General features: G+C 43.2%; 1 protein-coding gene and 1 non-coding gene across 2 annotated transcripts; one reads left to right on the plus strand and one right to left on the minus strand.

Moving 5' to 3' along the window:
* Positions 1–15369: 15369 nt before the first annotated feature.
* On the plus strand, positions 15370–239676 carry LOC126471598 (src kinase-associated phosphoprotein 2-A-like). Its single transcript, XM_050099835.1, has 4 exons — positions 15370–15474; positions 185162–185323; positions 225416–225777; positions 238430–239676. Exons 1-4 carry the CDS (start codon positions 15441–15443, stop codon positions 239108–239110), a joined length of 1239 nt encoding a protein of 412 aa, XP_049955792.1. The 5' UTR covers positions 15370–15440; the 3' UTR covers positions 239111–239676.
* Trnas-cga (transfer RNA serine (anticodon CGA)) lies at positions 237199–237273 on the minus strand. The gene has a single exon. It is a non-coding gene; the product is annotated as a tRNA-Ser (tRNA).
* Positions 239677–257017: the final 17341 nt, after the last annotated feature.

Raw genomic sequence — 257017 nt, forward strand, 5'->3', positions numbered from 1 at the left:
TTTCCCTGGAATAAATGATGACTAACTGAAAACCTCAGCTGCCGACAGGTGTTGTTGATATATTGTACATTATAGACATTTGCGCAACCACAAGGCTCAAGGACAGAGAGAGAGAGAGAGAGGGGGGGGGGGGAGGAGGGCGAAGAGATGGACAGAAAGGGGGAGTGGAAGAAAATGGACAGGGAGAGGGGGAAGGAGGAAACGTACAAAGAGAGGGTTTCGGAGGAGATGGAGAGAGACAGATTGGGTGAAGGGGAGGTGAACAGCGAGAGGGGGTAGGAGGAGGAGATGGACAGAAAGAGGGTGGAAGAAAATTAGAACCTATATACAACTCCCATATACACCGAAGAGCCAGAGAAACTGGTAAATCTGTCTAATATCGTGTAGGGACCCCACGAGCACGCAGAAGTGCAGCAACACGACGTGGCATGGACTCGACTAGTATCTGAAGTGGTGCTGGAGGGAACCGTCACCATGAATTCTGCAGGGCTGTCCACAAACCCGTAAGAGTACAAAAGGGTGGAGATCTCTTCTGAAAAGCACGTTGCAAGCCATCCCAGATATGCTCAATAATGTTCATGTCTGGGGAGTCTGGTGGCCAGTGGAAGTGTTTAAACTCAGAAAAGTGTTCCTGGAGCCACTCTTTAGCAATTCTGGTCATGTGGGGTGTCGCATTGTCCTGCCGGAATTGTCAAAGTCCGTCGGAATGCACAATGGGCATGAAAGGATGCAGGTGGTCAGACAGGATGCCTACATACGTGTCACGTGTCAGAGTCGTATCTAGATGTATCAGGAGTGCCATATCACCCCAACTACACACGCTTCACACCATTACAGAGCCTCCACCAGCTTGAACAGTCCCCTGCTGACATTCAGGGTCCATCGATTCATGAGGTTGTCTCCATACCCGTACACGTCCATCCGCTCGATACAGTTTCAAACGATACTCATCCGACCAGGCAAAATGTTTCCAGTTATCAACAATCCAATGTCGGCGTTGACGGGCCAAGGCGAGGCGTAAAACATTGTGTCGTGAAGTCATCAAGGGTGAATGAGTGAGCCTTCAACTCTGATGACGTTTCATTGAATGGTTCGCTCGCTGACACTTGTTGATGACCCAGCACTGAAACCTGCAGCAATTTGCGGAAGGGTTGCACTTCTGTCACGCTGAACGATTCTCTTCGGTCGTCGTTGGTCCCGTTCTTGCAGGATCTTTTTCTGGCCGCAGCGATGTCGGAAATTTGATGTTGTACCGGATTCCTGAAATTCACGGTACACACGTGAAATGCTCGTACAGGAAAATGCCCACTTCATCGCTACCTCCGAGATGCTGTGTCCCATCACTCGTGCGCCGACTATAACACTACGATCAAACTCATTTTAATCTTGATAACCTGCCATAGTAGCAGCAATAACCGACTTAACAACTGCTCCAGAGGTTCTTGTCTTATATATAGGCGTTGCCGACCGTAGCGCCGTATTCTGCTTGTTTACATATCTCCGTATTTGAATACGCATGCCTATAATAGATTCTTTGCACATCAGTGCATATTATAGAAATTGCAAAGCATTGCCGGGTACGCTAGTGCAGCTACCTGTGCAAGTTTTGAGATGAGCAATTGGTATAGGTTTCCTCTTCGTGGACCTTGATGTCTGTTCGCATCGAATTGATCTGGTAGCAGAATTTCTTGCGAATGAAGCTGTGCTCTGCAACAACTGTCCAACTAGCTCTCCGGAACACGTCTGGGATAGATCGGGGATACAACAGCAGCTTTTAAACGACCACCAGGGGCTGCATGGCTTGCGCGGAGCTCTTTCTCTGGAATAGGGTCAAATCCCGAAATAACCCTTTAGCCACCCATAAGAAAGATGCCAGGTCGCTGGTAAGCTTGCAAGACAGGTATGAGTCATCGTATGTTATATTATTACAGAAAAAAACCTTCTTCTGAGTATGGCACGTTTTTCTACTTATGAGATTTGGATACTGATGCATGTCAAATATGTTCTGATTAAGGTGTACTACATTCTGTAATCTTCAACGTCTCCTTTGGGGAAATGTGCTTTAACTTCTCAACTGTGCTTCGCTTTTGGACAGTATTGTATTGCTATAATTTAGTTGCAATTGTCCGCCCCCGGTAGTTGAGTGGTCAGCGTGACAGAATGTCAATCCTAAGGGCCCGAGTTCGATTCCCGGCTGGGTCGGAGATTTTCTTTGCTCAGGGTCTGGGTGTTGTGTTGTCCTAATCATCATTATTTCATTCCCCATCGACGCGCAAGTCGCCGAAGTGGCGTCAAATCGAAAGACTTGCACCCGGCGAACGGTCTACCCAATGGGAGGTCCTAGTAACACGACATTTCCAGTTGCAGTCGTCACTTATGCTGCTTATGCATATGGAAATTATAAGATCACTCGACAAAATATTATTCACAGCCTTAAGGGAGTATACTCGTTGCTATGAAGTGCTGTAGAAGGTGTAGGACTGGTACCATGCTGTCACATGCCGCCCCCCCCCCTCCCCCGCTCACGTAAGTCATCGCATTGAAGTGGCGTGTATGTGCCTGTCGGTTGTATGGAATCAGTGGAGTCAGTGCAGTAAAAACGATTGAGATGGAGACGTGGCAGAATGGCAGAAAGAAAAAATCTTGTTTGGACGTACCCATTACCACGCCATGGATGAAGCTGCCCAGTTTTCTAGTATGTCAACGCCGTCTGTCCACCATGTCTACACCGAACGAGATACCACTCAGCCATGTAACACGGCTTAACAACAGTGATCGTAAAAAGATCCTGATCGACAGGGATCTTCGGTGCATGTCACTCCTTGTCAATGACAAAAGATACACTATCCAATCAAAAGTATCTGGAGACCTGTTAGTGGACGTTAACATGGGGTGTGTCCTCCCTTGGCCTTTATGACGGCTTGATCTCTACTGGTGCCACATTCAATGAGGCATCTGAATGTCTGTGGAGGAAAGGTGGCCCGTTCTTCCTCAAGAGCCGAAACAATATCTGCTGATGTCGAACGCTGCTGTCTGGAGCGAAGTCGACGTTGTAACTCATCTGAAAGGTGTTACATTGGTTTCAGGTCGGGATCCTGTGCAGGCCAGTGCATTTCAGGTATGCTATGAAATGACACTGAATATAAAAAAAGAAATGCCATGAATTTCAGTTTCAAGACGGAAAATGATACTGTTAAATTAAATGTTGATAGCACATCCAGAAACTGCGTAACAAGCACAAAATTTCTGTGAATGAATATTAGTTCCCAGTTGAAGTGGTGTCAATACACAAAGATACTTGCGAACAGAATGTTATCAGCAGAGTCCTGTTATCAGTGTGTAACAGCCAGTGTCTTTTAGTTACACGCGAGTAAGTCACCAATTCTTTAAATAATAGAACTCCCACGTATAAAACAGCTTCAGACATCAGATAACATTACAAATGAGTTACTGTGTTAAATATTTGACGACAAGCATTTGAGCGAGAAAAAGTGTAGAAAAGTTTGGACATTATGTTTGGAGTTTGTTGGAAATCGCTAAGTGCTCTCGTTCTGAAATACTGGATGTAGATAGGCTGAGTAAGCCGCGCACTCTGAGCTACACTATCTCAAGAAAATGGTTCAAATGGCTCTGAGCACTATGGGACTTAACTTCTGAGGTCATCAGTCCCCTAGAACTTAGAACTACTTAAACCTAACCAACCTGAGGACATCACACACATCCATGCCCGAGGTAGGATTCGAACCTGCGACTGTAGAGCCTAGAACCGCTCGGCCACCCCGGCCAGCACTATCTCAAGACATGAACGCGCTTTCCAACTGTATTACCTATCTTACTAAGTAAAACTTTTAACATCAGATTATACCTCTCACGAAGTAGATTATGACAGCATTTTAAATTTTTAAATTTGGTCACTAATTATACGAAATATTGAAAAGCAAGGAACACAGTATTCAAATTACGGTAAAGGGCCATAAGAATAATAACCAAAAATAGTAGTAGAACTCACTGTAAAGATTTGTTCAAAACACTGACGATTTTATGTGCACCATGTGAGTATGTGTACCAATCAGTTGTACACATACAAAATAACATTGATTATTACTGCACAAATAGTATTGCCCATGTAACAAGAGCTAGATTAAGCTTACATTTACCAAAAAAGAATAAACGTAAAACTCAGAATATCATTTTCTACCAAGAAATAAAACTGTACAATAAATGGCCCAGCCAGATTAGAGATTACTAAACAAACTAATTTAAAAAATACAGTCAAGAAATTCCGCTTAAGGAATACATTCTGTGTCTATTCGTCATCGCCGATCAAGTCTAAATTTCGTGGATATGGAGGACTTGTCCAGAAATGTAAATGACAGAGTGCGAGATCCAGATAGTCATGCGTTTAGAAAAAAATAGCAAATTTGGCGCGGGCCGGGCAGGAACGAGCCATTTACGTTAACGTAATTTCCAGACAAAAGTTGGCGCCGCAGAAGTACAGAATCATAATCCGAAGGTCGTGAGTTCAAGTGTCTCAGCGAAAAGTTTTTTTTTAGTTTCAGTTTTTACGTTACTTACAATACAAATAAACTGAAACAATGCTCACTATATTAAATTTATTAATATTTTCATAAAAGGCGAAAAAAAGAAAGGCAAAGGAAATTTTGGGATTACAAAGAAATCTCGAGGAGAGGATTGTAAGGCGTACATGAGAACTTCGTGCATAAAACTGTATACTTTCATTATTTTACAGTTGATGATTTACGAGTGCTGGGGCAATATTCTTCGTAAAAGCAGGAAAAGCAGTAATTTTCTCGGCACCTTGCACACGTTATAAACACCGCATTTTTACATTTTCATAGTTGTTTTAAAGTTTTTGTACAAAAACAGACTTGGTTTACGTTTATAAAAGGTTCCCCCTCATCCTACAGTTTGGCAGTAAACCACTTGTAACGCATCATGTCGCCAAATAATGGCGCGGATAGCTTGTAATGTACTGCGGAGCATACGAGGGTAATCCCAAAAGTAAGGTCTCCTGTTTTTTTAAAAGTACAGAACTCTGTTTGTGTGGCAGTTGGTCACACTGTTATGAAGAGTGCTTCACGCGCTGTGTGTAAACATGCGCACGCCGCGCTGAGGCGCTCAGTCTTGGCTTGGCAGCCGTTGAGAATGGAGCTCCCGTTGGATGTTACCGCCAAGTGCGAATTGCGCGCAGTTATTCGGTTTTTGAACGCAAAGGGCACTGCGCCAATTGAAAGCCATCGCCAATTGACGGAAGTGTATGGTGAGTCGTGCATGGATGTCAAAAATGTTCGTAAGTGGTGTAGAGAGTTTGCAGCTTGTCGGACCGAAATTCACGACGAAAAAAGGAGCGGGAGTCCATCAATTTCTGAGGAGACAGGGTTGAAGGTTGAGCAAAGCATGCGTGAAGATCGGCGGATCACCATGGTTGATCTCTGCACGTTGGTTCCTGAGGTTTCCCGAAGCACCGCTCACAGAATTTTAACGGAAACATTGAACTACCGGAAGGTGTGCGCAAGATGGGTGCCACGCATGCTGACTGAGGATCACATGCGGCAACGAGTTGATGTTTCCCGTGCATTTCTTTGCCGCCTTGTAGCCGAACAGGACAACTTTCTGGACTCAATTGTCAAGGATGACGAAACCTGGGCATACCACTTTACACCTGAGACCAAGCAACAATCACACCAGTGGCGGCATCCTTCTTCGCTAAAGCCGCGGAGCTGGCGGCGAGCTAGTATGACATGGGCATACAAATACAAAAACTGCCACAGCGTCTACAAAAATGCATCGACAGAAATGGTGATTATGTCGAAAAACAGCTAAATGTTCAAGCTGTAAACTGATGTAAACCATTGTAGAAATAAACAGGTCTATGTACTTCTAAAATAATAGGAGACCATACTTTTGGGATTACCCTCGTATTTTGGAGAAATCTTCTCGGGCTGTGATGTTCTTTTCTCTCTCCATGAGATAAGTGAACTTACGAAAATCTTTGATCAAATTCTTTAGCGGACGATAAAGATAGATATCCCAGGGTTGCACTAGCAGTGAGCATTTGGTAGGAATCAGTTTAATACTGCATGGTGGCAGTCGTTCATCTTGAAAAATCTCGTCTCATAATTGTGAATTTGCTTGTCCTCCCTCGAATCAATTAACAGAAGAAATTAGTTCCCTGCACATAGGATTTCATCACATCGAATACAATATATTGAGCATTATCTCGGCTTATTTGTCGTGTAAGCAACGTAAAACTCGTAAAAACTAAAAAAAAACTGTCTGCATAGGAACTCAAATCCACGACCTTCGGATTACGCTTCTGTACTCTTTCCTCTACACCAACCGCTACCTGGAAACAGCGCTAACATAATTGGCTCATACCTCACCAGGGACGCCCCATAATGCAATTTTTTTCTGAACGCTTGGCCATTTGGAGCTCCCCACTTCTGCGACTTTCATTTCTGGCCAAGTCCTGCGCATACGATAAATTTGGACGAAACCGGTGATGACGAGTAGGAGCGGGCCCCTTGTTAGATAACACAGACTAGGTCTTCGGTAAAAAATGTAACACATACATATAATAACGATAATAGAACTATACAACTTCACGTAACACTTTCGCACTGTGTATTTTCCTTTTTTTCTCTTTACTGGAAAAATTTACTCCCAAAGCTTTGTATTGTGTAATACTAACACATTATCCTTTTCTAGGCTCAATATTTCACTCGTTTTAGAGGGATGCTAACCCAGTTTTTCAGGCTAGCAGATGGGAAGGTACGGTACCCAAAATGGAAACTAGACGTCGTCGCTATGGTCCTGATGGTGTGTGTAGTGTTACATTATGAACCACTGTGTGTCTAACGTGTGCAGTGACTGGGAGTGAGACATGACTGAGCAACGCAGTAGTAGCCTTTTACATTATGAAATAACTTCTTTGTAAAACAGTATTTTACAATAAATCGAATGAGCTAGCACTGTTTTAAACAGACTGGCCTTGCATTCAAGAGGCTGGAGGTTGCTATCTTCTTCTGTCCATCATGATTTAGGTTTTGTGTGGTTCCCATGAATTACTTCAGGCAAATGCCGGGATGGTTCCTACTATAAGGCCACGACCTACTACCTGCCCCATACTTTCAAACTAGTGCTTTATTTAAGTAAATGCCTGTTTATGTGAATCACGTTATCTATGTTGTTCTTAGATTATAATACCAAGACATGTTGCAAGACCCCCCACTCGTATAAAACCTCCAGAAAGGCCTCAGCTTAGCCGGTGATTGCGTAGATGGTGGTATAAGCGATGTACAGTATAACTGACCTCGCATTCCCATCCGAGTTTTGCGACAATTAAGGCAGTCCGTCCTTGAACTGAGTTAGTGAGCCGCCGCGTAGGAATTCTTCCCACCTGTTATGTGGAGAAGCTTTCGTAGTTTTATCGTCCCTTGCAGAGGTATAGCAGCGCCGTCGAATTCTAAAAGTGCAATACTACTGTCTATGTTTTACGTAACGAAGCGTGAAGAAGTATTTTTGTGCAAATAATTTTAACACTGGATGCCATTATGTTGCGTTTATTTAAGAAAAACCGTAAAATGAAGTTGTTCACACTGATTATAGGCTAACTGTTAATGGTACGAGAGCATGGTCTACCGCGTGACTAGATGAAAAGGCATCCATCGACGACTGCCTGCTATGCCACACAGTTTGTAACTTGAGCGTATAATCGGTATAGTTCTTATATGATCGAACATCTTCGGTTATGCCAAAGCTATTAATTTATTTATTAACATCAACGTTTACTGGCATTTTAAAATTACTGAAAGATGGTATTTATGACCTATAGACTCCTCCTAATTTCTGAGTGGCAAAAGGCAACTTTTGCTAGCAAATATTTATGAATAACAATTACCTGATTCGCGCCAAAATAAATGTACTTTCCCTACGTATCTCTTTGTTGACGTCACGAGCGATTTCTGCATCGGCACCTCAGCCCAATGGCTCTGAAAGCGCCAGATGGCCAACCGCCTCTGCTAGCCAGCGTGCGAGCCTACCACTCGCTCCTTACTCCATATGTACCGCAGCGCTGATACATTCACTTCATGTATGTGAAATAGCAAAACTGGAAATAAAGATAAATGCGCTCTTATCTGCAAATAAGAGGTACCTTACAATGTCCAATATCAATCATGCACGCGAGATACGTATGAATAAAACTACTACTACTATTACTATTACTACTACTACTATTGTAAATAAACAATTGCCTCACAAATGCTACATTATGGCAAACTGCAGTGTCATGTTGTAATTCACCTCTTTCTCCGGGGCACAAATATTAATTATTATCAGTAGTGGTATATTAAGCTACAAATTATCATTTTAAACCTGTGTGGTCTCCCTGGTGTGCCTAGTCGACCACAAGTCCCCGTCAGGCTGTTCGCTCTAACAACAGAGTACATACAGAGTTGAAGACATGGAGAAAGAAAGGTATCATTACAATTTGAATTTAGAGTAATATAACTTTCTTACCTTTATTGGTCGTTGTTGCACGCTCGTGGTCCAGTGATGAATCTCGCCATCCGCTGTTTGTTAAATCAATTTGAGATCCAGGGTGTGTATTCTGCTGCGTAAGAACTGACACATATTTAAACTTCCAACTTTTATTTTATAAATGCTGATCGTGACGATATTCAATAATTTTCAATGTAACAGCGTTTCCAATACATCATTTCGTTCCCTCTATCCTTGACCCTCTCAAAGCAAGCGTATTAGAAGACTCTCAACACCAACTGCTCATTGTCTCTACACCCGCCAACCACCGGCTCCTGTTCACAGAGCTTACAAACTGTGCAGTACTGCCAACCTTGGTTGTATATCGATATTTTACACATCGCACGTATACATATATGAAAAACATAGTATGAAAAGTGTTTATAATATAGTTGTGTGGCAATATACCTCAAGATTGTCCTCATATTAACAGCTTTGTAACAAAATAATAATATGTTTATGTAGTTAAAGTTCACTTGCTCCTTCAAGTTGATTGACGGCACCGCACACTTCGCCAGCCGGTGGTATCGGTAGTTTCAGCAGTCCGTTACATTACAATGTTGATACAAACAACCATCGTCCTTGAACTGTGCCTCTACACTACGCAGTACACAATGCAATAAAAAGTGATCATATGCTTCCGTTTTTTGGGCTTTTTAAAGCACAACAAGGGAACTAAACGCTAACCAAAAGAACAAAACACAGGCTGTAATACCACCTTCTTGTACTTCACTGGTGGTATGACATACGATTCCAAGTAACGATCTCCAGGCATTGGCCAAAACCAAATCCTTCCTTCGTATTGCCATGGTGTATAGCGTGACTCATCACCAAAAAAATCACTCTTTTCCAGTCATTCACTGTTCAGCGGTGACGCTCTTTACATCACCTCAAATGTCGATTAGCATTGGCTGCAGAAATATGTGGCTTATGAGAAGCTGCTCGACAGTTGCACCCCTTCTTTTTTAAGTCCCTACGCACAGTCATTGTGCTAGCTGTACTGCTGGTAGCACGTTGGGATTCATAAGTGATTCATTCCACTAATTTAATGCGATTTTTGCAAGCACTCTACGTAAACAGAATGAAATTTTCACTCTGCAGCGGAGTGTGCGCTGATATGAAACTTCCTGGCAAATTAAAACTGTGTGCCGGACCGAGACTGGAACTCGGGACCTTTGCCTTTCGCGGGCAAGTGCTCTACCAACTGAGCTACCCAAGCACGACTCCTCACAGCTTTACTTCTGCCAGTATCTCGTCTCCTACCTTCCAAACTATACAGAAGCTCTCCTGCGAACCAAGCATCTCATTCTGGAAACATCCCCAAGGCTGTCTCCGCAATATCCCTGGTTTCAGGAGTGCTAGTTCTGCTTGGTTCGCAGTAGAGCTTCTGTAAAGTTTGGAAGGTAGGAGACGAGATACTGGCAAAAGTAAAGCTGTGAGGACGGGGCGTGAGTCGTACTTGGGTAGCTCAGTTGGTAGAGCACTTGCCCGCGAAAGGCAAAGGTCCCGAGTTCGAGTCTCGGTCCGGCACACAGTTTTAATCTTCCAGGAAGTTTCACTCTACGTAATGTTTGAAGGTTCCTGTCCGCCAGTACATGAAGTCTGGCTGGTCTTGGTTTAGCTGAGGCTATTCATTCCTTAACGTGCCCACTTCACAGTCACATCAGCAACAGTCGATTAGGGCAGCTTTAGAAGGGTTAAATGCCATTGATAGATTTGTTACTGAGGTGATATCCACTGACGAGCCTATGTTCGAAGTCACTGATCTTCCCTGATCGACCTGCTCTGCTGTTATTGCTTCTCTACTGACAAAACAATACTTCCAGCCTCCTTTTATACTGTCTGGTCTGTTTCTCGTGACATCTAGTGGTCAACCCGACATTACATACAGGTGTCTGGATACTTTTGATCAGATAGTGTATGCACCAGCGGAGAAACGCTCCTATCGGAGCATGAGAGAGGCTAATATGCTCCTGTTTCAAAAGACTCTGACTGAAAAGTGGGCTACCTCAATCTCCCTTCCTTAGCATCTTAAAAATTACTCCAAAAATTTTGACATGTGGGCATATTCGCGCTCTTTTTAACGCGCAACTCACATCTGACTCCAACAAACTCCTCTAACTGTAAGTCGTTCACACCCACTAGTCCATCGCTGTAATTCTCTCATACCCATCAACTTCCACTTGTTCTTTCTCACTCGCTCATTCATCCCGACTCATTGTCATTATCTCTTTGTGTCCCTCTAACTGTTACTATCTCCTGTCTTACAGCCACAGTCTCAATCGTTCTGTCCTACAATTACAGTCTCCTCTCACTGTCACTTTATCCCTCTTGTTCTCTCTTACTGCTACTATTTTAGTTTTAGTTTAATTTAGTTTTAGTTATGTCATGTTCCGTAGATCATTTTCCCGATTATTTTATCGATATAATGTGGAACAAGTCAGATTACAAGATATATATAGACACATGAATAGTGCTAATATTAATACTACTGAAATTTTTAGTTCTACACATGCAACTACATTTAGAGGTACAATTTTTTTTACCATTTCTGAAACAGAAACTCGTCCATGGAGTAGAAGGGGTTGTCCAAAAGAAATGATTTTAAGCTCGATTTAAAACTTGATCTGCTACCTGCCAGACACTTTTATGTTGTTGGGCAAATGATCAAAGATTTTTGTTGCTGAATAATGTACTCCTTTTTGAGTAACTGACAGCTTCAATAACGGATAAGAAAGGTCATTTTTCCCTCTAGTGTTGTACCTACGAACATCACTGCTCTTTGCGAATTGAGATGAATTATTTGTAACGAATTTCATTAGCGAATATATGTACTCTGAGGGTGCATTTAAAATACGTAACTCGTTGAAAAGGTGCATACATGACGTACTTGGGTGAACACCACTAATTATTCTCACTTCTCTCTTTTGTGCAATCAGTACTTTATGTCTAAGTGGTGAGTTACCCCAGAAAACTATTCCATAAGACATTGTTGAGTGGAAATATGCAAAGTACGTTAGGAGGCTGATCTGTTTATTACCAAGACTAGTGATTATACGAAGAGAGAAAGAAGCTGCACTTAGTTGTTTGAGAAGATCAGTAATATGCTTCTTCCAGTTCAAGTTGTCATCAATGTGAACATCCAAAAATCTAGAGAAATCTTCCCTGTTAACTGAGCCCTGTTCATATGCTACATCAATTGTCGGTATGACAGAACTGGTGTCGGTGTACAGAACTGGATATAGTGAGTTTTTTTCAAAATTAAGGGAGAGTCCATTTTCTGAGAACCACTTAATTCTTTGAAAGACATCCTTAACAATATCTTCAGCTGCTTTTCCTGGAATGGGATTTATTATAACACTCGTGTCATCTGCAAAAAGTACTAGTTCCGCTTGCTGAACGTTAAGTGTGAGGTCATTCACATGAATAAGGAACAACAGAGGACCTAAAATTGAACCCTGTGGGACTCCTTTTGTGATAACTCCCCAGTCACTAGGATTTACCACCCTCCCAACATTATTTGTGCTATTCAGCACAACGTTTTGCTTTCTGTTAATTAAGTATCACTATCTAATTCATTCCTTTCCACTGCTGTTGTCTTTTCTCGTAGTCATTGTCTCTCTCTTCCTCGTTGTCATTTTCGTAAGGTCTGTCTCTCATTATGACTAGCTCTCACCTACTTCCACTTTCTTCTTCTCTTTATTCCTCTCCCAATGGAACTGTCTCCTTCACTCCTTTCATAGTACTGTTTCTTCAACGTCGAGTATGCTCCACTGCCACTATGTCCCTCTCTTTTTCTCACACTGCCATGATCTCCTTAGCTCTTTTTATACAACAACCACTGTCTACTGTCTTCCAGTATTTATTACTTTTCTGTCTCTTTCCAATTGCCACTGTCTCCTTCTCTCTCGGGATAAAGAAGCGAGAACATGTTCGCATGATAATAATTTTGGGAAAATTTTAATGGTGCTGAGGAAGGTAGATTGAGGTAGCTGGTACCCCACTTTTCAGTCTGAGTCATTTAAAATAGGGGAAATTAGCCTTTTTTGAACTCAGGAGGAGAATTTTTCTCCTGGTTTCCAGTAGGGTGTATCACTCATGAAAAGAACTTCATGGGTCAGTAAAATTTCGATAGTTTACTTACCTGGAATTGAAATAAAGCAATATTAATTTTACACCGCAGACGTTATTTTACGTGCACAGAAATTTTGCATGTGCTTCATTGCTACAACAATGGAGTGCCAAGAACCCTGTTAATGATAAACAAGACACTTCACAGCATATTTCTCCGTGCTACGTCACTTTATAAACTACGTTTTTGCCACACACCAGATAATGCGTGCGTATGTCAGGTGTACAAGCGGGATAAATTTGAACCTCGGTATTTCGGAAACGGATAAAGATGTCAAGAAAACTTTCAAGTCTGTTCGAGATCGGTATATTAGGTTCAAATGGCTCTGAGCACTATGGGACTTAACATCTGTGGTCATCAGTCCCCTAGAACTTAGAACTACTTAAACCTAACTAACCTAAGGACATCACACACATCCATGCCCGAGGCAGGATTCGAACCTGCGACCGCAGCAGTCGCGCGGTTCCGGACTGAGCGCCTAGAACCGCTAGACCACCGCGCCCGGCCCGGTATATTAGGAATATACCTTAGAAATTATAGCCATTTGCAGTGCATAGCCGTCTTGGAATTCGCGGTTCGGTTTTGGTGCACAAAACTAGGTTTTTGGGATGTTTAGCCGGCCGGTGTGGCCGAGCGGTTCTAGGCGCTGCAGTCTGGAACCGCGCGACCGCTACGGTTGCAGGTTCGAATCCTGCCTCGGGCATGGATGTGTGTGATGTCCTTAGGTTCGTTAGGTTTATGTAGTTCTAAGTTTTAGGGGGCTGATAACCTCAGATGGTAAGTCCCATAGTGCTCAGAGCCATTTGAACCATAGCTTTATGATCACTGATGCCGTCCTCTACGTTAACTCATTTGGGGTCTAACACGTTACTCTCGAAAGATAGCTCTCTATCTGCTCGAAGTAATTTTCAGACAAGACACAAAAACTACTGTCCTATGAACCTCACAAGTCCCTGGCACTAGATTTGGTCACATGACGCTCCCATTCTAGAGCTAACAAATTGAAGTCTCCTTCTATCACATAACATGGTCAGAAAACTTATTCACGTTATTCTGAAAGTTCTCTCTGAAGCGTTCTTCCACTACTGCTCCTGCGCAGGTGGTCTATAAAAGCATCTGGTTATCACGTTTCACCCATCTTTGATGTGTAACTTCACCAGATTATTTCATTTTCTGTATCCGTAATAATCTCACTAGATATTATCGAAATCTTTAACGCAATTAATACGGCGCCACTGGTGGCTTCTAACCTATCGGTGTGGTTATCGTTGCTGCTTCTGGTTTCAACCACCTTTCTGTTCCTAATACTATCTGGACATTATCGTCCAAGATAAGTGATACTAACTCTGGGACCTTATAATTGATGCTCCTGGAGTTTACTAATATCATAACTCTTTTATATTTCCAGCTTGTGAGGGCAAGCGTTCTGTGAAAACAAAGTGGCTAACAATAGTGCTCAGAGCCATTTGAACCATTTTTGAGATGGTTCTCGTTAACAGACAACTGTTTTAGCGGAAAGATGATACTTCTAGATAAATGCCTAGAAAATATACAGTTAAAATTTCAGCGATTTACTGCGGTTATTTATTACTTAGATTTCGAATCACACTGGCTTTTACGTGCGTATATTAAGTGTATATGTAGGGTAACTGAGCGTGTGTATCTCAGAAACTGATGAAAATATCAAGAAAATTTTCATGATTATTCGAGATCGGGATCTTAGGATTATATCGTAGTAATATCGATAGTTTACTTACCTGGAATTGAAATAAAGCAGTATTAATTTTACACCGCAGACCTTATTTTACGTGCAGTCGGTCTTCCCGCGAACCATACGCGACTGGAACAGGAAAGTGAGGTAATGATAGTGGCACGTAAAGTGCCCTCCGCCACACACCGTTGAGTGGCTTGCGGAGTATAAATGTAGATGTAGATGTAGACATTTGCTGGGTATAGCCGTTTTGGTAGCCAAAAACCATGCTTTACGATTTTTTAGGAACCGTCCATTAACTTAATGGTACCTCCATAAGCACGTTAGGGCCCACCATGGATCACGTATAATGCAAAAAGGACCAACCGATCTCGCGGTTATAGGCGCGCAGTCCGGAACCGTGCGACTGCTACGGTCGCAGGTTCGAATCCTGCCTCTGGCATTGATGTATGTGATGTCCTTAGGTTAGTTAGGTTTAAGTAGTTCTAAGTTCTAGGGGACTGATGACCACAGCTGTTAAGTCCCATAGTGCTCAGAGCCATTTGACCAACCGATTTGATCGATCTGCCTAGGCTGCAGGAAGTGTGAAGTATTCAAAATTTGACCCTTTACTATAGGATAGTTACAGTAAGACGATTCCTCCGCAGGGTATACAAATGATCCGTAGCTCAAGGGCTGCCCGGAACACTTGACCCTATCTTTCTGTCACCAACAGAACCGGAGGTATGAGCCCCAGAAAAAGTCCAGCTTTTATGCGGTGCGTTTTGGAACATGTTAGGTAGCGCATGCCGTCGATTTGTCATTTGTCAGCATCTGCCACTGTACCTGTCATTCGGCTGAGCCGCGAGCAGCTGGTAATGCGGTGACGTCTGTAGGAAGCAGCGGAAGGAGCGCCGAGTGTGCTGCGGAAGACGCACGGGCGGCGCATGTCAAGCAGCGGCAGCGGCGGGGGCCTCCTTAATAAAGACCGCGAGGTGGGGGGGCGCGGCTCGCGGCCGGCGCTGGCAGTGCGGCCCAGGCGCGCGGCCCGCAGACATGGACGACTCCGCGCTGCTGCGCCTGCTCGCGGGTGAGTCACGCTACACGTGCGCCCACATTTCCTTCTCTCTCTCACCTTCTCAGCGTGCCAAACCGTCTCGGACGTGGTTCTCTTCGTTACGAAACGTCTGCATACGCTCGCATCGGCATCAGCGGTGAAGCGTTTATTACTGTGTAAAGCGCTTCATCCGCAATAGACTGTCAAACCACTGTGTGTATCGTAAAATTACTCACCTCGGCGTCATATATACAGGGTGTAACGGGTATTAGTACACTTATTTTTGTATTTGGTACCTTTATACGCACACACCAGTGTGCTGGTTGTTTATTCTCTGCGTGTAACTGTCTTCCCATAAACACAACACGAACTTTGCGACCTGATGTTTTCTGCACGATCGTAACTGCACCACTAAGTGGACTGTGCCTGTCACTATAGGCTAAACGTTTTGCGTCCACGCTTCAACACCTGATCTGCTGCCTAGGGGGAAATAAGGATTAATGGTTTACCCTTGCCACATGTGCCTGCAGATACTGACAACCTAAAAATATACTACTCCTAATAGCTACAATTATTAGTCTGCAACTGACGTAAATAGTGAAGTAGTGTTGTACAGTACACCTTCCTCGTCACCGGTAGAAATATCTGCACTTATACCCGTTAACCCATATATATAATGTGTGTATATGTGTATGTATGTTCGTGTTTATGGTTTCTTGGGAAGATCTGGCTACTGCTTGTTCTTTCTCTTCACCAGAAAGTCCTTTGTAACATATTTATATTACTGAGTGCGTGTCTCTCGACACAACAGCGAAATGGAATACACTGTTTCTAAGGCTAATGATGAATTTGTTTTAGGCGACGCTCTCTATCTACTGTTTCATTGTAGACTGTGACCAATTTCGAAAGTGAAACTGCCAATGCCAGATGGCAATGTTGCCCCCTTACGCCTCACCCCCTCTGCGACTCATATATACAATTAACCCTAGATCACAAAACCCTCGTAAAATTTACGATTGCAGTTGTACCTGTTCGCGGTTCTCGACAATCCGGTATTGTCAGTATAGGGGGTAAAACAGGGCATTTTGTACTTATATTTGCATGTGATATACCACTGGAGACCTCATAATTGTAATTAACTAGTACATAAACTATAACTCTCTTTCTTCAAAATATGGAGTAGTGAAATTTACGATAGCTTTGAAACAATGTAAATCCCCCCCCCCCTTTTTTTTGGTTCTAAGCTTAAAACCCTGTAAAGGAATGGCTAGCAGTGTCATAAACACTCTGTTTTATGAAATAGTGCTGAATTATAAAATATCAATTGCCTTAAAACAGCAGAATAATGAATCCATTAACAAAAAATCTATATGCAAACATTGTTTTCGTGCTAGTTACCAGGTCTAGTAAACTCACGTTACGGTTGGAGAGCGAGGACTGTTTCCTAATGTAGAGATTCATCTCCGAGAAACGATGTTAGTTTTCCCGCCACTACATGCTCCATTGATTTCGTAAGTCTTTCTGATCGCCCATTTTCGTCCAAACCTTACGATCCACATCGAAATCGAAGAGCGGAACGGGGCGCTGTTGGTTCTGAGGAGAAACGTGTGAATAGACATCTCTCATATATCGCAGGAATCTTCGACGTGTGTAGTTTCATGTCTACGGATACACTGTGAAATATAGATGGTCGGTCAAAATTTCGACTTCGAGCAGTATTGTTTCATGTTTAGTCGACGATCATTAATTTCTATGCTGATGCTTCAATCCCTTGGATGTAACATTTTGTTTAGGCCCTCTTCTCAGTGATCATATTAGGGAAAAAATTATTGGCTACTTGAGAAACGTTTTAGATTTCACACATATAGGATAGACGCAAAAAATCAAATAATGAAGACGAATTATATTGCACTAACTAGTAATAGAGCTTGGGAGCTCAATAGTTACACACCAGACAACATACGCGGTTCGACGTGCTGTTGATCATAGCATAGCATAGCATAGCGTCCTGGATTTCCGGAAGGCTTTTGACACTGTACCACACAAGCGGCTCGTAGTGAAATTGCGTGCTTAAGAAATATCATCTCAGTTATGTGACTGAATTAGCGATTTCCTGTCAGTGGTCAAAGTTCGTAGTAATTGACGGAAAGTCATCGAGTAAATAAGAAGTGATTTCAGGCGTTCCCCTAGGTAGTGCCATAGGCACTTTGCTGTTCCTTATCTATATAAACGATTTGGAAGACAATCTGCGCAGCCGTCTTCGGTTGTTTGCAGATGACGCTGTCGTTTATCGACAAATAAAGTCATCAGAAGATCAAAACAAACTGCAAAACGATTTAGAAAAAAATATCTGAATGGTATCGAAAAGTGAGGTCATCCACATGAGTGCTAAAAGGAACTCGTTAAACTTCGGTTACACGATAAATCAGTCTAATCTAAAAACTGTAAATTCAACTAAATACCTAGGTATTACAATTACGAACAACTTAAATTGGAAAGAACACACAGAAAATGTTATGGGGAAGGCTAACCAAAGGATGATTTTTATTGGCAGGACACTTAGAAAATGTAACAGAGCTACTAAGGAGACTGCATACACTACGCTTGTCCGTCCTGTTTCAGAATACTGCTGCGCGGTGTGGGATGCTTACCAGATAGGACTGACGGAGTACATCGAAAAAGTTCAAAGAAAGGCAGCACGTTTTGTATTATCGCGAAATATGGGAGAGAGTGTGACAGAAATGATACAGGATTTGGGCTGGAAATCATTAAAATGAGTTTTTCGTTGCGACGGAATCTTCTCACGAAATTCAAATCACCAACTTTCTCCTCCGAATGCGAAAATATTTTGTTGACACCTACCTACATAGGGCGGAACGATCACCACGATAAAATAAGGGAAATCAGAGCTCGTACGGAAAGATAGAGGTGTTCATTCTTTCCGCGCGCTATACGAGATTGGTATAATAGAGAATTGTGAAGGTGGTTCGATGAACCCTCTGCCAGGCACTTAAATGTGATTTGCAGAGTAGCAATGTACATGTAGATAGCGCTTAACCCAACTTCCACTTAGGGCATTTTTTTCTTTTGCACGTTAGGAATAATAGGTAACGCCATGAGCCAAAAGTAAGAAACGTTTTAATGTGTGTCGCATTAAGAATAATTCAGGGAAACATTGTGGTTACGAATATGAAGAATTTATTTGTACCTATTAAGCAAGACAAAGCTAACAGATTGTATTAAGAAAAAGTAGTTCATATGGCCCTATGACCGATACTCTTTGTTGTAGTTTGTCCTATTCGATCATCCCATATGTAAGTTAATTATCAGACTGTAGTTATCGATGTCCGTTTCTGTGTGATACAAATGCGCTGCGACACTTGCAAGTGAAACACACAGTGTTTGCGAATCGTCGTTGGGTTGTTGAGGGCAGCGGTCGGCGGTTGGGCCTGGGTGTGCTGCCAGGCAGCGCCCGTCGCCTCGCTTAATTAAGGAGACCGGCGCATGACGTATCCGACCCGTGCGCCGCGCGCCGCAGCCTCGGCCGAGAGCGTCTGTGTCCGCAGTCCGCAGCCGGCGCACGCCGCCGTCACACGCAGCTCCACTGCCCGCCACGGACTCTGCTGCTCGCCCCGTTCCCCGCTACAACGCACGATATGTCCCCTCCTACTTTTGTTTATGAGCAACATCTGCAAGCCCGGAGTTCTTATCCCCTACTGCCACAAGGAAATTTTCAAGACAAGCTAGCGTCAGTCATTATCATTAAGGATTGGGTCTTTTCGTCCTCTCCGAATCCTTCAAAACTGGCCAAGCCATCTCTTCATTGGTCTTCCTTAACATCTTTTTCCACTTTGTATTATTGGTTTAGTGGTTTTTGCATCTAATACAAGGTTTATACGTTCTATCCATTTCAACTGATATAGCTTTATTGTATCAGTTATTTTTTACGTATTCAGTTGTACTCGAATGTCATTTCTGTTTTTATCCATTAAAGTATATCTAGCCACGTATCTAAGGAATGTCGTTTCACACAATGTTCTGCGTATAATTCCACGGAAATAATCAAATAGGTGTAACCTAATTTATATTTCATTATTTGCACCATATGTAATGTTGCACCCTGAATATTTAAAAGTATTAACTTACTCTGTGGTTTGCTTGTCAGTTTCGAACTTACTTGGGTGGGCTGGTGTCCTAAAAATGCCACTATTTTTTCTTCGTAACGGAGAAGTTCAGATTGTAATATCTGATTATTATACCTAAACAAACAACAGTTTCTTGTAGGTCATTTTACTGGTTTTGGCAACAGAAAGAAGTTGTTTGGTACCTAAACCACAAACGGAAGGACCGCAGAATTGTTTCAAATTTCAGGTGCGAAAATATTACACTGAACTACGGAAGCACAGCCATCAGACTAAACAACATGTGATGCCTTCTTCACCACACTGCTCGGAACTTGGAAATGGCCACATACTCTGCAGATAACTGGGACGATTATGTCGCAGGATGCATTTCAAGAGCTCGATACAGCACTATATGCCAGTTTTATTCAGTTTCGGAACGTGAGAAGCTCACTGTCTATATTCGAGACCACTCATGAAGTTAAACTAACCTCGTCCCTCCCGACTGTAGTTACAGAACGTTATTAGCTCACTGGTAACCAGCACTCAAAATATTTTAAGGTAGACCTTTGTGAGTTTGTTGGCGTGTCTTCTGGCAACGTCCAATCGCAATGTTTGATGTTTATGTAACGTTCTCTTGAGATTTGAAACCCGGCGAAGGATGGCAGTGGTTAAGACATAGGGTTCAAAGCGGGAGCAACCGGTTGAAACTGCCTTATGGCATTCCTGATTTAGATTTTCGGTGGTATCATTAAATGACTTGAAAGAAACGAAGGGAGATTAAGATTTAACGCCCCGTCGACGAAGAGATCATTTGAGACCGAGCACAACGTAGAAATGGACAATAAGTGAAATGAACCCATTGCTTTACAAAGGAACTAACCCGATGTTCCATTTATTCTTAAGAAAACCAAGGAAAACCTTGATCTAGAAGGGAATTTTAATTTCGTTCTTTCCGAATACGAGTTGGCTGGTGCCTTAACTACTACGCCACCTCTCGTATAAGGCGAATGGCTTTGATAACTACTTTAGGACGAACTCCAAAAGCACATTGCCAATATTCTTCCAGTATCCAACTAATGAAACGACGACAACTACCTTTTAAACTTATATGATGGTGCAGTCCACTATCTACGCACATAGTTATTGAGAGATACATACGTGCGTGAGTGTAGAGCAATACTTAAGTTTTCTACATGTAAATCTAGTTGTTGACTGGTCTAAAATAATTTCTAAGTCTTACAGGATATTGACACAGTTTCATTAGGACAATTACACTGCTGAAAAAAAAATGCAACACTCACAAGGACTGTGTTCAGTGGCACCAGGGTGTAATACACTGAGGTAACAGAAGTGGTGGGATAGCGATATGCACATACATAAGGATGGCAGTATAGCGTACATAAGGTATAAAAGGACAGTGAGTTGGTGGGGCTGTCATTTATATCCAGGTGATCCATGTGAAAAGGGCTTCGACATGATTATGGCCACAGGGCGCGAATTAACTGACGGTTGGATCCCAGACGACTGGGAAACCGGCGGCTGGTCAGAGTACTCGTTTAATTTGGTAAGAGCTGATGGCAGGGTTAGTGTGTGGCCCAGACCCCACGAACCCATGTACTCAAGTTGTCAACGAGGCGCTGTGCAAGCCGATGGTGACTCCATAATGGTATGGGCTGTTTACATGCAGTGGATTGGGTCCTCTGGTCCAATTGAACCTGTCGTTGACTGGAAATAATTATCTTCGGCTACTTGGAGACCATTTGCAGCCATTCATGGACTTAATGTTCGCAAACAATGATGGGATTTTTGTGGATGACAATGTGCCACGTCACCGGGCCACAGTTGTTTGCGACTGATTTGAAGAACTGTCTTGACAGTTCGAGCGATTGACATGGCCACCCAGATCTCTCGACATGAATCGCATCGAACATTTATGGGGCATAATCGAGAGGTCAGTTCGTGCACGAAATCCTGCACCGGCAACATTTAGCAATAATTGACAGCTATAAAGGCAACATAGTTTTCTGTAGTGGGCTTTAAACGACTTTTTGAGTCCATGCCGCATAAATTTGCTGCACTACGCCGGGCAGGAGATGGTCCGACAGGATGTTAGCAGGTATCCCATGACTTCCGTCCCTCAGTTTATGTGGATGCTGAGGGGCTCTCACGATTATCGACGATCAGATGGCACTCAGGAGGCCTGTCTGTGCACCCTCTGTGATGATTCTGCAGGCAACAACGGTACTGAGTTTAATGGTAAACAGCGTTTGCTACATTTTTTCTAGAATACAATCATGCCCCACTGGAGAGTACATACTCCTATTGAAGAGGTTAAGGCATTTACAAGGGATCGCACTGTGGACCTGCAGGATGCTGGATGGACGTATCGATGGATTGCTGTACATGTTGGGCACAGTATATCGATGTGTGTCGTTGCTTTCAGAAGTTGTCTGTGGAACATTCCCACACCTGTAGACCTGATTCCCACTGTCCACGTAGTGTAGATACACATCAGATCGACGTATTATGCGAACAGTGGTCGGCGACTAAACGTCATCCAGGGACGAAATCTGAGAACATCCTGTATCAACAACCATTTGGAACCGCCTACTTGCAGCTGGATGACGTGTCTCTGGCGAGGCTGCCACTGACCCCACGACGCCGCCAAGCATGGCTATTCTGGTGTCGTGAAAGAGTTGACTGGACAGTGGAATGGCACTTCGTTGTCTTCAGTGACGAGAATAGGTTCTGTCTGTATGCCAGTGATGGACATACTAGTGCATGGCGTAGACCTGGTGGACTGTCTGTTTCAGAGTGCATTCGCCAACAACACACAGGTACTATCTCAGGCTTCATGGTGTGGGGGACCATCAGTTACAACTCGCAATCACTTTTGATGTTTCATCAGGGTAAAGTGACCAGTGCACATTACAATGCACAGGTGCTCACCGTGCTACTGCCAGTTTTTTGGAAGGAAGTTGACGTATTTTTTCAACAGGTCAGTGCACCTCCACATACGGCTGCTGCAACTCAACGTGCTCTTTGTGGTACACAAAAGCTGCCCTGGCCAGCAATATCACCAGATCTCTCGCCAGCTGAACACGTATACTCGTTCTCCAGGGCCTGTAAAAACCAAGATGCTTGGGGCAATCTACTGCAGAATGTCATTCGGCAACTTTGTGATCGTTTCCATGGGGAAATACAAACCAACCTTGCCATATACTGGGTATTGGTGCGACCGTTTGGACACCCTTTATTGTGATATGAGTGTCTCATTTGGTCTGAATTTATATCGCCGGCCGCGGTGGCCGTGCGGTTCTAGGCGCTCCAGTCCGGAGCCGCGCTGTTGCTAGGGTCGCAGGTTCGAATCCTGCCTCAGGCATGGGTGTATGTGATGTCTTTAGGTTAGTTAGGTTTAAGTAGTTCTAAGTTCTAGGGGACTGATGACCACAGCAGTTGAGTCCCATAGTGCTCAGAGCCATTTGAACCATTTTTTTGAATTTATCATACACTCCTACAGTGACGAACTACCTGTCACCTCACTTGTCGATGAAACGACCTTATCCCCTGAGTCGCGTCTTTAGCTGAAATATATATATCCTCCGTCTGGTGGGACGGGACTGGTAGGCTGCTACACTGGAAGTTCAAATTTGACTATAGCGCTGGCGATGGAATCCAGCGGACTGAAAGGTAAGAAATACTGAAACACAAGAGGCCTATTTGTAACCAACGAGCATACCGATTTTGAGTGTAGAGTTCAGGAGATGGTTCTTTGCGAATGTTTCTCTAAATTTAATCTATTTTCCAGTCAAGAAACTGATAATTTAATTTTCAGTATAACTTCGACTCCATACATGCATTGGGGGGCTGCTTGTCACATCACTCCTTATTTGTTCTAAAACTAGTGTAATGGTCTGCCCGAGAATGAGGGATGTGGTACATGTCGACGAATTCATGATGACCTTTTCAAAGGAACGTTCGACCACTCTACATGTGAACACAAGAGCGAGGTAATGCTGTGGTTAAGGCATTAGACCGCATCCGAGGGGAGCGAAGTTCAAACGCATTTTCGGAATTATGTTTTCTGTGATTTTTAAATGTTTTCGCTATTTGAATTCCTACTGTGGTAATAGGCCCGATGGCAGCAACCAAGTCACCGGTCTGCGTTTACAAATTGAAAACTAATACAAAAGCACATTTTAAGACGAAAAACGGTGATAGGCGTGAATCAGTGTTACTGATGTGCCCTTTTATCAGTAATGATAATGGTGGTGCTATCGAGGACGGAAACTGTACTTCAGGAATACATGTATGGAAATCATTGGAGAGGAAGGAACAGACTGTTGAGGCATAGGAATTAGGAGATGAAGAGGAATTCATTTCGGCAATATGAGCGTGGGTAGGACCTTCGTTTGATTCGGAACAGGTTCGATACTGATGGAATGAGTGATCTAAAAATTTATTTCATTTTCTGAGAGAGCCAGGTGATTAAAGCTGCCGTAGGATAGGAAATGGAGAGTTTGAAGACGAGAGGCAGATGAGATATGCTGACTAAGGCACAACAGCAGGATGGTTTCTCAGCGATGAGGGATACGATGGTGTGTGGGACTCAAGTCTACGGGAGACGTAGGACAGGCGAAGAAGCTCTAGCGTTTGAGGTGGTCTAGGAACTTTTTGAACTGATACAAGATACAGATGCGAGAAGATAGTCCAATGAAGAAGGGTAGTAGAGATGATTTGGAGTGAGAGTTAGAATTTGGGAGGACTCTAGGTAGTTCACATGTGTGAGAGTGAAGCGCATGAGGGTCTTGTGTGTATGGATGATCGTTCGACCAGTTGTTAGTTTTAGGGTGGTTTGGGGTTGCCTTCATATCGTTAGTGGATAGGATCCCAAGTTACTTTTTGGTCAGTTGTTAGTGCTAGGTATTTTAGTGCTTTCATTTAATGGACTGCACGGTTTAAGACTCTGAGGTAAAGTACGTAGGATGGAGTGCACAGGCGATTTTTCTGTGATTGGTACCTGAGTTTTACCGAGATTTTCAACGTTTCCCATAACTTTCCAGGCAAATAGAGATTTCTTAGAAAAGCCAAAGATGATTTCTTATTGCTTCATTGTTCAATCTGAGTTTCTGTCCAGTATATAAGGATCCTGTTGTCGATGGAACGTATAAATACTAACGTAGGGTACGGCTAGCAGAACTAAGCCTGCCTTAAGCTCTTTTTCGCTGCTATCCAGCTAATGACACAGTAGATTCATTGACTGTTATCTACGTCTACATCTACAGCTACACTGCGTGTGTGACGAGGATACTTCTGGTACCACTATCTCATCCCCTCTTCCCTGTTAAATTAGCAAATGGTGCGTCGTGTCGGTAAACCTCAGTATTTGCTCTAATTTCTCGGATATTCTGGTTCTGGTTATTTCGCGAGACGTATGCGGAAGGAAATAATTTGTTTCTCAACTCTTCCCAGAACATGATCTCTCGAAATTTCTGTAGTAAACCTCTCCGTGATACGTAACGCCTCTCTTGTAGCGTTTGCCACTCGGGTTTGTTGAACACCTCCGTAACGCTCTCGCACCGACTAAACGACCCCGTGACGAAGCGAGCCGCTCTTTGTTGGATCTTGTCTATCTGCTCTATTAATCCAGTCTAGTGCGGGTTCCAAACTGATTAGCAATACTCAATAATCGGCCGAACAAATATTTTCTAAGCCACTTCTTTCTTGTATAAGTTGCAGTTTCTTAAGATTATTCTCGTGCATCTCATCCTGCTATCTGCTTTTCCTACTATTTGTTTCATGTTGTCACTCCACTGTAGCTCGCTCCGGATGGTTATTGCTTCGTATTTTATGGTGGTTATTGTTTCCAGCGATTTGTCACAAATAGTGTAATTGTACATTAGTGAATATCTTTTCCAGTTTATGCGCAAAATGTTACATTTCTTTACAGTTAGGGCAACTTCCAGCCGCTGCACGCTTCATCAAACCACTGCCGGTCTTCCTGCAGTTCGCTACTTACTGACCACCGTATCATCTGAAAACAGCCTCGTGAAGCTTCCGACGTTACCCGATAGATTATTTATATTTTCACTATAAACCGTAACAGCCTATCGCCCTTCTTTGGGATACTCCTGCAATTACCTACCTTGACGTCTATCGATTTTGTTCCGTTAAAAGCGATCTTTTAAGTTCTATCTATAAAAAAAGTTTTGAATCAAGTCACAAATCTTGTTCGGCATGCGATAAGCTAGTATTTTTTCACGAAATGGCGTGTGGAACTGTACCAGATACCTTTCTGAAGTCGGGGAACACCACCTCAACCTGAGCGCCGATATCTCCAGGGCTCTGGAACTCGTGGAGGAACAGAGGGAGCTGAGTTTCGCAAGATTAGGTTCCTTTCAAATTACGCTGATACAATAGCTCCCTACTTAGCAATCATATACAACCGCTCGCTCACCTATAGATCTGTACCTACAGATTGGAAAATTGCGCAGGTCGCACCAGTGTTTAAGAAGGGTAGTAGGAGTAATCCATCGAACTACAGACCTATATCATTGACGTCGGTTTGCAGTAGGGTTTTGGAGCGTATACTGTATTCAAACATTATGAATCACCTCGAAGGGAACGATCTATTGATACGTAATCAGCATGGTTTCAGAAAACATCGTTCTTGTGCAACGCAGCTAGCTCTTTATTCGCACGAAGTAATGGCCGCTATCGACAGGGGATCTCAAGTTGATTCTGTATTTCTAGATTTCCGGAAAGCTTTTGACACCGTTCCTCATAAGCGACTTCTAATCAAGCTGCGGGCCTATGGGGTATCGTCTCAGTTGTGCGACTGGATTCGTGATTTCCTGTCAGGAAGGTCGCAGTTCGTAGTAATACACGGCAAATCATCGAGTAAAACTGAAGTGATACCAGGTGTTCCCCAGGGAAGCGTCCTGGGACCTCTGCTGTTCCTGATCTATATAAATGACCTGGGTGACAATCTGAGTAGTTCTCTTAGGTATTTCGCAGAAGATGCTGTAATTTACCATCTAGTAAGGTCATCCGAAGACCAGTATCAGTTTCAAAGCGATTTAGAAAATATTGCTGTGTGGTGTGGCAGGTGGCAGTTGACGCTAAATAACGAAAAGTGTGAGGTGATCCACATGAGTTCCCAAAGAAATCCGTTGGAATTCGATTACTCGATAAATAGTACAATTCTCAAGGCTGTCAATTCAACTAAGTACCTGGGTGTTAAAATTACGAACAACTTCAGTTGGAAAGACCACATAGATAATATTGTGGAGAAGGCGAGCCAAAGGTGGCGTTTCGTTGGCAGGACACTTTGAAGATGCAACAAGTCCACTAAAGAGACAGCTGACACGACACTCGTTCGTCCTCTGTTGGAATATTGCTGTGCGGTGTGGGATCCTTACCAGGTGGGATTGACGGAGGACATCGAAAGGGTGCAAAAAAGGGCAGCTCGTTTTGTATTATTACGTAATAGGGGAGAGAGTGTGGCAGATATGATACGCGAGTTGGGATGGAAGTCACTAAAGCAAAGACGTTTGACGTCGCGGCGAGATCTGTTTACGAAATTTCAGTCACCAACTTTCTCTTCCGAATGCGAAAATATTTTGGTGAGCCCAACCTACATGGGTAAGAATGATCATCCAAATAAAATAAGAGAAGTCAGAGCTCGAACAGAAAGGTTTAGGTGTTCGTCTTTCCCGCGCGCTGTTCGGGAGTGGAATGGTAGAGAGATTGTATGATTGTGGTTCGATGAACCCTCTGTCAAGCACTTAAATGTGAATTGCAGAGTAATCATGTTGATGTATATGATGTAGATGTAGAACTGGATTTGAGGAGTACATGTTGATTATTATACAGGAGATTTTCGTACTCCAAAAACTTCATAATATTTGAGCACAAAATATGTTCAACAGCTTCATAACAGACTGACGTCTAAAATAAAGGCCAACATTTATGTGCGTCTGTCCTACGACGCTTCTTGAAAATGGCAACGACATGGCCGTTTTTTTAGTCGCTAGGTACCCTTCGTTGCTCCAGCAACCTACGATCAATTGCTGCTAGAAGGGGAGCATGATCTTTTGCACAACCTCTGTAGAATCTAACAGGAATCTCAACCGGATGCAGATGCCTTTGCACTACTTTTAGATTGAAGTTGATTTTTTATTCCGATATCGGTTATCTCAAGATTTGCTATTTCGGCACCCGTGTGGTGATTGAAAGGAGGGACCGTATTACTATCTTCGGCGGGGAAACACTTTCTGAAGACCAGATTCAGTAATTCGCCCGTCTTTCTGCCGTCTTCCGTTTCGGTGCTAGTATAGTCGCTGAGTGACTGAATAGACAATCAGCTTACTGATTTTACGTAAGACCAAAATTTCTTAAGGTTATTAGTCAGATCGGTTAGCTGAATTTTGCATTCAAATTCAATGAAAGCTTCTCTCATTGCTCTCCTTATGCTCTTTTTCGCTTCGTTCAGCTTATGTTTGTCACCTAGGTTTTGACTCTCTGATGAAGCTCTCTTTGCTTTCGTAGTAACTTTCTATTACGGTTATTAAATCACAGTTGGTCTTTCCTGTCTCTAACAATATTTTTCAGAAAACACTTGTTTAAGGCATATTGAAAGATGGTTTTGAATTTTACCCATTTGTTCCGCGCGGTTTGAGGCGTCCTGTCACGGGCTTCGCGGCCACTCCCGCCGGAGGTTTGAGTCCTCCCTCGGGCATGTGTGTGTGTGTGTGTGTGTGTGTGCGTGTGTGTGTGTGTGTGTGTGTTGTTCTTAGTTTAAGTTAGTTTAACTTAGTTTAAGTAGTGTGTAAGTCTAGGGACCGATGACCTATGCAGTTTGGACCCTTAAGCACACACATTTGATTTACCCATTTGTGCTACAAATCTTTGTCCTTAGAACTGAGTATTTGATGTTGACCACTCATATACTCTGAAATTTGTTTCCTGTCACTCTTGCTAAACAAATGTTTTCCTAACTTTCTCAGCATTCCTTATAACACTTGCAGTTGTTGATGCTATCATAACTTTATGCCGGCCGTTGTGGCCGAGCGGTTCTAGGCGCTTCAGTCTGGAACCGCGCGACCGCTACGTTTGCAGGTTCGAATCCTGCCTCGGGCATGGATGTGTGTGATGTCCTTAGGTTAGTTAGGTTGAAGTAGTTCTAAGTTTTAGGGGACTGATAACCTCAGGTGTTAAGTCTCATAGTGATGAGAGTCATTTGAACCATAGCTTTATGATCACTGATGCCGTCCTCTACGTTAACTCATTCGGGGTCTAAGACATTACTCTCAAAAGATAGCTCTCTATCTGCTCGAAGTAATTTTCACACAGGACGCACAAACCACTGTCCCATGAACCTCACAAGTCCCTGGCACCAGATTTGATCTCATGATTCTGTCATTCTATAGCTAACAAATTGAAGTCTCCCCTTATCACAATAGCGTGATCAGAAAACTTATTCACTTTATTCTGAAAGTTTTTTCTGAAGTGCTCTTCCACTACTGCTCCTGCGCAGGTGGTCTATAAAAGCATCTGGTTATCATGTTTGATCCGTCTTTGATGTGTAACTTCACCAGATTATTTCATGCGTAAGAACCTCACTAGATATTCCGAATTCCTTAATGCAATTAATACGGAGCCGCTAGTGGCTTCTAACCTATCGGGGTAGTGATCGTTGCTGCTTCTGGTTTCAACCACCTTTCTGTTCTTAATACTATCTGGACATAATTGTCCAAGATAAGTGATACTAACTCGGGGACCTTATAATTGATGCTCCTGGAGTTTACTAATATCATAAGTCTTATATATTTCCAGCTTATGAGGGCAAACATTCTGTGAAAATAATGTGGCTGATCTGCCTCAGAATTTGGCAGAAAATTCACCACTGATCCCAAGGGAAAAAGGGGAGGTGGTCCTCTAAACTAAAAAGTCCCATGTACTCGCCACACGCCCTCCGCTACCACAGTATCCGCTTCCTGTTTGTCCTGCACACCTGGCCCATTGAAGGATGCTCTACAGTTCTCTGCCCAATAGCGGAGGTCTAGAAATACACATCCGATATCGTCACAGAATCATCTGAGCGTTTGGTTTAGACATTCCACAAACCAGAGAACTCGGCTCTGGGTACGATGCTACTGATAGCGAGCTGAGCTTGCACCCTGTGTGTGATGCTAACTGCCTTCACCAAATCAGTCAACCCACGAAAGGTACGGAGGATGGCCTCATATCCCAAGCGGCAGCATCATTCTTGCTGATGTGAGCCACGAACTGCAACCGGGTGCATCTAGTGTTTTCGATAGCAGCCGGCAGATCCTCTTCCATGTCCCGGATGAGACATTTCCGCAAAAATACCCAGTGCACAACTGCATTCTTTCCCAGCCTGCCTGCTATTTCCCTTAGGGCCTCTATTACGCACCTAACGTTGGAAGTCCGAAATGACTAGCGTACTCACCCTCTGCTCTTGTCTGGCCTGGGCAGAAAAATCGGTGACTGGCCCAACTGGAGAGGCATCCCGTGCTGGCTAAATTGTGTTGTCAACAATGGGTAGCTCCTGGTACTTGTTATTAAGTTGTGAGGAGGCAGCAATGCGGCCATATCGCTTCGCACTTTCACCATCTGCCTAAAGATATGAGAACCCACCCCTGGCCTTAATCACCCTCGAGAGAACACAGCGCGGCCTGAAACTACGTATCGGAAGATGCAGTGACAACGCGATTTACAGCGGATTCCAACGACACCACTGGTGTTGCAGCTTTCGTTAGTGGTACCTCAGTGTCGTTGCAGCTTTGAGCAGTAGCCCGAAGCCTCTCGGCTGTGGCCAACGCAGCTTCCATCTGTTTCCCAACAGCGGTTAATTCTCCTTGTGTTCGCACACAGTAGCACAGTCCCTGTCAGTTCCGTACTGTTTAAAAACATGTAAAAATACGAAGTAGTCAAGACTAATTGAGAAAGAAAAGAGACGTCAGAGAGACATAAAAATACATGACTGCAGATCTACTGATGTTCGGATGCGTGATAAAGAAACTAGCTCTAAAATCTGCCCTAGAAAGTTCTAACTACACGAAGCTCGCAAAACCCGCAAGCCCGTAAAACAAAAATAAATGACACGCACATAGACATACGTCAACTCACACAAGAGCTAATACAAGAAAAAAACGCAAGCACTTACAAAAAGTACACTCATCGTCACAAAAACAGCGGCACCTAAAAGGATGTGACCGATTCACTGCAAACTGGGTGATGTAAGTTGTACACCGTAGCTATGCCAGGTTCAGCTGCGCTGTGGGGGGAGCGTGAGTGGTGCCATGATGTCGTGACCATCGGTTGATATTCGAGGACTATTCAGGAAGTAAACTCCGATCGGTCGGGAAATGGAAACCACAGAGAAAATCAAAAATGTTTTATTTGCAACAGTTTGCTACACCTTCCAGCTACTTCTCTACGTAGTCGCTACTCCGACTTGGACATTTGTCGTAGCGATATACAAACTTTCCAGTACCCACGTCATAGAAAACAGTCGCCTATGCTTTCCGCCATTTCTCTACGCTGGCTTGCAGTTAGCTCTCTGTGCCAAAACGTTGTCTTCACGGCCAGTGGTTCATGTGAGCAGAGATGAACATCAGAGGGCGCCAAGTCCAGGCTGTATGGTGGGTGATCAAACACTACCCAAAACACTGCAGGGGCATCCTCATTGCCCTTGCAGTGTGCGGGCGAGAATTGTTATGAAGAATGAAATGCATGACAGATACTTTATCTGGGGCTGCATGAAATCGGATGAACCTCGCAACGGGCACCCATACTTGGAGGGAACTCTATTGTTCTAGGCATATTTACGTTCTCACTGTTTGCTCAGAGCTGAAAACAGCGACGTGACACGGTCGTTAGAAATACTAAAGACACTGCCCAACGCATCTATGCAAAGCTTCAGCGGATTTTCACTGTCGCTTCGATTTCCCGACCTTACTTTCTGAATAGCCCTCGTAAGAGAGTCCCAAACGGCCGTGCTGACCAGTACGACAGCGGGTAGCGCCACTAGAGCTTCACCTCAACTTGCGCGCCCAGACGACAGAAGTTTCCCCAGCTAGAAGAGTTCCCGGGAACCGTATTGGCTACGGTCGCAGGTTCGAATCCTGCCTCGGGCATGGATGTGTGTGATGTCCTTAGGTTAGTTAGGTTTAAGTATTTCTAAGTTCTAGGAGACTGATGACCTCAGAAGTTAAGTACCATGGTGCTCAGAACCATTTGAACCATTTTTGAACCGTATTGTGAGGCAGCGGTGGGCTGTGTGGCCCTGTCGTACCGTTCGCACAGACACCATCATTGCCCATTGCCCATTGTTGGCGGCTACGGATACAGGGAGGTATGCATGCACGACATGTAGGATCTGGACGTCTGATATACATGTCGAGTCACTAACTATTGCCACCAAGAATAATGCCGAAAGTATGATAGTAGCTGAAAAGTTTGTGGGACAAATTTGTACGGGACAACGGGGGCGATAATATGACGTTGGTGTTTTGTTGCTAGGTGGGGTCGCTTCGGAAATATGAAGGTCAACTTTGTTTTTTTAAATGGGATGTTATAGTTCGATACTTTTTTTTCTGATAGCTACTGTCGAGACGAATCCAATGATGTGTAACAGTAAGGTCTTTGAAGGTCAACGAAGGTCAAATAGGTGGCATGAATGTCCATTTACAGAAGGTGTTCGAAGTGATGACCATTGGTATTGGGCGACGGTTCAATCCCGCGTCCGGCCATCCTGATTTAGGTTTTCCGTGATTTCCCTAAATCGCTCCAGGCAAATGCCGGGATGGTTCGTTTGAAAGGGCACGACCGACTTCCATCCCCGTCCTTCCCTAATCCGATGAGACCGAAGACCTCGCTGTCAGGTCTCCTCCCCCAAACAACCAACCAATCATTGGTATCAATGCAGTGCTGCAATCTTCTTATTATGGATTAAGTGGTATTCCTTACTACTGCGGCACTTATCGAAGCACATACTCTGGAAATTCTCTCTCTCATATCGTTCAAAAAGTAAATATTCGCCAAATACGGCGTATCCATCTAACGTGCCATTGACATATAAACACCATTCGACGGTTTCGCAATACAGCACTAATAGTAACGTTAAGACAAGTATCGTTGAATTAGGCTTATGTGAATGATGTATTCCTTCGAAGAACAAGTCGATGTGCTTCTCATTTACGGAGAATGTCAACGAAATTCAGTTAGAGCAAGAGACTTAGACGCTGAAAGATATCCTCAACATACTCACCCTACACGTCGTACATTTAAATATGTGTATGATAAATTGAGAACAACTACATTTTTAACGCATCGGAAACATATCCGGCAAAGGAAAGTTACTAACGAGGAAACGGAAATTGGTACTCTTGCCACTGTGATTCGAGATCCTTGCTGTAGTTTGCGTCAAATCGTAAGGGAATCTGTCATGAGCCATAGAAGTGTTGCTCGTGTTCTGCATCGCCATAAATATCATCCTTATCATATCAGTCTCCACCAAGATTTAACTGGTACTGATTGAATGCGTCGCATTGAATTCTGCCGATGGGATCAACTTCATATCACAGGGCTGACAGATTTATTAATTTGATTTTATTTACTGACGAGGCTGCATTCACGAATCATGGAAATGTTAATTTGCATAACATGCATTATTGGGCAACTGAAAATCGATGTTGGCTGTGGCAAGTTGCACACCAAAAACCGTGGTCGTTAAATACGTGGTATGGGATTTTGGAGGACAGAATTATAGGCCCCTATTTTATCGAAGGAAATCTTAACGGTAGGAAGTATACCACATTCCTGCAAGAAACATTAGGTCTGTTATTGGAAGAAATACCTTTAGGAACAAGGAACAGAATGTGGTATCAACATGATGGGTGTCCGGTACATTTTGCTGATGGCTAGAAATGAGTTGCAGAGACAATTCCAAAATCGTTGGATTGGGCGCAGAGGAGATGTGTCGTGGCCGGTTCGTTCGCCAGACTTGACACCTCTGGATTTTTCTTGTGGGGATTCGTAAAAGACATTGTTTATAAAGATGTTCCAACTACACCTGAAGATATGTGAGAGGGAATTGTAAGAGCATGTGCATGTGATAAAGAATACTACTCAATTCATGATAAGAAGATTGCAGCACTGCACTGATACCAATGGTCATCGCTTCGAACACCTTCTGTAAATGGACGTTCATGCCACCTTTTTGACTTTCGTTAACCGTCAAAGACCTTACTGTTAGACATTACTGTATTCGTCTCGAGAGCCGCTATGAGAAAAAAAAGTGCCAAAGAATAGCATCCCATTTGAAAAAAACACAGTTGACCATATTTCTGACGCGACCTCACTTAGCAACAAAAAACTTGCAACTTTTCTCCTACAAAATTTTCAGCTACTATCATACTTTCGGAGTTGTTCTTGGTAGCAATAGTTAGTGACACCCTGTACACACACACACACACACACACACACACACACACACACACACACACACACACACACACACCTGTAACACGGTAACAATACGACCATTCAGCGGGATGTCCTGCCTTCTACAGAATATCCTGTAAGTACAAGTACCATTAGCAGGTGGCTGTATGACGCAGGGCTCGCCACATACCGACCGTCCTAACGCATGCTACTCACACCTTGACAGCGTCGCCCCCTACTCGCCTGGTGTCACCAACGACGGGCATAGACCTGCAAACTGGCAACGGGTCGTCTTTCGAACGAGTCTTGCTTCTGCTGTGGAGGCGACAACCACTGGATCCGCGCCGGAGGCGAAGTGGAGAGGGCCACGAAGAGTGGTCTCCCACCACACATCCCGCCAACCTGGTGTGGTGGTGTGGACAGCAATAACCAATGGTGCCTGTTCACTGTTAGTATTCCTAACGGGCTCTGTGACTGCTGCACGGTGCATGGCTTAGGTCCTACAGCCGGTAGCTTTGTTGTTCATGAACGCCCACGCGTATGCCCTATTTTAATAGGACAACGCTCGTTCTCATACCGCTGCGACCTTCCGAGCGCGCCTTGCGACTGTGGATACTCTGCCATGGCCAGCAGCATCGCCCGGCCCCTCCGTGATAGAGAACGCATGGTATGCCATGGAGCGTGTCATAAGGGTTCACTCAACCTCCACCCTCCAATCTATGGGTCTGCGCGCTCAGGTGCAAGCGGTAGTGGATGGAGGATCACAGGACTACATCCGATACCTCTACAGCTACCTCTACAGCTCCATGCTGTGACGTCTTGTATTCATAACCATGGATGGCTCCCGACACTATACTAACATGTACATTTTGTGGTTGTATAGCGCAGTACATGTTGGTTCAAAAATGGCTCTGAGCACTATGGGACTTAACTTCTGAGGTCATCAGTCCCCTAGAACTTAGAACTACTTAAACCTAACTAACCTAAGGACATCACACACATCCATGCCCGAGGCAGGATTCGAACATGCGACCGTATCGGTCGCGCTGCTCCGGACTGTAGCGCCTAGAACCGCTCGGCCACTACGGCCGGCGTACATGTTGGTCTTTCATAGTTGAAAGTTACCTGCAACTTTCCTGGTGGGTGTGAATCCTTCACCACCTTGGCTTCGTGCGGCGGCCCGTGTTCACCTTTGCCTTAATTCGCTTGCTAAGGACACTACTCCAGCGTCGTTCTGTCGCCTTCAATTTCACGACCATCGCATGGAACTTCGCGATAGTACCTTAGTGTACGCTGATGGCTCTCGGACTGACCGTGGTGTCGGCTGTGCCTTCGTTATTGTCGGCGATGATTTCCGGTATCGGCTTCCGGCACACTGCTCGGTATTTACAGTAGAGCTCTTCGTCCTGTGTCAGGCCACGGAGTACATCCGGCGACAAAGGCTTTTCAGTTGTCCTTTGCTCAAACTCTCTCAGAGCCCTTCACAGTCTCTGTGCGCTATACACCGCCCATTCATTGGTGCAACGAGTCCAGGGAAACTTTCATTTGCTCACATTTGATGGAGCAACTGTAATGTTTATGTGGGTTTCTGGTCATGTCGGTCTGCCAGATAACGAGGCTGCTGACGCTACTGCCAAGGCTGCAGTCCTCGTACCTCAGCCCACTAGTTCCTATATTCCCTCCAGCTGGCCGCTGTGGCCGAGCGGTTCTAGGTGCTTCAGTCCGGAACTGCGCTGCTGCTACGGTCGCAGGTTCGAATCCTGCCTCGGGCATGGATGTGTGTGATGTCCTTAGGTTAGTTAGGTTTAAGTAGTTCTAAGTTCTAGGGGACTGATGACCTCTGATGTTAAGTCCCATAGTGCTTGGAGCCATATTCCCTTCAATGATCTCTGTGTTGCCGCGTGTCAGGAGGTGGTGTCACTTTGGCATCGCCACTGGTCCACTCTTCATAGAAATAAACTCCCGATTATTAAGCCTCTCCCAGCGGCTTGGACGACCTCCTCTCGGCCCTCCCGCCGGAAAGAGGTTATTTTAACTAGGTTGCGTATAGGGCACCGCCTTTTTAACCATCGCCACTTGCCACTTGCGCTCTTCCACCACTTTGTGCACTCTGTGCCCAAGATTTAACTGTCCGCCATTTCCTGACGGAATGCTCATTTTTGAACCGTTTACGTTCCCGCTTGGGTTTGCCGTCTGAGTTATCGGGCGTTTTAGCGAACGTCGCGCGGGCTGTCGACCGCGTTTTACTTTTTATCCGTCGTTGCAATATGGCGAAGGCCATTTAATTTTTAGTTCTGGAAATCCGTTTCTCTATGGTGTATTTTATAGACCTTTCTCTACGTCCCTGTTTTTAGCTGTCTTCTCTTACGTCGATTGGGATTTTAACTCCTCTGTCTTCGTGTTCTACAATTTTGTCTTGGGCGCATGTGACCTCAGTTGTTTTTGCTCCTTAAAACAAAAAAAGTTGAAAGTGTAATCATTTCATGTGTGTTCCACCATCCAACAGTCTGCCAACAATGATCGCAAACGGCCTTGTCCTTCTGGGCGCAGTTTATTTTTGTGCCGAAAAGTGTAATTAAACGCTAGTCAACTCAGATAAACACACAGATAATATTCACTTCTTGACAGACGCTCGTGAGAGAGAACTAAATCAGTTGCTCTGTACAAACACACTGTTGCTGCTGGCACTTCCCTTGCCTGTGCCGCTGAATCTTTAGAGCATGAGCTAAACGTATTACGAGCCATTATGCCAGATTAAGATAAAACTTATGGGAAAATTAAAGTGAACGACCGTATCAAATGAAATGAAAATCTGAAATAGTAAAAGGATAAAAACTTCAAAGAAATGTGAGCTTGTTTGAGGATCTTCTTGAATTTCCACCAATTTCTTGTGATATTGTATCTCTTTGAAAGCTTTGAGAGCAATGTCTGTCTGTCTATTAATTACACATAACTCATTTTCAAAGAATTTTGTAACCGCTAGTTTAATCTTTCGACCACGAACCTTCCCTTTATACCGCCTGATGACACTGTATCGGCTCGTCCGCTGTATTTCTTATCTCAGCATCGCCCGTTTCAGGCCAAGACTGCTGCGGAATGTTTTATTTCTCTCCTGATTGAATCAGCTGTCGCCGTTGGCTGCGGATGACAATTCAAATCCGAGGTCGCGGATCCCGAATGGGCAGAGGTCGGTGGACTTCCAGGGCGAAAACTTGTCGTGCTACATGAAGGACAGTAACAGCAACATATGCAGAGACTGCCAGTGTAAGTGATGCGCAGCTTTAGGAACAAGCTGAAATCCTTACTGGGCATCGAACAGACGCTGTTACTGCGATGTTGACACATATCTAGAACGGTAAAAGGCTACTCGTAGCTGTCTTACATACACTTAAATGGCACCAACCTGGAATTCGAAAATCATTACGTTATTGTTACAATTATAACAGAATTGTTACCTGACACTGAAAACTTTACGAAAATCTGTTTTTAGAGCAAGCAGAGAGCACACTACTCTCTCTCTCTCTCGCTCTCTCTCTCTCTCTCTCTCTTTCTCACTCACTCACACACACACACACACACACACACACACACACACACACACACACACACACACATGACCAAGACGGTAACATTAATGGTTCAAATGGTTCTGAGCACTATGGGACTCAACTGCTGAGGTCATTAGTCCCCTAGGACTTAGAACTAGTTAAACCTAACTAACCTAAGGACATCACAGACATCCATGCCCAAGGCAGGATTCGAACCTGCGACCGTAGCGGTCTTGCGGTTCCAGACTGCAGCGCCTTTAACCGCACGGCCACTTCGGCCGGCGGTAACATTAATGACATTTGCCCTATACAGAGGCACGCCGAATTTAACGAAAAATAGCGTTTGCGGGCAGGTCGCTGTAGTGAAAACTTGGTTGCTATCACAGTTCTCTCAATCGGAAAATTTAGATAAACTAACAACAACTACTGTACAGGGTGGTCCATAGGTGTGAAACAACTCTTCTAAAACAAAAAGAGCTGGACAAACAGGAACTGAAAGTCAAGTAGAGAGTGAGTGAGAGAGAGAGAGAGAGAGAGAGAGAGAGAGAGAGAGAGAGAGAGAGCGAGAGAGAGAGAGAGGAGGGTGGGAGGGACTTACAAGACTGTCAACAACATGGCGACAAAACTGTCAACAACATGGAGTCCATTCTCGCAACAGCCACCTTGGAGACAACTCGCAATTTTTGTACAGAAAGTGGATTACATGACATCAGACAGATAGAGAATTACACGAGAAAAACAATGCTTTATTTCATTTGAGAAGAGCTTTATTCATTCTCGAGTTACGTCACATTTTGTTCGGAAAAAATACAAATGCTGGTTATAACACGTAACGGGTACAGGATGTGTTTGACGTGTTGTCCAGCACGTTGTAAGCTTGTTGTTGTCCGTTTCATCCATTTCTCATAGACCTTAACCAACACATGTTCTGCAATGCGAGCAGAATTATTAACAATCCTCTCTCTGACGTATGCAAGGTTTTTTTTTTTATCTTCACCGCATACACAACTGTCTTCACAACTATAAATTAAATGAAATTATATTCGGGGAACGTCGTGGCCACTCCACTGGACCTCTATCGACTTATCCATCTCAGCGGAAACTGGATATCTGGGTATGACCCAGACATCTAGCCCATAATGAGGTGGGCGCCATCTTGCCGAAAGAATGTTGGAAAAGCCCCGTCTTCAGATAGCAGTCATGACAGTGCATCATCGTCTAACAACATCATATAAGGGGTTGTTGTTAGTGTACCCTGAATGAAGAAGGGTGCAACAATACGAGAACACCATATTCCATTCCAAACCATCACTTTCGATGTGTCAACTTCTTTCGTTGGATCCATCCAGTGAGGGCTGACATCTGACCAATATCTACACTACCCAACCAGGATATTATTGCACATGTTCTCTAGTGGCCGTTAGCAGATGCACCCGATGATGTTACAGTGGTAACTTAGGAAAGCGCATCCCACTGTGAATGACCTCAAGACAGTTGTACATATACCATCAAATAGTTCTGCATGGCCTTGTGAAATACCACGGTGAAAACTAACGATAAACCGAGAGAAGCACCCTCACTCCCAGATACAATAACATTGTTGTTGTCTAATCATTCTGTTTACGTACCTCTTAACTCCACACAGAAATAAGCTTCAGCCGTGAACAGTGCGTCATAGGTGAAATGACAGTTTCCGTCCAGATTGCTGCGTGTCACCGATTCTGCAAACTGTATGTGCTCTCTGAATTATCCCTACTGAGATATTGTAACGTTTGCGACTTGTAAGGATACCATTCATCTGCGGCCAAAATTCTCATGTTAAGTGCTGTTGAACGAGGCGTAGAATATGGGGTGGCGCACCACCGTAAGAGATAGTTGTAAGAGCTATGTCTGACAACAACATCACGGTCAGAGGACTAAGTACAGAGGCAAATGCAATCCATAAGAAATGAACAGCGAACGTCAACAGGAAGAGAGTCTACTCTCTGAGCACTGACGTTCTGGACACAAGTGAAATGTCTCGAATCTTAAAAATGTTTGTTTGTGGGCATCTCTTTATAGGAAGTTTTTTTTCCTAGTTTTGGCTACTACGACATCCTGTACCAATATTGGATACTCTTTTTTTAAACGTGGTCTATGCGGTTATTCGACATCACATCTTCCAGGAAAGATACGCCTAGGGAAGACAACGGTTGCAACTAATTTTAATGAATGATCTCTGAGCATGTAGTATATTGCGTTCTTTTATTACTTACGCGCTTCGCGCATTTTTTTGTGTTGAATGTCAGATACAAGTCTTTGAAACAAGCACTGATCATCCCCACATGGCCGGCCGCGGTGGTCTCGCGGTTGAGGCGCTCAGTCCGGAACCGCGCGACTGCTACGGTCGCAGGTTCGAATCCTGCCTCGGGCATGGATGTGTGTGATGTCCTTAGGTTGGTTAGGTTTAAGTAGTTGTAAGTTCTAGGGGACTGATGACCACAGAAGTTAAGTGCCATAGTGCTCAGAGCCATTTGAACCATCCCCAAATGTACCTGTATTTCAGAACTATTTTGCAAAAGCGTCATCTCCTTATACACAATTGTGTCGTCCGTGGATAACCCCAGTGAGGTACAAACGTTATCAGGCAACTAATTTGTACAGCATTTTTCAGTGATGACACAAACTTTCAAGAGTGATGGATAAGGGTAAAAATATCAATATCTGAACTAAGGAAGTCTACTGAGGAAACAAATGACTCGGAAGAGTGGAAGCCAATGATTTTGTGGAGTAACTAACCAGCGGAATAGGACAAATTACGAAGTGTTGTCTGTACGATGAAACAAAGTAATTTACTGTACACCTTCCGTCGAAAAGTTCCTGGACTGATTTTATTCCTGGCGCATAAGCGGCGTCAACGAAGTAACAACGTTTCGAATTTGAACCAACAACTGTAGGGAATGATGTGCATTCGACCAGTCAGTTCTGATCAGGCAGTGTTCGGTAGTGGATGAGCGACCGTTGTTGTTTCACAAACCACAATGGAGCAGCGTCTCTAAATCAAATGTTCAAGAATTTCTCTAGAAAACTTTGAAGAAGAGAAAAGGTGTGCAAAGTTTGTACCGCGCACCTCGACTCCCGAACAAAAACAACGACACGAGGGCTCCTGTCGCGACTTGACTGAAAGGCAAAACGTGGATCATTATTTTCTGAAAAAGAAGTCATACGTGACGAGAATTGCTGTTCCCTATATGAACCTACCATAAAACGACAAAGTGCAGAAATTCACATGAAGAGTATACGCTTTGCCGACATAATCAAAGTTGAAGCCATTAGATGTGCGAATAGAATAACATCCTACAGAAGGACTTTTCTGACAGTTTCTCATAAGTATATGAACGTTCTAGGCGTTGTAATCAGGTCGGGGTTCGAAGCATTAAAACCACCATCTTAACTTTTCACTGTTTTTTTTATTAATCCAGTCTCGAAACTTTTTGAACTTTTACGTACTTGTTAACATTGTAGGGTAGGAATACGGGCTGCAACGTTTGGAGTGTCCATTGGAATCTCCGCTAGTGCACTGCAGATGGTGGGATGTACAGGTTAGTTATAATTAAACTTTCGCTGCTTGATCCAGAGTAGACGCATAACTATTTACCATGTCGGTACCCAACCTTGCAGGATTGATGTTCAGACTGTGCGCTGCAGGATTTGCTTGTCAGTAGTATTAATGTTGAGTTTTGCCGTTATGCGCCGGTACTGGTTCAGCGACATAGGGTTGAGACAAAAGTTCAGTCTGCATTGCAGCTGCAGGCAGTAAACATGGGTCTGGACAAGGTGAGCGGGACTTTATGAGTAAAGCTTTTTTATCAAGACAATAGCAATCGTGCTGCTGCTCTTTGCGAGTATCGACATTTGAAGGGATAACACCACTGTAACGACAAGAAAATCGTTTTCTTGACAGTTTGCTTTGGTTGGTTGATTTGGGGGAGCGGACCAAACAGTGAGGTCATCGGTCCAATTGGTTTAAGGAAAGATGGGGAAGGAAGTCCCCGTGCCCTTTTAAAGGAACCATTGCAGCATTTAACTCAAACGATTTCTGGAAATCACGGAAAACCTAAATCAAGATGGCCAAACGCGGGTTTCAGCCGTCGTCCTCCCGAGTGGGAGTCCAGTGTGCTGACTACTGCGCCAGCTCTCTCGGTCTAAGCTTTGGGAGGACGGAAAGGTGATAGGAAAATAATACTTGGGACAGTAATTGAGCATATTTTAAGTACATTACAAAAAAATTTCGTCGGAAAATATTACAAAACGGTGACACTGCAGCAATTATCCCTAGATATGTTAAAGTTGAGGCGATCCACGGCACACACAAACAGGTGCCATTTTGAATCTGGAAAACAAAAATCTTTCTAATAAACATGAGTGTAGCTAGTGAACCACGTAGGGGCTCTTAGACATATTAACTTTGTGTAACTGACGAATGTTTGAATAAAGTCATTCAATTTTCACCAAACAAAGTCAGTAATTGGTTAATAAATATTATTTAAATATATAATCGAAAATCCCCTATGTGGTTCACTTTGAAATGTTATTTCAAAGTTGTGATTAAATTCTTGCAATTTTGCTGGGTGTCGTCCTGAAAGCTGATGTTCCAAGAAAAACGCGTTTGAAGTTTTGACTTGTGTTATAGGCGTGAACAAATGGAAACAATTCTATTTTTAGAAGACTCTTACCATTAATGTGCTATCTCAGAATTGGTCTGTCGTACTGCTGCCGATGCAATAGAAAACATGTCCACTAGTTTATCATAGAACGAATGAAATATCGGTTGTGGCAATTCCATGAAAGCATAAAATTTTACAATTCCGTTTAGCCCTACACCAGGCAGGCGCATTGTTATGATGATTTGACGGCTGATTTCAAATGCGTTCTTTATAAACTTACTACTTGGTATAAGAAGGTTGTATATATGGAAGAATCCTGGAGATACTAGAAGGTATCAGGTAGATTATATAATGGCAAGACAGAGATTTAGGAACCAGGTTTTAAATTGTAAGACATTTCCAGGGGCAGATGTGGACCCTGACCACAATCTATTGGTTATGAACTGTAGATTAAAACTGAAGAAACTGCAAAAAGGTGGGAATTTAAGGGGATGGGACCTGGATAAACTGTCTAAACCAGAGGTTGTACAGAGTTTCAGGGAGAGCATAAGGGAACAATTGACAGGAATGGGGGAAAGAAATACAGTAGAAGAAGAATGGGTAGCTCTGAGGGATGAAGTAGTGAAGGCAGCAGACGATCAAGTAGGTAAAAAGACGAGGGCTAGTAGTAATCCTTGGGTAACAGAAGAAATATTGAATTTAATTGATGAAAGGAGAAAATATAAAAACGCAGTAAATGAAGCAGGCAAAAGGGAATACAAACGTCTCAAAAATTAGATCGACAGGAAGTGAAAAATGGCTAAGCAGGGATGGCTAGAGGACAAATGTAAGGATGTAGAGGCTTATCTCACTAGGGGTAAGATAGATACTGCCTACAGGAAAATTAAGGAGACCTTTGGAGAAAAGAGAGCCACTTGTATGAATATCAAGAGCTCAGATGGAAACCCAGTTCTGAGCAAAGAAGGGAAAGCAGAAAGGTGGAAGGAGTATATAGAGGGTCTATACAAGGGCGATGTACTTGAGGACAATATTATGGAAATGGAAGAGGATGTAGATGAAGATGAAACGGGAGATACGATACTGCGTGAAGAGTTTGACAGAGCACTGAAAGACCTGAATCGAAACAAGGCCCCGGGAGTAGACAACATTGAATTGGAACTACTGACGGCCTTGGGAGAGCCAGTACTGACAAAACTCTACCATCTGGTGAGCAAGATGTATGAGACAGGCGAAATACCCTCAGGCTTCAAGAAGAATATAATAATTCCAATCACAAAGGAATAAGGTGTTGACAGACGTGAAAATTACCGAACCATCAGTTTAATAAGTCACAGCTGCAAAATACTAACGCGAATTCTTTACAGACGAATGGAAAAACTGGTAGAAGCTGACCTCGGGGAAGATCAGTTTGGATTCCGCAGAAATGATGGAACACGTCGGGCAATACTGACCTTACGACTTATCTTATAAAATAGATTAAGGAAAGGCAAACCTACATTTATAGCATTTGTAGACTTAGAGAAAGCTTTTGACAATGTTAACTGGAATACTCTCTTTCAAATTCTAAAGGTGGCAGGGATAAAATACAGGGAGCGAAAGGCTATTTACAATTTGTACAGAAACCAGATGGCAGTTATAAAGAGTCGAAGGACATGAAAGGTGTTGTGTCTAGACAAGACAGCCTAGACACAATGAGAGGAAGCCGAAAGGCACGCGCTAAGCCAAAGCAGGGTGCGTGAGGTCTGAAACAGGATACGTAATGAATGCTATAAAGAAAAGTACGTAGCTTCTGGAATACTTAACTTTAATCCATCCCTTTGGTACATCTGGAGATTGTGGCGATACAAGTGAGACTCTTTAGATACATACAATGTTACTAATGGCGCCTTGCTAGGTCGTAGCCATTGACTTAGCTGAAGGCTATTCTAACTATCTGCTCGGCAAAGGAGCGAGGCTTCGTCAGTGTAGTCGCTAGCAAAGTCGTCCGTACAACTGGGGCGAGTCCTAGTCCGTATCTCGAGACCTGCCTTGCGGTGGCGCTCGGTCTGCGATCACACAGTGGCGACACGCGGGTCCGACATGTACTAATGGACCGCGGCCGATTTAAAACTACCACCTAGCAAGTGTGGTGTCTGGCGGTGACACCACATTCCTCCCCCGCAAATCGGCGAACGGTCGTGTTATAAGGCTTCCGCCCGCCGTGGGGAGGACCCCGTGTTGACGTATGCGATGAGGTGGGGAGCCTAACAACAGGCGAGGCTGTGCCACCCGCACCTGGCCATTCGGTCCGAGGGGATCTAGGAAACGCCTGAAAACCTAGACCAGGATGCACGTCAACATGCGGTGTATGCGCCCGTAAAGAGACAGGAGGGGCCGAAGGGTCGACCTCCATTGCGTCGGGGTACCCGACGCGCGAAGACGCCATGTGGTCCGGAGCGGGCAAGAGTTCCATGGCGGAGGACAGCTGGTCACGGGAAGCGATCGGCGGCCCGTGATCCAGGGAGGCGCATGGCGGCTGCAGCGAAGCGTCCACTGCGGGCGGCGCCGGCTGGAGGACAGGCGGCGGCGGCGGAGGCGGCAGTGGCGCGACGCCATGGGGCAAAATGGAAGGCATCGTCGGTAACACCTGGGGATGAGGCGAGCCAGTAGATGGGTCCCCAGGGCGCTGACCGGACGGCACCGTCGCTGAAAGCAGACGGGGAGCGGCAGAACCCGTGCGACGACAGAGGCGCAGCTGATTGAGATGCCGACGCACCTCACCAGAGGCCCCCAAAACCAAATACATCGCGCGGCCGAGGCAGCGAAGAATGCGACCTGCGAGTCAACGCCGTGAACCTCGATAGTTGCGATAGAATACAACGTCGCCTGGAGCAAAAACAGAAGTCTGCCGCTGCACAGGAACCTGATGCGGCGGGTGCAGCAAAGACATCAAGGTTCGATGAGGACGACCGTGGAGCAACTCAGCCGGCGAGCGACCATCTCGGGGCTGAGAGCGATACGATGACAAAAAGAGCAACAACGCGTCCTCCCGAGAATGCGACTCTTTCAACTTCAACATCTGTGACTTGAAAGTCCGGACCAATCGTTCAGTGGCACCGTTGGACTGAGGCGAAAACGGCGCGGATTTCAGATGTTGAATACCATTGGCCTTGCAGAAAGACTGAAATTCTGCAGACATGAATTGTGGGCCATTGTCGGAAACAATAGTCTGCGGAAGACCTTCAATGCAAAAGATAGCAGACAATGCTTGGATGGTGGCAGATGACGTCGTGGAAGACATCCGGACAACAAAAGGAAAATTACTGAAGGCATCTACCAGAACCAACCATCGAGCATTCCAGAATGGACCAGCAAAATCGATGTGCAAGCGGTGCCAAGGGGAAGTGGCTTTTGGCCATGCAAAGACTTTCCGCGGTGGGGCGGATTGTTGTTCGGCACATGCCATGCAAGTAGAACATATATTCGTAATCGCAGCATCCATTCCGAACCAAGTACAGTGCTGACGAGCAAGTTGTTTCGTTCGCACTGTACCCCAATGTCCCTGGTGAAGAAGCCGCAAAACAGAGGACTGTAACGAACGTGGGACCACGACTCTGGACTGATCATTATCAGAACGCAACAACAAAACACCACGTCGAACAAAAAGTCTCTCCTTGTGAGCAAAAAATCGGCGAACCAACGGATCCTCGATCCGAGACTTTGACAAAGGCCATTGCGTAGCAACAAAACGCAAAACGGTAGCAAGGACCGGGTCAGCAGCTGTGGCTGTAGCTACACGACGAAAATCAATCGGAAACGAATCGACCACTTCATCGGTTTCTGAATCAATGAACATGCAAGCAAGTTCGGAAGAATCGAATGCTCTATCCTCAGCAACAGGCAAACGGGACAACGCATCGGCGTTTCCGTGCTGAGCAGTGGACCGATACAAGATATCGTAGTGGTACTGTGAGAGGAAAAGAGACCAGCGAATGAATTTCTGCGCTGTACGTGGAGGTACAGGCTTCTTTGGATGAAAAAGCGACGTCAAAGGTTTGTGGTCTGTGATGATGGTAAAGTGACGACCATACAAGAAATCATGGAACTTAGTAACACCAAACACGAGAGCCAAAGCTTCTTTCTCTATCTGTGAATAATTTCTTTGCGCAGACGAGAGCAATTTGGACGCAAAGGCAATAGGGCGATCATGCGACCCATCTTTGTGCGCAAGCACAGCACCGATCCCGAAATCCAATGCATCTACCATCAACAAAAGGGGTTTCTGGGGAGTGAATGGCGTAAGGCAAGTATTAGAAAGCAACGCCGATTTCAACTGGCGAAAGGCGCGTTCGCATTCCATCGTCCAGACGAACGGAACACCCTTACGGCGTAAGCTATGAAGCGGAGCTGAAATGGAAGAGGCATTGCGCAGAAAGCGATGATAATAGTTAATTTTACCCAACACACTCTGTAGCTGCTTCACATTCTGCGGCGAAGGCAAGTCTTGTATGACACGGAGGTGTTCTGGACTCGGATGTATGCCTTGGGCATTGATTACATGTCCCAGGTATGGTAAGTCAGGAGCAAAAAACACACATTTGTCCTTCCGCAAGCGAAGACCATTTTGTCGCAATACCTGGAATAATGTTCGTAGGTGTGCTAAATGCTCGTCGGCTGCCTTTCCGATGATCACAATATCGTCCAGATAGTTCGCAGCAGTAGGGACCGACGCACAAACAGTTTGTAAATATTGCTGAAACAATGCAGGGGCGGATGCACACCTGAATGGCAGTCTTTTGAGTCGGTACAAACCAAGATGTGTGTTAACCACCAAGACGCGCTGGGATTCAGCGTCCACTGGGATTTGCAAGTACGCATCTGCTAGGTCCAACTTCGAAAAGTATTTACCCGGGCACAGTTTATCAAAAAGATCTTCCGGGCGGGGTAAGGGAAAAGTTGCAATCACGAGTTGTGGATTCACTGTTGCCTTGAAGTCCACACAAAGTCTCAGTTTTCCGGAAGGTTTTGGCAAAATGACTAAGGGTGAGGCCCAGAGAGAAGCTTGCACACGTTCAATTACACCTTGTGATTCTAAATCGTGTAATGTTCTTGCGACCTCATCACGCAATGCGTGAGGAACATTGCGCACTCTGAAAAATTTCGGTTCCGCGTTGGCTTTCAGTTCCAAATGTGCTTCATAGTTCTGAGCGCAACCTAAGCCCGGTGCAAAAATGTCTGCAAATTCTTCACACAGACGAGAAACACTGTCTGAAGGCACAGTCTGATTCACTGATAGGACCTGATTTACTATAGACATGTTAAACAATTGAAATAAATCTAAACCAAACAAGTTCACTGCAGAAGAAGAACGAAGAACGTAAAATGACACAAGTTTTGTTTGTCCCTTGTATGTTGTAAGAAGAGTGCACTGTCCTAACACAGGGATATTCTGACCTGAATAACTATGTAACTTAACATTTGCGGTTCGCAATGGAGGTTTGCCCAGTTGTTTGTACGTGTCGTGATTGAGCAATGAAACTGCAGCTCCGGTATCGAGCTGGAATGGGATGCCTTGCCATTAAAGTCCAAATCTACAAAAAGTTTATTGTCCTGCTGACGACAAGAGCGACTGTCTCGTGCAATTTGAACTGATACAGGTACAGCATCACTTGCTAATTGACGTGATTTCCGGCGATGTCGACGCACACTTTGTGTGGGACGAACACAGTCACTGTTAGAGACAGTGGCACTGGACGAAGTGGAATTAACTACATGAATGTCCATGGGTGAAGGTCCACGAGCCTGAGTATTCTTAGTTCGATTCCGGCGCGAAGCAAAGGGCCTGGAATGATTAAGAGTGTCTGATCTGAGCTTTTTCTGGCAAACACTTTGAACATGTCCTTTCTTATTACAGAAAAAGCAAATAGCTTGGCGTGATGGGCAATTGTCACGCGAATGTCTAGTAGCACACCGCGGGCATGATTTCACTGCATTTGTACGCTGTCGCGGTGCACCTGGTTTAGAGCATGGCGGCAGCTGCGCGGACTTGTGCGAGGGCAGTTTACCGGGCCGTGCAGCGCGCCCGGCGGGCCGGTTAATGTTACACACGGCTGGCGAAGTTGCAAATGATTCCTGAGCAAAGTCAAGTGTGTCTTGCCTATCCAATATGTCTATCACTTGCTGAAGGGAGGGATTAACTAGTTTCAAAATCTGTTCCCGTATACGAACATCAGAAACGTTCTGTGCTATTGCATCACGGACCATAGTATCTGAATAAGGGAGTCCACATTCACACTCAAAAGCACAATCCCTTGTAAGGCCTTGCAATGTTGCAACCCACTCCCTATTAGTTTGACCGGCCGTACGTTTTGTACAAAAGAAAGTATACATTTTGGCAACTACATTAACTGTTTCCTTGAAATAGGCATCTAAAGGAGACAAAATTTCTTCGTAGGACAGAGTTGCTACGTCGCGACGGGGAAATAATTTCACTATCACACGGTACGTTTGCACCCCTACACACGCCAATAAATGAGGCTGCCGCTCGTTACCTTGAATTCTGTAGGCGGCGAGATGAAATCCAAACTGGCGTGACCATTCCGTCCATGTTTCCTGAGTTGGGTCAAAATGCCGGAACGTGGGTGCAGCTGCATGTTGTGGCTGCGGTAGCGATGAAGCAGCGGCGGCCGCATCGTTTTTCAGTGCACGTTGACCCTGGACGAGCTGTCCAAGGGCATCCAATAACGCCTGCGTCTGCTGATTCTGCAAGCGATAAAATTCGGACAGTACATCTGGCGAAGCCATGACACAAGTAAATGTAAGCAATTAGAAAGAACAAGACCCTTTCCGTAGACTCGTCGCCAAAAATTGTAGTGTCTAGACAAGACAGCAAGACACAATGAGAGGAAGCCGAAAGGCACGCGCTAAGCCAAAGCAGGGTGCGTGAGGTCTGAAACAGGATACGTAATGAATGCTATAAAGAAAAGTACGTAGCTTCTGGAATACTTAACTTTAATCCATCCGTTTTGTACATCTGGAGATTGTGGCGATACAAGTGAGACTCTTTAGATACATGCAATGTTACTAATGGCGCCTTGCTAGGTCGTAGCCATTGACTTAGCTGAAGGCTATTCTAACTATCTGCTCGGCAAAGGAGCGAGGCTTCGTCAGTGTAGTCGCTAGCAAAGTCGTCCGTACAACTGGGGCGAGTCCTAGTCCGTATCTCGAGACCTGCCTTGCGGTGGCGCTCGGTCTGCGATCACACAGTGGCGACACGCGGGTCCGACATGTACTAATGGACCGCGGCCGATTTAAAACTACCACCTAGCAAGTGTGGTGTCTGGCGGTGACACCACAAAAGGGAAGCAGCGGTTGGGAAGGGAGTGAGACAGGGTTGTAGCCTATCCCCGATGTTATTCAATCTGTATATTGAGCAAGCAGTAAAGGAAACAAAAGAAAAATTCGGAGTAGGTATTAAAGTCCATGGAGAAGAAATAAAAACGTTGAGGTTCGCCGATGACATTGTAATTCTGTCAGAGACAGCAAAGAACTTGGAAGAGCAGTTGAACGGAATGGACAGTGTCTTGAAAGGAGGATATAAGATGAACATCAATAAAAGCAAAACGAGGATAATGGAATGTAGTCGAATTAAGTCTGGTGATGCTGAGGGAATTATATTAGGAAATGAGACACTTAATGTAGTAAAGGAGTTTTGCTATTTGGGGAGCAAAATAACTGATGATGGTCGAAGTAGAGAGGATATAAAATGTAGACTGGCAATGGCAAGGAAAGCGTTTCTGAAGAAGAGAATTGGTAACATCGAGTATAGATTTAAGTGTCAGGAAGTCGTTTCTGAAAGTATTTGTATGGAGTGTAGCCATGTATGGAAGTGAAACATGGACTATAAATAGTTTGGACACGAAGAGAATATAAGCTTTCGAAATGTGGTGCTACAGAAGAATGCTGAAGATGAGATGGGTAGATCACATAACTAATGAGGAGGTATTGAATAGAATTGGGGAGAAGAGTAGTTTGTGGCACAACTTGACAAGAAGAAGGGACCGGTTGGTAGGACATGTTCTGAGGCATCAAGGGATCACAAATTTAACATTGGAGGGCAGCGTGGAGGGTAAAAATCATAGAGGGAGACCAAGAGGTGAATACACTAAGCAGATTCAGAAGGATGTAGGTTGCAGTAAGTACTGGGAGAGGAAGAAGCTTGCACAGGATAGAGTAGCATGGAGAGCTGCATCAAACCAGTCTCTGAACTGAAGACAACAACAACACAACAACAACAACTTGGTATAACAACATCTGAGCTGTCTGGTATTAATTATTGTGAATAAATGAATGCATTGTATTTGTTCTTTCGGACCTAGATGGGTTCCATAGGATTTACATCAGGCGAACTCGGTCGCCGAGACATCATCGTGAGTTTGCTCCCAACCAGCTTGCGTCCGTAGCGCGCTGCACGTTTCTAACCGACGTTCACCTCGATGACGTCGTTTGTGGAGATGACTATCTAGCTAGTGTAACAAAAATGTGATTTCACCTAAAGAGCCAACAGCTACCAAAAATGCTGAAATGTGTGTGAAATCTTATGGGACATAACTGCTAAGGTAATCAGTCCCTAAGCTTGCACACTACTTAACCTAAATTATCCTAAGGACAAACACACACACCCATGCCCGAGGGAGGGCTCGAACCTCCGCCAGGACCAGCCGCACAGTCCATGACTGCAGCCAACAGCTTCCCATTGATCGACTTGGGCGTGCACCAGCATTTTCCTCTTGCTACAGAGATGCCACAGATCTCCATCTATCCTACTTTGCAGAGCAGACAAGCCTCCGATCCCCACCTTCTGTGAAGACTATTGGCCGTCCAACCATTTAGCGCCTAATAGTAGTTTCACTGTCCTGTCTTTTTCCTGTAGGTGCCCACCCCAGTAGCACGTGAACATTCCACCAGCTTCGCCATTTTCGAGATACTCGTTCACAGGCTCTGCGTAATAATAATCTGCCCTTTGCGTGTCTGCTCCGCTTACATACTTTTGTTACCGCGTCACTTGCTTGCAACGCCACCAGGCAACATCCGGCGTCGCGGTGGGCAGTGGTCATAATATTTTGGTTGCTCAGTGTATTTCACATCAAAATGCTTATCATTGCCTTTCAATTTCTTAGGAGAGGCACTGACTCCTTCCGAACTGCTCTCAGCCTCATATCTATTCTTCGGACGCTTTGATGACATATTGCCTCGACACCGCGTTGGATACGGTATTTTCGTACTTTTTCTGCCCGAGTGCACTATCTTACTTGAAAGTCGCAATTGTATTCTGTAAGATCACAAACTATCAAAAGACAATACTGCACACAAAAATCAAGATTCGAATTGTAAGAATGGCCTTTTTCGTACACGTACTGACGCTTGCTGACGCCAAGCTAACGTATTATTGTTTTGAAATGCTTCTGACTGTACCGTACCAACACACGGCAGGTGGTATCGAATTGGCGCAGGTAGGCCGTTTCGGGTCATCCGAGGCGCTAGAGGAGCAGCTCGGAAGTCTATAGAACAGTTTTTTTTCCTGAGATTAGATTTTTTGCCTCAAAAATGGTTCAAATGGTTCTGAGCACTATGCGACTTAACTTCTCAGGTCATTAGTCGCCTAGAACTTAGAACTAATTAAACCTAACTAACCTAAGGACATCACACACATCCATGCCCGAGGCAGGATTCGAACCTGCGACCGTAGCGGTCACGCGGTTCCAGACTGAAGCGTCTAAAACGCACGGCCACACCGGCCGGCTTTTTGCCTCAAATTTTAGAAGGTTCAAAGCATCTTCTAAGGCAATAAAATGATTTTTGGAAATTCTACATCGTTTTTATTCCTTAAAGGAATAAGAGAGGTCCTCTTTCCGCACTGGGGTTGAAGAACATGATTCGGAAGTTCGAATTAACTGCCAATTTGGGAACTGTTTCTGGGAGAGGCCAACGACCAATTGCGTCACAAATTGTTGAAGTTAGTGTTGCTATGGCTGAGTATGCTGGACGCAATATGCGATCTTCAAGCAGTGAACGAACTGTGTCACAACAGCTGAAAATTCTTTGGCCCACCGTTCGAAATGTGCTGCGAAAAGCCGTGAAATGATATCTCTAGTGCGGTTCCAAACTGCCGTGGATGCAGATGGTCGTGAAAATGAGCAACGTTCGCAACCTGGGACGTAAATATGATAAACTGTTGACAAATGGTACACTCTCATATGGCAATAAAAACCGTTTCTTTCAATGTTTTATTCATTATTTCTCTTCCGCATGCCCTTAAAAATGTTCCCACAAAATTTTATTGTCCTACGATCATTAGCTTTTCATGGGGCTCTGTCAAGTAGCGAACGTTTAATTATAACCACCCTGTGTATTCTGATATGGTCAGTCCTGATGGAACGGTCTTTAAGACTACTCTGTTAGCTCTGTTGAATGGCGTTGTACGTGTTTACGGAGTTATTAGACAAGATTTTCGTGTATGTACAAGAAAATGTAAACTGTAAGGAAGTTGATTGATTTCTCACATAGGACACATCCGGTACATTCCAAGCCTTTTCCAACGACAGGTTAAAGCAGAATCGGTGGTATCACAAAAGGCAGTGCTTGTTCGTGTGGATGAGGAGCCCTCATTCAATACTCGGTGAGTGGCACGTGGAATGGATGTCGCAAGCAGTACTATGTCGAAAGTAATGTAAGTAATACGGGATCAGCAGCTACAGCCTACCACTTAACAGGAAAGTGCATGTCTTATCTCCTGATGACTGGCGCTGTGTTGACCCTAAAGGGTGCTGCAGCGCTGTATGGTTGCCACTCACTTTCATGCCTAGCCACGAAACGTTAAATAAGCAAAACCTGGTTAAGAATCCCTACGTTAAAGCCTTGTAGAGCCAGGAACACAGTAATGCAGTGAGCTTTTAGGTTGACGTAGTTGGTTAATAGGCCCTATCTGCTTTGTCCTAACTTAAATGCAACAGTGTATGTTCTGTTTGGAGAAAAATGTTCTCCGCGTAGTTGACAGGCACTTTACTTCATCTTCTTGCAGCTATATGGTGCCAACTTGCTGGAGCCTCAACTCACTTTTGCAAATCTTGCTCGCCAGACGATATCTGTTAGGTAGGTAGGAAGAAGAGGTCCTTTCTCGTGGCAGCTCTTTCTCTTGATATGACCCCATTCTATTCTTTTCTTGTGGGATTATGTGAAAAGTCGTGTAACTGAAACACTGGCGAGGCTAAAAGAGTTTCCTCCTGGCTGCTCCGGTAGTTTCTAATGAGTTTCATCACATTAATTAAACAGAAATACCTTCCTGCCTTCCTTAACTTTTCGTTCAACACGAGTGATCATTGATGCTGCAACAAGCTTATGGTCGCTGCTTCCAGACTGTAGGTTCACTGACAGTAATATTTCAGGTCAGTATGTGGCAATGTGCCGGCCGGAGTAGCCGAGCGGTTCTAGGCGCTACAGTCTGGAACCGCGCGACCGTTACGGTCGCAGGTTCGAATCCTGCCTCGGGCATGGATGTGTGTGATGTCCTTAGGTTAGTTAGGTTTAAGTAGTTCTAAGTTCTGGGGGACTGATGATCTCAGAAGTTAAGTCCCATAGTGCTCAGAGCCAATTTTTGACCTTCACACAACTACTCATTGGGCCAACAAAGAGTTTACTTTTGTCTGTTTGTTTGTTTTTTTCGAAAACTGACTGAAGTACTGAAGAGGTATGTTGTTGTTCGCAAAACACAGTGGAGTGCCAGAGCTACGTGTTGTCCTCTAATTTGGAGTCGGCTGAAAGGTGCAGATGTCCTGATCATCTCTATCAGACGCAGAACTACGTGGTGCCCCTGGACAGCTGAGGCATACATACGGAGCACAGCTGATCGCGTAGAATTGGACATGCGTCATCTCTCTTGGTACTAGTATTTGTGACCTACTTGACGGCGATTTGTTTCTCGGATATGTCATCAATCTCAGTAGAGATGCAAAGAGGAACAGACTGTTCCGATGCCAGACTTCACTCTCTGTCTTTCATATCAGCGTCATTAACATCACAAATAATTGACATGCATAACCATCGGCATTGAAATACCTGATACATAGGCCTTCGAAGCGTCAAAAGCCTCTAACCACTATGAGACTTAACATCTGAGGTCATCAGTCCCCTAGAACTTAGAACTACTTAAAACTAACTAACCTAAGGACATCACACGTATCTATGCACGAGGCGGGATTCGAACCTGCGACCGTAGCAACAGCGCGGTTCTGGAATGAAGCGCCTAGAACCGCTCTGCCACAACGGCCGGCGAAGCGTCAAAAGATCAAAGGCATAAACGATGTTGTGAGACAAACAATATTATTATTTTTCTTCCCCCGTTCGGGAAGTGCATAACTAACTGATAGTCCTGCTAAAGTTTTTGTATTACATCTGAAATATGTGCAGTTTCTGACTTAATGTTTAGCAGTTAGATTGAAGAACAAATCAACAACAGAACCAACATGTTGTCTTGAGTGGGATTAAGCGTAGAAGTAGCGTCTCCGTAGTGGGAAATACTTAAGAGAGAAGGTCGGACAGGAGTATAGCGAGGGAGGAGACGAGAAAGTTAAATTATGATAACAAATATAAAATATTAGCGAAAGAACGCTGCCTGCCGGATTGGCCGAGCGGTTCTAGGCCCTTCAATCTGGAACCGCGCGACCGCTACGGTCGCAGGTTCGAATCCTGCCTCGGGCATGGATGTGTGTGATGTCCTTAGGTTAGTTAGGTTTAAGTAATTCTAAGTTCTAGGGGACTGATGGCCTCAGCTGTTAGGTCCCATAGTGCTCAGTTTTCACTTTGTCAGAAACTGCAACATGTTCCAGTATAAGCCGATTCCTGGTTGTCGATTTACTCTTTCCACCTATGCCAGTCTGTAATACCTGTCATCCATACAAGCAAGGCCACATTGCAGTATTTGTCCTTATTCTGCTTGCATGTTTTCAGATGATTTTTATAGACGTGAAAAGTTTCTTTATTGAGTCGAGATGTATTTTACTTACTGATTCGCCAAGTTAAGAAATGAAATTTTGTATAACAAGTTTGTTGCAGTAACCTCCTTCCAGGATAGCTTCATAACTATTCGTTTACAGGTAAAATGCTTCTTACGCGCTGCAGTGTTAATATACACTCCTGGAAATGGATAAAAGAACACATTGACACCGGTGTGTCAGACCCACCATACTTGCTCCGGACACTGCGAGAGGGCTGTACAAGCAATGATCACACGCACGGCACGGCGGACACACCAGGAACCGCGGTGTTGGCCGTCGAATGGCGCTAGCTGCGCAGCATTTGTGCACCGCCGCCGTCGGTGTCAGCCAGTTTGCCGTGGCATACGGAGCTCCATCGCAGTCTTTAACACTGCTAGCATGCCGCGACAGCGTGGACGTGAACCGTATGTGCAGTTGACGGACTTTGAGCGAGGGCGTATAGTGGGCATGCGGGAGGCCGGGTGGACGTACCGCCGAATTGCTCAACACGTGGGGCGTGAGGTCTCCACAGTACATCGATGTTGTCGCCAGTGGTCGGAGGAAGGTGCACGCGCCCGTCGACCTGGGACCGGACCGCAGCGACGCACGGATGCACGCCAAGACCGTAGGATCCTACGCAGTGCCGTAGGGGACCGCACCGCCACTTCCCAGCAAATTAGGGACACTGTTGCTCCTGGGGTATCGGCGAGGACCATTCGCAACCGTCTCCATGAAGCTGGGCTACGATCCCGCACACCGTTAGGCCGTCTTCCGCTCACGCCCCAACATCGTGCAGCCCGCCTCCAGTGGTGTCGCGACAGGCATGAATGGAGGGATGAATGGAGACGTGTCGTCTTCAGCGATGAGAGTCGCTTCTGCCTTGGTGCCAATGATGGTTGTATGCGTGTTTGGCGCCGTGCAGGTGAGCGCCACAATCAGGACTGCATACCATCGAGGCACACAGGGCCAACACCCGGCATCATGGTGTGGGGATCGATCTCCTACACTGGCCGTACACCACTGGTGATCGTCGAGGGGACACTGAATAGTGCACGGTACATCCAAACCGTCATCGAACCCATCGTTCTACCATTCCTAGACCGGCAAGGGAACTTGCTGTTCCAACAGGACAATGCACTTCCGCATGTATCCCGTGCCACCCAACGTGCTCTAGAAGGTGTAAGTCAACTACCCTGGCCAGCAAGATTTCCGGATCTGTCCCCCATTGAGCATGTTTGGGACTGGATGAAGCGTCGTCTCACGCGGTCTGCACGTCCAGCACGAACGCTGGTCCAACTGAGGCGCCAGGTGGAAATGGCATGGCAAGCCGTTCCACAGGACTACATCCAGCATCTCTACGATCGTCTCCATGGGAGAATAGCAGCCTGCATTGCTGCGAAAGGTGGATATACACTGTACTAGTGCCGACATTGTGCATGCTCTGTTGCCTGTGTCTATGTGCCTGTGGTTCTGTCAGTGTGATCATGTGATGTATCTGACCACAGGAATGTGTCAATAAAGTTTCCCCTTCCTGGGACAATGAATTCACGGTGTTCTTATTTCAATTTCCAGGAGTGTATGTTACCTTTAATGTGAAAGATATCGTCAGTGGTTGTTAGTTAACTTGACAGGCACTTTCGTGCTTTGCTCCAGATGACCACAGATTGAAAGTAGCACTTGAATTTCACTTGCTAATAGTTTCGGCGTATTAACATCGATATTGTTTTCTTGCTCTGTGTAACTTGAAAACTTCATCGACGATGTGACCACCAATTCACACGTTTACCATAAGAATTGTAGCTGTGCGGAGTGGCCGTGCGGTTTAGGGCGCCATGTCACGGACTGCGCAGCCGCTCCCGCCGGAGGTTCGAGTCCTCCCTCGGGCTTGGGTGTGTGTGTTGTTCTTAGTACAACTTAGTTTAAGTAGTGCGTTAAGTCTAGGGACCGATGACCTTAGCAGTTTGGTCCCTTAAGAATTCACACACATTTGAACATTTAGAACTATTGTAGTCTCTAATGCATATCTGCACTATATTACGGACAGTATAATGAATGAAATCTATTTATTAATTGTGGTGTCGCTGCAATAACAAGCAAACATTATGAAGCCAAGAAACTACTTGTAACTTAATTTCCAAGTTTCTGGGTTTCCAGCCGAGTTAGTTGTTTTCAATTCCCAATATTTTGACAACGTCCCTGGCTGTCACCCCTCGGACAGTGATGTCAGTATTGCTGTTCGCCTGAACAGGTTTGATTGACCCACACCAGCAGCCATCTCATACGTTTATTTTGTGAAATTCAGTTGTATCATTTTCTGACGCAGAAATAAACAGCCATATTACGTTGTTTACTAATATACCGCGGCGGGTGGTTCTTCTCGTTAACTAGGCGCTATTTTTTTCTTTTACACACATTGGTGCCTTTTCGTTGCCTGAGGCAGGAACTAGAGAAATTTCGTGTTCTTAAATCTGAGTTATGTCTGATACATAGCGGTTAATCTGTCCATATATACAAATAGAAAGCAATAATTGCAGATTTGTATGGGCCGTCCTCCATCTGGCTGAAATGGTAAACTATGAGGGCTTGTCTCAGCGTAGTAAGTGGCCACTGGCGTAAGTGCATATTCAACAATAAACGATGATAAAAACAACTATTTGCTACGTCGCAAAAACAACCTTGTAGTGTCGTTTCGGTATCGCAGTGTAGAGGTACTATTGCCAAATGTAGAAACTAGAAGAGAAGCTGCACTGTAACATATATATCGAAATAAGAACATGTATCGATGTTGAGTTGTAAGTCCATCTGTTTCTTGTAGTCCATATAACTTGGAATCTTCTATTGATACTGATGATGACAAAGCGACAAACGAAAAGCGTGAGGACCGGTCCCGACTGACAGAATTCTTCTACATTGGATCACGACGGGGCTATCGAGCTTAAGGCCCCTACCGACAGATGTCACCAGCAACAGTATCGCACATTCTCAGTTCATTAGACACGGTAAAGTGGTTTGGGAGGTAGCTTATGACTTTGGACCATAGTATGGTGGTTAGGAACTGATCACCCCCATCTGTTTTCGCTTGCTGGCCAAATAGTGACGTTGAAAATTTTCCATTGGTACTACATTGATAACCTCGACCACTTAGCCAAGTCTTTCATTTCTGCTGGATCGGTCTATCTTTCTAATGTTTTAAGAGACATACAGCATTGTGTAGTTCACATTCTTAGCGTCTATGAAACTTCAAGGGCAAGAACATGAATCAGCTTTTAAAATGCAGGTACCTGTGATGATTTTACAAATGTCCCAAAAGGGATAATGTATTTCCCTTTTACTATTATCTGCATCTGACATGGTGCGCAGTTTTCTACTCACTCTGGATTTAAACATTCCATATTCTGCTCTTGTTATGGTTCCAGTTTCAGTCAACATTTCCGTTGTTTACTGTTAACTGATGCACCTAGTATACTGGACATACTAGACAGAACAACTGTGTGAATAAAGTGTAGGATTTAATATATCATCGATGACGAGCTTATCAGGAATGGTGTACAAACTCGGAACAGACGAGGATGGAAAAACAGATTGACTCCGTCAAAATGGTTCAAATGGCTCTGAGCACTATGCGACGTAACTTCTGAGGTCATAAGTCCCCTAGAACTTAGAACTACTTAAACCTAAGGACATCACACACACCCATGCCCTAGGCAGGATTCGAACCTGCGACCGTAGCGGTCGCGCGGTTCCAGACTGTAGCGCCTATAATCGCTCGGCCACCCCGGCCGGCTTGACTGCGCCCTTTTCAAAGAAATGTTCTGGGCATTCACCTTCATCGAATTGCGGAAAGCCGGCCAGGGTGGCCGAGCGGTTCTAGGCGCTACAGTCTGGAACCGCGCGAACGCTACGGTCGCAGGTTCGAATCCTGCCTCGGGCATTGGTGTGTGTGATGTCCTTAGGTTAGTTAGGTTTAAGTAGTTCTAAGTTCTAAGGGACTGATGACCTCAGAAGTTAAGTCCCATAGAGCTCAGAGCCATTTTTTGAGTTGCGGAAACTACAGAATTGACGTCTGATCGGAAAAAGCAGTTTAACAGTAGAAAAGAATTGTGTGTATCTCGCATCATCATAATCTAACACAACTTGCGTTATTATCACACGAATTTATGGAAAAATATATCTAATCCGATAAAAGCTATTGGGACATGTAAATCGTCAGATTAAATGATTTCAAGCAGCTCAAGGTCGTAAAATTTGTTTCTGCACCTTTTAAGACGGTACCGACTAAAACTAGATACTTTGCGACCTAATAATATTACCGGTTTGCAGAATGAATTTTCACCCTGCAGTGTAGTGTGCGCTGATATGAAACTTCCTGACAGGTTACAATGTTGTGCCGGACCAGGGCAGGGTTCAAACCTTTCTTCCAGGAGTGTTAGTCCAACGAGATATGCCGGCCGGAGTGGCCGAGCGGTTAAAGGCGCTACAGTCTGGAACCGCACGACCGCTACGGTCGCAGGTTCGAATCCTGCCTCGGGCATGGCTGTGTGTGATGTCCTTAGGTTAGTTAGGTTTAAGTAGTTCTAAGTTCTAGGGGACTTAAGACCACAGCAGTTGAGTCCCATAGTGCTCAGAGCCATTTGAACCATTTTGAACCAACGAGATATGCAGGAGAACTTCTATGAAGTTTGGAAGGTAGGAGATGAGGTACTGACGGAAGTAAAGTTGTGATGGCGGGTTGTGACTCAAGCTTAGATATGTCAGTCAGTAGAACACTTGCCCGCGAAAGGCAAGGTCATCAGTCCCTAGGTGTACACACTACCTAATCTAACTTAAACTAACTTACGCTAAGGACAACACACACATTCATGCCCGAGGGACGACTCGAACCTCCGACGGGGGGGTGCCGCGCGAACCGTGGCAAGACGCCCGAGACCGCTCTGCTACCACTCGCGGCTCCCGGTCCGGCACATAGTTTTAATCTGCTAGGAAGTTTCATTATGGATTTGATATGCCGGGGACAGAGTATCACACGTATGGTCACAAAACTCGAGTAGAAAACATCAAAACAAAACGTTTGTACATTACAAAATCTAAGTTATAAAATCCCTAAAGTCCTTGCATTCTATAGGGCAGCGGTTCAAGTGCCCATCCAGGCATCCAGATGTGGTTTTTCTGTGATATGGTTAAATCGCTTATGGTAAATGGCAGGCTAGTACATTTGAAAGGGCACAACTCATTTGTTCCTCTTCTTGGGAGTTTAGTCTGTAAATATACACTCCTGGAAATTGAAATAAGAACACCGTGAATTCATTGTCCCAGGAAGGGGAAACTTTATTGACACATTCCTGGGGTCAGATACATCACATGATCACACTGACAGAACCACAGGCACATAGACACAGGCAACAGAGCATGCACAATGTCGGCACTAGTACAGTGTATATCCACCTTTCGCAGCAATGCAGGCTGCTATTCTCCCATGGAGACGATCGTAGAGATGCTGGATGTAGTCCTGTGGAACGGCTTGCCATGCCATTTCCACCTGGCGCCTCAGTTGGACCAGCGTTCGTGCTGGACGTGCAGACCGCGTGAGACGACGCTTCATCCAATCCCAAACATGCTCAATGGGGGACAGATCCGGAGATCGTGCTGGCCAGGGTAGTTGACTTACACCTTCTAGAGCACGTTGGGTGGCACGGGATACATGCGGACGTGCATTGTCCTGTTGGAACAGCAAGTTCCCTTGCCGGTCTAGGAATGGTAGAACGATGGGTTCGATGATGGTTTGGATGTACCGTGCACTATTCAGTGTCCCCTCGACGATCACCAGTGGTGTACGGCCAGTGTAGGAGATCGCTCCCCACACCATGATGCCGGGTGTTGGCCCTGTGTGCCTCGGTCGTATGCAGTCCTGATTGTGGCGCTCACCTGCACGGCGCCAAACACGCATACGACCATCATTGGCACCAAGGCAGAAGCGACTCTCATCGCTGAAGACGACACGTCTCCATTCGTCCCTCCATTCACGCCTGTCGCGACACCACTGGAGGCGGGCTGCACGATGTTGGGGCGTGAGCGGAAGACGGCCTAACGGTGTGCGGGACCGTAGCCCAGCTTCATGGAGACGGTTGCGAATGGTCCTCGCCGATACCCCAGGAGCAACAGTGTCCCTAATTTGCTGGGAAGTGGCGGTGCGGTCCCCTACGGCACTGCGTAAGATCCTACGGTCTTGGCGTGCATCCGTGCGTCGCTGCGGTCCGGTCCCAGATCGACGGGCACGTGCACCTTCCGCCGACCACTGGCGACAACATCGATGTACTGTGGAGACCTCACGCCCCACGTGTTGAGCAACTCGGCGGTACGTCCACCCGGCCTCCCGCATGCCCACTATACGCCCTCGCTCAAAGTCCGTCAACTGCACATACGGTTCACGTCCACGCTGTCGCGGCATGCTACCAGTGTTAAAGACTGCGATGGAGCTCCGTATGCCACGGCAAACTGGCTGACACTGACGGCGGCGGTGCACAAATGCTGCGCAGCTAGCGCCATTCGACGGCCAACACCGCGGTTCCTGGTGTGTCCGCTGTGCCGTGCGTGTGATCATTGCTTGTACAGCCCTCTCGCAGTGTCCGGAGCAAGTATGGTGGGTCTGACAATGTGTTCTTTTTTCCATTTCCAGGAGTGTATTACTGATTTAAACACGCACATCATATAACGACCATGACGATTACATTAAAGAATCGCATGTCAGTACAGAGACGTACCGACTATCGTTCTTTCAGCTCTCCATTCGCAATGGTAATGAAATGGGTGCGGAGGTAAGTATGTGCTGTCTGCCGCACATCCTACTGTGGCTTATGTGCAACTGCAGATGCAGTTATGTACGCGATGGCGACTTAGTAGAACTTCGCTACACGTGCTGTAAAATCTGCCCACCGAGCGAGGTGGCGCAGTGGTTAGCACACTGGACTCGCATTCGGGACGACGACGGTTCAATCCCGCGTCCGGCCATCCTGATTTAGGTTTTCTGTGATTTTCCCTAATGTACGCGATGGCGACTTAGTAGAACTTCGCTACACGTGCTGTAAAATCTGCCCACCGAGCGAGGTGGCGCAGTGGTTAGCACACTGGACTCGCATTCGGGAGGACGACGGTTCAATCCCACGTCCGGCCATCCTGATTTAGGTTTTCTGTGATTTCCCTAAATCCCTCCAGGCAAACGCCGGGATGGTTCCTTTCAAAGGTCACGGCCGACTTCCTTCCCCGTCCTTCCCTAATCCGATGAGACTGATGACCTCGCTGTTTCCCGGGCCTTGTGGCCGAGCGATTCTAGGCGCTTCAGTCCGGAACCGCGCTACTGCTACGGTCGCAGGTTCGACTCCCGCCTCGGGCATGGATGTGTGTGATGTCCTTAGGTTAGTTAGGTTTAAGTAGCTCTAAGTTCTAGGGGACTGATGACCTCAGAAGTTAAGTCCCATAGTGCTGAGAGCCTTTTGAATCCATCGTTATAAAGTACTTTGATTCTTATTCGTATACAGAGCGCCAAAACTTTCAGGATCAAAAATATATAAATGGTAAAGGATCCGGAACTGAGTACTTTGAGATAAGGAAACAATAGGCAGAAAAGTAATTTTTCTGGCATAAAAATATGCACGTTCCAGTGACAACTTAGGTTCACAGCAACTTTTCAAAGTGACGACCAATTTTGCTGCACTTTCTCAAGTTGTACATGAAGAAAGGAAGCTAGGACACTATCAAACCGTTTACGTGTTTTAAAAATCTGCTTCGGTTTCATGCACCAACAACCTCGTGTAACCTCTTAGAGAAACCCATAGTAGCGATATCTGACCATCACGTTGGCCACGGGAGAAAACCTCTCCTTCCAATCCAGTAATGAGGGTATCTGTTATTCAAGCACTCACAGAGATTGCTATCTTAGTTAGAAGGCGCACCGTCGTGTCTGAACTGCATTCTGTCGCGGACAGCAATAAGTACAATCTCCAACAACTGTGGCAACAAGTATCGAAGTAACATAAACTAACGTGCGTCGTCCAAACTGTGTGGTACGAAAATTCTAGAAGTAACATAAACTAACATGCGTCGTTCAAACTACACTCCTGGAAATTGAAATAAGAACACCGTGAATTCATTGTCCCAGGAAGGGGAAACTTTATTGACACATTCCTGGGGTCAGATACATCACATGATCACACTGACAGAACCACAGGCACATAGACACAGGCAACAGAGCATGCACAATGTCGGCACTAGTACAGTGTATATCCACCTTTCGCAGCAATGCAGGCTGCTATTCTCCCATGGAGACGATCGTAGAGATGCTGGGTGTAGTCCTGTGGAACGGCTTGCCATGCCATTTCCACCTGGCGCCTCAGTTGGACCAGCGTTCGTGCTGGACGTGCAGACCGCGTGAGACGACGCTTCATCCAGTCCCAAACATGCTCAATGGGGGACAGATCCGGAGATCTTGCTGGCCAGGGTAGTTGACTTACACCTTCTAGAGCACGTTGGGTGGCACAGGATACATGCGGACGTGCATTGTCCTGTTGGAACAGCAAGTTCCCTTGCCGGTCTAGGAATGGTAGAACGATGGGTTCGATGACGGTTTGGATGTACCGTGCACTATTCAGTGTCCCCTCGACGATCACCAGTGGTGTACGGCCAGTGTAGGAGATCGCTCCCCACACCATGATGCCGGGTGTTGGCCCTGTGTGCCTCGGTCGTATGCAGTCCTGATTGTGGCGCTCACCTGCACGGCGCCAAACACGCATACGACCATCATTGGCACCAAGGCAGAAGCGACTCTCATCGCTGAAGACGACACGTCTCCATTCGTCCCTCCATTCACGCCTGTCGCGACACCACTGGAGGCGGGCTGCACGATGTTGGGGCGTGAGCGGAAGACGGCCTAACGGTGTGCGGGACCGTAGCCCAGCTTCATGGAGACGGTTGCGAATGGTCCTCGCCGATACCCCAGGAGCAACAATGTCCCTAATTTGCTGGGAAGTGGCGGTGCGGTCCCCTACGGCACTGCGTAGGATCCTACGGTCTTGGCGTGCATCCGTGCGTCGCTGCGGTCCGGTCCCTGGTCGACGGGTACGTGCACCTTCCGCCGACCACTGGCGACAACATCGATGTACTTTGGAGACCTCACGCCCCACGTGTTGAGCAATTCGGCGGTACGTCCACCCGGCCTCCCGCATGCCCACTATACGCCCTCGCTCAAAGTCCGTCAACTGCACATACGGTTCACGTCCACGCTGTCGCGGCATGCTAACAGTGTTAAAGACTGCGATGGAGCTCCGTATGCCACGGCAAACTGGCTGACACCGACGGCGGCGGTGCACAAATGCTGCGCAGCTAGCGCCATTCGACGGCCAACACCGCGGTTCCTGGTGTGTCCGCTGTGCCGTGCGTGTGATCATTGCTTGTACAGCCCTCTCGCAGTTTCCGGAGCAAGTATGGTGGGTCTGACACACCGGTGTCAATGTGTTCTTTTTTCCATTTCCAGGAGTGTACATGCGGCAAAATGAGTTCTGTTACTTGATCTTCTGCAATTTCTGCCCAGAAGCTGATAGAGAATCGTGACTGATGAACTGAGTCGGCTGTGGCACATAGTTTTTCATGACTCCAGAGTGGCAGCTGTTGCAATTGGAAGAGGCTTCATACGTGAGTAATAAAAACTGTAGGGCATTTTTAACTGAAATAGTGCACAGGAGAACTGCACTCTTCGTCCTTTTTCTTGGTTTTTGTCTTGTTTCTTCACTGGTTCAGCAGGTTAAGTTTTGGATTTGGCAATGTAGTGGTAGAGGATGCCATTTCCTGTTGTCACTCCTTTCCCTCCTTGATGGAAGTTGTATCCACCAACTGTCTGCGTCTGGTGTTATCCCATGTGAAAGTGTTCGAGATGTTTGTGCATCGTGAAACTGCGGTGGGACGTGGGTATCAGGCAAGGTCCTGTGTTCACGTAGTGAGATGTGGGAAACCGCCTAAAAATCACATCTAACATGGCCGGCACACCGACCCTACTCGTTATGCCGACGGGCGTATTCGATCTGGCGCCGGCGCTACTCCCCGAATCCAGAAAGTGGGGTACTAACGTACGTGGCTGTCCCCGCAGGTAGCAGAAGAACTGAACTCCTGATTGAAATTCATGACTCCATTGACTGCATGCATTGTTATGGTTGGGTTTTAGTGGCTGCTCTACCACTTCAAACCGTATTCGTCAAAGTGTGCATTCCACAGGCAAATTGAAAGGTGCATATCGATGAATCTCCCCTACATGATCTAACGCCATCTGCTCAGATACTTCTATCTGAGCAGTACTTTAGTTAGAACCTTGGCCAAATATCTGTGGCTTGAACAATACAATTTCTCGTTAGTTTACATCCATGGTCATAAATTTCTTCCAGTGTCGATGCTGGCTATTACGAAATTTTCGCTGTACAGTTTTACGACAGGTAAAACAATGCTTATAAGTAGTATAGGGGTGTGTGTTGATGCAGCTTGTCAAAACCACCAGTCGAAAGTACACCGTCAAACGGGACTTCTTCCTTGAATTTTTTGTCTTCTGACGATGATAGGCTATGTGAAAGAGTAACACTGGAATCTGAAGGAACCTCAATTTTTATTAAATATTTATGCTTCCGATGTGGACCACAACAAGATGAGCTTCAAAAATTTATGAAACTGAAAAAAGAAGCAAGAAGTCCTGCGACAGAAAACGGCCCAAGTACGGAGAAATCACCAAATATGTGTCACTCTGTACCTGATGCATCGAAGCGATTGTTGTCCATCCACAGGAGCAGTACATCTATACACTGAAATGAAGTTAAATCCATGATTGTGAAGGCATTATACAGCTGAAATGTTAAGCACTTCACGGGTTACCTCGGTTATACTTTCAAGATTTGCCTTCGTGTTGAATAGAACTATTTTCGCCTAACGTGTATAACAAAGATATATATTTAACAATTTTGGCTATTTTACTTTTATTTCCTGTATTATTGTTTGCAATTGGAATTGCTATTCAATTCACAGTAAAAATTGCTTGGCTAAATTGATAAGTAATTAGTTATGTGTTCTTTCTAACTTTCCTTCATACTGCATATCGTAAAACTAAACAAGTCAATCCACTTGGAACGTGACGACTCGAGTTCCTAGAGACCTCAAAACCGTTTGGCTACATTTGCTGTACTCCATTTTTACTGAAGTCGGAACATAGAGCCATAGGGCAACAGATTTTAAGTTTAGGTTCAATGTGGGTACCTTATAATTTTATTACTTCAACTTGTTTTATTTTTTATTTTCATACAAATTTTTGTTGGTTTTTTATTTTGTTATTAAAAATAAATAAATATTACAAAAATTCTCGGTTACTGACTTTGTCATACTATACAGCGTGGTCAGAAACAGTCTGAATAGCTTGTAAGGGTATTACAGGGTAGATTATGCTGAGAAATAATTACGAAAAAAATTGACACGTTCGCCATTTCTGAGTTATAACGTTGAAGTTAGCCAGTAAGGTGGTTGTGCGCCCAAATTAAAGGGACTCACCAAGGACGGTGTCGCGAAACGTGTCCATCGTTTGATTACTAAGACCGGGCATGAGAGGGATATAAAAATAGGACATGAGACGATAGTAAGAATCTAATCCGAGCTAAAAGCAGAGCAGTCACGTGCTCTGTCATGTACGTATACGCTCTGAAAACCACTGACGCTGATTGCATGTGGTGGACCGCTTGAATTTCAGCGCGCAACGGCCTGATTGGCTAACTTAAAAGCTTATTAACTTGGAAACGGCCTAACGCATCGAACTTTTTTCTTAGCAGTTATTTTTAGCACAATCTAACCTGCAACACCCTTACACCCTTACAATCTTTCAGACTATTTCTGACCACACTGTATAAAGAAAATGATGTGTTCATACGATCTGTTGGGCCGCTGTGGCCGAGCGGTTCTAGGCGCTTCAGTCCGGAACCTCGCATCTGCTACGGTCGCATATTCGAATCCTGCCTCGGGCATGGATGTGTGTGATGTCCTTAGGTTAGTTAGGTTTAAGTAGTTCTAAGTTATAGAGGCTGATGACCTCAGATGTTAAATCCCATAATGCTTAGTCATTTATACGATCTGCTGCAGGCAACTAGGGATCAGGTCATATTTGTCAACAGCCTCAATAAATGTTTAAAAATATACATTCGTTCAAATTATCTGACAGAATTTTAAAAATGTACATTCGTCCAGAGCTCCCTACAGCACATCGTACAGGATTATTCAGCTAAACTGTTTGCCTCAGATTTCTCCTGAATCGTATTTCTGCTTTCAGTTGCGAAAAAGTTCTCATTAAATGAAATATCGACCAATTTCTTAGCTATTTGAATTACAGAGATATCAATATCAACTTGGCTTTTTCACGAGGAAGTATAGTAATTTCTGCTGCTAGTATCGTAGTTTTAAGAGAAGCTAATTCAACAATGTTTCACTCTTAAGTCAGAGTCCTAATTTCGGAGTAATTAGAATACTTAGAACACAGGATTGATGTGTTTTGAACCTGAAATCGATTGCTATCTTCTGCGAAAGCACAGAATTTATTTTCCAGCAAGATGGGGCAGCATTACATTGCCATCGGGAAGTAGTCGTGTATCTCCACAGGAATGTGCCAACTTGTACTGGACGTGGTGGAACAATATCCTTGACGCCACGACCACCTGATTTAGCCCCAATGGACTTCTGTATATGGTGTTACATTAAAGACAGTGTTTGTCCCACCGCTTCCGAGAAACATCGACGAACTGCGACAATGGATAACACAAGCAGATCCACTTACATCAAGACTTGCTTGATAACATTTGGCAGGAAGCTTATTACAGATGGAACATTTGTTGTGTTACAAAAAACAGCCACATTGAAAATTGGTAATTAAAACTTGAAGATATACTGCATTCAGTGCTGTATCAAACATTTCTGTAAGTTATTTACCATTTTCACAATTAAAGATGACCTTTGAAGTGTATGAGTAATTTACAAACAGCCTGTTTATAAATACGTGTGAAAATTTGTAAATTATGTCAATATTGTGTTATATTGTATTTGTACTTCTAAAGTGATGTGTAATAAGTGATGTATAATGGCCATACGAATAATAATAATAATAATAATAATAATAAACCCCGTGGAGGCCCGGGAAAAGAATAGGCCTCCGGTATGTTCTGTCAGTCGTAAAAGGCGACGAAAAGAACAAACCACTAATAGGGCTAACCCCCCCTTTTAGTGTGATTAGTTGGTTCAGGACAGAACTAATGAAGCCTCGGACAAGCGCTGTCATGGTCGGGGACGACGCTTGAACCCTATGCCCGTCCACAATGGTAAGGACACTGCTAGCCACACGGAAAATGATTTAAATCCAAATACAGGTGTTTTGCAGGACATGCTTCCTGCAACCACCCTAGAAGGAAAACAAAGACCGAGGTTGAGATGGTCTGATGAAGTTAACCGACACCTAATGTTCTTTTATTACCAAGCAACAAACTTAGGAACCAACACAACTGGATACAGATCACAAGTATACACAACATTTATTACCAGATACCCAGAATTAAAATTTTTAACAGAACAACGACTAACTGATCAGATCCGTGTAATAATCAAAAATAACAGGATACCCCAGTCAGAATTAGAAAACATTGAACAACAAGTGCAACAAATACTGGAACAAAATAATGTACAGTCAGAAGAAGAAGAAGAAGAAAATACAGTAATGGACATACATCCCATAGCAAACAAACCGAGAACAACACGCATCAATTAAACAATCAGAGGAAAACGAAATCTTAAGACAGCCACCAGAACAAGCACAAATAGAACACGAAGTGACACACATGTTAGATATAGAAGAAAAATTTCAGCTGACATATATAGAATACAAAGACACAAATACAGACATTAAACCATTCTTGCATAGACCGCCAAATAACCCACAAGTTGGATGGGTGTTGTGTGCTGTCCTTAGGTTAGTTAGGTTTAAGTAGTTCTAAGTTCTAGGGGACTTATGACCACAGCAGTTGAGTCCCATAGTGCTCAGAGCCATTTGAACCATTTGAACCCACAAGTCGAAACAACAATAACAACTATCAACACAATCATACACAACAAAATAAATGAAAATACAACTATGGAAGAGTTACAACTACTGGTTTATATAGGTGCACTCACTGCACTAAATATACACACTAGGCAGAGATCAGAACCAACCAACACACAGAAGAAACCCACAAAACCAGCATGGCAACACAGGCTACAGATCAGAATAGAAAAACTTAGAAAAGACATCGGACAGCTAACACAATTTATAAGAAATGAAATATCAGACAAAAAACGAAAAAGGTTAGGTAAAATCGCACAACAAGAAGCGATAGAGCAATTAGATGAAAAGAAGCAAAAATTAGAAGCATTGGCCAAACGACTTAGAAGATAGAAAAAAAGTGAAAATAGAAGGAAACAAAACCAAACATTCAACACAAACCAAAACAAATTTTACCAGACAATAGATAACACACACATTAAAATAGACAATCCACCAAACATAACAGACATGGAACACTTCTGGAGCAACATATGGTCAAACCCGGTACAACATAACAGACATGCACGGTGGATACAAGCAGAAACAGACACATAAAAGATGATACCACAAATGCTTGAAATGATAATTTTGCAACATGATGTCACCCGAGCAATTAATTCTACGCACAATTGGAAAGCCCCTGGAAAAGATAAAATAGAAAATTTCTGGCTAAAGGAGTTCACCTCAACACATTCACATCTAACTAAATTATTTAACAGTTATATTGCAGACCCATACACATTCCCTGATACACTTACACATGGAATAACTTATCTGAAACCTAAAGATCAAGCAGACACAACAAACCCAGCTAAATATCGCCTCATAACATGCCTACCAACAATATACAAATTATTAACTTCAGTCATTGCACAGAAATTAATGACACATACAACACACAACAAAATTATCAATGAAGAACAAAAAGACTGTTGCAAAGGAGCACGAGGATGTAAAGAGCAACTGATAATAGATGCAGAAGTGACATATCAAGCTAAAACTAACCAAAAGTCGCTACACTACGCATACATTGATTACCAAAAAGCTTTTGATAATGTACCCCATTCATGGTTACTACAAATATTGGAAATATACAAAGTAGATCCTAAATTGATACAGTTCCTAAACATAGTAATGAAAAATTGGAAAACCACACTTAATATCCAACAAATTCAAATAATATCACATCACAGCCAATACAGATTTAGCGTGGAATATACCAAGGAGACTCATTAAGTCCTTTCTGGTTCTGCCTTGCTCTGAACCCACTATCCAACATGCTAAACAACACAAATTATGGATACAATATTACTGGAACATACTAACACAAAATCACACATTTGCTATACATGGATGATCTAAAACTACTGACAGCAACAAATCAACAACTCAACCAATTACTAAAGATAACAGAAGTATTCAGCAATAACATAAATATGGCTTTTGGAACAGACAAATGTAAGAAAAATAGCATAGTTAAGGGAAAACACACTAAACAGGAAGATTACATATTGCATAACCACAGCGACTGCATAGAAGCGATGGAAAAAACAGATGCCTATAAATATCTAGGATACATACAAAAAATAGGAATAGATAATACAAATATTAAAGAAGAACTAAAAGAAAAATATAGAGAAAGACTAACAAAAATACAGAAAAAAGGATTGACAGCAAGAAACAAAACAAAAGCTATAAATACTTATGCTATACCAATATTGACCTACTCATTTGGAATAGTGAAATGGAGTAACACAGACCTAGAAGCACTCAATACACTTACACGATCACAATGCCACAAATATAGAATACATCACATACATTCAGCAACAGAAAGATTCACATTAAGCAGAAAGGAAGGAGGAAGGGGATTTATCGACATAAAAAATCTACATTATGGACAGGTAGACAATTTAAGAAAATTCTTTCTAGAACGAGCAGAAACTAGCAAAATACACAAAGCAATCACCCACATAAATACATCGGCTACACCACTACAATTTCATAACCACCTCTACAACCCTTTAGATCATGTAACATCAGCAGATACGAAGAAAGTAAATTGGAAAAAGGAAACACTACATGGCAAGCACCCGTATCATCTAACACAGCCACACATCGATCAAGACGCATCCAACACATGGCTAAAAAAAGGCAATATATACAGTGAGACGGAAGGATTCATGATTGCAATACAGGATCAAACAATAAACACCAGATATTACAGCAAGCATATTATTAAAGATCCCAACACCACAACAGATGAATGCAGACCTTGCAAACAACAAATAGAGACAGTAGATCACATCACAAGCGGATGTACAATACTAGCAAATACAGAATACCCCAGAAGACATGACAATGTCGCAAAAATAATACATCAACAACTTGCCATACAACATAAACTAATAAAACAACATGTTCCCACATACAAGTATGCACCACAAAATGTACTGGAGAATGATGAATACAAATTATACTGGAACAGAACCATTATAACAGATAAAACAACACCATATAACAAACCTGACATCATACTCACCAATAAAAAGAAGAAATCGACACAACTAATCGAAATATCCATACCCAATACAACAAATATACAGAAGAAAACGGAGGAAAAAATTGAAAAATACATCCAACTGGCTGAGGAAGTCAAGAACATGTGGCATCAGGATAAAGTTGACATTATACCAATTATACTATCAACTACAGGAGTCATACCACACAATATCCACCAGTACATCAGCGCAATACAGCTACATCCAAACTTATATGTACAACTACAGAAATCTGTAGTTATTGATACATGTTCAATTACCCGAAAGTTCCTAAATGCAATGTAACATATACTGTACAGTTGAAAGGAAGTGACGCTTGATCAAGGTGCGCGTCACTTTCCATTTTTGACCAGACATAACGTCTGGGAAAAGAAAGAATAATAATAATAAGGGCCGATAGCAAGAAATTGTGTGTATCCTGTACCCGTTAAAATTCCTTCAATGAAGTAAGGACCAATCACGTAGTCTGAAAGAATCTCGCACAAAATTACCACACTCCACTGCTTCTGATAAGCAAGTTACCTCCTGTCTCAGCCAGTGCGAATCCTCAGGACCCATGTTTGCAATTTCATACTTCAGATTTCCAAGATATTAAAGTAGAGAGAATGGCTAAAAAGAAGTCTTCGAAGAAAGAACCTGTCCCCCTGATCTCGCAACAGAACCGAGTGACAGAATACCATGCGTTTTCGGCAATTCTGCTGGTTAATCTTCTGATGAAGTGACACCTAATACGGATGAATGCTGATTGAACGCAAAATGCGAGTGTTAAATTACAATCACTTACACAAGAAAATCAGTATTAATACATTCATATTCATTGGAAAACATAAGTGAGTTGTAGGTCATTCCATGGAACACGTATTCTTAAAGACCATAATCCTGATAGGTAATTTTGTCTTCAACATGAAACATTTTCGGTAGAATTATATATATTATAAGACTTGTGTAAAATATCTTGCATTAACATTTAGAGCTATTGTGTGCTTTGTACTCTGATACTCTGATGCATGTGTGTAGACTTGTTCCAAAACAGAACTGGAAGGTATGACACCTACCACAAGCATTAAGAAATATACAATAATAAAGAATTTTTTAGGCGCAACAGCTATTTGAAATCTGTCAAAAACAAAGAAAAAGAAATCCTAGTTCAGTTTCTACTGCTCACACATTTGAATCACCTATGCATGAAATCCTCCTCAGACAGAACATTCACAGTTTTTCTTAAATTTCATCCAGATGTTAATATATTTATGCTCACCCTTGTTAAACCATACTAACTCTCGTTGTAATAACTGGCACACAAACGAATCTGACTACAGTGATGGATGTAAGCCTAGTAAGAAGTCAACAGACTCTAAGGAGTCAGTCTCCAAAGTGTTAATAGAAAGTCATGGTTTTTATTAAAATCATTAAATTGGGCAAACATGTCTTGGATGTTTTAGAAGTGTCAGTTTACTATGTTAAAATCTCTTCTTCCTTCTGACATCGCATAACCTCTTAAATAAATGAAAATATACATGATAAGAATAGATACCATTTAATAAAAACCTTTTTCATCAGTCCTGGGGAAAGTATTCGTTGTATTCAGATCCATAAAGAGGGAAAAAACAATTGGAATATGTGTTAGTTACTGTTCCATTGTATGATGCATGATAACATCATACAGTTTTACTGTAGTGCAGGTGAACTTCCATTACTAATGGAATTATTCAATAGACAAATGTGAAAGTAGACCTGGACATTATGACATCAGAGACAGCTAAATTAATACACAGAAGAGTAGAAATGGTCTACACAAGAGTTTCTTGAAGTGAGCTTTTGTTGTGTTTGAAAGGTAAAGTTCACAGTCAGTGTATATTTCTCGTTATAGCTAATGACAGTGAGACATGGACTTTTAATGTGAAGACTGTTCAAAAACCGAGGGTTGTTCTGTGGGTAAAAGAGAAATGTCTTTGGAATTATTAGGATTGACAAGAAAACAAACAGATTAGAAAGAAAATTGAACTAGAAACTGTAATTACAGCAATAATGAAAATGTAATGAGGATGGACATACAATATAGTAGGGTGAAGTGATAGTAGATGGACCACAACGTATCATTGCTTGATTCCAAAAGATAATAAAACGCAAAGGTGATAATCAAATGGAAGAGGTGTTGGTGATCTTAGCCAGAATGTTGTATATGAGCAACACATTTGAGTATAGCTGAGTTTATCAGTTGGTCTTTGTCGTGTTAATAAGACAGGCTTTTATATACATGTCTTTGTGATCCACAGATTTTAGGTCAGTAGTGAGAGTACTGTATAAGAAGTTAAAGATGCTGCAGAAACTCTGATTGGTCTTTCTTTGTTTTTATGTACTGACCATGATTTAGGATTATCTTTAGATAAGATCTTTAGATAAGTCAGTTCAGTAATTCTCGACTTATTTTGAAATACAGGGCGGGATCAATAAAAGTGGCCTAGAGAACAGAGTTTCAGGGTACATAGAAACACAGCAGAGGAAAGGAAATACCGTACTAAACTGACGATAGCAGATGTTCAAGTGACCACCATTCATCTCTTGAAACTTTTGCTCCCTGATCATCAAATTGCTAAAGACGGATCGAAGCTGGATTGCCGGAATTGCTGCAGTCTCATCCGTAATGTTCTGTTGCAGTGCTTGAGGACTATGAGTGTTGCTGCGATATATCTCAGACTTGAGGGCTCCCCACACAAAGTAATCGCACACTGACAGATCAGGTGACCTGGATGGCCAGCTAGGGCTGTGACCAGGCTGACCTCTGCCAACAACTCCGTCAGGCATGAAGATTGAGTAAATGTGTTCCAAGATTTGGCCGGCTGTATGGGTAGTTGCCCCATCCTGTTGGAAATAGCTGTAGGGCCTTTTCCCTCCTCCGTCAATGCTGCCACAAATGGTAATCCAATCACATACAATCGTCAGGGCCACTTTTATTTGCCCCAGCCTGTACATGTTCTTTATGAGCTTCATGTTGAAAATTTCAATCTAGAACCTCCTTCTTTTACATAAGCAGACAACGAAATATTCGTTACATAGTTTTTTAAATTTATAAAACTATGTTTACTTCATGTTAATAAGACACATAAAGCCATTGACTTTCAAATCGAACGTACAAAATCTGAAAAGAATCGTTGGTGTCTCCTAGGTATTAAAAATAGAATTACATCACCTTATACAATAAGTAATTTAATAAAATAATATGCAATCAATAAATTGTTATTCTTCTCTTTACCACAGAAAAATATGTAGGATACGCCATACGAAAATAGTCTGTGATATACCATTTTGTTGTTGTGAATAACGGTATTTTTCTTTCTGTGTGCTCGAAAAAGAATAGTTTTTACTAGTTCCTTAAAATAATTATTTTGAGGTCTTTCTATTAAATGTGGTAGTGTGTTGAGAAGTGTATAAATGTTAATTTTGATTATTATGGGTTTTTGACTTTTTCTCAAATACCTATTTTCAAATGAAAAAGTAAGCTTTTCAAAAGTCTGAAGATATGAAACTTGTGTTTCCACTGGTGCAACAGTTGTACTAATCGAAACTTGATATTAAATTCATGATGCGTATATTGCATTTTAAGACTACCTGCATTTGTTTATATCACTCTACCTGAGTATACATTTTTTGCCATAGTGTGAGTGTTATGTCATGTCCATATTGCGGGATTTCTGGTGTAGAAAGAATGTTAAGTGTCTCGCCAGAGTTCCCATAACCAAAAGCAGAACCATTGGCGTCCACTGAAAATTTTTATAAGCCAGTGTGACAGTCTCTGCCTCCATAAAGGAAGATTAGTTTATCATTGCAGTTCATCGATGGTCTATTGGTGCAGCTGTAGAAGAGAGGGAGAGGAGTATAATGTTCTGTCACAGTCTAGACTGAGTGTAATCATCTGGCAGTACACAAGGCAACCCTCCATAATCTGCTGGGCACACTACAAACAAATTTGCCATTTATTTCAAAACTTCTTCTCATTGTCTAGAGGAAGCGTTAAAACATATAATTGTTGTAGACAGTAAAACTTTCTTTATATCCCTAGCAATTTAGGTGGTCTGTTTGAAATGACTTTGTATGTGTAATAAGACGAGGAAGGATAGAATTGATAAAGCGCAAAGAATGCCCCTAGTTGTATAAAGCATGGAATTTATTCGTGTTCAAATTTTTCTAGTGGGAAACATTGCATAATGTATAACTCTCCCGCCTTTGATAGCAAATTTTGATACCATGAATTTTTTTACCATGTGGTACAGTGTGGGGAAGCAAGCACTGTGGGTACATAGCAATAGTGGGGAGCAAGTGAGATTGGGGCTTTCCCATTACTTGGTCCAAGGCCAAGCTGGCTGCACCTCACGTGTGCACTGGCAATCGAAGAACTGCTCTACGACCTGAAGTGAAATTCAGTATTTAAATAATGTCATAACACTTTTCCAGGCGACGTAAACGAATACCAGTGTTGCGTATTTTGAGTTTCGGAGTGATCCGCTAATTAGTTTCCTCAAAAACCCACATTTTATGGTATTTCGAAAGCACATAATATTCATGATAGCAAGTTGTACTTTTGGAATTAGGTTAATTTTTATATAAAAAGATGCTGTGAAGGAGTCATCTGTTTTAATTTTCGAGTTATTATGCAAAAATTTAATTTTGTACTAAAAGTAGTAAAATCATGATAGATTAACTTGCCTTTAGAAATAAGCTAGAATGATGATACTACAGTACTATGTTTATAAGAAGTAATGATGGGCGTATTCCTGGTTAAAAGATAATTTGCTAATTTTACAGAGGTACAGATAGTGAAATGGACAATTCAGAGGTCACAGTCTACGCTCGGTTCCGATGTAAAAATTCTGCAAGTCGTAGTTTGAGTTATCTGATATATTTATATAACATACATATAGTATTGCTCACAGAGAAATTGATATACGTTTTAGTCTCCATCTGACAACGATACGTGAGATTTTGTAGTCAGAAAGGTTACCATGTGAGCACTACTGCAGGTACGTAAGGGGTTCTAATTATACATGCTCTGTTTGCTGTCCAGTCCAGAGCGACACCAAGTATATAAAAGTACTTCGAGATAGCGGTATATTCAGGTTACTCTATCGTCATCAGTCGCCTGTTGATGTATCTCGCTACGCTTCAGAATGTGCCACAATCCTGTAAATGAGCATGTTCGCAAAGCCTTGGATGCCGCTGAAGACAATTCACTTCAGTGGTTTTCTATCGGATTGGTTATTTCTCATATTTTACGAAAAAATGTGCAAGTGAACTTTCATGGTTAATAATTTTCTGGAAAGCCTATGTTTCGGTTTCGATGTTTCTATTTTGTGTACCTCACACAAAGTGTTGTAGAAAACCACTTGGCAAGTGGTGTCGCTTATTCACTACTTTGAAGGTGAGCAGTTAACTATACATACTTAAAAGGCAGAGCAAAAATTAACAATACTTCGAATATTTTAAGTAGAAATCGTCTTTGAACTTTATGGAGTGCTAATTATGACAGGAAACTTTTAATGACTTACAAAACTATCAACTGTGTGTGCGAACTTTACTTGAATATACTGATTTGTTACAAAACACTACACTTTCATTTACTGTCGTAGTTCTTGACTCATCTGAATTACACATAGAGAGTTGCAACATTTCATTCCAGTTTTTCCGAGCTGAGTTGTGAATTTGTAAACTGAATATTATAGGCAGCATGTTTTTATCGCTTTTTGGCTGTCCACACAAATAATTTTCATGCTCTTGTAAGCATGTTCGCAAAGCCTTGGATGGCGCTGAAGTGGTATTCAAAAAAATCGCACAACCAAACAACTTTCACCAAATTGAAATTTAACAGCTAAAGACAATAAACCATCTGAACAACAAAATAGGAAATTTGTTGTAACCTATCACCCCACAACAGGCGTAAATACATAATATACAATGGACCATTATAAGTATCAAACAAGGCACGAATATTTCATATAATTAAAGACAATATCAGGATTATTTGTGCGAATATACAAACTGAACAGGTAGTGCAATTGTGGAAATATCTATAGGTCATAAGAACTGAACGCATTGTTCATCAGGAGCATTAAACAAAGAGAAAGCATTCAAAACAAAGAAACAAACGATATAATTAAATTTTATACAAAACATGTAAACATAGTGAATAATTTCAGATACGGTGACAGAAAGAAATACAAGTAAATCCTTTGTCGTAATGAACCACACGAGCATTTGATAGTTTTTAACAAAGGTAATGCTGCGAAAACCAATTTGAGTTTAGAGGAACATAATCAATGTGGAATGCACATATTTATGAGACAGTTTAATTGTTCTTTCCCTTAAAATACCATCAAGTACAACATAAATATTTCCAGCTGATATACAAAAGATAGGTAAATGAAATTTGAATAAACTGCTACCATTTGGTTCACATAAGTACACAACAAAGAATTTGAACAAAATTGCAAAAAATAACTACATCAGAAATAAATGATGCTCCACAGTACTTGACTAGTGGACCTGATACCTATTAGGCTGTTAAACAACTTTTCTTGCCAGTAGATCCTTGAAAACTAGCCAAAAACTCACTGTGCAAATCTGTGGCTCCGGAGTTCGATTCCCGGCCGGATTGGGGATTTTTCTCTGCCTGGGGACAGGGTGTGTTATCATCATCATCATCGTCATCATCATTCGTGACAGTGGCTATATGGGATTGTGTAAAAACTGGACTGCGTAAAAATTGGAACTTTGTACAGGCGCTGATGACCGCGCAGTTGAGCGCCCAACAAACCAATCATCCACATCATATGTGACTCCGGCAGAACCCTCAAAAATGTTCAAATGTGTGTGAAATCTTATGGAACTTTAACTGCTAAGGTCATCAGTCCCTAAGCTTACACACTACTAAACATAAATTATCCTAAGCACAAACACACACACCCATGCCCGAGGGAGGACTCGAACCTCCGCCGGGACCAGCCGCACAGTCCATGACTGCAGTGCCTCAGACCGCTCGGCTAATCCCGCGCGGCGGCAAAACCCTCAAAGATGATATTGCTACAAGGTGTTTCCTGTTCGTCAAGGACTTAAAAGACCATAGTCGATAGCAATGTTACCCAATATAGCTCAGAGAGAGAGAGAGAGAGAGAGAGAGAGAGAGAGAGAGAGAGAGAGATGTGTCTTAACTCTTAACGAATGCAAGAAGTAAATGAGATAGACTTCAAAAAATGGTTCAAATGGCTCTGAGCACTCTGGGACTTAACATCTATGGTCATCAGTCCCCTAGAACTTAGAACTACTTAAACCTAACTAACCTAAGGACATCACACAACACCCAGTCATCACGAGGCAGAGAAAATCCCTGACCCCGCCGGGAATCGAACGCGGGAACCCGGGCGCGGGAAGCGAGAACGCTACCGCACGTCCACGAGCTGCGGCCTGAGACAGACTCCTTCAGTGTTTTACCTACAATGTCATCTGCAGACCAATCGAAGTGACATTTGTTATAAAGCACAATAAAATGAACATGTGAGGCAGTAGTGGGAAAGGCAAACATAAAAGTTCTATTAATGCGTACATTTGACAGTTTTATTTGTCATTTACTCTAATCATTTAAATTTTAAATTGCCCATTATTCATTACGTGTGGTTACATGATACCAAAGACAGAAAAACAATTAATAAAATGTAAGCTATATATAATTGTGTGTGAGAAGTAGTTCGCTTCGTAGTTGGTTGACCAAGGCCAAATACACTACAAAATAAAACTAAAAAAATAATTCTGGCAGCTTATATAATATTTTGCAGGTCGAAAATGAAAAGATTTAAAGCGGCATAAAATAATTTCCCCCAACTCGTGGTATATTTCCAAAATCGATATCCACTCATTAAATATATCATCCCCCCCCCCTCCCCCCATGAACCATGGACCTTGCCGTTGGTGGGGAGGCTTGCGTGCCTCAGCGATACAGATAGCCGTACCGTAGGTACAACCACAACGGAGGGGTATCTGTTGAGAGGCCAGACAAACGTGTGGTTCCTGAAGAGGGGCAGCAGCCTTTTCAGTAGTTGCAAGGGCAACAGTCTGGATGATTGACTGATCTGGCCTTGTAACAATAACCAAAACGGCCTTGCTGTGCTGGTACTGCGAACGGCTGAAAGCAAGGGGAAACTACGGCCGTAATTTTTCCCGAGGGCATGCAGCTTTACTGTATGATTAAATGATGATGGTGTCCTCTTGGGTAAAATATTCCGGAGGTAAAATAGTCCCCCATTCGGATCTCCGGGCGGGGACTACTCAAGAGGATGTCGTTATCAGGAGAAAGAAAACTGGCGTTCTACGGATCGGAGCGTGGAATGTCAGATCCCTTAATCGGGCAGGTAGGTTAGAAAATTTAAAAAGGGAAATGGATAGGTTAAAGTTAGATATTGTGGGAATTAGTGAAGTTCGGTGGCAGGAGGAACAAGACTTCTGGTCAGGTGACTACAGGGTTATAAACACAAAGTCAAATAGGGGTAATGCAGGAGTAGGTTTAATAATGAATAGGAAAATAGGAATTCGGGTAAGCTACTACAAACAGCATAGTAAACGCATTATTGTGGCCAAGATAGATACGAAGCCCACACCTACTACAGTAGTACAAGTTTATATGCCAACTAGCTCTGCAGATGACGAAGAAATTGAACAAATGTATGATGAAATAAAAGAAATTATTCAGATAGTGAAGGGGACGAAAATTTAATAGTCATGGGTGACTGGAATTCGAGTGTAGGAAAAGGGAGAGAAGGAAACGTAGTAGGTGAATATGGATTGGGGCTAAGAAATGAAAGAGGAAGCCGCCTGATAGAATTTTGCACAGAGCACAACTTAATCATAGCTAACACTTGGTTTAAGAATCATGATAGAAGGTTGTATACATGGAAGAACCCTGGAGATACTAAAAGGTATCAGATAGATTATATAATGGTAAGACAGAGATTTAGGAACCAGGTTTTAAATTGTAAGACATTTCCAGGGGCAGATGTGGACTCTGACCACAATCTATTGGTTATGACCTGTAGATTAAAACTGAAGAAACTGCAAAAAGGTGGGAATTTAAGGAGATGGGACCTGGATAAACTGAAAGAACCAGAGGTTGTACAGAGTTTCAGGGAGAGCATAAGGGAACAATTGAAAGGAATGGGGGAAAGAAATACAGTAGAAGAAGAATGGGTAGCTCTGAGGGATGAAGTAGTGAAGGCAGCAGACGATCAAGTAGGTAAAAAGAAGAGGGTTAGTAGAAATCCTTGGGTAACAGAAGAAATATTAAATTTAATTGATGAAAGGAGAAAATATAAAAATGCAGTAAATGAAGCAGGCAAAAAGGAATACAAACGTCTCAAAAATGAGATCGACAGGAAGTGCAAAATGGCTAAGCAGGGATGGCTAGAGGACAAATGTAAGGATGTAGAGGCTTATCTCAGTAGGGGTAAGATAGATACTGCCTACAGGAAAATTAAAGAGACCTTTGGAGATAAGAGAACCACTTGTATGAATATCAAGAGCTCAGATGGAAACCCAGTTCTAAGCAAAGAAGAGAAAGCAGAAAGGTGGAAGGAGTATATAGAGGGTCTATACAAGGGCGATGTACTTGAGGACAATATTATGGAAATGGAAGAGGATGTAGATGAAGATGAAATGGGAGATACGATACTGCGTGAAGAGTTTGACAGAGCACTGAAGGACCTGAGTCGAAACAAGGCCCCCGGAGTAGACAACATTCCATTGGAACTACTGACGGCCTTGGGAGAGCCAGTCCTGACAAAACTCTACCATCTGGTGAGCAAGATGTATGAAACAGGCGAAATACCCTCAGACTTCAAGAAGAATATAGTAATTCCAATCCCAAAGAAAGCAGGTGTTTACAGTTGTGAAAATTACCGAACAATCAGTTTAATAAGCCACAGCTGCAAAGTACTAACACGAATTCTTTACAGACGAATGGAAAAACTGGTAGAAGCTGCCCTCGGGGAAGATCAGTTTGGATTCCGCAGAAATACTGGAACACGTGAGGCAATACTGACCTTACGACTTATCTTAGAAGAAAGATTAAGGAAAGGCAAACCTACGTTTCTAGCATTTGTAGACTTAGAGAAAGCTTTTGACAATGTTGACTGGAATACTCTCTTTCAAATTCTAAAGGTGGCAGGGGTAAAATACAGGGAGCGAAAGGCTATTTACAACTTGTACAGAAACCAGATGGCAGTTATAAGAGCTGAGGGACATGAAAGGGAAGCAGTGGTTGGGAAGGGAGTAAGACAGGGTTGTAGCCTCTCCCCGATGTTATTCAATCTGTATATTGAGCAAGCAGTAAAGGAAACAAAAGAAAAATTTGGAGTAGGTATTAAAATCCATGGAGAAGAAATAAAAACTTTGAGGTTCGCCGATGACATTGTAATTCTGTCAGAGACAGCAAAGGACTTGGAAGAGCAGTTGAACGGAATGGATGGTGTCTTGAAGGGAGGATATAAAATGAACATCAACAAAAGCAAAACGAGGATAATGGAATGTAGTCGAGTTAATTCGGGTGATGCTGAGGGTATTAGATTAGGAAATGAGACACTTAAAGTAGTAAAGGAGTTTTGCTATTTGGGGAGCAAAATAACTGATGATGGACGAAGTAGAGAGGATATAAAATGTAGACTGGCAATGGCAAGGAAAGCGTTTCTGAAGAAGAGAAATTTGTTAACATCGAGCATAGATATAAGTGTCAGGAAGTCGTTGCTGAAAGTATTTGTATGGAGTGTAGCCATGTATGGAAGTGAAACATGGACGGTAAATAGTTTGGACAAGAAGGGAATAGAAGCTTTTGAAATGTGGTGCTACAGAAGAATGCTGAAGATTAGATGGGTAGATCACATAACTAATGAGGAAGTATTGAATAGGATTGGGGAGAAGAGAAGTTTGTGGCACAACTTGACCAGAAGAAGGGATCGGTTGGTAGGACATGTTCTGAGGCATCAAGTGATCACCAATTTAGTATTTGAGGGCAGCGTGGAGGGTAAAAATCATAGGGGGAGACCAAGAGATGAATACACTAAGCAGATTCAGAAGGATGTAGGTTGCAGTAGGTACTGGGAGATGAAGAAGCTTGCACAGGATAGAGTAGCATGGAGAGCTGCATCAAACCAGTCTCAGGACTGAAGACCACAACAACAACAACAAATATATCATTAAAATTAATAGTATTTTGAGCTACCAAACGTTGTACAATGTGAAATGAATATAGTAAAGATTGGCTAATTTAGATGCTGTAGCTTCTTTTATCATTAATTGGTTTGTAAGGTTTAGTAAAAGAGAAATGGAAGTTTGAGGCGAATCACGATTCAGAAAGGACAAAATATTACAATAAATCTCCAGAATGGCCTTAATAAGCAACCAATATAACTGCACATTTCAGAGAAAGCCTTGTGCTTATTGTACATAAAATTTCTTAGCTTCGTAGTAGTAGGAAGAGACTGATTTGCGATCGGCTGAATATGAGACCTACATATTTACGTCAGACAGTACAGCTAAAATTCATTGTATAATATTTAGGCACACCCTCAAACTTCCCTATGCCGATTTACCTTACTGCTGTCTAGAGCAAGTGTTTTATATACTATTGTCTATTAAAATTGCTACACCACGAGGATGACGTGCCACAGACGCGAAATTTAACCGACAGGAAGAAGATGCTGTGATATGCAAATGATTAGCTTTTCAGAGCATTCACACAAGGTTGGCGCCGGTGGCGACACCTACAACGTGCTGACATGAGGGAAGTTTCCAACCGGTTTCTCATAAACAAACAGCAGATGACCGGCGTTGCCTGGTGAAACGTTGTTGTGATGCTTCGTGTAAGGAGGAGAAATGAGTACCGTCACGTTTCCGACTTTGATAAAGGTCGGATTGTAGCCTATTGCGATTGCGGTTTATCGTATCGCGACACTGCTGCTCGCGTTGGTCGAGATCCAATGACTGTTAGTAGAATATGGAATCGGTGGGTTCAGGAGGGTAATACGGAACGCCGTGCTGGATCCCAACGACCTCGTATCACAAGCAGTCGAGATGACAGGCATCTTATCCGCATGGCTGTAACGGATCGTGCAGCCACGTCTCGATCCCTGAGTCAACAGATGGGATCGTTTGCAAGACAACAACCATCTGCACGAACAGTTCGACGGCGTTTGCAACAGCATGAACTATCAGCTCGGAGACCATGGCTGCCGTTACCCTTGACGCTGCATCACAGACACGAGCGCCTGCGATGGTGTACTCAACGACGAACCTGGGTGCACGAATGGCAAATCGTCATTTTTTTCGGATGAATCCAGGTTCTGTTTACAGCATCATGATGGTCGCATCCGTGTTTGGCGACATCGCGGTGAACGCACATTGGAAGCGCGTATTCGTCATCGCCATACTGGCGTATCACTCGGCGTGATGGTATGGGGTGCCATTGGTTACACGTCTCGGTCACCTCTTGTTCGCATTGACGGCACTTTGAACAGTGGACGTTATATTTCAGGTGTGTTACGACCCTTGGCTCTACCCTTCATTCGATCCCTGCAAAACCCCACATTTCAGCAGGATAATGCACGACCGCATGTTGCAGATCGTGTACGGGCCTTTCTGTATACAGAAAATGTTCGACTGCTGCCCTGGTCAGCACATACTCCAGATCCCTCACCAATTGAAAACGTTTGGTCAATGGTGGCCGAGCAACTGGCTCGTTACAATACGCCAGTCACTACTCTTGATGAAGTGTGGTATTGTGTTGAAGCTGCATGGGCAGCCATCCATGCTCTGTTTGACTCAATGCCCATGCGTATCAAGGCCGTTATTACGGCCAGAGGTGGTTGTTCTAGGTACTGAATTTTCAGGATCTATGCATCCAAATTGCGTGAAAATGTAATCACATGTCAGTTCTAGTATATTTGTCGAATAAATACCCGTTAATCATCTGCATTTTCTCTTGGTGTAGCAATTTTAATGTCCAGTAGTGTATATCACGGTATGATACTGAGGTGATCACGTCGGCTGTGGTCGAGAGATACTGATAGTGGAGATCACGATTATGTCGTAGAGACATTAGTTGCTTGAGATGAAAAAATTACTAAAATGTTTCTGTATGACATTTTGTAGACGAGTTCACTTGTAGCCACTTCATAGAAACAAAAACCAGATATATGGCGCTCCTGAGATTTTCCTTGCGCTTTGCTAAATTTATTCAAACTCAGAGGAGACGGAACATAGCCATGTTTCGTTTGAACGATAAGTCGAGACCCTATCGCGGAAGCCTCTCTTGGAAGGTAAATTATATTTACAAATGGTTCAAATGGCTCTGAGCACTATGGGACTTAACTTCTGAGGTCATCAGTCCCCTTGTATTTACAGTCACCAATAGTGTTGGATTAAAACAGAACTTGTGAAACCCTGGTAAGCGGCAGAATTCCTATTAATTTCTATGTTGAAGATCTGTATCTTCGTTACAGTCACCATTTACTGAACGTTAGTGGAGAAACTAGTCTTCCCAACTAACGTGAAGAAAGCAAGCAACAATAATTAAATGTGAGGGTAGGCCGGCCGGTGTGGCCGAGCGGTTCTAGGCGCTTCAGTCTGGAACCGCTCGACTGTGACGGTCGCAGGTTCGAATCCTGCCTCGGGCATGGATGTGTGTGATGTCCTTAGGTTAGTTAGGTTTAAGTAGTTCTAAGTGCTAGGGGACTATTGACCTCAGATGTTAAGTCCCATAGTGCTCAGAGCCATTTGAACCATTTTTGTGAGGGTAGCTGCATACATCTAGAAAATTAGTGGTGTCTGTTGTACATTACAGGCTGCATGAAAAAGCTCAGTGCACCAATATAAGAGCTCTGCTTGAGAGAGAAGTCGTCGTCAGTTACGTGGTAAAAATTATTTGTAAGATGTGTGACAGTTACAAGCATGCTGTCTGGTTCATATCAGTGAATGATGATTAGCAGTAGTAATTCACATGCTAGAATTAATCGCTGATATTAAAGCATGTAATGCTTATAGATTATCCAGTCTGAATTTACAAATATAGCTCTCAAAGTAATGACTGTAATATCTGCTTTCCAGCTTATTGCTTATTGCATGTCTATTTGGTACAATCTATCTAATCATCAACTGTGTTGTTGTATCCAAGACAAGTTAAAACTGTACGTTGGACTGTAACTTGGACCCAGACCTCCACCTTCCCTCGTCAGTGATCTAGCACCGTCCGAGCACACTTCGCAAACCGACTCAATGATTCAGTTTGCTATGATTCTCTCTGTAATCGCCATACTGCAATGAGAATTGTCTCATGGTGCTGTGCAATTAGCATATCTGAAAGAGAAGTGTATACAGAAAGTGAGTAGAGGAACCAACGATTAGTTGAAGCTTGGAGTCGGGCCTTGCCCGGCCTCGAGTAGCGCAAGTCATAGCGCATTGTTCGCGAAAAGAAGGAACCTGAGTCAGCTTTAACTCACCACAGACGTTCATTACAGCGTATAGTCAACCGAAGTGTAAGAATGTTTTACGTCAGTCATATGAACGAGTATTCGTGGAATTAATCGTCGAGCCAGCAAGAAGCATTCTGTTTAACATACATTTAACGTACATCCAGGTTTTATTGGTTACAAAGATACAGCTGGTTACAGAGAAGTTTTCATTTCGTGTGTTCGTATTCCAGTTGTTACGTTGTATTTATATAGTGTTTTTTTACTGAAGTTTTCAACTGTGATTGTAATTGTGATATGTTAGTCAATTTTATGTGTCGTTTAAGCATGTCGTACGGATTTACAAATGCTAAGTGTGCTGATATGATATTTGCGTGCAGGTTATGTAATGGAAACGCTGCTGCTACTTCTAAAGAACATTTTAGAAGATTTCCTAACTTCAGAGAAAGAGATTCAGTAATGCTTGCTCGTGTTTTCACTAAACTGTGTGAGACCGGGGCAGTATCAAGCGGTCATATTTCACCTGAACATACAAATGAACAGATTGTGGATGAAGAAGAAGACATTACTCGGTGGGTAGAAGGCAGTTATTCGACAAGCAAATGCAGAATCACTGTACGTATCGGTATCTTCTACCCTCATCATTTACAACGGACTTAACACGTCGAGGAGATGAAGATAAACAACTGGAATTTTGTTTTGGTTAACTGCAAATCGTCGAGTAATAAATTTTAATGATGAAGTCACTTTCATTGGCGAGTATCAAAAGAAACTCGTAATCAACATCGCTGATACGATGGAAACGTATATACTTTAGTGGAGACACATCTTCAAGGAAGTGTCTCTGAAAATGTGTGGTGTGGTATGAAAGACAATGAATTGATTGGGCCTGTTGATAACGACTCATCTTATATGGTCCTGTTACCTAAACTTTCTTGAAAACAAACTTTCTTGAAAACAAACTTTCAGCATTTTTGAAAGAATCTCCTTTCGTTACAAGGAAGGGTATGTTTTGTCCACCATGATGGGGCCACTGTAGGTTCTAATTGTCAGGTGACACATCATGTAAACATAACAGTCCTCAGAAGATGGACCGGCAGAAATAGTAACCGTTCTTGGCCACCAAGGTCTCTGGACTTTATCCGTATAGATTTTTGCCTGTGGGGATGGTTGAATGGTAAATTCTACAAAAAAAAAGTAGACACAAGAGAGATATTGACCGTTTGGATTGTGAATAGGGCTGCACTAATATAGGAAGCCGAGATGGCCTCTGTAGGGCTACACGTGGTGTTAAGAGGATTCAAAAAAGGATAGAGTCAGAGGCGTAATTCACGAAAATCAACTTTGAGCTCAGTCATTTGCCTTTGATAAACACCTTCTGCAAGAATTATTTTGGGTTAGATTCTAACAACTGTATCAATGTAATAAAAAAAAAAAATAAAAAAAATTGTACGCATATATTATGAAAAGTTTTATTCGAATTAGTCCACATTACCACCTCGTAAAATATGTACTATTCCCCCTTAGACACCCTGTTTGTGCATTTCGCTTCCACTTGATACGTGAGAGCTACAGCAATATAATGTAGTTGCTTGTCTCAAAAATACTGACTTTCGATGCTCATTTTACTAAGGTTTGAAGCTCCTGTTTTCGTTCTTCCGTGTTTGCGATTTAAAAACTGGGTTGTTTTGGAAATCAGCCTTATGCAAACACAATTAGTTTATTTTTATACTTATAACTAATTGTGTTTGCATAAGGCTGATTTCCAAAACAACCCACTGACTTTCGAATTAAAAACTAGCCACTTGACGAGTCTGACCGTGCAACTTGTTTATAGCCATTGCAAAAGACAACGTTTTCTGGTATGCATTATACTTTTACTGATATACATTGTAAGGTTTCAAATGAAAAATGACCTATACATACCAAATTTTAAAGCTACGGTTGCCGCGTGAGGGAGCCGCGCGGTCTTGGGCGTCTTGTTACGGTCAGCATGGCTTCCCCCGTCGGAGATTCGAGTCCTCCCTCCGGTGTGTGTGTGTGTGTGTGTGTGTGTGTGTGTGTGTGTGTGTGTGTGTGTGTGAAAGAGAGAGAGAGAGAGAGAGAGAGAGTTGTCCTTAGCGTAAGTTAGTTCAAGTTAGATTAAGTAGTGCTTAAGCTTAGGGAGCGATGACCTCAGTAGTTTGGTCCCATAATACCTTACCACAAATTTCCAAAGTTACAGTCATGTATGCCGCGACGCCCACTTTATTTCTGTTACAAAAAACCAGTATTTCGAAAAGAACTGTGAAATGCGAACTATGCCACGCATCAAGAAATTCAATAAAAGGAAATTCCGTGGTAACCAGTTCACAAACAAAGCAAGTCACACTGTTGAAAGTAACCTATGTATCAGTTCTTCAGGAAAGAAACTCCCACATGATACGCTTCCTGGTGATTCAAATTTTTGTGTCAACAGTGACGCTGTTTGTAGTGGATTTGTTGTTGTTGATGTGAGCATCTTGTCTTCTTTGATAAAGGAAGTGGCGCGAAATGTATACAATGTGATGCTGTAGGCTGTCTGGAAATAACTGAACAACAAAGTAGCAGAAAGGGTTTAGCGACAAAATTAGTTGTTCTGTGTAGATCCAGCAAGAAATCTACCTCGAAAATGACTTCGAACATTGTGCATAATTCATATGATGTGAATTTGAAGTTAGTGTATGCAATGCGTGCAATAGGCAAAGGAAAAAAATGCTGCTCAAACGTTTTCTGGTTTGATGGACTTCACTCCTCCTCACAGTAGGTTCAGCAAGTACATAAAAATACTTTTAGGTGCCTTGGCGGTTGTGTCTAAAGCATCTATGAAGCGAGCAGAAACTGTAAATATTAGTGGAACCAGGGATATTGCTGTTGCACTTGATGGGACATGGCAACGTCGAGGACATCGTTCCTTGAATGGTGTTGTAAGTGCTACTTCTCTGGAGAATGGAGAAGTTGTTGATGTTGATTGCTTATCTAAGTACTGCCACACCTGCCACGGTGACACTGAAGGACATATTGAACATCAGTGTTCTAAGAATTATGATGGTTACAGTGGAGGTATGGAGCGTGATGGAGCTCTAAAAATATTTCAGAGGTCGGCGCCCGTTTATAACGTTAGATACACGAAGTACCTAGCCGATGGGGACTCCAAAGCTTTCAATAAGATTAATAAGTTCAATGTTTATGGTGATACCTTGGTAATAAAACTGGAGTGTTGTGGACGTGTGCAAAAGAGGATGGGTGCTAGATTGAGGACGCTCCGAAGAGAAATGAAAGGAAAGTTACTATCTGATGGAAAATCTCCGTCTGGCTGAGGCAGATTGACAGAAACTGAAATACACCTTCTTCAGAGTTATTATGGACTGGCCATTAGACGAACTGCACCTCTGAATGATGTTACAGCAATGAGGAAAGCTGTATGGGCCACCTACCTTCATAAGCTGTCAACAGATGACCACCCTGTTCACGGACTTTGCCCTAAAGGAGCAGATTCTTGGTGTGGTTACCAAAAAGCAAAAGAAAGTGGTCAAATATACCATCATAAGCATCCTCTTCCTGAGCCTGTTATGAATGAAATAAAACCTATTTTTAGAGACCTGAGTGATCCTGTTTTGCTTAGTAACTGTCTGCATGGGGGCACTCGGAATACAAATGAAAGTTTCAAACATTTTATATGGGAAAGATTACCCAAGAATGTTTTTGTAGGACTAAATAAATTGAAAGTTGGTGTACTAGATGCAGAGATATGTTTCAAAGATGGAGTGATAGGAAGGTTGGAAGTCCTGAGAAATTTAGGCATAATAATACTGAAGATCAATAGCTTGCATGTGACAGACAACAGGTGCATGAAGCTGAAAGATTCGCTCTTTCAGTTACCAAAGAAGCAAGAAGTGGTAAAAGGAATGCCAAGAGGAAGCTTGAAGATGAAGAAATGCTGCAGGATGAAGACTATGCTTCAGGAATTTTCTGAGGCACAGTTTAATTGGACTCATATCTTCATTTCCAGTTTCCCGCAAATTGTATTTTTCAGAACTAAGGTACAAATATTTCCTAAAGTTTATAAATCATTGTTCTAATTTTTCTTCTGTAACTTGCAATAGTCCATACTTCAGTAGTAGACCTAAGTTTTATTGCAGAATCAACTAAATTATAGAAAAAATAACAATTTTATTAGGAAAAAAATTATAAAAATTAAAATGTAAGATGTGATAAATTTTTATCCTTGTAACATACATAATAATAAAAATTTGGTCTCCTTCAAATGTATAACACTATTAAATGGTACCTCAATTTGAAGAAGCATTTTGGAAAAAAAACTGAATCAATCACTCTGTAATTTTTTAATACCCCTAAGCAGGTTCAAAAATATTCAAAATACTTCTTATTTGTTTAGAAAGTGTACTGCATTACCTAATATCAACAAAAAATCTGTAAAACATATATATTATAAGCAGTGCCTGAAAGAAATAGGTGTTGATTTTTACATAATACTGAGCCGGAAAAGTACCCAGCAGCCTTAACAGAGGGATACATGTGGAGAGGCCAGACAAATACGTGGATCCTGAGGTGGGGCAGCAGCACTTTCAGTAGTTGCGGGGGCGACAGTCTGGATGATTGACTAATCTGGCTACGTAACATCAGCCAACATGGCGTTGCTGTGCTGGTCCTAAATGGTGCAAATGGCTCTAAGCACTATGGGACTTAACATCTGAGGTCATCAGTCCCCTAGGCTTAGAACCAATTAAACCTAAGTAACCTAAGGACAGCACACACATCCATACCCGAGGCAGGATTCGAACCTGCGACTGTAGCAGCAGCGCGGTTCCGGACTGAAGCGCCTAGAACCGCTCGGCCACAAAGGCCGGCCTGCTGGCCCTGAGAATGGCTGAAAGCAAGGGGAAACTGCAGCCGTTACTTTTTCCAACGACTTGTAGATGTACTGCTTGGTTAAATGGTTTCATCATGTTGGATAAAACATTCTGGAGGTAAAACAGTCCCCCATTCGGATTTTCAGGTGGGGGTCTATCCAGGTGAAGCGTAGGATGTTAGATTTCTTAATCGGGTAAGTAGGTTAGAAAATTTAGAAAGGAAAATGGATAGGTTGAAGTTAGATATAGTGGACATTAGTGAATTTCAGTGACAGGATGAACATGAGTTCTGGTCAGGTGAGTACGGGGCTATAATTACAAAATCAAATGGAGGATATGCAAGATTAGGTCTAGTAGTGAATAAAGAAATAGGAATGTGGTTAAGCTACTACGAACAGTATAGTGAATGTTTTAACATAGCCAAGACAGGCATAAAGCGAACGCCAACCGTAATAGTACAAGTATATATGCTCCGCAGATAACGAGAAATTGGAAAAAATGTGTGATGAGATAAAGGAAATTATTCAGATAGTTAAAGGAGAAGAAAATTTAATTGTAATGGAGACTGGAAGTAGGTAGTAGGAAGATGAAGATAAGGAAAAATAGTAGGAGAATATAGACTGAGTGAAAGGAATGAAAGAGGAAGCAGCCCGGTAGAATTTTGTAGAGCTTCATTTAATCATTGATAACATTTTGCTTAAGAATTATGAAACACGGCTGTACACGTGAAGTGACCTGGAGATACTGGAAGCTTTCAGACTGATTACATAATGATAAGATAGACATTTCCGAACCAGATATTAAATTGTAAGACATTTCCAGGGGCAGATTTGGACTCCGACCACAATTCATTATTTATGAATTGTAAATTAAAACTGAAGAATTTAGGAAAAGGAAGGCCATCGAGGAGATCAGACCCCTCTAAGCTGAGAGAACCAGAGGTTGTTGAGAGTTTCAAAGGGAACGTTAGGCAACGACTGACTGAGACAGGGGAAGGATTACAGTAGAAATGCAATGGGTAGCCGTGATAGACGAAATAGCGAGAGCAGCAGAGAACAACAGCTAAAAAGACAGGGCCTAGAAGAAATCTTTGGATATCACAAAAGATACTAAATTTAACAGATGATAGGAGAAAATATATAAAAAAGCAAATGAAGTAGGCGAAAGGGTATTCAAACTGCTAAAAAATGAGATTGACAGGAAGCGCGAAACGGCTAAGCAGGACTGTCAAGAGGAGAGATGTAAGCCTATAAAAGCCTATATAACTAAAGGAAAGATAAGTTACCACTTACAGAATAATTAAAGATGTCTTTAGAGAAAAGAGAATAGCTCAGATGGAAAGCCAGTACTAAGCAAGGAAGGGAAAGTTTAAAGATGGAAGGAATATATAGAGGGGCTATACAAGGGAAATGAACTTAAGGGCAATATTGTAGAAAGGGAAGAGGACATGGATGAAAGCGAGAGAAGAGATATCACACTGCAATAGGCGTTTTACAGAGCACTGAAATACCTAAGCCGAAACAAGGCCCCTGGAGTAGACGACATTCCCTCAGAACTGTTGACAGACATGACAAAACTATTCCACCTGGTGTGCAAGAAGTATGAATTTGGGGGGATAGCTTCAGAACTTCAAGAAGAATGTGATAATCCAAATTTCGAAGAAAGTGGGTGCTGTCAGTTTGAATATTACCATCACTTTAATAAGTCACTGTTGTAATTCGTGATCAAATTATTTATAGAGGAATGGAAAAACTGGTAGAAGAAAGGGAAAGATCAGTTGGGTTCTGGAGAAATACTGACCCTACGACTTCTCTTAGAAAAATTAAAGGTAGTCAATCCTACATTTATAGCTTTTGTAGACTTAGAGAAAGTTTTTGAAAATGTTGACTGGAATACACTCTTTGAAATTCTGAAGGTAGCAGAGATAAAACACACGGTACGAAAGGTTATATACAAATTGCGCAGCAACCAGATGGCAGTTGTGAGAGTCGGAATGAAAGGGAAATAGTGATTCAGACTGGAGTGAGAAATGTTTGTAGCATATGATATTATTCAGACTGTACATTGAGCAAACAATACAGGAAACCAAAGAAAAATTCGGAGAGGGAGTTAAAGTTCAGGGAGAATACAAAAACCTTTGAGGTTTGCCGATGACATTGTAATTAAATTAGAGACAGCAAATGACTTGAAAGTGCACTTGAACGGAATGGACAGTGTCTATAAGGCGTGCCTCAACAAAAGTCAAATAAGGATAATGGAATAGTCGAAGTAAATCAGGCGATGCCGAGGGAATTAGATAAGGAACGTGACAGCAGAAGTAGCATAAGAGTTTTGCTATTTGGGCAGTAAAGTAACTGATGATGGCCAAAGTAGAGAGGATATAAAATGTAGACTGACAATTGCAAGAAAAGCATTTCTGAAGAAAAGAAATTTGTTAAAATCAAATATAAATTTAGGAATTCGGAAGTCTCTTCTGAGCGCGTTTGTCTGGGGCGTAGGCTTGAGCGGAAGTGAAAGTTGTGCAGTAAGCGGTTCAGACAAAAGAGAATAGCTTTTTAAATGTAACGCTACTGAAAAATTTTTAAGACTAGATGTGTAGATACCGTAAGTAATGAGGAAGTACTGAACAGAATTGTGGAGAAAAGAACTTGGTGGCACAACCTTACTAGAAGGAGGGTTGCGTTGATAGGACACATTCTGAGACATCAAGGGATCACCAGTTTAGTACTAGCGGGAAGTGTGGGGCGTAAAAGCTATAGAGAGAGACCAAAGGACGAGTACACTAAGCAGATTCAGACGGATGTAGGTTTCAGTAGCTATTCGCAGATGAAGAGGCTTGCACAGGCAGAGTAGCGTGGAGAGCTGCATAAAAAGTCCTCGAATTCAAGGCCACAACAACAGCAACAACAACACATATTAACTATGTTCATGCAACATTTCAGCATAGTTGATTCAGCAGTTTAGGTGTAGTTGAGTAACACACATATAGGCACCACCTCTTTATTGTGTATAAGAGTAGATACTGAGTGTTGACCTGAAGGATTCAGCCATACGCGGATGAGTTAAAATCACTAAGGTTTCGGAGAAAGATTGTCACAAAGCTGCTTTTAAGTCATCACTGTCTCCTACCCTTTTTCTGTCTTTTATTGAATATTATACGTCGTCTTTTCATCGACAAATTTTGTCTCCGACTTCTTTTGAAACGTCATGGTCAAACCATTCACTTACTGTTCGGCACGTAACGTCAGCTTCCCTGTCAAAACGGGCACTCAGTAATCACTCTCACAAACTTTTGAAGCAAATGGCGATCCCATCTGGAAACGTATTATTAAATGATTGAGAGTCAGTAATGAAACAGAAGACGAAACGATGTGTGAAGGTTCAAATATGGTTGGAAGTTCTTCTATCTCCCTATGCGCGGTCTGTGATACCAATGGGATTGAAACTGAATGACGCTCTTTATATGTTCTCCCTGTCGCGCTCTTACTAGTACACTGCAAGGCCACTTAATACTGTACTCAAAATTGAAGTATAAATGTAGTCGCGCGCCGTGGGCGTACTATCAAACACCAACACCTTGTGTAGCACACCTTAAGGCTGAACCTTGTGTAGCACACCTTAAGGTTGAAGCATCTGCTAGTGTGGTAGAGCGTTTTTACTGTACTGGTCTGACCTGTGATGAAAACCTCTTCGTGACGCAGAGAACATCCGTTTGGGTCACTGTGCAAAAAGTGCAACTGTAGTTTGCATCTTCTCAGTGATTCCAGTAACTAGATGATCATGTTGTCACTCATCTAACGGTGCTGAAGAGATACTGAATGCAATGGTACAAACGTGCCTTTCTAGACTTTCATCATTCAAGAGTCAATTTTTAAAGATAAATCTTTCTACACATTTGTATATGTAAACTGCTGCACTGAAAGTACGCGTTTCTGTACTCAGTCAGCGCAATTTAGACTGTAGCTTTCATGGAAAACATGCATATCAGATATTAAGCTTCCCTTCACCAATTTGAAGACATAACAATTCTAGTATTGGTTAGATGGTTCTCATGGAATGAAAGAAGAGTGGAATGTAGGTCTTTAGTGCTGGGAAGGCAGCCAGGTTGTGCAGTACAATGTGCAGCACGAGCCTTTATTTTTAGACAGTGTGTGGGGGCCAAAGGCCACGACTAAAACTACGAACCGATGTCCCGTATCTGGAGGGATACCAGCTGTTAATTTACCTTTACATGTTTTGAAACGAGTGTTTGTGAATGCCTGGTTGTATAGCATCTGCTGTCGCACAGCTTAGTTTTCGACGGGTGTCCACAACGAAGGCTTTCCGCACGCACCCGAGCTCATGGTTACAGCTGTTCGTCAAGAGAAGCTACCTATAAATTACAGTGCCTTTCTCGAGAATTTCAGGCATGAGAAAACGAGATGTAGCAGTCTCCATCGAGATACACGTTCCAATTATAATACACTGACGGCAAAAAATAGCAACACGCAAAAATAATGTAGAGTAATTAAATTTCGGAACTACATTTGTGTATGTAAAAGTTATTAACATTACAACATCACACGTTAATGTAAGCGCAAGATAAGCCATTGCAAATGTGAAATGCTGGTACATTAACAACCAGTGTAACCGCCAGAATGTTGAATGCAAGGATGCAAACATGCATCCATTGTGTTGTACAGGTGCCGGATGTCAGTTTGTGGGATGGAGTTCCATGCCTGTTGCACTTGGTCGGTCAGTACAGCGACGGTTATTGCTGTTTGTAGATAATGCTGGAGTTGTCCAATGATGTCCCATATGTGCTCGGCTGGTGACAGATCTGATGATTGAGCTGGCCAAGGCAACATGTCGTCACTCTGTAGAGCATGTTAGGCTAAAACAGCGGTATGTGGGAGAGTGTTATCGTGTTGGAAAACACTCCCTGGAATGCTGTTCATAAAAGGCAGCACAACAAGTCGAATCACCAGATTGACGTATAAATTTTCAGTTATGGTGCGTGGGATGACCACGAGAGTGATCCTGCTGACATACGCAATCGCATCCGAGATCATAACTCCAGATGTGAATCCAGTGGATCTAGCAAGCAGGCAGGTTGTTTGAGGGCCTCTTCCTAACCGACAGACGGCTATCATTGTTAACGAGACAGAACCAGCTTTCATCAGAAAACACAACAAGCCTCCTCCCTGCCCTCCAGCGAGCTTTCGCTTGACATCACTGAAGTCATGGCGGTGGTTTTAGGGTCCAGTGGAATGCGCGATACAGGACGTCTGGCTCACAGCTGTCCTTCAAGTAACCGATATGTAACAGTTCATTGTGTCACTGTGGTGCCATCTGATATTCGAATTGCTGCTGCAGATGCAGTACGATGTGCCAGAGTCATACGCCTAACACAATGGTCTTCCCCCTCGGTAATGGCACGTGGCCCGTCCAGAGCCCGGTCTTCTTGCTATCGTACATTCTCCTTAGCACAGCTACCAGCAATCGTGTACGGTGGCTACACTCCTGCCAAGTCTTTCTGCAGTATTGCAGAAGGAACATCCAGCTTCTTGTAGCCCAGTTGCATGACCTCGTTCAAACTCAGTGAGGTGTTAACGGCGTCCTTGTCGCCTTAAAGGCATTTTTGACGAATATCAACTCACCAAGTCCAGTCTCAAAGGTAACTAACGCTTACGACCATTACAGCGTGTATTTAAAGTAAATCTGATTTGTATCCTCATACTGGCGCTATCAGCGCCACTATTAGGCGACTGGAGCGAAATTTGAAGACATCATCTTTCAGATATAGAAACACCCCTACCAACTTCAGTTTATGTCGCACACCTCCTTCTTGGTGTTGCGATTTTGTTCCTCCAGTGTAAATAGGATGTTTGACAATCCCTATTGCTGGCTTCTAATGGTTGTGGAGGACACTTAATAGATATAGTTTTAGCAAGGAACCCCTGTACCGAAAATGTACCGTTTGGATGTATGAAAAGATTGGGCCACTTTCAAATCCCGCACTTCCAGTACACACACAGCGGAGACAATAAGCTCTGATCCGTGTGCTCTACAGGAGCCCATGTAAGGGAAATGTACAGTATGTTCGTCGTCGTATTCACTACTACTTGACAAAGGACATTCGCTTCAAAGTCGAGAGTTCGACTTATACTTCGAATAATGCGGTCAGGCCTCCTAGTTGCGAACGTACCAGTTTCTCGCAGCCGTTGTCCTGGTCGGACGAAAATGGTACGTGATGAGATAATTACAAACACAGACTGGCGCCCTCTTCTCAATTTGTATGCACCATGTGAAGTGGGAGATTTAAAAGTGATCAGGTACTTATTTTATATCCAAATATTATTTATTATATATACATTGCATCAGATCCAGGCGACAATTAAATGCGTCTTCTGTAATCCAGCTAGTTAATCCGCTGATGAAGGGACATATAACGCGGACGAAAGCTGTTTGCACGAAAAATACATACAACTCAGGACTAATTTATTCCAGAGGCACCCCCAGTTTCTTTGGAGCTAACATGTGGATAATGAGCAATAGCACCCACAAACGTAGTGCATACTACTCAGTTCTTCTCTTCGCGTTTCTTCTGCATTCTCCATAAAGAAGTAGCATATCTAGTTTGTCTTGGTTTATGAACGACATTTATTTTTTCAAACCAACCGGCACCCGACCCATGTGAACGACACAGACAGAATGAAAGCTACATTCTACGTTGTCACTTTTATACAGGTATCACGGCGGTGGCGCATTGGTTCCTACTCATCCGACGTGACGTATTTCCTTATCTATGTATGACACCGCGAACTTCCGCTTAAGACAGCAATGGGTTTCGTGTTGAAAACAGATAAATCCTAAGTGCCAAATATTGTAATTACTCCTAAACAACCGACAGGATTTTCAAGAATGAAACGCCGTTGAATTAATCTCTTTTAGAACTAAGACATTAACAACAGAAATTACTACATTTTCATTTGAAAAAGCGAATTATATTTTGTGTGCGTGTGTATGCGTGCGCGCGCGTCCGAGACACAAAATGCGCGCACTCGGACGTGGAGTCACTTTTCATCTAACTTTGAGGGTAGGAGTGAAACTAATGTAAAGGAAACAATGCCGAAAATGAACGGAAAGCATGGAAGAGTGTAGTGCACGGAAAGGAACATTGCAAACGTTGCAAAGCAAAGTAAGACTTTAAAAGTGGAATAATAGAACGATTATACTCTCATTTCTGTATTAGTATGAAATAAGTCAACTTCTTTGTATAAGACCTTTCGTGGTTACTGTATACCTATTGAGAAGCCAGATATGATATCTCACAGTCTAAAATTAAATAATAAAAGTTAACAATTACAACACGGCCTGGAATCGAACCCCAGTGTTCTCCCGCAAAACACTATCCACTGCACCTGCTGTGCATCACAGCTACATCGGAGTAAATGAATGTATTTGTTAATGAAGTGAATGTAGTGTTGCCAGATTGTCTTACTTTCACGTCCATTTTCTATCAATAATATCCGTGCGACTAAATTTTGTTACGGGCATTTTTTAATGGTTAGTGTGCAAGGACTCTCGCTGTTGATCACCAAAAGAAAAATGAAAAATTACATCTCGTCGTGCGTCGGTGAAACGTGTGAATAGCACTTGCACGGGTATGCTGTGACGTAAGAGGCTACCAGCTCGACATTCGCTTGCATCTACTCTTCATATACCGATGAGCCAACATATTGTGACCACCTGGTTAATAGCATATTTACCACATTTGGAAAACAATACAACAAGTTCTTGGTAGGTTGCTGGAGATATGTGTCGTCGTGTCTACGTACAGTCTAGGGAATTCCCATAAATTTCGGGCCGGTTGTTTGTGGGCTTGGTGGAGTGCCCGATTGCCTCAAACTGCTATAACGCGTTTTTGGTCTTGTGACTTGGACAGCTATCTTGCTGGAAAATGCCATCGCCGTTGGGGAAGACATAAAGCATGAAGTGTTGCAGGTGATCCGTAGTAATATTAACGTTGTCATGGTGGCCTCGACTACTACCACCGATCCCATGGAAGCAAAGTTGAATGTCCGCCATATCAAAGTACTGCCCCACCGATCTGCTTCCGTTGCGTGGTGCATGTTTCCAGTAGCCGTTCACTTGGATGACAGCGTATCCAGACACGACTATCGGCGTGGTGTAATAGGAAACGAGTCATCCGACAAGGCGACTCGTTTCCGCTGATCCGTGGCCGAAACTCGATGATTCCGTGCCCACTGATATCGTAATTGACAATGTTGTTAAGTGAACATTGGAGCACTTAAGGGTCGACTGCTCTGGAGTCCCATATTCAAGAATGTGTTCTGTATGGTGTATTCCGGAACACTTATCCCAGCACGAACAATGACTCTGTCGTCACATCTGCCACAGATCACCGCCTATCCTGCGTTACAGAGTGGGCAAGCCTCCAATCTCCAAGTACCGTGATGAGACACGGATGTCGAACACCTTGTCGCCTACTCGTGATTTCACTATTCTTCAACCACATTCCATAGACGCTCACAACAGTAGCACGGGAAGGGCCGACCAGCTTCGCCGTTTCCGAGATGCTCGTTTCTCGGCGCTGGGCCATAACAGTCTATCCTTCGTCGAAGCCGCTTTTTTCAATGGATTTCCCCATATAAGGGCTGCTGAGTCACTAGTATGATTCGCCATTCGTCTCTGCTCCGCTTATACAAGGTGAACCAGAACTCTACCGACAAACCTTCAGAGGTTGTTCACCGATACCTTCTGAGTTTTTGGTGTAAAAGACTAACGGTCTCCAGCGGCTCATTAGAGAGTTACTGCATTTTGTATGGTTTCTTGCTCCAGTCTGCTTTGTATCTGTATTGCACCGAAAATAATGCTCAACAGTACAAATGTCGACGATATAGGTGTCTTGTTTGGAAACAAACTTTTTCCCTTCACCTACGGTATTTTGTTGACACTAATAATGTCCACTTCGTGTTGTGCTGTGCTGTGCTGTGCTGTGCTGTGCTGTACTGCACTGTACTGTACTGTCACGGGTTGTTTTCCGGAAGTGTACCTTAACAGTGATAAACAGCAGCAGTGATAAGCTTACTGATGAAGAGCTGACCTCTTCGCACTTCGCGTATGGTTTCACTGAACGCAGAGGAAGACCGGCACAACGACGCGTACTCTGAACTATTTCCGCACTGAAGACGACAGCCACATCATACGATATTGCAGTGTCTATATTGTTAAGAAGAAGAATGTAATGTCAGGTTACTTTTCATTAGGAATGTGGGTGCAGTCAACGACTTTGATATGACTTTCAAACGATAGAGCACAGTAATCAGTCGTCCTTTTCTTTCAGGTTTTATTGGGCAAATATAGATTTCGGCTAGTGCCTAGCCGTTATCAATGTACTATTTCATGGTGTCAATGCATGTCCTAGTACATCAGTCCCCTTGTGTTCGGGCTTCTGTCACAGTTCGTTCAAGGCTCTTGAAACAGTTGAACCAGTGCCGCCTAACGAGACTATAGAAGGAGCCATTCAACTTGTAATTTTTCCATAAACTGTGCACTAGCAGGCTGCAAGTAATCTTTATTCATCTATCACATCTACTGTACTGGATAGAGCGTCACACAAAACCATATCTTGGAACCGTGGCACTCCCCTCTACCACCGATCGTTGAGGGTTATTAAAAAAGGAGTTTGTAGAAAAAGTACTGTTCCATACAGATGTTGAAACATAAATTCGCTTGATGAATTATTGGTACGTTGGGAAATTCCAGTAAAAAGAGGTCGCAAAGTATGGGAGAAATGTTGTTGTTGAGGTGTTCAGTCCAGAGACTGATTTGATGCAAGCTTCTTCATCTCTAGGTACTTACTGCAACCGACATCCTTCTGAATCTGCTTAGTGTATTCATCTCTTGGTCTCCCACTACAATTTTTATCCTCCACGCTGCCCTCCAATATTAAACTGGTGATCCTCTGATGCTTCAGAATATGTCCCGCCAACCGATCCCTTCTCCTAGTCAAGTTGTGCCACAAATTCTTCTCGTCCCTAATTGTATTCAGTACCTCCTCATTACTTACGTCATCTACCCATCTAATCTTCTGCAGTCTACTGTAGCACCACATTTCGAAAGCTTCTATTCTCTTCTTGTCTAAATTATTTATCGTCCATGTGTCACTTCTATACAAGCCTACACTCCATACAAATACTTTCAGAAAAGACTTCCTGGCAATTAAATCTATACTCGATGTTAACAAACTTCTCTTCTTCAGAAACGCTTTCCTTGCCATTGCCAGTCTACATTTTATATCCTCTCTACTTCGACGGTTATCAGTTATTTTCCTCCCCAAATAGCAGAACTAAATTACTACTTTAAGTGTCTCATTTCTTAATCTAATTGCCTCAGCATCACGTGATTTAATTCCACTACATTCCATTATCCTCGTTTTGCTTTTGTTGATGTTCATCTTATATCCACCTTTCAAGACACTGTCCATTCCGTTCAACTGCTCTTCCAGGTCCTTTGCTGTATCTGACAGTATTACAATGTCATAGGAAAACCTCAAAGCTTTTATTTGTTCTTCATTGATTTTAATTCCTAGTCCAAATTTGTTCTTTTATTTCCTTTACTGCTTGCTCAATATATAGATTGAATAACATCGAGAATAGGCTACAACCCTGTATCACTCCCTTCCCAACCATTGCTTCCCTTTCATGCCGTCGACTCTTCTAATCGCCGTATGGTTTCTGTACAAATTGTAAATAGCCTTTCGCTCCCTGTATTTGACCCCTGCCACCTTCAAAATGGTTCAAATGGCTCTGAGCACTATGGGACTCAACATCTTAGGTCATAAGTCCCCTAGAACTTAGAACTACTTAAACCTAACTAACCTAAGGACATCATACACACCCATGCCCGAAGCAGGATTCAAACCTGCGACCGTAGCAGTCCCGCGGTTCCGGACTGGAGCGCCAGAACCGCACGACCACCGCGGCCGGCCCTGCCACCTTCAGAATTTGATATATTCACTTATGAAATTTGTCATTAATAACCCATCCCAACTCAAAAATACCAGCGAAGGGCATAGTTACAATACTAGAAGAAAGGATGATATTCACTATTCTGGATTAAATCCCACTTTGTCACAGAAAGGGGCGAATTATGCTGCCACAAAATCTTAGGTCATTTGCCAAATAGTATTAAAAGTCTGACAGATAACCAACCAACATTTAAAAGCAAATTAAAGGAATTTCTGAATGTCAGCTCCTTCTACTCAATAGTTGAATCCTTAGATATGAAGTAGTAAGTGTAAAAAAATGAATTAGTTACTTTGTATAAAGAAAACGTATGTTAAAGTGACACGTTACACATCATTACGAAATGTATTCATGATCTATGGAACAAGGTTTAATCTAATGTAATGTAATGGAAGAGAGTATTCCAGTCAACATTGTCAAAAGCTTTCTCTAAGTCTACAATTGCCAGAAATGCAGGTTTGCCTTGACTTAATCTATCTTCTAAGATAAATCGTAGGATCAGTATTGCCTCACGTGTTCCAACTGGAATCCAAACTGATCTTCCCCAAGGTCGGCTTCTACCAGTCCTTCCATTCGTCTGTAAAGAATTCGTGTTAGTATTTTGCAGCCGTGACTTATTAAACTGATAGTTCGGTGGTTTTCACACCTGTCAACACATGCTTTCTTTGTGATTGGAATTATTACATTATTGTGGAAGTCTGAGGGTACTTCGCCTGTCTCATACATCTTGTTCACCAGATGGTAGAGTTTTGTCATGGTTGGCTCTCCCGAGGTTGTCAGTAGTTGTAATGGAATGCTGTCTACTGCCGGGGCCTTGTTTCGACTGAGGTCTTTCAGTGCTCTGTCAAACTCTTCACGCAGTATCATATCTCCCATTTCATCTTTATCTACGTCCTCTTCCATCTCCACAATATTACCCTCAAGTACATCGCCCTTATATAGACCTTCTATATACTCCTTCCACCTTTCTGCTCGCCCTTCTTTTCTTAGTACTGGTTTTCCATCTGAGCTCTTGATATTCAAACAAGAGGTTCTCTTTTCTCTAAAGGTCTCCTTCATTTCCCTGTACGCAGTATCTATCTCACCACTAGCGATCTATGACTCTACATCCTTACATTTATCCTCTAGCCATCCCTGCTTAGCCATTTTGCATTTCCTGTTGATTTCATTTTTGAGACGTTTGTATTCCTTTTCGCCTGCTTCATTTACTGCATTTTTATATTTTCTCCTTTCATCAATTAAATTCAATATCACTTCTGTTACCCAAGGTTTTCTATTAGCCCTCGTCTTTTTATCTACTTGACCCTCTGCTGCCTTCACTGTTTCATTTCTCAAAGCTACCCGTTCTTCTGCTACTGTATTTCTTTCCCTGTTCTTGTCAATCGTACCCTAATGTTGTCTCTGAAACACTCTACAACCTCTGGTTCTTTCAGTTTATCCAGGACTCAGCTTCTTAAATTCTCGCCTTTTTGCAGTTTCTTCAGTTTTAATCTACAGTTCATAAACAATAGATTGTGGTCAGAGTTCACATCTGCTCCTGGAAATGTCTTACAGTTTAAAACCTGTTTCCTAAATCTCTGTCTTACAATTATATAACCTATCTGAAACCTTCCAGTGTCTCCAGGCCTCTTCCACGTATACAACCTTCTTTCATGAGTCTTATATCAAGTGTTAGCTATGATTAAGCTATGCTCTGTGCAAAATTCTACCAGGCGGCTTCCTCTTCCATTCCTTACCCCCATTACACATTCACCTACTACTTTTGCTTCTCTTCCTTTTCCTACAATCGAATTCCAGTCCCCTATGACTATTAAATTTTCGTCTCCCTTCAGTATCTGAATAATTTCTTTTATCTCATCGTACATTTGATCAATCTCTTCGTCATCTGCGGAGGTAGTTGGCATATATACTTGTACTACTGTGGTAGGCGTGGGATTCGTGTCTATTCACTATGCTGTTCGTAGTAGCTTACCCGCGCTCCTATGTTTTATTCATTATTAAACCTACTCCTGCATTACCCCTATTTGAATTTGTATTTATAACCGTGTATTCACCTGACCAAAAGTCTTGTTCCTCCTGCCACCGAACTTCACCAATTCCCACTATATCTAACTTAAATCTAACCATTTCCCTTTTTAAATTTTCTAACCTTCCTGTCCGATTAAGGGATCTGACATTCCACGCTCCGATTCGCAGAACGCCAGTTTTGTTTCTCCCGATAACGGCGTCCTGCTGAGTAGTCCCCGCTCGGGGATCCGAATAGGGGACTATTTTACCTCCGGAATATTTTATCCAAGAGGGCGCCATCATTTAACCATACAGTAAAGCTGCATGCCCTCGGGAAAAATTTCGGCTGTAGTTTCCCCTTGCTTTCAGCCGTTCGCAATACCAGCACAGCAAGGCCGTTTTGGTTGATGTTACAAGGCCAGATCAGTCAGTCATCCAGACTGTTGCCGCTGCAACTACTGAAAAGACTGCTGCCCCTCTTCAGGAACCACACGTTTGACTGGCCTCTCAACAGATACCCCTCCGTTGTGGTTGCACCTACGGTACGGCTATCTGTATCGCTGAGGCACGCAAGCCTCCCCACCAACGGCAAAGTCCATGGTTCATGGGGGGACGATGGGAGGAATACGGAAAGAAAAACAAAAGTTTGACAATAAACGCTAAAATGGTGAACAACGCGTGGTGTTAAATACAAAAAATATATTCACTTGCAGCTAATTAAGAAAACGAAAACATTTCCTGTGCCATAAAGTTATTTGGCCGCTTTCGTCAACAAGGCAGCAGGAAAGCAGACCACAAGCTCCTTTTATTAAACCGCTAAGGAAACATCGTTACTTATTGGTACAGTTCAAATCCACCATGGAAAGAGACGCTGAAGAAGCAAATCTTAGACACATTCTTAAAAATGCTGTCGTATCACTTGCAGGGCCCCTGGTAGTCGTCCAGACTCGTGCTCACCAGGGCACCACCATCTAACCAACTGTCCCGTCTCTATGGCATCTGCTTCCTGGGCGCCGGCAGCAAGTGCGCTTGCAGCACTGACTGGGCAGCCACGCCGTGTGATAAGGCTGCATCCGTTTCCTGCACTCAAGATTTGCGCTGGCGGAGTTCCTCTTTCCTGTCCGCTGCTTTTCTCCTTTCCTTCATAATACGGAATGCTGTTTCAGGAGTTTCGATGTAGACAGTCAACTTTTTCTGTATTTCTTAAGGAATCTTTCTTTCTGACTCTCTGAGATGGAGTTGAATTCCAAGTCTGACGCCGGCCGTCGTGGCCGAACGGTTCTAGGCGCTTTAGTCTGGAACCGCGCTGCTGCTACGGTCGCAGGTTCGAATCCTGCCTCGGGCATGGATGTGTGTGCTGTCCTTAGGTTAGTTAGGTTTAAGTAGTTCTAAGTTCTAAGGGACTGATGACCTCAGATGTTAAGTCCCATAGTGCTCAGAGCCATTTGAACGAAATCTGACAGTCAGGATGAGAAGAAGGACGGTAGATTCAATGGCCGTGATAAAGCGGAAAATCAAAGCCGCAAACGGAGTCCTGTGACCAGCGTCAATGGAGATAATATTCAAGCAGTCCGTGGGGGTGAGAAATGCGATAGCGGCATTACTGTTGCTCAGATTACATCACAGATGGGGAAGCAAACAAACAAAATGTTTTTACATCAGGTGGACCCATAATCTCATATTATTTTACGTAGACATGGACCAAGACACACTTGAATACGGAAAAATACCGGCAAGGCGAGTTCCACTATTCTTACCAAGGGGCAAAAGGACGTATGGAAGGAAATACCAAGGCTTCCAGACTCGCTTTGGAGAAGGAGAGGCTTTTCTTGTCCTTATCGTAGCCTGAGACGAAATATGGATCCATCACCATATCCTAGAGAACAAGTGGACGAGTACTGAATGGCGAGAAGGGCATAAATCAGAGCCGAAATGCGACTGTCAGTCGCGAAAGTTGTGGCAACTGTGTTCTGAGACTCAGAAGGTATAGTGCTCATTGAGTACATTCATGGGCAAAGGACGGTGAATGTGACCTATTACTGCAAAGTGCTCGATGATGCCAAGAGTGTTTATCGCAACAAACGTCGCTGGCAACCGATTTGCACTGTCCTCCTACTGTAAGACAATGTATGACTGCATACAGCAGTTCTGACTGGTGAAAAACTCACTAAACTACACTGGAAAACTCTTGAACATCCACCATAGAGACCACACTTGAATCGACGTGACAACTACGTGTTTGGTCAACTAGAGAAGGTACTAGGTGGTGAACGTTTTGAAGATGACGCAGCGGTCGAGTAGTAAGTGTGCAGTTGGTTACTAGGCCAGTCAACTCCTTTTCTCCATTAAAGAATCACAACATTTCTTATCCGATGGATTAAATGCATTTCTGTTGAAGGCAGTATGACTTTCTAAGAAATAAGGCACTCAATTTGTTTTGCTTTGTATCACCAGCAAAACTGTGTTACCATATATTTCTGTTTGTATTTATGGCACTCGTACCAACTGAGCTACCCGGGCATACATCCCACACGAGGCAAAGTTCCTTTCTCCTTTCTGAAACTTCAAAACCACCCCTCCAGCCTCCACTTCACACATCTGCAGCTTACTTCGAGATCAGCATGCCTGCAGCTGGCGATATGTTGTATGTTTCTTTTCCTTTTCTAGTATTATTTGTATTCAAGAGCCCTTTTTCTACCGTAGTTATCACAGATTCTCTAAAACGTTATCATCAGGTTCATCGGAATCCAGCCACAGGTCTTCCATCTGCCTCGGTGGGAGGGAAAGAAACGACAGGCGAGATTGCTAAAGAGTATGCTCGAGCGGTTCTAGGTGCTTCATTTCGGTCGCAGGTTCGAATCCTGCCTCGGGATTGGATGTGTGTTGATGTCCTTAGGTTAGTTATGTTTAAGTAGTTCTAAGTCTAGGGGACTGATGACCTCAGATGTTAAGTCCCATAGTGATTAGAGCCATTTGAACCAATTTTACTAAAGAATAGAAGTCCTGAAAATACTTATGCGAGTCAGATATTCACGAGTTAGTTTATGGTGGAGGTTCCGGGAGGCATTAGCCTACTCGAAATTACTGCAGAATAATCTTGTCAGTACTACAGTGAAAATACACGACAGCTTTTCTTCAGACTCACACCACGTAAAAACTGGATAGAACATATACAGAGCTCAAACGTAATTATTTATTTCTAACAGAATGACTGCCTTCATGCCAACCAGCATGGATTCCAAAGTCATCGATCATGTGAAACCCGACTTGCACTTTCCTCACATGACGTACTGAAAGCAGTCAGGTAGGTGCAGTATTTTTTGATTTCCGAAAATCTTTTGATTCAGTGCCACACCTTCGTTTATTATGAAAAGTGCGATCGTATGGGGTATCAAGTGAAATTTTGGTAGGGGGGACGTAGCAAGTTATTTGAGATGGAGAGTGGTCGACAGATGTAAAAGTAACTTCGGATGAGTCCCAGGGAAGTGTATTAGCACCCGAGTTGTTCATGTTTTATATTAATGATCTTGCGGACAATATTAACAGTAACCTCAAATAAGGCAGTCATCTACAATGAAATAAGCTGCACGAGTATTCAGTCAGAACTTGATAAGATCTCAAAGTGGCGCAAAGATTGGTAACTTGCTCCAAAAGTTCAAAAATGCAAAACTGTGCACTTGACCAGAAGAAAAAAAACGTGATATCCTATGACTGTAATATGAGTGACAGTTTGAATCAGTCAACCCACTCATATACATGGGTGTTACAATTCGTAGGAATATGAAATAACACGATTAGCAGACTCAGTAGTAGGTAAATCAGGTGGCAGACTGCAGCTATTTGATAGGATACTGGAGAAATGAAGTCTGCAATGAAGAAAGTTTGGAAAAAAAGACCCTCGTGTGACCCAGCCTAAAATACTGCTCAAGTGTGTGGTTTCCGTACCAAATAGGACTAACAGGTGATATTGAAGGAATACAAAGGAGGACAGCACGAGTGGTCACAATATTGTGTGACTCATGGGAAAGTGTCACGCAGATGCTGAAAGTACTGAACTGGCAGACGCTTGAAGAAAACCACAAACCATCCCGTGAAAATGTTCTTAACTTAAAGTGATGAATATAAGAATATAGGACAACGACCTACATATCGGTTCCCAGAGGGATCACAAAGACAAGATTAGAGTAAATACAGCGCGGACAGACACGTTTAAGCAATTATTCTTGCTGTGCTCCATACGTGAACGGAACGGGAAAAAGTCCAAATAACTGGTAAATGGGACGTACCCTCCGTCATATACTCCACAGATGTCGTAGATGTAGAAATAGAAGAGGGAGAAGTCTCGCGGGTAATGTTTATAACTAGTTCCTCTATGTCCAGCCTCTCAGTTCAGAGGGTTGAGATTCGGTTCAGTTTTAACTCACTCTTTTTCTTAATTATTACCTGCATTATACTACTTGATGTACTTACTTCGATTAAGATGATGTGACGTCTTGAGTATAAAACCAACTGGCGCTTTCATTAAATTCCAACCGATCAGCCGGCCGAAGTGGCCGTGCGGTTAAAGGCGCTGCAGTCTGGAACCGCAAGACCGCTACGGTCGCAGGTTCGAATCCTGCCTCGGGCATGGATGTTTGTGATGTCCTTAGGTTAGTTAGGTTTAACTAGTTCTAAGTTCTAGGGGACTAATGACCTCAGCAGTTGAGTCCCATAGTGCTCAGAGCCATTTGAACCATTTTGAACCAACCGATCACTAATGCTACAGTAAACGTGTTTATGATCTCAATAAGTCCGGGAGTTTGCATAGACTACCAACAGTGCAGGGAATAACACTTTGTTCGAGAAGTTTTCTGTGTCTCGAGCAATTGGTTACTCTGTGTGTTAGTGTTACAATGCAGGTAATGTACAACATACACACACTTAAATCTAAAGTTCGCTGCCATTCTTCTGCAGTACTTTTATACTGAATTTTTTCCGTATATTAGACATCATCTAAGATGACAAAAGTCATGGGATGAATCCTGATATCGTTTCGGACCTCTTTTTGCCCGGCGTAATGCAGCAACTCGACGTGGTATGGTCTCAACAAGTTGTTGGAAGTCCGCTGCAGAAATTCTGAGCCATGCTGCCTCTAAGACCGCCCATACTTGCGGAAGTGTTGCCGGTGCAGGGTTTTGTGCACGAACTGATCTCTCAATTATGTCCCATAAATGTTCGATGGCATTCATGTCGGGTGATTTGGGAGGCCTAATCATTCGCTCGAATTGTCCACAATGTTCTTCAAGCCTATCACGAACAACTGTGGCCCAGTGTCATGGTGCATAGTCATTCATAAAGCTTCCATCCTTGTTTGGGAACATGAAGTCCATGAATGGCTACAAATTATCTCAAAGTAGCTAAAAATAGCCGTTTCCACTCAATGATCGGTTCAGTTGGACTAGAGGACACAGCCCACCAAGGAGCCAGCACCAGCTTGTACAGTGCCTTTCGGCAACATGGGTCCATGGCTTCGTGGGGTTTGTGCCACGTTCGAACCCTACCATCAGCTCTTAGTAACCGAAATCGGGACCCGTCTGACCTGACCACTGTTTTCTGGTCGTACAACCGGTATGGTTCCGAGCCTAGGAAAAGCGTTGCAGGGAGTGTCGTGCTGTTAACAAAAGCCACTCGCGTCGATCGTCTGCTGCCATAGCCCATCAACGGCAAATTTTGACGCACTACCCTAACGGATACGTTCGTCGTACGTCCCACATTGATTTCAACGTTTATTTCACGCAGTATTGCTTCTCTGTTAGCACTGACAACTCTATGTAAACGACGCTGCTCTCTATCGTTAAGTTGTCCGTGATGAGAGGTAACGCCTGAAATTTAGTATTCTCGACACACACTTGACACTGTGGATCTCGGTCTATTGAGTTTCCTAACGATTCCCGAAATGGAATGCTCCAAACGTCTAGCTCTAACTACCATTCCGCGTTCAAAGTCTGTTAATTCCTGTAGTGCGGCCATAATCACGTCGAAAACCTTTGCACATGAATCACCTGAGTACAAATGTTAGCTCTGCCAACGCACTGCCGTTTTCTATCTTCTGTATGCGATATTAACACCATCTGCATATGTGCATATCACTACTTCATGACTTTTGTCACCTCAGTGTGTGTGTGTTGAACGAAACATTATAGTAATTTGTTCCACTTTATTGTACGCCGTTAGTAGTAATTCCGTTCAAAAACGTATTAGTAACGAAGTTGTTGGCGGCTGTCCACTTCTGGATAATTCGCGCTCCACAGTTCCCCTAAGACTTCCATCAAGGTAACGCAAGACGGCTGTAGTCAACACGTTTTTTAATATCACAGAGACCATCTCTACTACAAGCGCTAGCTACTGCCTATCGTTGTGGCATGGAAAAAGAACATTATTTTATAATTTTCCACAGATATGTCTACGATAAACCGGATGGAAATCGCGCAGCGCAAATCTGATCGGAACGCATACGGGTCGTCCACTTCAGAGATTCAAGAGTGCACTCACGAAGGATACAAGCTGGTCGAAAGTGATGTAACAGCTACTCAACTAGATTTATCTAGGGTTGCTTCTTTTCAAAGCTACCTAGTTCAGTACACTGTACTAGTCTCAGCAACGATTATCAATCAGTTTATGGAATGGAATTGTAAAACTGCAAAAGAACGAGCAGTATGACTGGAATTCGTCACCTTGAAGAGTTTCTATCAGCTTAAGCCGCTCTATGGAGTGTAAGTTGTTTATATCAATAAAAAAATCAAATATTCATTTCGGACCATTAGTTCAAGTCAAAATAAACAGTTTCGAATCCTCTATTTTCTTTATATGAGGGTAATCCCAAAAGTAAGGTCTCCTATTTCTTTTATAAGTACATAGACCTGTTTATTTCTACAGTGGTTTACATCAGTTTACAGCTTGAAAATTTAGCTATTTTCGACATAATCACCATTTCTGTCGATGGATTTTTGTAGACGCTGTGACAGTTTTTGTATTCCCATGTCATACCAGCTCGCCGCCATGCTGTTCAGAAAGTTATGAACTGACGTGATGATTGCTTGGTCTCAGGGGTAAAGTGGTATGCCCAGGTTTCGTCACCCTTGACAATTGAGTCCAGGAAGTTGTCCTGTTCGGCTGCAAGGCGGTGAAGATATGCGCGGCAAGCATCAACTCGTTGTCACATGTGGTCCTCAGTCAGCATGCGTGGCACCCATCTTGGGCACACCTTCAGTTAGTTCAATGTTTCCGTTAAAATTCTGTGAGCGGTGCTTCGGGAAACCTCAGGAACCATTGTGCAGAGACCATCCAGTGTGATCCGCCGATTTTCACGCTCGGTTTGCTCAACCTTCAACCCTGTCTCCTCAGAAATTGACGGTCTCCCGCTCCTTTGTTCGTCGTGAATTTCGGTCCGAACAGCTGCAATCTCTCTACACCACTTACTAACTTTTTTGACATCCATGCACGACTCACCATACACTTCCGTCAATTGGCGATGGATTTCAATCGGCGCAGTGCTCTTTGCGTTCAAAAACCGAATAACTGCGCGCAATTCGCACTTGGCGGTAACATCCAACGGGAGCTCCATTGTCAACGGCTGCTAAGCCAAGACTGAGCGCCTCAGCGCGGCGTGCGCATGTTTACACACAGCGCGTGAAGCACTCTTCATAACAGTGTGACCAACTGCCACACAAACAGAGTTCTGTACTTATAAAAAAATAGGAGACCTTACTTTTGGGATTACCCTCATTACTTAGCCCTGAATGTTAAGAGCACCTGTACTGAATATTTGCTAGCTATGCAGGAGGAGTTAAAAATTCACTTTTAACAGTGGCACTTCGTACAATTCAATGTCAAAAGAAAAAAGTAACTAGACAAAAAATGCGTAGATACCATGATCGACAAAAGAGTTTGCAGGATGTTCCTTAATTTTCGACTTCATACACTTGAGTAAATGAGTCAACTGTCTTCCTAAAAAGTTCTTCACTGCATGGTACATCGACATCTACACTCTGCAAGGCACCTTGCGGTGTGTAGCGGGGGATACTTTGTGTACCACTGTCGGCTTTCCACTTCACTGTTCCAGTCGCGAATAATTTGCGGGAAGAACAATTGCGTGTAAGCCTCCGTGTGGACTCTAATCTCTCTAACTTTTGTCTTCATGGTCTTTTAGTGAGATATACATAGGAGGAAGCAATATATTTGTTGACTCCTAATAACGTAGGTTCTAGATGCTTTAACAATAAACCACACCGTGAAGCACACCGCTACAGTCTGGATAGTGCTCAGAGCCATTTGATCCATTTCTGAAGCACAACGCTTCCCTTGCAGCCTCTGGCACTGGGGTTGGTTGATCATCTCTGCGACGCTCTCGTGCTTACTAAATGTACGTGTAAAGAAACGAGCTGCTCTTCTTTGCATCTTCTCTATTTCCTCTATCAGTCCTATCTGGTACGGATCGCATACTGACGAGCAATATTCAATATTGGTTGAATAAGTGCTCTGAACGTTACGTCTTATGCTGATGGACTACGTTTCCTGAGGATTCTTCCAATGAATCTCAGTCTGGCATCTACCTTACTCGCGATTAATAGTATGTGGTTGTTCCACTTCAAATCACTCCGTACTCGTACTGCTGGATACGTCTTGTAAGTGACTGCTTCGACTGATTGTTCTGCGATTGTGTAACGGCACAGTAAAGCGTCTTTGTATTCAGAATACGTTACATTACTCCATGATAAGGTTCAAATACCACTCCTTGAACCAAGCGTAGATCCTCTGCAGTCTTCCTGCATTGCGCTGCAATTTTCTAGCGCCGCTACTTGTCTGCATACAACAGCATCATCCGCAAAAAGCCTCATCGAACTTCCACATTATCTACTAAGTCTTTATATATATTGTGAAAAGTAATGGTCCTATAACACTCTTCTGGGGGCACGACCGAAGCTACTTTTACGTCTTAAGACTTCTCTCCGTTCAGAATGACATACCGTGTTCTGTTTGGTAGTAGCTCTTCAATCCTGTCACACAATTTGTCTGATATTCCGTACGCTCGCTCGTATTTTCATTAGGCGACAGTGTGGAACCGTATCGAATGTCGTCCGAAAGTTAAGGAACACGGCATCAACCTGGACACCTGTACCTATTTTTTGAGTCTCGTGAACGAACAGAGTGATCTGGGTTTCACACGAGCGTTGGTTTCGGAACCCATGCTGGTACGCAACAAATGATGGAGATGGGTCTTTCATGATGTAACTCATTGAAATTTACGATATCGTGGTAATGAATGAAGGGACTCCTATGATGGGCCTTAATCCCTTCAATAAACAATCTACTCTAGGTATTACAATGTGCTCGATACATTTAAGACAAATAACACACTGGGGACTTACGCCATATTCATCACTTTGATATCAACTCTTTGTAGAGATTACAAGTGATATGCCCAAAGATTCACTTCTATGGTGTGTCCAAGTAGCAAATGGAGGGTGTGAGGCGCAAATTGAATTCTATGAAAAAGTACATGTTACGCATAAATAAAATATTTAAGCTCATGAACAACTGACCAGATATACGAGGATCATTCAATAAGTAATGCCCAACATTTTTTTAAAAAGCCATTAATGTACATAGACAAATGTCGTTGTTGGTGCTTCACATTTGATGTTTTTCCTGTGCGCCGGTGAAGTTTCGAACCGTTCTCGCAGATGACAGCCTTAATACAGTGTCAAAATGTCGTCTACATGCGACTCACGTTACAAGCACCGTGGTGTTATTGAATTCTTGCGTGGGTAAAGGGAGTTACAGCTTCAGGAAATGAAAAAAACAGAGCTCCATGATCAGCCACGCTCGGGACGTCCTGTCACAGTCACTGCTCCAGACATGCCGAATCGTGCGCATGCCATTATTCGTCCCAACCGGCGCATCACAACTCGACAACTGGCTCTACAGTTGTCGGTCAGCATTGGAAGTGTGTTTGCAATGATCGAGACTCTCGGATATTCGAAGAAGTGCTCACGATGGGTTCCACGAATGCTCACAGCGTACCACGAGATTCAAAGAAAGGCTATTTCATCTGAATTTTTGGAGCGTTTTGAGACCGACGGAGATACTTTTGTCACGGATCGTCACGGGGGACGAAAGCTGGGTGCACCACTTTGCGCTGGAAACAAAAAGACAGTCCATGGAGTGGCATCATCCTCATTCACCACAAAAGAAGAAATTCAAGACAGCCCCCTCTGCCGGAAATGCCATGGTGACAGCCTTCTGGGATTGTGATGGCGTCATTCTCGTGGATGTGATACCAAGAGGGTCAACCATCAATTCAAAGGCATGCGTGAAGACTCTGAATAAACTCAAGAAAAGTTCACATCGCTAAATCAGGTTGGACATCATTGCCTCATCCACCCTATAGTCCAGAGCTGAAACTCTCGGAGTTCCATCTCTTTGGGAACACACTTTGAAGATGACGAGAGTATCAGTCATGCAGTGAAAACATGGCTACGCCTACAGGAAAAGAGCTTCTACCAGCAGTATGGGTAGCATCTGCAAATTTGATCTCGGCTTGGTTGTGGATCCCCGACGCATGCGACACTACCTCTCCAAGGCCTTGCTAGCACTGGGTTCCTCATGCAACAGCCTGTTAAGTATGTGCTTTAAGTACCTTGATTTGGAGACACTGTTGCCGCCTGTAACCATCCAATCACAAGGATTTCCAGCATCTGTTGAGGACAGACGGGAAGCAGTATGGCAGGTCACTTAAGTCAAAGCTGGACTGCAACTATTGAGCAAACATACCATCCACAGTCATCTCCTTGCCATAGGATGTAGAAACTACTACCTCACACATTGGCACCTCCAAGAATGGTTGTCTCTACTGATGAGTCGCTTTATAAGTCGGTGCACGTCCATGGCAGAGTCCCAATAGATCGAAAACGACTTTAGTCAATGCATTATGTTTGTCAATGGGACACCTTTTACGTAGGATGTGAAGGTATTCTCGTGCATGCAGGTTTTTGGATGAGATACATCTGTCATCGTCTCTCGCCAGCAAACGATACAGTAACCTGATTATGACCGTATACATCCGTTTTCTCACATACAGCAGCTTGTGGACGACCTGACTCTTCAGTTAGAAATACACCAGGCTACTGCTTAAAAATGGACTGAAAGCTACTCCACAGGCAAGGAGGCGCTTGTGTGACTACCCAGTTCCCCTGTCTTTAATCATCTTGAGTAGATCTGGAACGTCATTGACCGGGAAGTGTGTGCTTTAACCCACCTCCGACTAGTCTGCGTCAATTGGTGGTATTTGCTCAGTCATACATTTGGATGGCGTAGAGAAAAAACTGGAAACTCACTGATGATGGTAAAATATCTACGAAACTTGTACGGGTGATGAAAAAAAAATGTGTTTTGTTCAAGGCAGATTCTTCCAAACATATTTACTGTTAAATAAAACATGTACACAAATAGTGAGCTATCATAATATATCATAACCTCAAGATAAATACCTTAACTCAGTGCCTGGCACTGTCGTTAAAAGATCAGTAAGCTTACTGACGATGGTAAAAAATCACAAAAACATGTCTCGGTGAAGAAACAACAAGAAATTGTGTCTAACTGAAGGCAGTACCTTTGGCTCTTCAAAGCTTTCTGTGTTTCGTTGAGTTATTCTCACGTCGCTTCGCAACTATTATCACTTCGGAAGGCAGTACTACATTTCCACCTGCCTCGGCAGCCTGTCCGCTGTCACTTGACTCTGACGTTCCCGGTTCGAGTTCCGCTGGTTGAAGAAGCAACTGGATTAGTGGTGGTGGCGTGACGTTCCTTATCATCACGCTTTTTGCAATGTCTTCTATTAAATTTCAAGCCTCTCCACAGTGACACTTTTCATCGTGATCCAAATGTGTGTCAAATGGAGACTTTAAACTCTGAGGTCACCTTGGTACCATTAAAGCAGAGCAGACTACGTGTGAGAACCGGGTTCCACTACACTATGTGATCAAAAGTATCCGGACACCTGGCTGAAAATGACTTAAAAGTTTATGGCGCTCTCCATCGGTAATGCTGGAATTCAGTATGGTATTGGCTCACCCTTACGCTTCATGACAGCTTCTACTCTCGCAGGCATACGTTCAAACAGGTGCTGGGTTTCTTAGAGAATGGCAGCCCATTCTTCACGGAGTGCTGCACTGAGGAGCGGTATAGATGTAAGTCGGAAAGCCAAAACATCCCAAAGGTCTTCTGTAGGACTCAGGTCAGGACTCTGTGCAGGCCAGTCCATGCATGTTGAACAGGTGCCCGATCGTGTTGAAACATGTAGTCGCCACCCCCGAATTGCTCTTCAACAATGGGAAGCAAGAAGGTGTTTAAAACATCAATGTACGCCTGTGCTGTGATAGTGCCACTGAAAACAACAAGCCGTGCAGGCCCCTCCATGAAAAAGACGACCACACCATAATACCACAGCCTCCGAATTTTACTGTTGGCACTACACACGCTGCCAGATGACGTTCACTGGGCATTCGCCACACGGACACCCTGCCATCGAATTGCCACATTGTGTACCGTGATTCGTCACTCCACACAACGTTTTTCCACTATTCAATCGACCAATGTTTACGCTCCTTACACCAAGCGAGGCGTGGTTTGGCATTTACCGGCGCGATGTGTGGCTTATGAGCAGCCTATCGACCATGAAATCAAAGTTTTCTCACCTCCCGCCTAACTGTCATAGTACTTCCAGTGGATCCTGATGCAGTTGAAATTCCTGTGTGTCGGTCTGGATAGATGTAGTGTATTTACATTTTGCGGCGTGCACTGCAGCTGTAGCGGCTATAAGCTAAGTGCTGACAAACTTATTTGTGCTCTGTAATACAGTTATTCAATTTAATAGATTTCATTGGTGTTTGCGTGCCGTTTGTGGCGAAATAACGACTTAATAAACTTTTGTAATCGTTCGCTCGCTGTGTTTTAGAGAGTTTTCAGTGTGTTGAAGTCGTTAGTAATTTTCGTGCTTTAGTTTTCAACTGACGTTTATTATTCTTTCTAGTGAAATATTTCAGTAAAATTTTCATATAGTGTTTTAACTTCGCTTAGTGTTACAGTGGTAGTTTTAATTTTTTGGTTGTAGCTAGTACTTTTGTGAAGTTTTGCTGGTATTGGTATCGGCTGTGTTGTAGTAGTATTAATACAAGTAGCTGCTTTCTTAGTTGGCAGAGAATTTCGAGACCATTATTGTTAGTTCTTAAATAGTTCTACTGGTGTAACTGGACTTTGGTAACGTAGACGTATAGTTTTTTTTCAGTAACTGTAAAATTTACCATGAGTGAAAAGTGTGGGCTCTGTCGTAGGTTTGTGAGTAGTGGATTACGGTGTGGGATTTGTTCAAAGTATTTTCATTGGGGGGAATGCAGTGGGGAAGCCAGTGGTTATTTTAGGAAGATCCTCTCCTGGGAATGTAGAATCTGTAGTAGAAACAAGTTAATAGAGGAGCAGGAGCGTAAGATCTGTGCCCTTCAGGTGCAGTTACAATGCGCAAAGGAGGAACTAGATAGGTTGAGGAGGGTGAAGGGTGGTGGGGAATGGGAACTGGCGGTTGGCAAGAAGGTAGCTAGGAAGAGGAGGTACTCAGACAGTTTCATTTTGCATACATGCAATAGATACGACCAACTGTCAGAGCTGAGTGGAGAGGTGCCTCGTGTAGCCGTAGATGTAGGTAACTTGCAGCAGTCCTCAGCAATTATGAGGCCTAGGTTAGTTGCAAAGTTTAGCAGAAAGAAGGTTCTGCTGCTAGGTAGTTCCCACGGTAGAGGTGTGGGCCAGCAGTTGCAGGAAGTGTTGGGGAGTGAGTACCAGGTCACCAGCATTGTGAAGCCTAGTGCAGGATTGGCTCAGGTGACTGAAAGCATAGGGGAGTTATGTAAGAATTTTACGAAAGAGGATCAGGTAGTGATAGTGGGTGGAGCAGGGAACAGTCTCGATAGGGACGGGGAATATGATGTCAGTGGTGACTTGGTTAAGATAGCTACTCAAACTGGTGGTACTAATGTGCATTTCGTACAACTGTTTCAGCATCATGATCGGCCTCACCTTAATGCGGCTGTTAGGCGCGTTAATGTGGGGCTGGGGAGGGCACTGATGGCGGAGGGCATGGATCACATCTCACTGGTGCCAGTTTGGTCTATCAGTAGATGGGGTTTCACTAGGCATGGCCTGCACCTCAGTAGGTATGGGAAGGGGAGGCTGGCTAAGCTTATAGGTGACAGTGTAGTGGGTGGTGGTGGTGGTAGTGGTATCACTCATGGAAAAATTTCTATAGTAGTTGGTGTTAGAGCTGCACCTTTTTTAGACTGAAGTCAGCTGATAGGTATACCTGCTTAAAGGAAGTGCCTCTGACTAAGGGCTCACCTCCAGAGGATGTAATGTTTCCAAGTAGAGAAGGAATTAGCATATTTCATCAAAATATAAGAGGTATTAGAGATAAAGTTACTGAACTGCTAATAGATGCTAACTCTGAAATTATTGGTATATCAGAGCACCACTTAAATAATTTGATAATTCAAAGGCTTCATTTACCAGGCTACAGATTAGCTGGCTGTTTCTCAAGGAGTTCCTTGCGGGGTGGGGGAGTGGCTCTGTACGTAAAAAACAGTATTTCATTTGAGTCCATAGACGTATCACGACACTACACTGAACAGATATTTGAAAGTTGTGCAGCATTAGTTGAATTTAGTGAAACTAAACTTCTAATTGCTGTTGTTTATAGGTCCCCTAACTCCGACTTCAGAGCATTTTTGCTTAAGCTAGAGAGGGTTCTTGATTCACTTTGTAGGAAGTACCAAAAAGTAGTTCTATGTGGTGACTTCAACATTAATTTTGTACATGATTGTGCAAGAAAAAGGATGTTGGTAGATCTCCTAAATTCATATGATCTGATGCAAACTGTGTTTTCTCCAACTAGGGTGCAGGGGAACAGTAGCACAGTCATAGACAATATTTTTATTCATTCTTCATTACTAGATGGGCAGTCTGTTAGTAAAAGGGTGAATGGCCTTTCAGACCATGATGCACAAATTTTAACACTAAAAGGTTTTTGTACTCTAACCAATGTCGTATTTAATTACAAACTACGTAGGAAAGTTAATCCAACAGCAATAGAGAGTTTTTCAAAACTTGTCAAGGAAAAATAGTGGCAAGATGTTTATAGTGCCGATAATATAGATGATAAATACAATGCTTTCCATAACACATTTCTCATGCTCTTTGAGAGTTGCTTTCCATTAAAACATTCTAAACGGGGTACTAGCAGTAATGGACAGCCCGGTTGGCTGACTAGTGGGATAAGGAAATCATGTAGAACAAAGCGGGAATTATATTAAAATGTTAGAAGTAGTCACAATCAAGCTACAGTAGCCCATTACAAACAGTATTGTAAGGTGCTTAAAAATGTTATTAGCAAGGCAAAAAGTATGTGGTATGCAAATAGAATAGTTAATTCACAGGATAAAATTAAAGCCATATGGTCAGTTGTGAAGGAAGTGTCTGGTCAGCAGCACAAGGTTGACGATATAAAGTCAGTTTGCAGTAATAATATTTCTGTTACTGATAAATCAGATATATGTATAGTATTTAACAACCATTTTCTGAGCATTCCTGGTGAATTAAATAAAAATTTAGTATCTACAGGAATTCATATAAATTTCTTAGCAAATGCCTTTCCGAGATTGACGTCTGAAATACTCCTCTGTGATAGAGACAAGAGGGAGATTGAGAAAATAATCAAATCACTGAAGACTAAGGACGCTCATGGTTATGATGGAGTGTCTAGTAGAATATTAAAGTACTGTGCTGCACATGTTAGCCCTGTATTTAGCCATATTTCTAATTTTTCCTTTAGGAATGGTCAGTTTCCTGAGCGATTAAAGTACTCAGTAGTAAAGCCGCTTTATAAAAAGGGAGAAAGGGATAATGTAGATAATTTTAGACCTATTTCTATGCCATCAGTGTTTGCAAAAGTTATCGAAAAGGCTGTGTATGTAAGGTTAATTGATCATTTTATATCGCACGATTTGCTATCAAATGTACAGTTCGGCTTTAGAAGTCGTTTGACAACTGAAAATGCTATATTCTCTTTTCTCTGTGGGGTACTGGATGGGCTAAACAAAAAGTTTCGAACGCTTGGCGTATTTTTTGATTTAACAAAGGCATTTGACTGTGTTGATCACACAATATTGCTCCAGAAGTTGGACCATTACGGAATAAGGGGAGTAGCTCACAGTTGGTTCACCTCTTACTTTAGCAACAGGCAGCAAAAGGTCATTATTCACAATGTTGATAACGGCTGTGATGTGGGATCTGAGTGGGGTACTGTCAAGTGGGGGGTGCCCCAGGGATCAGTGTTGGGGCCGCTCCTGTTCCTTATTTATATAAATGATATGCCCTCTAGTATTATGGGTAACTCTAAAATATTTATGTTTGCCGATGACACTAGCTTGGTAGTAAAGGATGTTGTGTGCAACATTGACTCGGTTTCAAGTAGAGCAGTACATGAGTTCATGGCTTGTAGAAAATAATCTAACGTTAAATCACAGTAAGACTCAGTTTTTACAGTTCCTAACACACAATACAACAAAACCTGACGTTTTAATCTCACAGAACGGGCATATGATTAGTGAAACTGAACAGTTCAAATTCTTATGTGTTCAGATAGATAGTAAGCTGTCGTGGAAAACCCACGTTCAGGATCTTGTTCAAAGACTTAATACTGCCATTTTCACTATTCGAACGGTATCGAAAGTGAGTGATATTTCGACACGTAAATTAGTCTACTTTGCTTATTTTCATTCACTTATGTCGTATGGTATTATGTTTTGGGGTAACTCTTCCCATTCTAGAAGGATAGTTTTGGCTCAGAAACGGGCGGTTCGGGCAATAAGTGGTGCGAGTTCACGAACCTCTTGTCGACCTCTTTTCACGAGTCTGGGTATTTTGACATTGGCCTCTCAATATGTATATTGCTTATTGTCGTTTCTTGTAACCAATATTAATTTATTTCCAACAATAAGCAGCTTTCACTCTGTTAGTACTCGGCAGAAATCAAACCTCCATTTGTATTGGACTTCCTTAACTCTTGTGCAGAAAGGTGTGCAGTATACTGCTGCATCCATTTTCAATAAGCTGCCACTCGAATTCAAAAATCTTAGCAGTAATCCACGCGCTTTCAAATCGAAACTGAAGAGTTTCCTCAAGGGGTCACTCCTTCTATTCTGTCGAGGAGTTCCTTGAAAAATTAAGATGATTCTCATTGTATTGCTGATAGCGTTTGCTTAATCTTATGGACCGATTTTCTTTCAGGTTCATGAACATTTATTTTTATCTATTATTACTTTTTATGTTGTAAGTTCATGTACTGACACGTTCCATGACCTTGGAGATTTGCTCGTCAATTTGGTCCTACGGAACTTCACATTTAAATAAATAAATAAAATAAATAAACGTCTGCCTATTACACATTACGACCCTCTTCAACAGTCGGCGGTCTCTGTCAGCCAAGAGACGAGGTCGGCCTGTACACTTTTGTGCTGTACGTCTCCCTTCACGTTTCCACTTCACTATCACATCGGAAACATTGGACCTAGGGATGTTTAAGAGTGTGAAAATCTCTCGTACAGACGTATGACACAAATGACACCCAAACACCTGACAACGTTCGAAGTCCGTGAGTTCCGCAGAGTACCCAATTCTGCTCTCTCACAATGTATAATGACTATTGAGGTCGCTGATATGGAGTACCTGGCAGTAGGTGGCAGCACAATGTATCTAATAGGAGAAACGTATGTTTCTGGGGGTGTCGGGATACTTTTGATCACATAATGTATTTTCATCATACAACGCAAACATGGCATTACATTACATCTACACGCAACAGATACAGTTAAGACATAATTTTCAAACTTCGCTGTGAAAGATGCCAGTGTTCGCGGAGAAGTAACCCTTTCAGATTAGGCTACTGAACTTGCACCGAAGATGTCCGCCCCGCCCCCCCCCCCCCCCCCCCCCCCCAACAATGCCGTATTACTCTTTCCTTTTCCTTTGCTACATGCTGCTAGGTAACTGACTAATTATCTAATTCTCTAGCTTATGACTGACACAGTTTTGGAGCAATAACCTGGTGTATTGTCTAACTGAAGAGACAGATCGCCTACGGGTTGCTGTACGCGACAAAGCGAATGCATGTGATCATAAACAGGTTTACTGTACCGCTCACCGGTGAGAGATGATGGCAGACATAACTCATGTAAAAACCTCCATACACGGTAATACCTCGACATCCTACGTAAAAGATGCCCCATTGGTAAACCGAATGCATTCTCTCAGTTCGTTTCCGACCTGCTCGGTCCAAAACGACCATTTTCGACACTGTTACCTACCCTCTTACTGCGAGAGGCGGACCATATTTATTGTTAAACACTGACGCAAATAGTGAGCTACCATAATACAGTAACACCTCTAGATAAATATCTCAATTCCATGCCTGGAATTTCAGTTAAAATAACGATAAGCCCACCGAAGATGGTGAAACATCTCAGAAACGTTTCTCGGTGTACCCAGGAGCATTGTAGAACATGATCGTTTTGGGGGTCCAGTTGTTATGGTGTGGAGGGACATAATGCTGCATGGGCGACCGTCCTCCAAATCTTTGAACACCTGCACTCGCCAGTCAATGTTATTGTGACACTGTACTCCTTCCCCATGTGCGTCTTTTCAGGCGTGAATTCGGCCCTGACTTTTTTTTATGAATAATGTTGCGCGACCGCATCGAGCGGCGTAGGTGGAGGTGTTCTTGGAACAAGAGAACCTTCGGTGAATGGACTGGCCTGCCCGTTTACTAATAGTTAAATCTCATCGATTGCGAGTGGCATGTATTGGGGGACGAATTGCAGCATGTCCACAAGCACCAACGACCATTCAACAGGTGTCAACCACGCTGATGGAGGAATGGAACGCCGTGCTACAAGGACTCCATACCAACCTTGTAATCAACATGCGAGCACGTTGTAGAGCATGTACTGCCGTTCGTGTTGATAACAGACCTTACTAAGATCCGTGCCCCACCTTCTGTAATGTCCATGTGACTACGGTGTAATAACCGACTTTCATTCAAAGTGTCATTTCTGTTTGTTTTATTGCGTATTTCTTTGTTGCCTTCTGTACTATAATGTAGCAGCTGTTTCTGTGTATTGTCCAAGTTTCAACGAGCTATGTTGTTTGCTAGTGACTCGTCATGCGAGAGTTACTTTCGCCATTAAGGTTTGCTCACCGGTGTAATAAGGTCTTAGTAGCTAAAATGAGTTAGCGATTGTTTTCCAGACTATGTATTTCAAACAGTACATCTTTCACGTTCGTGTAGCAATGATGTGAAGCTATGTCGAAATGGAAATGAAACAACGACAAGGCAGTTAGTGGATAAAAATATGAGAGTGCTGTCACAGTTCCAGGAAGATTGTCTGCCGCTCCAGTATCAGCTCTGTTCGCATGGGAGCACAATGTACTAGATAGTGCTCATGTGCCTGCAACTTCCACGCTTTTGCTTTGGAGTTCTCAATTTAGCAATAAATGTTTTGAAAACATAACAGTATCTGACCACATGGCCATACAGACAGCTCATATTATTGGCATATTTACATTGAAGAGCCAAAGAAACTGATACACCTGCCTAATATCGTGCTGGAGGGAATTGGCACCATGAATCCTGCAGGGCTCTCCATAAATCGGTGAGAGTACGAGGGGACAGAGATCTCTTCTGAACAGCACACTACAAGCCATCCCCAATAATGTTCATGTCTGGGGAGTTTGGTGGCCAGCGGAAGTTTGTAAGCTCAGAAGAGTGTTCCTGGAGCCACTCTGTAGCAACTCTGAACGTGTGGGGTGTCGCATTGTCCTGCTGGAATTGCCCAAGTCCGCTGGAATGCACAATGGAGGTAAATGGATATGGAGGTGTTCGAACAGGATGTTTACGTACGTGTCACCTGTCAGAGTCGTATCTAAACCTGTCAGGGGATCCATATCACTCTAGCTCCACATGTCCCACGACATTACAGAGCCTCCAACAGCATGAACAGTCCCCTGCTTACACACGCGGTCCATGGGTTCATCAAGTTGTCTCCATGCCCGTACCATTCCCTCGATACAATTTGAAACGAGACTCGTCCGACCAAGCAACATGTTTCCGCTCATCAACAGCTCAATATCAGTGTTGACGGGCCCAGGCGATGCGTAAAGCTTTGTGTCGTGCAGCCATCAAGAGTACACGAGTGGGCCTTCGGCTCCGAAAGTCCATGTCGATAATGTTTCGTTGAATGGTTCGCACGCTGACACTTGTTGATGGCCAAGCATTGAAATCTTCAGCAATATGCGGAAGGGTTGCATTTTTGTCACGTTGAATGATTCCCTCCAGTCATCATTAGTTCCGTTCTTGCAGCATCTTTTCCCGACCGCAGCGATGTCGAAGATTTGATGTTTTACCGGATTCCTGATAATCACGGTACACTCGTGATATGGTCGTACGGGAAAATCTCCTCTTCATCGCTATCTCGGAGATGCTGTGTCCCATCGCTCGTGCGCCGACTATAACACCACACTAAAACTCACTTGAATCTTGAAAACCTGCCATTCTAGCAGCAGTAACGGGCGTTGCCGACCGCAGCGCCGTATTCTGCCTGTTTATATATCTCTGTATTTCAATACGCATGCCTGTACCAGTTTCTTTGGCGCCTCATTGCAGTTGTACTGTCTTATATTTTTCCTAGATAAAAATATAAGTCATTTGCTGTGATTATTTACTGTCACTGAAGAATAAAACCAGTAACGGCTGAGTTGAAACCCACATCCATGTCCGAGATGGAAATGGAATTTTCGGCCTCTATTTTACGAAACAGCGACGCTACTTCAGCGTGACGGAGGTTGGCGGTACCTACTTCTGTCCATTTTCGACTATTCTTTGCCCTACATCATGCTACGATGTTTTGGCTGAATCACCAGGTCAATGCATGCTCTAGTTTTCCTTATCATTTCTTCGTTCTCATTGTTTATTTCTTCTCAACATTGCGTTGAGATGATCACACAGATAAGGTTTTAGCTAGCTCGCAGAAGGAGGGTACGAGATGTTTAATAGTGTAAGATGTTTCGACATGACGAGAAACCTTAATCTAAATAATAAAGACAACGATTTGAACCGTGATCCACCAGAACATAAATTCCATGTCTTAACGAGGTGCCACCTTGCTTGGTCTATACAGGGTTAGCCAGTCAGACCGTTGCACGCGCAAACTCGATAGGCCCGCTTGATACAATTAGTGACAGTTGCTGTCATACTGTAGATGACAGCGCACTACGTTTTCTCTGGTCATGCAGTAAAACTACCACTTGAAGCATGATGTCTTAATTTGTTACTTCTTTACTGCTACATGTATTCGTTCAAATGGCTCTGAGCACTATGGGACTCAACATCTGTGGTCATCAGTCCCATAGTACTTAGAACTACTTAAACCTAACTAACCTAAGGACATCACACACATCGATGCCCCAGGCAGGATTCGAACCTGCGACCGTAGCGGTCGCGCGGTTCCAGACTGAAGCACCTAAAACAGCTCGGCCACAGCGGCCGGCCACATGTATTCATGATATATTTTTTATACAGTGTTGACACCACTGAATTTACCAGAAAAATTACATCATTATACCAATCTTAGTTCAGGAGATATGACGTCATAAACACTGAGATGCGTGCGAAAGCTATCGCATCATGCAAGACGTTTAAATTTATTGCTTCGTTGCTACTCACTCTATTCACAAGATATTTTGCAGACAGTATCCATATATGTTGCTGAATGAAACTACAAAAACTTAACACAGCTCAGGAGATATGACGTGAAATGCTGACATGCGTGAGAAACTGAGGCATCATGTACAACGTTTTAATGTACTACTTTTTCACTACTAAGTCTCTTCACAACGCTTTTCGCCGACAGTAGTCACACATAACACTGCATGTTCCTGGAAAATTATATCATTGTACATTACATAGTTCAACAGAGACGACATTATAAACATTGATATGCTTGAAAATGAAACTGCAGTGCGAAATTCACTAGACGTACAGGTGAAATACGTATACAAATACGCGTGAAATATGTTAAATATGTTAAATAAATGTGAAGTATATTTGACATGTGCGTATGAGGGCAAAGCCGCAGGGAAAAAGTTCATCCTAACTCCCTGGAACTATTTCAGTCAAATTAAGTACACATATTATTTACAACGTGGAAAGAAATACTGTAAGGGGAAGAACCACCAGCCTCCTATTGTGATGAGTGTGATAATGTGGAGACAGAAGGGAGGTCGAGGAGAAGGGCAGACAGCGAGGGGGAAGGACGAGGTAGACACAAGTAGAGGGTGAGGAGGTGTACAGAGATAGGGGAGGGGGAAACGGAGAGAGAGGGCTGAGAGGAAGAGATGGACAGAGAAGAAAGAGGAGAAGACGGACAGAGAGAGAGAGAGATAGAGGAGACGAGATGAACACAGAAAGGAAAGGGGAGGAGGTAAACAGGGACTGGGGGGAGGAGATTGACAAAGATAGGTGGAAGAGGAGATTGACAAAGATAAGTGGAGGAGGAGGAGACTGACAAAGAGAGGAGGAGAAAGAGATAGAATTAGCAGGGGAAGGAGGAAGTTGGACAAGGGGAAGGATGCAGATGGACAGCCCTTATGGAGCAGATTGACAGAGAGAGGGGACAGGAGGAGATAGACAGAGGGTAGGGGTGGAGAAATGGTTCAAATGGCTCTGAGCACTATGCGACTTAACTTCTGAGGTCATCAGTCGCCCAGAGCTTAGAACTAATTAAACCTAACTAACCTAAGGACATCACACACATCCATGCCGGAGGCAGGATTCGAACCTGAGACCGTAGCGGTCGCTCGGTTCCAGACTGTAGCGCCTAGAACCGCACGGCTGCTCCGGCCGAAGGGGGTGGAGATCGTGGTAGAAAGAGGGTATGGTGGAGACAGAGAGAAGCTGGAGGAGATAGAGGAAGGGCGAAGGAGGTGATGGAGTAATAGATGTTTGAAATTAATACGTAACCAGAAGCGCCAGGCACTCAGCCAGTAAAATATAATGGAAGTAGAGGATAAAACTGAAAAAAATTGGAAATTTGTGGTAAGGTCCAAACTGCTGAAATCATCGGTCCCTAACCCTACACACTACTTAAACTAACTTACGCTATGGACAACACACACACACACACACACACACATGCCCGAGGGAGGACTCGAACCGCCCCGACGGGGGAAGCCGCACGGACCGTGACAATTCGCCTCAGACCGCGCAGCTACCCCGCGCGGCCAATAAAACTGATAGTAACATCTGTCAGGCAATATAAACTGTCCACTCACAATAATGTGACGACCTGTCAAAAGCCTGAATAATCAGCTGCTGCAGCGCAGACCGCTGCGAGACCTGTAGGAAGAGAGGCAATGATGTTCTGGAAGGTACCGACAGAAGTGTGGAGCCATACCGATCCACTGCCGTGGGGAGCTGCGCTAGGTTTCTCGCTTGAGGATCAATGGAGCGAACAGCCGATCTAGGTGATCCCACAGATTCTCTATGGAGTTTATAAAAAAAAAAAGTGTGTCAAATCTTTGTGACTTAACTGCTAAGGTCATCAGTACCTAAGTTTACGCACTACTTAACCTAAATTATCGTAAGGACAAACACACACCCATGCCCGAGGGAGGACTCGAACCTCCGCCGGGACCAGCCGCACAGTCCATGACTGCAGCGCCTTAGACCGCTCGGCGATGGGGTTTATATCCGAGGAGTTCGGAGGTGAGGGTAGTACGGTAAACTCATCCTAAATCTCTTCGAACCATGAACGTACATTGCAAGCTGTGTGACACGTTGCATTGTCCTGCTGTAGAGGCCAACGTGCCGAGGAAAAACAAACTGCATGTAAGGAAGGACATGGTCGCCAAGGATAGATGACTGCTTTAGTTGATCCATTATGCCTTCCAGAATAACGAGATCACCCGGGAAATGCCACGGAAACATTCCTCAGAGCATACTCGTAGCGCATGTAGGGTGTTTGCTTTCAGACTTTTAGCGCATGCAGGGTGTTTGCTTTCAGACATTTAGTGCATGCAGGGTGTTTGCTTTCAGACTTTTTGTTTTGGTTGGCAGGAGAGCCAACACCGTGTTACTAGATGAGGCCGAAAGGCACGCGTTTTAGCTCACGCAGGCTGGCGTGAGGTCTGGAACAGGACAAGGAAATTAGAATTTAGAAAAACGGACATAGCTGGTGGTATACTTAACTTTAATCCATTAATGGTGAACGTCGGTCTTGACGGTACATGAATCAATATCAATAGTAACTGATAATGGCGCCTTGCTAGGTCGTAGCAAATGACGTAGCTGAAGGCTATGTTAAACTATCGTCTCGGCAAATGAGAGCGTATTTTGTCAGTGAACCATCGCTAGCAAAGTCGGTTGTACAACTGGGGCGAGTGCTAGGAAGTCTCTCTAGACCTGCCGTGTGGCGGCGCTCGGTCTGCAATAACTTATAGTGGCGACACGCGGGTCTGACGTATACTAACGGACCGCGGCCGATTTAAAGGCTATCACCTAGCAAGTGTGGTGTCTGGCGGTGACACCACACTTTTCATGCCGTACTCGATAACTTCTATCTGTCAGATGCAGCATAAAATGTTATTCATCTAGAAACGCCACCTGTCGCCTCTCAGTGGACGTCCAGTTTGGGTATTGCCGTACAAATTCCGCCCCTCGTCGCCGATGAACTGCGGTCGGCATGGATGCATGAACAAAACGCTTGTTGCGGAGGCCCATACGCAACAACGTTCGCTGAACGGTCATTGAGAAGACACTGTTGTTAGTGGGGTCAGTTTCTCAACAGTTGCACGTCTGTTCACCCGTACACATATCCGCAGCTGTCGTTCACCCTCGTTATCTAGGGTCCGTTGTGTATCATTGTTGCCTCAGCACTGGTTTTGGATAGCGCCATTTCGCCATGCCCTGTATACTTCAACCACGGACGGCATGCGAACAGTATACAAACTTAGCTGTTTCGGAAATGCTTCCACGTTTGTTCCGAAAGCCAATAAACATCTCCTTTTGGACGTCAGACAATTATCTCTGTTTCCACATTACGACAACTACTCCACTGTTATCAGCGTGCCCCCGATACGCTTCATGTATCCTCCACTAGCGCTGCCACCTACCGTCTGTGAGTGGTTATTGCACGCCGACGTCGAGAACATTGGCAGTGGTCAATTGATGTGACTGGACCGTGTATATTTCCTGTCGTTTCTGTAAGTCGTACCAGGTGAATTACTAGAGAAAAGGAAAAAAATTTGGGGTTTAATATCTTGTCAACTACATTATCGTTGAAGGCGGCGCATTAGCTCAGATTGGATAAGCGTTGGGAAGGAAATTGGCAGTATATTTTTCAAAGAAATTTCAGTAACTAGCCACTCAAACAATGTCGGTGTAAACTTGGGGAGTGGTGGCAATGTTATTTGTGGGGCACGTAGTTCCGCTTTCATCTGCCATTGCTCCAACGGTCGCAGTAAACACATCAAGTGGAGATGGTCCTTTACTGTAAATAAACTGCTCGGCCCGGAGGGTAGTTTGGCAGTTTCTATCTCGTCATTGAAGCTTTCGTTACGGCGGTTGTCGAATACAATTTTTCCACCGCTTTTCTGGTCCTGGAATTTGACTTGTATCTCAGTGCGAGTGCGTTGCTGTTAATGATGACTTTGTTTATCGGTGCTGATTTGAGCTCACGTTATTTACAGTTTTAATTTTCGCTCTTTACTGCGTTTTCGACCATCTGTTTAGCGTCGATGTTTGTTTCACACGTTACGTGGTTTGTGGGTGTGACCTGCCTACTTTGTTTTTGGCTACAGCACAAAAGCAGCCACCCCGCTATTCCGCTTAAGGGAAATGATGGAAAACATTAATCTGGGTAATAAGGACGGGGATTTGAATCTTGCTCCGCCGCAGCATGAATACCATGTCTTAACCAGAGTCCCATCTTGCTTGGCCTGTGTTTTACAGTATGCTGCCACAAGTAAACCTGCTGCCGACTCCAGTTCATATCCTTATGCAGCTCAGTTACTATTATCTGCACTGTCCTTTCTCCATTATTGCCTGCCTTCCTTCCTATTGAGTTAAGAGGAAATCCAAGATAAATTCAGCTATAGTGTCAGTCGTCGGCCTGTCACTGAAATTATTTTTTATTTTTGTGAGTTTGACACGGGCAGATGGTCCTTAATTTTCCGGTGGGCAGTATTACGACCCAGGCATCTCTTCGAGTTCCGAATTCTATTACACTCAAGGAATTAGTTTTCAACGTCACAAATTAGCATGATAATAGTCCGCTGGCCAAAGTTATCCCTTTAAAAATTATCTGAACAACATGTTTCTCGTTTATGACTATTGCAAATATTCTTGATATCCTGATAATGATGGGTGAAACCAATAATCAGAGTTACTCACAATTTTGAACTGATATTACTTCAGTGTACAAAGGGCACATGGCCGAGGCAGGTTGGAGAAAATGGGTGCGTTGTGCGGTTATTCTGTAAACAGTTTTCTTTGCAGGTGAAGTATAGTTTCGCCGAATGTTACACGGAACCTGTTTTACGCAGTCTCTTATCTAAACGATAACGCCACTGAAGGTTCGAGGTGAGGCGATGTAGACGGACATGAACGTCCTTGTCACAAAACCGCCGTATTTTTCTATCGTCTTACTGTGTAACCTAGTAGCTGCACTCTACACATGAAACGGTAAAACTGAAAATTGCTTCCATATAATGCTCTGCGTAACAGAAGTTTAAGAGGTTCCTACTAATTTTCTCTAACAATGATTCTTAGAGGCAGGAGCAGAATAGACGGAACAGTTTTCAAATTTTGTCTTGCGATGTTAGCTGAGTATTCTGTTATAACAAACCAATGGTCTCATCTAACTTATCACATAATACGATATTGCAGTGCCTGTGCTATTCTGATTACGATGCATGTCCAAAGGCACTGAAGTCTAAGCGAAGATTGCTTTCGTAAACGTCTGACGTAAGGGAGAATGAGCAAGTGGCATTCCGGGACTTTTTGCTCGAGGGAAGCGTTACTCGCTCGCGGAAGGACTAGCAGCTTCCGGTGTGGAAACCACAGTGCGTTATCTGGGAGCGGCGGAAGGGGCAACCGGCCTCCGCCCAGAACTTCGGAGTCTTGCGATTGTCAGTTTCAGCCGCTCTTTGTACAATATCGCTAAATCGTGAAAATGTGCAAATAAAAATTGTAGGTGCCTCCTGTTTTGCGTTTTAACTATAAAATTTCCTTGCAGCAGCTTTATTTCTGTTAGCTTTCATTTTCCGTACCATCATTCATTTCAGCTCAGTAAGGCATGATAACTGAGGTCTTTATCGATTTAATGGGCATTTTCATTCCATGCTCTCCCGCTCCAAGTCTCTCCTTCTCTTCTTCTACTCTCTCCTCCTTTAACTATGCCTTTAATGTGGAATGCCATAGTCTGCAGTATTTAAGAATGTCACACGACCAGAAACCACGTCATATGGTCCGTCAGTAATGTGCTCATTAGCCCATGTAGAAATAAGACATTTGACAGTAATACGATATCTCATTTGACGTTCATATCACGCCTCCATACATCATAGCAAGTTCAGATAAACATCCAAATTAGTTGTTTCCAGTGTCTTCTGGAAATGTTGCATTAAATGGTTCAAATGGCTCTGAGCACTATGGGACTTAACATCTAAGGTCATCAGTCCCCTCGAACTTATAACTACTTAAACCTAACTAACCTAAGGACATCACACCCATCCATGCTCGAGACAGGATTCGAACCTGCGACCGTAGCGGTCGCGAGGTTCCAGACTGAAGTGCCTAGAACCACTCGGCCACAGCGGCCGGCTGTTGCATTAAGTGAAGAGATACCTATTTGTAGATATCTGGGCCTGATTTATTCTACATACAGTAATTTTTCAAATCTTGTCCTTCCTTTGTTTCCTCCTCTGAATTTTACAGTTGATCCCAACGCAGAACTGAGCCATTCTTCGTCCTATGTCTGTTCACGACAAGAATGCTAGATTTCTTCTTATTTAACGTTGAATTGCATTGCATGGTGACGACTGTGCTTTCCGCTACACTATGTATTTCTGTTAAGTCTTCATTTGCAGCAAGGATAACTGGGTACAAAACGGAGCGTATCAATTCTTTGCACTCCTTTCGTTCAAGTCTTCCAAATTTCTGCTACCGTTCATTCTGAAATGTCCGTTATATGATGTGGATACATACGAAAACACTCTTCTCTGAGTGCTAGATTTTTATTTTGTTACGGGAGTTACCCGGAATTAATTATATCCATATCATCTTCAGAGTTTTTATTATTCTTCGGTTTTCTTCTGTCATCCATGCTTCTGTCAGTGTCTTGAACTGTTGGTCCCAGCTGTAACAGGGTGGACCTCTTACTTTTGTTTTACTCGGGATGCGTCTGCCAATTGCTGTGTAGCACAGAAATCTTGATCTAACTTTATTACTCATCCTCGATACGTTGAGGCTACAATATACTACACCCTAAATTGTCTGTCCAACTAAAATTTGATATGGTGGAGAATGTATTTTTGATTAATCCTAAGGAAAGTGGATAATGTCATTGCAGCGTCACATCACAATGCTGAAAAAAACCCAAAAAAAAGTAATTCACGAAACTGGTTAATAGTGTCAATTGAAAGCACCTCGTTGTCCATCGTCTCCATAAAAACAAGTCCTGACGTAGAGGTTAATGGGCTAATAAATAATGTATAAACATCAAGAGCAGTCGAAAGACTGTTATCTACAGGTGCAATAGCAGGAAACCACTATTTACAAGATGTCAAACTGTACAGTGATTGGACATACTCATACCCTGACACCGACAAATATCTCGTCCTGTTCTGTCACATCAGAGTTTATTACTATCCATAACTTACTCTCATTTATTCTAACAAAAATTTAAGACTTACGTGACATCATCTTTCATTTATCACTGTTATTGATAGTTCATTTTTATTACATACCAAAATGCTCTTCTCTGTTTCGCTGTATACTCTAAACATTACGTGCACAATAATCAACTTAAGCCCATTTTTAGTTAATGTAAATGAAACCAAAACTAGTAATTTGAAAAATCTGTACACTTCTTCGTTTCATCCCTTTCTCATCAAGATAGATCAATTACTTAAGGGATTTTAGTATAAACTTATAGGATAGAAAGGAGTAAACTGCAGTGCAGTGCAGTGCAGTGCAGAGCCGGTCGGGGTGGTAGAGCGGTTCTAGGCGCTACAGTCTGGAACCGCGCGACCGCTGCGGTCGCAGGTTCGAAACCTGCCTCGGGCATGGATGTGTGTGATGTCCTTCGGTTAGTTAGGTTTAAGTAGTTCTAAGTTCTAGGGGACTGATGACCTCAGAAGTTAAGTCCCATAGTGCTCAGAGCCATTTGAACCATTTTTTGCAGTGCAGAAAGCAAAGTAAAGGAAACAACAGTGCTACAGCTTGTGGCCTGGTGCTTGTACATATTCAAATGATAGGTTTGGATCACGCAAAGTTTCTTTTCATGTAATGTTTCTTGGACAAAGTTTTCATCTTGTATACTTCTTGCAATACACATCTTTTCAGATTTTTGAAATATTACATAATATGCAGTCGTGTGAAGAACACCGTCTATTAAATGAAACTTTGCAAATATGAAAGAATCTTGAAATACAAAATTCATTTCTCCGTCAATACACATGACCTCCTTAGTTGTAAATGCAATGCTTTTTTCTGTAACTTGTTTTTTACTTTATGGCCTTCATGATCAATCTGCGCAAAATCTGTACCCTCCTGGTTCGAACAATTCATTCTGTTCTAAAAATCATTTACAGTAATTCCCCAAGTACTGTGACTTCCATTACAATACGTTGTCCACAGTCATCCTAATTTCTTCCCGTAGCGTTCAGCTAGGTTGGGCATGTGATTAGAAACTGTTATCTACTTTCCAGGGTGAATCTTTCACCTTCTAGTTCCAAAACAGTGCACATTCCAAAACTAAAGTGAAAGATTCATTCTGGAAACAGCCCCCAGACTGTGGCGAAGCCGTGTCACGTCGATATCCTTTCTTCCACGAGTGCTGATCTATAAGTAGAAGAGCTCTATGACTTTCAGGATGTCAGAATGGAAATTGGGGAGGCATGTCATGAGCCGTGCATGGATGGTTAAGTTAGTAGTGCACTGAGAATGAAGGTTGATTTTTATATCCATCACACAACTGGCTATGCGTAGCCATTTCCTGTGGTCAAAGGACTGTTGAGAAAGAGGTTTTGATAGTAAAAAAAATGCAAATATTGAATATTGCACCAAACTTTTAATTACGCACACTGCTGGTGAAAAGCATTGCCTATGAAAGACAGTGCTATGTATATAAAGTCCACCCCACGTTACTACTTTCCATGTTTCCATCCATTTGAAACGTATTTCCTGTGGTCAAAGGAGTGTTGAGAAAGAGGTTTTGATAGTAAAAAAAAAAAAATGCAAATATTGATTATTGCACCAAACTTTTAATTACGCACACTGCTGGTGAAAAGCATTGCCTATGAAAGTGCTATGTATATAAAGTCCACCCCACGTTACTACTTTCCACGTTTCCATCCTTTTGAAACGTATTGTGATTCTTTGTTAGATAATATTACCTTTGTCGTCCGGCCCCGGTAGCTGAGTGATCAGCACGACAGAATGTCAATCCTAAGGGCCCGGGTTCGATTCCCGGCTGGGTCAGAGATTTCCTCCGCTCAGGGGCTGGGTGTTGTGTTGTCCTAATCATCATCATTTCATCCCCATCGACGCGCAGGTAGCCGAAGTGGCGGAAGTTCCATGCAGCCTTTCACGGATGATGCTGTAGTATACAGAGAAGTTGCAGCATTAGAAAATTGCAGAGAAATGCCGGAAGATCTGTAGCGCATAGGCACTTGGAGCAGGGAGTGGCAACTGACCCTTAACGTAGACAAATGTAATGTATTGCGAATACATCGAAAAAAGGATCCTTTATTGTATGATTATATGATAGCGGAACAAACACTGGTAGCAGTTACTTCTGTAAAATATCTGGGAGTATGCGTACGGAACGATTTGAAGTGGAATGATCATATAAAATTAATTGTTGGTAAGGCGGGTGCCAGGTTAAGATTCAATTGGAGAGTCCTTAGAAAATGTAGTCCATCAACAAAGGAGGTGGCTTACAAAACACTCGTTCGACCTATACTTGAGTATTGCTCATCAGTGTGGGATCCGTACCAGGTCGGGTTGACAGAGGAGCTAGAGAAGATCCAAAGAAGAGCGGCGCGTTTCGTCACAGGGTTATTTGGTAAGCGTGACAGCGTTACGGAGATGTTTAGCAAACTCAAGTGGCAGACTCTGCAAGAGGCGCTCTGCATCGCGGTGCAACTTGCTGTCTAGGTCTCGAGAGGGTGCGTTTCTGGATGAGGTATCGAATATATTGCTTCCCCCTACTTATACCTCCCGAGGAGATCACGAATGTAAAATTAGATTCGAGTGCGCACGGAGGCTTTCCAACAGTCGTTCTTCCCGCGAACCATACGCGACTGGAACAGGAAATGGAGGTAATGATAGTGGCACGTAAAGTGCCCTCCGCCACACACCGTTAGGTGGCTTGCGGAGTATAAATGTAGATGCAGAACTCGAAAGACCTGCACCTGGCGAACGGTCTACCCGACGGGAGGCCGTAGCCACACGAGATTTACATTTTTTTACCCTTGTTTTCGAAACTTTTAGAAAATTACCTTTGATCATCTTTCCATAGATTGATTCATCAGTTACATTTTTCAAAGGATGTAATTTAATAAATGGCAGAAATAATTTTACTGATAACAAGATGTAACAGAAACATTTAGCATTTTTGTTAAGAATTCAAAATATCAACTACTACCACCTAAAATACATAGTTTATAAAATTGATCTCATAGGTTTTGCTCTTAAGATTAGTAACCTTCGCTTTCTAGCATTTTAGAGATTTTTATCATTTATCTGTAAAGACGTATTATTGAAGATGACTACTTCCAGCAAATTTTCCAACCAATGCTCCGTTTCACAGTGCCTTTAGCTTAACTGAATGAAACCATTAAAGTTTCTCAAATGTTTTCGTGATTAGCACATCTTTTAAGCATCGTAAAAGTCTTCATTTATTCCAAACAATATCCCATTCAAAATGCCATGCTATTTTGGTAATTCTTTATCCCCTGTACCAATAAACAAAAAAGTCAAAGAAGCAGCAAAAATATACTTAAACACATAGGTTTTCACTACAGAATCAAAGGATTTTTCCCTGTCTGTCGAAAGTAAAAAGAGCGTGTATACTCTTCCGTATTCTTTGTTTGTAACATCCATATCTATAACGTCCATAATAAATAATATATGTGCGTTGCGACATCCCACCCTCAAGGTAACTAAAAATGGGAAAGCTTTTGAGGACCTCAAGAAGGCGTATGGCTGTATTCGTTTGTAAAACTTCATGAAGCACCTGATCAAGATCGGAATATATTAAAAATTGCTGTTCCCTGATTGATGATCATTTTCTAGAAGTATATCTTGACTTGTAATGCTGATAACTTTTTACTAATGTAGAAAAGATAAGAAAATACAAGAAACATAGCAATAAAGCAAAGAAATTAAAAAGGAATTTTCATCGTATCCATCGTGAATGATTTTATCAGTGGCAACATACTGGTTATTCTATGAACCATCAATATCAAAGGAAACGTTATGTTGACGCGAGCGGGTTACACACATTCTGAAGAAAATGTTGCATGTTCCTCAGCTATTTACGAACCTGATCGTTTCCTATATGATTAAGTACATGTCTCACCGTTCCCTATTCCTCTAATACTTTCTCGGCTCCGCATAATTCAAGGAAAATTTACGGCAACGGGTACAACTAGGTAGTCTGTGCCTCGAAAATCTAGAAAAGTATCACAGTGTTTTAGCAGAAACAAGCCTCTCTGCAGTATCAAACTCGAGCAGAGAACAGCCTAGGAAACAGGTAAAAAATGGTTCAAATGGCTCTGAGCACTATGGGACTTAACATCTGTGGTCATCAGTCCCCTAGAACTTAGAACTACTTAAACCTAACTAACCTAAGGACATCACACACATCCATGCCCGAGGCAGGATTCGAACCTGCGACCGTAGCGGTTACGCGGTTCCAGACTGAAGCGCCTAGAACCGCACGGCCACACCGGCCGGCGAAACAGGTAAACAGTTCGAGATTGTTGCAGTTCGAATGCAAAAGGAATTCAAGAATAAATTTAACAACAGCCCATGAAAAACCCTCGCTCCCCCCTTCTACCCCGTTTGGACTGATGAAATTTGAAACGATACTTTCTTCGGAGAAAATGGTAACAGTACAATTTATCTCTTTTGGATACGTCAGACTATTGCGAGGGTTATCATAAATATAGAAACACTCGTCATTGCGAGAAATATTTTTTTCTGCTGCTCTCCCGTAATGACGTAGGCTAACGGAGCGCCATTAACCTGACAGGGCCGCGTTCTTGATAATCTCCTTCACCAGTCTGCCGAACGGCAGATGCGTGAACGACAGGTGGTCCTTCAACCTGTGGTATTGTTCTGCTAAACCGATATCACCGTATCTTGGACGATTTCCAGCGCTGCGTTCGGCCTTGATTTTAATGAACTTGTGCGCTGCCGACTGAATGTACCGATCGTGTGTCTTTGTGTTTCCCTGTTTCATCGACGAATATTTCATTGATCTTCCCTACCACTTAGAAAATCTTTATTTACATTTTTGGCACTTTTTCGGTATCCAACTTTATGCGAATTCATCTAGAAATCAATTTATTTCGGCTCTACACCATTTTATTTTTACCTTTTATTTTGTTAGAACTCACAGACCCGTCAAGATCGAAATTCCTTCACGGGAAACAATTTACTTTGAAGGTGCTGTGGAACCAATTGAGCGGGACATCATCTATGAAGCTTAGCTGACATTTACCTGATTTAATTGCAACAGGCTTGGTTCAAATGGCTCTGAGCACTATGGACTCAACTTTCGAAGGTCATCAGTCCCCTAGAACTTAGAATTACTTAAACCGAACTAATCTAAGGACAGCACACACATCCATGCCTGAGGCAGGATTCGAACCTGCGACCGTAGCCGTCGCAGTATGTAGCTCCTAGAACCGCTCGGTCACCCCGGCCAGCTGCACTAGGCCACGCGGGGTAGCCGCGCAGTCTGTGGCGCCTTGTCACGGTCCGTGCGGCTGTCCCCGTCGGAGGTTCGAGTCCTCCTTCGGTCATGGGTGTGTGTATTGTCCATTGTGTAAGTCAGTTTAACTTAGATTAAGTAGTGTGTAGGCTCAGCGACCGATGACCTCAGCAGTTTGGTCCCATAAGACCTTACCACAAATTAAAAAAAAAAAAAATTGCAACAGAGTCCACAACCGCGACAAACTTCTTGAAAGAAATTAATTTCCTACATTGGCTGTAATTTTCATTTTATTTTTATTTTCTGTACTACGACGTTTCGGCTCTGTAGCCATTTTCAGGCTAATTGTTTGACCCATTAATTAGATATGTTTCGGGTTACAGTTTTATAAATTTTATGGGCAGTCCGTGATTGGTGTTAAAGTTCGACACGTTTGTTTCACCAACAAACGCATTTCTCGTAAACTCGCTCCTCAAGCTACGATTCTCTCTTATACACAAGGCTGAGCAGCTTTATTTACCGGCAACGTACAATTCTAAAGACGTCGACTATAATTATGTAGCCGGCCGGAGTGGCCGAGCGGTTCTAGGCACTTCAGTCTGGAACCGCGAGACCGCTACGGTCGCAGGTTCGAATCCTGCCTCGGGCATGGATGGGTGTGATGTCCTTAGGTTAGTTAGGTTTAAGTAGTTCTAAGTTCTAGGGGACTGATGACCACAGATGTTAAGTCCCATAGTGCTCAGAGCCATTTGAACCATAATTATGTACACTTAACTGGCATGAATAAAACTTGTGATGGTTGACGTAATGCGGCGTAATAGTCGTCGAATACTCGTCTTCTTTCTCTGTTGTAGCGTACGTGTCCAGCGCGTTCACAGTCTACACATACCGGCGTGTTGTTCTCCGTCTTTCAAATATGTGTTCTTGTGCGGGGCATTATACACCAGCGAACTAAATAGCAATACCTCCGAATTATTTATGCGAAAACTCTCAAGGCTTTTCAAATAAAGCAGACGTCAATAATATTCTACATCTTTATTCTTCATGTCAACGTATTTAGAGCCCTCTACCGCTAGAGGGCTCCGAATTCTACTGTGTAACATGGCGGTGTCTAATGTATCTTGGTGGGTGAGAAATAGCGTGCTGTAATGGAGTTTCTAATTTGAAGAGTTCGTCCAAACATGGAGCACCCCCTCCTTCAGCATGACAATGCCAGATCACACACGAGCGTTGCGACACCTGCAGTTATCGCACTCTTTGGGTTCCTTATCATCTATCATCCTCCATACACTCCCGACTTGGCCCCGTCCGATTTTCATCTGTTTCCAATCCTTAAATAACACATTACGGAACTTGCGAGCTAACATCCCAAAGATTTTCAGGCTCACATACTGTTTCTCATCGTCGAAATGTCTTGACTGAAACTCGTCTACGGGTAGAACCACACGTGTCGCATTACACGCTCTAAATTACACTTGTGATCCTTTGGTTAAACTGTCTGCCTGATGGCAAGTTTGCGAAATTGTATGAACATACAATGTTAATATAACATTTAATAACAGTAATAATAATATCGGGAACTAAATTAACGATCAATAAATGATGTAGGCCACACAGTTGCGATTTGGTTAGAATAACGGTAATTCAGAGAGCAAACTAATAGCGAAAGTGGTCATATTTAGAGTTACTGTTACACTCGAGCGCATATCCATTTGACACAGTTCGATCATTCACAATCTCATCGCGAAATACAAGTCCAGTACTCCACCTCGTTATCTATGCGAAAGTTCACACCAGGCGCGCGCCTGCTCACCACTCAGAGATCAAGTCCCGTGTTACCACACAACGCGAAATTTTCTAAGTCGTTTCACTTCCTAGCTATCTAAAGACCGCCTGTCAGCTTTCGCGTATGCACCAGCACTGTCCCTTTGGTATCTAGACCAGAACGGTCCACTTTGGTATCTCCAGCCGAACTGTCCTCTGCCCGTCTCCGGCCACGTCTCCCGCGTGCCGATCATCATCGCACAACTGACTAGTGCAGTTCCCTTCCCTGAAGCCGTCCATCTAATTGGTTACAGCTTATTCTACATTATTTCTCATTATAACATATTCAAATTGTCAAAGCTTGATCACTTTCACTTTCTAAATAAAGTAACAATAACATCCATTACATAATAAACGTTAAATTCTTTTGCATAAAACCAATACAATTTCATTCTTAACTTTGAATTGCACGCTCAGTAGCCTAGCGCCAATGTGCTTCCTGGTAAATAAATAAAGAACAAAGTAACTATTATGCACTAAACTTTACAACAAATATTCTATTACCTAATAAGATGTCATGCTATCATCGTTCAATGTGTTTTGTGTGGAAGAAATGATGATCTGATGCTTAACTGAAAATACTGATAATTTAAATTTACCATATCTTTGAAACAAACAGACTTGATATTAATAACTTTTGTGATTATAATGATAGGCTTTTATATGAAATGTTTATCGTTAATATCGACCAAAGCGTTCAGATTGTAGCATTCAGATCTCTGTTAACAAAACATGTTGATTTCACTTTAACAGTAAATCCTAAACTATTACAGACATGGTCAATATTGGGATCACCATGAAAATTTAAGGAAGATGGTACATTAAAATTACTGTGGCTTCATTCCTTGTATTACTACCGAATTAAATAGCTTTCATAAATGTTTTCCTTTATGGCCGGTCTTAGGTACACTATATTTAACACTGCTACGTCTCCCTGGGCACAAACAGCTCCTACAGGGTTTCCCTATAACGTAGGTTCTCGTCTGTCTCACTCGCAGACTACAGCGCTTAGGCCTGATCAGCGTTGCCTCATTCAGCACAATAGACACCTGTGCATTTCCCCATCTTGTGGCGAATCTGCGCTCTTTGTGGTGCACTGTCCTGGACGACAGGATTCGTTTCATAATTCCTGGAAGACTCTCTCTTTCGGCCATATACTTAAATGAGAGCGAAATGCTCGTTAACTCACTAGCTTCTCATTGATAGTGATGAAGCGGCATAAACTGAGGTGAGGCTGTAGCTCCATCAACAGAATCAAACATTTACAGCGACGGTATCAACAAAATGGTCTCTCGTTGAGAGAAATGTGTTCGTCGCCAGGATGACTATGTTGAGAAATAAATATGTAGACGTGAAGAATCACGATGTAGAATGTTAGTGAAGTTTGTTTTATTTAAAATGCTTTAAGAGTTTTCACATAAAAATTCGGAGTCATTATTTTTCAGCACACCCGCTTATTATGCGGTGGAGTTGATTGTCCCTGCGTCTGTCGGATGCTGGGATGTCGTTTAACGGCTGCGGCGTAAGTCCGAGTTGGCCGACTCCAATCTTCATGGCGTTTTCTTGGAGGAGGAGACTGTTGCTAAAGGTCGATGCAGTCCTTCTTCAACATTTTCTATTAGCTCCTGATATATAAGATCGGCATTCATGGGCAAGGGCCGCAATGTTTCGGCTAATTAAATAGTGAACTGTCACTGCTTCTCTTCGGGTATGCTGGAGGTTGCTTTTATATCTGACGTTCCGCACCGTTAGTGCCGAGTACACCAACGCGGCATTAAACCAGTTTGGAACACGACGTGTTGAATTCTACCTGCTAGGAAACCCTTAACTCAATCACAAAGCTGATGAGATATTCCACAAGCTAGTACTGCATTTAATAACTGACGGTGTTGAATCGCGTGGAGTGAATTTCAAAAATGAAGGGGCACAGTATCTGGTTGGTTGGTTTGTGCCATTGAAGGGACCAGACTGCTAGGGCCATCGGTCCCCACAGTATCTGCACTGGCGCTATTATTTGCTACCTTCTTGATTTCATAGAGGAACAAACTGAACTCAGTTTTACAAGATAGGTGTTTACGTAATCCTTATTGATTCCTGTAAAGGAAAGATCATAATGTATTCTATATCTACATCTATACTCCGCAGGCCACCCTATGGACTTGAAGGAGAGTACCTTGCAGTATTACTTGTCACGTCCTTTCGTGTTCAAAAATGGTTCAAATGGCTCTGAGCACTATGGGACTTAACATCTGAGGTCATCAGTCCCCTAGAACTTAGAACTACTTAAACCTAACTAGCCTAAGGACATTACACACATCCATGCCCGAGGCAGGATTCGAACCTGCGACCGTAGCGGTCGTGCGGTTCCAGACTGAAGCGCCTAGAACCGCTCAGCCACACCGGCCGACCTTTTGTGTTCCACTGGCAAATAAAGCAAGGGAAATGGACTGTCTGTATGCCCCCATAGGAGCCCTAATTTCTCTTATGTTGCCTTTGTGGTCCTTACGCGAAATGTATGTTGGCGGCACGAGAATCTATTTGAAGTCAACTTCACAATTCTATCACATTGACGTCGCTGCTACCGGTATACAGTTATGTACCTCTGTCTAACGGCTCTCCTTGAAAATGGGAATTTTCTGCGCCAGTTTCCAATCGACTGGAACGCTACATTGCTACAGCGTCCTACGAGAAACTGCTGGTAAAAGGAAGTACGTTCTTTTGTATAATCCGTACAAAGGATGGAAGAAAATTAGGAGTTATTGTCTCGACGCCGCCGCCGACGATGACAACGGCATTAAGAACGGAGCAGAAGCTCGGGTATGGGAGGAAAGGAAGGAAATCGATCTTCGATTTGGTAAAACATCATGTACTGCTGCGTGCGGAAGTCCGTAATTGCCTGCGACACATCCTAATCCGGAAGGAACTGTCAGCCCTTTAAGCCTTCTTAGGGGGACCGATAACGTGATAATTGCTTGGGGAGTCATCAGGATCAATAAGGCGGGTGCTCTAGTGTGTCCGCTTGAGTTGGCGTAACTTCTGCGTTACGACATTTGGGGGATATGAGTTATCATGAAGCAGCAGCACCCCTTGTCGCGCGCCATTTTGAAACGGTGGTTTTCGACAGACGTGCTGCCCCATATTCATTCTTCATTCTGCGATGGATATCTATCTATGAGTGATCTGCGGCAGACAAGAAAAAAATAACAGCACGTTGATCCTGTTCTGATGCATTTGCTAATAAAGCCTCCATAGTTAACGTTTCCGCATTTACCGTATGCACGTTGGAAAGACACGAATGTCACACCAATCCCTTGAGTAAATGTCGAGGCGGCTTACATACCACATCGCTGTCGCGCTACGTTGCATCTACGCTCCAGTAAACGAAAACTTTTCGATCGCCTCTTATAGTTCTTTTGCAGAATAGTGTAGCCAAAAATCTCCGGAAACTCCAGTTCAAGCATTCACTACAACATCAGGCTGTGCATTCTATGATACATACCGCTGGCTATTAAGATTGCAGCACCGTCAAGGAGACATGCAACAACTGACAAAATGGCATCAAGTTTACTAAATGCTTCGACATGCAATGATAAAGATTTTTAGCGCAACCTCACCAAGAGGCAGGAGTACCACCACCTACACTCAGTAAGATTAGGCAGCTGGTTCCTTATCAGAAATAGCATATGAATGATGTTCGTTTTTGAGAATATCGAATTACTCCTTTTCTACGAACGAGAAACGTCTGCTAACATGTGTCGGAATTAGAGAGCAGCACTATCGTTGTCTATTGAAAATGCAGTTCATTATGTCACTCCTCGCATAGGTCGTAATCCCACGATTACGAATCTGAAATCGGTGAGTTCGGAGGACCATACTCAACGCCGTGCGGTATTTCAATGGTCCCACATGACAAGCGCCTGAGAGGACAGAACTATTTTTCGCTCGGCCGTGCAGGATCGTACTTCCACGTCACTAACCTAAAGTAAGGAAATGAGGTTGTTTTGCAGGAAGAGAGGCATCCATACGGCCAGTGCGACGGCGTCTGGAGTACCATTGCATCGACCATTGTTGCGACTTCCGTTTACACACAGACAGAGAAGGGTGTGCTGACAGTGATGCGCTCAGCGACAACACTGGATACAGGAATGGCAACGCATCATCTTTCCAGACGACTCCTGGTCTTGCGTACAGCACACCACGGACATATCCTCGTGTGAAAGCTCCGACGAGAGCGAACATTGCCATATTACATTAGTCATCATGATATGGGCGCAGCGCATGCCGTGATGGTATGGGGTGCCATTGGGTATCTCGCATAACCGGTTGACAGCAGACGTTACATTTCAGAGGTTTTATGGCCAGTGGGTGTGCCGTTACTTCAAACTCTCCGTGACTTTATCTTCCTACAAGATAACGCAAGACCGCCTGTTTCCTATGCTGTCTTGCCCTACCTCGATACAGAGGGTGTTACTGTTGCTCTGCTCAACACGTTCTCCAGCTCTCACACCTACTGAAAAATTTTAGTTACCCAGGGAATGGCACTAACTACCCGCCAGCCACTACGGTTGGTGATATCTGGCATAGAGTTGAAGCAGTGTGGAGTGACGTCATATAAACTCATTTCGACTTGATGTCCAACTGGATCAGAACCATTGTTTGTGTCTGAGGGGGCAGCTCTGTGTTCTGAATTTCGCGCTCTGTACACCCTTAGTCACCTTTAAATTTAATAATTTATTCTTCTTAATATACTGCACACGTCCAACAAATAAAATTTGTTTTTTTCCGTACCTTATGGTGTCGTAATTTTCATAGCCAGCAGTATATTAGTGTAAACACAACCAGTAAAAACCATAGACTAGGCGTCAACGACACGAACCAATTGAGTTCAAACTGGACACTGTTATAAGAGCCCAGGAGATCGGGAGTAAAAATCAGAAAGATTTCACAGTGGCTCGCTTATTCACATTGTCACTCGTATTGTTGTCAAAGATGCATGAAATCCTATAATCGTCAACAGTACCCCTAATAATTCAAGTGATAGCGATCACCGAGGTATAAAACGTGTTTCATGAACCAGTCCTTAGATATCCTTGGCAGCTATTGCAGATGAACGCCGTTGGAGTTCAGGTATAGATTTCAGAGGCCTTACATATTCAGACAACTGCCCAGAAGCCACTGGTCATATGAACGGATAAGCGGTGATACTTGGTATGTTCGTCCTTTCGAGTGTTAGAAGGAATACTGCAAAATCAGTAACGTCTCTAACGTCTCTACTGGCAATGTCTCCAACATCCCCGTCGTCGAAGACACACCAAACCCCAATCTTCTATACTTATTTACAGAGTTCACCGTTTGTCGAAGGCGATATTATTACATACAGAGAACAGTGGACGAGAATAGAGCAGGAAATAAACTGCGAAATTTTCAAACGGACCATTCTGGAATTGGCTTGAAATCGTTACGGGAAACTGCGAAAAGCGAAAATCAGATAGCCTTAATAGGATTTAAATCCTACTTTCCTTCAAAATCTTGATGGAGCTGTGGAAGAAAGTTTTATGCAGTCATTAATCAAGGTGTATGATGTAGCAGCACTCATACAGGTTCGTGTGGACGTGAGAGATGCGTGAGGAATGTAATTCACCTGCGTTGTTGAGGGAACAATAAAACTAAGTGAGGGTAGTATGATGCTCTGCAGCTGAGTTTATGGTTTTTGTCTCAGATCATTAGTTTCGCGCACGAGTGTAGTTGTTTATGAGATCATATCACACAGTAGCACTGTAAGGGAATGTTTTGGGCCCGCCCATATGTTGCCATGGTTATTTCGAGTACGTTGCAGAAGTTTCGCTGGGAAGCCGTTACACATCCTCCATACAGTCCCGATCTCTCCCCATGCGATTTACACATTTTGGACCATTGAAGAAAGATAATCACAGGCGTATATTTGCTTCATACGAAGAGGTGCACGCCTGGGTGCAATCATGGAACCATAGGGACCGCAAACATTTTTCCATGACGGACTGCCCGTCTTGTCTCACATTGGAATAAATGTATTAACAGTTACTTTTGAAATAATAAACAGTTTACTATTTTTTTCCATCTGTCGTATTTTCATTTGAGTGCCCCGTACACTACGATGGTGATAAGTGCGTAGAAGAATTTGTTACGCAATTTGGGGGAGGGGGGGGGGGGGCAGGCGATCGGCATGTGACCACAATATATGACAACTCTAGTCATCCTTACATAGGCCTAACAAGACTACTGCTTCGTCCACACTGTTAACCCAACGCTGGAGCAGTCGAACAGGTGTGGACCTGTTTGTGTCGATAGCTCGATGTCGGCTACTTTGGTCTGGACTGGAAGTAAGCATGTCATGCGTCGATTTACGTTGTTGCATGCGACAAGTTAATGATTCTTTATTGTGTTGAGTGGTAACATGTGTTGTTTCCGGACGTAGACTGCTTTAACTTCGTCTATAGTGATGACTGCGTTCGTGTTAGACGCTAGCGTAGTGACAGCCACGAGACATCCTACATTGTTGAACGGCTTAATGTAGAAATTCTAGATATGGAACGCCGTTGGATACAACATGCGACCCCCACTCTCATGTAATGGTGGCAATGGCAACAGAACTTGTTGCGAGGAATGTGCTAACCGTCTTCAGAAGACGACAGGTGCAATTGCTGACGTAGACTACATGTTCTACTATTGGTTATGTCAGGGTGTGCATCATCTGCAGTATGTGCCGTACGGAAACGATATGAAACGGAACGAACTCCTAAGGTCGGTAGTAGGAAAGGCGAATGGTAGACTTAGGATAATTGCGAGAATTTTAGGGAAGTTTAGCTCATCTACAAAAGAGACCGCATACAGAAAACTAGTGCGACCCATTCTTGAGTATTGTCCGGGTGTTCGGGATCCCCAACAGGTGTGATTAAAGGAAGACGAAGCAATTGAGACGCGTGCTGCTAGATATCTTGTTATAGGCAGGTTCGACCAACGCGCGAGACGTACAGAAATGATTCGTCAACTCAAATCGGAATCCATGGAGGGAGGGCGATGTTCTTTTCGCGAAACCCCGTTGAGAAAATTTAGAGAACTGGCATTTTTGAGTGGCAGCAGAAAGATTCTGCTACCGCCAACATACATTTCGCATAAGGACCACGAAAATAAGATAAGAGAAACTAGAGCTCTTACGGTGCGATATAGACAGTCATTTTCCCCTTGCTCCGTCTGGAGTAGAACAGGAAAGGAATGACTAGTAGTGGTGCTAGATAGATCGCGGAGTATGTGTGTAGATGTAGACCTCCATCTGCCATTGTTGACATTTGGAAAATCGCATACAAACTGCGTGGATATATATTCCCTAGGGGCCTATCCAGGCCTTCATTAATTCTATACCACGACGTTTAGGTGCTCTGATTACAGAACGTGGTGAACCAAACCATACTGAGTTCTCAAAGTCCGATGATGTGCAATATTCTCAAGCAAGTAAATTACGACATAAAGTTTGTTTCATTGACATATATACAATTTGATGTGTCAATTTTCACAAACGTTAGCATATGAGGAACTAGGGAAACTTTTAAGGAATAAAGCTTCTTAAAAGTACTTTCCATCAACAAGATCCAGAATGGATAAAGTAACACTAGTAATCTGTTCCTATGCGGTTCAAACATTGTGTCAGCCAATTCAGCTATCACATTCTTCGTCTGATATTCGTCTTCGTTTGAATTCTGTTTCGCGACTGTTGGTATTTTCTCAATTTTATTTCTGCAGTTTGGATGAAAATTTAAACAGTATGATTAAAGTCTCTCATTTATTCCACGAAAGAACGATATTTAAATAACGCGATGACAATTTTTGTCGTTCTACCTTCTCACTATGTTTCATTATTTTGCTACAGGTAGTCTTATTGGTTCAATTTCAATTTTCTTGCTACTAACTGACAGTGAATTTTGCTTTTCCAGCATCCTGTAACGATAGTATAGCAATTTGGAAGAATAAGGGCAATAGATGTTAGTTATTTTTGGTTATGTTGTCAGTTTTTCACAATAGGTGTTCGACTGTGAAACTAATGGATCCGGGTTCAGTTTCGTCACAGTCCTTGTATCTCTTCTAACATTTACGTGTTTTTTTCATTTCTAGTAGTGCTTTCTGTATGGGAAAAGTTCAGAGTTATAAAGACAGTTTTCTTTCATTTTATCTGTAGATCTACGTACAGCTGGCGCGGTTACCAGTTAAAAGACCAAAGGTAATAAACGACCAACCACTTTAAGAGGATCCTGGCTTAAAAACAGTTACGATTTTCAAATCAACATTTGTTGACGATTGTTTCCTTAATTTATTCACAAACTTCAGCAAGTTCTTTGTACTAAATTTCGCGTGTCATTGCTGTTGCATACAGACTCATCCTATAAATCAGGAAAAAGCTGTAAAAAAATAACTCAAGAAAAGGTAATGCAGTTTACGGGAAAATGCTTTGTATTTTAGCCATAACTGTGCGGCAGAAAAGCATAATATACACACCATCGCCGGCTGCGATGGATGTGTGTGATGTCCTTAGGTTAGTTAGGTTTAAGTAGTTCTAAGTTCTAGGGGACTGATGACCTCAGATGTTAAGCCCCATAGTGCTCATAGCTATTTGCACACCATCGGTCATCTGAAACCGGTAAATGCACAGCCTGACAAAAAAATTGAAGCAATCGGAAGACATGGTCGCATGTCTATGTATATTTGTACACGTACACACCATCAGCGGGTCCATAAACGATTGGAGATGGAATCCGCTGTGACTGGTAGAACAGTCACCAGAGTGCATTAGTCTCGTCCGTGTTTAGCAATCTTTCCAGGTCTCATACGCGTGTGAGACAGTGTAACCACAAGTTTAAAAGATGCCTATTGTGGATTTCCATTTGAGCAGGTGGTCGAATCGTGAAGTATTCAGATTTGTGGGTCATTCGGATGTGACAGTGGCCCTATGTTGGACTTCGTAGGAACGTATGGATAGGCATACCCGTTGTCAAGGTTATGGTGGACCACGTTTGACCACCACAAATGAGGATCGCCGTATTGTGCACCACGCACTTCGTAGCCCATTCACATCTGCACCTGTCATCTAGGAACGAGTAATTAACTCCTTGCAACATTATGCGTCATCCCACAGCGTTGATCGAAGACTAGCAGCAGCCGGGTTAGGGAAGTACTGTCCCGTGCAAAGGTTGCTGTTAACATCACACCACAGAAGGCTGCGTTTTGAGTGGTGACCTGACTAGGAAGCATGAACTATTTATTAATGAATATCATCATAGTCAGCTCTAAGCATTCACCGTGGGACACAAAGATAATGAGCATCTTTGGTTGGAATTTAAAGGTATTGCCCACCACGTGCTAGAGAAGTATGTACCTAGCAAAAGTATAGGGGGGAGAAAGGATCCACCTTGTTACAACAAACATATTAGGAAGTTGCTGAGAAAGCAGAGAATTTTGCACAGTCGTTTCTAGCGTAGTCACTCCCCGCTGACAAACAGAAATTATGCGGAATGAAAGCAGGTGTCAGAAGGTCAATGAGAGAGTCTTTTAACGAATTTGAAAGCAATATTTTATCAGCAGAATCTATAAATAACCCCTAAAAATTATGGTCGTACGTAAAATCTATGAACGCTACAATTAATTCAATACCTTCTCTTGCTGACTTTACGGGTAATGTAACGGACGGTGATAAACAGAAGGCAGAAATTCTAAACCTAGCTTTCAAAAACTCGTTTACGGTAGAGGACTGCAGCACTATTCCCCCTTTCAATTATCGAACAAACGCAAGGATGGCTGACATAGTGGTTAGTGTATCTGGGATTGTAAAACAGTTAAGATCCTTAGACGCCAGGAAAGCATTTGGCCCAGACCATATCCCCGTAGGATTATATGTTGACTATGCCACAAATATAGCACCATTCTTATCTATCATCTATCAGAGATCATTTGAACAGCAAAAAGTTCCACGGGACTAGAAGAAGGCCCAGGTCATAGCAATCTATAAGAAGGGGAGAAAACCGGATGCACATAATTACCGGCCAATTTCACTGACGTCGATTTGTTGTAGAATCATGGAACATATTTTGTGTTCAGACACAATGACCTTTCTAGACCCTGAGAAGCTCATCTGCAGAAACCGGTACGGTTTTAGGAAACAGCGGTCATGCGAGACACAGCTGGCCCTCTTTGTGCATGATATAAAACAGGCTCTAGGTACCGTCTCCCAGGTTGATGCCATATTTCTCGACTTCCGAAAGGCGTTCGACTCAGTTCCGCATTGTCGCTTGCTCCAAAAAGTGCGTGCTTACGGTCTATCCAATGACATATGGGGTTGGATAGAAAGTTTTCTAACAGACAGAGAGCAGTATGTCGTCCTGAATGGGGTGACTTCAGCAGAAACAAGCGTAACTTCAGGTGTGCCCCAGGGCAGCGTAATAGGTGAGCTGCTTTTTACGATTTACATAAACTATCTGGTTGATGATATTGACAACGGCATTAGACTGTTTGCCGATGATGCTGTAGTCTACAGTAAAGTAGTATCACACGAAAGTTGTGAACAAATCAATGAGGATTTGCAGAAAATAAATACGTGGTGTAATGACTGGCAGTTATCTCTCAATATTAGTAAGTGTAGCCTACTGCGTATAACAAGGCGAAAATCCCCATTAATGTACGAGTACAAAATAAATGCCCAGTGTTTGGAAACGGTAACATCCGTCAGGTATCTGGGTGTGACTATTCGAAATGATGTCAAATGGAATGATCAGATTACACAAGTAACGGGTAAGGCAAACTCTAGATTGTGGTTTATTGGTAGAATCCTGAAGCGATGCAGTACTTCAGCAAGGGAAATTGCTTACAATACGTTAGTTCGTCGAGTCTTACAGTATTGTTCGTCTGCATGGGACGCTTACCAGTTGGGTCGGATTCAAGAAATTGAGAAGGTCCGAAGAAGAGCGGCAAGATCCGCGACTGGCACATTTAGCCATCGCGAGAGCGTCACAAATGCCATAGAAAGTTTGAAGTGCGGCACACCTGCAGATAGACGACGCGGCTAAACGGGAGGGGCTGCTCACTAAATTCCGAAATCTGATTTTCGCCGAGGATGTAGAGCATATATTATCACCACCAACTTTCAAATCGCGCAATGATCATCATTCAAAGATAAGGGAAATTAGAGCTCGTACTGAGGCGTTCAGACAGTCGTTATTCCCTCGCGCTATCCGCGAGTGGAAAAGAGGGGGGGGGGGGGGGGGAGACATGACTTTGGTGCAAATTGTGCCCTCCGCCACACACCGCTTGGTGGCTAGCAGAGTATATATGTAAATGAAGAATGACATGCCACTGTGTTCAGGGATGACTCGCTGTTCTGCAGTAGCCCGGATGTCTATCGTCTGCGAGTATGATGGCGTTCTGGGGAGATATCTTACATTCCAGTGATTAGGAGAGGCACAGCGGTATTACTACTGGCGCCATGTTGTGTTGTGGGGAGGGGGGGGGCGGCATCCAGTATGACTTCAAGTCACGGCTCGTAATGATTAAGGGAACTCTGACGGAACAAGGGTACCTCATGGACATCCTGCATCCTCATGTGTTACCTCTCAAGCAACAGTATCGTGTTGCCATTTTTCAACAGGACAATGCTCGTCCACGCGTGTTATGCGTGTCTATGAACTATCTGTACGATGTTGAGGTACAGTAAACGAAGATTTGTTTCCAAAAGATGATAATGCTCAACCACAAGATTTTGTATGAATATTTTTGAAACCTTACACATCAGCGCTTTCTGGAGGCGAGTTGTTGCTCACAGTTTTCTTCCCCAAATACTATGTTCGGCGAGAACAGATTTACAGAAAGAAAGGCATTCGCTACCTGTAGATCTCACAAGCTCTAAAATTAACAGCACTATTCGTTAGTGAATGTGTTTTATTGCTGCTCTGTTTAATCACACTCTACATAACGGTACTTGCTTAACAGCAAATAGACATAATCTTTTCTTAACATTTTAAACATTTTGTAGTTTAGTATACATTAATTTTATCACATTAGAATTAAAATTAGTTTATTTCTCATTACTTTTAGCTCTTGATTTTTATTTGAGGAATCCAGTATGTTTGGAAAGATGTGTCTGCTGCACTACTCCCATTCTGGGTTTACGGTCTGTCTACTACATAACTTTAATGAAGCCGATATTACATTCAGAAATAACTGAAACATAGTTCGTGGAATATTCAGCCAAGTTCTCTTTCCATCGTCCATTAACGTGTTGAAATTTCTTGTGCGTTTTGACTGATGCGGCTTTTTAGATTTCGTGCAATAAAAAGATTCGCATTTTGCTCGTATTTGAATTTTTTATATCCTTCATATACACTCACGACAGCTCATAGTTTTCAAAGTATGCTGGTGACGGAAAATAACAACATAAGAACATAAATGTTAAAAATAATTTGCAAGCAAAGTAGATGAGGGATTTTTAGGAGTTGCCACAAATGCCTTCGATGTGATAAAAGGCAGGGAAATTGTTCCTTTTGTAAGATAATTAAACGTGAATTATTTGCCGCAACGTAAGTCATCCTGCATTTACTATGAATTTTATCAAGTCACCCTCAAAGTGGCCATACGTCCATACTTTTTTGTGCTTCGTATTCTCATATAGTGATAAAGTAAGCGAAGCGACTGAAAGACTAGAAAGTCACTTACATCTTTCAGTATGTAAAAGCCAGGTCGTACGCATAAAAGTATCGTTTAAATTGTTACATCCTTCAGCTGTTCAAACACTGTACGGAAGTGAAATAATGAGTTCCGAAGTCAGTACTAAATTCCGTCTCATGCATACGGGACAAGTTCAGATACGGTAGGATGTATCAGAGCTCGTAGAACCAAACATTAAAAGGCTGCCGGTATGGCTGGCGTGGCAGTGTTGTTGTTCGTCAGCTGTGGAGATGTGGCGTCTCGCGGCTCCAGATTCCTCTTCTGCGATGCGGGAGGTGGCGCGCTATTTGGGGCTCCCAGCTTCTCAGAGCACTTCCCTGCTTACACGGATCGTCTATTTCATGTATCAGCCGCATTCATGTCTTTATTTCGTCAACCAGATTTTTAAAAAAATTGGGGCTTTTTCTGAGCTGAGAGCTGATACTGAATGAGGTGGTGCAGTACAAAAATCACTAGATGAGAGAGCTTAAGTTCTCATCCGGTGTTTCTAATTTAGGCTTTGTGTGGTTCCCAAACTACCTTCAGGCGAATGAAGGAATAGGGAGATGGTTTCGTGAAAGAAAACACGATCGATTTTCCCCTGGACCACGTACAACCGAACTATTGTCCGTCCCTAATGACCTTGTAGACAATCGGGCGTTAACACTATCTTTTTTCCTTCTTCCTAGTGCTAGTAGTATTCACGTAACGTTAAGAGCCTCATGCGAAATCTCACTTCATCTGTAAGAGTATAGAAATAACACTCTGTGACGCGAATCTAGCTCTGTGTTTAAGAATATGAGCTCTACACTTTCTTTTCAGTGTTATGTAATGATGTAGATGGCTGAACACTCATGGTCACAGCGATAAAAATACTAGGTCCATTTGATGTCAGTTGCTATGGATGCGTGTGGAGATTTTCATGGGCATTTCATATGACCAACGATACATTCCTACATCATGTAATTGGCAAACTGGAGATTATGCAGAATACCTAGAACAGAACAGAAATATTTTTACGATAAGCACCACTCTCCGAGTCACATCGAAAACTAAAATATATAGATAAGGAGAGCGCCAGATATGCTACGAATCATCTGGAAGAACACATATCAAGAGACAAGCACATCACCTCTGTCTGCGTTAGTTTCAATTTTCCGAGAAACGGGGCTACATTGAGCGTCAACTTCCATGAGAATACTGCATAATCATATTCAGTTACTTATTTGCTGTGTCAAGACGTGTTTTGTGTAGGGGTAATGTCATGCAATACGTGCATTGTGCAGGTAGTACTCTATGCGACATTGTAATTTTTATTATATCTAATAATAGCAATCGCTCCAGGCAAATGCTGAGATGGTTCCTTTCAAAGGGCACGGTCGATTTCCTCCCCATCCTTGACACAATCCGAATTTGTGTTCCGTCTCTAATGACCTCGATGTCAACGGGACGTTGAACCCAATCTTCCTTCCTTTTTCTATGCAATAAAAGGTGAATTATAGGTAAAGCTTATGGCACAATCCTGTGAATGGGCTATTGATTTTGACCGTAGGTACCGTACAGTCTTTTCTTCACCACAGAATTAGGAAGGTGTCAGTGGTGAGCCCAGCACCCGGGCTGCCTTGAAAACTCCCCTCCTCTATCCGGGACTGAACCCAAAACCTGCAGGGCCGGAGTCTAGTGCTCTACCCGCTAGACCAGCATGGTCATATATTATACTAAAAACAATAATACAGAATAGTAATAAATAGAAAGCGGCTATGTAATGCGTACACATTTTTCGGTAAAGGATCATTTCATAGACCGTATCTTCTGGAAAGTAGTAATGAATATGGCAAACATAAAATGAAGCTTTGTCACCAGTGGAGTGTTCTCTACTACAAACTTTCCCTAAGAATTAAAAAAAATGGCTCTGAGCACTATGCGACTTAACTTCTGAGGTCATCAGTCGCCTAGAACTTAGAACTAATTAAACCTAACTAACCTAAGGACATCACACACATCCATGCCCGAGGCAGGATTCGAACCTGCGACCGTAGCGGTCGCGCGGTTCCAGACTGTAGCGCCTAGAACAGCTCGGCCACTCCGGCCGGCTAAGAATTAAAATTGTGTTTAGATCTATAAGTAGAAATGAAATCTGTGGCGTTTTACGAGCAATTTTGTGGGAAAAGCCTTTGTGTTGTGAGAAAGCCACTGTCCAGCACTCCTGACTGCTAGCGGTGTTTGTCCACCAAGGCATGCAGCAGAGCCTCTGTGGGGTATGCAGAAGCAGGCACTGTTGACGTAGTGAGCCGTGCTCGGATTACTCAATTTGTAGTGCGTTCTTCTCGAAGGGCAACTATCCAGGTTCACATCCTGAGGCTGCACACGATCTTAATGTCTGGAAATCTCAGAATAAACAAACTTTGGTCGATCACATCCGCCGAGGCTGCAAAGACGCACGGACCGACCACAATGTCTATCTGTGGTTGTGAATGGAACATTAGTCTCTTTCTAACATTGATAAACTGTCCTAGGTCGTCTTAACGTAGCTGCTGCTTGCTAATTTTGGCTATGTAATCATAGAGACGCAATATTTTTCTAGTCGTTAACGCACTTTTCCTAAAAACTGAAGACTCTAGCGGGACATGGCGATTTCTGTGAACACGCTGCAACGCTTTCCAGGTGATTGTGAAAGTAATAGAAACAAATATGTTTTGGAAAACAGGATATATTTGAGATAATGACAATGATCGTTGGGCCGTGCCATTGTTGATTGTCTTTACACGAATTGAAGTTCGTCTTCATTAAACTAGCACCGAGCGAGATCACCGAGGAAAGTGGTACAGTCGTCCGGGAATCAGTGATAAAACGTGCAAGTTTTTTATAATACTTGGTGTTCTAATATGTTGTAATTGACGGTTCAACAAACAAAAGCTTAATATCAAAAAGATTGGATTCTGGGACATGCGACGCCCGCTCACTTCAAAACATATCGTAAAATCTAATGTCCGAAAATTACCTAATACGAGCTAAAAAATTTTCTTTGTGGATTGGCAATATAAATGTTTGATAGAAAAAGTCAGAAAACTGTATACTACTCAAATAATATGCATAGTAATATTAATATTGCATTGTAAATATTAAAAAATAAACTTATTTTAATAATACACGTCAGTTTACTGTCATAAGCATTTTAAACAATAAAAAACGAAGTCAGAGTGCTGATTGTCCGAATCCCAAAAAATTTGTTTTCAATTTTTTAAAATAATGGTATTATGAGAAACGAAACAACAGACAAAGTTTCCAAAGAGTACACATTTTTGACGCATTTGGAAGGTTGCTGACTGCGTTAGCGCCAGTTAGGTGCTTGCTGACTTTTACTATCAACAATTTTACTGCGAGTAATGCGTGAAAATGTTTTAGCTAGTATAAGATAGATTCCGAACATCAAATTTTGCTACACGTTAGAAAGTGCATGGGTATCACGTATCCCAGAACACAAACTTTTTGATCATAAGATTTTGTTTGTTAAGTCGTCAATAACAACATATTAAAGCACCAAGTAGTACAAAATAGTTACACTTTTTTGTGAGGGGCTCCAGGACTGCTAGCATACTATACTCGCATTCAGGTCGAGGACCGTTAAAATCCGTCCACACAAATTTAGATTTTTTGCGATTTCCGTAATTCGCTTCAGGCAAATGCCAGGATGGTTCCTTTAAAAGGGCACTGACGATTTACTCCACCACAAACCCCCCACCCCCGTTATTCAAACAATCCGAGCTTGTGCACCGACGTCAACGGCACGTTAAATCCTATCATCATTCCTTTCGAGCGAGGTGGCAGAGTGGTAAGATATTGGGCTCTTATTCGCGGAAGCCCGTTCAAATCCCTGTCCTGCCATCCAAATTTGGGTTTTGCGTTATTTCCCTAAATTAATTAAGGAGAATACCGCAGTGATTCATCTGAAAGGGAACGACCAATTTACTTCCCTATACTTCTGTAATCAGAGCTTGTGCACTGTCAAATGGTTCAAATGGCTCTGAACACTATGCGACTTAACTTCAGAGGTCATCAGTCGCGTAGAACTTAGAACTAATTAAACCTAACTAACCTAAGGACATCACACACATCCATGCCCGAGGCAGGATTCGAAACCGCGACTGTAGGTGCACTGTCACTATCGACCCTGGACCAGACAGGACATTAAACCCTGATCCTCGTTCCTCCTTCCATTACTCTCTAGGTGGTACAATAATTGTTCAGATACACAAATAGTCCAGTAAAAATGATGGGATACGGAAATCTATTGCGACGTTCGACGAGGGCATGTAGTTAGAGAGCGTTTCTTTGGAATAAAACTAAGATTGCCATTGTGCTGGATGAGTCAAGCGAGAAAGTGTTCAGCGTATGACACGATGTTATCGGCGAAGGTTACCAGAGGATTAACAACAGTCCTCAGGATCAAGGACACTGGCGGCCGTTCTCATAAAGCATCATGGGGGTAATGGGACACAACTGATGTCAAAAATAAATCAGTTGAAGAAGATGAAGAACCGAGGCTAGCTGGCGATCTCCAAACCTTTTATCACGACCGCGATGCAAAAATTTCTGAGTCCAACTATGACTGGAGGAGATAGTTCAAATGGCTCTGAGCACTATGGGACGTAACATCTGAGGTCATCAGTCCTCTAGAACTTAGAACTACTTAAACCTAACTAACCTAAGGACATCACACACATCCATGCCCGAGGCAGGATTCGAACCTGCGACCGCAGCGGTCGCGCGGTTCCAGACTGTAGCGCCTAGAACCGCTCAGCCACTTCGGCCGGCACTGGAGGAGAGTGGTATGGGCTGTTATTCTTTTTCCTGTCCGTTCCAATGTGTCATATTTATTTAGTGCTGATCTTGTAATCGTACCACCTGTTTCCCAGGGTTAAAACAGATGGTGTAGGTCGTAGCTTCATGGTAGTCCGTAGGTCCTATAAATACCTTTAAAGGACTAATTAAGGTTTATGTGGTACTATTGTCTCCCCAAGGAGTAATTACGGCTTAAATAGATTTACAGCAAATCTCCATGGATAAATTAAGCTTAATGTGACACTATGTTTCTTCTCCAAAGACCTATTACGACCGTGGTATGTAGATATTTCACATGGCCAAGCGAATTGTATGATGCATTTGATTTTGTTTGACAAGAGAGGAACATTTGATAAATGAAATAATTATAATTCATCTAGCTAACTCTATTCAGGCTTTGTTTTACAAACATTGGTAAATGCCTTAGATATGGTTCATCTCAATATTACGTGACATAAACTATCCTCGTCAAAGGATATAATTCCAAGTAGACTGCAAAATCTAACTTCCAAATATATTGTGCCCAAAGTGACAGAACTGCTTCTGTGGTGGTATGGACCCTGTACGATCAAAATTATAAGGAGCCCATATAAAGAGAGGATGTCCTAATAGTCATTTATTTATTGTTCAGTTAATTCAACTTCCACGAGGTGTAGTCTCTTTAATCTTAAACTAACAAATAATATTTCGATAGCTGTTTCAAAATGGTTTAAATGGCTCTGAGCACTATGGGACTTAACATCTGAGGTCATCAGTCCCCTAGACTTAGGACTGCTTAAACCTAACTAATCTAAGGACATCACACACATCCATGCCCGAGGCAGGATTCGAACCTGCGACTGTAGCAGCAGCGTGGTTCCGGACTGAAGCGCCTAGAACCGCTCTGCCACAGCGGCTGGCGATAGCTGTTTCCATTACTCTCTGTTTCTGTCTTAACCCATTTAAAGCCTACGATTTTCTTCATTGCTTTACCCCATCGGCTGTGTGGTCTGCTTTGTGGTCTTCGCCTCTCTCTGCGATTCCGTTTTAGCACTGATTTTGTCCATTTTCCATCATTTCTACGTGCGATATTGCCTGCGTATTCCGATTGTAGAGCCTTTACCCTTTCCACAACATTCTGAATTCTCCCCCGATCGCCGGTGGGGGTGGCCGGGCGGTTCTAGGCACTACAGTCTGGAACCGCGCGACCGCTACGATCGCAGGTTCGAATCCTGCCTCGGGCATGGATGTGTGTGATGTCCTTCGGTTAGTTAGGTTTAAGTAGTTCAAAGTTCTAGGGGACTGATGACCTCAGAAGTTAAGTCCCATAGGGCTCAGAGCCATTTGACCCATCTTCCCCGATCGTTCTTAGCGAAACCTAGGAGTGACGTTGCCATAGCTCTCTGTCGTGTTTTAGTTTTCTTTTGAAAAACTCTTTTAATATCCAAGTTTCACAGGCATTGTTAGTACCGGAAGAACGTACTGTTAGAAAACAACCTTCTTTAAAAAAAATTGTTGGTGTGTTAGATTTAAAAACTGTTGCGTTTCTTTCATAAGCCTTCTAACCTAGTATTATTGTTACTAATAATTAGTAATTAATTATTAATTGTTAATAGCAGGTACTACATTTAATTTATGTAAAGCGTCCTAACAATGGGATCAAAGATATTTCTGTATGTGCCCAGCAGTTGTGTAATCGTAATTGTAATCATGTATTCACTTACTAAAAGCTGTCACATGGAATTGGAACAGCAGAAATCAACACTTTTAAAAAACTCCTTCCACCGAAAGTCGTATAATAGATGCAATACATCTGTATTAATGTTAAATTGTGCCTGCAATCAAGTAAATACTCCATAAATATTTTGCGCATGTGAATCCGACGTCATGGTGTTGTATACCGTAACGTTTCGCCCACTTGAGACAGTGACCGAAAGACTGATTTACAGAACAACATGTCGAAGTGATCACGTACTGGAAAAGTTATATCGGAGGTGACAACGGTTGTGGAACCCAAAACGGACATTCAGGACTTTCACCTGTCCTCTTACGTTTAGCGGATGACCATGACAACATTAAATTGATTCCATTTGAAATAGCGCAAGAAATTAAAAAATCAACAGTATGGGAACGAGTTTTTGGTGGTGAATTTTTATTTCATTTTCGCCATTTTGTTGCTGCTATTTTGTCTGCTAGTTTATTGTAAGCTCTCCCAATCCCCTACACATGGAATCAATCAATGGTTTTTCTATATTCCCTGTGTCCGTCACGTACTGTTTTCTATTAATGAATAAAAAACTGTAAAAATAGCGATAGTTCCATACATTATCAGATAAAATCAATTTTGGACAAATAACAATTGACTCATGACAAAGAATTCGAAAATTTTGAAATCTGCAAAATTAATGAAAAAGTTTGGTATTCGACAAATAACATCAATAAGCAGTTTGGGTACCATGTTGAGCAATGCATCACGAGTAGTGATGTGAACACTACACTGCTCTTGCAAAACGACTCTGGGCACAGCAAGAATATGGAGAGAACTAAAAGAAACACACTTCCAGACGGCGTCGCAAGGCTGCTCATTGGGTTTGTGCTCGGAAGATGAAGCTGGTCACTAAGTGAGATGACTTGTTTGTTTTTGAACTCCTCATTCTGCAAGACAAGCTCTGCATAATCGAGCATTATCGTCCTGAAGGATGGGACCGTTATTTATTGCACCGTGGTAAGGGTATTGCTATGCATCAAGATGTCATCTCTACAGATGTGTGCAGTCACAGTAATGAGTCTTGTTTTTAAATGAAGTCGCATGAGTAGTACAAAAAATGTGTTCATTAAATTTTTATTATTATCGCCATGTCTTAGGAATCGTGATGCTTCTGTTATAATAAATAAACAAACACCGCCTGTTTCACAACTTTTTATATACTAGCTACTGGCCATAATCCGTGTTGCAGAGCGTCTTCAGATCTGGCGCTGCAAAGTGCAGTTTGTCAGCAGTTGTGTAAAACTCAACTGTTGACAAACTCCGCTCTTGAGCGCCAAATCTGAAGATGAACTGCAACGCAGATTGAAACCGGTAGTCGGTAAATAAAAAGTTGTGATCCAGATGGTGTTTGTGTATTTATTGTTCATTAAATGTTAATACTAATCATGTATACGTACACTGCAAACTGATTCGTTCCACATCATTTCTATAAAATAATTGTTTATAATCTCCATAGAACATGTAACTAACTAACTAACTAACTAACTAGATATGAAGATCAATGCGTAGACCGAAGAATATACGAGACCAGAAGCAGTGCCTCGTCTGTCGGAACCCCTTTCACGGTCTTTTTTGTTTTAGAATGGGTTAGGGATTATCTCACAATGTGAACCAGTCAGATGTTACTTTGCAAGGCCAACTGGCCGTCACCCGTGGGGATAACGGTGCTACATTGAGCTGCAGTCCACTGTTCAGAGCAAAAGCTTTTATCTCTGATGGGCAGAGAAGTGTATACAGGTGGCTGGTCCCATCGCATGCATACCACCTTCACGAAACTTCGTGCACACAGCACTCAATATTATCTTTCTGGTGGTTGTAGCAAGGTCAGATTGTGTTTGGGATGGGGTCGCAGTTCCATTACTTCGAGTGTGTCAGAAAAAATATCTGTTGTCGGAGCGACGACGTAGCACTTCTCTGTCCTTGTCTAAATATTCGAGGATGCCAAACTTGTGTTCAGAAAGTGTTTGCACAGAATATTGACAGTAAAAAGATGATCATTTAACGAGCTACGGCATGTATGGGGGTTTGAAATGCCTCAAAATCAACAACATCCTTCTACATCTACTTCTGTGCTCCAGAATGAACCGTACACCGAGAGTACATCGCGTACTGGTACTATATTGCTCCTTCTTATTCTGTGAATGGATGGCATGGTGGAAGAAATACTGTCGGTACCTGTATGTGTAGGCTGAAATGTCTTCAATTTTACTGCAGCTGTCATTACACGAGATATGTATTGGAGGAAATAATAAGTTTGTTGACTCTTGGACGTGTCTGCTATGAATACTGATGGTAAAGATCTCCACTACCCGTTTTTTGTAGGGTGTCCCTCTGAAGTCTATTCAACATTTATGTAAACATATCACGTTGCCTAAACCAAGAACGAATCATACACGTCTTCTTTGACTCTTCAGTACTTCTTCCGTTAGCAGAACTTGGTAAGACTAACGAACAAGACTCTAGACACGGTCGAACAAGGATTTTGTATGCAACGTTATTCTGGACGGAATATCACTTGACTCTAATTCTCCCGCTACATCGAAGAGTGGTATCTTTCTTCTCCACCGACAGACGTATTTAGTAATTCTCAACAAATCGCCCAGGACGGTAACCATAGTTGTTTGCCGGTTGTTGCTGATCACAGTGACTGATAACTGATCGCGTGCAGTGAAACAATATGTGCTCATCTTCCTATTTACGTAGACTGCATATAATTTTTTTATGTTCAGGAGCCAGGCAATGGATACTGATAAGCTGAAAGTATCTTTGTTTATCGTAAGAAATTCTAACCACAGCCGCGCAGAGTGGCCGCGTGGTTTGAGGCGCCATGTCAAGCATTGCGTTGCCCCTTCCGCCAGAGGTTCGAGTCCTCCCTCTGTCATGGGTGTGTGTATGTGCGTCGTTCTTAGCATAAGTTAGTTTAAGTAGTGTGTAAGTCTAGGGACCGATGACCTGAGCAGTTTGGTCCCTCAGGAATTCACACACGTTTGAACGTTCTAACGACATCTCCCTGTACACAACAGCCTCAGTGAACAACAATCGTGATCTGGCAGGTCTATAACGTTGGAAGAATTTCATGGAAATGTGTAGTCTACCAACCATGCAGGAGGTATGCCACAATGATCTCCTTCGACTGATTCTTGGCTGTTGCTCGTTAACATGAGACAAAACAGATAGTGAGAATAAATAGAAAAGCAGCATGTTTTGTCAAGGCCTCATTGCGGGCGTCCGCAGCTCTCGGTCTAGACGCTAGCGTCGCTGCCTCTGGATCACGATGTCCGGGTTCGATTCCCATCCGGGTTTGGGATTTTTCTCTACCCGAGCGAGTAGGTGTTTGTGTGGTTCTCATCATTTCATCATCATCATAATTCGTGATAATGTTTAGCTTGGACTGTGCAAAAATTGGACTGTGTAAAAATTGGGTCTTTGTACGGGTGCTGATGACTGCACACTTGAGCCCCCCACAAACCAAACATTATCATAAGTATGTGAGGGAGTGTCACAGAGATGCTCATCCAACTCCAGTGGAAGAAAATGGCTCTCAGCACTATGGGACTTTACATCTGAGGTCATCAGTCCCCTAGACTTAGAACTACTTAAACCTAACTAACCTAAGGACATCACACACACCCATGCACGAGACAGGATTCGAACCTGCGACCGTAGCAGCAGCGCGGTTCCGGACTGATGCGCCTAGCCAGTGGAAGAAATTGCATAAGAAATACACTACTGGTCATTAAAATTGCTACACCAAGAAGAAATGCAGGTGATAAACACGTATTCATTGGACAATTATATTATACTAGAACTGACATGTGATTACATTTTCACGCAATTTGGGTGCATAGATCCTGAGAAATCAGTACCCAGAACAACCACCTCTGGCCGTAATAACGGCCTTGATACGCCTGGGCATTGAGTCAAACAGAGCTTAGATGGCATGTACAGGTACAACTGCCCATGCAGCTTCAACACGATACCACAGGTCATCAACAGTAGCGTCTGGCGTATTGTGACGAGCCAGTTGCTTGGCCACCATTGACCAGACATTTTCAGTTGGTGAAAGATCTGGAGAATGTGCTGGCCAGGGCAGCAGTCGAACATTTCTTGTATCCTGAAAGGCCTGTACGGGACCTGCAACATGCGGTAGTGCATTATCCTGCTGAAATGTAGGGTTTCGCAGGGATCATATGAAAGGTAGAGGCACGGATCGTAACACATCTGAAATGTAGCGTCCACTGTTCAAAGTGCCGTCAATGCGAACAAGAGGTGACAGAGACGTGTAACCAATGGCACCCCATACCATCACGCCGGGTGATACGCCAGTATGACGATGACGAATACACGCTTCCAATGTGCGTTCACCGCGATGTCGCCAAACACGGATGCGACGATCATGATGCTGTAAACAGAACCTGGATTCATTCGCAAAAATAGCTTTCTGCCATTCGTGCACCCAGGTTCGTTGTTGAGTACACCATCGCAGGCGCTCCTGTCTGGGATGCAGCGTCAAGGGTAACCGCAGCCGTGGTCTCCGAGCCGATAGCCCGTGCTGCTGCAAACGTCGTCGAACTGTTCGTGCAGATGGTTGTTGTCTTGCAAACGTCCCTATCTGTTGACTCAGGGACCGAGACGTGGCTGCACGATCCGTTACAGCCATGCGGATAAGATGCCTGTCATCTCGACTGCTAGTGATACGAGGCCGTTGGCATCCAGCACGGCGTTCCGTATTACCCTCCTGAACCCACTGACTCCATATTCTGCTAACAGTCACTGGATCTCGAACAACGCGAGCAGCAATGTCGCGATACGATAAACAGCAATCACGATAGGCTGCAATACGACCTTCATCAAAGTCGGAAACGTGATGGTACGCATTTCTCCTTCTTACACGAGGCATCACAACAACGCTTCATCAGGCAACGCGGGTCAATTGCTGTTTGTGTATGAGAAATCGGTTGGAAACTTTCTTCATGTCAGCACGTTGTAGGTGTCGCCACCGGCGCCAACCTTGTGTGAATGCTCTGGAAAGCTAATCATTTGCATATTACAGCATCTTTTTCCTGACGGTTAAATTTCGCGTCTGTAGCACATCATCTTCCAGGAATTTTAATGGCCAGTAGTGTACGTATTAAGTAGAGGTTTAGTACTTATCTGGGAACACACGGTCTAAGAAGAGTCGGGAAATATTCTAATTTGTCCCACATGCATATCATGATGTGACTATGGCGGTGAAATCAGAGAAACACTAGTTCTCGCGAAGGATTATCGATTGTCGTTCTTTCTACGTATTATTGGGGAATGTCATAGGAAATGGGAAAAACGCAACTTTTATGCAAAGCATCTCCCGCCTCACGCAGTAACATACTATACGGAGTAAAAATGTACACTATGTAATGAGAAGTATCGGGACACATCTATGTAATGTGAAGGTGACCACAAGATATCACTAGAGGGGGGGACCCGGCGGTATGCGGTATAAAAGGAGGCAGGGACTATTGTGTAGTCAGTAGAGAAGCAGCAACAGCAGAATGGGTCGGTTAGGAGAGCACAATGGCTTCGAAAGTGGGCAAGTCACTGGATGTCACCTGAGTAAACAATCCATCAGGGACACTTCAAACATTCTAAAGTTGCCTATGTTCCCTGTGTGACGTGACTATGAAGTGGAAAGGCGAGGGAACAATCACAGCTAAACCAATCCCGCGCACTTTATGGGACGGACAACGGCCGCCGAGCGTTGCAGAGGGTGATAGTAAAGAGTCGCATGATATCAGTGGCAAGAGTCATCTGTGAGTTCCCAACTACTACCAGCAGTCAACATGGAATGAGTGCGGAGTTAAGAGAAAGGGGTACGATGGCCGTGCAGCTCCTCATAAGCCACCAATTTCTGTAGTCAGTCCCAAGTAACGCTTGAGGCGGTTTAAAGAGCTACGTCACCGGATGGCGGGTGACTGGAAAAAGAGTGATTTGGAGTGACAACTCACGCTATGCGCTGTGGCAATGTGATGGGAGGGTTTGGATTTGACGAATGCCTGGAGAATGGTACCTGCCATCATGTGTAGCGCCCACAGTGAAGTACACTCATGCTCGTAAATTAAAGATAATTGCAGAATGTGGTGCCACACAACGTGGCACTACGCAAAACTGGCGCTAATAGCGTAGGCACATAGGGAACACACACGACACATATCTGTAAGTCCACTGTATTGGTGATAAGTTGAGAAAACCGCCCTGAAACACATGTGCTATAAAACATCACTGTTTCCTGCGCATGTACCCCGACATCAATATGAGATATGATCATCATGCACACGTACACAGGCCGCACAACGGGTTGGCATACTCTGGATCAGGTGGTCGAGCAGCTGCTGGGGTATAGCCTCCCATTCTTGCACCAGTGTCTGTCGGAGCTCCTGAAGTATCCTAGGGGTTTGAAGACTTGTGATAATTTGACCGAGAGCATTGTGGGGCAGCGGGTGGAAATATTGAATAAATGTTTTGTATTTATGCTGTTTGCCGTTCTCAACACTGGCTCTCTAACTACAATATTGACAACCAGAAAGTGATTAGCAAAACGTGAAGCCTGTAATTAGTATTCCTAGTGCCCACTTCATCTGAGAAATACATTTATAGCTACAGCTTATAGCTCTAAGGAATTAGGAGATTGTCTGGGATTCATAATCCAAAAACCATTCTCTCTAAAATGTTCACTATATGCTGAAAGTCACAGACCAAAAAGAATCCACACAATCCAACTACCAGAGCAGTTCAGAGTCAAATGCGCTGATGCCACTATAACTGTTCAAATTAAATGTTTAAGTGAATGCTCGCCATAATTTGATGATAATGTTCATCAAACGCCACGCTAAATAATGGTAGGATGTTTGTCCTGTGGCGGCACGTGAAAATACGATCTACGCAAACTGAAGATAGATCATTAAAGTAATCCCAGAATTAACACTTCACTCGAAAACGATTTCATGGTTACGCGTATCCCGAGTAACTTATTACAGCATCCGAGGCTGTTTATATCAACGATACCGACGCGACGCGACTCCCGGCACAGGTGGTGCGCTAATCAGCGTCTGGAGAGAACTGGGGCCTTCTCTTCTCGCGCAGCGTTCTTACATATAAAGCCGCGGTGCGGACGGCTAAGGGAACGCCTGATCAAATCTGCTCTCCCAACTAGCCGCTGGGCTAGTAATGCACCACTTTAAGTTATCAAATAAATCATTGCTTCCTTTGGTGATGGCCGATGAAGCTTTCAATTTAATTGTGCAATCAGCACACAAGTAATCATAATAAAAGTCTGACGTGGCTAAGTCAAATATTTTTGGCGAGAGAATTAATTTAATTACACTACACGCAGTAGACGAGCTCTGAACTTGCTCTTTGGAAATACGCTATAGCTATAGTTTTACAGTTATTCTGTTGAAACTTCTCACATTTTTATGATTATAGCGGATCTCCCTTCTACTTAAATTTAAACATCCTAGCTTTATTTATTCGCCTACTTAATCTATCTTGCTTCCTTAATTTCTAAGACAAAAACCAGAAAATCATGAATTTCAACTAAAATTTTAATTTGTGAGATCCAGAATACTGTTTCTACTAAATTATTATGTAAAAGGAATCTAAATATAAATGTTTAAGTTTCTAGCTCTTTTCTGTTGCGCCAATGATTTGTACAGAAAAACATTCAAATTTCAAAAATGGTTAAAGTTATTGAACTGATATCCAATACATATTGATTTTGTATTACTCCTGACATGCTAGAAACGTTTCAGGTTATTTACTTCATTTTGAAGTATTGCGCAATATTTATGACGTCAGAGCTAGTTACAGCGGACTAGGCTGGCACACAATGGAAAGACTGATGTGAATTTTATAAGGAGTGAGTATGCTGCATCCCTACAGCATCTCAGATGTGTTCGATGAGGTTTAGGTCTGGAGAACAGGCAGGCCACTCCATTCGCCTGATATCTTCTGTTTCAAGGTACTCCTCCACAATGGCAGCTCGGTGGGGCCGTGCGTTATCATCCATCAGGACGAAGGTGGGACCCACTGCATCCCTGAAAAGGCGGACATACTGGTGCAAAATGACGTCCCGATACACCTGGCCTGTTACAGTTCCTCTGTCAAAGACATGCAGGGGTGTACGTGCACCAATCAAAATCCCACCCCACACCATCAAACCACGACCTCCATACAGGTCCCTTTCAAGGACATTAAGGGGTTGGTATCTGGTTCCTGGTTCACGCAAGATGAAAACTGTTCAGACTGTACCTGGACTCGTCTGTGAACATAATCTGGGATCACTGTTCCAAAGACCGTATGACCATATACTGTGTTCTTGACACCAGGCTTTATGGGCTCTCCTGTACCCAGGGGTCAGTGGAATGCACCTTGCAAGTCTCCAGGCGAATAATCCATGTCTGCTCAGTCGTCTGTAGACTGTGTGTCTAGAGACAATGCTGTTCCAGTGGCTGCGGTAAGGTCCCTAGCAAGGCTACCTGCAGTACTCCCTGGCCGTCTGCGGGCACTGATGGTGAGATATCGGTCTTCTTGTGGTGTTGTACACTGTGGACGTCCCGTACTGTAGCGCCTGAACACGTTTCCTGTCAGCTGGAATCGTTGCCATAATCTCGAGATCACACTTTGTGACACGCGGAGGGCCCGTGCTACGTCCTGCTGTGTTTCACCAGCCTCCAGTCGTCCTAGTATTCTACCCCTAATAACGTCATCAATATGTGTTCTTTGAGTCAATTTCAACACTCAGTCACCATCAGCCCGTCCAAAAACGTCTGCACACTTACTCGCTGCACCGTACTCTGACATGCACCAACCCACCTCTGCGTATGTGGACTGCTGCCAGTGCCACCGTGCGACGACCGCAGGTCAAATGCACCCCGAGGTGATTTAAACCCGCAAACCGCCCACCAGATCGTTGTTTCACCATGTATCAGCATTATCGTTAATTTATGAGCATGGGTGTACAATGGAGTGGTTGTTACGGTATGGGGCTGTTTTTTGTGGTTAGGGTGTTTTCGCCTTATTTCACTGTAGAAAACATTAAATTTGGTAGGATATCAACACATTTTACAGCATTGTGTACTGCATGTAGCAGAGGAACAGTTCGGAGACGATGGTTGTTTGTATCAACACGACAATGCACCCTGTCATAAAGCAGCATCTGTGAGGCAATGGTTTGTGGACAATGGCATTCCTGAAATGAACTGACCTGCCATGCCCTGAATCCAGGCCTGAACGCAATGGAACATCTTTGGAATATCTTATAATGTCGACGACGCTCCAGACCCTAATGTCCGACATTACTATCTTCTCTGGTTTCGTATGACTGGGTGTTGTGTGATGTCCTTAGGTTAGTTAGGTTTAAGTAGTTCTAAGTTCTAGGGGACTGATGACCATAGATGTTAAGTCCCATAGTGCTCAGAGCCATTCTCTGGTTTCGTCTCTAGAGGAAGAATGGGCTGCCATTCCTCCAAGGAAGTTCAGACACCTCATTGTAAGTGTCCCCACCAGAGTCGGCGCTGTCATAAAGACGATGGATGGGCACACCTCATATTAATGTCCACTAATGGGTGTCCGTATACTTCTCGTCAGATAGTGTAGCTGTAGATCGTGAGTGGGAACGAACCTCTCACAAGGGCAACTCAAATTTCTCTCCTGACGTTTTTTCCTTATTAAGAACAACGTTCTTAGTAGACATCAATCCAATTACGTACGTGTTACAATATGGACCAGGTACGTCTTTTATGCAGGTATAACGATTGACGGTGCGAACTTTGTTGAAGCTTTTCCAGTACACTCATGGCATCAACCTGCCATCTTTAGAGGAAATAATTATTATAAAAAAATAATAAAAAATAAATGTAAAGCTAAGAAAACAGTAGGATTTGCGACGTATGCTCAATTATTCTGAAACAAATTTACAGCTGTCGTTTTGTTCATGTAACCTGCAGCGAGACTCGAATGGCATGTGCCTTGTTTCAATCACGTGGAACAGTAACTCTCCTTGTATGGAACGAATTCATTTGTTTTTCAATTTCGCATTTCCTAATTTTTATATCTGTAATTTTTGCATTCACACAATAGTGTCAAGTGTAGGGAAAGATCAAAAAGTTCCATTTGAGGGCGTTACTGCAGCTTATATGCAACGTAACGTGACTCAGACGTCAGAATATAAACACATACATGTAGGCAAGTTATTACTGTGGCATTCGTCTTTCCGACACGCTCACTGTAAATGTGGAAACGTGAACTGTGGCGACATTATTACCAATTGCGTCCAAACAGGACCAGCGTCTGTTGCTCTTTTCTTGGCTGCCGAAGGACAAACACTGGTAGACATCTATTATAGAATGAAGAATGTGTGTGTGTGATAGCATGCCTCTAGAAAACCACCGTTGTGGAATGGTGCGCCAAGTTCCGCGCTGGTCACGGCTCGACACGAGCCTATGGTCGATCTAGAGGGGCCAGCCTCATCCATTACAGACAAGTGAGAGACACTCGAGCATCCGCCCTATAGCCCTTATCTCTCTCCATCCGATTATCACGCCTTCGTTCGCTTAAAACAGATAATGGAGCGTTGAAGATCCCTGTCGGAAGAGGCTGTGCAGCAGGCAGTTACGGACTTCTTCACATAGCAGGACATGGTGTTTTACCAAACGGGTATCTTCAACCTGGTGCGTCGGTGAGATGGTTGCCTCAGTGCTCGCGGCGAGTTTGCCTGCTGGGCATACCGATTCTCGACTATACGGCCTCCGAATGGAAACTTCTTGATCGCCCCTTATACAGGGAGTTACAAAAAGGTACGGCCAAACTTTCAGGAAACATTCCTCACACACAAATAAATAAAAGATGTTATGTGGACATGTGTCCGGAAACGCTTAATTTCCATGCTAGAGCTCATTTTAGATTCGTCAGTATGTACTGTACTTCCTCGATTCACCGCCAGTTGGCCCAATTGAAGGAAGGTAATGTTGACTTCGGTGCTTGTGTTGACATGCGACTCATTGCTGTACAGTACTAGCGTCAAGCACACCAGTACGTAGCATCAACAGGTTAGTGTTCATCACGAACGTCGTTTTGCAGTCAGTGCAATGTTTACAAATGCGGAGTTGGCAGATGCCCATTTGATGTATGGATTTGCACGGGGCAATAGCCGTGGCGCGGTACGTTTGTATCGAGACAGATTTCCAGAACGAAGGTGTCCCGACAGGAAGACGTTCGAAGCAATTGATCGGCGTCTTAGGGAGCACGGAACATTCCAGCCTATGACTCGCGACTGGGAAAGACCTAGAACGACGAGGACACCTGCAATGGACGAGGCAATTCTTCGTGCAGTTGACGATAACCCTAATGTCAGCGTCAGAGAAGTTGCTGCTGTACAAGGTAACGTTGACCACGTCACTGTATGGAGAGTGCCATGGAAGAACCAGTTGTTTCCGTACCATGTACAGCGTGTGCAGGCTCTATCAGCAGCTGATTGGCTTCCACGGGTACACTTCTGCGAATGGTTCATCCAACAACGTGTCAATCCTCATTTCAGTGCAAATGTTCTCTTTACGGATGAGGCTTCATTCCAACGTGATCGAATTGTAAATTTTCACAATCAACATGTGTGGGCTGACGAGAATCCGCACGCAATTGCGCAATCACGTCACCAACACAGATTTCCTGTGAACGTTTGGGCAGGCATTGTTGGTGATGTCTTGATTCGGCCCCATGTTCTTCCACCTACGCTCAATGGAGCACGTTATTATGATTTCATACGGGATACTCGACCTGTGATGCTAGAACATGTGCCTTTACAAGTACGACACAACATGTGGTTCATGCACGACGGAGCTCCTGCACATTTCAGTCGAAGTGTTCGTACGTTTCTCAACAACAGATTCGGTGATCGATGGATTCATAGAGGCGGACCAATTCCATGGCCTCCACCCTCTCCTGACCTCAACCCTCTTGACTTTCATTTATAGGGGCATTTGAAAGCTCTTGTCTACGCAAATGTAGAGACTGTTCGTGCTCGTATTGTGGACGGCTGTGATACAATACGCCATTCTCCAGGGCTGCACCAGCGCATCAGGAATTCCATGCGACGGAGGGTGGATGGATGTATCCTCGCTAACGGAGGACATTTTGAACATTTTCTGTAACAAAGTGTTTGAAGTCACGCTGGTACGTTCTGTTGCTGTGTGTTTCCATTCCATGATTAATGTGATTTGTAGAGAAGTAATAAAATGAGCTCTAACATGGAAAGTAAGCGTTTCCAGACACATGTCCACATAACATATTTTCTTTCTTTGTGTGTGAGGAATGTTTCCTGAAAGTTAGGCCGTAACTTTTTGTAACACCCTGTATAAATTATTCGCGATCTTTTATAGCGAGTCCGCAGCTCGTGGTCGTGCGGTAGCGTTTTCGCTTCCCACGCTCGGGTTCCCGGGTTCGATTCCCGGCGTGGTCAGGGATTTTCTTTGCTTCGTGATGACTGGGTGTTGTGTGATGTCCTTAGGTTAGTTAGGTTTAAGTAGTTCTAAGTTCTAGGGGACTGATGACTATGCTCAGAGCCTTTTGAACCATTTTTTTATGGTGAAGCTATTTTTAATGGTATAATTTGATATTTTAGCATCTATTTTATTCGTTGTCATCACGATAAGTGACCATGTGAAATTTGATTGATTGCATCATTTTACTTTAGGACCTAAGTTTAGAATTTTTTGACTGCTCAGAAAATAGTTTTGCTTTCAAATTCTGTAAATTCTGCAGACTGAGATGTCTTTTCAGTTTTTTGACTCCGTTCACTTTTTGTTTGGGGCAGATATTTGGCTCCGTTTGAATGTGCAGAGAAGCCCTCTCACCATTTTTAGCAATCTTCTGGTTTTGATGCTGAACCGAGATGGATCTTTACCATGACACAATCGTCGACAGAAAAAATGTTCTTAGCACGTATACTACAATACTTCTGAATTTGTGCCATTATTTCTGCAGGAATAATAGTTTATATAACGGTTCTGAATTTACCTTAATAGACATCTCTTATACTTTTACTGCAATTATACGCCGCAGCCACTCGTAGCCGTTCTATTTTTCTGATACATGTTCCATACGAAATGGAAGATTTTGTTTTTCTTTAGTTCTTTTCCTTCTAACATTCTGCGTGATGTCTGTCTGTTCTAAGTCGTGTCTCCCTACCACTTTCGCGCAACGACGCTCTGAGCGTGTTTTTTAGGGAATTGACTAGTTTGAATCTGGGACCTGTTGCTGGTAAGGAGACGCCAGACCACACATCACATGTAGAGTTCAGAAGAGTTCAGTGAGACTAGCGATGATATAACCAAATACTTAATGATTTCAGTGTCAGCTCCACTGCACTCCCTGTAAAAGAATCTTAATACTAACTAAATTTAGTGGAAGGGGTTCAAGGCTTTACTATTTTTAGTTAGCTGGTAAAATAACGTCGAAAAAGCAGTTAAGTTTACCATTGGAAATTTTATTCTACTCGCAAAACATTGTTTATAAATTGCACTATTGATAGAAGGAAATGTTTTAATACAGGATGATAAAAACCAACTGCATTCAACAAAAATGTGAACGAATATTCCCTGAGTGGGTTTCCAAGTCCTACAATGGATCGAAGGATGACCTATGCCATATCACATCTATAATCTAGGTTTAAATTAAGTTTCACAAAAGAGAGAACTATCAAAATGGTCTACAGTGACCCTCAATTATCTTTACTTACTTATCTAACTTGTCGTAAATTACAGTGGCTGATGTGGCTTCTCAATAATTATATAACAGAGAAATCATCGCGTTTCAGATTTTAACTTACGTAGCAAATGTGAATACCATGAGCTTTAATTGACGATCGACACTAGTATTACGTAAAAAGGGGATGTAACAGATGAGACTTCTGCAGTTCTGAGTGAAGCCTTATGCGCTCCAAAATGCGGCATCGCGTGCGTTCATTACCTTGTCGGTGTTTGTCAGGGGGCGGCGGCCGGCGCAGCTCCATGCATCTCGCCGTCTCCGAAGCAACTCTTTCCTAACTTCTCCTTACTACCATTTACCGAAGTTGGTTTAAAAAAAAAAAAACTATCTGGCTATGTTTTCATCTGTCCAATCAGGGTCTCAATGTTAACCTTAAGCTCTGCCTACAAAAATTCTGTCTATCCAATGAGAAACGTTATACTTTTCGTGGTGGGGCAATGTTTTTAACGTTTGAAACGTAACAGAGACGCGAAAAAGTCTCACGCTAAAACTTGTAGCTGGTGTGGCCCTTTTAGTCTTATCGTAAGATCTATACTGTTCTTCTGGAGGGCTCTATCTTTTAACATGGGCTGGGGGGTGGTCCTGTCGGTTAGCCGGAAACGTGGGTGTCCGTCCCTTATCGTAGGGCCTTCTAGCTTAACACGGTTCTGCTCTCGGCTTCTGTTCTCGTTTCTCCCCTCGGAACTGCGTCTGTCTCACGGTGGGAAGGTATGACATGCATTTAGGCATTCTTGTGTTAGTCTGTGGTATTCCATTTGCTCACTCGTTACTCGTATTACTTTCGTTAATTTAATGTCACGATTTATTCGGAGCTATGTGACATACTACTGGATTTGCTTATCATGTCAGGGTTTTCATGGAAGGTGTTGGATTTGCCTGACACCTTACATCCTGTCTCATGTTTATTCCACGTATTATCTGTGCGTTACTACCGTTAAAATGTTTGTGATTCTGGGGACTTAACACGAGTGTTTCTGCACTTAACTAGTATTAGGATTACTTGTTATTTTCCATCACTACACATATAGCTGATATGTTCATGCCTCTGCTCTGTACCAAGTGGTCATGGAACTAACAGAGGGTTTATCTAACTTCAAAAAGTAATCATATGTACACTACAAATACTTTGCGACATGAGTAGCTGCCGAGTGTGAATAATGCTCGCTTCACCGATTCTGGGTGACTCTAAAATTCTCCGTCTGATAGTGATAGTCAAGGCAAGTGATTACGTGATATCAGACTTTAACTCCTCCAAAACAGAGGTGCAAGTAAATATGTATTACGTTGATCAGACAAGATGCGGTATTACAGATAAAAACTGGATCCATAAACTATAGAAATTAAAAAACACTGAATAGCTCTAGAAGATACGGCAAAAATTGTTGGTTACATTGATAACGTAATTGTTTAATCGGAAGTAACACATAAAAACCAGCGCCACTGGAATCTGTTTCCAACATTTGTACGTGTAACACAAGTGAGTGTTAGGAAAGTAGTTGGTGCTTCTACAATGACAGAAAATACCTAGGATGGCCAGTTTCTTCCAACAGCAACCGCTAAGGTTCAAATCTCCAGCCGTGCTTCCAAATCAAGAGTGCCATGTTTGTCGCTCCGATCAGCCGCCAAAAGGAACTGAGGGTAATATCTTGTATCAGGCCAAAGGGCATCATTACTGCAGACACGAAGCGCAACTCACAACTAGCAGCAGCCCGTACGTGCTTCAGCTTTCTGCAGAGGGTGCTTCCCACCTCGGATGAAACTTCCCGTCCACCATACTGAGTTTGCGCAGGGCTTCCTTCCTGACTTGTCTACTATTTTTATGCTGGACTTCATCGCCCAGCAAACAGTGGAACTTTATATAACGAGCAATTCTTCCCGCTGTGCAGGTCTCTACTTTGGAAGAAGCTCTTTCTCAATCCTATGAGATGGGGTAGTTCGTGCTGCCTCAAACATTTCATTAGCAAGTGTCCGCCTCGTAACTTTTGTTGAGGTGTATGGCTACAGTCGAGCCACAAGTAGATAGATTCACCATCACTGCAGTTTGTCCGATAAATAATGCATGGGTGCTGTTGGAAGAAACTGGCCATCCTAGGTATTTTCTGTCATTGTAGAAGCACCAACTACTTTCCTAACACTCACTTGTGTTACACGTACAAATGTTGGAAACAGATTCCAGTGGCGCTGGTTTTTATGTGTTACTTCCGATTAAACAATTACGTTATCAATGTAACCAACAATTTTTGCCGTATCTTCTAGAGCTATTCAGTGTTTTTTAATTTCTATAGTTTATGGATCCAGTTTTTATCTGTAATACCGCATCTTGTCTGATCAACGTAATACATATTTACTTGCACCTCTCTAAGGGTGTGTCATAATGTTATCACTCGTAAGAATTTTTCATAGATTGCAATATATAGTAAGCTAAGTATAGTTTTCGAAACATTGGTTACCAGTAATGAAATTTTCATGGAAATTAATAAATGGTTCCTATTCAGTTCTTTATCACTGAACGTTGAAAAGACGCATTATATGCAATTCGGAAGTTGTAAGACGTTTCTTCCCGGCAATGTCTAAAATATGATGGCAGGCAGATAGCAGAGGTTGACAGTGTTATGTTCTTGCCATTACAACTCGATAATAAATTCAGGTTTGAGGAGTGTACCATAGAACTGTTGAAGAGCCTAAAGATATCTTTATTTGCGATGTGGAGGTCGTCAGACACAGACGATATAAAAACCAAAATACTGACGTACTTCGCTTACCTCCACTGCACTGTGCCATCGCCGGCCGAAGTGGCCGTGCGGTTAAAGGCGCTGCAGTCTGGAACCGCAAGACCGCTACGGTCGCAGGTTCGAATCCTGCCTCGGGCATGGATGTTTGTGATGTCCTTAGGTTAGTTAGGTTTAACTAGTTCTAAGTTCTAGGGGACTAATGACCTCAGCAGTTGAGTCCCATAGTGCTCAGAGCCATTTGAACCATTTGAACTGTGCCATCCGGGATATTTTCGGGGGTGAGTCATCAAGCTAAGCTGAAGTTTTCCGACTCCAAAAGGGTGTAATATGAATTATTTGTGATGTGAATTCAAGAAAGCCCTACAGTGGTCTGTTCAAGTTACAACTGCATCATGAAGTCCGATAGGAGCAATTGTGAGCATCTGCATTTACATTCCCTCTTATGTCCAAAAACTTCAAGTAAAGGCTGTATTTTTTCTCAGACAGAAGAGCTCATGCGCCATGTCACGGATTGCGTGGCCCCTCCCGCCGGAGGTTCGAGTCCTCCCTCGGGCATGTGTGTGTTGTGTGTGTGTGTGTGTGTGTGTGTGTGTGTGTGTGTGTGTGTGTGTGTGTGTGTGTGTGTTCTTAGCATAAGTTAGTTTAAGTATTGTGTAAGTCTAGGGACCGATGACCTCAGCAGTTTGGTCCCTTAGGAATTCACACACACAGAAGAGCTCATGTTTCCTTCTATGCAAGATTACGACAATTAATGCACGTAGTCATTTTCTTTCGCTCTCCCAAATCAAGCTCGATCATGTAGTTTCTTTGAATCATCACGGTTTTACCAAAACTAGGTCCGCAAAATTTAGTTTACTCCGTTCTTGAGGTTAAGGTTATTTCAGCTCTCATAGAAATACCCAGTTTTGAAATTACAGTAATTGTGTGCAAGGACAGCTTGCAGAGTCAAACTAATTTAAGTTCAATAATTACTTCCAATAAAGTTTTATTTAATTTTGAACTGGCTTGAGAACTGAAAATAATCATCGAAACACGCATGTTACTGCTCCAAAAGCAAGAAAATCATAGAGGCACTTAAGGTTTTTGGGAATGTGCAGCACGCTTCACCTTTGTTCCTATTACTGATTGGCTTTACTTGACAAATTCCTCGTTTGGTCATTACATGAGCGTTTGTATGCCAAAATACATACATGGAGCTCTTACGTTTCGTCTTGACTTTAGATTATTCGTATTATTTACCTAAGTTTCTTTCCGCAGGACGATAGGAATATACCTTATTAGAGAATCGATGCCGAAGCAGTGAATTGCATAAGTATTTGTCGAAAACGTCCTTAACATCAAACCAAGAACGAATAGATTAATAAATGTACATTTATTGTGGACACCATGATGGCATAAGCCACAAGTGGTTTTGTGCTCTATAGAAGTGTAGTGTTCCTCTTGCTGCAATTGATAAAACAAACTTCTTCCGCTTAATGTTATCAAAGCTACTTCCTCTTGTATACAACAGCTGTCGCTTGACAAGAGGCATACACGCTCCCCATAACTTCTGTTAGCTTTTTAGAATGCCGTATTCCTATCCCAGTAAACCTCATTAGCGGCACTACGTACTAAAAACGTCTGCTAATTTGTAATTTTTGTACTGTCTGAATGTCAGTGCACTGAAGCTCTTTCCACTGCTAACTGTGTATCATACATTTTGCTGTTTTTTTCGTTGTCCTATTTAGATCCCTACAATATTTATTCCGTATGTTGGTTCTGACCATTACAGAAAACATAAAATATTGACACTTTGATAATCTACTTCACAGAAGATTCTAACTTCTGGACATTTTGAATTATCAACTTTCAAACCCACTTTTTCTCATGTCGACCAGTCAACGATCAGATGCTCCTTCTTCGTCCAAAGGTTGATACAAGCACCCTAACACACTGCCTTCATTGACGTGTTAGACAAAGGACACCCCGGTTTGCGAGAGAGGCTGAATCTCGGCAGAATAGTCTGAATAGCAGAACCTGGTATCAAGACGACCAGTGTCCATGCTGATCACATACTAACAGAGCTCTAACTGTCATACTCTCAAGATTTTTTGCCATTTGCCTTCCCAATAAAATCTTAGTTTTCACCATCATTACTTGATCACACTGTAATAATAAAAGCTCATTTTTACCAGATATCTTTGTTAGGAGATTTACGCTATATGTTTTATTTTAGTTAAGCGACAATCAGCTTTCTGCTAGCCATGAGCTTATGTTAACCGCAAATCCGTTTCCTAAATCAGTTACATTGTGTTCCGTTTCTCTCACAACAACAATTGTCTCTTCTACAAGTAAAAAAATGTTTATATCATCTGTGTCTTAAATAGATTCAGATTTGCTTTTCACAGAGAACAACTTCGGCTTGCTAATTTTTAAGTCTGAAAGGAACTACTAGTAACATATTCCCGCTACTTCCATGATGTTGAAACTTACCATCTTCTACGCACAATCTCATGTTTTTATTAACTCAGAGAAGCTATCTGCAAGCAAAAAATGCCATCCTCGCAAATAATAAAGCGGATTTTTGTTAATGTTTTTTCCCTGTAGCTAAGCTGCTAGCCTGGCAGAACTTACCTGTATACAGGGTGGGCCATTGATAGTGACCGGGCCAAATATCTCACGAAATAAGCATCAAACGAAGAAACTACAAAGTACGAAACTAGTCTAGCTTGATGGGGCAAACCAGATGGAGCTATGGCTGGCCCGCTAGATGGCGCTGCCTTAGGTCAAACGGATATCAACTGCGTTTTTAAAAAATAGGAACCCCCAATTTTATTACATATTCGTGTAGTACGTAAAGAAATATGTATGTTTTGGTTGGACCACTTTTGTTTTGTGATAGATGGCGCTGTAATAATCACAAACGTATAAGTACGTGGTAGCATGTAACATTCCGCCTGTGCAGACGGTATTTGCTTCGTGGTGCATAAACCGTGTTAAAATGGACCGTTTACCAATTGCGGAAAAGGTCGATATCGTGTTGATGTATGGCTATTGTGATCAAAATGCCCAACGGGCGTGTGCTATGTATGCTGCTCGGTATCCTGGACGACATCATCCAAGTGTCCAGACCGTTCGCCGGATAATTGCGTTATATAAGGAAACAGGAAGTGTTCAACCACATGTGAAACGTCAACCACGACCTGCAACAAATGATGATGCCCAAGTAGGTGTTTTAGCTGCTATCGCGGCTAATCCGCACATCAGCAGCAGACAAATTGCGCGAGAATCGGGAATCTCAAAAACGTCGGTGCTGAGAATGCTACATCAACATCGATTGCACCCGTACCATACTTCTATGCACCAGGAATTGCATCGCGACGACTTTGAACGTCGTGTACAGTTCTGCCACTGGGCACAGGAGAAATTACGGGACGATGACAGATTTTTTGCTCGAGTTCTATTTAGCGACGAAGTGTCATTCACCAACAGCGGTAACATAAACCGGCATAATATGCAATATTGGGCAACGGAAAATCCACGATGGCTGCGACAAGTGGAACAATGCGACCTTGGCGGGTTAATGTGTGGTGCGGCATTATGGGTGGAAGGATAATTGGCCCCCATTTTATCGATGGCAATCTAAATGGTGCAAAGTATGCTGATTTCCTACGTAATGTTCTACCGATATTACTACAAAATGTTTCACTGCGTGACAGAATGGCGATGTACTTCAAATATGATGGATGTCCGGCACGTAGCTCGCGTGCGGTTAAAGCGGTATTGAATAGCACATTTCATGACCGATGTATTGGTCGTCGAAGCACCATACCATGGCCCGCACGTTCACCGGATCTGACGTCCCCGGATTTCTTTCTGTGGCGAAAGTTGATGGATATTTGCTATCGTGATCCACCGACAACGGCTGACAACATGCGTCAGCGCATTGTCAATGCATATGCGAACATTACGGAAGGCGAACTACCCGCTGTTGAGAAGAATGTCGTTACACGTATTGCCAAATGCATTGAGATTGACGGACATCATTTTGAGCATTTATTGCATTAATGTGGTATTTACAGGTAATCACGCTGTAACAGCATGCGTTCTCAGAAATAATAAGTTCACAAAGGTACATGTATCACATTGGAACAACTGAAATAAAATGTTCAAACGTACCTACGTTCTGTATTTTAATTTAGAAACCTACCTGTTACCAACTGTTCGTCTAAAATTGTGAGCCATATGTTTGTGACTATTACAGCGCCATCTATCATAAAGCGAAAAAAGTGGTCCAACTAAAACATTCACATTTCTTTACGTACTACACGAATATGTAATAAAAAATGGGGGTTCCTATTTTTAAAAAACGCATTTGATATCCGTTAGACCTATGGCAGCGCCATCTAGCGGGCCAACCATAGCGCCATCTGATTTCCCCCTTCAAGCTAGACAAGTTTCGTTCTGTGTAGTTTTTTCGTTTGACGCTTATTGCGTGAGATATTTGGCCCTGTCACGATCAATGGACCACCCTGTATATTGAAATGTGTTACTATTCTTATGGACGTATCCTAAAAAAACTGGCAGTGACAACATTTTTAATTTTGTTTCTGGCTTTACACATTGCTTTTACTGACGATTATTTTGGTGTGTCTGTTGGCTGACCACCCATGACTGGTATACTATGCAGTTGACTGTATAAAGCGTTAATGTGTGCAGCTCTGATCTCCATAAATGTACGTGAAGTTTCATCATACCATAGAACCCATGTGATATTTACTCTTCAGTGATTTAATAATTTATTGACTTTCTCCCACATTTTTCACTGGCTGTATGACGCAATAAAAATGGTTTGAATCAACAACTTGTCAATGTTTTTTATACTTGCCTATAGAAAAAAAAAACGTTTAACTTGCCTACTATTGCAGAGATTGGAAATTAAATATCTTGTACAGTTTTGAAGGATCATTAACAATTTGATACTATTAATTTCATTTTGGGAACTGTCTGTTTACAGTTTAGTCTGTCCTATAAAATTCCTTTCAGTTGCTCGCGGTAATGTCTGCGGGCAAATTCTTTAGCATACCTGTGAATTTCTTTTACATTATAACAAAGCGCCCATTTCTTCTTACATGAGTTGCTGATGTCATTATTTATTCAAATTGGTTTTTTATTAGAGCTGCATTTCCGCTTGCAAATAGTTACTTTTAAGGAACCCTCAACTGTAAATATGACGGTTTGTATAAATGCGTTATGTTTGTCATTCATGTTGTCTCTAGTGGTAACTTCTTGCCAAGTTTGGCTACTGAGTTTGGTCTGAAGTTCTGCATTGTATCTGGAACCTTATTACTAAGTCTAAACTAAAGAGTTTCGTGTAAACCTTTCCGTATTAATAAATTGCACCCAATTAAAATTTCGACACTATGAAGGTGGTTTGTAACTAACGTAAAGTTCGTATGAGTAGCATTTTTCCACAACCGCACGAAATAGATAGAGGTAATACCATTACTTTATATGTGTGAGGAAAGATTACGCAGCGGATTTCTCATTCAGGGATTGTGTTAGAATGTTCGTGAAAACATCCTATTATTGCTCGTGTAAGGAGAAACGTGTACCAATATGTACAGGAATTCGACAGCGGGAGGATCATGGTCTATCGACGCTGCAGTTTCTTTCCGCGACACTGCTGCTCACGTTTGTCGGGATCCTACGACTGTCGTACAGATGTTGTATCTGTGGGTTCAGCAGGGCCGTTTACAATTCCATGCAGGATCTCAACGGCCCCACGCGACTGATGACTATGATGTTCGGTTTGCGGGGCGCGGTCGTCAGCGCCCATACAAAGTCCCAATTTTTACACAGTCCATATTTTACACAATCCAATCTAGCCACTGTCCCCGGGCAGAGAAAATCCCCAACCCAGCCGGGAATCGAACCCGGGACCCCATTATCCAGGCCGGCCGAACTGGCCGCGCGGTTATGGCGCTGCAGTCTGGAACCGCGAGACCGCTACGGTCGCAGGTTCGAATCCTGCCTCGGGCATGGATGTGTGTGATGTCCTTAGGTTAGTTAGGTTTAACTAGTTCTAAGTTCTAGGGGACTAATGACCTCAGCAGTTGAGTCCCATAGTGCTCAGAGCCATTTGAACTATTTTTGAACCCATTATCCAGAGGGAGCAACACTAGCCACTAGACCACAAGCTGCGCACTCCCCACGCAACTAGCGCCCTACAGGACAGACATAGTTCTTTCGTCTGTACAGGATCGCACAGCTACGTCACGCACATTCAGCCACGAAATGAGTTTGTTTGCAGTAAGAAAAATAGCTATACGGACAATCCGACGATTAACACTACAGTCAGCAAGGCAACCATTGTTGCTTCCCTTGATGCGCACCAGAGAGAGAGGCGTCCCGACACGTGCGCCCAATAATAACAGTGGACGCGGGAGTGGCACCGGTCGTTGCCAAATGGAGTTCGTCATCGTCATACGATCCCAACTCCTGGCATGATGATTGGGGTGCCATTCGGTGCACAACACGAACGCCTCATGTTCATACAGCAGTTAATTTGGACAGTAGTCGTTCCATTTCTGGCGTGTCCATCTTCGAGGTCTTCGCGAAGTTATCTTTCTATAAGATAATGGAAGACCACTGTTTCCCATACCATTCTGACCTACTTCGGTACTGACGGTGATTTACTGGTGCCCTGCCTAGCTCGTTCTCCAGATCTCTCACCCACTGAAAATATTTGGTCGTCAAAAAATGGTTCAAATGGCTCTGAGCACTATGGGACTCAACTGTTGAGGTCATTAGTCCCCTAGAACTTAGAACTAGTTAAACCTAACTAACCTAAGGACATCACAAACATCCATGCCCGAGGCAGGATTCGAACCTGCGACCGTAGCGGTCTTGCGGTTCCAGACTGCAGCGCCTTTAACCGCACGGCCACTTCGGCCGGCATTTGGTCGTCGTTTGCCGACAGACTGACCAGCCACTACGATTGGTGAAGCGTGGAAGCATCGAATGACGTACCTGTATCTGTGCTCCAAGCTCAGTGGACTAGATGCCCATATGGATTAGCGCCAATGTCGCTACCAGGGGTGGCAGCTCCAGTGTACAAAATACCACACCCTGTGTACCCACAGAACACCTACAAATTTAATAATGTATTCCATCGAGTTGACTGTACACACACAATAAGAAAAATTTCGTTATTTCCTATCCTTTCAGGTGTAATTTTAATTGCCAACAGTGATATTTGTGCTTCATACTCTGAAATATATTTTCACCCAATGTGGCCTACACTCCCGAAAATAATTGTTAACTTTTCATCTGTACTCCAGTGGGAAAGTATGTTTTTGTTATTCATCTTCACCGATCTATTTATCCCTGTATACCTCAAAGGACTGTTCACTTTCAGCCCAAGGAGATAAATTCATCACACTATTTCTCATAACATTCCATGGTATTTAGTATCTGATTTGGGCATCTTTTTCCTGTAAATCTCTGTTACCTTCATTTCTTAACCCCATTTGCCTCCAGAGTTTTCATCCAATTACATGGTTATGAGACTGACTTGCGTCAATCATGTTATTTTGATTTTCGGAGGATGAAGTCATTATAAGGGCTTAAAAAGGCTTACTACCACATTTCTCGTGTACACACATTGTGACACGAAAGATGATAGTTTCATTTATTTTTGAGTTCTTACGTTGTTCAACGATTCCTCTTCAGTCAGCAGAAGTTAAGTTTAAAATTAAAAGCGTTCGCAAACGAATGAAGACTGTCATCATGTTCCGAATACTTTCCCATTATCCGTAGCACCATTTTCTCGATTACTGTGAAAGAGAAGATTGATTGTGATGTCGCCGTTACGTAGAGCGTATCTGGGAGAACGACTGCCGTGTAGCAGCCAAATTTGACTTTGGTGGTAATGGATACCATACATAGAAAGTCGAGGTGATTGTGTAAGTTTTATGCAAATTTTCTTCCTGAATTTTATGGCTTACTCTTTTGTCAGCGTTCCCGATAATTTCACCTAAATAATCTAAGTGTTTTTTCTGAGTATTGTTGCCATATGAGGTCATGAGAGATCCCAAGTATTCGTTGTTTGGTCCATTGTTCACTGAAGCGTGTGTAGCGTGTAGACCTTGTTGACGTATATAACTATGAGGAAAAGATGTCCTGGAGGTAGTAGGACCATATGATTCAGCCATTTTCAGAAATGTGGTTTGACTATAAAAATATAGTCAAGTAGTAACGAACTCTATATAAGGCATACGGACTTGGGATCTAATGCTTCAGAATTTCTAGTATGCCAAAGGTAAATCTAACAATACTTAAATTGTGAAGAGTAGTCTCTTAGACTTACTACACTTCAAATACTTCATCCAACTTCTCTTCAGCAGTTAATGTGTGACTGAAGGCCCAATTGACAATCTACATGTTTATTTATAAAACAAGAAACCTGTCCAGAAAACTGTAAAAGACCCTTGGTGTACATCATCTACTATTTCATATTGATATTAAGACGTCATCTTTAGATTCCGAAAAAGTTGTCGCGTGTTTTAAAGAGGTGACAAATATTTTGTGCTAGGATTTTTGATTCGTTTCTTATCAGATTAAATGCTAACATTATATGAGATTTGGAAATAAACAAGCAAAAAATTCTTCGAAATACCTCATAAATTTCGCTTGGTATATTGGGCTAGAAGGGAGTGAACAGACGAAAGTTTCTATCCAGTAATAAAGTTTATTTTTATGAACATAGCAAAAATTCGTAAATTGTTACAGATGTCAACCACTTTTTGTCCGAGACGCTCGCAGAAGAAGAACTTTCAGCTGCTGCTGAGGAGGAAAAGGAATCTCTGATACGTGAGATAACAACACATCTATCCCCACCAGCGCCACCAATGACACCACCACCATATCTGGACATGAACGGAGGCTCAAGGAGTAAGTGAAAACTAATTGTAGTAATCATACTTCTGTGTTTCACTCGGATATTAAATAAGAATACAGATATTTATTGAAAACTTTTTCTAGATAATGTGAAGCATAAACCATCGCTGTGTACAATGGTGGAATTTATAACTAAACGTTTGTAATGTTATTTTTAAGACACGGCATCAAGAAAACGTTTACAAATATCTGGATGTGATGCTGTCTAGCAGCAAATAATTCAAAGTTGTGAAACTAATTTTAAAGTATAAATGAATTAGTAAATAAAGTAAAGCGTTTCTTAGGTAGGTTGGTTTGAACAACACAGTGCCTTATGAGGCATAATCCTATTGAAGGGGTTTGGCTCTCGTTTTTACTCTGACCCTTGAACGGACTTACCCAGCCAGTCATAGGTGACCCTATAATTTGAGTACAGAGAACCCTGATGCAAATTGGCATTATTGACATTTAAAATATCATTTACAAAGATAAATAACGGAATCAGTGACACAAAAATTCGTAGGACCGAGTGTAGATCGAGTCCGGGGTCTTTGGAGCCTGCCATTTACTTAGTTTTTTTTCAGTTTACTTTTCATTTGTTCTTTAAAAGTTGAGTCGTTCATACTCTATTGTATCCTGACCCTCCCAGTACCATTTTAGCGTTTAGGGGCGTAGGCACTTAGGACATCTATTCCTGCCATGAATGGCTCTAGAATCGTATCTCGGGGGGAAAAAATCTCTTAAATATTTTTGATACTTGGAAACAAATCTGAAAAAAGTAACAATACTTGCCTTTTGCAGACTATAATTTTTAGATGGGTCAAATGGCTCTAAGCACTATGGGACTTAACATCTGAGGTCATCAGTCCCCTAGACTTAGAATGACATAAACCTAACTAACCTAAGGACAGCACACACATCCATGCTGGAGGCATGGATGTGTGTGATGTCCTTAGGTTTAAGTAGTTCTTAGTCTAGGGGACTGATGACCTCAGATGTTAAGTCCCATAGCGCTTAGAGCCATTTGAACCGTGCCCGAGGCAGGATTCGAACCTGCGACCGTTGCAGCAGCGTGGTTCCGCGGACTGAAGCGCCTAGAACCGCTCGGCCACTAAATCTTTAGATGAAAACTAAAGTTTATTCTCGTAAAAATAGAATATCTTTCTTCTTGATAACCTAAAATTATTCGTCTTGTAGAACAAAAAAATTGTCTTCCTTAAACCTAAAATTCTTCTTTCTTTAAAACTGAAAATTTTCCTGCTCTAGAACTAGAATTCTTTTATCATTAAATTTTACTTTCTTATCTTGTCTACTAATGACTTGAATGATAAATTATGTTACAAATAAAGCTTGTACTTAAGTTGATGTTTCTGCTCCAGGATATCGAAGTATCTTTGTGTGATTTTTTGTTTTGTTTAAAACTTGCTCTTCTTATTACGTTAAACATATCATAAAATTTGCAAGGGGATCGTACGTACTTGCGTTATGGTTTTGATTCAGGTTCACAGGGCGTGTAGAACAGGCAAGGACTTCAACTTTTGTAAAGAGGAAGGTGCAACTCTGATACTCGATTTTCTCGAAAACGGTTCAAAGTTTTAAGAATGCGTGTATATACTATTGATCGGAGGCTAACAGTCCAGGAGGCTGTAGCCAAGTGATTCAGTGCTTAGTTTCATAAGCGCAAGGTCTCTGGATGTTTTGTTACACCCGAATGGGAGGGGGTCCTCAAGTCACAAATATCGGATAAAAAATCATGTGGCTAAAATTTCTAAATTACAACAAATTAGAAGAGAAAACAGGACGTTACCTGACAGAGCCATCACAACATTAGGAGGGAAGAGGACCTGTACATTTAAAAAGCAAGGTGAAGTACTAAGTTGTATGGACACCTTGAACTACCCGGATAATGTAACAATTTACTGAAATATTTTTGTGATACAGGACAAAGGATTCTTTTTGTAGACTTCACGGTTCTTTAAACTACTGCCCAAATTTTTTTGGTCTGAAAAATGCCGGAGGTATGTTTGGCTGACATCAGTTTCTTTCCAGTCCTCTCTGATACGTATCCATGATATGGAATTTTATAGAACTTGTTCTTTTCCTCTACTGCCTTCAGAGTGATTCTCTTTCACGAACTCCCCCGCTTCGCTAGTGTTTCCTGATTCACTTTCTCAATCATAGACCCCGGTACCCGTTACACTCGGTAATATACTTCATTATAACAAACTTCCTTTCATATGCCTCTGATCTGAGGGGAACGTTATTTAATCTGTGGCTACGAAGGCTTTCCCGGCGTAATAATTGATAATATTCTTCTCGGGTATGCAGCCGGATCACAACGTCTTCATGACACAATATTTCCGCGGTCCATCTGGCCGCCATCTTCAGGTGAGAGTGCTGGTGCACGAACTCGCCGGAACTGACTTCCTAGCGCAAGCTGCGGCCCCTATATAGGCCAGCAGAAGACCCACAACGCGTGCGCGAGAAGGTGCCGTAACTGCCCTCTAGCGCAGTAAACATACCGCGCCGCCAGTGATGGAAATAGGCGAAATCGAGATATCGCTGTCAAAAATTATTATTATTTTTTATTTTATTTTATTTTTTTTTTAAATTCCGACGATCGAAACACAGACCGTTGTTTTTTGATGTCAGATAACACCGGGTCCCAAGTCTTACTTAAAAGATAGCCCTTGTCTCTATTAAGAAGATTGTCAGATAAACGAATCTGTTTAGGAAGAACCAGCCGCGCTAGATTAGACGAGCGGTCTCAGGCGCTGCATTCATGGACTGTGCGGCTGGTTCCGGCGGGGGTTCGAGTCCTCCCTCGGGCATGGGTGTGTGTGTTGTCCTTAGGATAATTTAGGTTAAGTAGTGTGTAAGCTTAGGGACTGATGACCTTAGCAGTCAAGTCCCATAAGATTTCACACACATTTGAACATTTTTTTAGGAGGGACCGGAAGGCAGCAGTTTCATATTTAAACGGGTGGTTGGAAGCTACATTCAGACCTAAATCATAGTAGACTCCTTTCTATAAATGTCTAACTCGACCTTGCCGCCATTTAAGGTGATAAAGTCTAAATATGGCAAGCTCCCGTTAATCTGATATTGAGCACACAAAGAAATCCTTCTACGGAATGTATTAAGTCTGTTATGTAAATTATCACACTCTTTCTTGATGCCTCCCTAAAGAATAAAGTTGTCGTCAACATAACGATTCCGACATATCACCTTCGTGGCCCCTTTCGGATACTTCTTAAAAAATTCCTATTCGACATGAGGCATAAAAACATTTGCTAAAGTGCAAGCTAGGGGCAACCCATGGCCAGATCCTGTTGCTGTCTGCACACTTGGCCACCAAATTTAAAATAAAACGTAGCGACAAAGTTAAAATATTAACAATTTCCTTGATTCGTCCGATGGCCTGCCGCCAAATCTGCTGATGGTTTCAAGGGTGATGCAGCAACTGTACAAGTCTATTTTGAAAAATGAAGAAACCACAGAACAGTTGCTTGGTTCACAATATTTTATTATGTACACGATCGGTTTCGGAACACGTGGACTTGTATCGAACTCTTTGCACATTTACTCCTAACAAGGGTAAAGGAGCCTTTTACAGACTATATAATTATAACGTAAAGTTAGCGAACACTTGTACCAACATGATTAAAAAAGCTGTCGTCGTCATGTTGTGATTCCGAATTATGTGAACAATCTACATCTACATGATTACTCTGCAATTCACATTTAAGTACTTGGTAGAGGGTTCATCGAACCACAATCATACTATCTCTCTACCATTCCACTCCCGAACAGCGCGCGGGAAAAACGAACACCTAAACATTTCTGTTCGAGCTCTGACTTCTCTTATTTTATTTGGATGTTCATTCTTACCTATGTAGGTTGGGCTCACCAAAATATTTTCGCATTCGGAAGGGAAAGTTGGTGACTGAAATTTCGTAAATAGATCTCGCCGCGACGAAAAGCGTCTTTGCTTTAATGACTTCCATCCCAACTCGCCTATCATATCTGCCACGCTCTCTCCCCTATTACGTGATAATTCAAAACGAGCTGCCCTTTTTTGCACCCTTTCGATGTCCTCCGTCAATCCCACCTGGTAAGGATCCCACACCGCGCAGCCATATTCTAACAGAGGACGAACGAGTGTAGTGTAAGCTGTCTCTTTAGTGGAATTGTTGCATCTTCTAAGTGTCCTGCCAATGAAACGCAACCTTTGCTCGCCTTCCCTACAATATTATCTATGTGGTCTTTCCAACTGAAGTTGTTCGTAATTTTAACACCCAGGTACTTAGTTGAATTGACAGCCTTGAGAATTGTACTATTTATCGAGTAATCGAATTCCAACGGATTTCTTTTGGAACTTATGTGGATCACCTCACACTTTTCGTTATTTAGCGTCAACTGCCACCTGCCACACCATACAGCAATCTTTTCTAAATCGCTTTGCAACTGATACTGGTCTTCGGATGACCTTACTAGATGGTAAATTACAGCATCATCTGCGAACAACCTAAGAGAACTGCTCAGATTGTCACCCAGGTCATTTATATAGATCAGGAACAGCAGAGGTCCCAGGACGGTTCCCTGGGGAACACCTGATATCACTTCAGTTTTACTCGATGATTTGCCGTCTATTACTACGAACTGCGACCTTCCTGACAGGAAATCACGACTCCAGTCGCACAACTGAGACGATACCCCGTAGGCTCGCAGCTTGATTAGAAGTCGCTTGTGAGGAACGGTGTCAAAAGCTTTCCGGAAATCTAGAAATACGGAATCAACTTGAGATCCCCTGTCGATAGCGGCCATTACTTCGTGCGAATAAAGAGCTAGCTGCGTTGCACAAGAACGATGTTTTCTGAAACCATGCTGATTACGTATCAATAGATCGTTCCCTTCGAGGTGATTCATAATGTTTGAATACAGTATATGCTCCAAAACCCTACTGCAAACCGACGTCAATGATATAGGTCTGTAGTTCGATGGATTACTCCTACTACTCTTCTTAAACACTGGTGCGACCTGCGCAACTTTCCCATCTGTAGGTACAGATCTATCGGTGAGCGAGCGGTTGTATATGATTGCTAAGTAGGGAGCTATTGTATCAGCGTAATCTGAAAGGAACCTAATCTGTATACAATCTGGACCTGAAGACTTGCCCGTATCAAGCGATTTGAGTTGCTTCACAAACCCTAAGGTATCTACTTCTAAGAAACTCATGCTAGCAGCTGTTCGTGTTTCAAATTCTGGAATATTCCATTCGTCTTCCCTGGTGAAGAAATTTCGGAAAACTGCGTTCAATAACTCCGCTTTAGCGGCACAGTCGTCGGTAGCAGTACCATCGGCACTGCGCAGCGAAGGTATTGACTGTGTCTTGCCGCTTGTGTACTTTACATACGACCAGAATTTCTTCGGATTTTCTACCAAATTTCGAGACAATGTTTCGTTGTGGAACCTATTAAAGGCATCTCGCGTTGAAGTCCATGCCAAATTTCGCGCGTCTGTAAATTTTAGCCAATCTTCGGGATTTCGCGTTCTTCTGAACTTTGCATGTTTTTTCCGTTGCCTCTGCAACATCGTTCGGACCTGTTTTGTGTACCATGGGGGATCAGTTCCATCTCTTACCAGTTTATGAGGTATGAATCTCTCAATTGCTGTTGCTACTATATCTTTGAATTTGAGCCACATCTCGTCTACAATATGTTTATTAAAACCAATCGTCATACTCCTAAGTACGTTACGTATTCTAAAGTTGAATGTATTAACGGTGAAATTAGAGCCCAGTATAAGAAGAAAATTTTGAATAGCGCTTTGTACCTGCCACACCTGAATTTAGCAAAGTTCGTAAGTGCTAACCAGTCTGATAAAATGTACTGTCATATTGTCGAGGCCGTCGGTAACTATAAAGAGGTCATCACTTCTAGACGCCTGTCAAGACTGTACAAACTATGTAATAGGTCTAGGCCAAATAGAGCCATGTCATCTGCTAAATGAGACTTACAATTCTACCCAAAATTTTTATTTTTGTTGGAATAACTTATGGGACTGAACTGCTATGGTCATCAGTCCCTAAGCTTACACACTACTTAACCTAAATTATCCTAAGGACAAACACACACACCCATGCTCGTGGGAGGACTCGAACCTCCGCTGGGACCAGCCGCACAGTCCATGACTGCAGCGCCCTAGACCGCTCGGCTAATCCCGCGCGGCCTAGGTTTGTTAATAATACAGTTATTACTTCTAATGGTGACGAGAGTAGTCTGTTAAATATGGGTTTATCATGCAATCTAAGTGAGAATATCTCTGAAGAACAAGAATCTGTGATAATTGCTCATACAACAGAGGCTTTAGAGAGCGCTTGCGAGGTGCCGGGGCTAGCAGTGTATTTAACACTAAATTATTCGAGAATCTACATATGTAAATGATGCTCTAAGCCCCCCCCTCCCTATCCTAACTCCGACTTTTGCTGTTGCACATGGATTAAAAAGAAACGCGAACTGACTGTAATCGACCCTGCAAGTGAACTAGAAAAGAGTTTGGCACCTGCAATAATTTAATTTGATAAATAAGTTAAATAAAGGAAAGTTTCATTACTGTAGTGAGAAACGATAGTGTTGTTCTACCGATTAACAGAATGAAAGTTCTGTCCAAAATAACAGTATGATTTACTATGACTAAACTCAAAATAATAAACAAAACACACGAAACATTTAAAATACATCAAATTGGCTCAAATTGGATACTCAAATAAATGCTGTGAAGGTGAAGTTGTCCCTAAACTAGATTGTGACATTTATGATGAAGTGGTATGTGGAGCCAATTCCTTGCAACTCAAATCTTAAGAGAAACACACAGCCAACCCAACATTAATTGCTGCTACAGTAGTGAGAACTCAGACAATGAACACCCAAGACAGAACAAAGTTAGAAAAGGCGAACAGGCGCGCTCTGCTGAGCTCTGATTATCACCTAGCAAAATTGCCTGCTTTGCCGGTGCTGCGGACGTACATTACCAAGCTGTCTTCTTAACTGCAAGGACACGATCTGGCGTACCGGAGGCGATGGCTGGTTGCTTCGACGTCCCGTCGTGGTGATGATAATGTCGCGAGTATAGCCCGAAACAAATTATCCTGGTCTGGTTGTTCCAGACTAAAGACTTACTAGCAATGCAAATGCGCCTCTGAGGGAGATGAAGAAGGCTCGCCAAACAATCACTGACGGTACAGTGATTGATTTTAACAAGCGAAGTCACACAGTAACTCCGATACAGTCAACTTTGGCCAAAACTGCTAAAGACAGACAACATAGGCCGCTTCTACGCAGAACGCTCAATTGCCAACTGTACTCGGGAAGTTACGTTGAAGTCGAAACTTCAGCAACTTCGTCAAACAGTTACAATTAAATAAAAGTATATTAGACAGCCAACGGAAGGCAGGCTGTCCAGAGCAGCGAGAGCTCAATCTTGTAACCTACTCCGACCGAAAGGCGAGAGCCGACTACCACAAGAGCACCCGTACAAACCGAACACAGAACATTCCCGCCCCCACGACAGTGACCGTGGTTAAACGTTCCAATCAGCAACTCGAAAACCAGCGGAAAATTCCACTCTATTGCCGAAGCACTACCTTTCCACCAATGGAGATTCTTGGCGCCAACTTCTGCGCCGATTTTGCTACGTCACGGAACTATGTCCTGAGCAAGCCAATCACAGTTACGATTTTGCAGAAAACGCGGGAATTTGCCCGCCAAGACTGCCTGGGAACACAAGTCATTCCCACGCCTCGCTGGTAGCCTGCCAGAAAGCGTTTTCGCTAAGTTTCTGCGAAGTAACGGAATCTCTAGCCCAGCCTCTCCTTCAGGCCCCTGCGGGCGTGTCTCTGCCGCTCTTACGACAATGTCTGCGTTTGGAAAGCATTCATTCGACTCCCTCACACCCGTTGGCTTAACCCTTTGAAGATCAGTAGAGCCCGCCTGTCACCGGACGACCCGGGTGACGAGAGACGCTGCGTGGGAAGTCCACATGTGAAGGAATAGCGACTTTTCACCACATGCAATTAGACAGGAAGATCGAATCACTCAGACTAAGATAGAAATATGAGAGGGGGCTCATGCCACCTCTCACGCTAACGTTCTGGTTTCTGTTAAAAATGAGGCATCTTTGCAAACAAACAGCATTTTAAAACTAATCGCAGCAGAGAATGGCAGATGTTGAAATCAGTTGATAGCGATGTCTTAGCCGTTTTCCCTATGTCAGTACAGACGACTGTTGTCCTTTCTCAGCAGGAGCACGAGGAAAAGTTGAGCAGTTTATTGTTACTAATGACATTGTTGAGTGCTCAGACCAGACAAAAACGTACTCTAATGACATCGGGGAAATACTATAAGAAAGTATGATTTTTCCAGATGAGAAGCGGAAGAAACAAGTTTTAATGATGAAACCTAATGCACCTAGACTCGGGGTGACGGTTAAGTTACATGAACTTTACCATTCGGCGAAACCGACTGTTAACGCATGGGGTTTTTCGGGTTACAAACTTGAGAAATTTGTTGCGGGTTCTCTTAAAATAACATTTTTACTTCAGGGAGAGTAGAGTGATAAAAAACAGGGAAGATCTAATTACAGTTCTCAAAATACCAACATACCACTAGGTGGTTTAGCGGCAGGTCATCGGACGAAGTCAAGGGTGTTGTTAATATTTTAATTTTGATCCTACATTTTAATTTATTTTAAATTTGGTGGCCTAGTGTACAGTCAGCAACAAAATCTGGCCATGGTCCCTCTAGCTTGCATTCCAGCGAATATTTTTATGTCTCATTTCGATTATTAGTATTTTAAGAAATATCCGGAGGAGGCCGTTAAGGTGGTATGCTGGAAACGCTGTGTTGATCACATTTTTGTTCTTTCTCTGTTCACCATTAGATTAACGGGACCTTGTCATTAGATTTAAAAAATGTTCAAATGGCTCTGAGCACTATGGAACTTTACATCTGAGGTCATCAGTCCCCTAGAACTCAGAACTACTTAAACCTAACTAACCTAAGGACATCACACACATCCATGCCCGAGGCAGGATTCGAACCTGCGACTGTAGCGGTCGCGCGGTTCCAGACTGAAGCGCCTAGAACCGCTCGGCCATTAGATTTAAAGATCACTTTAAATGGCGGCAAGGTAGAGTTTGACATCGATAGAAAGATATCTACTACTGATTTAGTTCTGAATGTAGCTTCGAACCACCTGTTTAAATATGAAACTGCTGCCTTCCGGTCCCCCCTAAACAGGTTAAATAATGTTCCCCTCACATCAGAGGCATATGAAAGGGAGTTTGTTATAATCAAGTATACTGCCGCGCGTAACTGGTACCCTAGGTCTATGATTCATTTTCTCAATGAGGAAACACTAGCGAAGCGGGGGACAGCGTGGAAGGGAATAAAAAATGGTTCAAATGGCTCTGAGCACTATGGGACTTAACATCTGTGGTCATCAGTCCCCTATAACTTAGAACTACTTAAACCTAACTAACCTAAGGACATCACACACATCCATGCCCGAGGCAGGATTCGAACCTGCGACCGTAGCGGTCACGTGGTTCCAGACTGAAGCGCCTATAACCGCACGGCCACACCGGCCGGCGGAAGGGAATCACTAAGGCAGTAGAGGAAAGGAACAAGTTTAAATTTCCATATCATGCATACGTTTCAGAGAGGTCTGGAAAGAAACTCATTTCAGCCAACATAAATCCGGCATGTCTCAGACCAAAAAATTGGGCAGTAGGTTAAAGAACCGCGAAATCTTCGAAAAGGATCCTTTCTCCCATTCCGAAGTATATCGTATTGAGTGCGATAAAAGCCAGTTGTGGAAGAACAGATACATTGGCCAGACAGGAGGAATTTTTATACGAGACTTAAAGAACATAAAGGTCTGGCCAATTCTAGGTCAGCTCTGACAATTCATTTGATTGACATCCAGCATCAGCTGCAGCAGTTGAGCGATAACGTAACTGTCTTACACACTGCAGAGAAAGGTCAGATACTCAATGTTCTGGAAGAATCTGAGATCTTAAGAAGTCTTCATTCCCATCCTCGCGATACAATTACTAAACGAACATGGTTGTATCACAAAAATATTTTAGTATGTTATGACATTATCTGGGAAGGTTAAGGTGTCTTTATAACGCAATACTTTTTCTTGTTTTTTAAATGAACATGTCCTCTTCCCTCTTAATGTTGTGATGGCTCCATCACCTTTCTGGCAGTAATTCCCGCTTTTGCAGTTCAGACAGTTTACTAATCTCATGTCTGTTTCGTACCGCGCCTGCGCTTGGGTCGTGTGCGTCTTCAGCAGTCATCGTCACCCCGGTAGCTGAGTGGTCAGCGCGACAGACTGTCAATCCAAAGGGCCCGGTTTCGATTCCCGGCTGGGTCGGAGATTTTATCCGCTCAGGGACTGGGTGTTGTGTTGTCTTAATCATCATCATTTCATCCCCATCGACGCGCAAGTCGCCGAAGTGGCGTCAAATCGAAAGACTTGCACCAGGCGAACGGTCTACCCGACGGGAGGCCCTCGTCGCACGACATGTCATTTTTATCGTCACTATTTACTGTTACATAGTTTTCCTGTTTGTGTTCCCGGTGGTGCAGCACGGAAGAATGGTTGTTACGGAATTTTTTTAAGTAATTCCGCGCAATATGTGTTTCTCCCCTTCCTCCTCATTTTTATTGTAGTTTACATGTTTCATTATTTTGGTAATTTTTGATGCCAGGTCGTGATTTCTGTTTTTTCGGATTTTCTTAGGTTCCTTTCACCCTTCTGGCGCGGAACCTTTGGCTCTAGGACAAGACTAGGATGAGGATGATCTCAGATATTTAAGTGATTTTATTTGTAGGTAACGTTCTATTTTCGCTTTTAATTTGTTGTAATTAAGAAATTTTAGCCGCTTAGTTTCTTATCTGATATTTCAGACTTGAGGATCTCCTGACACTCGGGTTTAACAGAATATTTTTATTATTACAGTTTACACCAAATGATGGATCTTTAAATGTTCCTAAACCGGTCACGTACAAAATAAAAGATTGTGGATTAAGCAACTATTCTGCAGTTTCTTCATTTTTCAAAACGGACTTGTACAGTTGCGGCTGCCCTATAAGAAGAACTCTGTGAGTGCATCCATCATTGGGCCAAACAGATGGAAGTCGAAGGGTGCGAGATGAAGAACAACAGTCCAACGAAGTTTTTCGAAATCCTATCGGGTGCGCAGACTTATGTGAGGCCTTGCGTTGTTATGGAGAAGTTCGTTTGAATTTTTGTGGTGACCAAGACGCTAAATTCATATCTTCAATTTCCTGAGGATGGCACAGCTGTGTGTAGCTGGACATTGCACCATGAGGGAGGACATCAAACAGAATAAACTCTTCACTGTTTCAGAAGACCGGTGCCATGAGCTTACCGGCTGAGGGTGCGGCTTTAATGTCTTCTTTGGAGAAAAGGTGGTGTGACGCTACTCCATGTGTTGCCGTTTTCTTTCCGGTTCGAAGTGATGAGCCCATGCTTCGTCGCCTGTGACGGTGTACGACAAAAAATTTTCACGATTATGCCGGTAACGTGCCAGTAATTCCGCACAGATGGTCCTTCGTTGCTTTTTATGGTCTTCTGTTAGGCGACTAGGAAGCCAGCGGGCACATGGCCCTAAGTATCCCAACTGGTGGACGAGTGTGTCAACACTACGCCAACATAGACGTCCAGTTGAGCAGCTAGGTGACTGATTGTGATCCGTCGATCTCCTCGAATGAGACTGTCCGCACGTTCCAACACTGCAGGATTTACAGCTGTGTGCAGCCGACCGGAACGCGGAAGATCGGACTGGTTTGCGTGAACTTTTTTGCGATGATGACTGACGCATCGCCCAATGACTCACCGTTCTTTTGTTCACTGCCATGCCTACGTAGTCACTCTGCAAGCTCCTATGAATATCTGCGATGCTCTGGTTTTCCGTCGAAAGAAACTCAATGACAGCTCTGTGCTTGGAACTCACATTCATTACAAACGCCATTTTGATGGCTGCGTATAGCGCTGCAAGTTGGTGTGTTAATTCGGTCACTATACATTATAGAAATTACTTTCAAAAGTCCGGAAATTCACCATCTTGTCCGTTATAACTTGTCGAAAACCGTATCTCAATATATTTATTCACTCTGGGTGTATTTGGGGTGGCCTATCTTAGCTGTCCGACCCTTTATGGGCTATCCTATTTCAGTTCGGTAGCAGGAAGCCTTGCATTTTTCGGGGGATTCAGTTGTCTATCACCTTAAGTAGGCGTTAAGTTAATATCTTTGCCAAACTCGTAGCTGTGATATACAAGTGCTTTCGGGATTTTTAATTCTCAAAGCGCAATTTACGAAAATCATGCGACTCTGTAACTTGTAGCTCAAAAAGTATTCAATGTAAAATTCTCAAACAAAATTGAGTTTGAGGTGACGTTTATGCGGTATTTTTATATCACAAATATTATGTAATTTTCACCATGTTTCAAATTGTTACTGAAAAACACAATTTTAAATAAGATAGAAATTATGACTTAACGTGCTACATTTGATTTTAAAAAAATACTAAAAAATTTCACGGTATCTTCAATGGGGAACTGCAGAAAACATGAAATATAAATGGAAACAGCGGTGAACCCCACAGGATGCGCTACGCCTTGGTATACAACACTCATGAAGTGATATGATTAGACCGTGAATAAACAAACAACCCCCTTTTGTTCCCCTGACCTAAGCATGTTAGTTCTTTGCTAGTTGTGGCTGTGATACGGATTGTGTGCCGTATACAGTTATAAAGGTTATAAAGGTTTTTTTTTTTTAGTGTATAATAGTCTTTCGTTAATTTCACATGCCAATAGCTATTTTGAGAAAAGAAAAGCTCCATGTCGCTATAAAACCAGTTGCTAGATGAAAAATTTAAGTGGTATAATAAACGACCTCTCCCTCTATCACTGCTATGTACAGTTAAATACCTACTTCACAGGTTGTGTAAAATGGAAGAAAAAGTTACGCAATCCTCCGCTGATTCAATCAAGATGTTAACACTGTGCCATTTAACGCCACAAATACTGAAAAAGTATGATATCCCTCACCGATACAAAGGAATTGTCAAATTTTGTTCTACCTGTAGAACTAAATTAAAAAACTTCGAGTTAGTACTGCTACTTGTGCGACACAATATCTCCAAGTAAATGTGCAGCCTAGTTCTATTGTTAATGTAAATGCTGAGTGTAGTGATAGCGGTAGTGAAAAGAATCCTTCAGACTGTTCGACAGAACTGATAAAGGAAACTACAATATCAGGATTAAATAAAACTCTTGTCTTGCTAAGTATGTTCCCGATTGAAACGAAAAAGCTTTCACAGAACATATACGGAAAAGTCAAAACTAGAAAAACAGCAGCTGCATTAAAAGCTGGAGTTTTCCAGTACTCGGACACGGATGACTCACAAGTACCTGAACCTAATCAAGACCTTTAGGAAACCTAATCGAATCATTTATTCTGTTCAAGATAGAAACTTTAAAATTCGGATACTCTATACCTCCGCTACATTAGTCTACTGCAAAAACTCAGAATCACTTTAAAGCTACAAAAGATTTGGCATCAAACGGATTATTAATGTGTACACCGGGAAGCAAGACAGGTCGTAACCTTCACGAGAAAAGTATAAATTTAGTTGCTGCATTTTACGTCAGAAGAAGTTAGCTGAAAACTGCCTGAAAAAAATACGTTACAATTAGAAAACACGGAAAAAAGAGCAAGAGCAGAAAAAACTAATACTATGCAATCTAGAGGAACTCCATCGTCATTTCAAGGACAAATGTCGTACCAGTAAGATAGTTTTCTCAAAATTTGCACAACTTCGACCTCACCGTTGTGTTTTTGCGGGATCTTACGGCACTGTGTGTGTGTGTGTGTGTGTGTGTGTGTGTGTGTGTGTGTGTGTGTGTTATGGTTCATCAAAACGTTAACCTTATGATGGACGGCTCATCAGGAATAACTTCACTTAAAAACGTACCTTCGTTGCATAGCAAGAATCATTTGTAATCCACCTAAGCCATACTGAATTTTTTAATAAATGTTTAGTTTGTCTTGCGCTGTCAGAACTGAAAGATCATATTGAGTCTGTTTTCCAATCTGCTTTGTTGAATACAGTAATCTACAACAGTAGATCACGACTGAAAGAACAAATTAAGGACCGTGAAGAAAGCTACAGATGACTTTCTTGACGTCTTCACTGAGAAATTGATAATACTGAAAAAACACGCGTTGAAAGCGTCATACGATATTTAAACTACTAGGAAAAAAAACAGCAAGAAAACAACAGAAATTCCGGTTTTAACGGATTTTTCGGAGAACTACTCATCTGTCATCCATGATGAGGTTTTCGGGCTTCAGTGGAACAAAAACTAGACCACGCTACATCTTTTTCTTATATACTACAACGATGGTGGTTCTGTCTATTGTGTGTCGTCCGTTGTTATTTTCGATTGTTTGAAGCATGAAATTGTAGTTCACTTGTTTCAGTGATATGTAGTAAAATTTGTCAAAGATAATCTTCAAAATTTGGCCAAAATAACTTACTTCACTGATGTAGCTTCATCCCAGTTTAAAAGTCGGAAAAACTTTACAAATATATGAAGTAATGTAAAAGATATTTGAATAATTGCAGAATGGCAATTCCTTGCAACATCTAGTGGGAAAAGCCATGCGATGGCATTGGGGGAACTGTCAAGAGACTAGCAGCTCGTTCAAGTATCCAACATCGAAGAGAAGATCCAATAACCCGCACCTTATGAACTGTATCAGTGGGCAGCATCGAGTTTGATAACTGTGGCATTATGTTTCGTTCTGAAGAAGGAATAAAAAGTTGAATAAGTATTGCTTCGTTCTTGGTTCGAACACGCGCGCGTAGTTCCAGGGACCCTAACAGAACATGCGTGTATTCCACTTCCGAAGTAAAAAAGTCAGACATATTCACTTGCAACAAAGGGTTCGGAAACAACGATATGTAAGCTCACGCAACCAGTCAGTCTTGAGGCCTGCAGATGACCTCGACTAGCTGCGAGGTGTCTGTATGTTGAGCGGCAGACGGAAACCCATAGGAACGTAAGTACAGCGCGAGCATCAATATTAATTACTTAATTGTTTTTCACGTTTCAGTAAAGGGGCTCCATGAAATTCAAGACAGGACCAATTTGTAATAAAAAGAGATTCAACCTCAGATAAGTTTAATATTTATGAAAACGGCGTTAATGTTCATTACAATAATGAAATGTTTCTAAGAACGGTGTTAATTACTGTCATGTTATGGTTGTATACCTTCAACAACAACAGACATTCAGCTTCAAAACGAATCGTAGTTCACTGAAATCCGATATAAGGTTCATGAGTTACACGGCAGAAAAATTGTCGCGTTCGGAAAATAACGCAAACTTTACCGAATTATGCATAAAAAGTTCTCGGTTTACTTGCCGCGTCAAATTTGGATAAAATCCCAAGCTTTCGATGACTACCTCCGTCATCTTCGTCAGGGGTAAAACTGACAGTCAGTTTTACCCCTGACGAAGATGACGGAGGTAGTCATCGAAAGCTTGGGATTTTATCCAAATTTGACGCGGCAAGTAAACCGAGAACTTTTTATGCAAGGACTCCGTCGCGAAAGACTTCGTAGTCATTTTACCGAATTGTCACAGTAAGTCTAGTAAACATTTAAAATATAACTTTTTCTTACAGTAATTGATACATGCAAGAAATATTAACGATTCTAAAAAATTCGAGGTCAGTTCTCTTATTTTTCGTCCGAGATGGAAGCCTGTATACTTAAGTAAACAGGGATGTCAGGTGACGTACGATATATCGGCTGTACAGTCGTAAGCATTGCTGACTTTTGTACACTCCTGGAAATTGAAATAAGAACACCGTGAATTCATTGTCCCAGGAAGAGGAAACTTTATTGACACATTCCTGGGGTCAGATACATCACATGATCACACTGACAGAACCACAGGCACATAGACACAGGCAACAGAGCATGCACAATGTCGGCACTAGTACAGTGTATATCCACCTTTCGCAGCAATGCAGGCTGCTATTCTCCCATGGAGACGATCGTAGAGATACTGGATGTAGTCCTGTGGAACGGCTTGTCATGCAATTTCCACCTGGTGCCTCAGTTGGACCAGCGTTCGTGCTGGACGTGCAGACCGCGTGAGACGACGCTTCATCCAGTCCCAAACATGCTCAATGGGGGACAGATCCGGAGATCTTGCTGGCCAGGGTAGTTGACTTACACCTTCTAGAGCACGTTGGGTGGCAAGGGATACATGCAGACGTGCATTGTCCTGTTGGAACAGCAAGTTCCCTTGCCGGTCTAGGAATGGTAGAAAGATGGGTTCGATGACGGTTTGGATGTACCGTGCACTATTCAGTGTCCCCTCGACGATCAGCAGTGGTGTACGGCCAGTGTAGGAGATCGCTCCCCACACCATGATGCCGGGTGTTGGCCCTGTGTGCCTCGGTCGTATGCAGTCCTGATTGTGGCGCTCACCTGCACGGCGCCAAACACGCATACGACCATCATTGGCACCAAGGCAGAAGCGACTCTCATCGCTGAAGACGACACGTCTCCATTCGTCCCTCCATTCACGCCTGTCGCGACACCACTGGAGGCGGGCTGCACTATGTTGGGGCGTGAGCGGAAGACGGCCTAACGGTGTGCAGGACCGTAGCCCAGCTTCATGGAGACGGTTGCGAATGGTCCTCGCCGATACCCCAGGAGCAACAGTGTCCCTAATTTGCTGGGAAGTGGCGGTGCGGTCCCCTACGGCACTGCGTAGGATCCTACGGTCTTGGCGTGCATCCGTGCGTCGCTGCGGTCCGGTCCCAGGTCGACGGGCACGTGCACCTTCCGCCGACCACTGGCGACAACATCGATGTACTGTGGAGACCTTACGCCCCACGTGTTGAGCAATTCGGCGGTACGTCCACCCGTCCTCCCGCATGCCCACTATACGCCCTCGCTCAAAGTCCGTCAACTGCACATACGGTTCACGTCCACGCTGTCGCGGCATGCTACCAGTGTTAAAGACTGCGATGGAGCTCCGTATGCCACGGCAAACTGGCTGACACTGACGGCGGCGGTGCACAAATGCTGCGCAGCTAGCGCCATTCGACGGCCAACACCGCGGTTCCTGGTGTGTCCACTGTGCCGTGCGTGTGATCATTGCTTGTACAGCCCTCTCGCAGTGTCCGGAGCAAGTATGGTGGGTCTGACACACCGGTGTCAATGTGTTCTTTTTTCCATTTCCAGGAGTGTATACTAACGCCCGCCTTGCTGTTTTGCTGATACGTGTTTATAATATATTTGAGAGATTGTACATCTTGATTGTTGTTAATTAAGAAACTGAAGTCATTTGCATACGCATGGACAACAGTCTTAAGCCCATAAAGTGAAATTCATAAATATGTTTGATGCAGCTTCCTGGGGAATAGATCCGCTGGACTGAACACGCATGAAATATTTTAAAAATTACTGACTAAGGTACACTATGTGATCACATGTATCTGGACACCCCCAAAAACATAACGCTTTCATGTGAGGTGCATTGTGCTGCCACCTACTGCCAGGTACTCAATGTCAGCGACCTCAGTAGTCATTAGACATTGTGAGAGAGCAGAATGGGGCGCTCCGGGTGACTCAAGGACTTCGAACGTGGTCAGGTGATTGGGTGTCACTTTTGTCATACGTCTCTACGCGAGATTTCCACACTCCTAAACATCCCTAAGTCCACTGTTTCCGATATGATAGTGAAGTGGAAACGAGAAGGGAGACGTGCAGCACAAAAGCGTTCAGGCCGACTTCATCTGTTGACTGACAGCTGAAAAGGGCCGGAAAGTGTAATAGGCAGACATCTATCCAGACCATCACAGAGGAATTCCAAACTACATCAGGATCTACCGCAAGTACTATGACACTTAGGTGGGAAATGAGAAAACTTGGATTTCACGGTCGAGCAGCTGCTCATAAGCCACACATCACTCCGGTAAATGCCAAACGACGCCTCGCTTGGTGTAACGAGCGTAAACATTGGACGACTGGACAGTGGAAAAACGTTGAATGGAGTGATGAATACGGTACACAATCCGATGGCAGGGTGTGGGTATGGCGAATGCCCGGTGAACGTCATCTACCAGCGTGTCTAGCGCCAACAGTAGAATTCGGAGGCGGTGGTGTTATGGTGTGGTCGTTTTTCTCATGGAGTGGGCTTGCACCTGTTGTTGTTTTGCGTGGCACTATCGCAGCACAGGCCTAAATTAATGTTTTATGCACCTTCTTGCTTCCTACTGTTGAAGAGGAACTAGGGGATGGCGATTTCATCTTTCAACATGATCGAGCAACTGTTCATAATGCACGGCCTGTGGCGGAGTGGTTACACGACAATAACAACCCTGTAATGGACTGGCCTGCGCAGAGTCCTGACCTGATTCCTATAGAACATCTTTGGGATGATTTGGAAAGCCAACTTCGTGCCAGGCCTCACCGACCCACAGCGATACCTTTCCTCAGTGCAGCACTCCGTGAAGAATGGGCTGCTATTCTCCAAGAAACATTCCAACACCTGATTGAACGTATGCCTGGCGAGAGCGGAAGTTATCATCAAGGCTAAGGTTGGGCCAACTCGATATTAAATTCCAGCATTACCGATGGAGGGCGCCACGAACTTGTAAGTCATTTTCAGCCAGTTGTTCGGATACTTTTGATCACAGTGTGTATACGTTACTTAACTCTCTTCTAAAGAGCGGTGGCGTTAAACAGAAATTAGACTAGTAATCACTTTGTATCAAAGACCTAATCTGGTTAAATTACACTTCCAATAAGTTTTAATCCCATTCGCTGAAAATTGGATCTGGTAGGCGAAATGTGACCTACGAGTATTCATGATGGCAGTCGCCATACTGGCTGGCAGCATATCAGCCCCGGAAGTAGACCCGCTTACTCTCCAGTTCAGCTCCAGGTGACTCTCCAGTTTTCGCTGCTGTCGTCGACGACGATGCGAGCATCAGCACTGGAAACTCTGAACTTCTAGTACAACATGAAGCTTTAATACTTGGGAGTTTTACCTTCAATTTTCTAACTTGGTTTTATGTCTGGTTGTTAAGAATGGCTGGCTCTACTGTCGTCGGGCCGTTTAGCCGCACTAAATACCGACGGAGAAAGGATAATGAGCAAAGTTCTAACACTGCCAAGGTGACCGGCGCAGAAAAATAGTGCTACAAAGCGATGCTCTCTGAACGCCAGACCGGTACTCTAGTGTCGTTCCCTCGCATACGCCTGCAATGCAGGCCACTTCCCAGACCTTGATGTGACGCTTGAAGCTCCCGTGCCTCGTAGATACAGCAAGATGATAAGCTTTTGCGTATAAAGCTTCCTTTGCAACCAAGTGAACATAGCCGAACGTGCAACAGCTAATGAAAATTCTGTCTAGTGTAAACGCTAGGCGTGTGTGCGCAAATGGAATTTGGTCATACCCGGGTCGCATTCGCAGGTGTTCGCTTGCGATCCGATGGTTGTCGGGTTTTTAGAGAACCATCAAAGGAAGTTCGCGTCCTCTCCACTTCAGCGCCGGCAGTAGAGAAAGGTTTCGTCTACTATCTTGCCTGTTTTTGTGATTGTTGATAATCGTTGCGTGATCGATGAGTGGGCTAAAGAGAAAGTGACGTTCTCGATAGAAGAATGCAGGTATCATACGCGCATCTGTGATCGAAGAGGTAGTTCAAATGCCGAAAGAGAAGAAATACCATTGGTAGAAAATTGTCGAAACACACAAAAGTCCAACTGAAGTCGTCAGAAATACGATAAATTCACTAGATCCCTGTATCAGGTGGGAACGGAGTGAATAATCACAAGCTTCGTAATTCCTTTTATCAAAAATGGAAAGCACAATAAATTGCCATGAAAGTAAACAAGTGCGAATACATATCTATTATCTGATTAAAATTAAAAACCTAAGAAAGTGTCCCGTTGCTTATGTTCGTGCCATCCGTAATTACATGGCTGTTGCATCAATGTTAGCGATTTTTTCTGATAAATATGAGGTATGTCCACAAAGTAAGTTCCATTTGGTTATATAAAACAAACGTGTACAGATACAGAAAAATATTTATTGTACAAATATCTACAACTGTTAAACTACTATTTTACATAGCTTCAGAAATTTTGTAGGCACTTGCCATAGCGTGGCACAAGTTTTTGTATGCCTTCTTCATAGAAGGTTGCCGCCTGTGTATTCAACCAAGTGGTAACATGTTCTTTCAGCTCGTCATCATAGTTGAAGTGTTGACCACCAAGGACAGATTTTAGGTGTAAGAAGAGATTTAAGTCGCTAGGAGCGAGGGCCGGGATGTACGGAAGAAATTCCCAGCGAAATTCCCGTAAGAGTTGTTTGGTCACATTCGCCTTGTGAGTTCGGGCATTATCGTGAAAAAAAAAAAAACCACCTTAGGACAGTAATCCTCGGCCCTTGTTCTGTATTTCGCGGCGCAATTTCTTAATGGTCTCGCAGTAACCATGTGCATTGACTGTTTGGCCTCGTGGTAAGAAATAAATCAGCAAAATGCCTTTTCTGTCCCAAAAAATGGTGAACATGACTTTTCAAGGTGTCAAGATTTGCTTAGGCTTAACTTTCGTTGGGGATGAAGTTTGCCCCCATTCCACTGATTGCCGTTTTGTTTCAGGGGTGTCGTACGATACCCAAGTTTCATCCCCCGTGACTATCCAAGAAAGAAACCCATCCCCATCTTCATTGTAGGGTGTCAAAAACTGAAGTGCACTGCCCATGCGTTGTTTTTTGTCTTGTTCAGTAACAATTTTGGGTACCCAACGTGAGCAAAGATTAAAAAATTTCAGTTTTTCAGTAACAATTTCATGAATTAGTGATCGTGAGATTTGCGGAACTTCCATAGCAAGGACATTAAGTGTAAACTTACGGTTGTGCTTAATCTTCTCATCAACTGTGTGAACCCGTTCATCAGTAACCACAGACGAGCGTCCACTACGTTCTTCATCGTGCACTTGATCACGTCCTTCATTGAACAGTCTGACCCATCTTCTAAACATTGAATCACTCGTAGCATTTTGTCCATAAACCTCGTAGATTTGCCGATGAATTTCCTTTGCCTTAACTTTCTTTGCATTTAGAAAACGAATCATAGGTATAATTTCACATGCAGCAGCATTTTCAATTACGGCTGACATTATAAAGAATCACTAAATAGCACAAGTCGGCAGCAGCGATCTGAAAATGGCGTACATGTCTTCTCCTTGAGTCAGAGTAACTGCCGCGCATGCTCGGAACTGCGATCGTAGCGCTGCCGCGGATTGAAACAGAAACGGAACTTACTAAAGTACTCCATGTGACAGGTCGTGTGTATATGCCACATTTCATTAATCATACACTCCTGGCAATGGAAAAAAGAACACATTGACACCGGTGTGTCAGACCCACCATATTTGCTCCGGACACTGCGAGAGGGCAGTACAAGCAATGATCACACGCACGGCACAGCGGACACACCAGGAAACGCGGTGTTGGCCGTCGAATGGCGCTAGCTGCGCAGCATTTGTGCACCGCCGCCGTCAGTGTCAGCCAGTTTGCCGTGGCATACGGAGCTCCATCGCAGTCTTTAACACTGGCAGCATGCCGCGACAGCGTGGACGTGAACCGTATGTGCAGTTGACGGACTTTGAGCGAGGGCGTATAGTGGGCATGCGGGAGGCCGGGTGGACGTACCGCCGAATTGCTCAACACGTGGGGCGTGAGGTCTCCACAGTACATCGATGTTGTCGCCAGTGGTCGGCCGAAGGTGCACGTGCCCGTCGACCTGGGACCGGACCGCAGCGACGCACGGATGCACGCCAAGACCGTAGGATCCTACGCAGTGCCGTAGGGGACCGCACCGCCACTTCCCAGCAAATTACGGACACTGTTGCTCCTGGGGTATCGGCGAGGACCATTCGCAACCGTCTCCATGAAGCTGGGCTACGGTCCCGCACACCGTTAGGCCGTCTTCCGCTCACGCCCCAACATAGTGCAGCCCGCCTCCAGTGGTGTCGCGACAGGCGTGAATGGAGGGACGAATGGAGACGTGTCGTCTTCAGCGATGAGAGTCGCTTCTTCCTTGGTGCCAATGATGGTCGTATGCGTGTTTGGCGCCGTGCAGGTGAGCGCCACAATCAGGACTGCATACGACCGAGGCACACAGGGCCAGCACCCGGCGTCATGGTGTGGGGAGCGATCTCCTACACTGGCCGTACACCACTGGTGATCGTCGAGGGGACACTGAATAGTGCACGGTACATCCAAACCGTCATCGAACCCATCGTTCTACCATTCCTAGACCGGCAAGGGAACTTGCTGTTCCAACAGGACAATGAACGTCCGCATGTATCCCGTGCCACCCAACGTGCTCTAGAAGGTGTAAATCAACTACCCTGGCCAGCAAGATCTCCGGATCTGTCCCCCATTGAGCATGTTTGGGACTGGATGAAGCGTCGTCTCACGCGGTCTGCACGTCCAGCACGAACGCTGGTCCAACTGAGGCGCCAGGTGGAAATGGCATGGCAAGCCGTTCCACAGGACTACATCCAGCATCTCTACGATCGTCTCCATGGGAGAATAGCAGCCTGCATTGCTGCGAAAGGTGGATATACACTGTACTAGTGCCGACATTGTGCATGCTCTGTTGCCTGTGTCTTTGTGCCTGTGGTTCTGTCAGTGTGATCATGTGATGTATCTGACCCCAGGAATGTGTGAATAAAGTTTCCCCTTCCTGGGACAATGAATTCACGGTGTTCTTATTTCAATTTCCAGGATTGTATTTTATTGATACTATCTTCCTTATATGTACTTTAATAAAATCCTTTAAGTGCTTCACATACATCACTGCAGACGTAAGAAATTAAACCCCGTCCGAACAGGTCTCGGAAGGTCCAGCGCTATTGACTGGCCGAGGTGTTATCCTCAGCCGAGAAGCGTCACTGGAAGCGGATGTGGCTCTGAGCACTATGGGACTTAACATCTGAGGTCATCAGTCCCCTAGAACTTAGAACTACTTAAACCTAACTAACCTAAGGACATCACAGACATCCATGCCCGAGGCAGGATTCGAACCTGCAACCGCAGCGGTCGCGCAGTTCCAGACTGTAGCGCCTAGAACCGCTAGGTCTCCCAGACTGGCGAAGCGGATGTGATGGAGCATGTAGTCACCACACCGTTATGCCGGCCATCGTCAGTTTTCGTGACCAGGGGCGCTACTTCTCAATCAAGTAGCCTCTCAGTTTGCTCGCAAGGGCTGAGTGCACCCCGCTTGCCAACAGCGCTCGGCAGACCTGGCTGGTCACCTATGCAAGTGTTACGAAATGCGTTCGACTTCGGTGATATGACGTGAAATAGTATTACCACTGTGGCAAGCCCGTTGGCACCTGATACACTATGTGATCAAAAATATCCTGACAACTGGCTGAAAATGACTTACAAGTTCGTGGCGCCCTCCATCGGTAATGCTGGAATTCAATATCGAGTTGGCCCAACCTTAGCCCTGATGGAAACTTCCACTCTCGAAAGCGTGCGTTCAGTGAGTTGTTAGAAGGTTTCTTAGGGAATGGCAGCCCCTTCTTCACGGAGTGCCACACTGAGGAGAGGTATCGGTGTCGGTCGGTGAGGCCTGGCACGAAGTCTGCGTTCCAAAACATCCCAAAGATGTTCTGTAGGATTCAGGCCAGCACCCTGTGCAGGCCAGTCCATTACAGGGATGTTATCGTCGTGTAACCACTCCGTCACAGGCCGTGAATTATGAATAGGTGCTCGGTCATGTTGAAAGATGCAATCGCCATGCCCAAAATTGCTCTTCAACAGTGGAAAGCAAGGAGACGATTAAAACATCAATGAAGGCCTGTGCTGTGATACTACCACGAAAAACAACAAGGGGTGCAAGTCCCCCTCCATGAAAAATACGACCACACCATAACACCACCACCTCCGAATTTTACTGTTGGCACTACACACGCTGGCAGATGACCTTCGTCCGGCATTCGCCATACCCACACCCTGCCATCGGATCGCCACATTATGTACAGTGATTCGTTACTCCACATAACGTTTTTCCACTGTTCAGTTGTCCAGTGTTTACGCTCCTTACACCCAGCGAGGCGTCGTTTGGCGTTTACTGGCGTGATGTGTGGCTTATGAGCAGCTGCCCAACCATGAAACCAAAACTTTCTCACCTCCCACCTACTGTCATAGTACTTGCAGTGGATCCTGATGCAGTCTGGAATTCCTGTGTGATCGTCTGGATAGACGTCTGCCTATTACATATTGCGACCCTCTTCAACTGTCGGAGGTTTCTGTCAGTCAACAGACGAAGTCGACCTGTACGCTTTTTTGCTGTACGTGCCCCTTCACGTTTCCACTTCTCTATCTCATCGGAAACAATGGACCTAGGAATGTTCAGGAGTGTGAAAATCTCGCGTACAGACGTATGAGACAAGTGACACCCAATCACCTGACCACATTCGAAGTCCGTGAGTTCCGTGGAGCGCTCCATTCTGCTCTCTCACGATGTCTACTGACTACTGAGGTTGCTGATACGGAGTACCTGGCAGTAGGTGGAGACACAATGCACCTGATATGAAAAACGTGTATTTGGGGGTATGCGGATACTTTTGATCACATAGTGTATACACCAGTTACTGAAATGTGAAACAATTACTAACGTAATTGTCATCGGTTGCTCATAACCAGCGTGTTAGTGCTAGCCTTTCTTCAGGTTATGTTGGTTGTTGGTAATTAGTGTTCTTCTTTTAACCCAAGAACAATAAGGGGGAAGTAAATGTTACGTTTTTGCTAAACCATCGTAAAATTTTATTTGTCCATCTTTTATTCAAAGGAAGGCATAATTTATAGTTTATGCCCTAGTTAATTACAATTATAAGGTCTTCAATGTTATGTGTTATACAAAACACGTACAAAATTTCCTGTGTTACACTCTATACTGACACTACCAGATTGGCGGGAACCGCGAACTGTTACCAAGTGCAATTATAAATTTTACGACGTCCTGTGTATCTGACTCAGTTTGGACCAGTGCTAAGGAAAACCGGAACTGCAATGCAGTGTTAAGCGCGTTAACTCCACGAATTTCACGTTTAAGTACATTTCCCGACACTTTAGCGGAACAAACCGTACTAAAAAGATGCATTTTAGATATATTTTTAAAGCCGCATGTCACTGAAACTGCGTATTTTCGTAATACGCTATTGTAAATAGGAAAAATCACTAAATATGGCATTTTAACTTCGCAAACACTGAAATAAACATGTCGACTGCTCGGCTCGGCTATCTCTTGTTCTCTAGTCGGCCGAAGTGGCCGAGCGGTTCTATGCGCTTCAGTCTGGAACCGCTCGACCGCTACGGTCGCAGGTTCGAATCCTGCCTCGGGCATGGATGTGTGTGGTGTCCTTAGGTTAGTTAGGTTTAAGTTGTTCTAAGTTCTAGGGGACTGATGACCTCAGATGTTCAGTCCCATAGTGCTCCGAGCCATTTTTCTTGTTCTCTTCCGTTCGCACCAATGTAAATACCTATTCGCAGGTGCAAGTATGCATGGTACACACTAGCGAATCTTCGCACATTGTTCTCGAGAATGTGCATTCGCTCGTGTTCGCTCGTGGTCGCTTGTAAAGCGGTTTCGTAAGCGTTTCATCTATTTCGATAATAGTAATTGTTCCCTGAATACAATTTCTGATACTGATGACACAACTAGGGTGAAACACAACTGACGACATGGCCATGTCATTTTGATAATGTCTCTGTATTGAACCAGAACATCTATTACTAAAGGGACCATTATGAAACATAAAATATATGGTAAAATTAGTTTGTTTTTTTACAGCTCAATGATGTAATGACACTGTATGTAAAGTTTATTGTTTTGGGGAATTAAAACAGTGATCCTCTTGGAACCTCCATGAAAAAATTCGTCGTACATTGTCATTAGTTTAATCCCCTAATTTGAGGCAATATCGTGTACAGAATTCAGCCGGGAAGGCGCCTGCAACAATGGCTTCGTTTCATGAAGAAGCTTGAAGAACATGCTTGAGTTTCTTCCTGATGGAAGTAACCGCAGCTCTTGATTTTGAGAGCGCGTTACGGATCTCATGCTTGCAGAGCTCCGAAGACGTATGCCGAAGTTTGGCAGGTTGGTACTGATGTTAGTATAAATATCCAAGTAATATTCGGTGATATCGGTCTGTATATCTGTACGGTTAGTATAAAGGGTCCTCCACAATTTTCGTATTTCTTCAATCAGTAGTAGGTTTTCGTGACTGAGTACCTGAATCATATAACGAACATATATGATTGTAGACACGGGATCTGTGAAATAACGGGTGCGAATTCGATATTCTGCTGATGATTTGCCTGTGGTAATGATGACTTCTGCATTCAGGCATCTCACTGTGTGAACAATTCCTAATAAATGTGTTATGCCACTGTACTTATGCCGTAACAGTGTGAAATAAAATTGTCTGGGCCGCCTTTCCTAGTAATCTCGATACTTCGGGCGAGCTTTGATGCACTTCGTAAGGTTTTCCTGGTGTATTGCGACCACCAAAGTATGCGTGACTGTTATATTGGAATGACTGCCACTACTTCTTGCCACGTGGTACTGATTTCTTGTTTCAAATTAATTTCTTGCGTCATCATGCAGTTTAAGTTCCACAACGCGCTACCTTTATGTATCTGTTGTAGTGTGCGTCTCATTCAAATTTGGTCGGCTACGTGGTCAGAATAGGTAATAGGCTTATACTGACAGGCTTTAATGTGTGGTACGACATTTTACTATGCCTTAAATCTGTCTGTTCTATTGGCAGAGCGTCCTATTACAATAGTATAAGTGGCAAGGTTTCAAGGTAGTATATGTCAGGTATCCGCTATGTGTAGTTCCTGCAGTAACAGTGTGAAATTGGTAGCAATAGCTGTAGTTAGGTATCTCATCTTCTTTTCAGATGATGCATTTAAAACCCAACAAAAATTGTTCAAATGGCTCTAAGCACCATGGGACTAAACATCTGAGGTCATCAGACCCCTAGACTTAGAACTACTTAAACCTAACTAACCTAAGGACATCACACACATCCATGTCCGATGCACGATTCGAACCTGAGACCGTAGCGGCCGCGTGGTTCCCGACTGAAGCGGCTAGAACCGCTCGGCCACCGCGGCTGGCGAAAACCTAACAGCAGACATGATTGTCGTGAGTGAAGTCATGGAATATTTCTTTCTGCTCTACATTGAGGGCCTAGAAACGAGTAAATATTAAGCAGAAAGACCCATATCCAGGCTTCAATGCCCCGTTCGGTAGGAAGAATAGCTTGTGCGCTGCAAGAAATACCTTATATAAATAATGTTGTTGTGCCGGTATCGTTGTCTACGCTGATATCGTGTCAGACTTACTTTTTCCGTATGTAGTGCAGCAAATCGACGTGGCATGGACTCAACAAGTCCCTGGAAGTCCCCTACAGAAAAACCTGAGCCATGCTGCCTCTACAGCCGTCCGTAATTGCGGAAGTGTTGCACGATTTTGTGCACAACTGACCTCTCGATTATGTCACATAAATGTTCGATAGGATTCATGTCGGTCGATCTGTGTGGCCAAATCATTCGCTCGAACAGTCCAGAATTATCTTCAAACAAGAAACGAATAGCTGTGGTTTGTGACATGGGGCATTTTCATCCATAAAAATTCCATTGTTGTTGGCTGCAAGTAGTCTCCAAGTAGACGAACATAACCATTTTCAGTTGGACCAGAGAACCTAGTGCATTTCATGTAAACACAGCCCACACCATTGTGAAGTCACCACTAGCTTGCATAGTATCTTGTCGACAACTTGGGTCCACGGCTTCTTGGGGTCTGTGCCACAGTCGAACCGTACCATCAGCTCTTACCAACCGAAATCGGGACTCGTCTGACCAGAACACAGTTTTCCAGTCGTCTAGGGTCACGAGCCCAGAAGAGACACTGCAGGCGAAGCCGTGCTGCTGGTAAAGGTATTCGCGTCGGTCATCTGCTGCCATAGCTCATTAACGCCAAATTTTGCCACACTCTCCTAACGGATACGTTTGATGTATGTCCCACATTGATTTCTGCATTGCTTGACTGTTAGCACTGAAAACTCTACGCAAACGCTTTCGGTCATTAAATAACGCCATCGGCCACTGCGTTGTCCATGGTGAGAGGTAATGTTCGAAATCTGGCACTCTCGGCACACCCTTGACACTGTGGGTTTCGGAATACTGAATTTCCTAACGATTACGAGACTGAATGTCCCATGTGTCTAGCTCCATCTTCCATTCCACGTTCCAAGTCTGTTAATTCCCGTGATAATTCCCGTCATAATCAGATCGGAAATCTTTTCACATGAATCACCTGAGTACAAATGACAGCTCTACCAACGCACTGCCCTTTCATACGTTGTGTACGCGATACTACCGTCATCTGTATGTGTGTATATCGCTATCCCATAACGTTTCTCACCGCAGTGTATATTGCTTATAGATTCAAAGCCAAGAAGCCATTTTTGAAGAAAAATGGTGTCTGTGTCTGCAGATCACAAATACCGTATTGTGGAAAGCTTAGTAGTTTTATTTCGGCAGATATTAAATTGAAACGGAATGTAGTAATTTCTTCAGTTTGAAACATCGAAATGGAACACTTCGTTGTCTCTTATCATGTGCAAATACTGTACACTCCCAATAGGGGTCTCCACTGATTTAGTAGATCTATTTTCTGTGTTGGTGGGGTACAAGAAGCTGAGTCATTTGAAGGTGATAGCCCTCCCTGAGAGTCGCCTTCGGACTCGGAGTGTGAGACAATTTTCGCCGCCTTTCCTGCGCTTTGAGCCACTGACACTGGAAGGGGAAAACTTGTTCACTGTGCTTATTTTTAGTCACAAATGAATTACAGACATTGGCTGCAAGTGGTCATTGATGTAAATCAATGGGGAAAGTTGAAAACTTCTGACAGACGGGGATTCAAACCTCTCTCTCCTGCTTACTAGGCAGTTGCTCTGACCACTAAGCCATCCGCGCACAGCAGTCATCGCCACTGCACGCCTCCCGTCAGACCCAAATCCTCAACTTATCCACGAAGCATGGACCTGGGTACGATGGGGTGGCTTGCGTGTGTCAGCGGTAGAGAAATCCGCACCGCACTGAAGGAATATCAGTGGAAGAGCCAATATTTGCAGAAAAACAGTCTTAATCTTTGACCGATATGGGCTTATAGCATGAACCAATAGCCTTGCTATGTTGGTATATGAATGAGTAAAAGCTAGGGAAAACTAAAGCTGTTACATTTCCCGAGGATATATCGTTCTCTTGTATGATTTAAATGGTGAGGGCACCCTCTTGGGTAACATATTCCATAGATAAAATATTCTCCCGTACTCAAGGAGGTCGCTGTCATTAGGAAAACAAAACCGCTGTTCTACAGGTCGTAGCGTGGGATGTTGGCTCCCTTAATCGGGTAGGTATATTTGAAAATTTAAAAAGAGAAACTGACAATTAGAACATTGATATTGTGGGAATTAGTGAAATGCGGTGCAGGACGATCAAGGCCTATAGTCAAGTGAGTAAAGGACTAGCAACACAAAATCAGTTAGGAGTAATGCAAGAGAAAGTCTAAAAATTAATAAGAAAATGGGGACGCAGGTGAGTTACAATGAACAGCGCAGTGAAAGCCATAGCTAAAACAGTCATCACAGTAGTAAAAGTTCATGTACCTCCTAGTTCCACAGATGAAGGCATTGAAGAAGTGAGTGATATTTAAAAGAAGTTATGCGGATAGTTAAGAGAGACGAATGTTTATTTATGATGGGGGACTGGAATCTGATAATAGGAAGACGAAGAAAAGGAAAACTAGCAAAGAGAGCATAGAATGGAGGAAAGAATGAAAAAGAAAGCCACCTGGTGTTTCTTGTTTTTTGTGGTAAAATCCTAAGGGACCAAACTGCTGAGGTCATCGGTCCCTAAACTTACACACTACTTAATCTAACTTAAACTAACGCAACATGCTGCCTTTTACACAGAGTATCTGCAAAACAAACGAAAGCTTGTCTAGTACAAAACACTAGCTTTTTCTAATGAAAAAAGAAGGAAGTAGAAGGTGATAATACTTAGCAGTATGAAACAAATTTTATTTAAATATTTTCGTGGCGTTCTTTTTTATTAACAACTTCTATGATACAAACAACTGCTGAAATTCGGTAGAGCTTATAAGAAGTCACTTCCCTGCGGAACGACTGTAGGACATTCAACATACTTTTCTTTGTCCAAAAGCTACTACATTCCTAAAATGATTGAATATTGTCACGATTATTTTTCCCTAACTTTATCCTCATATGGAATCAAAATCATAATGACACAGACTTAGAATTTGAACGATGTGAATTTTAACAATGTGAAGAGAACAAAAATTTGTGCATCTATTCAAATTATTTCCAATAGTTTCAATTTTAATTTGTCCAAAATTTTATCAAAACAGTCGTAGAGCTGACACATTTTGCAGCCCCTTACTTTAAGCCTCATAAAACGATTAACCTTTTGTAATTTGAGCTCAGATTTTGCCTAGCTTAGTTTTATTCTATTAGGAATATCAATGCAAAACTACATTCAGCTTTGAGATGGTCGGGTACGGAATGGCCCTACATTTATATGATTATTCTGCAGTCCTCACTTCAGTGTTTTACATTATAATCATTTTCTGACTACTTTACTACCGTCCTGATCCCGAATAGCACTTGGAAAAAATGAACACCTACATCTTTCTGTACCATTACTGATTTCTCTTATTTTGACAGGTCATTTGTCCCTAGGTAGGTGAGCAGTAACAAAATAAATTCGCAATTTACGGAGAAAGTTGCTGACTGAAGTATCATGAACAGATCACGCCGCAATGATAAACGTGTTTATTTTAACTGCCTCTCCAACTCGCTTATCACATCCGTGAAATCCTCTCCCCTATTTCACGATAATGCAAAACGAGCTGCCTTTCTTTGAACTTTCTCAGTCCTATATGGCAAGGCTCCCATACCGCACAGCAGTACTCCCAACCAGGATAGACAAGTGGGATGCAGTGCAGGCATTCTCTGTAGCGAATTTTTTGGACGTTATAAGTATTCTGCCCATAAAATGCAATCCTTGTTTCACCTTTCCCAGAAAATATTCAACGCGATGGTTCCAATTTAAGTTGTTAATAATCGTAATCCCTACATAGTCAGCTGACTCGACAACCTTTAACTATGTGTGACTTCTCTTGTAACCAAAATTTAACGGAATTTTCGTTTAATATTCATGCAGAGGTTCTCGTACTTTGAACTGCCACATTTCGCACCATACAACTATTTTGTAATTCGGTTTGATCTTATGAAGTCTTTACTACACTGTGAACGACGGCATCATCTGCAAGCAATTCAAACCGCTGTTCAAGTTGTCACAAAATGGTTAAATAAGCACAGCAGAAGGGCTATAACATTACCTTGGGGACCCCAGGTATGACTTCGGGTTCACTAGAGGATTTCCCGTCAATGACTACGGACTGTGACCTTTCTGAGAGGAAATCAAGAAACCAGACGATACTTTTATAGTTTGCAACGGCGTGGTTTCTGTGTTGTGACTAAAAATATCCGTCCACATTGCGTTGAATTTCTTGTTCTGCTGTCCAGTCCATTAGCATGACATGCTAGAAAATGTGTACTGTTCGTCGGCTGAAGAAAGCAGTGGAGCAAATTAGCAGCACTACACGCCTCTACAAGCTGCATCAAATGTTTTCTAGTATCACGCTATCGGAGCTGTTAAAGGATAGATAATTAATGAGTGATAACTTCAATATATCGTTACTTGTTTGCTACAAAAACACCACCAAATCCACGCTAGTTTGAAGTTACAATTTCGACATACACATTCAATCAGTCACTCATAAAAGTCAGCTTGTGGTATCTAACCCAATCTTTTCCCATAAAGATTACAAAACTGATTGTCTGGGACAGAAAGCTCCCTCCGATGCTATCCAAATCAACCTCTTAGAAAGCTCAGTTGCCGGCCATAGTTTGTATAACACGCCACACGGATTTTAGTTAATTCAGAAGTCACAGTTTACACGTAAAATTCGGAATTTCATCCATTTATCTTCAGCTATCGTTTGTGTTCACTTTACGACACTTCAGTCACGTTTAAGTCATAATACCGCAAAATATTCACATCTATTCAGAGCTCCGAATACACGTGCCCGAACATGATGAAGGTTGAGCTTCGAAGTTGTTCTAGACTTCACAAGGCAGTTCTTTAGCTCACAAAATACGCGCGACTGTACTGTCCCCTGATTGGCTGATATAAATCAAAGCCGATCCGATATCAGTACTAAAGCGCGCAATCCCGCGTGTTTTACTAGGAAACAATCACAACATAATAGCTTTTATGAGCAATTCATTAAATGAATAAACTTGTAAAACCCACAAATATCAAAATTATTTCTTCGTGTACTGAATTATCGTAAATATTTCTTGCATTCCCAGTACTATGAACTGGCTGGTTTCACTATAGAAATTTCCCTTCAGAGTACTATTCTCTGCTTCGTACTGACAGAATTCTCACGCTACCATCCGCTCAATTAATAAACATAACACTATTAATTTATTATACACTCCTGGAAACGGAAAAAAGAACACATTGACACCGGTGTGTCAGACCCACCATACTTGCTCCGGACACTGCGAGAGGGCTGTACAAGCAATGATCACACGCACGGCACAGCGGACACACCGGGAACCGCGGTGTTGGCCGTCGAATGGCGCTAGCTGCGCAGCATTTGTGCACCGCCGCCGTCAGTGTCAGCCAGTTTGCCGTGGCATACGGAGCTCCATCGCAGTCTTTAACACTGGTAGCATGCCGCGACAGCGTGGACGTGAACCGTATGTGCAGTTGACGGACTTTGAGCGAGGGCGTATAGTGGGCATGCGGGAGGCCGGGTGGACGTACCGCCGAATTGCTCAACACGTGGGGCGTGAGGTCTCCACAGTACATCGATGTTGTCGCCAGTGGTCGGCGGAGGGTGCACGTGCCCGTCGACCTGGGACCGGATCGCAGCGACGCACGGATGCACGCCAAGACTGTAGGATCCTACGCAGTGCCGTAGGGGACCGCACCGCCACTTCCCAGCAAATTAGGGACACTGTTGCTCCTGGGGTATCGGCGAGGACCATTCGCAACCGTCTCCATGAAGCTGGGCTACGGTCCCGCACACCGTTAGGCCGTCTTCCGCTCACGCCCCAACATCGTGCAGCCCGCCTCCAGTGGTGTCGCGACAGGCGTGAATGGAGGGACGAATGGAGACGTGTCGTCTTCAGCGATGAGAGTCGCTTCTGCCTTGGTGCCAATGATGGTCGTATGCGTGTTTGGCGCCGTGCAGGTGAGCGCCACAATCAGGACTGCATACGACCGAGGCACACAGGGCCAACACCCGGCATCATGGTGTGGGGAGCGATCTCCTACACTGGCCGTACACCACTGGTGATCGTCGAGGGGACACTGAATAGTGCACGGTACATCCAAACCGTCATCGAACCCATCGTTCTACCATTCCTAGACCGGCAAGGGGACTTGCTGTTCCAACAGGACAATGCACGTCCGCATGTATCCCGTGCCACCCAACGTGCTCTAGAAGGTGTAAGTCAACTACCCTGGCCAGCAAGATCTCCGGATCCGTCCCCCATTGAGCATGTTTGGGACTGGATGAAGCGTCGTCTCACGCGGTCTGCACGTCCAGCACGAACGCTGGTCCAACTGAGGCGCCAGGTGGAAATGGCATGGCAAGCCGTTCCACAGGACTACATCCAGCATCTCTACGATCGTCTCCATGGGAGAATAGCAGCCTGCATTGCTGCGAAAGGTGGATATACACTGTACTAGTGCCGTCATTGTGCATGCTCTGTTGCCAGTGTCTATGTGCCTGTGGTTCTGTCAGTGTGATCATGTGATGTATCTGACCCCAGGAATGTGTGAATAAAGTTTCCCCTTCCTGGGACAATGAATTCACGGTGTTCTTATTTCAATTTCCAGGAGTGTATTACTCTGTACTCTCACCATCATTGACACTAATAATTAAATATATTAAATCAGCAACAATTAATAGAAGACGTAATTGAACCGTAAAATTACTACTGGTTCACCAAAGGTTATTAATCTCAATCACTACACAAAATGTAAAGTGGAAGTAGGTGCCAAGGAATAACTGATGAAATTATACACAATTTTCAGTAACACCCTTTATTCAAATTTGGTGCAAGACTTTACGATATTTAAAAAAAAAACAACAATCATTTAAGAAATAAGTCACAATTTACGATAGGAAAGGCAAGCAATTTAACATATAAAACGCGACGCTGTTTAATAGTTCAAGCTCAGCTAAATTAAGGTGAATTTCACTCCATTCATTAAATGGCGCAGATTCAAATGGTTCAAATGGTGCAAATGGCTCTGAGCACTATGGGACTTAACATCTATGGTCATCAGTCCCCTAGAACTTAGAACTACTTAAACCTAACTAACCTAAGGACAGCACACAACACCCAGTGATCACGAGGCAGAGAAAATCCCTGACCCCGCCGGGAATCGAACCCGGGAACCCGGGCGCGGGAAGCGAGAACGCTACCGCACGACCACGAGCTGCGGACAAATGGCACAGACTCTAACTTGTCTGCAACATATAAAGACAATCCTGTTTACAAAAGTTCTCAAAATAGAAAAACCAAAACGCATGAGTCGTGCACATGGGGGACATTTACAGTTAATAACATTAACATTTCCAAAATGTATAAAAAACAAATTTTACAAATTTCTGCCAGTTAACTTAAGGCAAACACACACACTCGCCAGGTAGGACTTGCGAACTTCTACAACATTCTCATTTCACGGCAACAATTTCAACCCGTAATGAAATGGAAAACTTTTGCATGGCAAGAAAACACACTAATAACCAACTACATGTAAAAAAACACATAAGCACGTTGAGTAAAAGTCTTAAAATGTGTTGAATTGGAAAAACACACAACAGTTTTTGCTCACTAGAAACAATAGTAAAAATCCACTACGGCGTACATTAACCTTGCTTGATTATAGCAAATATACATAAACAAAAATTTACGTAAGTTACAGCTTCCAGATGAGTAGGAATTCGTTATGCAATTGACTAGTTCTTACCACGAGGCAAAAAGGAATTTCTTCTTTCTTAGGGTACCTTTTACATGTGGGTCTAGTAATACTAGTTATGGCAGGCGAGAGAATGGATGAGGTCTTAGTGCCTTGCATTTTAAACAGTACAGTCATTGGTGCCTCAGACTATCACAGACATGGCAGAGACTAACAGTCGAATAAACTCGTAGGTAAGCTGGGAGGGGAAAGAAGCCCACCCTTTCTAATATTACCATCTTCCCCCCTCCCCCCCCCCCCCAAAAAAAAAAAAATACGGCTGGTATAATTAACAAGAATAAGTAAACTGAATTCAATTAAACTCCATAAAATCTGTTAACAATGAATGCTCAACTTCTGGTGCGTTACGACTCCCAGGACTGAACCAACGCAGCACCTCCAAATGCTCTGCCGAGCCGCCCGCTGCCAGCCGTTTCAACGGACGCAGGAAAGCGCACCGATTTTCAGAACCTCCTCGCCGGTCGACAGCATAGGGCCGCTCTGCAGATTAGGCCCCTTGCGGACCCACGCTCAGCAAGATTCCTTTCGTGACGAGCAGTTAACGCCCCACACCACGGAGCTTTACTATGCCTCAGAAATATTCACAGAAGATACAATTTTATTTCCAAAATAGAGTGTGAACACCAACAAAACGGAAAAACTGCAGGCACGAGTTTCTGACTGGAAATGGAGGAAAAAGGTCCTATCAATATGTGTATGGAAATGCATCGTTGCCATGGTAGATGTATGAAAGTTCCTGTGACCACGTGCCGTGTGTTCCTTTGTGTTGCAGTTTGTGTGATTGACGCAGCGTACTGTAAGCAGCAGAATGGTCCGGTATTCGTGTCAGGAACAAGCCAACATAGTGTTTGCGTGCGACGAAGCAGATGGAAACCGTCGATAAGTACCGAAAACAGTGCCCTTACGGACACCAACCACATCACACAACGTTTGAGGCTCTTTTTGGGCGTTCGTGTGGTCATAGGGCCATTCAGACCGACGAACTCGCAGGGAGACGGCGGACTGTGCGTACACCATATTTGGAGGACCGCGTTCTACAGGATGTTGAGCCGAACGCTAGCACAAGTTCCATGCACATGGCCCGCCAACACAATGTAAGCCAAAGTACGATCATGAGTATCATGCATAACAACCGCTACTATCCCTATCACCTGCAACGAGTGCAAGGATTATCAGTAGTAGATTTCCCTCTGCGGGAAGCATTTTGTCGATGGTTTTTGCACCAGACCATCGCAATTATGGGATTTGTGTAATCAGTCCTCTTTGCCGACAAAGCAACCTTTATCAGAACTGACGTCATCAATCTTCATGATCGTCATCTTTGGGCTACAGACAATTCGCTGTGAAAGGTTGAGGCGTCTTATCAGCATATGTTCAGCATCAATGTGTTGGCAGGGGCCGGCCGCGGTGGTCTAGCGGTTCTAGGCGCTCAGTCCGGAACCGCGCGACCGCTACGGTCGCAGGTTCGAATCCTGCTTCAGGCATGGATGTGTGTGATGTCCTTAGGTTAGTTAGGTTTAAGTAGTTCTAAGTTCTAGGGGACTGATGACTACAGATGTTAAGTCCCATAGTGCTCAGAGCCATTTGAACCATTTTTTTTTTTTTTTTTGTTGGCAGGGATTCTTGCCGACCACGTACCTGGATGAGTTATTATTCCACTTGAACTTTCTGTGGAATACTCTGTCTGGGCTGCTTGTGAATGTGCCTTTGGGAGTACGACAGTTTATGTGGTTTCTGCATGGCGGAGCTCCAAGCCATTTCCGCATTACAATTCGCCGGCACCTCAACCTCATCTTCCCTGGACGTTGAATAGGACATGGAGGTCCTGCAGCGTGGTCTGCTAGATCACCGGACTTAAATCCCTTAGATTTTTTACCTCTGGGGCACCTGAAAAGCGTTTTGTATACTGAACCAGTTCCTGAAGTGCAGACCCGTCAACAGCGTGGTCACGACGCCTGTGATGCTATTCGGAGAGAGGCCAGAACGTGCGAAAGAGAGCGGCACTCCATGATGTGACGTGTGAACGTGTGCATTGCATCCTACGGAGGCCATCCTGAATATCTGTTGTGACGTGGATAGGATGCAGCTCTGTTCTGTGTTCCAGAACTATCTGTTGTCGTTGCATGCACACAGTCCATTTCCGGGCGTATGTTCATAGGGCCTTCTTTCATCAATTTCCAGTGAGGATTCCGTCCCTGCAGTTCGTCGGTTTTATTAATGCTCACCCTGTAGACTGATTTTATTATGTATGGTTTATGTCCGTAAGATGCGGACACTTCTCGGCACAGCCGTATCTATTAGGAAGTGCTGCATCGTAGTGCACATCTGCCATACTAGAACTACGAATGGCGTATCTGCTCGCTACCGCCCTATTTACATCTACATCGGTACTCTCCAATTCACCCTTAAGTGCCTGGCAGAGGGTTCATCGAACCATTTTCATACTACCTCTCTACCATTCCACTCTCGAATGGCGCGTGGCAAAAAGGAACACCTAAATCTTTCCGTTCGAGCTCTGATTTCTCTTATTTTATTATGATGATCATTTTTCCCTGCGTAGGTGGGTGTCAACAAAATATTTTCGCATTCGGAAGAGAAAGTTGGTGATTGAAATTTCGTAAATAGATCTCACCGCAAAGAAAACCGCCTTTGTTTCAGTGACTGCCACCCCAAATTGGTTCAAATGGCTCTGAGCACTATGGGACTTAACATCTGAGGTCATCAGTCCGCTAGAACTTAGAACTACTTAAACCTAACTAACCTAAGGACATCACACACATCCATGCCCGACGCAGTATTCGAACCTGCGACCGTAGCGGTCGCGCGGTTCCAGAATGAAGCGCCTAGAACCGCACGGCCACTGCGGCCGGCCTGCCACCCCAACTCGCGTATCATATTAGTGACACACTCACTCCTATTAAGCGATAACGCGATACGAGCTGCCCTTCTTTGCACTTTTTCGATGTCCTCCGTCAATCCTACCTGGTAAGCATCCCACACCGTGCAGCAATATTCCAGCAGAGGACGGACAAGTGTAATGTACGCTGTCTCTTTAGTGAGTTTGTCGCATCTTCTAACAAGGAAACCTCCCCATCGCACCCCCCTCAGATTTAGTTATAAGTTGGCACAGTGGATAGGCCTTGAAAAACTGAACCCAGATCACTCGAGAAAACAGGAAGAAGTTGTGTCGAACTATGAAAAAAAATAAGCAAAATATACAAACTGAGTAGTCCATGCGCAAGATAGGCAACATCAAAGATATTGGGAGGTCAGGAGCGCCGTGGTCCCGTGGTTAGCGTGAGCAGCTGCGGAACGAGAGGTTCTGGGGTCAAATCTTCTCTCGAGTGATAAGTTTACTTTCTTTATTTTCGCAAAGCTATGATCTGTCCGTTCGTTCATTGACGTCTCTGTTCACTGTAATAAGTTAAGTGTTTGTGTTTTGCGACCGCACCGCAAAACCGTGCGATTAGTAGACGAAAGGACGTGCCTCTCCAATGGGAACCGAAAACATTTGATCGCAAGGTGATAGGTCAACCGATTCCTCGAAAGGAAAACACGTCTGATATATTCTATACGACACTGGTGACGGCATGCGCGTCACATGACTGGAATGTGTTGTCGACCCACCTAACTTGTACACTTGGCGAATGGGTAAAAAGATTCTTCTACCTTGCCCGATTTAGATTTTCTTGTGGATGTGATAATCACTCCCAAAAAAATGATGAAAACATAAGAGTTTGTCACATAAACTGCAACAAATGAATGCAACAGTTTCACAGTCGCGCAGTTTTCCCTGTGCTCTGTCAAAACATATGTTTTTAACGTTTTCAAATTTTTCCGTGTGTAGACCGTCAAATCCTGCTTATGTCCAAGCAAATCTGAACATGTACTGGAATTTTGGAGAGCGAAGTTGATTGTGTGTGAGTGCCTGAACTTTGATAATCGACACACGATCACGTAAACAATACTGCTCTGTGCACCTGTGCAGCTTCGCATAATAATTGTCTGAAAATAAAATATTGAACTTTTCACTCGAGGGAAGACTTGAACCCAGGATCTCTAGTTCCGCAACTGCTCACGCTAACCACGGGACCACGGCGCTCCTGAGCTCACAACTTCCTTGATGTTGCATATCTTGCGCATGGACTACTCAGTTTGTACATTTTGCTTACTTTTTTCATAGTTCGACACAACTTCTTCCTATTTTCTCGAGTGATCTGTGTTCAGTTTTTCAAGGCCTATCCACTGTGCGAACTTATAACTAAATCTGAAGGGGGTACGATGGGGAGGTTCCCTTGTAAGTGTTCTGCCAACAAAGCGCAGTCTTTGTTTCGCCTTCCCCACAATATTATCTGTGTGGTCTTTCCAATTTAAGTTGCTCGTAATTGTAATTCCTAGGTATTTAGTCGAACTGACAGCCCTTAGATTTGTGCGATTTATCGGATACCCAAAATTTATCGGATTTCTTTTAGTACTCATGTGGATGACGTCGCACTTTTCTTTGTTTAGTGCCAAATGCCGCTTTTCGCACCATAGAGAAGTTCTCTCTAGATCATTTTGTAATTGGAATTGATCGTCTGATGATTTTACTAGACGGTAAATTACATCGTCATCTGCAAACAATCTAAGGGGGCTGCTCAGATTATCACCTATCATTTATGTAAATCAGGCGCGGTACAAAGCGCTGCACGGAACACTTTCATAATATGTGTTATTGCTGGGTCCGGCAGGTGGCGGTATGGCGGTGGAGGAGTACGTGGATTCCGATGCGACGGGCGCGCTCGAGGAGACCGCGTGTTACGAGGAGTTCCCCAGCGAGGTGGACGGCGGCGGCGACTGCGGGCGCGTGAGCGGGCCGCTGGTGCGCTGGGAGCGGCGTTTCCTGCTGGGCCACGCGCAGCGCTGCTGGGCCTCGCTGGCCGGCGGCCGCCTGCTGCTCTACCCGGGCCGCGGCGCCGCCAGTGCCAAGCCCAGCCTCGCGCTCTGCCTGCGCGGCTACCGAGCGCGCCCCGCCTGCTCCAGCCTCGTGCGCGCCTCCAGGAAGCGGGACACTCACTTCGAGATCGTCTGCCCTGGCAAGAAGACTTACCAGGTGAAACTCATCATCTGTACACCCTTTCAGTACATCCACACTGGCAAGCCAAATCATTATGACCGCTGCCCATCGCGACGTTAGATGCCACGTGGTGGATTTGCGGGCACGTGACGCGGTAAATGCAAGCGGAACAGACACGGACGGGGATCACCGTAGCGAAGATATGGGCTGCAAATGGGGAAATCCATTGAGATAAGCGACTTTGACAAAAGGCAGAGCCTGTGAACGAGTATCTAGAAAACGGCGAAGCTGGTCGAACGTTCACGTGCTGCTGTCGCGATCATCTACGGAAAGAGGTAGAAGAACAGTGGAACTACCACCAGGCACTAAACGATTGGACGGTCACGACTCTTCACAGAACGTGGGGTTTGGAGGTTCAAAAATGGATCAATTGGCTCTAATATGTGGCATCACTGCCGAAAGAGCACAATTCTAATGCACGCACAAGTGTTTCGGAGAACACTGCTCCTCGTACGTGAACATGGAGCTCCTCAGCAGACCACTACTACGTGGTTATTCGTCCACCAGACTCAGAGGGCCATAGACACGGGTTTCCAGGTTGATGCCATGTTTCTTCACTTCCGAAAGGCGTTCGATACAGTTCCCCACAGTCGTTGAATGAACGAAGTAAGAGCATATGGACTATCAGACCAAGTGTGTGATTGGATTGAAGAGTTCCTAGATAACAGAACGCAGCATGTCATTCTCTATGGAGAAAAGTCTTCCGAAGTAAGAGTGATTTCAGGTGTGCCGCAGGGGAGTGTCGTAGGACCGTTGCTATTCACAATATACATAAATGACCTTGTGGATGACATCGGAAGTTCACTGAGGCTTTTTGCGGATGATGCTGTGGTATATCGAGAGGTTGTAACAATGGAAAATTGTACTGAAATGCAGGAGGATCTGCAGCGAATTGACGCATGGTGCAGGGAATGGCAATTGAATCTCAATGTAGACAAGTGTAATGTGCTGCGAGTACATAGAAAGAAAGATCCTTTATCATTTAGCTACAATATAGCACGTCAGCAACTGGAAGCAGTTAATTCCATAAATTATCTGGGAGTACGCATTAGGAGTGATTTAAAATGGAATGATCACATAAAGTTCATCGTCGGTAAAGCAGATGCCAGACTGAGATTCATTGTAAGAATCCTAAGGAAATGCAATCCGAAAACAAAGGAAGTAGGATACAGTACGCTTGTTCGCCCACTGCTTGGATACTGCTCAGCAGTGTGGGATCCGTACCAGATAGGGTTGATAGAAGATATAGAGAAGATCCAACGGAGAGCAGCGCGCTTCATTACAGGATCATTTAGTAATCGCGAAAGCATTATGGAGATGATAGATATACTCCAGTGGAAGACACTGCAGGAGAGACGCTCAGTAGCTCGGTATGGGCTTTTGTTGAAGTTTCGAAAACATACCTTCACTGAGGAGTCAAGCAGTATATTGCTCCCTCCTACGTATATCTCGCGAAGAGACCATGAGGATAAAATCAGAGAGATTAGAGCCCACACAGAGGCATACCGACAATCCTTCTCTCCACGAACAATACGAGACTGGAACAGAAGGAAGAACCGATAGAAGTACTCAAGGTACCTTCCGCCACACACCGTTAGGTGGCTTGCGGAGTAATGATATACATGTAGATGTAGACCCAACGACATTGTCAGTTAAGATAGCAGTGGTTACGGGACCATAGGGATTCGATCGTCGATCAGTGGAAACGTGCCGGCTCTTTGGGTGCATTTTTGGTACACTAGCTCGATGGCAGTCTCCACAAATGACGTAACTGAAGTGAACGGCGGCTCGAAACGCGCAGCGGGCCACGGACGCAGGCTAGTGATAGCAGCATTCTGCTGTGGGAGACATTCTCCTGCACTTGCTTGGGAAGTACGGTAGTAATCGAGACACGCTGACAGCTACGAACCATCTTCGTCCCTTGATGCTTGACGTCTTCCCCGACGGCGATGTCATCTTTCATCAGTATAATTGTCTGTGTCTCGGAGTCAGAACCGTGCTACAGTGGTTTGTGGTGCATTATAGTGAACTCACGTTGATGTCTCGGCGACCAAGTTCGCCTGATGTAAATCCTATGGAACCCATCTGTGTCGCTATCGGGCGCCATCACCACGTACGCAAATCAGCGGCCCCTACTTTACTCGAAAAAACCTATCAACAAGCTGTCGGATCCCTGATACGCAAAATCAGAGATGTATTTCGCTTCAAAGACGAGCAAACAAGCTATTAAGCAAGTGGTCATAATGTTTTGGCTCATCAGTGTACATCGACAGGGGCTGGACAAAAATATGGGAACACCGTGATTGAACATACAGTGTCCAGTAACATTAATGTGACCACCTGTCAAAAACCTGAATAACCACCTTTTGCATAGCGGACCGCTGCAAGACGTACCGTAAGAGAGCCAATGAGCTTCTGGAAGGTATCGACAGGGATGTTGAGCCTCGCCAAATCCAGGTTTTGCGGCCACAGTGTGAACAGATCGATCGAGGTGGTCTTACAGATTCCTAACTGGTTTTTAATCAGGGGAGTTTGGTACCCAGGGACGTACAGGAAACTCATCCACATGCTTTTCGAACCACACACGGACATTGCCATTGTGAGACACGCTGCATTATCTTACTGGTGGATTCCATTCTGCGAGAAAAAGCACATTACATGTAGGGGTGGATATGGTTCCCAAGGATAGAGGCATGTTTGTATTGATTCACTGAGCCTTCGGGAGTGACGAGATCGCCCAGAGAATGCCAGGAAAATAGACCATAACACTCCCTCCTCTGGCCTGAAGCCTCCCGACGATTGTTGCAGAGTGTTTGCTTCCAGGCATTTCACGCTATACACGCCAACGGCCATCTTTCTGATAGAGCATAAAACGTGATTCATCTGAGAACACCACCTGTTGCTACTCAGTGGACGCCCAGTTGCTGTATTGCTGTCCAAATTCCAGCCTTCGTCGCTGATTAACAGCAGTCAGTATGGGTGCGTGAATTAGACGACTGCTGAAGAAGCCTATACGCAGCAACGTGCACTGAACCGCCGCTAGCCGGCTGTGGTGGCCGAGCGGTTCTAGGCGCTTCAGTCGGAAACGGCGCGGCTGCTACGGTCGCAGGTTCGAATCCTGCCACGGGCATGGATGTGATGTCCTTAGGTTAGGTTTAAGTAGTTCTAAGTTCTAGGGGACTGATGACCTCAGATGTTAAGTCCCATAGTACTCAGTCATTTTAACCATTTGAACCGCCGCTGAGGGGACACTGTTGGTAGCCCCTTGGTTCATCTGGGCAGTCAGTTGTTGAACAGTTGAATTTCTGTTTGCCCGTACACATCTCTGCAGCCGTCGCTCACCCCTGTCATCTATAACCTCTGGCGTACCCTAATTGGCTGCTGAGAATTCTTCCGGGTTGTATGGCCATGGTCCATGAAACTCTTGTATCCCTGACGTTTCGTCCAAGGCTGCGTTGGACACCTTCGGAGGAGTACCTCCGAACATGTCCAACGCAGCCTTGGACAAACGTCAGGGATACAAGAGTTTCATGGACCATGGCCATACAACCCGGAAGAATTCTCAGCAGCTGAAACATCGGGTCGTGAAAGCCTTCATTGTATCCTAATTGCCTCGGCACCAGATATAATAGTGCTGCTTTGCCATCCACAGTATACGTTAACCAGGGAAGCTCGCGAACAGGTTACAAACTTAACCGTTTCAGTAATACGTCCATCCTCGGCCCAAAAGCTGCCATCTCATGTTTGTGACTGGTTATTGCACGTTGACGTCTAGCATAGGTGGTGGTCCTATTAATGTGACAAGACCGTGTAGATGCGGATGCTAGCCAAGCCTGCAGGCTGCGCTGTTTTATTTGACCACGAACGGCACGTGTAAAATATCCTCAATAAGTTGCAAATGTCAGTTGCAGACAGAACAATGTTCTATGTAGCGGTGAGCTCATTATGTCGCAGCTAAGTGGCTTCGAACGTGGACAAACTGTTGGTGCTGGTATGGTGGGTGATTCCGTAGCCAAGGTAGCCGAAGTATTTGCTTTTTCAAGAGGCACCATTTCGAAGATTTATATGGCATACAGTGAAAGTAAAAAAAAAAACATCATCCACGACGTCACAAAGCCGACGAGACTATGTGTTGAATGATCGTGACAGGTCGTCATTGAAAAAGATTGTGACTAAAAATAGGAGGACGACTCTTACAAATCAATACGGAACTGACTGTCGCACTCGCGAACCCTGTCTGCACCAAAACAACACAGAGGGAGATCAGTAAGCAGGGAACTGTAGGGCACACGTCAGTGATGCAAATGCCCGTAACAGGAAAACGTGATACCGGAACCATGAAACCTGGACTATGGAGCAATGGAGGAAAGTCATTTCGTCGGATGAGCCTTCTTGCACGCTGTTTCCAACTTCTGGCCGAGTTTACGACACAAGAGAGAAACATGGCGTGGGTTTGTTGATGATTTGGGCAGCCATGTTATGGTATTCCTTGGGCCCGATGGGTACTCCGCAAGGTCGCATCACTGCCGAGGATCATGTGACCATTTTGGCAGATCCATACCCTGATACAATATTTGTTCCCCAATGGTGGTGATGGTTCCAAGAGGACAGGACCCCTGTTCACACAGCTAGCATAATCCTGGACTGGCTCTGTGAGCACGAGGATGAATTTTCGCATCTCCCCTGACCACCACAGTCACCAGATCTCTATGTTGTTGAGCCTTTGTCGTGTATTTTGGAGACAAGGATGCGCGAAGCATCATCTTTAACTGAATTTGCCACTATTTTGCAGGAAGAATGGTGTAAGATTTCCTTGAAAACTACACAGTACCTGCAGTCATCCATTCCGACACGAATCGAAGCTGTTTGGATGCCAAAGGTTTTACTACACCTAATCAGGCATAAGATGTGTTATGTTTTTGGTGTTTTAATATTTTTGTCCACCCCGTGTATATCTACACTATCTGATCAAAATACAGGGGCATCCCATATGTTGCTAGAGGTGGACCTGCCAGTATAAAAGGAAGCGGGAAGTGTTGTGTTGTCAGCAGAAAAGTAGTAACTACAGAGTGGATCTGTCAGGAGAGATGAGTCATTCTCAGTATGAAGTAGTCATGGTTGTCACCTGAGTAACAGTCTAGGACATTTCAGCCTTTCCAAAGTTGCCCAGGTTCAAAATGGTTCAAAAGGCTCTGAGCACTATGCGACTTAACTTCTGAGGTCATCAGTCGCCTAGAACTTAGAACTAATTAAACCTAACTAACCTAAGGACATCACACACATCCATGCCCGAGGCAGGATTCGAACCTGCGACCGTAGCGGTCGAGTTGCCCAGGTCCACTGTTGGTAGTGTCATTGTGAAGTGGAAACACAAAAGAACAACCACAGCTAAACTAAGACTGGCCAGGCATCACGTACTATCAGACAGAACCATCGAGCATTGCGACGTATGGTAGTTGTAAAAATTACATTATTGGAAGGAGTCACTCGTGAGATCAAAGCGCTGCAAGTAGTCCACCTAGCACAATGACTGTGCGTAGGGACTTAAAAATAATGGGATACAGTGTTCTAGCAGGTCCCTCTAAACCACAATTTCTGTAGTCAGTTATAAGCAACGATTGATGTGTAGTAAAGATCGACGCCACTGGACGGTGAATGATTGGAATCGACTTATTTGGAGTGATGAATCACGCTATACCCTCAGGCAATCCATGGAAGGGCCTGGATTTGCTGAATGCTTGCAGAATGTTAACTCTTCATCACGCGTAGTGCCAACAGTGGGGTACGGAGACCGTGATGTTACGATGTGGCATGGAGGTTGTTTTCTTATTTGGGCTGTGGTCTTCTTATTGAGCTTAATGAGTCACTAAATGCGGATTCATATGAACACATTTTACAATATTGTGTACTGCGTGTAGTAGAGCAACAGATGATTGTCAGTAAACGCGCACTGTCAAAGCACCATCGGCGGGGCAATGTCTTATGGACGGTAACATTCTTGTAATGCACTGAGGTGAGAAATGTCATGGCATACCTCCTACTATCGAGCCAGACGTCCTTTCTCCCGGGGTAGTGCAGCAGCTAGGCATGGCATGGACGCAACACGTCGTTGAAAGCCCCCTGAAGAAATAATGAGCCGTGCTGCCTCTACAGCCGTTCATAATTACGAAAGTGTTGCCGGTGCAGGAATTTATTCACGAGCTGACCTCTCTGTTATGTCCCATAAATGTTCGATGGAATTCATGTCGGGTGATCTGGGTGGGCAAATCATCTGCTCGAATTGTACAGAATGTTCTGCAAACCAATTGCGAACAGTTGTGGCCTGGTGGCATGGCGCATTCAGATGGCTCAAATGGCTCTGAGCACTATGGACTTAACATCTGAGGTCATCAGTCCCCTATAACTTAGAACTACTTAAACCTAACTAACCTAAGGACATCACACATATCCATTCCCGAGGCAGGATTCGAACTTGCGACCGTAGCAGTCGCACGCTTCCGGGCTGAAGTGCCTAGAACCACTCGGCCGCAAGGGCCTGCATGGCACATTGTTTCCATGAAAATTCCGTGGTTGTTTGGGAACATGAAGTCAATGAATGTTTGAAAATGGTCTCCACGTAGTCGATCATAACTATTTAGTCAGTTATCAGTTCAGTTGGACCAGAGGTCCCAGTCCATTCCGTGTAAACACAACCCACACCATTGTGGAGCCTCCACGAGCTTGACAACATCTGTCTGTTGACAACTTGGGTCCATGGCTTCGTGGGGTCTGCGCCACACTCGAACCCTGCCATCACCTGTTACCAGCTGATATCGTGACTAATGTGACCAGGCTACGGTTTTCCAGTTAACAAGGGTCCAACTGATAATGTCACGGGCCCAGGAGAGGCACTGCAGGTGATATCGTGGTGTTAGCAAAGGCACTCGCTTCGGTAGTCTGCTGCCATAGCCCGTTAACGCCAAATTTCGCCGCACTGTCCTTACGGATATGCTCGTTGTGCTTCCCACATTGATCTCTGTGGTTATTTGACGCAGTATTGGTTGTTCGTTAGCACTGACAACTTTACGCAAAAGCCGCTGCTCTCGGTCGTTAAGTGAAGGCCGCTGGCCACTGCATTGCCCATGATGAGAGATAATGCCTGAAATGTGGTATTCTCTGCACACTCCTGACACAGTGGATCTCGGAATATTGAATTCCCTACCGATTTCCTAAATGGAATGTCCTATGCGTCTAGTTCCAACTACCATTCCGCATTCAAGTCTGTTAACTCCCGTCGTGATGCTATGATTGATTACGTCGGACATCTTTTCACATGAATCACCCGAGTACAAATGACAGCTCTGCCAATGCAATCCCTTTTATACCTTGTCTATGCGATTCTATCTCCATCTGTGTATGTGTATATCACGATCCCATGACTTTTGTCACCTCATTGTAGACTGGCCTGCCCAGAGTCCCGACATGAACCCAGTGGCATACGTTTGGGATGAACTAGAACGTCTACTTCACTCCAAACCCTAGCTTCCAATATCACTAACTTCTCTGGTTTCGGCGCTTTAGGAAGTATGGGCTGCCATTCCTTTATAGACATTCAGACACCACATTGATATTGACGGTAGCGGAGTTAAAGCCGTGATAAAGGCGAAGGCTGTAAACACCCGATATTAATGTCTACTAATAGGTGTCCGGATACTTTGGATCAGGTATCATTTGCTCGGCGAGCTGCTTGATGGTATGTATCGGAGAGTAGTAAATACTGGACTCTCATTCGGGAACACAACAGTTCAAACCCCCATCCTGCCAGCCAGATTTAGGTGTTCCGTGGTTTCCATAAATCTCCCGAGACAAATGCCGAGATGGAGCCCAAAAGGGCACGACTTATCTCTTCCCCACACTTCCCGAATCCCAGTTTGTGCTCTGTCTTTAATGAGCTCATCGCCGATGTGACGTTAAAACTCAAATCTTCCTTCCTTCTTCTTCGTGTTACTTCCACCCTTTTCTGTCCCAGTTGTGAAGTATTGCTTCATGGCTGCGCCTGTATTCTCTTCCCGTGGCGATCGTCTACGCCGAGGTCGGTGTCCTGGGGTAGGAAGTGTCCTCCAAGATGGAGTTGATATGGTGGTCCTTCCCTAATTTCCCTAAATGGGATATGGTGGAGACCTAAGAGGCTAGCTGAAGGGCGAGTGACTTTCCAAGGATGGCACGAGTTCCTCTGAACCTGTTGAAGATGAGAGTTTGGAAAATCCAAGCAGGGATGCTAAAACACTTCGAGGGGCACTTTTGGAGATCACGAGATAGGAGGGTGGGCTGGAAAACCTCGTGGTATCACGTCGTTGAATATGGTGGGCGGATCTGACGTGTTTAAACTGTTAGTCATTTGTGATCCGTCATGATCATCAAAGTTAAATATGGAAATACTGCAGGAATAGTACGTGAATCCTGTGTAAGAGTGTGGAATTCTATTTAGGTCCTTCACTGTTTTCTACGCGACTGATGCCTTTTAGTAAGCGTGTAAGCAGTGGCAGACCCAGTTGCTTACTGTTACAAAATGGCTAATCAGGAATGACTGGATGACAAATGTTAGAATATGGAACCATACTTAACTAAGGAAAACTTACATACCGTCTATATCAGAATTAAAGAGGGTTTTGGAAGAAAGAGAAGCAGTTTTATGAATATTAAGAGCTCAGCTGGAAAACCAGTACTAAGCAAAGAAGGGAAACTTGGAAAGTGGAACGATTATATGGAGGAGCTATACAAGGGTAATGAAGTTGAAAGAAATATTATAGAAGGGGAAGAGGACGTAAATGAATTTGAGAGGGGAGATATGATAAGGCTAGAAGAATTTGACAGAGTACTGAAAGACCTACGCTGAAACAAGGCCCTTGGGGTAGACAAAATTTCCTCAGAAGTGTTGATACACTTGGGAGGGCCAACCATGACGAAACTATTCCACCTGAGGTGCAAGGGATATAAAACAGGGGAAGTACCCTCAGACTTCAAGAAAAATATAATAATACCAATCAGACAGAAATCACGTGCTGACGGATGTGAATATTGCCAAATTATCTGATTAATGAGTCATAGATACAAAATACAGACACAAATTATTTACAGGAGAATGAAAAAACTGATAGAAACCGACCTCGGTAAAAATCAGCTTGGATTCCGGAGAAGTGTAGGAACACACGAGGCAATAGTGACCCTACAACGTACCCTCGAAGATAGCTTAAAGAAAGGTAAACCTAAGTTTGTAACTTCTGTAGACTTATAGAAAGCTTTTGACAATGTTCACTGAAATACACTCTTTGAAATTCTGAAAGTATCAGGGCTAAAACACAGGGAGGAAAACATTATATGCAGCTTGTACAACAGATGGCAGTTGTAAGTGTTGAAGGGCATGAAATAGGAGCAGTGGTTCAGAAGGGAGTGGGACAGGGTTGTAGCCTATCGCAGATTTTATTTACTCTGTTCATTGAACAAGCAGTAAAGGAAACCAAAGAAACATTTGGAGAAGGAATTAAAGTTCAAGGAAAAGAAATAAAAACTTTGAGGTTTGCCGATGACGTTGTAATTCTATCAGAGACAGCAAAGGACTTGGAAGAGCAGTTGAACGGAATGGGCATTGTCTTCAGAGGAGGATACGAGGTGAACATTAACAAAATTAAAACAAGAAAGCAAAACGAGGGTAACTGAATGTGCTCTAATTAAATCAGGTGGTGCTGAGGGAATTAGACTAGAAAATGAAACGTTAGCAGTGGTGGTTGAGTTTTGCTATTTGGGCAGTAAAATAGCTGATGACGGCCGAAGTGGAGAAGATATAAAATGTAGACTGGCAATAGCAAGAAAAGCGTTCTGAAGAAGATAAATTTGTTAAAATTCAATATAACTTTAAATGTTAGGAAGTCTTTTCTGAAGATATTTGAGTGGAGTGTTGCCTTGTATGGAAGTGAAACGTAGACGCTAAGTAGTTCAGAGAAGAAGGGAGTAGAAACTTTTGAAATGTGTTGCTACAGAAGAATGCTGAAGATTAGATGGGTGGGTATAGATCAGGAGGTACAGAACAGAACTGATGAGAGAAGAAATTAGGGGCACAACATGACTAAAAGAAGGGATCGATTCTGAGACATCAAGGGCTCAGCAATTTAGCAGCGGAGGGAAGTGTGTGTGTGTGTGTGTGTGTGTGTGTGTGTGTGTGTGTGTGTGTGTGGTGTGAGCGGTGGGTGGGTATGGGGTGGGGTAAGGAGGTGAAAATTGAGAGAGACCAAGAGATGAATACACTGAGGTGATAAGGCATAGCATAGCGATATACATATATATAGATGCCGGTAGTATCGTGAAGCAAGGTATAAAAGGGCATCTCTCACCACGGACAACGCAGCGGCCAATGGCCTTTACTTAACGACTGAGAGCAGCGTCGCTTGCGTAGGGTTGTCAGAGTTAACAGACAAACAACTCTGCATGAAATAACGGCAGAAATCAATGTCAGGCGTACGACGAACGTATCCATTAGGACAGTGCGGCGAAATCCGGCGCTAATGGGCTATGGTATAGGACGACAGACGCGAGAGCCTTTGCTAACATTTCGTCATCTGCAGTGCGACGAATGGAAAACTATGGCTTGGTCAAGCGAGTGCGGCACAGACCCCACGAAATCATGGACGCAAGTTGTCGACGAGGCACTGTGCGAGCCGGTTGTGGCTCTACAATGGTGTGAGCTGCCTCGGGCATGGATGTGTGTGATGTCCTTAGGTTAGTTAGGTTTAAGTAGTTCTAAGTTCTAGGGGACTGATGACCTCAGCAGTTAAGTCCCATAGTGCTCAGAGCCATTTGAACCATTTGAACTGCTAATGGTAATGTTCGGCTACTTGGAGACCATTTGCAGCCGCGAGCGAATGGTGTGGCCACCTTGATCCCATGACTTAAATCCCATCGAACATTTATGGAACTGAATCGAGAGGTCTGTATGTACACAACTCGGTTACGGTAGAGGACTGCAGCACCATTCCCCCTATCAATAATCGAACAAACGCAAGGATGACTGACATAGTGTTTAGTGTATCTGAGATTGTAAAGCAGTTAAGATCCTTAGACACCAGGAAGGCATCTGGCCCAGACAGTATTCCCGCAAGATTTTATGTCGACCATGCTACAAATATAGCACCATTCTTATCCATCATCTATCAGAGATCATTGGAATAGCGGGAAGTTCCACGGGACTGGAACAAGGCCCAGATCATAGCAATCTTTAAAAAGGGCAGAAAATCGGATGCACATAATTACCGGCCAATTTAACTAACATAGATTTGTTGTAGAATCATGGAACATCCAGAATGAGATTTTCACTCTGCAGCGGAGTTTGCGCTGATATGAAACTTCCTGGCAGATTAAAACTGTGTGCCCGACCGAGACTCGAACTCGGGACCTTTGCCTTTCGCGGGCAAGTGCTCTACCAACTGAGCTACCGGAGCACGACTCACGCCCGCTACCCACAGCTTTACTTCTGCCAGTATCTCGTTTCCTACCTTCCAAACTTTACAGAAGTTCTCCTGCGAACCAACAGGAAATTGCTGCATCTGTGGCAACACAGCAATTTATCTCTTAACTGCCTAATCAATACATGGAGTTGTTCATACTAAAGGATTTTACACACACACACACACACACACACACACACACACACACACACACACACACACACACACATAAAAATAATGATCTAATAGTTTATGTTAATCACAGCAGAGATTAAGCAGAAGTTACACTTTCAGTATTATATTTTTCTTTTCCAGTGAAAGGAAATATTATAAGGAAAGAAATCGAAAAACATTGATTTAATAATGGCACTAAAATTACAAACAAGAGAAGGTTTATATATAATTCAAGGTTAGTTATATTTCATTAAAGAATGATAGAAGAGGTGATAAGTAATGTTATATTAGTGTATTTCGTGTTTTGGTAATCCTCATTTCGAGCAATTATTGTGATATACGACAGGCTTTGTGATTTTGTGTCAGCTATTTGAACCTCTATATCATTGTAAGAAATGAATGCAATGAACTAATATATAAAATAACCTGCAATGAGGTCGAAATGGAAAATTTTATTGCACCGACTGATGTGGCACATTGGTGAAGACACTGGCCTCGAATTTTGGAGGATGGCATTGCACGTCCCTCTCCAACCTTGCAGATTTAAGTTTCCTATGTGTATATGCAACGTATCATGGTTTTCATTACATTGTTCTCAATCAATTACTATGTAAATTTTCATGTGTACTATTTTAATCTTTCTCTTATGCGTTATAAATTTGGAACTTGAAAAATAGTGTCTTGTAGACGTATTTTATTGCTGATGTGCACATAATTGCTTAGAAGATCATATATTCACATATTCATGACCGTACATCTTGAATAGTTGTAGAAAAATATCCTCCATGTATCACAGGCTTAACAGTTGGTATTACTAATGAAATTATGAAAAAAGACGTTTTGTGAGGTTTTAGTGAGTGCTTTTCTATGCATCAGTGTTTCAAGATTTTTAATATTTTTGGTTCATTTCGCTTTGAATAAATATGCAATAATTAAATTTTTATTGATTTGTGCGTTTATTTTTGCACTGTTTACAGTTCATTGCTCCAAGTGCCAAGGAAATGGAACAGTGGGTAACTGCGATATGCCTGGCTGGGGAGCAGGAGCAGTCTTCAGTTTCTCCACTCAGCGCTGACCAGGAGCTGTATGATGATGTAAATGCAAAACCCGCAAATAACCACGAGCAAGAAGAAATCTATCACGTTATTTCAGACATCTCAGGTAGTGACAGTGTTACAGTCCCATCGAGGAAACCAGTGCCTTTACCAACATGTCGATCCCCTGAACAAAATTCAGTTTATGACGATGTCTCTTTCCGTTCGGAAGAATCGACATATTACAATCTTGTGGGCCAAGGCTTTAGAGACAGTGGTCCTTATGAAGAAGAGATTTATGATGATATTGGTAACTTTGAAAGAGTGGGAAGTGGGAGACCTTCTCCTACGAAAGAGACAAGTAAAGTGGAAAGTTCGAAAGCTTCTCCTACTAAGGAGACAAACAGTGGTAGCCAAATTCAACAACTGATACAGAAAATGGAAAAATCGTTCAGTAATAGGAAACTTCCATTAATGAAACAGCAAATTTTTCACCCGGTGAAGCTTCCATCAGAGGGTGATACAGGCGGAGAGCTGTACGAACCTGTTGAACACATAGACAACCAGACCACTAGTCAATTTGCCCCGCAGTTACCTCCAAGATCTCATTCCGCCTATACTTAACGAGGCCTCAGGCAAACTACCTGTGTATGAACACACAATATTTCAATAATACTTACCCTTAAAAATGGTGCCATAAATTTCTTATTCTCATATTTTTCACACGCTCCAAAATGCTCATTCAAATGGACTGGATATCTCCATGATTATGTTTTCTAAGCCTCATGCTTGTCTGAAAATTTTAGAGTAGTTATAACGTCCCATTCTTCCCTTACGAAGAAAACAGGATTTAAATATTTAATATTGAGACAATAAGTCTTTATTTATTTGAAGTAGTATTAATGTGAACCGTTTTAAACCTTTTTTATGTATTTTATTGTAAGTATTTTTTTCAAACTGAAAAACTATGTTTCTGTTTGTGATTTCTACAAATGTATCTGTAGAAGAACTGGAAAAATACTCTGTCTTTGGAAACGTCATTACATAGTACACAATATGTTTAAACGGAGAAATAATTTGGATTTTTCAGTTCATTTTTATTTTTGTAAGTATTGTCCATAGTTCGTTTGTAGTAATTTATTTTATTTACAAAGTTTTTGTGTTGTCCTAGATTACGGATAAAGAAATGTACAATAAGGTTACATCACTGAGAAACTATTAAATATTTTTGTATCATAAAAGTGTGTAATGGTGTCTTTACAGTCCTCGTAATTACTTACTACTTCTGACACGTAAAAGTCATCTGCAAATGTCTGGTATTTTAGAAAACACTAACTATTAAGTTATTAATTTACAAGCGAAATAGCACCAGTCACTGCCGTCTAAAAAATTCCTGAGTCACATTTATAGCATTTCTGTGTCTGTAGATGAATCTACACTGGTGTCCAAAATTAAAGCAATAAACCGAAATTTGGCAAGGTTGCGTGCGTTCATTTTGCCAGAAAATAGTATAATCAGGTAATAAAAAACAGAAATAATATAAGAAATTCAGAACGTAAATAACTGCAACATGCATAACGGCAGACAAAAATGCTCTTCGATTTTTCCAACTTAACGGATTTACACAGACATTCCGACAACTGTTAATGCGCTCAATATGGGGCGTTACCATCGCTGGCAGCTATACAGGCCTGACAAACGACGGGGCATGCTGTGAATAAAGTCATGAGTCTCATGTTGAGGCAATATCGCCCATTCTTCCTGCAGCACTGCTCTTAAGTCTTGGAGAGTGGTTGGTGGATCCTGACGTGGTGCAACCTGCGTCCCTAGTGCATCCGATGTACTCTATGGGATTCGATTCGGGAGAGCGAGCAGGCCGTGGCATGAGTGCAATATCTTCAGTTTCCAAGAAAACGTCAACCACGTGTACTCTGTGAGGTCGAGCATTATCGCCCAGTAATACGAAGTCTGGGCCCACAGCACCTGGCAACAACCGCACATGAGGTCCCAAGATCTCTTCACGATAACGTGACAGCAGTTAAACCTTGCCGACTTAACCGTACAATTTCGTGAAGAGTGGTCAAACAGTCCCTGCCCACAACGTTAGGGATCATCCTCTCGGTATCAGTCTCTTTCCACAACGGCTGGGTTCCGAAATCGTGTCCCACTTTCCCTCCAGATGCGAATCCGTCGAGAATCACTGTCTAAAAAATGGTTCAAATGGCTCTGAGCACTATGGGACTTAACATCTGAGGTCATCAGTCCCCTAGAACTTAGAACTACTTAAATCTAACTAACCTAAGGACAGCACACACATCCATGCCCGAGGCAGGACTCGAAACTGCGACCGTAGCGGTCGCTCGGTTCCAGACTGAAGCGCCTGGAACCGCACGGCCACACCGGCAGGCAACCACTGTCCAGACCAAATCGGGACTTATCTGTGAAAACAACAGTGACGCACTGTTCGACCGTCCAGGTGACCTGTTGAAAGCTCCACTCTAGACGTTCCCTTCTGTGGAGACGCGTCAGAGGTATACATACAGCAGGTCTCTGACAATAAAGGCACTCTGCCGAAGCCTCTGTACACCGTTCGCTTCGCTACAACACGTCCAGTGAATGATGTTACGCGGTCAGATGCCAGGTGCCGTGCAGTACTAAGGCGGTACAGTCGTGCCCTTGCAGCCAAATAACGGTTCTCTTTCTGATGTTCCACACGGTCGGCCCCTCCCTGGTCTTCGGGTACAGTTTCGATCTCTCTAAACTGACGCCACATCCGAAAAATAACAGAACGATTCACATTAAGCCATCGGCCGATATCAGTTTGCGACTGTCCTGCTTCCATTCTTCCTGTGGTAGTCCATCGCAGAGAGCTTGGTAGGCGTCTTCTCTGTGCCATACTGCACCATCTGTGACTGTATACAGCGATTGTGGATGCCGTACTACCCGGCAAACACTATCAAGTTTGATAAGTGCACTGACGTCACCGTTGGCGTAGCTGCCCGTTGACCAGAATGCCATCTTCTGTGCAGAACACGATCGCACGGACATATGTTGTCAGTTTGAATGATTATATCATGAATTAGACACATGGCAGGGAAACAGTGGTTTGTTGCTTTAATTTTGGACACAATCGTACATTCAAGATAACGTGTTACATCCTGCCTTAAAAAAAGTGCCCTTCTGTCGCAACCCTGTCTAGGTAATCAGTAAAAACATATTTTTTCAGGGGGCGTCGGAGTGGTACTGAATCTTAAAGAGTTACGAAAATCTAGATACAACATATCAACCTGGTTACCTTCCCTGTGACACTTAGGGTGTCATGTCTGTAGAATACGAGTTATATTTTGCATAATCAGTTATTCCAGGATACATGCTGACCGCCAAGGAAAAGACAATATTGTTGTTCTAAGTAGGCCATTATGTTTGACATCAAAATATAGTGCTGATACAAATAGAGATGACTGATACAGAACGGTAGATCTGCGGCTCACTTTTCCAGCCTTTTGTGTATGTTTGCGAGAGTTGTTCTCTTCCCAGTAGCTGGGAATAGAGCACCATTCAAAGAATCATCGGTAAATTTTGATTGAGAATGAAGCTATCGCCGGTCGGAGTGGCCGTGCGGTTCTAGACGCTACAGTCTGGAACCGAGCAACCACTACGGTCGCAGGTTCGAATCCTGCCTCGGGCATGGATGTGTGTAATGTCCTTAGGTTAGTTAGGTTTAATTAGTTCTAAGTTCTAGGCGACTGATGACCTCAGAAGTTAAGTCGCATAGTGCTCAGAGTCAATGAAGCTATCCCGCTCAAAAATCCTGAAATGAAACTGTCGTTGTCGAATTTTAGTGATTTCAGCAACACGGAGAGCATTCATAATTGCAACACTCATCATTACAGTGTTACGGCAAACTGACTGATGACAACATTCGATGATTCTGTTTTGTCAAGATACGTTTGACACGAGAATTCAGCATTTCGCCATTTGTTCTGCAACTGTTTATTTTGCTCCTGTAACGTCAACAAGTGTCTGGACACTATTGTTGTGCTACTGACAAGTGGCACTCTTTACATTTGATCAGAATTTCTGAGGATCCTGCGATTTTATTTTGTTTTGGTAATTGTTTTCTGTTATCCAAACGTGTTTCCAGCTACCTTTAACTGCCGGTTGCTTCCTCATGTGCTTTGTAGCCTACATAGTGCACATGGAGGCGGTGTTTCCTGAACAGTTGCCTAATGTCGTTAGTACAGAGTACCAGGAGCAATGTCTGCTCTTACTACTTGGTGTGTTAAGTATACAGTAGTTTTCTCTAGGGCTCGAACTTAAACCACACTTTTTCTACATATTCATGACCTAAATGAAATTACATTACATTATATTAATTATTGTTCCGTGGATCATGAATACCACCTTTCGTGATGATGTGGAACGTGTCAGTTTAACATAGGTTTTCATTACACTTTTTTTGATACAGTCACTACTTCATATCTAAATACGGTTCTCATATGTGTATGAGAAGCGAAATGAAGTTTCGCTAGCAAATTTACCGAAAATGCTATTTTCCTGCCTTTTTGTTATAACAATCTGAAAGATAGTCATCATTGTTGCTACAACTGTTTCCTAATTACTAATCGTACACCGTAAGGGAACATCTTGAAAGAGGTTATGTCTGTTTCTCAGCAACAATTGCAGCTCAAGTAACTTCCTGGCAGGTTTAAACTGTGTGCTAGATCGAGGTCCAATCCTAAACCGTTGCATTTTGCAGGCAACGGAGAAATTATACAGGCACGACTCACGACCCTCCTCACAACGTGTGTTTTCCTAACTTCTCAGCAACTTTCGTTCACAAATCAATGCAAAAAAGGATAGGCAAAGGTTCGCGTTCGAGTCCATTTACAACACACAACTTGGATGTTACAAAAGTTCCATGAAGGCGCAAAATCCGTAGTGGAGTAGAAGTTTCATTCTGGTAACAGCCCTCAGAACGTGGCTAAGCCATTTCTCTGCGACATCTTTTCTTCCAGGGCTAGTAGTCCAGCAACGTGTGCATGTGAACTGTGAAGTTTGCCGAGCAGGACACAATTACTGATAGAATTGAGGCTGTGGAGTCGGGTCGTCAGTAGTGACTGTTGCCTGGATGGCTCAGTCGGTGAAAGGTAAGAGCCTTGGTTCGAGTCCCGATGTCGCATAGAGTTTGAGCGTGTCGAGAAGTTCCACCATGCATCCCGCCGATGCGTGTAAGAATTATTCTGAAACTGTAAAACGTTTCCATCATAGCTGAATTGGTGAACTACCTGTTCATTTTAGTTTTTGGAGAAAGGTTTCAGAATAGTTTCACAGCAAGTCTCCTTCTTGTCCTCTCTTTATAAAAAATATTTCTTTTCAATCTAACGCGCGATGTGCAATAATCTCGAACTACTGCAAAATGAATGTCGAATATTTGTGCTAGTGAACTAGGGTTTTCTCTTGAGTTTTCAGTTACCTCTTAAGATGAATCAGATGAGATAAAACAAATGCGTCGCTTTCACAGACATTTCATTTATTTCAAAACATATCTCCCTACTATCATCTTCAATAAGTAAGTACAACTGCACTTCAGAGATGCTTTAAACTCTGTTTTTGTGAATACTTCTACAGTTTACATTACTAATGTTTTACTATTGTCACGAGTTGTGGACGTTCTCTAAGCTCTCTCCCAGTATTTCATTATAAACGTCTTTGTCTTGTTCACATACTAACTTATTTATATCTAAAAATTACAACAGCGACTCGTAGGCGTATAGTCAGTACGTAAAAGAATACGCACCTAAATGTCGCTGCTGTAATTTTTAGATCTAATGATGCCAAATTTTAGGAACACTTGTAATCATATAGTTAATAGTTGTCATAGCGTGTTTGCTGAATCTTCCGTCCGTTCTTTGTTAGAACATTACAATAAATGAAAAGCGCTTGTGATGTCTGATGATGGCCTTGTAAGCCGAAAACAGAGTAAACACAATAAATTAATACTGTTGAACAAAAGCAAACTAGCGCTTTTCATTTATCATACCGTTAGCAACACTTGTGAAAAATATTAAAACAATTTGTGAGGTTCTATCACATTTGCTAAATTATGGTAGGTGTCCACAATTGGTATCGATCAGGGACAAAATAATTTTTTTTTAAATAAAAATTTGATGTAACAACTGGTCAGTACCACACAAGACCAGAGGTACACATGAATTAGGTTGGTGCAGACCTTCATAGCGTTTTTCCATAAGTTTAATAAATACAACAGATACACATAACACAGACTTAAGGATCACTAATATGTTCTCCTTCACTATTTACAGCAGTCTATCAATGCTTCGGTAACTTTTCGATTCCGCGACTGTAGAAATCACGTTGTTTTGATGCGAAGAGCCCGTCGAGCCATATTCGGAGTGCGTTTTCATCCAGAAAGGAAGTTCCTTAAAGGTTGTTCCATAGAGAGCAGTAAAGGTGAAAATCTGAGAGCACAAGATCAGGCAAATAAGGTGGATGTGGAATGACTTCCCAACCCAACTCCTGTAGACAGTTTTTTGTCGTCTAGCAGAATGCAGGCGGGCGTTATCGTGGTGTAGGATCACTTTACGCAGTTCACAGTAAATGTCAGCAGTGATGGTTACACCTTGGGGAAGCAATTAATAATACACCACGCCGCCCCTGTTCCACCAGATGCATAACATTATCTTTTATGGCTGCGCTCAGGTCTTTGTATGTCGAGCTGCTGCTTTGTTTGGTCTCAACCATTCCTTACGTTAGCATAAAAGCACCATTCTTGCCACCAGTGACGATACAGGATAGGAATAGTCGGTGTTGTTCACGAGCCAGTTTATGACGAGCACGCAGGGATGCACGATGGCCACGCGCTGATTTTTGTAATTTTGGTTTAAAGCATGCAGTACCCATACATATGATTTTTGAACCTTCCCCATAGCATGAAAATGTTCACGATGGTAGAATGATCACAGTTCGTCACATCTGCCAGTGCTCCTATACACTGATGTGGATCATTGTGCGTTTAAACGATCTTCATCAAACCCTGAAGATCTTCCTCAACGTAGAGAGTTACTAATGTCAAAACGATCCTCCTTAAAATGGCAAAACCATTCTCTTGCCGTGCTCTGTCCACTGCCATTTTCCCAGTACACGGTTCAAATGTTTCTGGCTGCCTCCGCTGCTGTCAACCCTCTATTGAACTTAAACAGAAGAGTATGTGGGAAATGTTTCGATTTCTCCACTTGGAACTCCATTTTCTAACAGTTACAGCTCCATTCATTATCTCCAAACGACAAAATGATAATATGTAAACTAAAACAGCAATGGTGAACTACAAATAAAAATGACGGTCGATAAATAGACCCATAGCACTCGGTATACCCAAAACGAAAACCCCACGAACTTATGCACCAACCCAATAATTCAACGCTTTTGTATTACAACTACCAACTGCGTTCCTCGATGGTGAGCAAGAATTTACAAGCTATAGAGATCACTGGTTATGACACTATTAGATGGTTATAAAAGTGTAATTAAGTTGAAAACAATTTTATAGAAATGATTGATGAACTAGATGATGATGAGATAGGAGATTTGACACTTAAGAAGAATTTATAACAGACCTAAGTTGAAATAAGATCCTTGGAGTTGACAACATTCTCTCGGAATTATTAAGATTCTTGAGAAAACATACCATGACAACATCATTCCAGCTACAATGTAAGATACATAATACAGCTGAAATACCTTCTAATAATTCCAATTCCAAAAGCAGGTGCTGACAGGTGTTAATGTTACTGAACTATCAGTTTAATCAGTCACAGTTCCAAAATATTGACGTGAATTATTTACAGAAAAATGGAAAACTGGTAGAGGCCAACCTTAGTGAAGATCAGTTAAGGTTCTGCAGAAATGTAGATGCATGAAAGGCATTTCTGCCCCTAAAATGTATACTAAAAGATAGATTAAATAAAAGAAAACCTATAATTACTGTATTTGTAGGTTTACTGAAAGCTGTAGACAATGTTGACTGGAATGCACTCTTTAAATCCTGAAGATAGCAAATAAAAAATGCTGGGCATTTAAGGTTATCTACAGCTTGTACAAAAACCATACTGCAATTGTGAGAGTCAAAGAATATGGAAGGGATCAGTGGTTGAGAATGGAGTGAGACAGGTTTATAGCTTCTCCCTTTTGCTATTCAATATGTACAATGACCAACCTGTAAAGGAAACCAAAGAAAAATTTGGAAATTAACTTCAGGGAGAAAAAATAAAAACTTTGAGGTTTGCGAATGTCATTGTAATTTCATCAGAAGTGGCCAAGGACTTGGAGGACGAGTGGATACCACCTTGAAAAGAGGATATATGTTGGACAGTGACAAAAATGAAACAACAGTAATGGTACAATACGAGGTCAAAAGTATCCAGACACCCCCAGAAACATGCATTTTTCATTTTACGTGCATTGTGCTACCACCTACTGCCAGGTACTCCACATCAGCGACATCAGTAGTCATTAGACATTGTGAGAGAGCAGAATGAAGCGCTCCACAGAACTCACAGACTTTGAATGTGGTCAGGTAATTGGGTGTCACTTGTGTCATATGTCTGAATGCAAGATTTTCACACTCCTAAACATCCCTAGGTCCACTGTTTCTGATGTGATAGCAAAGTGGAAACATGAAGGGACACATACAGCACAAAAGTGTACAGGCTGACCTCGTCTGTTGACTGACAGAGACCGCAGACAGTTGAAGATGATCATAAAGTGTAATAGGCAGATGTCTATCCAGACCATCACACAAGAATTCCAAACTGCATCAGGATCCACTGCAAGTACTATGACAGTAGGCGGGAAGTGAGAAAACTTGGATTTCGTGGTTGAGCAGCTGCTCATAAGCCAAACATCATGCCTGTAAATGCCAAACAATGTCTCGCTTGGTGTAAGGAGTGTAAACATTGGTTGATTGGACAGTGGAAAAATGTTATGTGGAGTGACAAATCACGGTACACAATGTGGCGATCCAATGGCAGGGTGTGGTTATGGCAAATTCCCGGTGAACATCATCTGCGAGTGTGTGAGACAAAACAGTAAAATTTGTTGTTTGCATGGAGGGGTCTTGCACTTATTGTTGTTTCGCATGCTACTATCACAGCACAGGTCTACATTGATGCTTCAAGCACCTTCTTGCTTCCCACTGTCGAAGAGCAATTCGGGGATGGCGATTGCATCTTTCAACATGATTGAGCGCCTATTCATAATACACGGCCTGGGGCAGAGTGGTTGCATGACAATAACATCCTGGTAAAGGACTGACTGCACAGAGTCCTGACAGAAGATCTTTGGGATGTTTTGGAACGCCGACTTCATGCCAGGCCTCACGGACCAACACCAATACCTCTCCTCAATGCAGCACTGTGTGAAGAATGGGCTGCCAGTCCCCAAGAAATCTTCCAGCACCTGATTGAACATATGCCTGTGAGAGTGCAAGCTGTCATCAACACTAAGGGTGGGCCAACACCATATTGAATTCCAGCATTACCAATGGAGGGTACCACAAACTTGTAAGTCATTTTCAGCCAGGTGTCCGGATACTTTTGATCACATAGTGTATGTAGTCAGATTAAATCACATGATGCTGAAGAAATTAAATTAAGAAATGAGACACTAATAGCAGTAGATGAGTTTTGTTATTTTGGCAGCAAACTAACTGAGGATGGCTGCAGCAGAGAGGAGGAGAAAACATTGCTCATGCGAAACTCAGCTTGCCCTTTCCTGACATGATACCCTAAAAACAATGGCTAGAGGGCCACAAGTATATTCCATGTTCCTAGAATTCTGGATAGCTTTTGTTATGGTGCCCCACTGCAGACTGAGCATACAGATTTGATTCCAAAATATGTGAGTGGCTCAAAGAATTTTTAAGTAATTGAACCCAATACATTGTACTTGATGATGAGTGTTCACAGAGACAAGGGTATCATCAGGAGTGCTTCAGAGAAGTGTGATAGGACTGCTCTTATTCTCTATATATAAATGATATGACAGACAGGGTGAGCAGCAATTTACGATTGTTTGCTGACGATGCTGAAGTGTACAGGAAGGTGTCATTGTTGCTACAAGGTTACTTAGAAAAAATTTCTAGTTGATGTGATGATTGGCAGTTTGCTTTAAATGTAGAAAAGTGTAAGATGTTACAGATGAGTAGGAAAAACAATCCTGTAACATTCAAATACATTGTTAGTTGTGAGCTGCTTGATATGGACAAATTGATTAAATATCTATGTGTAATATCGCAAAGTAATATGAAATGGCGTAAGCACATCAGATTGGTAGTAAGGAAGGCAAATCCTCAACTTTGTTTTATTGGGAGAATTTTGGGAAAGTGTAGCTCATCTATTAAGGAACTGGTATATAGAAACTGGTGCAGCCCATTCTTGAGTACTGCTTGAATGACCAACCAGGTCAGATAAAAGGAATACATTGTAGCAATTTAGAGGTGTGCCACTACATTTGTTCCCACTAGCTTTGATTAGCATGCAAATGTTAAGGAGAGTCTTTGTGAGCTCAAATTGGAATCTCTGGAGGAAGATGATGCTATCTTCATTAGATACTATTGTGGTAATTTTGAGAACAAGCTCTTGAGGCTGACTGCACATCAAGTCTACTGCTGCCAACATACATTTCGCATGACTTGTGGAGAATTATCTGAGAACTCACGAGCATGTTTGTGTGAATAAGCATTGCACCATTTAGCAGGCTCTGGAGGATACTGGTCTTCAGTCCTGAGTAGTATAACTGTTTGTGGTAATCAAGAAGTGATGTCTAATGTCACACTTGGAGTAAATGTCTGGGTAAGGGGGCCACAGGTGCCTGGGAATTTAAAAGAGGTAGGCCCAATGGTTCTCCATGATTATGTGAGTAGCCTGGAATGATTGTGCTGTATAGAAAAAGCTGAATAATCTGTATTAGGCCTTCTGAATGCTTGTATACCTATCGAGGAGCACTGTGCTGGAAGCCATTAAGTTCTGTTACCACACATCTACACACTGCACAAATCACTCAGCAACCATATCTGAGATGTCACTTGCTCTATGTCTGTGTAGGAAGTTTCGGTCATGGAGTAAAGGCTTCTAGGCACAAAAAGGTGGTCAGGGAGAACATCCACACCATGCTAGGGTGCTCACTATGTACAGACAGATTAGTTTCTGCCCACATAAATTCTGCTGTAACATTTGTGTTGTCTGCTTGAGCAGACAAGTGGCAGGGATGAATGTTGGGGAGCATGTCACCATACAGTTCTCCCCTTGTGAGAGGGAAAGGGTGAATTGTATTGTAGATTGAAGGGTTGCTCCTAGTGTCAATCAGTGGACTGTATGGCAACACTGCATCAGTGGAACCAATACCAATAGTGAAGATCTGTGGCCCGATAGTGCAACAGTGGAGGTGATGATGTCGTATGCTATGGCCTTGGACACATGCAGTGAGCTCAGCACAGTGGTGGTATCCCACTGCAGTGCCAGGTAGGGTTGGGATTGGCAATGTCCTGTGGCCGGTAGGTGTGGGAGGGTCGCTGGTGACACAGTGGTGGGGTCTTGTGGGGAATGGAGTGTTGTGCTAGTGCCTAGGCTGGTCATGCATGTGTGCCAGTGCACTGTGAGACCAGTGCATGTGGTGTAGCATGCATTGGCATGCACCGGCACCATTGGTAGCTGCTGACATTGCACCTTGCTAGAGGATCTGAGCCCATACGACCACAGACTTGTGTGCTGGCGTTGAATTTAGGGTGCTTACAGGTATAACTGACACTGTGAAGAAGTTGGTTGGTCCACTGGTATTGAAGGTGCAAGCAGGACGATTGTGTCTGAATCTGATGGTGGGGGTGAGGTGGTGGACACTGCAGTGACTCCTATAGGACAAGTGGCAGTGGAGAGAACAGTAGGGTGGCCTTGGCACCTAGGTCCCAGGTGCTGGTCGCTGGGTCGGTGATGCCAGTGGCGGTGGTGGTGTCAGCAGGACAGTTAGCATTAGCTGAGGTGTCATTATCATCATTTAGTGACAGCTTGACCTCAGTCACAGGACGTGTGCAGTGGTTGGGGATGCTGAGAGGGTATGGTGGGTTGAGCCATCCTAAGGTGAGTGTGGTCACGGAACCATAGGATCACAGAGAGGTTTTTTCCCTGTGCTTGAGAACCATGTGAGGACTTGAGTACTGCAGGAGGAGCGGTGGTTGGCAGGTATCTATGCAGGGCATTACAATCAAAATTTCTGTTTGTCTCGGTGGGTGAATGAATGATTTGTGCTCACCAGGATGCTGTGGAGTTGTCGGGCATAAGCAGGGCATGCAGTTGTTGCATGAAGGCAGGGGCTGTGGCTCAATGAAATCATTTGGCATGATGAGTGGCTGTGCCTAGACTACTTCAGTGGCAGATGCCCCCAGGTTGGCCTTACGGGCCGCAAGCAAACCTAGGAGAACGAGTTGGAGTGCAGCAGACCACATGACAGTTGGGCAGGAGAGGGTGACTTTTGAAGTCTTGTGAAATTGCTCCACCATGCTGTTGGTGGCAGAAAGATAGCTTGTGGTGAAGTGAACTAAGATACTGGAAGTCTCAGGGAGTGTTTTGGAAAGGCAGGATGTAAATTGTCAACCACTGTGCAAAGTTACATGAAGGAGGCAACCAAAATATGAAACCCATGTGCTGATTAAAGCCTTGCCAACAGTGCTTGTGTATCGGTAGCCTTTTGATGACAGAATAGGGCCCACAATGTCAATGTGCATTTGTGAGAACTAATGTTCCACTAGAGGGAAAACAGCAATCAGAATGTGCACATGATGGCCTACCTTGGTGTGCTGGCATAGGATGCTGGCATGGACCCAGTTGCTACGATCCTGCTGAATCACTGGCCAAAAAAAGAGCTCCCGCATGAGGGCCACAGACCCCAGGATGTGTCAGATCATGGAGATGATCAAAGGATGGTTTGGAGAAGTCAGGGGGAAGGTTGGGATGGATACGGTCTGCCAAGCCATCTAGGTGGTCAAGGTCTGTAAGGACATTGCACCAGCCATGAAGGTCAGTGCTGGCAACTTTGTGTGGTGAAGAAGACCCATGTTCAGATCATTCTGCAGCTTATGTAAGTAAGGGTCAGAGGATTGGTCAGAGGCCAGAGCCATTAGTCTAGATGGGAGGTAAGGGCACAAGAGCAGCTGAGGTAGCTATTATCGATGCCAAGTATGTAATAGCTGTCTGTCATGAATAGCACCATGTACTTTTGCTGGTGGAACTTTATGGGGTACATCTAGGTGCCTTCCTTTTCACAAAACCTTGTAAGAGGTTGGTCAAGATGATGAAGGAGCATCTTCCTACTAAGGCCTAGAAGTATTTTACTGCCTTATAAATGATGGGGAGCTAGCAGTTGAACATGGACAATTTTTGCAGTGGGTCAGGTTGCTCTGCCGAGGAAAGGCCAGTGGCTACCAGCTGTCTCTAACATATTGCTGGAGGACGGCACCTAAAGCAGACTGGCTGTCATTAGTGCTGATAGTGAGTAGAATGGTAGGGTGGGGAAGGGCCAGAAGGGTGGTATCTGACAGGAAACTGTCCATCATTAGGACAGTCCAGAGCATGGGCTTGTTTCTTCTTTTGCAGTCATCTTGTAGTGTGGTAGTGAGGGGCTCCTGTATGCTTGCAGCATCTTTTAGATGGTGCCTGAAAATATTCGTCACTCTGAGGAACTGGAAGAGTTCCTTGAAGGTCATGGGACACAGGAAATTGGTTATTGTCGAATTGTCTCAGCAAGTGATTGGGAGCATGTGGAGGATATAGAGTGTCCCAGAAATTCAATCTTCAGAGAATGCCAGTCTGCTGTCCTGGCTAGTGTTAATTTTGGTGGTAATTGGAAAGCAACATCTAATGTCACACCTAAAATAACTGTCTGGGTAATATTTCCACAGGTGCATGGTTAATTAAAAGAGATAAACCTACTGGTTCTCCATGGTAATGTGAGTGGCCTGCAGCGTTCATGCTGTGGAGTCACACAAAGCCGATTTACTGGTATGTGGTCTTCTGAATGCTCATACACCCATCTGGAAATACTATGCAGCAAACCATTAAATTATGTCAAGTGATTACATACTGCACAAATCACTCAGTAACAGTATCTGTGGTGTCACTTGCTTGGCATCCACATGGGAAGTGTTGGTCATGGGGTAAAGGCTTTCAGAAAGACTTTCTAACTGGAGAAACCTGCCTATGGCAAAACAGTAGTGGGGGAGAGAAAACATGCTCTGCTAAGGTGCTTGCTATATGCAAATGGTTTGGCAAATGCCCACATGTCTTTTGTTGTAGAGTCTGTGCCATCTGATTGAGCAGATGAGTGGCAGGCATAAACATTGGGGAGTGCCTTGCCTGATTGGCATTTGGTTCATTATACATTTCATCCCAGGTCATCCCCTGTAAACTAGTCTTAAAAACATTTGTATTGAAGACATTAATTATTTTAACTGATTTCCACTGAGGAATATCCATACTGTATGGCACTATCATACTGCTCCTAACTGACTGGTATTGTGCTTGTGTACCTCATTGTTCCTTTTGAAGTGGATTATTTACAACAAACTTGATGAGGGAATAAATATGCTGTGAAGCAATAATCAAAATTCCTACTTCTTTAAAAAGATGTCTACGAGATGATCATGGGTGAGTGTCAATAAAGTAGTGAGTATTGAACAGCAACTCTTAAACAAAATGAATATATCACATTGGAGGGCTATTATGGTACTATAAATATCTCCTAGGTCGCAGCCACTCAAGAACAGTTTGATGGTGTGCGCTTTGTAAATAAACAAAAATGAAGAATTTTCCATACCTCTTGGTGTATGTCGGGGAGAGCAAGGGAGAGAGCATACAACAAGGAATAAAGCAACCATAAAAAGTTTTGAAATGAAGAATTTTCCATACTTCTTCGTGTATGACGGGGAGAGGGAGGGGGAGAGCATACAACAAGGAATAAAGCAGTTATGAAAAGGTCTGTTCACAATCTTATTTAGATGAATCATAAACCGATTTTTTCAAGCTCTAATTATAACTTGACAATTTAACTTTTTTTTGGGGGGGGGGGGGGGGGGGCAGCAACTTTCTACTATACCATGTAGGTTAGTACTATTGTTTACTAATGTTGAAGCCCCTGTGGGGAAGGGCTACAATATTTTGCAACAAAGCTTTTTAAATGTCTGAAACCATGTCTGCAGGAGTGCAGGCTGTAATAAACATGCACATGACTAGAAGTTTCCAGATGACATGAACATAAGAACTGCTATTGTACTAGATAGTTTCCAATATACTGTTTACCATTGCCCTACATAGTTCCATCCTGGCTAGTGCCCAAGAAACAGAATTCATCTTTTATTGTCTGGGCAGCAAATGTGAAGCACATGACATACATTTTTTAAAGATATACTGGATGATGTGAAATTTGTATACTCGGGCTTTGCAACTTGACTTCACACAAAATTTCATCTGGCGAGTACATCCAGCAGAAAAAGGACATTAAAGAGTGACAATCTGGCAACACTGTGTGTGTGTGTGTGTGTGTGTGTGTGTGTGTGTGTGTTGGGGCTTATGGGCGCTCAACGTCGAGGTCATCAGCGCCCTGACACACATTAAAAGGAATGAATGTGGACAGACCGTATAAAACTGAAGCACACACTAGGCAACACTGTAACCACATGTATGTTAACTACCTCTGTCAGCAGATATTAGTTGTGCTGTACAGTTGGTGCAGTGGATAGAGTTTTGGGTTATCATGCAGGAGGTTGAGGGTTCACTCCTGTGTTGAGGATTTTTTTTTTATTTGGTAAATGCAGTCCAGGTGGTATGGTATCTGGCATCTTAATCATCAACAGTGATTGCAGTGTGTCCTCTAGAAAACATTTGCACTTGCATACTACAATTGTAGAAATGGAAGATTGGTCAGCTTTGAAAGAAGTGCTTTCCACATCATGGGAGTGAATTTATTTTCACCACTTCATCTACTAGATGCTAAACCTGTTTTCCTTGTACACTCCTCCTATGGTCCCATAGATTAGTAGCAACTACTATTCTTGTCTCGTTCAGGTCCATTACATTTCGTTAGAAGCTTATGTTACCAGGAGGATGAGCAACGTGCTTTGCGAATAATGTCCAAACTCGGTTACTATTCGTACGTGTTATCACCATGGTCCCACTAATTATGCCTTTCAACATTGAGACTAGTAATCACATGTTGTTTAGTATGTATCTCAATGCATTATTATTATTATTATTATTATTATTATTATTATTATATTGAAGGGGCTGTGGAAAAATCACATCCATTACCATTAGGGAAACAGCATAATTTGAAACCAAACATTTCACAATTACTGCTGTCGGGATAAATCATGCAGAACAATATCTGTTAGAGGGGTAATGTGCGTTAGGTGGAACAGCACCCAGGACTGATGGCATGTTTATTCTATATGCAGTATCCACCAGACAGGGACTAGTTGCAAGCGGAGTAATGCACTTATGACAGACTACGGTGTACATGTGTACACATATTGAATTTTCTCATTCTAAACCTCTAAACCAGTGTGGCAGATGTATGCCATACACAAACAATGAATATGTGGTTATGCTTCTAGTCCTTGGTGCATCTGATAACTGGGCTGGTGTTGCCTTTCATGAATATGCTGCTAGATATCCTCACTGATGCCATCCAGATAAAAATGTGTTTTGTCATATGGAGCTGCGCCTTCGGGAGTCAGGTTCTCTCCTTCAACCATCGCATGACAGAGGTCATTCATGGACTCACCATACTCCAGCTAGCGAGGAAGCTATTCTGGAGGCCATACACCAAAAACCTCAGCGAAGTACACGTAGTGTAGCAATGCAGCTGTGTGTCTTGCAATGCGCAGTTGTTAACGTGTTGCACGAGCATTGGCTGCACCCCTATCATTATGCTCTCACACAACCCCTGCATCCTGCAGGTCGCCATCAGTGGATGCAATTTTGTGAATTCTGTGAAGCAGGAAGCCAACAATGACCTCATGGATACTGTAATATGGTTGGATGAAGCAGCGTTCACTAGTGAGAGGGTCTTCAATATGCACAATGCCCATCATTGGTGTGAGGTTAATCCGCATGTCACCCGCGACTGTGGATATCAAGTTCACTTTGGTATCAACATTTGGGCCGGAATTTTGGGCGACACATGTTTGGACCCCTACGTGTTGTCTGACCAGTTGACTACATAAATGTATCATGCATTCCTCTCAAACTATCTACCTGATGTGCTGGAAGATGTTCCACTACATGCTTGGCAGGGGATAAGGTTCCAACATGATGGTGCACCTCCACACTCTGAAATTAATGTGTGAGAGTATTTGGACAGAACATTTCCAGGGAAATGGCTCAGATATGGAGGTCCAGTTGTATGGCCAATATGTCCACCTGACCTAAATCCCCTGGATTTCTTCCTGTGGGGACACCTAAAGGAGCACGTGTACTCTACTCTGCTGACAAATGTGGAAGAATTGATAGTGTGTGTTTGTGCTGCTCTTGTTACTGTGGATGCAGCTTTGCTGCAAAGGGTCCAGAGCTGTATGGTCTGACAGGTTGTGCAATTTTTGGACTTTCAGGGGGGTTGCTTTGAGCATCTGTTGTTCTTAGGACAATATATTCTGTTGTGAAGTTCGTGCGATCATTAATATGGGCATTAATATTGTCACTGGTTGCTAATCTGCATCATCTGAGTGTTCATATTATGTGTAGTATAAATGACAAGTAAATGTTGTGTTATTGTACTGCACTATCATCTTCAGCATCTCGAAATTGATATTGTTTTTGTAGTTATTCTGTCCCGTGACAGGTCATTTGTTTCAACTGTCTATTTCTTATTTTTCTAACACATATTTGTTATGTTAAACATTACAAAATATTGTAAATTTAGGATTCATGTGACCTAAGAAATGGTGTACATTACAGCATGAAATGTCAGAATGAAATTATTAAATAAAAGAAATGTGCCTCAACCCAGGATTTAACCCTTAACCTCTTGCATGCTAACCCAAAACTCTGTCCACTGCACCAACTGTACACCATGACTAGTATGTGCTTACAAAGATAGTTACCATACATGTGGTTACAGTGTTGCCAGACTGCCACTCCTTAACATCCTTTTACTGCCAGATGTACTCGCCGAATGAAATCTTGTGACAGACATTTTTTTTGTTGCTTGCACGTGAGGAGTCACACTGCAAAGCCCGAGTGCGCAAATTTTGCATCACCCTGTATAGATGAATTTTAAGGATGACTGAATCAATTAATCTGAAAATTCTCTATTCAGTCTCCCTCTTCCTGGAGTTTGTCACATCATTCTCTATTCAATCTCACTATTTCTGGAGTTTACCACATCATAATTTATGTGGGTGTTGGCATATTTTCTTGTAATGTAACAGTTCACCCTACTATTGCTTAAGGAAATTGTAACCACTTA

Source organism: Schistocerca serialis, chromosome 3 (assembly GCF_023864345.2).
Source record: "Schistocerca serialis cubense isolate TAMUIC-IGC-003099 chromosome 3, iqSchSeri2.2, whole genome shotgun sequence".
Taxonomy (NCBI): Eukaryota; Metazoa; Arthropoda; class Insecta; order Orthoptera; family Acrididae; genus Schistocerca; species Schistocerca serialis.

Excerpts from the sequence above, each read along its gene's own strand:
- LOC126471598 (XM_050099835.1), top strand. The coding sequence starts at position 15,441 with ATGGACGACTCCGCGCTGCTGCGCCTGCTCGCGG. Across the intron at positions 15,475-185,161 it reads GCTGCTGCGCCTGCTCGCGG|ATGTCAACCACTTTTTGTCC; the intron begins GTGAGTCACGCT and ends AAATTGTTACAG. Across the intron at positions 225,778-238,429 it reads CTGGCAAGAAGACTTACCAG|TTCATTGCTCCAAGTGCCAA; the intron begins GTGAAACTCATC and ends CACTGTTTACAG.